The sequence below is a fragment of the Acinonyx jubatus genome, chromosome B3 (genome assembly GCF_027475565.1).
Source record: "Acinonyx jubatus isolate Ajub_Pintada_27869175 chromosome B3, VMU_Ajub_asm_v1.0, whole genome shotgun sequence".
NCBI lineage: Eukaryota > Metazoa > Chordata > Mammalia > Carnivora > Felidae > Acinonyx > Acinonyx jubatus.
In genome coordinates, this window is record NC_069386.1 from 87,692,428 (window position 1) to 87,980,785 (window position 288,358).

Here is a 288,358-nt window from a genome sequence, read left to right on the forward strand (position 1 = left end):
TCCCATTGTATGTATGTATATGTATGTATGTATGTATGTATGTATGTATATTCCATCTTTACCCACTCATCAGTTGATGAACATTTGAGCTCCTTCTATAATTTGGCTATTGTTGATAGTGCTGCTATAAACAGTGGGGTGCATGTGGCCCTTTGATCGGTATTTTTGTATTCTTTGGGTAAATACCTAGTAGTACAATTGTTGGATCATAGGGTAATTCTATTTCTAACTTTTTGAAGAACATCAATACTGTTTTCCAGAGTGGCTGCACCAATTTGAATTCCCACCAACAGTATAAGAAGGTTCCCCTTTCTCTACATCTTCACCAACATCTGCTGTTTCCTGTATTGTTAATTTTAGCCATTCTGACAGGTGTAAGGTGGTATCTCATCGTGGTTTTGATTTCTATTTCCCTGATGATGAGTGATGTTGAGCATTTTTTCATGTGTCTGTTGGCCATCTGGATGTCTTCTTTGGAGAAATGTCTATTCATGTCTTCTGCCCATTTCTAACTAGATTATTTGTTTTTTTGGATATGGAGTTTGATACATTCTTTATAGATTTTAGAGATTAACCCTTTATCAGATATCTCATTTACAAATATCTTCTCCCATTCTGTAGGCTACCTTTTAGTTTTTTTTGATTGTTTCCTTTGCTATGCAGAAGGATTTTTATCTTGATGAAGTCCCAATAGTTCATTTTTGCTTTTGTTTCCCTGCCTCCAGTGATGTGTCTAGTTAAGAAGTTGCTCCAGCCAAGGTCAAAGAGGTTGTTGCCTGTTTCCTCCTCTAGGAATTTGATGGTTTCCTATCTCACATTTTGGTCTTTCATGCATTTTGTATTTATTTTTGTGTATGGTGTAAGAAAGTGGTCCAGGTTCATTCTTCTACATGTTGCTATCCAGTTTTCCCAGTTCCATTTGGTGAAGAGACTGTCTCTTTTACATTGGATATTCTTTCTTGATTTGTCGATATTAGTTGACCATATAGTTGTGGGTCCATTTCTGGCTTCTCCATTCTGTTTCATTGATCTATATATATGTCTGTTTTTGTGCCAGTGCCATACTGTCTTGATGAGTACAGCTTTGTAAATAGCTTAACGTCTGGAATTTTGATGCCTCCTGCTTTTTTCTTTTTCAAGGTCGCTTTGGCTATGGAGTCTTTTGTGGTTCCATACAAATTTTAGGATTGTTTGTGCTAACGCTGTGAAAAATGCTGGTGGTATTTTGATAGGGATTGCATTAAATGTGTATATTTCCTTTGGGTAGTATAGACATTTTAAAAATATTTGTTCTTCCAATCCATGGGCATGGAATTTTTTTTTCCATTTCTTTGTGTCTTCTTCAATTTCTTTCATCAGTGTTCTGTAGTTTTCAGAGTACAGGTCTTTCGCCTCTTTGGTTAGGATTATTCCTAGGCATTTTATAGTTTTTGGTGCAATTATAAATGAAATCAATTCTTTGATTTCTCTTTCTGCTGCTTTATTATTGATGCATAGGAATGCAACAGATTTCTGGGGTGCCTGGGTGGCTCAGTTAAGTGTGTGATTTTGGCTCAGGTCATGTTTTTGTGGTTCATTAGTTTGAGCCCTGCATTGGGGTCTCTCCTGTCAGCTCAGAGCCAGGTTCGGATCCTCTGTCTCTCTCTCCCTCTCTCTCTGTCCCCCCCACCTCCTCCTCCCTCGCCTTGCACTCTCTCTAATTCTGTCTCTCTCCAAAATAAATAAACATTTAAAAAATTCATCTAAGGGTGTCTGGATGCTCAGTCAGTTAAGTGTCCAACTCTTGACGTCAGCTCAGTTCATGATATCATGGTTCGTGAATTCAAACACTGCATTGGCTCTGTGCTAACAGTGTAGAACCTGCTTGGGATTCTCTCTCTCCTCTCTCTGCTCCCCCAACCTCTCTCAAAATAAATAAATAAACTGTAAAAAATCATCTAAAAATCAATGCAACAGACGTCTGTACATTGATTTCTTATTCTACAACTTTGCTGAATTCATGTATCAGATCTAGCAGTTTTTTGGTGGAGTCTTGGGTTTTCTACAAAGAGTATCAGTTTGTCTGTGAATAGTGAAAGTTTGACTTCTTCCTTGCTGAATTGGATGTCTTTATTTCTTTTTGTTGTCTTTTTGCATTCTTTTTGTTGTATGTTTGTTTTTGCTGAGGCTAGGACTTCCAGTACTATGTTAACATTGGAAAAAGTAGACATCTCTGTCTTTTTCCTGACCTTAGAGGAAAAGCTCTGTTTTTCTCCATTGAGGATAATTATAGCTGTGGTTCTTTCATATATGGCCCTACTTTGTTGAGGGTGTTTTTTGTTTGTTTGTTTGTTTGTTTGTTTGCTTTTATCAAGAATGGATGCTGTATTTTGTCAAATGCTTTTTCTGTGTCTACTGAGTTAATCATATGGTTCTTATCCTTTCTTTTATTAGTGTGGTCTATCACATTGATTGATTTGGGAATATTGAAGCATCCTTCAATTCCTTCATATTGCTTCATATTGAAGCATTCCTTCACGCAGGAATAAGACCCATAACCAGCAAAGAAATTGAATCAGTAATCAAAAATCTCCCAACAAACAGAAGTCCAGGGCTATATGGCTTTCCAAGGGAATTCTACCAAACATATAAAGAAGAGTTATACCTATTCTTAAACTGTTCCAAAAAACAGAAATGGAAGGAAAACTGCCAAACTCATTCCTCGAGGCCAGCATTATCATGATTCCAAAACCAAAGAACCCACCAAAAGGAGAATTACAGGCCTATACCCCAGATGAACATGGATGCAAAAATTCTCAACAAGATATTAGCAAATTGATTCCAACAGTACATTAAAAGAATCATTTCCTTAATTTTGATTCAAGACTTATAAGGTTTATATTGTATGTTCCTTGCTCTAGCCCCAGAATCACTAGATTTTACAAGATTCCAAGGAGACTCAGGTTAACTATATTTGTGAGCAATATTTTACAAACACATATCTGGGTCTTGTTATTGCCCCACTGCCCTTTAGGTGGACAAAGAAAAGAAATATTAAAGTGTCATCAGTTCAGCCAGACACAGGGGGATACTTCTAATTCCAATCCAATGCAAGTGTTTTTTTTGTTTTTTTTTTTTTTGTATTTCTCAAGAGCATGCTATACATCATTTTTCCAGCAAAGGGAACCAGACTCCCAAGAGCTTCTCAAAATTTACTCCTTTGCTGTCCCACAAAATAATTTCATCCTGACTACACCACTACCAATTCAAAAGTCAAACATACCAATGAAGTTTTAGATTGCTTCACAGTTATTTTGACTTTTGAATAAGAACATGTGATGGAAGTACTGTCTTAAGAGTTTCATGGGTTATTTATTTTTTATTTAGTGTGGTGACTTTAATCATTCATTTTAAGTATGGTTGTATTGTTTCCTTTTTTTCCATTTTTATTAATTTAAATTTTTTGAGTATGTAAAAACGTTGATTTGGTTTCCCAAATCAAAACAATATGAAAGCAAAACTAAACATGTCACCCTCTTTCTCTTATTCTTAGTACTCTGGTTTCACACAGCTGATGTAATAATAGATTCATTAGTTTCATGTATACCTTTCCTGTGTTTCCATTTGCAAAAATAAGTAAATATTGTATATTTCCTTATTTTCCTTATTTTAGCTAAAATGTCATTTATATATAAATGTGAAAATAAAAATATATTTAGTTGCACTTTTTTTCTTCTTAATAAAACCTAGAAATCCCTCCATTTCACTTCCTGGAGATCTTCCTTACTATTTTTACAGATGCATAAGTTATATGGTTAAAACAGAGTTCTTTCAAATGATTTCTTATGTATAGGAACTTAAGTTGTTTTCAATTATTTTCCATTAAAATCATCATTGCAATGGATAACTCTGTACATACGCATTTTTATATCATTGAAAGTGTATCTTTGGGATAAATACCAAAAGGCAATATACTTCAGTTAGAGAGTAAATGCATATATGATTTTATAATTTGTTAGATATTATCAAATGCTCTTACATTATCAAATGCTCTTAATAGTTGATTTGATATTATCAAATGCTCTTAATAGTTGATTTTGAAATCTATTATGAGTAAAGATTAATAAATTTTCATAGGCCATTTTTATAGGTTTCTTTTTTAATAAATGTGTTTTTCATGCCCCTTGCTCAAGTCCATTTTCCCTGAGACTTTTACTTTTTTTAATCAAAATATATTTATTTATTTATTCAGGAATAGAATTTAGTGATTCATCACTTCATAAAACACGCAGTGCTCATCCTAACCAGTGGCCTCCTGAATGCCCTTCACCTTTTTAGTCCTTACCCCCACTCAACACTCCATCATCAACCCTCAGTTTGTTCTCTGTATTTAAGAGTCTCTTATGGTTTGTCTCCCTCTGTTTTTATATTATTTTTGCTTCCCTTCCGTTATGTTCATCTGTTTTGTATCTTACATTCTGTATGAATGAAATCATAAGATATTTGTCTAACTGACTTATTTCACTTAGCATTATACGCTCTAGTGCCATCCACATTGTTGCAAATGGCAGGATTTCATTCTTTTGATTGCTGAGTAATACTCCATTGTATATATGTACCACATCTTCTTTATCCATTCATCAATTGATGGATATTTGGGCTCTTTCCACACTTTGGCTATTGTTGATAGTCCTGCTATAAACATTGGGGGTGCATGTGTCCCTTTGAATCAGCATTTTTGTATCCTTTGGATAAACACCTAGTAGTGTAATTGCTGGTCATAAGGTAGTTCTACTATTAATTTTTTGAGGAACCTCCATACTGTTTTCCAGCATGGCTGCACCAATTTCCATTCCCACCAGCATTGCAAAAGAGTTCTCCTTCTCTGCATCTGTTGCCTGAGTTTTTAATTTTAGCTATTATGACAGATGTGAGGTGGTATATTTCCCTTATGATGAGTGATGCTGAGCATTTTTTCATGTGTTACCCATCTGGATATCTTCTTTGGAGAAGTGTCTATTCATGTCTTGCCAATTTCTTCACTGGATTATTTGTTTTTTGAGTGTTGAGTTTGATAAGTTCTTTATAGATTTTGATATTAATCCTTTATTTGACATGTCATTTGCAAATATGAAATTCCATCAGTTGCCTTTTAGTTTTGTTGATTGTTACCTTTGCTGTGCAGAAGATTTTTATCTTAATAAGGTCCCAATAGTTCATTTTTGCTTTTGTTTCTCTTGCTTCTGGAAACATGAATAAGAAGTTGCTGCAGCCGAGGTCAAAAAGGTTGTTGTCCGTTTTCTTCTCTAGGATTTTGATGGTTTCCTATCTCACATTTTGGTCTTTCATACGTTTTGTGTTTATTTTTGTGTCTGGTGTAAGAAACTGGTCCAGGTTCATTCTTCTGCATGTTGCTGTCCAGTTTTCCCAATGCCATTTGCTGAAGAGACTGTCTTTATTCCATTGGATATTCTTTCCTGCTTTGTCAAAGATGAGTTGGCCATATGTTTATGGGTCCATTTCTGGGTTCTCTATTCTGTTCCATTGATCTAAGTGTATGTTTTTGTGCCAGCGTCATACTGTCTTGATGATTACAGCTTTGTAATACAGCTTTAAGTCCGGAATAGTGATTCCTCCAGCTTTGATTTTCTTTTTCAAGATTGCTTTGGCTCTTCAGGGTGTTTTCTGGTTCCATGCAAAGTTTAGGATTGTTTGTACTAGCTCTGTGAAGAATGCTGGTGTTATTTTGATAGCGATTGCATTGAATATGTAGATTGCTTTGGTAGTATTGATATTTTAACAATATTTGTTCATCCAGTCCATAAGCATGGAATGTTTTCAATTTTTTGTTTCTATTTTTGTTTCTAATTTCTTTCATAAACTTTCTATAGTTTTAAGTGTATAGAATTTTCACCTTTTTGGTTAGGTTTATTCCTAGGTATTTTATGAATTTTGGTGCAATGGTGAATGGGATCAATTCCGTGATTTCTATTTCTGTTTCTTCATTATTGGTGTATAGAAGTGAAACTGATTTCTGTACGTTGATTTTATATCCTGTGACTTTGCTAAATTCATGGATCAGTTCTAGCAGTTTTTGGTGGAATCTTTTGGGTTTTCCACATAGAGTATCATGTTGTCTGTGAAGAGTGAAAGTTTGACCTGCTCCTTGACAATTTGGATGCCTTTTATTTCTTTGTGTTGTCTGTTGAGGCTAGGACTTCCAACACTATAATAAATAACAATGGTACGAGTGAACATCCTTGTCATGTTCCTGATCATAGGGGGAAAGCTCTCAGTTTTCCCCCATTGAGGTGATATTAAGGGGTGGGTCTTTCATATATGGCCTTTATAATCTTGAGATATAATCCTTCTATCCCTACTTTTCTGAGAATTTTTATCAAGGAAGGATGCTGTATTTTGTCAAATGCTTTTTCAGTATCTCTTGAGAGGATCATGTGGTTCTTATTTTTTCTGTTATTAATATGATGAATCACATTGATTGATTTGCGGATATTGAACCAGCCCTACATCCCAGGAATAAATCCCACTTGATCATGGTGAATAATTTTTTTAATGTGTTGTTAGACCTGGTTGGCTAATATCTTGTTGAGAATCTTTACATCCATGTTCATCATGGAAATTGGTCTGTAGTTTCCTTTTTAGTGGGGTCTTTGTCTGGTTTTGGAATCAAGGTAATGCTGGCTTCATATAAAGAGTTTGGAAGTTTTCCTTCCATTTCTATTTTGAAACCGCTTCAAAAAAATAGATGTTAACTCTTCTTTAAATGTTTGGTCAAATTCCCCTAGAAAGTCATCTAGCCCTGGATTCTTATTTGCTGGGAGATTTTTGATTACTGATTCAATTTTTTTACTGGTTATCAGTTTATTCAAATTTTATATTTCTTCCTATCTGAGTTTTGGTAGTTTGCATGTTTCTAGGAATTTGTCCGTTTCTTCCAGATTGCGCATTTTGTTAGTGTGTAATTGTTCAAAATATTCTTATTATTGTTTGTATTTCTGCAGTGTTCGTTGTGATTTCTCCAATTTTCCCTAAGACTTTTACTTTATACTTTCCTCCTTATTAAATTCTTTAATATTATTTTATTATTATTTTTATATTAGGAATATTGGCCCTATTTTGGATTTATTTACTATTTTATTTATCTTTTACCATGTAAATATTTTATTTATTTATTTATAAATCAAGCTAAGTAAGCCTATTTTCATACTCAGTTAATAGGGTAATTAATCCTAGGTTGCTTTTAGTATTTGTATGGTTCTACAATTAACATTTAGATTTCTGATCCATATTGAAATTTTCTTGTGTGTAATTCAATTATATCTATTTTTCCTGTATGACTTTCCACTTCCTGAGCCATATTTTTAAAGTCCATTTTTGCCTGTTGATATGAGATGCCACCTTTATTCATAAATTTCCTTAAAAACCTAAATTTTTTTAGATTTCCAATTTTATTCTATTGGTATTTCTTTTTATCCATGTGCTAATACCACATTGTTAATTAGAAGAGTTCTTTGTACATTTAATATTGATATATAGTATTTCACTTTTGAATATTCCATAATTTATTTTTAGTTTCCATTCTACTATTAGTTATACATTTGGATTATTTGTACTTTCTAGCCATTGCTTGGAAAACCCAGTGGATATTCTTCTATATGATCACTAGGTCGCATGAATCTGTATTGGGTATATATCTAATGTCTTCAGTCACTAAGAGTTTACTCTTCTGGTTAGTTTCTCAAATGAATGTAATAAGTCTTTCATGTTTTCCTTCTATGATGTAACCTATACTTGTGAAAGTATATGCTGTGAACATAAGAATGATCTCCTTGGAGTTATGTGTATTATATAAATGCATTTATTTCATTCAGGTTATAATTTTCTTCTTTTGATGACTTGATATTGTGTGTGTCCTATAATATTTGCATGGCTAGATTTGTGATCCAGACTTTATTTTTCTTCCTTTGATAATCACACATAAATATTGTTTCTGACATTGGTTTGTAGGAGGTAAAGATGTCTAAAACAGAAATTGTAGTGAAACATGAATTAAGTTGTTTCTTTAATGCTGTGAAGGGATTCTAGAATAGCAAAGTCACAAAAAATTTGATCAAAATACAATTCGAAATCAAGATGGAAAGGCATAGCTGTATCAAAAAGTCTAATAAACTTGCTCTAAGCCTCTAGGAGTATCCAAAATTTATTGTTCTTCCTTTAGGATCAAGGTATCTAACATATGTTCTGAGAATAATAAGCAGCCTACCTAAAAATCCTAGTTATAACACTTCTGAAACCATATATAAGCAAATACCAAAATTATGCAATTAGTTAGCATACATGCATATATAAACCAGAAAGGTCCCCAGAGATACCAGCTGGCCCACTTGCTCCTACTTTTTGGACAAAATTTACCAGAATTAAGTTACTAATTAAGTTTGAAACAGTATGTAACTTACTATATAATGAAGAGGTTTAAACATTTTTTTGACTAATATATTAGCAAAAAAAGGCCTTTGAAGATTAATGACAAAAATGCACTTGAATACACTGATCATGCATTTTCATATTATCAGATAGTTACAAAAGATCAAACTCAATTGTCTCATCACTGTTACCAATTAAAAATTCTATGGAGGGGGCACCTAGGTGGCTCAGTAGGTTAAGCATCCAATTTCAGCTCAGGTCATGATCTCACAGTTTGTGAGTTGGAGCCTTGCATAGGTCTCTGTGCTGACAGCTCAGAGCCTGGAGCCTGCTTCAGATTCTGTATTTCCCCTCTCTCTCTGCCCCTCTCCCACTCATGCGCTCACTCTCTCTCTCTCTCTCTCTTCCTCTCTCTCAAAAATAAATAAACATTAAAAATTTTTTAAAAAAAAATCTATGGAGCTCATGAGTTTTGATTATTAGTTATGTAATCATTTTTAGAAACAAAAACTAAACTAAAAATTAGAAAAAGCATTCACATATGCAATTCACACATGGAGAATAATGTCTACTGTCTTCTCCTTTCAATTGAGAACAAAAATTCTGAAGAAATCGTAAGAGTCATTGCTTATACTGAACAGTAGTGAATAGAAAATAATCATAATAGCTTATATGAATGATTTCATGTGTTTTATTTAAAAAAGTATCATATATATTCAACTTTATTGATATATAATTACATCTAATACTGAATAACTTTAAGTTATACAACATATGATTTGGTAAATGTATGTCTTGTGAAATGATTACCATAATATGTTTAGTTTACCTTTACCTCCCAGAGTTACAATTTTTTTCCTTGTGATGAGACCTTTTAAGGTTTACTCTCTTAGCAAATATCAAATATACACTACGGTATTGTTAACTATAGTCATCAAGTTATAAATGACATCCTCGGTGCTTATTTATCTTATAATTGGAAGTTTGTACCTCTAGATCATCTTCACCCAGTTCCCCTATCCCCCACCCTCCGCTTCTGGCAATCACAAATCTGATCTCCATTACTATGATTATTATTATTTTTTAGTTTCCACATATAAATGAGATCATGCAGTATGTATCTTTCTGTCTGACTTATTTTACTTAGCATAATACCTTCAAATTCCATTCTTATTGTTTCAAATGACAGGATTTCCTTCTTTTTATGGCTGAATAGTATTGCATTATGTGTATGTACCACATTTTCTTTGTCCATTTTATCTGTTGATGGACACTTAGGTTGTTTCCATGTCTTGACTATTGTAGATAATGCTGCAGTGAGAATGAAGGTACAGATATCACTTGAGGATAGTGATTTCATTTTCTTTGAATATATATACCAGTAGTGTAATTGCTGGATCATATGGTGGTTCTGTTTTTCATTTTTTGAGGAACCTCCATACTGTTTTCCATAGTGGTATAACAAATTACATTTCCACCGACAATGCATAAGTGTTCCCTTTACCCTATATCCTTGACAGCATTTGTTATCTTTTATCTTTTTGATGATTGCCATTCTAATGAGTGTGAGGGGTTTTTTTTATGGTTTTTATTTCCTCATTCAACTCATTTTATTCATGCATTGTTTTCCTAATTTTATTTAGTTGTCTGTGTTTTTGTAGTCCACTAAACTTATTAAAAACTATTATTCTGAATTATCTGTTAGGCTGTTCATAGATCTCCATTTTTTAGAGTAAGTTATAAGAGCTTTAATAGTTTCCTTTGGTGGTGTCATGCTCACTTTTTTGTTTTTGTTTTTTCCCATGATCCTTGGTTCCTTACACTGGCATATGCTTTGAGTAAGCAGTTCCCTCTTCCAGACTTTACAAGTTCACTTTGGCAAATAGCCCTTCACCAGTCAGCTCAAGTTGGGGCTCTGGCCTGGTCAATCGGTAGCATCCTTGAGTAGGTAGGGATTGCTATTGGGGTCTATTTTGGAAAAGACAAGTGGCAGAGCTCTGAGGTTAAGAGGGTTCCTAATGGCTGGTAAAAGATGGATAGAACTGGTAGGCTGGTTCCTTGCCAAAGTTTGGCTGTAGGATTTGTGTTATAACTGCCTGGATTGTCTGGCCAGGCTTCCTAGCCATGTGAAACAGGGTTCAATACTCGGCAACAACTGAGGCTATGAATTAGCTTCACTGGGTAGGATGGCAGAATGACTTGTTCTTTGGGACCCAAATCAGGCAGAACTGCACACCCAGTTCCCTGGCCAAATGGAGCTGTCTGCTGGGCTCTTCAGAAGGGCAGAGCTATTGCCTGGGCTCTTTGCTCAAGTGCTGCTAAGATAAGTAATTCTGCAAGTACTCAAACCAGACTTCCTGGTTAGCAGAGGCCAGACGGATATATATTCAACAGTAAACAGGGTTAGGAATTAGTTTCCCTGCTGGGGTAGGGTGATAAAACAGACTGCAGGGCTGGCAAGGCTTGCTCTTTGGGGTCTTCAGTCAGTGCAGAACTGAGCGCCAAATACCCTTATCAGACCGGGCTACCATCTTGACTCTGAAGATAGACAGAATTGTGTATTGAGATTTCCACTTGAGCACCACTGCAGATTGGAACTGTCAGCCAAGAACTGAGTGCTGGCTGCTGTAAGCCCTGTCTCCTTTCTCTATCACATCTCCAATAGTCAAGCCCCTCAGATCCCCCTTGTGGCCCCATGATATGTGACTTGAGTGGGCTTCCCAAGAAGTGACCCATACCACTGGGGGTGGGGGTAGATGTTCACCTCATGCCTTCTTTTTTCTCACTGGAAACCCTAGCCCCAGGTGGGACCCCTTGGTGCAGTGCTGTGTCAGCCGAGGGATGGGATAATGCAGTCAGAGTGTAGCTGCTGCTCTTACCCTTCTAATCCGGTTCTCTGTGGTCCAGCGGGTCTTCAGGATCTTTACAATGATATTTTGTTTATGGATACTTGCTAGTTGGTCTTGTTTTGAGGGGGACCTAAGTGAAAAACAACCTATGTCATTATCTTGATGATCTCACTTGTTTTAAATACTTGCACAAAGGTTCCTTCCTATGTGCAAGTTAAATAACTCATCAATTCTGTAAGTTTTCAGTTTTCTTTTTTTTTTTTAAGTTTATTTATTTATTTTGAGAGAGACTGAAACAGCACGAGACAGCGCAAGGCAGAGAGAGAGGGAGAGAGAGAATCCCAAGCAGGCTCTGCACTGTCAGCGCTGAGCCAGTCACTAGGCTTGAACCCACGAACTGTGAGATCATGACCTGAGCCAAAACCAAGAGTCGGACGCTTAATGGACTAAGTCACCCAGGTGCCCAGCTCTCAGTTTTCAGTGCTAGATGAAGGGAGTCTAATATATATTAAATATATTATAATAAGTATATATAAGTATAATATACTGTAGCAGGCACTTTGCTAGACAGTTTGTACAGTTATTCATATGGTAATAATCACAAAATATCTGCTATAGTTTGTGGCTTATAAAAATAAGTGCAGGTTTCTATCACTAGAAATTCTGCAAAATAATCCAAAAATCATCTTTTGCAGAATGCCTAGAAATGTTGAATTAAATCTGACGATTCTTTAAATCCCATGCCTGAATTCTCAAAAAGACAAATTCCAGAAGCCAGTAACAAAGAGCAAAATGGAAACAAACAAGAACATTAAATAAAATCAAGCTTTAGTATTTTTGAGGTATTGTTACCTAATATATCCAAGAGATGGTGATTTTCCACTGTCTCATAATTATAGTAGAGGAAACCTTAAGCACAAGCTAATTGGTAAATAGGAAATGAAACTTCTTGATTAAGCCTTCATCCTATAAGTGCTACATGTTTTTAAAGAGTCTACCAGACACAAGCAAAATTTTTCCTTCCTGTGGCAAAGAATGAGAACAAATTCAGGCTGTCTTGACCTGGTTTTGAGTAAGAATGAAAAAACTCTTCCTTGAGAATTTGTAACCACTTATTTTTTTTTCAGACATGCTGGGGTTTGAATTGAAAGTCCAAGATAATGAATTAACATGAAATATTACCCAAAAAATAATATGCATGAGGTTACAGGAAAAAGGAAACACAACTTATTGGTGAGGGCCAAACTCTTAAATCTTAAGAACATTTGATTTCCATATTAAAATTAATGCAAACTCCAAAATCACAAGATTCACAATTAAAATAATTCACCATGAGTTAGAATGAGCAGAAACAAAATGTCAGAATTAGGATTCTAAATATAATTTACATCTAATAGGATTGTTTTATAAAGAACATAGCAAAGAATTACTAAAGATCATTTATAATGATAGAATGTTCTATTCTTCAAGAATATATAATAGTTTTAAATATTTAAACAATAATACAGATTCAAAATATGTTAGTAAACAAATTCACATAGTGTGAGATTATAACACTACTCTAAAAAAGTGAGAAGAAAAAAGAGAAAGAAAATACACATCCATACTTTATTGTAGCAATAAAATAGGTTATCACTAAAGAAACTGCAGTCATCAAAAAGTTAAAGAGGATGTTATTAAAACTTTATGCCAATATATCTGAAACTTTTATGTGTGTTGGACTAATTCTTAAAAAGATAAACCATAAAAACTGGCCAGAAAAATACAGAAGAAATTCAACTATTCCTGCAAACAATGAATATGCAGAATAACTAGTTGAAAATATTTTTCTACCAAAAAGTCTAAGAATCCAGGAAGGCCTGCAAATCTTTGCTCATAATTGTTTTACAATCATGAAGGGAAACATTTTTCTACTCATATTCAAACTATTCCAGAAAATTGAAACGAGAACTCTTTCCTATCTCTTTGTATAAAGCAAAAATATCTTTGACATCAAAACTCAAAATGAGAGTTGACAAAAACAAAATTATAGATGTAACATTCCTAAAGAAGAAAATAAAATAAAAAACTTTGCAAACCAAATGCTGAAGTCAATAAAAAAGACAAAAGCAATAGAGCAGCCTTTTAATGAGTGATAAAAAAAATTTCAATGGAATATTACTTTGCATTTCATATTATGTTGTTTCATATTTGTAAACTACAGAAAAATAATGACAGAAAGGTCTTTATGAATTCAAATCAACTTGAGACACTGTAGAAGATTTTAATAATTGTGAAGTATGAAAAAATGCTTAGCAAATTATTGTAACCAAATTTATAAGTATAAAAACAAAGTTTGATTTTTGTTGTAGGTATGGCTATAGTATGTTTCTTTAAAGTTGGGAGTATGTAAAATTAATTGAAAAATAATGTTGATATTTCACTTTCAGGGAGTGTAAACTACGTGTAGTGACTATATGTATATGTCAAAGTTTAAGTTCTGTGCTGTTTAGCATTTGCCCATTGGAAGGTTATATTTACCCTAAAGAGGCAGGACTACCCATGTGTCATAACTCTCAGGAATAAAGGTCATATCACTAGATAAATATTTTTAAAATATGGAGAGCATGCTGAGAGAAAAGAGAACATGAAATACATATATGGAGCCAAGAAATAGAGATACTCAAGATACTCAAGATAAAGATACTCAAGATACTCAAGAAAGATATTCAAGAAAGCAATTATCTTCATACCTAGCAGATTAGGAAACAGTCAACTCGTGTGGGCAGAGGTAAGAGTTTGGTTAGCTCTCTAGTTTTCTTTCTTTCTCTTTCTTTCTTCCTTTCTTCCTTTCTTTCTTTCTTTCCTTCTTTCTTTCTTTCTTTCTTTCTTTCTTTCTTTCTTTCTTTCTTTCTTTCCTTCTTTCTTTCTGTCTTTCTTTCTTTCTTTCTTTTCCTCTTTCTCTTTCTTTTTCTGTCTCTCATCTCTCTCTCTCTCTCTCTCTTTCTCTCTCTCTCTCTCTGCCTGTTATCTATCTAATCAAACTTTTACTTCTTCCTGTTTGAAGTGACTGCTTTCCTAAATCTCATATGTATTGTTTAGTGGCGTTCTATAATACATATTTTTTTTTAATTTTAGTTGATTTTAACTTTATGAAAAAGAGTATCATGCAGTTAAAAGGGTTGGATAAGTGTCACCAGAGTGCTTACTGTTAAGAGGATAATGTTGTCTAGGTTTCATTGAGACATAACTGACATATAACACTGTATAAGATCAAGGTGCATGGCATAATATTGTTTTAAGAGTATTTCATAGGCCAAGCTACTTGATTAATGCCACCTGATGAGACAAATAATTTGTTCCAGTATAAGAATAAGGCATAGATTCTTCTTCAGGGTGTGTAATTATGTTCAGTTTTGCATATGTAGTCATGTAGACCATTATTTCAAACTGCTTTATGTTTCCTGGCTCTCAATCTTTTGTAGTTCATGTATGGTTTTTCAGTGAAATAATAAGAAATCTTGATTCCTATTATGTACAAGGAAAATAAAAATTTCTGATATATATTTCATATTTATGTCATGTTTACATTTACCTCTGACACTCAAAAATTCTGGTGGAAATAATAAAAGATTTTGTAAAAGATTATGCATTATATAAAATTATAATTAAGTGGTGAACAATTTCATATGGAAACTGTTATAAAACTTTTTTGTGTCCTATAACAATTGCCTTACTCAATTTGTCAACAGATTATAACACATGTAACTACAAAAGATATTTCATTTTTCGGTGAATATCAGAAAAAAATAATAGTACGGTACTTGGCAAAAAATAACTTTGCTTTATTTTATCTTCCTTGCATAATATGCCTGATATTTAATCAAGACTTTTTATCTTCAGCAATTTGTGAATACATGGTTTGATACTCATTATAAAATATATCTTTTCTGAGCATTTCAATACCTGGGGTGAATTATGATAATTAAGTACTATATCATTATGTTCTTACTTTTCCTTTCCGGCCCCTGCTGTGAAAATTCAATTTCCAGATGCTTTTGATGTTTCCAGTTTAAAGGTGGAAAAAAAGATGTCTTTTCTAAGCTCTCAGGTTTGTCATATTGGAGATTCATTTTATAGCACTCCTTCAGTAGTTTCTTGCTTTTCTAGCCAAATTAGAACATATATTTTTAAGGGGAAAGAAAGATTATGCATGGATAGGTTGGGTTTCATTGAATGGATTTTAATATTTCAAATTATTCTAATTGGGTTTTTTTTTTTTGAGAAGAAAAGAAAGGGAAGTATAATTAAAATTACATTGAATTTTTCTGAAAACATATAATCAAATTCCAGCTCAGGTCTGTAATCTTGAGTGGGTCAGTTAATAATCTGGTCAATTTTTTCCCTCATTTGATCAAATCGATATAACCCCTTTCTAATGTAAATGCAGTAAACATTAAATGAAATAACCAATATAATGCATCAGATAAACCATATAGCTCTATATAAGAAATGAAGGTGGTATTGTTGCTGTTGCATTGATTATGATTTTCTTTAGATACATATTACTAGATTTGATCCTTGATGTAGAAAAATACTATGTAGGTGTTTTATTGTTGCAAAATAGATAAGGGTAATTGCTAGTAGAGGGCCATGGAAAGGCAAAGTATACAATATTTCTGAGATGTTTAAATTAGTTTGAAGGGGTTACACAGTTTTCTTTATTCCTTACCTGACAGGCCAAATTTTAATGGTAAATTATTTAATATTATTTTTTCTTAATATTCTATAGGGGTTTATATAAAATAATTCAAATGTAAATGCATAATGAATTTTTGAATAGTTTGTATATAAATATGCATATGATATATAATTATTTTTTCCTTATCTCAAGAATCTGTATATATTATGACTGAAACTGTCTCAGAATTGACAAGTGGCATTTCTGGAAGAAAAAAAGGAGATAAACTAGAAATAGTGAGAGAGATTTGAAAAGTGGGTAATTTGGTGCAAGTGTCACATATATTCAAATATGTTTTAAGATATTACAGATGACATTCAATGAAAAGAAGCAGGACACTAGTATATTTTATTTTGTTGTATTTAGGGATGCCATTAGTGTGTGACTGCGTTCTACAATTTTAGCAGTTGTAATATGTTTTTTTTAACTTTTAAACATAATTTGGAAGTTTATGACAAAATGGAGTACAGTATTGAGAAATACAAATGGAGAATTATAATTATTAAAAAGTATGCGGTGTAGAAAAAGACAGAAAATCAGAAAGAAGAGGGCTCTGTAGCAAATGTTAGTAAATCACTCTTCCAGACAAGTGTTTATACTAGAAAGGTAGAACAACAAAATGATGAGGACTTTGGGGCCAGACTGGTATTAAAATACTAATTTTACTATTTTGTGTTGTGTGACCTTGGACACAAAACCTCTTTGTGTGTTAGTTATCAATTAGGAAACAAGGGTTAATTCAAACATATTAGGCCCTGTCCAAGATAAATTAGGTTTTCGATCTTTCAGACCTTAGCCTATTGTGACTCAAGTGAAAACAAAGATTATTTTAGGTATCTATCAAACTATGTTAATCTTATAATTTATACAGTAAAATGGATTGATCACAAAAGTAGTAACCAAAAAATCTGTTTTTGTAGGTTGTAGATAAACACTGGAGCTTAACCAATGATTTCACAAAATGTCAAACATACTATGTTCTGAACCTGATGTGTGTGTTAGATCTCTAATATTCAGAAACATGATTTTTAAAAACTTTATTATTATTATTTTTTAATTTTAGAGAGAGAAAGGGAGAGAGTGCATGATTTGGGGAGAGGGGTGGAGGGGGAAAGAGAGGGAGAGAGAATCTTAAACAGGTTCTACAGTCATTGCGGAGCCTGACATGGGCTCGATCCCATGACCCTTGGATCGTGACCTGAGCCAAAATCAAGAGCTGGATACTCAACCAACTGATCCACCTAGGTGCCACAAAAATATGATTATTGATTAAGTCTTTAGGGGGTTCACATTGGAGGGAAGACAGAAAAGACAAAACCTGAAATACAGAAAAATCTGTACTTAAATGAAACAAGGGCACCTGTAAGCTGAAATAGAAATATCACCACCAACAAGAATAAAACCTGAAATATAGATGTTGCATGTTTCACTCTAATTTCACTCTTGGGCTAGTTTGGCTCCGGAATTTATCATTTTTGAGGAGTCAACATTCCCAAGTTTAAATTGTATTTTAATATAGTTCTCTCTATAATTTGACTCACTTAGTGATGTTAAGATTGATCAGTGAATTCAGATGGTGGCACTTGATCCTGCCATTTCACAATTTTGTTTTCCTTCAGGATAACATAAAACAGTGGGTTGCATTAGGCACATTGTAACCATACAGTTTCCCACTAACTTTAACTTTTCAGCTGAAGTTTCTTGTCATTTGCTGATGATCATTGCCTTAAAAATTGTAATGTAATGCAAAATAGTAATATTGTCAAATTAATAGAAAAAGATTTCAACTGAATGTGAAGGTATATTAGTTTTAAACTGCATCTTCCTAATAACACAGCCTCAATACATACATCAAGAGAATTTCAAGAAGAAATTGAAAAATATATGTAACATTTGGAGATTTTTATGTACTTTCTTGGCAATTGATAGAGCATGAGAACAACAAACAAAAAACAGTTTTGAAGGATCTGAAGAGCATAATCCCTAGTATGACCATGGGTATTAGAGAACCATTCAATTGAATAGTTTAAAAATATTCATTCTTTTCAAGCACATGTGAAATACTTACAAATATTGATCTTATTTTTTGCCACAAAGGTGTTTTTAACAAACTCAAAGGATTAATATTATACAGCTACATTCTTTGACCAAAGTGTGATTGTTAGAAGTGAATGACAGAATTATAAATTAAAGAAATCATATACATTTCTAACTTAAAAAAAATTCATTTCTTCAAATTCATTGGCTTAATAAAAAGTAGGATATGGTTAGAAACAAATAAATGAAAAATTGCAGTTATAAATACATTTCATTTTTATTTCCCCTTCTGCTCATGATGGGTAGTGTTTCTCCCACCCCTATTGTGTGAGCTAAGAATATTGGGGCTTGCTTCGACCAATGGGATATTTCATAGATGCAAGTAGGAACTTGAAACATGACCATGAAGTTGTGGGTTGCCTTTTGAATTTGTGCCATTACTATGAGAAGAGAGTTCCCTACCCATTTGCATCTTTCTCAATCAAGCTTCCAGAATAAATGCATTTGGAGCAGACCTCAGCTCAATCCACAGTGAAGATTCAAGCCCGAGTTAAATCTGCAGAACTCAAACTAAATTAGAGAGCTTCCTTAGTGGCCCCAGAGACACAAGAGAATGTACTATTTATTATTTTATGCCATTGAAATACTTGTTTTTTGATAAGCAATATTATTTTACCAGTAGTTAACCAATATAAAACTAGTATAGATTGTTTTTAAGTAATGCATATAAAAACATTTGAGAATCTGAAAGAGTAATATTAAGAAGCAATTTTAGACACACAGTTGAACTAGAAAGAAAAGTTTCTAAATTAATGAGCTAAGCAACCAGAATAGATAAATTAGAATTCAAAAAACAGTATAAGCCTAAAAAAAGTAGAATGCAGAAATTAATAACAAATACAGAGTTGTGATATCTACAATTATGTGTCAACTTGACTGGGCCATGGAGTGCCCAGACCTTTGGTCAGACATTATTCTGGGTGTATCTGGAAGGAGGTTTCTGGATATGATTAACATTTAAAGTGGTAGACTGAGTAGGTTGCCTTCCTAAGGTGATGACCCTCATCCAATTCACTGAAGGTCTGAATTGAACAAAAGACTGATCCTCGTAGGAGTAAGAGAGACCTCTTTCTGCCTGACTGCTTTCCACCTGGGACATTGGGGTTTTTGGTCTCTGGACTGGAATTATATGTGTCATTGACTCTCCTGGTTCTTAGGCCTTCAGAAATAGACTGAAACCACACCATAGATTCTTCTGGGTCTCTAGCTTGCAGAATGCAGACATTGGGATTGGTCAGCCTCTATACTTGTGTGAGAAAATTCCTTTTAATAAATTTCTTTACATATGTGTATATGTATGTGTATTTTATATATGTATACACACATCCTATTGGTTCTATTGCTCTAAAGAACACTAATGCAAGAGTATCTCAACAAAAATAAAATACTTTTTCTATAAACAATAGCGGGGTTCCTGGGTGGCTCAGTTGGTTAAGTGTCAGACTTTAGATCAGGTCATGATCTCGTGGTTTGTGAGTTCGAGCCCCACGTCAGGCTCGTGCTGACAGCTCAGAGCCTGGACCTTACTTGGGATTCTGTGTTTATCTTTCTCTTGGCTCCTCCCCCACTCACTCTGTCTCTCTCTCACACACACGCAAATAAATATTTAAGGGAAAAAAAACAGTAGCAACAACAAAAAGACAAACCTCTGGCAGACATAAGAAAGAAAATATACATAAACAATTATATAAATGAAAGATATGTAAGTTATATAGATATATAAGATTACATCAATGCATCTAGTAGATACTAAAAATATAGAGGATGACTTTTAGAAAAATCTTTTGCAAACAATTTTAATATAATTAGCTGAAATTTCCAATTTCCTAGAAAAATGTAAGTGATTAACAGGGTAAAACAGAAAACTAAATAGTGTGGTAATCATTATACATTGCATGACTAATTAAATATCTTCCAACTAGGAAAACACCAGACTCATTTGGATAAAGAAACTAATTCTACCAAATAATCCGAAATAGATAATATAGTAATTAATTCAGAGATGAGATAAAGACCACTCATCCCTCAAATTACCTTATGAGTTGATATTAATTAGATCTCAAAACAAGATAAGGACAGAATTGAAAACTAAAATATGTGTCAAGTATTTTTTGTCAACTCAAATGAGATAATACAAACAAAATATTAGTAACTGTATTTCATAAGTGGAAGTTAACAGATCTTCACTAAATTCAGTTTATTTCAGGAAATTGAACTTTTTCTGTATTATTTTTCTTATTATCTGATTTATTATATTAAATGATTAAAAGATAAATGTAAATAATCATCTCAATGGGTGCAGTAAAATATTTAGAAAATTAAAAAAAAAAACTATTCATGGAGAAAAACATTCAGTCAATTAAGGATTGAAGAAACCTTACTTACTCTGAAAAAACTGATAGGAACCACAAAATTTACACAGAGTACTCAGTGAAAAATCATTAGATGTATACTTTTAAAATCAATAACAAATTAATAGGTGTATACTTTTAAAATCAATAACAAAAGAAATTGGCAAGGTGTTTGAATTAAAGAAATCAATATAGAAAATTATTGCTAATTTTCAAGAAGCAATAGAAAATGTAAGTTAAAAGGAGATGGATTTAAATTGCAAAGGGATAATACAAGGGTTCTAAAAATGTATCATATAAAAGGTAGACAAGTGATACACTGCTGAAGAAAATAAAGGAAAGTCCTATTTCCTGATAGGGAAAAACATAATATTTTAAAATTAGTGACCTTTAGATCCACTAAAATTTCATTAAAATGTCTTCATTTTGTATTTTCTTGGAATTTAAGAAAAATTTTCCAAAAAGTATTTCAATTGCCAAATAACCAGGAATATCCAAGTCATTACTTTCAGAGTCTCCCTCTTCCATTTGGTATCTAGATTTATCATAAATATAGACTAATTTAGAGGAAATAGCTAATATTTTAGTTTCATATTTTAATACATTTTCCAAAGAGTTTAACACAGTCAAAATATTTTTCATTTTAATATTATTTTATTTCAAAATGAAATGTTTCCTAATTAATATATTAAAAATTAATTTAGCAGTGCCTTATTGGCTCTGTAGGTTAAGTGTCCGACTTCAGCTCAGGTCACGATCTCAGAGCTTGTGGGTTTGAGCCCCGCATGGGGCTCTGTGCTGATAGCTCAGAGCCTGGAGCCTGCTTTGGATTCTGTGTCTCCCTCTCCCTCTGTTCTTCTCTCTCTCTCTCAAAATAAATAAACATTAGAAAATATAAAATAAAATAAAGTAAAATAATTTACCTTGAAAGCATTAGTTCTCTAGTTTACTACAAGTACCAGATAGCAAAGTATAATTAATTTTATTTTTTATTTTTTAAAGTAAATCACACAAAGAATCAATGAAATTAGCACTAATAGAAGTCAGATCTAAGAAGATGTCTCTAATAGTAATGTGACACACTTGCTACCTATTTAAAATCCAATACTTTCCATTAATCAAGTGTCATATAAAATCAACATAACCTTGAGGTGTCTGGGTGGCTCATTCAGTTAAGCCTCTGACTCTTGATTTCAGCTCAGTTCATGATCTCATGGTTCATGAGTTTGAGCCCTGCATCGGGCTCTGTGCTGACAGTGTGGAGACTGCTTTGGATTCTCTCTCTCTCTCTCTCTCTCTCTCTCTCTCTCCCTCTCTCTCTCTCTCTCTCTCTCCCCCTCTCTCCCTCCCTCCCTCCCTCCCTCCCTCCCTCCCTCCCTCTGTTTCCACCCTTCCCCTGCTGGTGCCATCATCTCTCTCAAAATAAACTCATAAACTTAAAAAAAGTGAAAAATCAACATAACCTTGAGAAAATACTCAATCCCTTTGAGATAACTTTACTTCATGCATAAAGATAATGCAATAATAATATTACTATTGTTGAATTTTACTAATTTCTTTTATTTACTAATTTAATTTATCTTAAGGTTAATTTTCCATGATGATTAAGCTGAACATTGAACATGAAAGCACATTTATGCTAATAAATTCTGCATGTAGAATGCATGTACATTCTACATGATTATACAAGTACCATTCCATCGTTCTTTATTACATCACATGGAAGACATAACTCTTTTTAATTTTTTTTGAGGTATAACTGACATATGACACTGTAGAAGTTTAAGGTATACAACATAGTAGTTTGATACATTCATATATTGCAATATGATTACAACTCTAGTATTAGCTAACACTTCTATCATGTCAGGTAGTTTTTGTGATGAGAACAATTAAGATATAGTCTGTTAGCAACTTTGAAGTTTGTAACACATTATATCATTGACTATATTCACTAGACTTGTGCATTAGGTCCTCAGAACTTACTTACCTACTAGTTGCAAGTTTGTACTCTTAAACAACATCTCCCAATCCCTTCACCTCCCATTCCCTGGTAACCATCATTTTATTCTCTGTTTTTATGAGTTCCGCTTTTTTAGATCCATATATAAGTGATATCATATGGTGTGCTTTTCTGTATGACTTATCTGTAAGTGTCCATCAACTAGTGAATGGATTAAAAAAGGCCATACAATGGAGTAATATTCAGCCATGAGAAAGAAGTAAATCCTGACATTTTCAATAACATGGATGGACCTTGAGGGCATTATGCTAAGTAACATATAACTTTTAAAATTGGTTTGTGAGTGTACTTAGAACTTGACCTTGAAACTTCTTTTCTCTCAATGTCAAAAACTAAAGATTAGACTTTCACTGATATTATATACATAATATATAGTTTAATGAATTTGAATTCATACAAATTGATTATTCATAGATAGGATCATATTGTGTGTGTATGTGTATGTGTGTGTGTATAAAGCATTTTATTCCCCAGTGTCAATAAATTGGAAGTCATGAAAATGCACAGCATTACAATAAAATGGATTTATTATCAAAGACATTCTTTTCTTCCAACTGTGTATACAAATCTGTTTTGGTCAGAACAACTATGTAAATTTATGTAGTGAAATTATTGCATTAAGTGATTCAGTCATCAAAACACTAATTTTTGTTATCACAATATAAATATGAAATTGACTATGAATTATCCACGCAAAGCTATTTGCAATGGAAATGTAATTGAGGTGATAAGACAAGGAAATTAATGTTGAGGTAAATGAGGTTATTTAAAACACTTTCAGTTGTGATTGCATTATTTTAAATTTCACTTTCATTTGAAGAATTTAAATATGCAACAAGATGATACTTAAGATTTATGATTTTCATTTGTTGTGATATTTCTACAATTTCAAATAAACCCATCTCTAATCAATTTCTTTTTAAGAAACAAATGCAGATCTCAATTTGTGAAGAAAATTTGCATTTAGAGTATTTGTTGCTCTTGCATTTTTCCTCCCTGGTGAGCTATATACTGCCTTCCCAGGCAACTTGAGAAAAATATAAGCACTTCCATGATCACAACTCAATGTATTGCAACAGAGTAAAACCAAAGTGTTTTAGTATGGCCTACAAACTTTAGAAGTTAAATTTCTCTTACCTTTTTACTTGATTCAACCTCTTGTCCTTTTACATTACTTTGTGCACTTATTCATTCATTCATTCATTACAGATTTACTAAATGTCTACCTGATGTTGTGAATACTAAAACAAGTATATCTATTATTCTTTTGAAGCACATATTGAATCACTATTAACTTCCTGAATCCCTGAATATATCATGGTGTTTCATACCTTAATGCATTTGTTTTCTCTAGTAGCATATTCTTTACTGTTTACCACCATGGTTATTTGGCAAACATTCTATAAATTATTCAGAACTTTAACCAGGCTTAATTACTGGTGCTTTCTATAACAGAGTTCATTATTCATAGGCATGTATAATTATTTAATTTTACATATGCATCCAGTACAAATGTTTCAGTTTGCAAGTATAAAATCTACTTAGAAGAAAAAAATCTATTATAAGATTGCATTTCTTCTACTTAGGGAAATGTGCAATCTAAACAAATCCTCAAACTTTTAGAGCAAAGAGGGAAAAGCCCCAGCATCTGTCATTCTATTTCAGTAGCTGCTACTCTTTCTGCTTACTGACACGCAATATGCTATTTTATGTGGTCTGCTAACATTTGGACAGCAAATCAGAGATATACTAGAACTAAATCCTGCAGATCCAGCTATCAGCACAGATCAATATGATTTAAAGAAGAGAAAAAATCACTGAAGATGCTTCTCTCTCAGTATTACACTCCACATACTGTGCTCTAACCTGGGTTTTTCAGTGCATAGCTCTTAAATTCCATATAATCTTTTAGGTAACTGTCTTTCGAAGCATATTATCAGAGGTACAGTGTTGAAATGTCCACTTCTATTAGAACTAATAAAATTTTTTCCTGGTTCCAGGACCTGGATCCCACCAGGATTTTGGCTCGCTTCCTTTTGAGCCCATGAAGTGCAATAGGAACTTACAACTTTTCTCCTTGTCACAAATATTTGATTACTCCAACAGGGCAAAACTTTGGAATACCAAAGTATTGTATTGAGGTATTCTCATTTACTGAACAGTTTTCCTGTTGCAAAGTCAGTACAAATGTCTCATTATTCCTGGCTTTCCATGTGGCTTATCTACTCAAACCTTCCACCACCACTACCCTCAACACACAATCTAATCTGTGGTTTGGGGAAAACTTCTATAAATCTATGTTGACATGACCTTTTATAGATGACCACGTTGACAGCTTTAATAGAGCAAAAAGCAATAAAAGAAAAACTCCATCAATGTATAATGTAGAGAGCTCCATTTTGCTAAATATATTTTTGTTTTGTAGTTAGTATTTCACAATAATGTCTTTATTATGTCAAATAATGACTTATTTGATAGTCTTTCTGTGTGGTCTTTCAAACCAGGAGCCATGTTTATTTATCATTGTGTCCCAATTTATAATGATTTTGGTAGGTGGGACTTAACTTTCTTTTTCTTCTATTAATACTTTATTCAATTTATAGGTAGTCTATTATTATAATTTCATTAGAAATAAAGTTGTATAACTCATGATAGAAGCTTATAGTTGAAACATGCATTTCAGAACCATAGTAATACATACGTAGGTTGAATCTATGAATATTGATAAGTTCACACATGGTGATAGGTACTGAAAAAAGAGACCAAATATAGACCCCTGAAAAACACCAACATCAGTAGAGTGGCCGAGGACAAGTTTCCTGTGAAAGAATAGATGTGAACAGGGGTTAAGAACCAGAAGAAAATATCAGTACAGTAATCTTGTAAGACATCAAGTTTAACATGGTTTCATTAGTGGAAAATACTACAGATTGTTATGTAGGATTAAAGGTGTTGTTAGATTTGGCACTTAGGTTGTCATTGTAAATGTTCAGAAGTAAATGAGGGAAGCATCAGAAACTCTACTAGGATGAGTTAAAGAATTACTGGAAATAGTGAAATAGAACAAGCAAAGAGGAACACCAGAAAAATAATTTAGGCAAGTATTTCAAGAAGTAGAAATAACAGGTAAACAGTGTTCTCAGAATGCCTACAAAACACAGTTTACCATACATGGAAGCTTTCCAAATCAAAATCCTTACCAATATGGAGCAACGTTTCATACATTGCCCTACCCATTCCCATGCTGTATCTGATTCCATCACAGATAGATATCTTACACAGAGCATGTTGGTTCTTTTAATTGTGTAGAGAATTTGCACTTGGCTAGATTTACAAAACAGTTTAACCAAATAGATTATGACTTTTCTTGATTTTGAATTAAGACAGAGAGAGAGAGACTGGGACTATAGGTCATAGGCTGAAAAGATGACATGTGAAGTAAAACCTGTGTGACAGCAAGCTGAAACAATATGCATGATGGAGATATAAAGGTAGAGAAACAATGAGAAAATAGTGGATGCCTATAAGCAAGGAGAAAAAAAAACAAGCAATGTTGAAAGCTGTAGTGAAAGTAATCCATGAAAGAGTGTTGTTTCTTTGAAAGAGTGGCTGTTGAAAGAGTGGCTGCCCCTAGAGATGAAATTTTCTTATGAAGTTTTTGTTCTAGTTTTACCAATCCTTAATAATAAATTAGTTTGAAGAATTTAAGCTACTGTTTGTGTGTAGTTTTGGTTTGTTTTGTTATGCTTCATTTTATTTCTTTAAAAGGGCTGAAACAAAACACATAGTAAAATTTGAATGCAGTCGAAAATTCATTCACTCTCCAGCAACAGTCATTCCTCTCCTGGATGTGTTTCATTTCCTCAGTTTTAAGACTTGGAGGAAGTATGATACTAGCAATATCAAAGATGAGCTGTTGGTAAAGAGGAATAAGACATAGACCTAGTTTCCAAAAAATGGGACTTTATAATAGTGACAGAGTAGAAATAGTATGCATATACACACATATGTATATTTACATATAAAATAGAGGCATTTATTTTATGTAAGGAACTTGGAAAACATACTAAAATTACGTGAAAAATAGATTATACCTCGGAATTTTAAATATTCCCCCTAAAATCTACTAAAGTATTGTAAGATTGCTTGAATACTGATGTGTACTCAACTGTTGGGTTTTAATGTGTTCCTAGCATTCAAATCAAATCAAAATATTTTCTGAAATCAAATACAAATATGCCTATGTAGTATATATTAGTTCAGTTAAAAATACTAAAAAAAATCTACAAGATGGTAATTTAGAAATCTCTTATTAAAAGAAAAGAAAACTATGTTGTATTAAATGGAATTATGTTCTTTACAGTTGTACTGTAAAGTTTTAAGTAAAACAATAAAAAAAAAACACCAAGTTAATATATTCTTCTGTGTACATTTGTCTCAGCCTGATCATATAGATCTTAGCTTAAAAATTTCTCTTCCAAGTTTTTTCTGGGATCACCCAATCGAACATAAATAATTATATATTATATTCACATATTTGTTCCACTGAATATTGGTAAGCAATAACAATGTCTGTCTTTCATACTATTGAATCCATGGTACCTCACATCATACATAACCCCAAGTAGAAAATCAGTAAATATTTGCTGAATTTATAAATGAATTATTCAAGTGTCCATACCCTTTTTTCCTATATTTACAATAATTTCTAGACAAAGCAAACAACTTGGGCAAGGCCCAACTTGAAGAGAGCTTGACATGTTAGCAAAGTCTTATCCAATCCAAAAAGTTATATAAAATAAATCCATGGCATGAGAATTGAGAAGAAAAATAAAGACTGTACTCATTTGCATAGAAAATAACTGTGTACACAGACAATCAAAAATATTCTAAAAATATTCTAATAGTATTATTAGGATATTAGTGGATACAGGTCAGTGTAGAAAATCAATTGTGTGTGTGTGTGTATGTATTTATATATATGTGAAGAAAAATTATAATTTTTTTAAAGATAGAATTATTGATAGCATCAAAAGCACCAACTATTTAGAAACAGATATAACAAAAAATCAGCAGGTCCTCTACACTGAAAACAACAAAATGTTGAGAGAAATGAAAGATGAAAAAAATAGATACATTCTTTGATTGGAAGAATCAATAATTTAAAGATGTTAGTTTCCTAAAAATGGCTTTAAATTTAATAAAAATCAATGACAGCAATAGCAGTTTGGTTGACTTTTTAGTTAAAAATAATGTCATTTCAGGGAATTACAATTTGGGGAGGAAAATTAATATACTTTTTCTAAAATGTATGTAGAAATGCAGAGTCAGGAATAGTCAAACAACCTTTAAAAAACAAAAAGGAAATATTCATGATTTACACCACCAAATAGCTCTATTTCAAAGCTATTCCATTAATACAATATAATATTGGTAAAAGGATAGGAAAATGGACCAATAGAATAGAATAAATTTGGGGGAAAAAAACCCCACACATAATGCTTTCACTGAATTGCAGTGGAGGAAAGGATGTTCTTTTCAATTAATGTTATTTCATCAATTAGACATACATAGGAAAATAAAATGAATCTGACCCTTATCTTATTCTATACAACAATAAAAATTTCTAAGGAATCAGAGAGCTAAATATGAATAATACAATTAAAATATACATAACAATATTTTAAATTAAAATATATAAAACGCCTCCATAACTTGTGAGAAGGCGAGGATCTCAAGTATGTCACAAAAGTACCAAATATAAAGGAATAAAATTAAGTTGGACTGTATTAAATTTTTTAAATTTATATTAATTAAAATATGGCATAAAGATAGTAAAAAACCCACAACATGGAGATACTTCAAATACATATATCCTATAAATGACTTGCATCAGATTATAGAGAGTGCCACTTAGAAAAATACGATCTAATTGGAAGGTGGGTAAAAACTCAATTGACAATTTTACAGTAGCCAATAAACCCAAGGCCAAATTAGTTCATGAAAAAGTATTCAACGTCATTAATCACCTGGGAAATGAAAATTAAATTACAGTGAGATACCTTGGCATACTTGCTAGAAATGCTCAAATCGAAGTGATAGACAATGCCAAGTGCTATTCAGGAAGTAGAGCAACTAGGGCTCTCATATATATCTAGTGGGAAATTTGTTTGGTCGGTATTACATACGCATAGCCTATGACCCAGTAATCCCATTTTAAAGCATGTCTACCAGATATATATATACACTTGTTTACCAAAAGGCAGGTAAAAGAATGCTAAGATTAGTACTTTTGTTTTAGTCCCAAACTGGAAATTATACAACTGTATATGGAAAAAATGATAAACAAATAGTTGTAGATACAGACAATGAAAAAATTTATAGCACTAGGTGAGAGAATAAATTATAAGACACAATATGGCTAATCTCACAAAACTAATGTTCAGTTTTAAAAAAGCCAAAGACAAAGAGTAACACAGTAATACGGTAATGAAGTTCCAACAAACAACACTAATCCATGACTTTAGAAGTCAAGATAGTGGGGGCTGTAATGGTTAAAAGAAAGAAGGAAGACCTGTTCTGAGATACTGGTAATATATGAATTATATGAGTGCTTTCAACTTGTAAAAATTAATGATCTCTACACTTATGATCTGTGCATTTGCTGAAGACATATTGTATTTCATTAAAAATTTTAAAATATAGGGTGCCTGTCTGGTTCAGTTGGAAGAACATGTGACTCTTGATCTTGGGGTTGTGAGTTTGAGTCCCATGTTGGGTGTAGAGATTACTTAAATAAATACTAAATAAACTTTTAAAATGTTTAAATTTGCATATATATCTTATACACTTTCAATTATTTGTATGACTTTTTATAACCTTAAAAGAATAAAAGAGGAAACTGCAAACAATTGTTGTGAGGTAAGAAGAGAGAGATTACCATTGGATTTGGCAACAAATAGTGATCTTCATAAAGAATATCTTGTAGTTGTTACAGATTGGCCTAATCCAAGAAAACTAGGGAGAAAATGTGGGATAGGCAGGTTGAAGATGTAATTTTAAAAACTCAGAATTTTCCCATGAAGAGAAATTGAGGAATCTTGTGAAATGCCTTTGTGTGGAGGCAGTGATTTCTATTGATCGCTGCTCTCCGTAATTTGGTATGCTAAAGAGAATGATGTAGCACAGAATAAGAAGGTGGTAATGTATGAAACAAAAGCTTATTTTGTTGGAAATGTTCTAGAAAATGCCTAAAGGAAAGGGATCTAGACCTCTAGATCTAGGTTGAGAGATTATCTTTCATAGGAGTGGAGGAACGTTAGGTATAATAACAAAGTGAAAGCAAAGATTATGGGTACACTTGGGAATAGATTGGTAGTTTGGGTGGTAAAAAAAAAGGGGGGGGAGTATTATAGTCATATTTATAATGCCTTCTCAGGGTGTCTGGGTGGCTCAGTCAGTTAAGTGTCCGACTTCAACTCAGGTCATTATCTCACAGTTAATGAGTTTGAGCCCTGCACTGGGCTCTGTGCTGACAGCTCAGAGCCTGGAGCCTGCTTCAAATTCCTTTTCTCCCTCTCTCTCTTCCCCTCCCCTGCTCATGCTCTGTCTCACTCTCTATCAAAAGTAAAAAATAAAAAAAAAGTAAAAATAAATTATAATGCCTTCTCTACAATATATGAAACAAAGCCATCAGTCAATGGAGGGCCTTAAAATAGGTTGAAGAGAGAAAGGAAATAAGAAATTTTCATTTGAAAAAATAGAAAAGCAGACATCATAATGAATTATGGTATTGTTCCTTTCTTTCCCCCTTAACCATGAATTTATGTTACTACTAATCAAGACAGTTTTGTGTTGCCTCCTCACCAGTACTCATAATTGCTAAGCTGAGTCAAAATGTTGGCTGATATTTGGGTTTAAATTGAGTTCATGTCATACTGGAGAGTATAGATGAAGTATATAAAGACAGTATACTGTAGGGATTCTGCAAGTGACTAATTATAATAATTGTCTTACATTCTAATATTAATAGGCTAGGAAATAAAAATGTAGGATCAGTGTATTAGAAAATAGTAAAGTTAAAGTTTTGTAATACTAGAAAGAATGAGGTATTATAGGTTTGGTGGTCAGAGTTTAGGATGTTTGAAGTTAATTTTCTGACATGATGCAGTTATTGATAATGAGGAAGTCAAATATATAACAAAAAGAGTAGTTAGAATAGATGAATTTGAGAAAAAAAAACAAATTTGGAAATGAGGTAGTTAACATTACAATGGGAATAGACTAGAACAATGCTATCCCAGAGAAAGATTATGCAAGCCACATATTTAGTCACACATATATTTAAAATTCTTAGTAGCCACATTATAGAAAGCAAAAAGAGACAGACAAAATTCACTTTAATGTAATAATATATTTTATTTAACCTGATATGTAGAAAATGTTATTTTTTTACATTTAGTTAATGTAGCATTTTAATGAGATATATTTTGGCTATGTATAGTTTTGCCAGCTAAATCTTTGAAGTGTTATGATCTTATAGTTTCCATATACGTTAATTCAAACTAGCCACATTTCAAGTGTGTAACAGCTATTTATGACTGGCAGCTAATGTATTGGACAATAAATAACTAAAAATAATAACATTAATAAACCTAGGAAAAGTCTAAATCTGGAAATAAAATACCAGATTTCTCATGAACAATAAGTGAAATCACAAGGGAAATTAGGAAATATTTTGAATTGAATGGCATTGAAAATACAAATACCAAAATTTGTGAAATAATTTGAAGAAGACACAAACAAGTGGAAAGATATGTTCATGAGCTAGACGAATTAATATTGTTAAAATGTCCATATTATTTAAAGCCACCTATAGGTTCAACTGCAGACATAGGAAAAGCTATCATAAATTTCATATGGAAATACAAAAGACCCCCAGTAGCTAAAGTAATCCTGAGAAAGAACAAAGCTGAAGATATCACAATTCCTGATTTCAAGCTACAGTATAAAGCTATATTAATCAAAACAGTATGATACTGGCATAAAAACAGAACCATAGCCAATGGAACAGAATCAAGAGACCAGAAATAAATCCGTGTGTATATGGTCAATTAACATTTGACAAGGGCCAAGAATACTTGGTGGACTAAAGGAAGTCTCTTCAGTAAACACTGATGGGAAAAAAATGGATATTCACATGTAAAAGGATGAAACCAGACCCCTATTTTATACCACTCACAAAAATTAACTGTAAATGTATTAAAGACTTAAATGTAAGACCAGAAACAAAGAACTCTTAGAAGAAAACACAGGAAAACACAAGAAAAAGCTCGTTGGCATGGTTCTGAGAATGATTATTTGGATAGCACATCAAAAGTACAAGCAGCAAAATTAAAAAAAAAAATTGGAACTACATAAAACTATAAACTTCTGCACAAAAACAAATTATCAACAAAATAAAAGTCAACTTACAGAATAGAATATATTTGCAAATTATATGTCTGATAAAGGATTAATATAAAAAATATATAAAGAGCTCATACAATTTAATTAAAAAAAAAGTAATTCGGTTAAAAATTGGGCAAAGGACCTGAATAAACTTTTTCCAATATAAGATATTCAAATGGCCAAAAGGTACATGAAAAGGTGTTCAATATCACTAAATCATTTAGGGAAATGTAAATCAAAATCATGAAATATATTACCACACATATGTTAGAATGACTACCATCAAAAAGACAAGAGATAAATGCTGGCAAGAAAGTGAGGGAAAGAGAACCCTTTTGTACCATTGGTGGAAATTTAAAATTGGTGCAGCCACTATGAAAAACAGTATGGAAGTTTCTCAAAAAATTAAAAATAGAACTAGCATATTATCCCACAATTGTGCATGTAGGTATATAGCCAAAGGAAACACAATCACTATATTGAAGACATATCTGCATTCACAATAATCAAGACATGGAAATAACCTGAGTCCATCAACAGGTGAATAGATAATGTGGGATACATAGAAATATATATACACATATAAATATATGAATATTATTTAGCCATTAACAGGAAATCCTGCCATTTGTGACATGGATGAACCTTGAAGACATTATGCTAAGTGAAATAAGTCAGAGAAGGACAAAGACATACTGTATGATCTCACTTGTATGTGGAATTTAAGAAAAAATAAAAAAATAAAATACAAAACAAGCTTATACAAAAAAAGATCAGGGGTGCCTGGGTGGTTCAATCAGTTAAGCGTCTGACTTCGGCTCAGGTCATGATCTCACTGTTTGTGAATTCGAGCCCTGCATCGGGTTCTGTGCTGACTGCTCAGAGCCTGGAGCCTGTTTCAGATTTTGTGTCTCCCTCTCCCTCTCTCTGCCCCTCTTCCACTCATACTCTGTCTCTGTCTCTCTCTCAAAAATAAACATTTTTAAAAAATTTTTTTAAAAAGATAAAATTTGTGGTTATCAGAGGTGGAGGAATTGGATGAAGATGATCAAAAAGTAAAAATTTCCACTTATAAGAGCAATAAATTCTGGGGATATAATGTACAGCATGATAACTATAATTAACATTGCTGTATTGGTGTATCTGAAAGCTGCTATAAGAGAGTAGATCCTAAAAGTTCTCATTACAAGGAAAACAACTACATGAAGAGATGAATGCTCACTGAATTTATTATAGTAATCATTTTGCAATATATGTATGTCAAGTCATTATGCAGCACACCTTAAACTTACAGAGATGCATATCAGTTATAGCTCATTAAAACTGAAAGAAAAAAAAAAAGTGCCAGCAGGGCCACATACCTTCTAGAGACTACCGGTGAATGGATTCCTTGCCTTTTCTAGTTTCTGTAGGCTGCCTGCATTACTTAGCTCATGGACCCCTTCTAGCAATGTTTGTTTTTTGTTTTTGTTTTTTTTACTCTCTGCTACTATGATCTCTTTCTCCATTCTGATCCTCTTGCCTTCCACTCATAAAGACCCTTATGATTACATTCCGCCCCTGAAGGTAATCCAGGACAATATGTCTATCTCAAGATCCTTAACTTAATAACATTTCAAAGTCTCTCTTGTCATTTAATTTTGGGGAATAAGATGTGGACATCTTTGGGGAGGAATTAATCTACTTGCCACATCAATACCCAAACATAAGAAACTAGGGGAAAAGAGCACAATAAACTGAAAGTAAGTAAGTAAGTATAAATAAAAATAAATAAATAAATAAATAAATAAATAAATAAATAAATAAATAAATAAATATGATAGTAAAAATCCACTTAAGACAATTAACAATTAATAATTCCTTCAGTTGATCAACAAAATAGACAGACTTCTAACTGGACTGATCAATAAAATTCAGAGAGAACCAATTCACCAATATTAGGAATAAAAATAGGGATCTTACATCATGGATCCTATTGCCATTAAAATGATAAGATAATGGAAAAAAAAGTTGCCAACAAATTCAACTGCTTAGGTGAATTGAACATTTCCTAAAAGTACAACTCACTAAGAAAATTTTTTTCAGAAAATAGAAAAGAAAGTACCTCTATGTAATCTGTTTTATGAGGCCAACATAACACTTACACTAAAATCTGACAATATAGCATGCTAGAGATGTTACAATAATGCAAACAAAATTACACCTAGAATAAAGAACAGAAATAATGAACCAAAATCAAACTTAAGAATGGGTTGTTTATGTGGCAGGGCTATTTACAATTATTTTCCCTTTGTATGCTCCCATAAACATCTTCATTTAGTTTAAAGAACACTTTATTTAATGGCTACATATAATTTTTAACAGACAACATTACAAGTCTTTTAATAAATTGAGATATGTAACAACAGAAGAACTCATAGAATTGGATAGAACAAGAAAACCAACATAACTTGACATAGGGACAAAGATATTTAACATTCAACAAAAATCTGTTATCTCCTCTATACCTCCACACAACCTAATTTGTGTGGAGTGATATGACTATTTATAGCTAATAAATTCAATCTGAAATGATTCGTGTTACTGAGCCAGTAAAAAGCACCCATATGGTCAAGCAGGTCTCAGTGTCCTTACTGTGTTAACATAGTACACACAGATTGAGATGGTGACATCACAAGATAGAGGCAGTCTGGGTGACTGGGTCTGACACTGAGCTGGTCCACACAATTCTTCCTTACTCAAATCAGCTGCCCAAACAGAGTCTCTTGTTCCTCCGTCTACTTCTGAACTTGGGTAGACCATCACTCTGTAGGACATTGGATCTGGCCAGGAGGATGACTTTCAACCAATGGAAATTAGGAGGTAAGATAGAGCCAGTATATTAATGCACCAATTATTTCTCATTAACTGTTCCCAACCTCACTTTCCCAATACTGTTGGTCTGTAGATGTCACATATGACCAAACAATATTTTATATCTATATAGGCCTTGTCATGAAGTGGCACTCAGCCAGGAAATGCATCATAATCATTCCTTAGTCTTCTCTGCCTCCCATGCTTTTTCCATCATTCTGCCTGTCCTGGGATTGCACTTTACAAATAAATCTTCAGCAATTAATTCTTACTCCAGATTATTTTCCCCCTAGTAAAAATAGGCAAGGCTACTGACACTGAAAATGTTCTAGAAATATACTTTCAGGATAGGATTTTTTTTTAAAGTTCATTTTATTTATTTTGAAGAGGGTGGTGTAGAAAGACAAGGAGATAGAAAATTCCAAGCAAACTTCATGCTGTCAGCACAGAGCCCAACGTGGAGCTCAAACTCACAAACTGTGAGACCATGACCTAAGCCAAAATCAAGTCAGACGCTTGACTGACTGTGCCACCTAGACACCCCAGGGAAGGATTTTTGAGTTGTAATGTGCAAAATGACAAGAAGTTGATATTCTGGTGGTAGGTGGAATAGTAATAACCCCTGTCAGGCAGTAGCATCATACTTAACCTTTCCTCTGTTGTTATTTGGGATGAAGCTCAAGTGGAGGACAGGGATCAGGAGATAGAATTATACAGTTATTAATGTAATGGGAGCCAAGTAAATGATACATATTTGGACCGAAAATCTGATTAATAATAATAAATACCATAAAAAGAAAAGGTTAGACTCAAAGCAATTGATTGCTAACTGACAGAATGACCTGAAACCCGAAGAATATCAATAGAACTTTTGAAAGTAACTTTTACCTTGTGTAGTCATAAGGCAGACTGTGATGAAAATCAGAAAAGAATCCACCAAAAAGATGAAAGAGGTGAAAAGGTGAATAAATTCATAGCAGGTACCCCAAAAGTTGAGGCATTAATATTTTTAAGAAAAAACTCCCATCACCTGTCAATACAACCAAGTTGATAACTGGCATTAATTTTAGCAGAAAAGAACCATGTCACAGAAAAAAAAAATGCTAATGATTTGGGAGATTATGTATACATATATACATAGATATAGATATAGATATAGATATAGATATAGATAGATGTATGGATCATCTACACAAGGATGATGGAGTAATATAAACCTGAAGAGGGCAGAATCCACTGAACAAAGGAGCACTTATCTTTAACTTGACATTTGATGTTTTTTCAGGTACATTTGGTGCTTGAAGTTGGTCTAATATTTTGATATCGCTTTTTAAAATCTGAATTTGATGATGGTCTGTAGGAGACATTCTTAAACTTTAGTATGAATAAGAATTATTTGGAAATCATATTAAAACACAAATTACTGGGGCCTCTTCACAGAGCTTCTGATCTAGTAGGTGTGGGTTGGGGACAAAATTATGCATTTCTAGCAAGATCCAGATTCTGCTGATGCTGGTTCTTGCACCATAGTTTGAAAAACACAAGCCTACAGTAAAAATAATATAGATACTAGAATTTCCTTGAAAAATTATGTGATAACTTTCTGGAAATTCAGAGAAGATCCATTCTATTTGAAAGAACTGATTATATATGACCTGAGAACCCAGAACATAATGCCTCCTGAAGATAATGCCCAAGAGAGCCTCCAGGATGATTTTAATAAAAAGTAAGAAATGTGCCAATGATAAAAACACCAGCATATTTGAGAAGCTCGATAACCCTTAATAGTGGCCAGGGTTGAGAATAGGAATGCTGTCATGCATGGAAAGTGAGTTCCTTAGTATCTATAACGATGCAATCCTGGAAAAAACAGAGTCAGAGTAGCCATACTTAAGCATTAACGTTAGAGAGGATGTAATTTCACTTATAAGCAATAAGAGTAGTAATCAGAATGTCATCTAATTATTGAGAGATCTGTAGTAGATGCACTTTGTTGGGCATTTAGCTGTACTCATTATGAAATGTCCATACATATATGTCTTACACAGACTTCGTCACCAATTTCCCAATCCTGCTACTTCTAAGGTCTTGGACATCAAGACAAACTATTACCAATTTCTTATGAATTGGTGGAGAACCATACTGATGGCCATTTCTTACTTCAAACTGTAAGTAGACATCCAAAGGTACCAAAGTGGAAGTATTTTTCATCATCATCTTTTTTTTTTCAGATTTATCCCTGAGTGGGGCTTTAATGCTTAAACTGTCCCACCTATTCAGATTATGCTGGCATATAATGTATAGTAATCCATAATCCACACTCAAATGTCTTCCTCTTTAGTCATCTAGTCATAAGGAACTCCCAGGATTGCATAAACATGGATTGAAAGAGAAGAGGCAAGGCAATAGGAATAAATGTCAAAAGAGTCTGAGCCATCTGCTCATGCAACTTACGTTCACTTCTGAGTCTGCCTGAACTCATTCTCCTGTAAATCATTTTCATTTGATGATACACTGCTGCTGCGCATGCTCCACTCTATGGCAGGTTCAATCAGATAATGCTCAATTCATAATCAGAAGCCTAGGCCTCATGATTAGTAGACTTTTTTATGGTTATGCATTGTCTCTACTTGAGTCCATTAGCAAGCCAGTTATTTCTCAAAAGATTAGATACCTGCAGAATAAAGAAGATACGCTAAAGTTTTGTGCTATGATTTTCCTATTGATATTTTCAGAGGCTTCATATCACACCCGTGCTTGAAGTATCAGTATTCTGCTAGTTTGTAAGGTTTAAGTGTGAGAGCAGTTGTGATGCAGCCTGGATTCGCTACAGAGCTTTCTCTTGCTCTGTCCCCCTGGAAACTGGCAGCCAAACAGGTAAATTTGTAAATAGGTGAATACAGCTCACACAACTATGGTAATTTTGGCCTCCCAAACCACAAAAGACCTAAAATTATTGTTCTTTTTTCAGGGCAAGTGATGTCAGGCTCAAAAGCTTTTCTTGGTGAGGATATCTGAATTTGCTCAAAATCGCAGAACTGTTAGAAACTTTACTGAGGTAGGGGCAGCTGGGTGGCTCAGTCAATTAAGCATCTTACTTCAGCTCAGGTCATGATCTCACGGCCCTTGGGTTCCAGCCCCACTTCGGGTTCTGTGCTGACAGACAGCTCAGTGTTGGAGTCTGCTTCAGATTCTGTGTCTCCCTCTCTGCTTCTCCCCTACCTGTACTCTGTCTCTGTTTCTCTCAAAAATTAAAAAAAAAAAAAAAAAAACATTAATTAAAAAAAAAACTTTATTGAAGTAAAAAGTGCTCTTGTTTTTTTTTCAGGTTTAAATCCCATACATCTCTTATTAAAACATCTAAAGTACTTGCTACTTTCTGTTCACCAATCAAATCAGCATAATATTAATACAGTGGGCTAGTATGATACTTTATGAAAGTTCAAGATTTCATGATCTCTCAATTTCAATGATCTCTCTGGAGGCAATTTCTGCTTTAGAACAAAATGGAGTAACATTAATCTTACTTACCCTCTCAAAATAAACAACTAAACTCCAAAAATATAGAAATATCTGTTTTCAGATGTTAGATAGCAAACATCCCAGTCAGGGACCTCTAAAGAAAAGGAACAACTGACTGAGTTCTGTTATTGCCACAAATTACAGCTGGGAGAGAATTTTCTGGCTGTAGCAAGCAAAAGGGGAACCCAGTGGAAACACATCAGTGTTCCTGAGTTGAAGATATGGAGTCATAATCCTTGGCAGTTCAAGGCACATAGAGTTTGCAGAACAGAGTGTCAGAGAATATAGAGCTCCAATGCCCTGTTACTCCATCATGGCTGGAAGAAATTTGGTGATGGATTTTTTTTTTGTATGTATACAAATATTGTTGAGCTTTGTGCTGGAATATATTGAATCTTCTTGGAAAGAGTTTGATCCCTTCACAGATTATTAGGTAGAAACAGAATAGACTTAATCTGGGGCTCATTTTTATTCCTGCGTAACAGGAAATCACAGGATTTCACAAAATCTTGGTGAAATAGATGAAAGAATGCATTGAAAGGACAGTGGTCCTTGAGAGACAGGAAACAAATGCTGTAACACAAAATTGCCCAAGCTTGTTGTTGGAAGAAATACAGTGCTGGGAATAATCCCTGTCTCCAGCAGCTAGAATGAAAAAAACTTCATTATTCATGGAATATTGGGTAAAGTGCTCAAAAAGAATTTTGCCTCAGTAGAGAAGAAAATTATTCTTTGAGTAAATACTGCACTAATCTCACCTAACAGAGACTCATATTAATCTATTTCAAAAACTTGGGCAAAAAGCCATTTATATGAGTTTTATAGAATCATTTAAAACTTCCTTTTTTTCCTATTTTTTACTGAATATGCAAATGTGGTCATAGTTGATACATGGCTTTCTTTTTACTCTATAAAACCTTTTATTTCCACAACACAAAACAGGAATTCTTGCTGAAACAACGTATTTACTTATTGTACAAGTCTGTGAGAAAAAGCATGTTTTTAGTTCAAATATTATCTAACTTTCATATATGTTAGTTAAAGAAGATTAGTGTTTTCAGCTACAATTTAGTGTATCTAATCATTGTAATTAGGTTATGCAGTTTTCTTCAGATAATGAGTTCAAATATTTTGCTGATGATACATGAATACTGAATTAAAATATTCTGTCAAAATTTAAAACTCAACTCCACAGTACCATGGCATTTGAAATCTGCTGCCAAAGATTTCATGCAGACATTCAAGTAAAAAAAAAAAAATATATATATATATATGTTACATATAATATATATGTGTATATATTATGTATATATATATTTAACTTATTATTGAAAACATAAAGTATCTTCTTTTTGAAATTTTCATAGCATTTAAATTAAATTTGTATGTACATTCATTTGGTTTATTTTCCATTTATTTCTTAGAACTAACTGATAATATTTACCTTGAGAATACCATTTTATATTCTGTGTCTGTGAAAGAAATGTATTTTCTATGAATAAAACAACAAATATTTTTACATTTTTCTCTATGGTAAGGAACCATTGCTTTATTTAGATTCTCACATTATATATTATACACGGATTACATTCACTTGAATACTCTTAAATAATGCCATACAGCATATGATTAAATTAACTCTTTAAAGCTACAGTCAATTGTTTTCACTGGGAGTGAGTACTTATTTTTTATAAGTCATTAGAGTAGATACTACAAAGATTCAAATACAAAATACAAAATGTATGGCATGTTCATTGCCATAGAGCAAGTTGAGTAAGGATGATGAGAGTAACATTGATGACTGCAAAAGAAGACAAAATACTATAGGAAGGTTATTAACAATGATATAAGAAGATAGCATGGAGCTGTATTGCATATAGGTAGGGGATTAAGACACATCTTCCTAAAGTAGGCTACATCATTTTGGGGTCTCAAGAACTGGAGAGTATGATAGAAATTTTCATTTCTACCAAACTTAAAGTTCATTGGTAGGATGTTAGATCATGAGATAGGTGGAGATGGCATCCAAAAACAGTAAAGCCTCAGCTCAGAGTGAGCTTGAGCTGAAAACCACAAATTCACACAGGCTTTTGATCCACTAGAGACTGCAGAGCCAATTAGGCTTCTGAGAAGGTTAGCCTATTCCAGAATATCAGAACCTGGATGGGGAGAAGAAGTCTTCTACCTGGTAGTGCAACCCAATGAAGGATGTGGGAGTCTGAGCAGGGAGAGATGGGTATTTGTGCATGGGAGAAGGGCCACAGTGGAGGTGGAACATTTGGTACATATGGAGAATTGATTAAATAAGAACACATATTAAGGTAATTTTAACAAGGTGCCTTCTGCCAGAGACTGTAGTTAGAAACGGGGAGAATACAACGTACTTTATGGCACCGGGCTCAGAACAATGTGAATTTGTGGTTTTCAACTGATAGGTAGATATATTGATTGATAAATTGATAAATAGATGGATAAATATAGACCTAGATGTACATATTTATATTTACTTTTATACAAAAATTGCCTAGTTCTCTCTGCCAAGATGGTCTAGGAACAGCAGTACTTCAAAAGTAATAAGCATACCAGCATGCCTAACTCATAACTCTTAGTTTCTGTGACATTTTTTCACCAAATAAACCAGGACATCTTGGAAAAATGTCTGATTTGAGGTCTGGACAATGAGAGTACAAAATGAGTCTGGAGCATCTTGTTCTTCCAGAAAGTGAGAAAGTGTTCAAAAAAAAAAAAAAGTGCTCAAAGAATGATACTATATCAAAAGGACACAGAAACGAGTTACCTTTGGTCAAATCTTGAACAACTGAAGCTAAAAAATAAATAGGAATCTTAAGAAGTTATAATTCATTGCATAAAATATAAAGACATAAATCTATTCTGATGTAAATAATGAATACATGTAAGCTTGATGTGGGACAAAATGTTATACAATTACATTTTGTCTTTCCACAAAATAATTGATTACAAAAAAGAAGTAAGAATAACTTCATAATGGAAAAGTATGTCAGCCTCCACCTTAATGAAGTTATCAAAGTGAACTTCATTAGTACAGGGACAAATTGAAACTGTTCACCATCTGTTGGGATGCAGTTGAGAACACAGCATAACTGCCGTGATATTCCTGCCAAGTGTACACAACCTGAATCAAATGAGAAGAAAACATCAAACACATTTAAATTGATCACCATTCTACAAAATAAATAGCCTATAAGCTTAAAAACGTCATGAAAGTCAAGGGAAGGATAGGACCCTATTTCCTTAGGGGTAATGTTTATGTTATAACTTTGTTTAATTATGTTATAGCTTATAATGGTCTAAACAGTCCCTCTATATTAAGTCTCTCCCTTCTAAAATTCATAATTTTATGAAATCAATCTGTCAAAATCATTACTTTTTTCATGTTAATAGAATAAATCTAAAAACTTCAACATTATTATATACCATCCTGGTCTGGAACCTAGTCTCACTGCCTTCTCTAGCCTCTACTGTTTTTTTGTTTTTGTTTTTTTAATGTTTATTTTTGAGAGAGAGAGAGAGAGAAAGAGAAAGAGAGAGAGAACACAAGGTGGTGGGAGGGGCAGAGAGAGTGAGACACAGAATCCAAAACAGGTTCCAGGCTCTGAGCTGTCAGCACAGAGCCCGATGTGGGGCTCAAACCCAAGGACCGTGAGGTCATGACCCAAGTCGAAGCCAGACACTTAATCCACTGAGCCACCCAGTCACCCTAGCCTCTACTTCTTACTTACAAGGAAGTTATTTCAAATTGAATTACTTTATGATTATCAAATAGAACTCCATTTCAGTCATTTTTTTTCTGTCACAATATTATTCTTCAGGACTACCTCATCTTTCATCTTCTTTATGCATTTTTTATTCCTTAGCTGAATATAGCTTCTTATTTCTCCAAACTCATATTGATCATACTTAAATAAATCTACCCTATGGGGCATCTATGTGGCTCAGTAGGTTGAGCGTCTAACTTTGGCTCAGGTCACGATCTCATGGTTCATGAATTTGAGCCCTACATTGGGCTCACTGCTGTCAGCTCAAAGCCCGCTTCAGATTTTCCATTCTCTTCTCTCTCTGACCCTTCCCCGCTCAAGCTCTCTCTCCCTGAAAAATAAATAAACATTAAAAAATAAAAAGAAATCTAACCTGCAGTTTTGATATGTGTAAACAAGTATTTTTCCCAATTTTATATATATTCCTCAGTAGTAGAAATTCTATTTTATACTCCATGCTAATTAACAAAACTCGGTGCTCATGAAATTGTTGAAATTGTGAATAATTTCTGTTCACATACTTGACTGAGAAAAGTCATAAGGCATATAAACATAGCTATATGTCAAACTGACATATGATACTTTGTATAAAGACACCCCTGCTATTTGGTTAAGCACAAGTAATTTTCTTGGAATCATGAATGAAAATTATTGCAGATATTTTAAATACAAAGCTAAGTTGGAATTGTATTTATATTCTTTGTACACATAACAAATGCAATAGGTTATCAGTGAGTTCTGTATGACCAAAATCTAGGAGCAATGCAGTAAAATAAAGGGCTGAACTTTATGTTCACATTTTATCTTTTGAAGTTGCTGAGATAGGGAATTCAGAATAGACTCTAGAAGCCTCAAAGTCCATCTCTTAACGAATAAATTTTATATTCCTTATAAATCCATAGACCTCTATATTAATCTGGCTCTATTTAGCACTTCAATTTCATTCACTCATTCATTCAATATTTAATGAGCACTACAACACTCAAGGTACTGTTATAGGTCCTAAGGATACAGTGATGAACAAAAAGATACTTTGCCTGCCATCATTGAGTTTGTATTCTATAATAGGAGACGGACATTGATCCAATGAAAAAAGAAATTAGTATAATTCACCTCAGTAAGGTGATAGATGCATTTCACAATTACAAAATGTATGTATATATTTTAAGCTAAGATAATGGCGAAAGTTCTCTATGGTAAGGAGACATTCGAGCTAAGATCTGAATGAAGTGAGGGAGTGTACCATGTGACTATAGGAAGGAAGAGATAACAACTCTTTTCCTTGTTTAAACAACTATCTTCACTACCACTCCTTAATATTCTGTCATCATTTGTACTTGATAGTGCAGATGTCTTGCACTACTGCAAAGTATGTTATCATATTATGAGACTTTATGCCTGTAGGCTTTTAAATGGGATATTTTGTCTTTGTGCATACCCATTCAACCACCAATTTTACCAAAAATGTTAATATCCCACCTTAAACATACACACCCATGCAACTAACAGCTAAACAAAAAATAAGCAATACAGGGGTCCTGCTGCAGTCACTATCACACCAAAGTTACCATTATCTTGACTTCCTACACCATGAATTAGTTTTGCATGTCGTGTTAGTCTTAAATGAATGGAATAATAAAGCATCACTCTATTATGCCTATATTTTTTAAAAAACTAAATATTAGGTGTCTATTTTTTATCTGTGTTTACTGTTTGTGGTGATAGTGTATTCACTCTTATGATTATTTGTCCTAGGTATGAATTTTTAATTAGGATTTTTTACATCAAAGATTTTATGCTCACGAGAAAGAATATATCATGTTATTTTTTCTCACCTCGTTTTGTGTATATTTTTGTCGGGTTTTACTATTAAGCTTACTGTTAGGTTTAAAACAGCCTTTTAAAATAATGTTAACTAAATCCTTTCTTTGTCTATTCCCCAGAACATTTATAGCATGAGTTTCTGCTGGGTTGAAATGGTGACTGACTAACAGAAGGCTTTTGATAAAACATGTATTCTGCTTTGAGATAATTATATGTTTTATTTGGCATACTGCATGAAAAATCTAATTTAACCTTTACACATATTCATTTGGTGGAAGATAGTATCAAAATTACTACCATTAAAATCAATTTGAACTATATTTTTGGAATCTCTGATATTTCACTTTACACAATCATTTCTCAAGTTTGCTTGTAATGCTGAGGAAATATTGATGTCAATAATGTGTTCTTGTTGAACTATTACTCTAACTCAAAATAAAAACTAGGGAGTCTTTCTTAAGAAAAAAAAATCAAGCAAATATTCCTGGCTATTTATAAAATAAATAATAATATTACTAGTGATGTTTAGTTGAATTTTCACAGATTTTTTTTGAATTATCAGAGCTGGTTTTTTTTATACTTTCTGGTCTACCTTAGAAGACTTACAGTCTTCTGTAGTTATAGAATGTGCTATAACGTCAAAGATACTTTTTTTTGACAAGAATGTTTATTCAGGTTTTAACTTAGACATCACTTTCTTCAGAGAAGCCTTCCCTGACCACCCTAGCTAAATCAGTATCATTCATTCTCTATTATGAAATGCTAATTTTATCTTTGTCACTGCCCTTGTCAATACTTGTCATTAACTTATCTACTCCTTGGCCTGGCAAGATCCTCAAGGGCAAGGACTTTGTTTACCCCATTGCCAAGAGCAGTGTCAGGCCCCACGAAGATCTCATGCTTGACCAGTTGATTGCTGTGTACTAACAGAGGGGTTTCAAAAGCAAATAGTTACATGAATTTCATGTTTACATTCTACTGGTGTTTTTTTTATTTTTACTTTTTATTTAATTCCAGTATGGCTAACATTCAGTGTTATTTTAGTTTCAAGTATACAATATAGTGATTCAACAATTCTATACATTACTCAGTGCTCATCATGATAAGTATACTCTTTAGCCCATCACCTATTTCACCTATTTCGCCATCCCCCACGTATTTCCCCTTTGATAACCATCAGTTTTTTCTTTACAGTTGAGAGTTTGTTTTTGTCTCTTTTTTTTCTTTATTCATTTTTCTTTCTGAAATTCCACCTAAGAGTGAAATCATATAGTATTTGTCTTTGTCTGACTTATTTCACATAGAAATTATACTTTCTAGAAATATCCATATTGTTGCAAATGGAAAAATTTCAGTCTTTTTTATGGGTATGAAATATGTCATTTAGTATTGTATATACATACCATATTTTTTTACCTATTCATCTATTGATGGACACATGGGCTCCTTCCATAATTTGCTATTGGAAATAATGTTTCAGTAAACATAGAGGTGGATATATCCTTTTGAATTTGTGTTTTCATATTCTTTGGGTAAATTCCTGGGAGTGGAATTTCTCATAATTAATTGTAATTCTATTTTTAATTTTTTGAGGAATCTTCATACTGCTTTCCACAGAAGCTGGACTAATTTGCATACCCACCAACAGGGCACAAGGGTGCTTTTTTCTCCACATCTTCACCAACACTTGCTTCTTGCGTTTTTGTTTTTGTTTTTGGCCATTCTGACAGGTGTGAAGTGATATCTCACTGTGGCTTGATTTCCATTTCCTTGGTGATGAGTGATGTTGAGAAACTTTTCATGTGACTGTTGGCTGTCTGTATGTCTTCTTTGGAGAGATATCTGTTCATGTCTTCTGCTCATTTTTAGTTGGATTATTTGTTTTTTGGATGTTGAATTGTGTAAGTTCTTTATATATTTTGAATACTAACCTTTTATCAGAGACATCCTTTGCAAATATCTTCTCCCATTTCGTGGGTTGTCTTTTTGTTTTGTTGATTATTTCCTTTGCTGTGCAGAAGCCTTTTACTTTGATGTAGTCCCAATAGTTTTTTTTTTTTTTTTCTCTCCATTGCTTCAGGAGACATATCTAGAAAAATGTTGCTATGGCCAGTGTTAGAGAAATTAGTGCCTTTGCTCACTTCTAGAATTTTTGTGGTTTCAGGTCTCACATTTAGCTCTTTAATCCATTTGAGTTTATTTTTTGTGTATGGTGCAAGAAAGTGGTCCAGTGTCATTCTTTGCTGGTAGCCATTTGGGTTTCCCAACACCATTTGTTGAAGAGACTGTCTTTTTCTCATTGGATATTCTTGCTCCTTTGTTGAATATTAATTGACCATTTAATCATGGGTTTATTTCTGGGCTCTCTACTCTCTTCCACTGACTTATCTGTCTGTTTTGTGCCAGTACTGTAGTGTTTTGATTAGTACAGTGTTGTAGTATATCTTGCATTTGGGATTGTGATACCTCTATTTTGTTCTTTTTGTAGATTGCTTTGACTACTTAGGGTCTTTTGTGGTTACATACAAATTTTAGAATGATTTGTTCTAGTTCTATGAAAATGCTTTTGACATTTTAATAGGGATTGCATTAAATATATGGATTGCCTTGAATAGTATGAACATTTTTTCAAATTTTTATTTAAATTCTATTTAGTTAACATATAGGCTAATATTGACTTCAGATATAGAATTTAGTGATTCATCATTTACCTATTACACTCAATGCTCATCACAAGTCCCCTCCTTAATACCCATCACCCATCTAGTCCACCTCCCTCCCACCTCCCTCTATCAAGCCTCAGTTTATTCTCTATAGTTAAGAGTCTCTTATGATTTGCTTCCTTCTCTTTCATTCCTTCTTTCCCTATGTTTATCTGTTTTGTTTCTTAAATTACACATATGAGTGAAATCATATGATATTTGGATTCTCTGATGTATTTTGCTTAGCATAATACACTCTCCATCCACATTTCTGCAATTGGTAAGATATCAATCTTTTTATGGCTGAATAATATTCCATTATGTATACACACCACAACTTCTTTGTTCACTCATCAGTCAATGGACATTGGGACTCTTTCCATAATTTGGCTAGTGTTGATAATGCTGCCATAAACAGTGGGATGCATGTGCCCCTTTGATCAGTATTTTTGTATCCTTTGGGTAAATACCTAATAGTACAATTTCTGGATCATAGGCTAGTTCCATTTCTAACTTTTTGAATAGCATCCATACTTTTTACCAGAGTGGCTGCACGAATTTGCATTCCCATAAACAGTGTGTGAGGGTTCCCTTTTCTCCACATCCTTGCCAACACCTACTGTTTCCTGTGTTGTTAATTTTAGCCATTCTGACAGGTGTGAGGTGGTATCTCATCATGATTTGGATTTGTATTTCCCTGATGAGAGTCATGTTGGGCATCTTTTCATTTGTCTATTGGCCACCTGGATGTCTTCTTTGGAAAAAATGTCTGTTCATGTCTTCTGCCCATTTCTTCAGTGGATTATTTATTTTTGGGGTGTAGAGTTTGATAAGTTCTTTATTACTTTGGATACTAACCCTTTATCCGATATGTCATTTGCAAATATCTTCTACCCTTCTGTAGGCTGCCTTTTAATTTGTTGATTGTTTCCTTTGCTGTGCAGAAGCCTTTCATCTTCATGAAGTCCCAAATAGTTTTTGCTTTTGTTTCCCTTGCCTCCAGTGATGTGTCCAGTAAGAAGTTGCTCCAACTTAGGTCAAAGAAGTTCCTGTCTGTGTTCTCCTCTAGTATTTTGATAGTTTCCTATATTTCATTTAGGTCTTTCATCCATTTTGAATGTATTTTTGTGTATGGTGTAGGAAAGTGACCCAGTTTCATTCTCCTGCATGTTGCTGTCCATTTTTCCCATCACCATTTGTTGAAGACACTGTCTTTTTTCCATTGGATATTCTTTCCTGCATTGTCAAAGATTAGTTGACCATATAGTTTGTGGGTCCATTTCTGGGTTCTCTATTCTGTTCCATTGATCTATGCTTCTTTTTTGTGCCAGTACTATACTGTCTTGATGTTTACAGTTTAATGTCTGGAATTGTGATGCCTCCAGCTTTGTTTTGCTTTTTCAATATTGCTTTGGCTATTCAGAGTCTTTTCTGGTTCCATACAAAGTTTAGGATTGTTTGTGCTAGCTCTGTGAAAAATGCTGGTGGTATTTTGATAGGGATTGCAATTAAATGTGTAGATTGCTTTGGGTGGTGGAGACATTTTAACAATATTTGTTCTTCCAGTCCGTGAGCATGGAATGTTTTGTTTTGTTTTGTTTTGTTTCCATTTCTTTGTGTCTTCTTCAGTTTCTTTCATTAATGTTCTGTACCTTTCAGAGTACAGATATTTTATCTCCTTGGTTAGGATTATTCCTAGGTATCTTATGGTTTTTGATGCAATTGTAAATGGGATCGATTCCTTGATTTCTGGTTCTGCTGCTTCATTATTGTATAGAAATACAACAGATTTCTGTACATTGATTGTATATCCTACAGCTTTGCTGAATTCGTGTATCAGTTCTAGCAATATTTTAGTGGACTTTTGGGTTTTCTACATAAAGTATAATGTTGTCTGTAATGGTGAAAGTTTGACTTCTTCCTTGCTGATTTGGATTCCTTTTATTTCTTATTGTCTGATTGCTAAGGCTAGGACTTCCAATACTATGATAAATAGCAGTAGTGGGAGCAGACATCCCTGTCTTGTTCCTGATCATAGAGGAAAAACTTGAGGATCATATCAGCTGTTGGTCTTTCCTATATGGCCTTTAGGATGTTAAGGTATGTTCCCTCTATCCCTACTTTGTTGGGGATTTTTGTCAAGAATGGATGCTGTGGATAATATGTACATTTTAACAATATTTGTTCTTCTAATCCTTGAGCGTGGAATATTTTTCCAATTGTTTTTGTCATCTTAAATTTCTTTCATTGTTTTATAGTTTTTGAGTACATGTCTTTAACTTCCTTAGTTAAATTTGTTCCTAGGTATTTTATTATTTGGTGCAATTGTAAATGGGATTGTTTTCGTAATTTGTCTTTCTGCTACTTCATTATTAGTGTGTAGAAACGCAATGGATTTTTGTATATTAGTTTTTATACTGAGACCTTAGTGAATTCATTTATCAGTTCTAGTGGGGTTTTTTGTAGTCTTTAGGTTTTTCCATGTACAGTATCATTTCATCTGCAAATAGTGCAAGTTTTACTTCTTTACCAGTTTGACACACACACACACACACACACACGCGCACACACACACACACATACATATATTATAGGCATGTACTTTGTTGAGCGTTTTCATCATAAATGGATATTACAATTTGTCAAATTCTTGTTTTGCTCCTATGAAATGAGCATATGGTTTTTATCCCTTCTCATATTGATGTGATGTATCACATTGATTTCAGAATATTGAACTACCCTTGCATACTGGGAATAAATCTCACTTGATTGTGGTGAATGATATTTTAAACATATTGTTGGATTCAGTTTACTGGTATTTCCTTAAGGATTTTTGCATATATATATATATATATATATATATATATGTATATATATATATGACATTTTGTTCTATAGTTCTCTTTCTCTCTCCTTTGTGGTATGTTTATACAGTTTTGGTATCAGGGTAATGCCAGCCTCAGAATGAATCAGGAAGCATTCTTGTCTCTCCTATCTCTTTAATGGAATACTTTGAGAAGAATGGGTATTAATTCTTTAAGTGTTTGTTAGAATTCACCTGTGCAACCATCTTATCATGGACATTTGTTTTTTGGGAATTTTTTGATTACTGATTCAATTTCATTGCTGGTAATGGATCTTTCAAATTTTCTATTTCTTCATGGTTTAGTTTTATTAGATTATATGTTTTTAGGAATTTATTCATTTCTCCTAGGTTGTCAAATTTGTTGGCATATAGTTTTTCATAATATTCTTATGTTCCCTTGTATTTCCGTGGTGTCTTTTGTTCTTTCTCCTACTTTATTTCTGATTTTGTTTAACACTCCTTTTGTTTTGTTTTGTTTTGTTTTCATGAGTCTAGGTAAAGGTTTATCAGTTTTGTTGATCTTTTTTTTTAATGTATGAAATTTATTGTCAAATTGATTTCCATACATCACCCAGTGCTCATCCCAAAATATGCCCTCTTCAATGCCCATCACCTCCCTACCCTCCCTTCCACCCCCCATCAACCCTCAGTTTTTTCTCAGTTTTTAAGAGTCTCTTATGCTTTGGCTATCTCCCACTCTAACATCTTTTTTTTTTCCTTCCCCTCCCCCATGGGTTTCTGTTAAGTTTCTCAGGATCCACATAAGCATGAAAACATATGGTATCTGTCTTTCTCTGTATGGCTTATTTCACTTAGCATCACACTCTCCAGTTCCATCCACGTTGCTACAAAGGGCCATATTTCGTTCTTTCTCATTGCCACGTAGTACTCCATTGTGTATATAAACCACAATTTCTTTATCCATTCATCAATTGATGGACATTTAGGCTTTTTCCACAATTTGGCTATTGTTGAGAGTGCTGCTATAAACATTGGGGTACAAATGCCCCTATGCATCAGTACTCCTGTATCCCTTGGGTACATTCCTAGCAGTGCTACTGCTGGGTCATAGGGTAGGTCTATTTTTAATTTTTGGAGGAACCTCCACATTGTTTTCCAGAGTGGCTGCACCAGTTTGCATTCCCACCAACAGTGCAAGAGGGTTCCCATTTCTCCACATCCTCTCCAGCATCTATAGTCTCCTGATTTGTTCATTTTGGCCACTCTGACTGGCATGAGGTGATATCTGAGTGTGGTTTTGTATGTCCCTCGTGAGGAGCAATGTTAAGCATCTTTTCATGTGCCTGTTGGCCATATGGATGTCTTCTTTAGAGAAGTGTCTATTCATGTTTTCTGCCCAATTCTTCACTGGATTATTTGTTTTTTGGGTGTGGAGTTTGGTGAGCTCTTTATAGATTTTGGATAAATCTATACAAATCTATATAAATCTAAAAATCTCTGCTTTTTACCTTCATGAGGTCCCAATAGTTCATTTTTGCTTTTAATTCCCTTGCCTTTGGGGATGTGTCAAGTAACAAATTGCTACGGCTGAGGTCAGAGAGGTCTTTTCCTGCTTTCTCCTCTAGTGTTTTGATGGTTTCCTGTCTCATATTCAGGTCCTTTCTCTATTTTGAGTTTATTTTTGTGACTGGTGTAAGAAAGTGGTCTAGTTTCAATCTTCTGCATGTTGCTGTCCAGTTCTCCCAGTACCATTTGTTAAAGAGACAGTCTTTTTTCCATTGGAAATTCTTTCCTGCTTTGTCAAAGATTAGTTGGCCATACTTTTGTGGGTCTAGTTCTGGGGTTTCTGTTCTATTCCACTGGTCTATGTGTCTGTTTTTGTGCCAATACCATGCGGTCTTGATGATGACAGCTTTGTAGTAGAGGCTAAAGTCTGGGATTGTGATGCCTCCTGCTTTGGTCTTCTTCCTCAAAATTATTTTGGCTATTCAGGACCTTTTGTGGTTCCATATGAATTTTAGGATTGCTTGTTCTAGCTTCGAGAAGAATGGTGGTGCAATTTTGATTGGGTTTGCATTAAATGTGTGGATAACTTTGGGTAGTGTTGAGATTTTGACAGTATTTATTCTTCCAACCCATGAGCACGGAATGTTTTTCCATTTCTTTATATCTTCTTCAATTTCCTTCATAAGCCTTCTATAGTTTTCAACATACAGATCTTGTACATCTTTGGCTAGATTTATTCCTAGGTATTTTATGCTTCTTGGTGCAATTGTGAATGGGATCAGTTTCTTTATTTGTCTTTCTGTTGCTTCATTATTAGTGTATAAGAATGCAACTGATTTCTGTACATTGATTTTGTATCCTGAAATTTTGCTGAATTCATATATCAGTTCTAGCAGACTTTTGGTGGAGTCTATCGGATTTTCCATGTATAATATCATGTCATCTGCAAAAAGTGAAAGCTTGACTTCATCTTTGCCAGTTTTGATGCCTTTGATTTCCTTTTGTTGTCTGATTGCTGATGCTAGCACTTATAACACTATGTTAAACAACAGTGGTGAGAGTGGACATCCCTGTCATGTTCCTGACCTCAGGGGGAAAGTGCTCAGTTTTTCCCCAATGAGGATGATATTAGCTGTGGGCTTTTCATAAATGGCTTTTATGAGGTTTAACTATGTTCCTTAATCCCAACTTTCTCTAGTGTTTTTATTAAGAAAGGATGCTGAATTCTGTCAAATGCTTTTTCTGCATCGATTGACAGGATCATATGGTTCTTCTCTTTTCTTTTATTAATGTGATGTATCACGTTGATTGATTTGTGAATGTTGAACCAGCCCTGCATCCCAGGAATGAATCCCACTTGATCATGGTAAATAATTCTTTTTATATGCTGTTGAATTCGATTTGCTAGTATCTTATTGAGAATTTTTGCATCCATATTCATCAAGGATATTGGCCTGTAGTTCTCTCTTTTTTTTTTTACTGAGTCTCTGTCTGGTTTAGGAATCAAAGTAATACTGGCTTCATAGAATGAGTCTGGAAGTTTTCCTTCCCTTTCTATTTCTTGGAATAGCTTGAGAAGGATAGGTATTATCTCTGCTTTAAATGTCTAGTAGAATTCCCCAAGGAAGCCATCTGGTCCTGGACTCTTATTTGTTGGGAGATTTTTGGTGACTGATTCAATTTCTTCGCTGGTTATGGGTCTGTTCAACCTTTCTATTTCCTCCAGTTTGGGTTTTGGAAGTGTGTGGGTGTTTAGGATTTGTCCGTTTTCTTCCAGGTTGTCCAGTTTGTTGGCATATAATTTTTCATAATATTCCCTGATGATTGCTTGTATTTCTGAGGGATTGGTTGTAATAATTCCATTTTCATTCCTGATTTTATCTATTTGAGTCATCTCCCTTTTCTTTTTGAGAAGCCTGGCTAAAGGTTTATCCATTTTGTTTATTTTTTCAAAAAAACAACTCTTGGTTTCATTGATCTGGTATACAGTTTTTTTAGATTCTATATTGTTTATTGCTGCTCTGATCTTTATTATTTCTCTTCTCCTGCTGGGTTTGGGGTATCTTTGCTGCTCTGCTTCTATTTCCTTTAGGTGTGCTGTTAGATTTTCCTTTTGGGATTTTTCTTGTTTTTTGAGATAGGCCTGGATTGCAATGTATTTTCCTCTCAAGACTGCCTTTGCTGCATCCCAAAGCATTTGGATTGTTGTATTTTCATTTTCATTTGTTTCCATATATTTTTTAATTTCTTCTCTAATTGCCTGGTTGACCCATTCATTCTTTAGTAGGGTGTTCTTTAACCTCCATGCTTTTGGAGGTTTTCCAGACTTTTTCCTGTGGTTGATTTCAAGCTTCATAGCATTCTGATCTGAAAGTATGCATGGTATGATTTCAATTCTTGTATACTTATGAAGGGCTGTTTTGTGACCCAATATGTGATCTATCTTGGAGAATGTTCCATGTGCACTCGAGAAGAAAGTATATTCTGTTGCTTTGGGATGCAGAGTTCTAAATATATTTGTCAAGTCCATCTGATCCAGTGTATCATTCAGGGCCCTTGTTTCTTTATTGACCATGAGTCTAGATGATCTATCCATTGTTGTAAGTGGGTATTAAAGTCCCCTGCGATTACCACATTATTGTCAATAAGGTTGCTTATTTTTGTGAGTAATTGTTTTATGTATTTGGGGGCTCCTGTATTCGGCACATAGACATTTATCATTGTTAGTTCTTCTTGATGGATAGACCCTGTAATTATTATATAATGCCCTTCTTCATCTCTTGTTACAGCCTTTAATTTAAAGTCTAGTTTGTCTGATATAAGTATGGCTACTCCAGCTTTCTTTTGACTTTCAGTAGCATGATAAATAGTTCTCCATCCCCTCACTGTCAGTCTGATGGTGTCCTCCGGTCTAAAATGAGTCTCTTGTAGACAGCAAATAGATGGGTCTTGTTTTTTTATCCATTCTGATACCCTATGTCTTTTGGTTAGCGCATTTAGTCCATTTACATCCAGTGTTATTATAGAAAGATATGGGTTTAGAGTCATTGTGATGTCTGTAGGACTCATGCTTGTAGCGATGTCTCTGATATTTTGTCTCACAGAGTCCCCTTTAGGATCTCTTGTAGGGCTGGTTTAGTGGTGATGAATTCCTTCAGTTTTTGTTTGCTTGGGAAGAACTTTATCTCTCCTTCTATTCTAAATGACAGATTTGCTGGATAGAGGATTCTCGGCTGCATATTTTTTCTGTTCATCACATTGAAGATTTCCTGCCATTCCTTTCTGGCCTGCCAAGTTTCAGTGGAGAGATCCGTCACTAGTCTTATCGGTCTTGCTTTATATGTTAGAGCACGTTTATCCATAGCTGCTTTCAGAATTTTCTCTGTATCCCTGTATTTTGCCAGTGTCACTATGATATGTCGTGCAGAAGATCGATTCAAGTTACGTCTGAAGGGAGTTCTCTGTGCCTCTTGGATTTCAATGCCTTTTTCCTTCCCCAGATCAGGGAAGTTCTCAGCTATGATTTCTTCAAGTACACCTTCAGCACCTTTCCCTCTGTCTTCCTCCTCTGGAATACCAATTATGCATATATTATTTCTCTTTAGTGCATCACTTAGTTCTCTAATTTTCCCCTCATACTCCTGGATTTTTTTATCTCTCTTTCTCTCAGCTTCTTCTTTTTCCATAACTTTATCTTCTAGTTCACCTATTCTCTCCTCTGCCTCTTCTATCCAAACTGTGGTCGTCTTCATTTTATTTTGCAGCTCGTTGATAGCATTTTTTAGCTCCTCTTGGCTGTTCCTTAGTCTCTTGATCTCTGTAGTAAGAGATTCTCTACTGTCCTTTATACTGTTTTCAAGCCCAGCGATTAATTTAATGACTATTATTCTAAATTCACTTTCTGTTATATTGTTTAAATCATTTTTGATCATTTCGTTAGCTGTCGTTATTTCCTGGAGGTTTTTTTGAGGGTAATTGTTCAGTTTCGTCCTTTTGGATAGTCCCTAGAGTGGTGCAGAACTGCGGGGCACTTCCCCTGTGCTGTCTTGAATAACTTATGTTGGTGGGCGGGGCTGCAGTCAGACTTGTTGTCTGCCTGTAGCCCACTGCTGGGGCCACAGTCAGACTGGTGTGTATTTTCTCTTCCCCTCTCCTAGGGGCGGGATTCACTGTGGGTGGAGTGGCCGGTCTGGGATACTTGCACACTGCCAGGGTTGTGGTACTGGGGGTCTGGCATATTAGCTGGGGTGGATCGGCAATGGCACAGGGGCAGGAGGGGCAGGCTCAGCTCGCTTTTCCTTTGATGATCCTCTTTGGGTGGGGCCCTGCGGCAAGGGGAGGTAGTCAGAATTACTGGAGGGATGGATCTGCAGAAGCACAGTGTTGGGTGTTTGGGCAGTGCAAGCAAGTTCCCTGACAGGACCCGGTTCCCTTTGGGATTTTGGCTGGGGGATGGGCGAGGGAGATGGCACTGGTGAGCGCCTTTGTTCCCCACCAAGCTACGCTCTGTTGTCCAGGGCTCAACAATTCTCCCTCCCGTTGTCCTCCAGCCTTCCCGTTCTCGAACAGATCTGTTAACTTATAACCTTCCAGATGTTAAGTCCCGCTTGCTTTCAGAACACACTCCATCCGGCCCCTCCGTTTTTGCAAGCCAGACTTGGGGGCTCTGCTTTGCTGGCGGGCTGCCCTCCGCCCTGGCTCCCTCCCGCCAGTCCCTGTAGTGCACACTGCCTCTCCGCCCTTCCTACCCTCTTCTGTGGGCCTCTTGTCTATGCTTGCCTCCGGAGAATCCATTCTGCTAGTCTTCTGGTGATTTCTGGGTTATTTAGGCAGGTGTGGGTGGAATCTAAGAGATCAGTGGGACATGGTGAGCCCAGGGTCCTCCTACGCCGCCATCTTCCCAGAAGCCCCCAGTTTTGTTGATCTTTTCAAAGAACCAGCTCCTGGTTTTATTGGTCTTTTCTATTTGTTTGTTTCTATTTATATTATTTTTGCTTTAATCTTTATTATTTCTTTTATTAGTTTTGGGTTTGTTTGTTCTTTTTCTAGTTTCTTTAGATGTCATGTTTGGCTGTTTGTTTCAGATTTTTCTTGCTTCTTGAGTAAGGACAGTATTGTTACATACTTTACTCTTAGAACAGTTTTGGTGCATCCCAGAGATTTTGGATCATTGTGTTTCCATTTTCATTTGTCTCCATGTAATTTTTTTTTTTAGTTTCCTATTCAATTAATTTGTTGACCCATTCATTGTTTAATAGCATGTTATTTAACCTCCATGTAGTTGTGCCCTTTCCAGGTTTTCTTTCTTGTGGTGGATTTCTAGTTTCAAAGCACTGTGGTTGGAACAGATTTATGGTATGACTCCAGTATTTTTGAATTTGTTGAGACTTGTTTGTGGCCTAATATATGATCTATTCTGGAGAATATTCTGTGTGCACTGGAAAAAAAATGTATATTTTATTGTATTAGTATGGAATATCTGAATATATATGTTAGATACATCGGGTCCAATGTGTCATTTAAAGCCATTGTTTCCTTGTTGATTTTCTATTTGGATGTAAGTTAAAGTTTCCTACTATTGATTACTTCCTTATGTTTGCTGTTAGCTGCTGTATGCATTTGTGTGTTCTCATGTTGGGTGCATAATTATTTACACTATTATATCTTTTGTTTTGATGTTCCCTTTATAATTATATAGTGACTTTCTTTGTCTCTTGTTACACTCTTTCTTTTCAAGTCTGTTTTGCCCAATATAAGTATTACTGCCTTTGCTTTCTTTTCACTGCCATTTGCATGTTAAATGCTTTTCTATCCCTTCACTTTCAATCTGCAGGTGTCCTTAGGTCTGAAAAGAGCCCCTTGTAGGCAGCATATAGATGGGTTTTGGATGTATATGTATGTGTGTGTGTGTTTGTCTGTGTGTGTGTGTGTGTGTGTGTGTGTTTATATATATACTTTTTTTTTCTCTTTCTTGTTCAGCTTGATTGCTTTCCATTGCTCTGTCCTCCAGGTCACTGATTTGGTCTTCTGCTTCCTCTAGTCTACTATTTATTCTATTTAGTGTATTTTTAATTCCAGTTATTGAGTTCATCATCTCTGATTGGTTATTTTTTATGTTTTCTATCTCTTTGTTAAGCATCCTACTGAGGTTCTCCACTCTTTTCTCAAGCCCAGTGAGTGTTTCTATGATTATTACTTTAAATTGTCTATCAGGCATATTACTTATATTTGTTTTGCTTAGGTTTCTTGCTGTGGTTTTGTTCTGTTCTTTCATTTGGGGCATATTTTTGTGTCTACTCATTTTGTCTAAATTTCTGTGTCTGTTTCTATGTGTTAGAATGTCAGGTATGTTTCCTGCCCTTGAAAGTGGTGGCCTTATGAAGAAGAGGTCCTGTAGGGCCCTGTTGTGCAATGTCCCCTGTTCACCCGAATCTGGCCCTTCTGAATGGTGTCCTGTGTATGTTGTGTGTGCCCTACTGTGTGGCTGAGTCCTGTTTGCCTTCAGTCCAGTCATCTACATTGACTCTCTCTGCCATGGGCAGGGCTTTGTCCCTATGTATTTAGTGGGCCAGTCATGGGCTACCTTGAGCTTGAATTGAGTCATGTTAGGCCTTTGTCAGAGATAGAGTAGCACCAAACTACAGGGCACTTTCCCTGTGTTGTCTCCAGAGAAGCTTTTGTTGGTGGGTGGGGCCTACGGTCCGACCAGATGTTTGCCCCCAGCCCACTGCTGGGGTCAGAGTCAAACTGGTATGTATTGTTATCTTTCTTCTCCCTAGTGAAGGAGTCACTTGGCAGTGCTGCTCCCTGTTGGGGTGGCTTTCACCCTGCCAGGTTTATGGCACTGCTTTTGATGGGCTCCAGCCAAGGGTATACTGGAGGGGGCAGTTTTGAGGAGAATGTGGAGGCAGGGCACACAGTGTTAGCAAGGTTTGTGCAGGTCTGCTGTGGGAAGAGGTACTGGAGAAGAGGCCTGGCTGTACGGGGCATGTCCACAGGAAAACTCTAAGGCCAGGGTGTGTTAGCGAGTGAGGTAGAATGAGCACTGGGCTCATTCCCACAGGTGTCTGTGTGTCTAGGCTGCTGGAGGGGTTGAGGGTATGGAGGAAAATGGAAACTGCGAGTTCTGTTGTTCTTGGAGAAGTCTCCCAAGGATCCCTTCCCCTCCAGCCCAGTCTCAGATTCGTAAACAAATCTCCCTTCCTTATATTCTGGGTATTTTTCAAACTGCTGCTTCTATGCTGTACCTCCGTGGGGCTGTTTGTTGTGCTGTCTCTTTAATGACAGGGACTTTAATGACCAGGCTCTCTCAGAGCTGAGGCTGCTGATTTTTAAAGTTCCAGGTGTTAAGCCCCTCAATTGTAAAAAAGGTGAATATCAGCACCTCTGGTTTCCAAACCAAATATGGGGATTCATCTTGCCTGTGTGAGTTCCTGTGCCTGGGTGTGAGAGTGTGTTTCTCTCACCTTTCAGTGTCCACAGTGCCCCTCCCTTCCATGGATAGCATACAAGTAAGTTTAGTTCCTGACTGCATCTCTGCCCTTCCTACCCTGTTAGATGTGTGGCCTCTTCTCTACATTCAGCTGTGGAGAGTCTGTTCTGCCAGTCTTCAAGTCATTTTCTGGATCATTTACACTGATGTGCATATTACCTGCTTGTATCCATGGTGAGGTGAGCTTAGGGTCCTCCTATGCCACCATTTTGCCTAGAAGTCCCAAATATACTTTTGATATTCTTTATTTTGTTTTTTCTTTATTTCATGTTTTTACTATTTATGATTATTTCCTCTTCATTACAAAGCTAGATTTGAATGTTGCTGAGCCAATAATCAGATCTAATTTAGAAAGTTATTATGGAAGTGATTGACATCTATTTCAAACTTTGCTTAAGATCAAAGTTTTACAGCTGCCTTGGAAACATGACTTGAATATGATTTATAATTTACATTTATGATTTGCCATGACATGTATCAATTTAAGTAAAACATAAAAAAATTGGGATACAGTACTCATGAGAACATATTTTAACTAACTCTTTATATCATCAATTATTATTACAATAAAAACTGACACTATAATTAACATTTATATAGAATTGAAAATTAATAGGTGAACACTACAAATTAGCTTCAAAACATTACTCATTGTCTAAATGCATTGCTAATTAGTTGATAAAATTTGGCAACTATATAAAACATATTTCAAAACAGTATTAAATTAAGGGACAACAAACAATGAGGCCAAAGTGAAAAATTACTTAGCATCTACCAAAAAAAAATGTACAGCAAGCCAGATTTTTAATTTTAAGTTTTATAACCACAGTTTTAAAAGGTTAAAAAATATGGGGCATCTGGGTGGCTCAGTTGATTGAGTGTCTGAGTCCTGGTTTCAGCTCAGGTTATGATCTCATAGTTCGTGAGTTCAAGCCCTGCATTGGGCGGTGAGTTACAGGCACAGAGCCTGCTTGGGATTTTCTCTCTCCCCTCCCCTGCTAATGCTTGCTGTCTCTCTCACTCTCTCTCTCTCAAAAATAAATACAGTTTGGGGCGCCTGGGTGGCGCAGTCGGTTAAGCGTCCGACTTCAGCCAGGTCACGATCTCGCGGTCAGTGAGTTCGAGCCCCTCGTCAGGCTCTGGGCTGACGGCTCGGAGCCTGGAGCCTGTTTCCGATTCTGTGTCTCCCTCTCTCTCTGCCCCTCCCCCGTTCATGCTCTGTCTCTCTCTGTCCCAAAAATAAATAAAAAACGTTGAAAAAAAATTAAAAATAAAAAAAATAAATAAATACAGTTTAAAAAAGTTAAAAAATAGTGAAATTAATGTTAATAATATATTTTATTTAACCAACTGTATCCAAAATATTTTCATCTCCATGCTTAATTAAAATAAAATTATTAATGAGATTTTAAAAAAATAGTTCTTCAAAACCTGGTGAATATTTTACAATTATAGTACATCTCGGGTTGGATTTGCCCTATTTCAAGTATTCAAGAGTCACATGTGGCCAGTACCACTGTATTGAAGAGTAGCAGATATGAAACATGAGTCCTTATAGTGTTAGCTTCAGACCTTGAAAATTCTGATTCCATGAATGGTTGGCAGTTATATTGTGACTAAAGACCTTAGACATTTAAGGTTTATACCTCCCTCATTTAGATTCATGAAGGAGGTAAAATATGAAAAATATGTGTGTGTGTGTGTATGTATCCACAGGCGTGTGTGTGTGTGTGTGTATATATGTGTGTGTATATATATATATATTTATTTATTTATGTGCATATATAATTTTCTATTATAATTCCCATTTAAATATGAGGATTCTAAAGCTTAAAGGAAACAAAAATTACTCAATGTCACATATTTACTCATTTCCAGAGTCTCTCATGCCATTTTCTGTATATTCCCATCAAAGCCTAGTTTCTAATCACTACAAAAAATTATCATTAAATTATCATTTCATCTAAGAATCTTATTTAAGGCTACAATGCTGGATAGAGGTTACATCCATCATTTGATCATTCTTTTGTCTTGGAGGAAATAAAGAATGTAATATAAACCTTATTGATTATGCTAAATAATTTTCTGATAGATATATATTTGCTTTCATCTTCTGGGTTACTCTTATTTAGCTATAATATTTATTTCTATATTAATGAAGTCATATAAGTCAAATATGTTTTTCTCCTTTTCACCTTAGTGTTTATTTATTTTGAGAGAAAGAGAGAGAAAGCTCCAGTGGGTGAGGGATAAAGAGAGAGAGAGAGAATCCCAAGGAAGCTTTGGACTGTCAGCACAGAATTTGATGTGGGCTCAATCTTACAAACTGTGAGATAATGATCTGAGCTGAAATCTAGAGTTGGACACTTAACTGGCTGAGCCCCTCAGGCGCCCCTCAAATAATTTTATTAAACTTACTTTCAGGGGATGTTAGAAAATATCACATTGTTGCTTTCTGATTCCACAGCCTAATGATTTACATATTTTATTGTAAGTTTAGTGATATAAAGTTAATACTACAAATATTGTATATATGTGTGTGTAGAGGTACACATACATTGTTTTATATTCTTCAAAATATAGTTGTATATAAACAATATGTATTCACATAAGTTGATAGAATTTAAATGTAAACCAGTACATAAGGAGCAGTCCCTCTATCAATACCAGATATTTAAGGCATAGATCAGGCTGCTGTTCTGCTGTATATTAAGTAGTAGGATTATAACTAAATCAGGCATTTGATAAACACAAGAGCAGATCTATAAAAACAAGTCATATTTTTAAGCTTTTCTTGCTTAATTTGAAAAATTATTAAGGTTAAGCCCTCTGGGAAAAACCTCTTGATATTTTCTTTAAAAATGCATTCTTAAATAGATATGAAAATGTTAAAATATTCATTTTAATATGAGCCTGGGAAATAGATCTCTTAGAATGAGTTCTCTGTTAGCTTTTAAAATGGTCTTGAATTATTTAATGTATTTCTAAGATCTTCAGTGAATCATGGCATGATAATTTTTTCATGAGATCAGTCATCACAATGGTAGGATTTTAAGGTTTTTAAAATTCATTTCCTTTTCACTTTGAAAGCAAATAAAATAACTCTTCAGCTATATAGACCTAGTTTTCCTAAATTGATGGGATATGTAATGAGAACTATAATGTCTGATGTCGCAGTTTTTTTGTAAGTATGAAGTTAAAATATGTTCAATATTTAATTTATATATGTCATGGTTTCCTTTCTGCTGATGCATCAAAACTCAAAAACAAAGAGGAGATTTATGTAAAGCTAGACAAGAAATCATGTGATGATTCATAGTCCATTGCAGACCTCAAAGAAATATAAAGGGACACTAAGGAATTTATCAGAAACTTAGTAATGGGGGATTCTTTGTATAACACTGGACTTGGATATTGTGCTTTTCCCTTTTTATCCTTCAATTTACATCAAAGGATTTTCAAGATTTTTATTCAGAAACTCTATTATGTGGTCACTAGAACTCGGGAGATGGTGAAAACACAGGGACTACACCTGAGTGCTTAGTGATTTAAACAAACATCGTAAAGTTAAGAGGCAGATTGGAATGATCTGTAATGAAAGGAAACAGTTTAATAGGTATTGGTGCGGTAAGATGCATTTTCCAGTGGGCCAAATGGATCTATGGAATGGAGCCAGAGTTCAGTCATGATCAAAAGGCCTGATCCAAGAGGCTCACTGTAATGTGATTTTGTGTGTGTGTGTGTGTGTGTGTGTGTGTGTGTGTATGTGTGTTCATGCTCAGGCATATATTGCAGGAGATTGTTCTTGGGACTTCAGGAGAGGAAATTAAAAAAAAAATAACTTTTATATTTCTGCCACACACAGAATGGACTAAGGTTAGATTATACCCACAACAACCATAACGCTTTAGCCACTTTTCTCTAATTTCTCTTTTCATTGATCCTGACTTTGTACAATCCCAGTGAAAGAAAAGAATTCTACAGATCCACCTGTCAGGAGCTCAGCTGAGGTTGGAAAAGGAGAGAGAGCTGAGCTGCCAAGTGTCAGAGTAGCTGATTAAAGCAACAAACCAAAAATGAGTTAAGTCTAGTATAAGCAAGAGTCTAAAGCCCCAACTCATCCTGTTCTATTTTCCTGCATGGAATAGCGCTGATGCGGAGGGTCAAGTGGGTCAGTACAGGTATGGGAGTGGTTGTCCTACTGTTGCAGCAGCCCTGAACAAAAGGCTCTGGCAGTTTTATGGACCCTAAGTTAAAGGGCAAGGGTACAAAAGAACTGGGTTCTGAGTGAGAGTGGGAAAAAGTGTCTCTAAGGTTTCTCCCTCCTCCTCCCACCAAGGGAGTCTCAGTAGAGGGGACAGAAGATCTCTGTGCAAGCCCTCCAATAAAAGGACCTAGAAATGCACATATCTTGGCCAGAAATATAAATATGCAAAGAGAATGACTGGCCAGAGGGGTGTACATTGTCCTTGACTACAACTCCTTCCAGAAAGTGCAATGCCCTAACTGTGCCTTAAGACTGGTGGGGAGGGCAGATCCCCTTTGTTACCACCTGAGATCCATCCTGAAAAATCACACTTAAAATTTTAAAGGGAAACCAGACTCCTCTTCTTATTTCAAATTAAAGGTTTATACATCCAAAATGGGTCTTAAATGAAAGAGAGAAATAAATTTTATTTGGATAAGACATTAATGTTTTGTTATCAAAGTGAGCTGGAATATTGTTCCTAAAAATTTCTATAAAAGTTATAAAGTAGGTGCTTACTCAGAGTCAGGAAAGAAAAGACATCAGTAAGAATATATAAAGTTTTTTTTTTTTTCTGACTGAATGCTACCAGTACAGCTTAGTCAATACAAAAATTATATACATAGGCAAATATTAAAATATTTCCCATTTAATGCTTTCTTAATATAAAAGCAATGTGTGTTTGGTGTAAGAAACTACCTAATAAAGAAATGTAAGGTATAATTGAACTCTCAGATATTCCATTGTAACAAGAGAGCATGTCCTCAATTTTCTCTTTGCTCGTACAAGCATGTATAAGCCTATATAAAAATATGTGTTGCTGTTTATAGGTATATTTGTCTTTTTTTTAATTTACCAACAGAATCCTATAACTTTTTCTAATGCTCTACTTCCCTAGTACATGCTATATCTTTAAAGGAAATTAACTTCTGGTGAGAACAAAACAAGTATGTTTTGTTAGTTCCAAGTGTAGGGATAACTGAGGTTGAATCAGTGCCCACAGAGCACCAAATGATAAATGTTGATGCTATTTTTATTAAAATTTTTAAAATTTTCTCTAAGTGTCTAGTTGGTTTAGAATGCAACCATAAAGAAGCAAATCATCTAGTAATTTGCAGAGAATACAGCCGAGTGTCAGGTTCCAAACTCTGTGAGAAAGGGGAGAACTCTCCTTTGTCCTTGAGAGCAGGACAAGGAGGATTCCTCAGAAGGTACAGGATGGAGGCACTTCAACAAGATTTAGCCAGAGATCTCAGAGATATTTTCTAGAGGACAGACAGAAAAACAGGGAATGATTCAGCTGTCACTCTGAGACTATGTATACTTCCTAGTACATCTAGTCATTATTGTGGACTAGAAAAAGCAGAGAAATTCCTTCTGAATGGAGTAGAATAAGGTTGATGACAACTTTGAATTTGAAATTCGCTCAGTATATCCAAAAATAGAATATATTAAATTTAAAGACACTGTTTTACCTTAGAAAATGCTAATCTACTTTTATTTAGCAAGATTTAAAAAAAAAAAAAAACTTATTCTGTCAAGAGTGGGCATGAGCCCTCCTGGGGAATTTGAGCTTTCTTATAAATAATAAAGAAAGGCACATAACGTTTGCATATTTGAGTAGAAGAGTAAACATTTCAACTTAACTCTAAATGTGAGATAAACAACTCAAGAAAATATCAATGAGTAGGAATGAAAATTAGCTAAGCCATGAGCATGTATAGATAATAGAAGATACAAAATTAGAGGATACAGTGGGGAGAATTTAGAAACTTAGAGGGTTTATTTCAGCTTCAGCTTCTTTCATGATAGGACATTAATTTCTGTAGTTTAAATAAAAATATAGCTTAAAATAAGGAAAATGAATTGACTTTAAATTCCCAACGGTATTCCAATATTTTTCTCCTTAACTTTCCTTAGAGAATATTTATTAAACCAACACCACTTGTGGAGAAAAAACAAAACAAAACAAAACAAAACAAAACAAAACATTGGTTTCAGCAATTCCTTCTGTTTAGTTCTTTTACCATTAAAAGTAAAATATAATATTTTATTAAATATGAATATGATTGTGTTCACACACATGGACACACATGTACATACATATATCTATGCAAAAGTATCTGTGATTTCTCTTTGAATATATAATCTTCTATACACTCACAAAGGAGAAGGATATGACCATTAACCAGTTAACTTACCTGAACTTTTTTTCTAAGGGACCAAGTGCTTCTTTAGGGTTTTATAATTAGGCCCACCCAAGTATCATCAGACTTGATCAGACTTGGCAAAGGAACATTTTTAATTCACCACAGATGGACAGCTGAATTTCAGAACATCTTTTTGAGAAAAAAAATTAAGAATTTCCAACAGGTGCTGACTTGTCTGGCACTTATATCATAATCCTGTATGTAAATCTGAAGCTGTCTCAACATTACAAATGTTTAAGGACAAACAGATTAAGTCAGCAAAGATGTCAAAAATGACAACTTCCATCTGGATTGTATGGATTCTCAGCAGTCATCAAGATGTCTCCAATTTGTCAAATATGGACTAATAGGAGTAACAGAAAAACATACATATTACTGCAGGTATAAGAAATGGACATTTCAGGAATAACTCAGCAAGATAGTGCACAAACTTATTTATACACTTAGGAATGGCTGACTACAGTGTTTTTGAAGGACTCCTTTTTATTTCATGCTAAATATGTTGCTAGATTAAAGATTGGGACTAGCTCAGGCCCAGTGTTTCTGAAGTGAAAAATTAAAGTGTATATCAAAAGAATTTAGAGAATTTGTTTGTATCCACAAATAAAATAAATAAAATATTTAAATCCTTTATTACAACATAAAAGCTTCCTATTTCCAAAATACCTCAGGGTATTCTGATCCACTTCAATTCTTGTAACTTTATATTCTGTGTTCCCCCCACCCAAGAAAGACATGCTTATGGGCTTATAGGGACTGATGTCTATTAAAATCGAAGCAAAAGTGACAATAGAATTGTTTTCTTACCCAGAAGAACTGTAGGTGAAGAAATAGAATATAAAATATGCCATTAAGTTGATTGAAGCTATCTTTTATTTAAAAATATGTTTTTACTCATTATTTTTATAACATATGTAGTATATATTAAAAGGATTCTTTTGCCTTTCACCTAGCATTGTGTTTATTTTATTAAGTATTATAAAAGCCTCTGTGAAAAAAGTTTCTTTGGGGGAAAAAAGAAACAATACTGCTGATACATTTACATATAGATCTGAAAAACATTAAATTTTGAAGTAATAAAGCATCACTGATTTTAACACTGCTTGACAAGAATTATTTGACATTATACGAAAGATCTAGGTTGTCTTCTGATGTGATAAAATCCATTTATTTCAGACTAGATAAAGAATTAATGTACACCTTTTCATCATCAACCTATTAAAAATATTTAGGAGACAATTTGCAGCGACTTCTAATTGTTCTCAAATGACTTTTGAAAAGCAGAAGAAAACTACTTTTCCAATTCTTTTGTTTAGGTGAAGCCTCATTCAATCTCTTAGCACCTTGACCTCCTTAATACACATATGGCAAATGACATAATAGAATCATTTGTTTTTGCCCAACTTTACCTTCACATGTGATTTAATCAAGAATTTTCAAGACTGGAACTATTTCCAGAAGACTTTTTAAAAAGCAAGTTTTTTTCTTATTGTATTCTCAAATGTTGTCTTATTTTCAAATTGGCAAAAACATTTTTTGATTTCTTAAAGTGACTAAATATACATGACTTACAGTCAGAAGAGAGGGAAATGTATTTCCTTGATTGATTTCTTACATTAGACAATGTAATTTTGTATTTTTAAAACAGATATTGGAGCATGTTTATAACTTGTTTTATATTAAGTACATCCTTTATTCGGTCTCTAACTTCAATAGAAAGAATGACAACAAAATACTATTTTGTATCCTATGGAAAGTTTGGCTATAATGCTAGTTTTTTGTTTTTCTTTCAAACATATATACAAATAATCTACAGGTATGCAGTGTGATAACATTATAGAATAAAATTCCATTCACATCTCAGTAATTTATCTATGGCCATTATCACAAAAGTGAATTAGTGTGCATTTTACTGTAAATGTGAAGTATAGGAAATTCATTCAATTTATTTTGTGTAATGAAGGTACTACATCACATTTTGTTTTTAGGACACACTTTCCCTTTCTTTGCACTTTAATTCCTCCAATACGATGAATTTAATGGAAATTTACTCATTTTAGTAATTTTTTACACTGGACTTTGGTAAATTTAGTTCAGTGTTTAAGTGTACTACAACGAATTTAGAAAATACATTTCAAAACTCCTGGTTAAACTTGAAGAAATGTAAAATTAAATTTTATCAATACTTTCAAGTTTTAAAATATTTCTTTACCAGGGGTGCCTGGGTGGCTCAGTTGGTTAAGCGTCCGACTTTGGCTCAGGTCATGATCTCGCAGTCTGTGAGTTCGAGCCCCACGTCGGGCTCTGTGCTGACGGCTCAGTCTGGAGCCTGCTTCGGATTCTGTGTCTCCCTCTTTCTCTGCCCCTCCCTCCCCTGCTCATGCTCTGTCTCTCTCTCTGTCAAAAATAAGTAAACATTTAAAAAATTTAAAAAAAAGTATTTCTTTACCAACATAAACACTCCTATCACTAATGAAAGATAGGCTGGGTTCTCTCATATTTATATGATTTGATCATTTCTGAATGATATCATCACTACTGGTGTGGAAATGCTCTCCAATATAGTTAAGACAATGATTATTTGGACCCCATATTTACAGTCTCCTAGAATCTTTGCATACATGTCCTGTCCTGGAAACACCAAGATGTTACCTCATTCGTACAACCTGGACAGTAATGACAGGCTAAGTAGCATGCCATTTCGTATTTCACATATGAAAAACCTTGTTTCAAAAGAAATCGCATAAGTAGTAGAAAGTGGAAGTTTGATTTGAACTTCCACATTAGCATACCAGGTACTTTACTTTTATCCACCAATTTGCGCTTTTTTTATATACCTGAAAGATATATAAAATAATTACCTTGCAATCTGTAACTACTGAAATTCACTGGAATACAGTCCTCTGTATGATTATTAGTACTATGTTTGTCTTTCACCTGGATTCTTATCATTTGCATTATCAAACAATTTAGCTTATCTTTTTCTCATGTTGTCTGTCTTTATTCTGTTTGAGCTTTTTCACTTATGTGATTGTTGAGAGCACTAATACAATTCCATCAAGAATCATTATCACTTTAAGTTCTGTGTTTTTCATTTAAATATCAGAACTGGAAATTATTCCTTTTCAGTTCCAGAAGATCTTTTATTACTGATGCAATTTCATTAAGCATCTTCATTCTTTCCAAAGGCTCTTATCTGTCCCCTCCATTAGGTCTATTTGAATAGGTGCCTCTCAGATTTTCCTCTTTTGTTAAAGTTAATGACTTTTGGGATGTGGCTTATAATTTTCCTTTTCTGACTCATGTGACAGGGATTTCTAGGCATGTAAGATATATAAATAAGGATAATGCTAGTCCCAGACCTCATTGGCTTAACACAATACAAGTGAATTTTTCACCCATCTACAGTGTAACATGTCTGTTTGTTTGGCAACCTTCTATGTGGATATTCATGAACTCAAGCTCCTTCTATCTTGTATACTTGAATTCTTTTATTTCTAGTTTATGGGAAGAGGAAAAGAAAAGGTGGAAAGGATATAACCTATAATATAGAAAATATGATCTAGACATGTGTCTCTCTGGGACTCTTGAACAATTTTTGTCATGGAATAAATGACATCTCTGACAAATACAGTTTATGACGCTTGGAAGAGGAGGAGTAGAATCTCAGTAGTATCTTTCAATTATGGGTGAAGTGTTTTATTCACACTATATAGAATGGGACAAATTCAACCCACTACTGCTGCCCAAAATGTTTTCCACAGGTGCTGGTCCCAAAGATTCTGCCAGTAAGGCAGATGCAACTGTCGTAACCTGAGCCCAAGTCAGACGCTTAACCAACTAAGCCACCAAGGAGCCCCTGAAGAACAAATACCGTTAAAATGTCTCTACCACCCAAAGCAACCTACACATTTAATGCAATCCATATAAAAATACCACTAGCATTTTTCAAAGAGCTAGGACAAACAATCCTAAACTCCATATGAAACCAGAAAAGACTCCTGATAGCCAAAGCAATGTTGAAAAAGAAAAGCAAAGCTGGAGGCATCACAATTTTGGATTTTAAGCTGTATGACAAAGCTGTAATCATCAAGACAGTATAATACTGGTACAAAAACAGACATATAGATCAATGGAATGGAATAGAAAACCGAGGAGTGGACCCACAACTATATGGTCAACTAGTCTTCAACAAAGTGGGAAGGGATATCAAATGGAAAAAAGACGTTCTCTTCAACAAATGGTACTGGGAAAACTAGACAACAACATGCAGAAGAATGAACCTGGAACACTTTCTTACACCATACAAAAAAATAAATTCAAAATGAATGAAAGACCTAAATGTGAGGCAGGAAACCTTTAAGATTTTATTTTTAAGTATATCTACACCCAATGTGGCACTTGGACTTACAACCTCAAGAGTTGCATACTTCACCAACTGAGCCAGCCAGGTGCCCTTATCTTTTTTTTCAACAGCAACAAAAACAAAGCAGCAAGAGCCAAAAGCATTTCAAATAGAAATTTCAGAGGAAATAAAATGTCATATACTAGACTTATGTTTACAATGTGATACTGACACTTGTAACAATCTTTTGAGTTTTATGGTTCTGTGAAATAAAATTACATTTATTTCCTGAAATATTATAAAAATAATAAAAGGTAAATCATGTCTATTAATTTTAAATTTTCAAAACTCATGTAATAGGAAATTTATCATTATGAATTTTAGAAATATAAAATTCATGATATGGCTAATATAATTTATATGTGGATATAGTCGAGAAATGATATGAAAGAATAATTTTGTCCTCTAGTATTTTAAGGAATTAAACCCTACTAAATAAATAAATAAATAAATAAATAAATAAATAAATGTTGTGTATTTGTATACTTTTAAAAGTTACCAAAATAGGGGCTCCTGGGTGGCTCAGTCGGTTAAACATCCAACTTTGGCTCAGGTCATGATCTCACAGTCCATGGGTTTGAGCCCCACGTTGGGCTCTGTGCTGACAGCTTAGAGCCTGGAGCCTGTTTCAGATTCTGTGTGTCCCTCTCTCTCTGCCCCTCCCCTGCTCCTGCTCTGTCTCAAAAATAAATAAAAACATTAAAAAAATTTTTTAAGTTACCAAAATAACTAAAAATACTAGTTAAAACTAAGAAAAATTAGAGAAAGGAAAATATAGCAGTGGATAGATCAGTGTGAGTTAAAGGATAGGGAAGTAGAGATTTAAGAATACTATTTAGTTTGAGGTATTTTTCTTAAGTATGAATAAAACAAACATTGAAAAGTCATTACTGCCAAAGTCTTGTGCTAAAAATGGAAGCGGATCGCAAGGCTACTAGCTTTTATTTTATAACCTTTCATGATACTGAATGTTATCTCCATGTGTGTGTATTATTTTCAATTAAAAGATTTTTTTGTTTAGATTAGATGTATAAAGTACATGGTTGGAGATGATAATGAGTTTCCATGGTGCAGTACAAAGTGTGCTTGAATACCCTTGGAGAAAGACAGATTTTAGTTGTATCTCTGTCTTAACTATTGGATTCTGGCCATCTTTCTTAAAATATTTTCATTTCTTACTTTCCTCTTATGAAAATACAGTAACTATAGAAGAGCTATATATTTTTCCCTATTTAATTTACAGTTTGATATTCAGTATCCATAAATGTACTTTAAAAAACAAATGGTATTATCTAAACTAGATGGTGATGTTTTATTCAAAGCTTCAGTCTATAATTTTCCTCTTCTAATTCTTATAGCTCTATTATATTTACAAATCTTGTGGTGTCAAGTAAGAAATTTTCTGCCTAAATAAATTACTGATAGTGTAAGAAAAGACATGAGTGGCACTGTGTCTTATACAGCATGTAAAGCTAGTACTGTTTAGATCACTGACTAAATTAGATATACTATGTACCAAAAAATAAAAATGTTGCCACGAGTCATAAGATATTATCTAAAATATGCATGTATTTGGGGAAGAATATATGAATGTTTTGGCAAAATTTATAAAGGAATAAATTAGATACTGTAATTGGGCATTGGCAATGATTTCTGTAATAGGTCAATATTATGGACAAAGAAAGGATTCCTAGTATTAGCAACTACTATTTTATTGTCATTTTAATTAGAATAATTAGGTCTTCTAAAATGATATGACATAGTCCTATAAAGAATCACAGTGTCTTCTTGATTCACTTTACTTTCTATTATAAACCTTAAAATAAAAAACGTGAAGGTGTCATAATCACTACTTATTCTCTGGCATTCAATAGTTATTATATATAATATTACATAGTATATAACATGTTAATGATATATATAAATATTTAACAATTACATATTTATTATATAATAATATTTAATGTATTATGTAATATTATACATTATATACATATGTATGTATGCATATACACAATGCCAACTGTATGTCAAACATTATGCCACGACCTAGAAACAAGATTAGTGAATAACCTATTGGGGGTGATGGGCATTTAGAAGGGCACTTGTTGGGATGAATGCTGGGTGTTGTATGTAAGCAATGAATCATGGGAATGTACCCCCCCAAAACCAAGACCACACTGTACACGCTGTATGTTAGCTAACTTGACAATAAATTTTAAAAAAATTTAAAAATTAAAAAAAATAGTCTATTGGGGCTGCAAAGAAATAAAATAAGGAAGATGACAACAGAGCTGAGGACAAGTGCCCAAGGATATAAATCAACTTTTTAATAGTGTATGGCAATGGACATTTGTATTTTAACTTCATCACTCGTAGTTTTAATGAGATTAAAATTTGTAATTGAACACATATTAAAATTTGTAGAGTGGCAAAAGTACATTTATCTCAAGATCATGTATACACAATTACTTAATAGTCATGTTGAGTATATAGAACAAAATGCACACAATTAACATTCCTAGTATAACTAATGAATCTGAAGAAACACTTTGACCTCATAAAATACAGCAAACTGATGATACAAGATGAAATTTAGAGTCTGAATATACACACTTCTCCTACTTTATTGATTCACTGGGACATGTACAATTGTTCTGCTATCTGGGTGAGACCGTTGAATGCAAGTACTTTAAAGTTGATGTGTTCTTTATTCCCTGATCTGTGCTTTTCCTGATTCAGACTGCCAATAATTTAACTCTTGATGGCCACAGAAGCCCCTTTCATAAGATGGACTTTAAGAAGGAAAAATATTGTCTAAAACATCACTTTTGTATAAATGGTTTTTCACTTTCCTGTAGTAAACTATGTGTCATAATACTCTCTCAGCAGTATTTTCAAGGACATTTGTTTTTGTGCTATTATGTACTACAAATAATACGTACAGCTTCAAAATATGTTGAGATTATCATTATGAATCAGAATTTAGTATTATCCTTGTGAAAACTTTCTCTATGTTTCATTTATGTTAACGCATGCCCCCAAAATAACTGACAAATTCATGAATTTATATGATGCTTTTGTTCTTAAATGGCTTGCAACAAATACCTAAAAACTTGAATTAAAAACCCAAACTATCTTCTGTCCTGAAGAGTCTGATATGCTTTTATATGAATATGTGCATGCAACATTTTTGAGTCTAGAGGAGAAATATGTAGTTCATACATATTTTTATCCCAAGGCTATTTTTAAACACTACTATTGTTGTTGTTGTTTATGACACTGATAGTATTAATAGGAGGGATGGCTATCACTTTAGTCACATAATTGGTTTTATGTAGGATCTTAATACGACTAGAATCTGAATAGTCAGTTTGATTTGATATATAATCAAAAGTAACTTTGTAGTTTTCCTAGAATACAATTTAGGCCAAAAAAAATCTATAGCATTAAAAAAAATAAAATAGCACTTAACCTCTTCAATAAACTAGTCTTGTAAACAACTTCAAAAATCATGGTTTCTTACTCACTTTGTAATCACCTAGTAGTGTAAAAAATTCACTAAAAGTCACCTAATCCAGATTAGGTTTTGCCAGGGTATAAAAAGCTGAAGAGAAATTTAGTTATTAAAATTGATGAACTTTGAAAAAGTTATGGGCTCAGAAAGTGAAGAAGAAAATCTTCATTTATAAAATACTGCTGCTGCTGCTGCTGCTGCTACTACTAATAAATCAGATTAAAGGTAAAAAACTCTGACAACGTCTTGTTAGAAAAAGCAAACTACTTGTTTTGAGTGCTGCAAATAGAGATGGATGTTTGGGTTTATGTAGTAACCAGAGCTTACTACTGAATAATCAAGTTCAATATGATTTGTATACAGTAGTTCCTCCCCCACCTTATCTGCAGGACTATGTTCCAGGACCCCCAGTGGATGCCTGAAACTGCAGATATTGCCAAACCCAAGATATACTGTCTTTTCCTATGCATACATACCTATCATCAAGTTTAATTTAGAAATTAGATCAGGAAGAGATTAGCAATAACTAATAAAAAAAAATAGAACAATTGTGGCAGTATACTGTGATGGGAGTTATGTGAATGTGGTCTCTCTCTCTCTCTCTCTCTCTCTCTCAAAATATCTTATTGTACTGTACTCACCCTTCTTCTTGTGATTATGTGAGATGATAAAATGCCTATGTGATGAGGTGAAGTGAGATAAATGATGTAGGCATTATGGCACAGCATTTGACTACTGCTGACCTTCTGGCTATACATCAGAAGGAGGATCATTTGCTTCTAGACTGTGGGTGAGGACAGGTAACTAAAACCACAGAAAGCAAAACCATGAGTAAGAGGGATTACTGCAAGTGATCCAGAAGCAGCAGGTTACTGGGAGTATACCTAGCTTAGTGGACTAGATAACTGTGGCCATAAAGTTCTTTTTCTGTGAGAAGGGGAATTGTTCTTCCCCTTCAACATTAAAAGCAATGTTAAACTCCCCAGATGAAGCATCTGATATACAGTAATATAAGCCATGTTGGATTGGATTTATAATGATAGACATGTTCATCCAGGTCATGGTAAATGCTCTGTTCATGTGAGCATGGGCATTCCATGTAAACTTGCTGCTGTAAAATCAAGCAACTGTCCAAATGGCCATATTAGATTTGTTGTCTCAGCTTCCTTTTATAAGTTTTAGACATGTTAAAAAAAATTAGAGTGATTCATAATAAAATGGGAAAAGACAGAATAGAAGTATTTATTTGATCATTAAGAAGTAGATTGGTTAAGGAGACATGGGAGGAGGTTGAAATCCAGCACTATCAGAGGTGAGGTGGACCAATTGGAGACCTTCATCATTTAAAGGCCTAAACAAATCACTCTATTTGACCCAGTTTGGAGGAATTTTAAAAGCCTAAAGGCAGGGGTGCCCGGGTGGCTCGGTTGATTAAGCATCCAACTTCAGCTCAGGTCATGATCATACGACTTGTGAGTTCAAATCCCACATCAGGTTCTGCACTACCAGCTCAGAGCCTGGAGCCTGCTTCACATTCTGTGTACCTCTCTCTCTGTCCATTCCCTCCCTCCCTCTCTCTCACAAAAATATACATAATAGATAGATAGATAGATAGATAGATAGATAGATAGATTAATGGAAGTGAGAAACCTGATTTCAAATCATCAAGGTTAAATTAATCAGGAAGAGCATTGACAAAGGGACCAGGGTCCTCTGGCCCAACCCCTGGCTAGGAACCCAAAGCCATATGCATGTATGTGGGTAAATTGGCCAGGGGTAGCAGAAATCTTTCTGAGTCTCCTTGACATGAGAGCCCAATGAACCATGATTCTAAACCTTTGGTGAAGACCTAACAGAGCTACAATTAGAGTGAAAGTGTATGTATGTGCAACCATTGATGAATTAAGGTGGAAGGTTGGAAGAAAATTGTTTTAGAGAAGTTAGGTACAAGCATAAACGTCATGAGGCAAGCTAAATTCACTTTTTAAATTTTTAAAAAAATGTATTTTTTAAATTTTTTGTTAAATTTATTTATTTATTTTGAGAGAGAGGGAGCAAAAGCAGGGGAGGAGCAGAGAGAGGGAAAGAGAGAATCCCAAGCAGGCTTTGTGCTGTCAGCACAGATCCCCACGCAGGGCTCAAACCCACAAACCAAGGTCATAAGATCATGACCCGAGCCAAAATCAAGAGTCAGATGCTTAACCAACTGAACCACCCAGGAGCCCCTTAATAATTATGTTAAAGTTTATTTATTTATTTTAAGAGAGAGAGAGAGAGAGAGAGAGAAAGCAAGTGAGAGTGAGGGCAAGCAGAGAAGGGGCAGAGAGAGAGAGAGGGAGAGAATCCCAAGCAGGCCCCATGCTGTCAGCTCAAACCCCATCCATCATGGGGCTCAGTCACAATCTGTGAGATCATGACCTGAGCTGAAACTAAGAGTCAGGCACTCCACCGACTGAGCCACCCAGGCAACCCTGAATTCACTTTTAATGAGGAATGGTATTCAGTGGGAAATGAATTGTTTATTAGAATGAGGAGATTTGAAGGAATTCTTTTCCATGAGGAAGACACTACCATGACTCAAATTTTCCTGACACCTAAATGCTGTTTCCTTCTATGAAACACTTTCTGTTTACTTTCATTGCTGTTCTCTACCCATTCTCAGAAGGATGGAATAACTCTTTTCATCATGAGCTTTATCTTTTCAAGAATTACAGTGGTATCTAGTGCCTCTTACCTTACTTTTTAATATCAAGATCTTTCATCCTCCTCCCTTATTACTTAGGTTCGTCTCCTCTACTTCCTCCCCATCACATCACAGAGCCATGGAGCACTGTGGTAGAATGTTGCTTCTGTCCCAGAAAAACCTATTCACCTGATAAGTAAACACTCAAGTTGTCAGTGTGACATTGCCTGTCTTTGTTTCTTTGCTTTACTTCCAAACTCCTTCATAGAAAAACAGGTTTTCATTTTTATATCTGAATCTAATATTATGTAAGCATTAGTTTTCTACTCTTTTTGTAACTATTTTGGTGACTTAACATAAAACAAATTTATGAACTTAGAGTTATGGAGGCCAGAAGTCAGAAATCAGTTTCTCCGGGCTAAAGTCAAGGTGTTTGTAGGGTTGGGTTCATCTGGAGGCTCTAAGGAAGAGTCCAGGCACTTGCCTTTTAAAGCTTTTGTAGACTGCCTACATTTCTTGGCTCATGTCCCCTTCCTCACATTCTAATTTCTTCTGTTGTCACATTTGCTTCTTATTCCTTTGCCCTTAAGTCTTTTGGCCCTCTTATTATAAGGACTCTGTGATTACATTTGGAGCCAATCCAGATAATATCTAGGGTAATTATCCAAGATTATCCCAAGATAATCTTGAAATTATCCAACACAATTATCCAGGAAAATCTATTGATCTCAAGGTCCTTAATTTAGTTACATTCACAGGTCTTGCCATGTAAGGTGACATTCACAGATTCTGGAGATTGTGATATGGATACATAGGGGACCATTATTCAACCAATCATACCAATATCATAATTTAAATTTGTTAATATCAGTATTTTGAACTACTTAAATTTCTGTTTTTTTCCCTTGTTTTGTATGGGCAAAGTATACAGATGTTCTATGAATCTCTTTATCTGACTTTCAGTTTACATGCATTCCACACATATCTGGTGTTTACTGTTGGTGGGGAAAAAGAGAAACGGAAAGCACTAAAACAGTGTCATCAATCTTTCTCATCTAATAATGAGATGCAAGTGACTTCTGACTTCTTGGATGATTATCTAATCGGAATTTTAAAAAATGTCTTATTGAACTCTGGCCAACTTGGATCTTGAAGCTGCTGTTTAGGTGACTCATTTCTTCCCATGCCTCATTAGTTTCCATCTATTCAACCCATATTACATGAAATTTATCATCAAATTAACATTAATTACTTACCTCTCCTGATACTCCCTTTATTATTCATTTAAGCAATTTCCTGTCATCTGTTTGACACTATGGTGAATTAACATTTCTAGAGTAGCAAGGATTTTAGGAACATCTAATTTTAGTAGTCAGAAGAAATGTCTGGAAGGGCTACTTACATGATTAAATAATTTTAATAAATGGTCCACCTTCTTTTAAATCAAGTGAGTAATCTTGAATCTGTATTACAGTGGGTGTAAGATAATTAGTGGGACTCTTAACTGTGATATTTCCAGTTTCAGAAATAGTTGGTACTAATATATTAATCTTAGCAATTAATTCTTTGAAAAGACCCTGGTGCCATAGAAATGGCATAGGTTTTGGAACCAGGTACACAAAGGGATCGTCTACACATCTACCACTCACTTTTTGGGTGATGTGACAAAATTCCTACCGTCCTTTTATCTCAGTTTTGTGTTCTGTAAAATGGAGTTAACAAATACTACCAATGTTGTAAGGTAGTATTGAAGTATTGATGAAATAAAGGATATAACCACACTGTCACAACTTAGACATTCAAAATACATTCATTTCTGCCAGTTTCATTATCAGTCTTTGATTCATTTTTATATGCAAAATCCTACGTATTGGACTTAAATTCTTTCTAACAGTTTATTATTATCTGTCTTTGTTTAATTACAATAAAAACTGCACCTGAGAGAAGCTATGAAAGGTAAGTGATCATATAAATCCAGCTAACTCCTTTTAAGAATTTCTGTAGTACAGCAGTCCCCATGATAAACTTTAACTCAGTCACATGATTATTCACTAGATCTTTAGTCTCAGAAACTGAATTTTCAGATGAAACAATGGATCTTTGCGGTCTTCAAAACTTTATTCATACCAATATATCAGTATGTTCTTCCATTAAAAGGAAAAATACTGTTGAGAGAACCAATTTTTGAATTAGTAAATCAGGACATATTCTACAAAAAGTTAAGCTTTATGGTGAGACAATGTAATAATTGAAAGAAGCATTCATATGCCAAAAGCCAGAATCAGTATCATTATTTGATTCACATTTTAGACATACCTGCCACATGTATGGAAAAACCTCAGTCCATGGAGTGTTCCTGGATGGCATTGACAACTACATTTACTTTTCCAAAATATTGATCTGGTTTTTTTTTTCATGATTTTTCTCTAAATAAGATAGGAGTTGATGAATTAGGTTTCTGCTTGGCAAATTAAAGTCACATCTATTTTTGTCTCCTTTACATTGTATTAATGGGATCATGATTACAATTTTGGGATTTCCCAAACTCTTTAGTGAGCATTTTCACAGTTCTTTGATTTATTTTCCTAATCACCTAACTTTATATGGAGATTTTATTTTTTCTTTAATAATGCAAGCTTACTATTATAATTTTTAAGTACTACATATGTTGGAGTAAATGAATTGTCATTCTCAATTACATGTAATAATAATCTAGATAAATTGCTGAGAGAGTCAAAGTAATTTTACTATTTTGTTTTATAATATAGGAACTTTCATTTTATAATGAATTTTGTTTTCTCTAGACCAAATAGGTCTGGTGGATTGAGGAAGGGAGAAGAAATGTTCTAAGAAGTTATTAGCAAAGAGCAGTACTCATACTGATTATAGTAGTTTTCTTGATATCATCATAAGACTATGCTAGTTATCAGATATTGTATATTATGGCTTTGAAAAAGGCTTTTATGCAATCTACACACTCAGTGCAATGCCTACCAAAATACCACCAGCATTTTTCACAGAGCTAGAATAAACAATTCTAAAATTTGTATGGAACCAGAAAAGATCCTGAATAGCCAAAGCAATCTTGAAAAAGAAAACCAAAGTAGGAAGCATCACAATTCTAGACTTCAAGCTGTATTACAAAGCTGTAGTCATCAAGACTGTATGATACTGGCACAAAAATAGGCAAATAGATCAGTGGAACAGAATAGAGAATCCAGAAGTGGACCCACAACTATATGGTCAACTAATCTTTGACAAAGCAGGAAAGAATGTCCAGTGGAAAAAAGACAGTCTCTTCAGCAAATGGTGTTGGGAAAACTGGACAGAGACATGCATCAGAATGCAACTGGACCACTTTCTTCACCATACACAAAAATAAATGCAAAATGGATGAAAAACTTAAATGTGACACAGGAAACCATCAAAATCCTGTGGGAGAACACAGGCACCAACTTCTTTGATATCGGCCACAGCAACTTCTTACTAGAGGTGTCTCCAAAGGCAAGGGAAACAAAAGCAAAAGTGAACTATTGGGACTTCATCAAGATAAAAACTTCCATACAGCAAAGGAAGCAATCAACAAGACTAAAATCCAGCCTATGGAATGGGAGAAGATATTTGCTAATGACATATCAAATTAAGGGCTAGTATCCAAACTCTATAAAGACATATTTATAATTGAGTGTTTCGTTAAACTTATATTTATAATTGATTATTTCATTAATATATTATTCTATTGTTACCAACATATCTCTGGATAATAAACATACTCATCATCTCCAAGAGTCCCTTTGCTTTTCTTGTGTGTGCGTGTGTGTGTGCATGTTAAGAATATTGAGATTTATCCTCTTAAGTTTTTAAGGCACAGATGACATATCTGATAATGGGTTAGTATATAAAATCTTAATCATAAAGGACTTCTCAAACTCAACATCCAAAAACTAAATAATCCAGCCAAGAAATGCTCAGAAGATAGAATAGACATTTCTCCAAAGAAGATATCCAGATGGCCAATAAACACATGAAAAGATTCTCAACATTACTCATCATCATGGAAATACAAATCAAAACCACTATGAGATGCCACCTCACACCTGTCAGAATGACTAAAATTAACAACACAGGAAACAACAGATGTTGCAAGGGTGGAGATAAAGGGGAACCCTCTTACACTCTTTGTGGGAATGCAAATTTGTGCTGCCATTCTGGAAAACAGAATGGAAGATTCTCTAAAAGTTAAAAATAGAATGAGCCGATGACCCACCAATTATACTACTAGGTATTTATCCAAAGGATACAAAAATACTGATTTGAAGGGGCACATGCACCCCAATGTTTATAGAAACATTATAAAAAATAGCCAAATTATGGAAGAAGCCTAAATGTCCATTGACTGATGAATGGAGAAAGGGGGATGCATATATATAATGGAATATTATTCAGCCATCAAAAAGAATGAAATTTTGCCAAAGCAACGTGAATGGAACTAGAGTGTATTATGCTAAATGAAATAACTCAAGCAGAGAAAGACAAATATCATATGTTTTCACTCATATGTGGAATTTAAGAAACACAACAGATGAACATAGGGGAAGAAAAGGAAAAATAACATAAGGTAAAAACAGAGAAGGAGGCAAACCATAAGAGACTCTTAACTATAGAGAACAAACAGAGTTTCTGGAGGGGAGATGGATGGGGAATGGGTTAATGGGTGATGGGCATTAACGAGGGCACTTGTAATGAGCACTAAATTCTACTTCTGAAACCCATACAACACTATATGTTAATTAAATTGAATTTAAAGAAAATCTTAGAAGAACAAAATGGTTTTTATGCAATATAGTTATTCTTTTATCTGATTTTCTGCTATTACTGTTTGGAAAAAAAATTACTAGTAGCATTGAATTTTCTTAAATCATTGGCTCGTAAGTATTATATGTCCACAAAGAAATACTTCTGGTTTCTTAATGGTATCTGCTGACCACTCTTACAGAAGCTTGATTATTTAAACACAAATTAAGAATATGGAAGAATATTTAAAATAGTAAAATAACTTTATTAAATTTAATCTTTTTCTAGACATTTTAATCATAGAATTATTAAAGTTGGAAATGTCAAAGAATCTGCCTAGATGGAAACACAATATGTTAAAAAATAATGTTAATCTGAAGTCACTTAAAAAGACAAATATTGAAAATATAATGTGGGACATACTGTATTTATATTTACACTCAAGTAAATTTTATTTGATTTCAATAATATTTTTTAAAAACAATAAATCAGGCTGGGTGGTTCAGTCAGTTAAGTGTCAGACTTCAGCTTAGGTCATGATATATGAAAGCCCTGTGTCAGGCTCTCTGCTGACAGCTCAGAGCCTGGAGCCTGCTTCGGATTATGTGTCTCCCTCTCTCTCTGCCCCTCCACTGCTCACACTCTATCTCTCTATCTCTCAAAAATAAATAAATATCATTTTTTTAAAGCAGTAAATCAAATTAATTGTTCTGGCATACAATGTAGAAGAAGAAAGAGCAAGGAAGTTAGTCAATTTGCATTCCCATCCCTACCACTCCCTATCTAATTAGTTTGGGCAAATCAAATGACTCCTTTGTGTCTCAGTTTCTACAGGACCTACATGATACTTGATGTCATATTCTTAGAGAATGAATACTCATAAATGAGCCTACCATAATAATTTTGTATCCTTTTACAACATATTTACAACATATCCATATACAACATATATTACTGATTTTATTGTAGTTTGTGAAATAATTACCAGTTAATGCTTCATTTTTCTCTTAGACTATATAATCTGAAGATAAGGTATTGTTTTTTGCATACTTTCTTTAAAAACTCCTAGAACAATTCTGAGTTCTAAGAGTAAACTATTCACATTCACATGATATTAAGTTGAGAATTCTGGTATTTTAATTCTTAATTTCAAAGTTGGTAAATGTTATCCTCAGTATGATAAAATCAGACATTTTTAAAATACCATTTCTGTCTGTATTCTTGTCCAAAAAAGTCATCATATAGAAAACTCCAATGGATTGGATCCCTAAGATGAGGATAAGTCTTAAGCGAACTTGGCACAGAAGTGGTGTTCTGTGTTACTGGTAGTTAAAAGAAAAGCACTTAAGTCTTCTAGTTGTCATTAACTCCATTTAAATGTTTTGCACATTAATTTCATTGTTAAGGGCAAAATGATAGTTAATTCTTAGCATTTGCAGTTACTTTGTTTAGCCAGCTACTGTAATAGGTCTTTATATTTTCTCTTTTCCTTTGAAAAACTACTCTATGAAGTATGAATTAATATTCCATTGTATAGAAGGAGACATTTTTCTTGTAATGGTGATATGAATGCTACAAGCAAAGAGCCCTGAATATTTTACACATTTCAAAATCATTCTACTACAGAAGTGGCACTCAAAGTGTGGTTTCTGGAACTCTAAGGGAACACAGATGTCAAAACTAGTTTCCTAATAATTCTCAGACATTATGTGCCTTTTTTACTGTGTTGAAATTATAATGAAAAGGCAATGGTGGGTAATGCCTCTGGTGCCTTAGCATGACTCAAGGCAGTGACAACAAACTGTGCAAGTATAATTGTATCCTTTACTACCATGCACTTGCAGAAAAATAAAATAAACAAGAAAGAAATAAAAACAAAAAGCCAGTTTGATTTTAGAATGTCCTTAATGAAGTTTTAATGTATATATCACTTTTAATACATTTCAACCTGTGAGAGTATTACCATTTTAACATTTCTGTTATAAAATGAGAAGTCCACATAAAGAAACTTTGGTTTGAATTGAAACCATATTGAATAATGATGGTTTTCTTAAAAAACAAAACAAAAAAACAAAACAAAACAACAACAAAAAAAACTTGCATAAGTGTCCAACTTCGAAGCTGCTCTAGCCACTTCTTTCCATGCAACGCTTTTTTACTTGAAAGAATGATTGTAATACAAACAATACGTATTAAGGTTTGGATATTTTGCAGCCATTTTCATGAAAATAAGTGAACTGTACCTATCCCTTCAAGGAAAATAAATGAGATTTGTTGCCAATAACGAAGTTGAGCTTCTAAGCAAAAAATAAAAATTTTTACAAACTTTTAACCACTTTCATGAGCTTGAGAGCTCCCTAATACTTAAAATGTTTCTAGTTACATCAGGAGCTATATTATCCAATTTTATCTTCCAATATTGGATAATGAAATTTTTCAACTTTTGGAAGATCTCTATAGTGCAGTGAACTAATACATTTCAAATGATCAGAGCATTATACTACAAAACTATGCATGGGAAATGATCCTTTCAAAGTGCAAGATAGATCAATAGATTTTAACATAACAAAGTAGGAAAAGTTCATTGATAAGACTTCAGATTCCATACTGAAATTAACCTTTTAAAAGTTACTTGAAGGGGCGCCTGGGTGGCGCAGTCGGTTAAGCGTCCGACTTCAGCCAGGTCACGATCTCGCGGTCCGTGAGTTCGAGCCCCGCGTCGGGCTCTGGGCTGATGGCTCAGAGCCTGGAGCCTGTTTCCGATTCTGTGTCTCCCTCTCTCTCTGCCCCTCCCCCGTTCATGCACTGTCTCTCTCTGTCCCAAAAATAAATAAACGTTGAAAAAAAAATAAATTAAAAAAAAATAAAAATAAAAAAAAATAAAAGTTACTTGAAGAGTTTTGATGCACCATCACTGGAGAATATCCATAGTTATGTAAAGATACTAATAAAATACCCCTTCTCTTTCTGAGTGAGATTGGATATTCATCATGTACTTCAGAAAAAAATAAAATTTTAAGACTGCTTGAATGCAGAAGCATTAGGATAATCTAGCAGTCTTTTATTTAGCCAATTATTTAAGGGATTTGCAAAATTATAAAACAATTGCTGCTCTTCTCACCATTTTTGGTTTTGAAGAGTATTGTTACTTTCCATAAGTGACATTTATGTAAACATGGAAGGAGTTATTATATTTAGTTTCAAATGAATAGACACATGTGTTTTTTTTAATCTGTTCAGTTTTAAGTATGATAGATAACAGTATATGTAATTTAATTCTGCAAAAGCTTTGTGGATTCTAAGAATACAAAGTACCTATAGGTTTGAAAAGGTTGAGAATTGTTATACTACATGGCAAGAGAACGATTTATAGAGATTGAAGTAAAGAGACAGAGAAAGAAGAGGTGAAAAATAGTGGAGATTCAATTAGTGACATTGGTAGTAAAAAGAAGGGGACAGATTCATTGTGAAACATGAAAGAAAGGAAGATTCAAGATGATCCAGATTAATCTATCATGAACAATTCAATGGACAGTGACACCATTTACTAAAAATAGGAGCAAAAAAAAAAAATAGGAGCTCTCTTTGAGTGGGGAGAGCAGGGGAAGTGAGCTAGTGTAGCAACAAATTATGAGTTCAAATTCAAAAATAGCGAATCCCTTATTTGGTTGCATCCTATTCTTTATTGCCTTTTCATGAACTATCACTTACAGTTTTTTATCACAATTTAAAACTATTCCTGCTCTCCTGGTATTGAGACTTTCCAACAAAAGTTTAGGTAAAACCAATCTCTTTCAGAATCTTTTACTTTTTACTAATCCCTTATTCTTGAAACTCTCATCCCTTGGTTCTGGGAATCTGTGCCCTCTTGGGAATTCTACATAATAACTTTTGTCCTCTTACTTCTGCAATCTTATCCTGCTCTCCCTATATATATCAATTATTGGTTATTTTCAAGACTTTGAGTTAACTTTGTGCTTGACTTTAGCTGCATCATCAGGGATGTAGGAATGAGGGCAGCAGACAGCCTTTAACTCTCAGCTCCTTTAGTGTCTGCCACAGGTGAAGAGAGCCACCTGTCCAGAGGGCACACTATTCTCAGGACAGCCTATTTCTGATAACTGAACAAGGCAAGGGTATAAATGCCCAGCCATTTCAGTTCAATGCTGGTAAGAAGTTCTCAAGAAAAAAATCCCTGAGAGTTTGCCTCTGCCCTCCCCATTCTTTCACAGATATTGAGCCCACAAACTGCATCTCAGCATCTGCCTTCAGCGAATAAAAGCTTCAGAAGTCAATATTGGGACTGGTCTCAGGAGTAGGTTATAAGATGAGGTTTTGGGCTGGGTGATACATAATCCAGCTGGCATTGAGAACCTCATCACCAACATTTTCTGGCATATGAGGGAAATCCAGTTGTTAAAACATTTATTCCTGATGAATTGGGACAATAGCAGTTGAAAGGAAAATAGAGCAAGTGTGATACGTAAAGCGTTTCAAACTTATTACCTGAAGTGATAACTGGAAAAACAATGGGATTTTATGTTTTTTGTTAAACTACACTAACTCAACAGAAAATAGTACACTACTAAGGAAAATTAATAAGTAATTGAAAACCAAGATTAAATGTTCTTTGCAAGATAAATGAAACCTTCCTCTCCTTCAGCAGAGAGGCAAAGAAATCTGAGGACCAAGGTAAAGACATAATAATGGCTGAGTGACTTAACACTTAACAGAACAATAAGTTTCCAACCAAAGCTGGTCTACCATTCCAAAATCAGGGCTCTGATTGGGAAAACCTGGGATTATAATAGAGGCAATGGGGATATCCAGGTAGATGTCCCCAAAGATTTTGACTCCTCAGCCTCCTCTGAAACTTCCGAGCCTGCAGAAGAAGCCTCCCTTCCTACAGGAACTGGAACTCCCAAGTTATTGGGGGAAAAATGCAGAGGCATTTTCCTAGAAGTCAAGAGTGCTATTCTTAGGCCACTTCTTATCATTAGATCTATAATAAGGATTAATTCACAGTATAACAAAGATAGGACATGAAAAGCCTGATGTCAAGGAGGAAAGGAGTAAACTCCAAGTGAGCTAGAAAACCTAGATATCATGTACCAGCAGGGGTAGGGAGAAAACATGTGTGAGTGGATTCCTGTTCCGTGACACCAGGATATAAAATTAGGAGGGCAAGAGTTGATTCACCTGAAGCACTCTCCCAAGATACAGGATTTTACCTCCTGGGGAAGACCTCAGGAAATTGTGCGACTTCACTACTAGAATGACTCCTATAAGAAAGCAAAACATGACAACCAATTTTGATTAAAGTTAAAATGTCAAAGCTGTAAGAAGAAATGGTGGAAGAAGGGAGTAAAAGTCTCAAGGAATTAGACATGCTAGAATGGATATACTATCAATAGCTGGAAGATGCAGTAAAAGATTAATTAGTTTTCACCAGAAAGCTCAGAGGTCATACTATTCTTAAAATCATAAGGTTTTCACTGAGAAGAGGAGCACTTTTACTACTAAAAATATCATGGGCTTCTGTCCTCTGTAGGCAAGGGCTTATGGTATTGAAAGCTTATTATAGAACTCGGCCGGAAAGCATTAAAAATTATGATAAAACTCTGAAACAATAGAGGCCATGTGGTAATTCTTAACCACCAGAAGGCAAGTGGGTATAATTGTCATAATGAGTGTCAGAGTCTAGTGGCCGCCAAGAGGGCCTCACCATATGGACATGCTTAAATGAGCACAGTCTCATTAGGGAGAAAATTAATGGACACCCAAAAAGAATTTTAAATTTATGTTGGAATCTGTGGATCTTGAATATCAAAATAAAATAGGAGGCCTAGTTCTATAATGTAGTTATCCAAAATATGCTTGTTGGTTGTATGACTGACAGTTGTATGACAAAATTTCTATGTTTGGGATATTAGGTGGAAAAGAGTTGTCAATGTTTACAAATTGAAGTGTAGCATGAGCAGAGACAGGGAAGGCATTTAGGACACATACAATAAATGAAAATAGGAGGAGAAATGAGCTTCAGGTAGGGCTGGCAACAGAATGAAAAGAAGTGGAATAGAAATATAAAAAAATCTTTATAAAGGAAAAATATATAATTGGCTACTCCACAATTTGAATGTAGGAATGATGAAAAAATAACAAGTGATAGGAAATCAAATATGAAGTTAGTCCTTTCAAATTAGACTAAATGTGATAGTAAAGCTTGAGTATAAATTCATCTTTATTTTATTCACTCAACACATATTTATTGCATGACTTTTCTGTGCCTGTCACCGTGCTAAAATGTCAACACTGAAATTACATTCTTTAGTGACGAAGTAAGACTTAACTAAAGAAACAAATATTAAAGAACTCCTGTGCCCTTCTTTGAGCAGCTAAAAAACTACTCTTTTTAGGAATAAAAGGATAACCATTTTTTTTATAGTAGTGGTACAGTATCACAAAGACTAAATTATTGTAGATTAAAATATTGAAAACATTTCAAATAACAAAAAGCAGTCAGAAAACCACCTGCTCATACTTCCCTGCTTCCTGTAGTATATGTTTTGAAATGTCATCCTGGTTTTAGGTAATACTACTTACTTCACTACTTTATTAAACAATAAACTGTAGTGTTTTCATATGTTTCACATGAATTTATGTTTACATTTCAATGAGATTTCTTTTCCAAAAGGCTTGAGGTATATTTTATAGCTTATATCCAACCATTTTATGAGAGGACCTACTTGATGTTCACATTTAATACATATAGAATAATAAATGATCTTATTTCAAGTTAATATAAGAACTCTTATAGAAGTCAATATATAAAAATAAATTGTACCAAAATTAGAAAACAATTATCGATGTGGTGCAAAATTGTAACTCTTTAAAATTAAATATATAATTTCCAAATTAATAAAAAAGGATGTTCATAATTTGGTATATTATAATTGTTTTATATATAACAGTGGTATATAGCATAATGTAATAGAAAGCTTAATGAAATGTGTCATGGGGCAATTGTGGGTGCCCTTTATATCTAATAAAATAAATTATAACTGTAATTGTAGGAGAGATAAGGCATACGATGTGGGTTTATAAACTATTAGATATTAAATAAAATAGAACAGCATTGAAATATCAGACTGAATCATGCGGAGTATAAAAGGAAGTAGGAAAAGAAGAACATGCAAGTATATTTCACAATTCCAGAGTAAACCATCCCTGCACTGTCCCCAGCAATTCTATATAAGGGAAATAAAAGATTAAGGGCACACTAGGCATTGGCTTCTTAGACAATTCAAGTAGCAGATAGTCTTGGGTCAGTAATTACAGTAAAACAATTTATATGTCATTATTTAAATTTAATTTCAACAAATTGTATTGAGCATAATTTTAGATTTTGAAATACTTTCTATAGTCTGGAAACTTTGGGTAAACATACTTTTCATTTGTAACATATGGTACTCATCAAAATGTTTTGAGGACTTCAGAAATATCACATAAAGTTTAAAAAAGGAGTAACTTTGTTTTTCTTAAATTATAGATTCAATTAAATTCAATTAGACAATTATTTAACTATAATTTTATCTTAAATTTTTAATATTGATGATTTAAAAGAAAAATGGATTTCATTGCCTGGCATATGATCCTATTTCACTTAATATGATTTCTTAGCCCAGACCATCATAGAATTTAGAATCGAAGGAAGCTTTCACTTTACTTCTACTTCTTAATTATATAGTTAAGAAAATAGTGTCTCAGATAAGTAAAGTGGATTGTGTAACTTTTCAGTTACCTCAAACCACCATATCCCAATTCTTAGCCCAGTGACTGCATTTCTGAATTCTTTAAAGGTTCTCCAACATCACTGAGGAATTAACTTATGTCTCTTAAATATTATACGGATCAGAGGTGCCTGGGTGGCTCAGTCAGTTAAGTGTTCCAACTCTCTTTTTAGCTCAGGTCATTATCCCGCTGTTTGTGAATTCAAGCCCCACGTCAGTTCTGTGCTGGTAGTGCAGAGCCTGCTTGGGCTTCTCTCTCTCCCTGTCTCTCTGCCCCTCTGCCACTCATGCTGCCTTTGTCTCTCTCAAAATAAATAAATAAACTTAAAAAAAATTATACTGATCAAATTTCCCTTTTACATATGATAAGTGTAGAAAACATATATTTTGACTACTATGTTTTAAACTATTTAGATGAAACTTGATGGATTACATGATTTATAGTTAGTATACCTGCATAATCGAATCATTATAAAATCTTATAAATTTACTGTCTATTTTGTGCAAAACACTACATATACATTTTAGATCTTTTTAACACTAAGAGATAGTATAAATTTCACTTGGCAGGCATGGAAAATGAAGTCCAGAGCATTGTCTAACATTGTCACATCAAAAAGCTAGTAATTAGCAGATATGTTTTTTCAAACTTTATTTAATTTTTAACATTTATGTTTTACATTACACCAATCAATTATTTATGTATTCCTTAACAGTCATTAATCAGGTGCTTGCTAGGGAAAAAACATTGCCCTAGATTTGATAAATACAAAATACTATGGAAAGGATGCCCACATTCAAAGACACTGAGCTGTAACTCTCTTCTGTAAGCTTGGTCTCTGTCATTTGTGCCAGAATTACCTTGCTTGTTTGTGAAAAATGGAGACTCTGGCTCCAAAGAATCAGGATCTCAGAAGGCAAGTTCATGGGATTTATATTTTTACCTTAAACCTCATATGATTTGAATGCACATTACAGTTTAAGAAACAATGACAGTACTGGAAAATGGATGAAGGTGCATGCTGTGTGACTACCAAAATGGGAATTTGTTTTTTGCGTTAGATAAGAATGAATTATCTCTGCAAGTTTGAACTATGAATATGGATATTTTTCTCATGTTTGATATGAAGAAAAATTATGTCAGAAATCCAGATGATACCTCCCAAAATGATACAATTTCTGGTGAGTTAGGATGCAGTCTTAACTTTTCAGTTGAATCCTCTTAAACTTTTTGTATGATGACATCATTATTTTTTGAAAATCTGAATGGATGTAGGTGCTTTATTTGCCTATGTCAATATTTTCACTGGAAAATGTTCAAGAAGTAAAATAACCATGCTTCCTTTTCCTCAGTTGATTTTCAGACTTTTGAAAATATTAGTATCAACTGCAATTTGTGAGAATTTAGTCATGAAGAACCCTTCATTAAAAAGCTGAGACAGGATGTGAGTGAACTTACGTATGTTCATATAGGCTCTCTAGTTGTGAAAATTATAAAAAGCCTGCTGATTATTTAAGAAGATCCCTTTCCCCTTCTTCTGGGCATCAGCTAGACCACATTTTCTCATCTTTCTCATAATTGGTATGACCTTGAAACCAAGTTCTAACCATGAAAAAGGAGCAAAAAGGGGTATTTGGCACTTGCAGTCCAGGATTCTGAAAACTTCTCCCTTTGTTTTTCCACACTCTTTTCCTCCTCTGTTTGACAAAGATGGAAACCCACAAAACTAACGTGTAAATTATGCACCAATGTAAATGTAGATTGCCACCAACCAATTTTCTGTTCTGTAAACTTAAAAAAAAATCCCTTGCATTCAAACCTTTACAATTTTAGGGGTCTGTTAATGCAGCCTGGCCTACAATAATACAAAGAAGAACACTAAGTTAATGTTTAGTGAAGATACCTAAATTTGACCATCAGTTTTAGTGGTAAGAAAATGAGTAAGACATAATTAAAGCATACTTACAAATTTTAAGCAAAAAGTATATAATTTCATTATCCTGAATCACCTGGTCTATTTGTTCAGGAATCGTCAGTATATTAAATGATATTAGACAGAACCTCTTAGATCCAAATTATCTTTTGCTGAATTTCCTGGATTGTTCACAATGATGGGATATTGTAATATTTTGTGAAATCAGTCTTCTTGATTCTAACTACTTCACTAAATCTCAAAGAATCGTATAGCCCGATGTGAATGTTTGCCAGCCTGATGTGAATGTTTGCCGAAGCCGAATTGTGGTATAGAGACCTCAGATATCTGAATATACTTTTCAAATACCCCTTGAGTCCCTTGACTAAAGAATATTTTGATTTTTGTGTGTTACCTTTTGAAAACAGATTCATCTTTTCCCCTGGCATATGTGGTAGTTAATAATTCATCCTGGTTCCCATTTGCAGGGATGACAGGCTAGGTGCCCTTCTTTAGTATTTCAGAAATAACCTTTCCAGAGAATCATATTACAGTTCTTGTGACGATGCTTATCTACTGAACAGATAAAACGTGATTTTAAAGAGCAAAGCCAGCTTTAGCTTTTCAAAAAGGGAGCCTCAATCTAATTTAAAAATACAGTTCATCTTACCTTAACTGACCATATTTCCTTAACTACTTTGTGTAAGTAAACATATAACTTCATTCTTTGAGGAAAATTGTCATCTGCAATCTAGTGACCACAAATACCATGAGTGCCGCAAACCAGAAACCACCAGGGAAATGGGGAAAAAAAAGGTCATGTATGTTTAAGGTGGGAAAACTACGTTTTAAAATTATTTTAAGAATATGTATAGGGTTAAGTATTAATATACTAAAATAGTATGCAGAGATTAATAATTATGTTTTAATAGAACTTTCACTGCCATTGAAAAGAGCTTGGAGTTTTGTGGTGAAAAAAAATAGGATTTAAAACAGTGTGAGCTTAGTGTGTTAAAAAGAGAGAGAGAGAGGGAGAGAGAGACGAATAAATACCAAAAAAAAAAAAAAAAAGAGTGATGAGAAATAACGGCAAATAGTCATTATCTGCTATTTGAGGGGTTAATGGTAATCTTTGTTTTTTCCAGGCAATCTTTACTTTTTTGTTTTGTTGTTTTATTATTAGTAAAGTGTTTTAGGCAGACACCTACTTTTCATGAGTTGAAGAAAATTATCTCAAAGCAACCAGTGTCTCCTTTTTAACTAACATACAGGAATTTTTCTATTGTTAGTTAAAATTATTTTAGAAAAAACTAATGTAATATTTATTCAAAGCCTGAATCAATATCTTTCCCACCGACCCTGCATATTTCTGTAAAAGTTTGGACAAGCAAATAAATTTTAGTGAACAAAATAATTTACTCCAAAATCTTCATTACCCTGAATTACTTGACTTTTTTTTCATCTTTTGAAGTTGCATAAACCTGATATGGAAATAAAGTCAAGTAGTTCATTAATTATAATTGCAAATGTAATTGATTTTAATGTCAATCTTTACAAAATCTTCTAAAATACTTAGTATTCTTTACCTTGGAAATTAAAATCTGATAAAAAAACGCATTTGACATTGCCAAACCCATGCTATTTTCAGCATGAAGAAAATAACGTAATTTATTAATATTATTATGATCATGGATTCTTACAAACTTCATACTTTTTAATAGGTCCTCCTTGTTTCTGTTAAAGCTAATATTGAGCTCCTAATGATGAGCATTACAGTCATTGTAAGGTCATAGGAGTCTTGACTGTTTTTTTTTTTTTTTTTTGGTCAAAGTTCAGCTATTAAGGTGATTCACATAAGTTGCTCAATTCCTGGTTTTCATATTTATTTAAAGGTGCCATAATTGTAATCTCTCTCAAGTATGGTATAGAATATTAGAAGATTGATATATAGAGAATGCATACATCAGAATACAATTGCTCAAGGTCTCATATGGTGCTTTTCAATCCTAATTACCAGAAGGCTCTCAACCACTTGTGTTGGTTAATGGGATCTTGATTTAAAATAAATATAAAACTTTATGAATATATTATGATTTTAAGAAAAAATCTACTATCATTATTTAATTAATCATCACAGTTTTATCAATAGGTACTGTTTATATTAATGAAGATTTGACAAAATTGAACATTCTTTTCACAATTATAGGAAATTTATAAGTTTATTTTTATTTTTTTTTTAACGTTTATTTATTTTTGAGACAGAGAGAGACAGAGCATGAACAGGGGAGGGTCAGAGAGAGAGGGAGACACAGAATCGGAAACAGGCTCCAGGCTCTGAGCTGTCAGCACAGAGCCCGACGTGGGGCTCGAACTCACGGACCGTGAGATCATGACCTGAGCTGAAGTCGGACGCTTAACTGACCAAGCCACCCAGGCTCCCCGAAATTTTTAAGTTTATAGATCACTTTTAACTGAATAATTTATTTGAAAGTTATTTAGTAGGCTCTAAATATATATCAAATTTAGAAAACATTATATATTTTTAATAAGTTTTAAAAATATTTATTTTTGAAACAGTGCATGAGCAGAGGAAGGGTAGCAAGATTGGAGGACAGAGGATCCAAAGCAGGCTCTGTGCTGACACCAGACACCCCGATGTGGGGGCTCAAACTCAGAAACCACAGATCATGAACCAAGCCAACGTTAGATGCTTAACTGACTGAGCCACCCAGGCACCCCAATATTTTAGATTGTTTTTGCCATGAATGTGTTTATCGTTTTAAAAATGTTTATTTATTTATTTTGACTGAGAAAGAGAGAGAGAGAGAGAGAGAGAGAGCACAGGGGACAGGCAGAGAGAGAGGGTGAGTCCCAAACAGGCCTGATGTTGTCAGCCGGAGCCCAGCGTGGGGTCCATCTCAGGAACCGTGAGATCATAATCTGAGCCCATATCAAGAGTAGGCTGCTTGACCGACTGCACCACAGAGGCACCCTGAACGTGCTCATCTAATAGTAAGTCCCCAGGAGGTAAACTGCGTTTCTGCTCTGAAATAAGTAAAGGTATATATTAAAGTCACCAGCCCAAATATTTCATGTTATGTAACCTCTGGAAGTTTCTGTAGGCCAAGACTATTAAATATTTCACAATGGCAAGGTGCTGCCATTGTTTCTAACTCCCAATCTAGATTGAAAACAAAGTGATGAAAAGCAGGAGTTGTTGATTCAGTGAATATATTTATAATTAATGGTAAACTTTTTCTTGCTTCACAGTTTTCTTTATCAACTTTCTTTCTTCTTCATTGTACTGTGTACTCTACCTGACTTCTCTTTCTTCATAAATTTTATAATCTCCCGTTTATTTCCTTTTTCTTTTCTTCTTTATCCTTTTGCTCCACTGAAGAAGGAAGGTAAATTCTAACTTTGACTCCTAGAATTTACAATCAGAATATCAAAACAAAAACAAATTATATGCAGTAATCACCAAAGTAATCATTCATTAATATTTATCTAATAATATGTACTAGCTGAACAACAATGGTTACAAAAGACTTTTCAGAATGCAAATGTAACAGATTTATTGAAACTTGCCATATAATGATTGCTTTGAGGACAATATCCTGGTCATACTTGTCAGATGGACCTGTTTACCCATGGAAAATTTTAATGGACCCTGTCAGAAATCTAGATGTACTCTAATTTAGGAATTGTGTACATTACTGCTAAAACCATAGTGAATATTACAATGAAAGTATTGGGAAAACATATTTTGATTTGTAGCACCCATCTATATTTCCTTGGACCTAGGTACCTGTTGTAAAATGACTACTACTCAGCAGTTACTACTTCAACTCTTAAAGTAGTAATTTAACATAAAATTGGAATAGTTGATTAAATTACAGTTGACTCTTGAACAACACGGGTTTGAACTGTGTGAGTCCCCTTATATGCAGCTTTTTTAAAAGTACAGAAATACATTACAGTACTATAAACGTATTTTTCATTATAATTTCTTAATAACATTTTCTTTTTCTCTAACTTACTTAATTGTAAGAATACTGTGCTTAATACATGTGATATACAAAATATGTAATTGATTGTATTATTGTAAGGTGTTTGGTCAATAGCAGGCTATGAGTAGTTAAGTTTTAGGGGAGTTAAAAGTTATATACAGATTTTTGACTGTGTAGGAGGTTGGCACTCCCAACCCACATGTTGTTCAAGGGTCAGTTATGTTTGTTTCAAAAGAAGAGGGTGAGAGGAGATTGGAGATTGGCTTTGATGAATCCTTGTTACTTTGAATACAAGAAAGTAAGTAAAGAGGGATCTCCTTTTAAAAGGTTCTTAGGGTGCCGTAGGGGGAAGGTGGTGTAAACAATTATGCTGCAACAACACTCTCAATTTTTCTCAACTGTATTAGTTATCTATTGCTATGGAACTAACACAAAACTTAGTAGCTTAAATGAATACACATTCATCATTTCGCAATGTATATGGGCCAGAAATATGGCCAAAGTTTAACTGGGCACTCTGCTTTAGGGTCTCTCCTACCACCTCAATTAAAGCATAGGCTAAGGCTAGGTTCTCATCTGAAAGTTGACTAGGGCAAGTCATGCTCATGTGGTTTGATAGCAGAATTGATTAGTTTCCTTGGGTGGTTGGATTGAAGACCTCTGTTCTAAGATGCTTGTTGTTTGGAGGGCAGCCTCAGTTCTTTGCCACATGACAGCAGTTCTGTCTAGTATGGCAGAAGCTTCATCAAAGCATGCAGACCATGAAGGCAATAGAGTGTGCTAGCAACATGGAAGTCATAGTCTTTGGTAATCTAGTCATAAGAGTGACGTTCATAAGAGTTGCTTCATTTTATTGGTTAGAAGAAAATTACAATAGTGTTAAGACAAATAAATGGGGATCATTAGAAATCATCTTAGAGGATGCCTACTATACTGACTCACAAAAATGTTTTGTGTGTCTTTGGCATCCATGTTTTTCCTGTCTTACATTTGCAGGTTTCAACCACAAATCCATCTTGGCACAAGGTGTCATTTCTAGATCTTTTCATCTTTTTGTAGGTATCTCTGAAGCAATCCTGTGTAAGGCTATGCTAAAACTCAGAAGAGCAGCTATAACTTGGCCTAGGGTAGGAGAAGGAAAGCTTCATTTTCTTAAAGTTCTTAAGTTAGACAATTCAATTCTGGGAGTAGATAGCAGGGAAAGGACTGATGAAGTTATACTTTTGCCAGATTTATAGGTAAGTTTGTGAATTATATCAAGAGAAGGAGAGTTATATCAAGAGAAGGAGAGTATGGATTATTTGTGGATAATTTGAGAAAGGTAGAAATGGTTACTGAAAGTAAAGGATTAAAAAAGTGAGAGTTAACACTGGGAATAATGCTATTTATCTCTTCCATAAAGCACTCAGAACAAGGGAGTAACTTTTTTGAGTTGTTTCTCTCAATGATGGGCACTAGTAGGAAAAAATTATCAAAATTGCTTTTTCCTCTATAGGCAATTATACTGAAACCCGTTTATGAGCTTTAAATAATAATTTAACTGATCATTTGACTAAAATTGAAACTGTGTGTATCTTTTAATTATTAGAATAAATGTCACTGTATTGGACTTCTCATTTGCTTCATGATTTATGAACCATAATACATCAGGTATTTTCCAGAAAACCTGAACGTTTTACCTCTGAATATCACAGACCACTGACTGTACAATAATGGGGGGCACCTGTACCATGGGACTACGCTACAATATAGTCCTGTGTTGAGGTGGTTACTTGGATGTTTGGTATGTTTTCCTATAGTTTGTCTGGTCTACCTATGCTCACCATGGATCCCAAATGTCACTCCAGAAGGGACAATTGTGAGGCTGCTCTGAAAAGAAGAATAAGTACTTTTCCTGGAAAACACAATTTTTATAATTATATGTTTAATGTATCATTGAGACCAATCTACACTCATGTTTCAGCATATGGTAGAAGCATGGAAGGAGGATTAGGTAATATACATATGAAGCATCAATATCAGTAAATTGATGGAACAGTGTTCATGAGTGCAACATTGAAAGCTGTCATGTAACCTCATCCAAAAATGATAATGTACAGTTGACCCTCAAATAGTGCAGAGGCTAGGGACACTGACCCCCTGCACAGTCAAAAATTTATATTTAACTTTTTACTTCCAAAAACTTAAGTTTATTTCAGAGATATTTATTGTAGCCTATTATTGACTGGAAGCCTTACCAATAGCATAACAGTTGGATAACATATATTTTGAATGTTATATGTATTATATACTGTATTATGACAATAAGGTAAGCTACAGAAAACAAAATGTTAGTTAGAAAATCATAAGGAAGAAAACATACATTTATAGTACTGTACTGTATCTACTGAAAAAAATTCGTGTATAAATGGACTCATGCATGTCAAACCCATGTTGTTCAAGAGTAAACTATATATGTTAATGAATAGATGCTATGCAATAGGATGTGTTCTAAGGACAGTGGTTAGGTGACCAAGGAAGACAAGGGAGAATAACACTCTTAAAGTTAGAGCTGCTCATGTTATTATAATGTTAACACTGGGAAATGTGCTTTTCACTGTGCTTCCCTTGTAATTGGATCATAGAGTTAACTATCCCAGTGGTATAACCAGAGGAGACAAATAGTCCTGTATGTAGTATAAAGATAGTGGTGTAAACTATGCCAGTTATAAACAGAGACGAGAAACAGTCCTGTATGTACCATGTTATTCCAGAGCTGTTAAAGGATACTTGGAAACCAATATTGCTAAAATTTTTATTGGTTTTGTGTGTGTATATATGTGTGACTGCAGTATTGCTATACCCCCAGACCCACTGAGTACAATATTTAATCATCAGTGATCTTTCACGACTACTCCTATTTATGTAAATATATGGTAAATGTAATAGGAACCCTTTTGCTGAGAAAGCTAGGCATTTGGTGTAGTAAGCATTTATTTAATGTTTGATAAATTACATTTAATTAATTAATGCAGTATAATTAACCACTTTGGTGATGATTGGTGTAGTAAACATTTCTTTATATTTTATCTAGTGATGTCTGTGTAATAAACTTTTGGCAATTTCATAGAAGTTGAGATCAATATCTTTGCTGATGAGCATACAGGAGATAAAAAGATATTTGGGGAAATTTATGGGCCTAATTGAAAGCACACCATCACTACTCTGGACCTTCTAAATCATGTTATTCCTGGCATACATGCAGCATTGTAGTACTGTAAATCTCTCCATAAAAAGAGATTCACTAGGACAAAGAACATTTTGTCCATGAAGGTATTAATCCAGAGTCACATATGGATCAGCAGGTCTGAACTCTTTTCTCAGACCTAGGAGTGCCTGGAATTTAATCTAGAATTTACCTTTTGAAAACACTGCCTCCTCACCCCACTTCCAATGAATAGTGAGTAAAGATAAATGTGGAATGTTAAGTGGGCCATTATTTGTGAATATCCGAATTGGTTAGTCTTTAATAATTGCAGTGACAGCAGGAGGGGTGCACTGGCAGTACTCCCAGAGAAGCCATGTGACAGAAGCATTAGAAGAGAGAGAAAGAATGGAGGGGTAATTTCTCCAAGTTCATATGGAAAGGTCATGCATCCGAGATGTTGTGCTGATTCCCAATGCGATCGCTGTTTAGCTGAAAGCTGTATTGCCTGTTTTATATATTTGAAGTTGATGGGGAGCCTGGCTGGCTCAGTCAGCAGAGCATGCTACGCTTGATCTCAGGGTCTTGAGTTTGAACTCCTTGTTGGGTGTATAATTGACTTTAAAAATTTGTTTTAAATAAATTTACCCTCTAAAAAAATTAAGTTGAGTACATTGGTAATTGATAAAGTGTGTATTATGTGTCATTTGATCAAGTCCTAAGATTTACTGATAAAGAGAGAGTGGGCATATAGCATGTAATGATGAAACTTGTTAGCATTACAAATTCCTTTCTTTTTTTAATGTCTATTTTTGAGAGAGAGAGAGAGAGAGAGCAAAAGGGAGAGGAGCAGAAGGAGCAAAAGGGGGAGGAGCAGAGAGGGAGAAGGAGCATCCAAAGTAGACTCTGAGCTCTCAGCACAGAGCCCAATGCAGGGCTTGAACCCATGAACCATGCGATCATGACCTGAAGCTGAAGTTAGAGGCTTAACCGACTAAACCTATATATATTTTTTTAATTAGAGTATAGTTAACACACATTGTTACATTGGTTTCAGGTGTACAACATAGTGATTCAACATCTCTATACATTATGCTATGCTCCCCAAAAGTGTAGCTATCATCTGTCATCATACAACACTATTTCAGTATCATTGACTATATTTCCTATACTGTGCCTTTTATTCCAATGACTTATTCATTCCATAACTTGAAACCTGTATCTCCCACCCCTCCTTCATTTTGCCCATCCCCCGACCCCACGCCCCTATGGCAACCATCAGATTGTTCTCTGTAATTGTAAGTCCGATTCTGCTTTTATTTGTTTATTTTGTTTGTTTATTTGTTTTGTTTTTTTAGATTCCACATATGGATTAAATCTTATGGTATTTATCTCTCTTGGTCTGACTTGGTCCATCCATGTTGTCACAAATTTTAAGATATCATCCTTTTTATGACTAATACTCCATACACACATATATATATATATATATATATATATATATATATATATATATACACACACACACACATACACACAGATATATACATATATCTTATATATATATTATATATATATACACACACATATATATCTTTCACATCTTCTTTATCCATTTATCTATCAATGGACACTTAGGATGCTTCCATGTCTTGGCTATTGTAAATAATGCTGCAGTAAATACAGGGGTGCATTTTTTTTCAAATCAGTATTTTTGTTTTATTTGAATAAATAGTGGAATAAGTAAGTACTTAAATTATTAGATCATATGACATTTTAATTTTTATTTATTTTATTTATTTATTTATTTTTGAAAGAGACAGAGACAGCATGAGTTGAGGAGGAACAGAGAGAGAGAGAAAGAGAGAGAGAATCCCAAGAAAGTTCCACACCATCAGTACAAAGCCTGATGCAGTGCTCAAACTCACGAAACCATGAGATCATGACCTGAGCTGAAACTAAGATTCCAACACTTAACCAACTGAGCCACCCAGGCGCCCCCCCGACATTTTTATTTTTTGTTTTGAGATATGTCCATATTGTCTTCCATGGTAACTACATCAATTTGCATTCCCACCAATAGTATTCAAGGGTTACTTTTTTCTCTACATCTTCACCAACACTTGTTATTTCTTGTGTTTTTGATTTTACCTATTTTGACAGGTGTAAGGTGATACCTCATTGTAGTTTTGATTTCCATTTCCCTGATGATTAGAGAAATGGAGCATGTTTTCATGTGTCTGTTGGACATCTATATGTCTTCTTTGGAAAAATGTCTATTCAGATCCTCTGCCTATTGCAAAACTTTTTTTTTCTAAATTATTCCAAAAGAACCCATGTTCATTGAATAAAAAGAAGAAAACTGTCCCTACAATACAAAGCAAAGGCAATGCTGCTCTAGAGTTTTGAAAAACAAAGAGTTTAGTTTAAGTTTAAATGTATCAGTGTTCAAATTGACGAAGATGAAGGCCATTGACTTCTATTGGTAGTCTACTAGAGCAGGGTTTACTGATTCTGGCCGATTCGGCACAGGGTTGCTGTCAACCAACCATGCAGCATGCTGTGGAGATAAATGAGGAGACTATTCAGGTGGGAGCAGAATTTTCCATTCTTATTTAGGATAATCATTGCTATTGCCTTGTTGATATTTATAAAAACAAATTTTATTATTCTTGGTAGGAATGAAGAAGGGGCAAAATTTTTGTTACTTTCGGTGTTAGGATTTTCTCATACTCAACACTTACGTTTTTGTATCCCTTTAAAAAAAAGAGGTCATAATGACTTGCTTAATATGCAGATAATATAAATGTTTTAGTTTCGGGGCGCCTGGGTGGCGCAGTCGGTTAAGCGTCCGACTTCAGCCAGGTCACGATCTCGCGGTCCGTGAGTTCGAGCCCGGCGTCAGGCTCTGGGCTGATGGCTCGGAGCCTGGAGCCTGTTTCCGATTCTGTGTCTCCCTCTCTCTCTGCTCCTCCCCCGTTCATGCTTTGTCTCTCTCTGTCCCAAAAATAAATAAAAAACGTTGAAAAAAAATTTTTTTAAATAAATAAATAAAAAATGTTTTACTTTCAAATACATCAGTGACAATTATGTGTTGTTAACCCAATTTTGTCAAGGAGAAATATTTTTATTTTTACTAAAATTAATCAAGCTTAATTTTGATTTAAATAAATTAACCAGTAGTAATTAAATTCTAAAGAAGAAAGATGTTTCTGGGAAGTAGTTCCTCACTTGTAATATTTACAGCTTTGTGGTAGTAAGATCTCTGCCAAGTTCATTCTGCTTTGATAGACAGGAGCTGGACAAAGAGTAAGATAAGGGGCCTGAGTCCCAGTCAGCCATTGAGGCTTCTGTGGTTCAGTTATAAATTTAAAACACAGTGTGCCTGTACATTCCTGTCAATGTGGTGAGTCCTGAGGATACAGTGTTTGCAAAATCAGGCATTGTCCCAATCTTCATAAAACTTACAGGAGGAGGCGAGATAAATAATAAAAAAAGACCATACAAATGAATGTAAAATTAAAACAGAAAGAATTGCTATGAATGTAGTTTCTTAGTTTTATAAAAATATATAATAGAGACCATATCAATCTGGGGGTTCAGTGTTTATTTCTAAGGACATTATTTTTGTAGTGACTTTGAAAGAACATATAGATGCTGACTGCAGGAAGGAGGTGGGTTTAGATAGAGCTAACGCAGAGGGAGCAGCCAGTACAAATCCCCCAAAGAAGGATTATTGAGTAGGAATCTAGATATCGCAAATCAATGGTGATAGTAGTATAGGATGAAACTAGAGAAGTAACCATGGGCAAGACTAGTAAGATTTTATAAACATTTTTGAAGTTTTTTTAAATCCTAAATGGTATTAGGAATCTATTAGAGGGTCTTAAGCCAGAGTGATTTAATTATATATACATTTTGAAAAGTTCATTTGGTTAGTACTATTGAGAGTAATTTGAAACCAGATGAGTGGTACAAAATCAACAGAGACTATTACAATAATGCAGGTGAGAGATGATGGTAACTTTCACTGAAGGACTTTGAATATATAGAATCCTTCAGTTTTGTGGCTTTGTTGTTAAAGAATGCTGCATTTTATTGAGACATGTAGGTATTCCAGGGAGAATTTATATAAGCTTGTATAATTTAAGACATTTCTACCAGTGACTATTCTTCCAGACTGTGTCTGCAATTTAGTTTTATTACATGCTTTCTCTAAATTACAGAATTTGCCTACTGTAGAGTGACGTAGTCCCTTACGAGTGTTTTGTAACTTAATTAGCACAAAAACTATATGATGTAACTATTATTATTCTTTTTTACTTTACAAGTGAGGAAATTAAGTGATTACCCAAAAATTGCTCAGCTAAGAAGTTTCAGAGTAAATAATTTAAATTTATGTAGCATAAAACTCAGCTGTGGTTTCACCACTATGTCAAATATAGTGAAATACATCTTCAGCAAAGAAAATGTAGCTTTTTATTTACTGTAGGTGATCTGACTTTTCTCATATGCGTCCATCCACTCTCTAGTGAGAGAGTAGTTGAGTTGAAATGAGAGGGTTGTTGAGCTGAAAGGGGTGTTGGAAGGATTTCTAACCTTGTGCTTGACCAAGATGGCATTAAGGTTCCCCTCAGCTTTCTTAAACCTCAGGTTTCTTCTAACAGTAGGCCCTTGACCTCCCTTTGCATAGAATTTACTTAGCATTTTCTTTAGAAGATTTGCAATGTAAATTATTTCTGGCCCCTTAAGCTATATATAAATATTCTTGCAGCCTCTTGTCAGTTTTCCCACAGGAATTGTCTTTCTCAAGGACCTGGAAGTCATCTTTTTGTAATGTAAACATTGAAGGAGCTGGCACTCCGGTCTCTGGTCTCTGTGGGAGACCTGAGATTTGCCCTGAATGGGGGCAAATCAGGAAACCCTGCCAGACTAATCACAGAGAAAAATATTTGCAAACTCAGGAATAAGGCTGTGTGTTGGACACATCCACAGATCAGCTTCCCCCAGAAGCCCTCCAGTATTTTTCCACAAGCTCATCCCAGAGCTTAAAACCCTCCCCATTTTGTTTCAGCAGAGCTGAGTTCAGTCTGTCTGTCCCATGGAAACAATCTTAAATAAAACCTTTGTTTAACTTTGTCTGGTGCAGTGTTTGCTTTGACATGCTGAATATTTGTTAGAGACATTTTTTTTTTTGTCCTCTTAGTTACTACAAATGATATTTTACCCACATTTTTTTTGTCACTGCATAATATGGGCACCATTTTTTCCAACTTCATAAGTTTCCTCACTGCCCTTTACCTGGCTCCACAGCAATGCCACATATTTCAGGGTACCACCCCTACTTGGGCAGTGTCCCATTTCTAGTACCAATTTTTGTATTAATCAGCCACATCGTAATACTGCCACATAACAAACTACCCTCAAATTTAGTGGTATAGATACTATATTTTTCCCATTTTGGTTTTGTAAGTCAGCTGTTAAAGCTCAGTTTGGGGCTGTGGGTCTGAAATTGAGCTGTTGTAACTCTGCTTCAGGATGTCGTTTGGCTAGGCTTGGCTGTAATTTCTGGATCTGCTCCATGTGCCTCAATCTGTGTCCAGACTGATTGGCCAGCAATTACTCAGGGTGTGTTTTTCTCATGATACTGCCAGAAGCCTACAAAAGACCAAAGCACCTTCCAAGTCTCCTCTTATATTATATCCACTAACATCACATCAGCCAAAGCAAGTCAGAGCCAAACCTGAAATTAAGGGGTGGAGAAATACACTCTGCCTACCATGAAGCCATGAAAGGGTGCAAATATATATGGTTCTTTCAGTGGCCATGATATTTTTCGTAGACACTTGCATTAGTGTTCATACTACAAATGTCCACTGTCCAAAGCCGCAGAAACACGTCTGGAGTAAACAGTAATGGTTTGATTTAAATTTTAATTTGTTGCAGTGAAGCAGAGTTGAAGGATTATTGACATCTCAGAAAAAGGGAAGGTGGAATGTTGAAAAATACTCATTAAAGGTTGTGGGCCTGTGCCGAGTGATTCTGAGGAGGGTCAGGGAAATTAGAGCTGGTTTCAGAGTGGGTGCTGATTATACAAAGGAGCAATTGAAAGTGGTGGTCTTTAATCTAACAGGTGAGTACATCAGGGTTAGAGTTTTCATTGATAAATGTAGTCACCCATGCCACCTGAAAATGGAGGATATTTAGTTGTCTTCATAGTTGTCTCTTAGTGGGCTTTATGTCATGGCTTCAGGAGCAGAAAGTTTCTGCTTTCCTAAAGTGAGTTTGAAAAGATTCAGAAAGCAGGTAATTTTGTGTCTGCGTACCACCAAGGGAGTCGTTCTTTCAAGTCTTCTGTCCTGCCTCTCTTTCCTATGAGTATCAGGTGGAGACTCACAGAGAGTTGGTGAGTCAGTGAGACTCCTTTCATGTCTGGGACTTCAGGGGACTCTTAACTGTTACTCCAGGCCACGTTAGCCCCTTAAAAGCCCATTAAAATTTGACTTGTTTCATACCCATGTTTATGGCTGCCACCTCTTTCTCCCATGCTTTGCTGAAGGTGAAAGAGTTTGTCCTAGGAAAGACTTAGTTAACCCTTTGGAATTCAGTTGCACCTGGTTGTCTTGAAAGTTCAGCTCTCTGATAAACTCAGATATTTATGATTTTGGAAATTGCATAGCATTTTCTCATTGTAGGAGTACATTCTCTTGTGACTTTCTATATCCTAAACCTCTAATCTGTAAGGTTGTATTTTTAGGAAAATAAATGCCAATGCATTTGATATATTAATCATCCTCATCTGTTGAGTTAGTTATTATTTTCTCTTTTGAAAATGAGAAAGCCAAGTCTCAGAAAGATTAGGTAATTTGCCTTGGGTCAGGCCACTAACATTTGATATGGCCAGAATACAAATCTTGCTGCAAAGTCTAGGTAAATTGCACTATACTATGCTGTCCCCAAATGATCTTTCCACGCCCTGCTTCCTCCTTTAATAAGTACCAGACTAATCTGTTGTGTACATAAATTGTATTCCCATGCCCTTCTCCATATTGTTCTTTCTTCCAGAAAATAATATCTAAGTTTTAAAATTTAACATGTGCTAAACATGTGTTTTATATTGCAGTTTTGCATTCTTTTTCTTTTAGAGAGCGCCACAGATCGAGTAACCATCAGGCTTCATAAACCTTAATACACTTATGTCAGTGGGTGCTAATTGGGCATTATTCTGAATTTTAAGTTGATAATACTCACGTAATTCCTATTATATAACTATAGAGAATTATAGTCAGTAGCGCATGCATACATGAAACAAGATGCTAGTTAAGATGAGTAATGATAACAAATATTTTAGGTATTTGTTTTAGAAGAAAAGATCTTTCTATTTTAAAGGGCACACTAATTTACACCCAAAAAGTGGAGTCACTGAAGCACAAAACCACTTTGACATCAAAATATGTCTTGAATTTTGTTTTAGCTATGATTGAATTGTATTTTAAATGATGGATCTTTTAATATTTTTGGTCCAATTTACTCAATGGAGCAGTCACAACCTAGGTAAAAAAAATGTCAAGTGTGGCACTATAGATGTTATGAGAATATTTTGTAAAGGAGGAATTGAAGTAAAGTGATCTATCTTGGATCTCCCTTTCAGCTAGGTAATGCTATTATAGTCCTGTCTCTTTATAATAGAGATGCTTTCTCTAAATGAGAAATAACATCACAAAGAAGTGAGAGGTTCTGTGTGATCCCTACCAATGACTCTGCTTCATTCTATGTGTTTAATGGTGCCTGTAAGAAAGCTTACTTACTCTGACAAGATATTTTCATCAGCATCCTTGAGTTGAGCAGAATAAAAATGATGTGAACATCATGCCTGCTTTTCATATGGGTGAAGATCGTGACTTTATGCATTTGCTTTTTATGTGACATTTAAAAAATACGTATTTCCATGTTATAATTTTTAGCAGGTAGTAAAGGTAGTAAAATAATTCTTTCACAGTCACAAATTAAATGTAATCTATCAGTAGACACTGTTTTATCTTAAATTCACATTTTCCTGAGTTCCGTAGTTTGACATATCAATAGCATTAAATTGCCAGAAATACCTAAAATGTCTTTATATAATGCTAAAAAACTTGTGGATTTGTTGGCTTAAGAGTTTGAAACAAAAAATGTTTAGATGATGAAACTAGCTATAACAACATCAACATCATTTTCATTATCAAGAAAATTGCCCTTATGTCCAAAGTTTATTATCTTTATTGTCATAATGGCAATAACAATCTATATAGGATGACTCACGGCAGAATTGGACACCTCCATAAATATATTAACAAGCTTATATTAAGGATCTAAACAAAACTACTTTGTAAAAGTTAAAAGTTTTCCCTTTTAATTAATAAATATTATAAACATGGAGATATACTGTTCCTCTACAAATGTTCATTTACTTATTATAGCTTCAATTGATGATTATTGATGAGGCAGCATAAGCCAAGCTGACAGGCCCTCCAGGTGGGATATGTGTGATATTTCTCTGGCACTCCTGGCTGCCCAAGGACAAAGAAAAGGAGAAAAACAAATGGTTAACTGATAGAGATCTTAGTCCTGCAGGACCTATGTGATCCCTCCGTAGTGATGTGGGAAACAAAGGCAGAAGAAAATGGCAGATAGAACTAAATTTCCTTATAACCTGCAGCCCATTGACAAATACTTGAGGCTGGAAGAGTAAAACATTTCTCCAGGAACTCCTTACTGTCTTAATGCTAATGCTTTGCTAGAGGGAAAAACAACCCTAGCTTGACAATAGCTAGGCCTCTACTATCCTGAGTCTTCTTCACCATATGAAAATCTCACTGGAAACTTCCCCTGGACTTTACTTCACTTCCAACCTCATAGTGTAAAACCTGTCTCTCCTCCTGGTCCTGGGGCAGCTCTTCCTGCCCGCGGGTCCTGTCCCCATGCTTCAATAAAATCACCTTTTGCACTAAAGACACCTCCAAGAATTCTTTCTTGGGCATTGGCTCCGGACTCCTTGATCCCCACTATCACCCAAAAAAACTTCATCAATTATTAATAGAATGAGTATTGTCTGAATTAATTATTTTTGTTAGTCGACAATTGGTGATTATCTTCCTGCTTTTTTTAAATTTTATTTATTTTAGATAGAGAGAGCATGAGCAGGGGAGGGGCAGAGAAAGAAGGAGAGAGAGAATCCTAAGTAGGCTCCATGCTGTCAGCACAGAGCCTGATGTGGGGCTCAAACTCATGAAATGTGATACCATGACCTGAGCCAAAATCAAGAGTCAGATGCTTAACCAGCTGAGCCACTCAGGTGCCTGTGACAATTGATGATAACTTAATTCCACCATTACTTCTACATTTATTTAGTTTGTATTTTATTTTAGGAAATAACTTTTCCTATATATTTATATTGTTGTGGATTCATGGATTCCATTTGTTCATTTTTTTAAATTTTAATTCATTAGTAACATTATGTTTGGACGTTTGGGTAAAGAACATTGTCTTAATGGTTGTTACAAATTTGGGCAACAAGAGTATCATTTCATTTTGTCATGTTCCTATTCTTTGAATACTATCTTACTTTCTCGCAAAATATGTTGTGCCAGACTCCCTCATACTTTTCCTGCCCAAGGCCCGGGATCAGCCATTTCTCTGAGGAGCCTTGGTTCATTTAAGTAGGGAATAATATTTAGATACCAATTCTAGACACTAGGTATGCTAATCCATGAGTGGCATTATATAGAATAATTCAGAAAATAGAACTGGGAAAATGTTTTTGTAAAAAATTGCAAGTTCCTACTGATACTGTACACTGAATCCAGCACTGCATGATTTTTTCTCTTCTTTCCCCGTTTCACATTTACATCATCCTTCTCCCACAGTGAAAACTTTGTGTCCTGAATATAATATGTTTATTCATTTGCCCTATGCAGAAAGAAGTTTCTGACATAGTTCATTTCTTTCATCACACGAATTCCTATTTGCTCTTCCATTACATTTAGCTCCTGTATTACAATAGAATGCCTATAATTCATGGAAACAAGATGCTCACTTCCTTTCCAGGGCAAGGATAAAAGTACAAGTAATTATGTACAAAGTGGTCCTCAGCCTCAATTTATGAAAAACTACACAGATTTGGTAGCTGTAGCTCATGTCTCTGCAGCTCATCCCAAAGCCATAACTGATATTTGTCACATTATTCCTTTACTGTTCTCTAGTTTTTCTCATTCTTGATCTGAAGTTTGATTGGCTTTGGCCGCTTGTCTGGTACTGAGACACAGTTTTATCTCTGAATTACCTTAAGCTTTAGGTTTCTTACCTTTATTAAGCAACAATTCTTTAAAATTGCCCATTTGCCATCATCACTGTGTATGGAAATGCCAAGAGCCACATCCATTAATCCCTGAGTTCAAGAATAGGCCTTTTTGTTTCTTGGTACAGTAATCTCTTTCTCAGTCAGCTGGGTTAGAGTACGCAATATATCCATTAGACAGTGTCAACTTTAAGTTTAGTGGAATATTCAGTTAACCTTTGAAAGAACAATGTATTTTGTGGAAATAATCAACTCAGTCATGTTGACTCTAAGGTGTGGGAATGCAAAACAAATTCAAGAAGTGTGTCAGTGGGAGTAATGGTGTGGCATCCAGGACTACCTCTCTCTCCCGGCTCCTTCACCTGTTTATTCCAGAGCCATATATTAGCAATTATTTGGCAAATATACCACATCTTAAAAGACAATAAACCAACACTGAAGGGAGTTATCCCTGAAGCAGCATCTTTGCTGGACCTTTATCAGGCATTGTGTTATGATCAACTGCCTTTGGGTATTGTATATGAGAATATGCACATGGCATATGGTAAGATTAGATGATAGCATTGTCAAGAACCCATTGTCCTAACTCTTCTTTTATATGAGTCGATATCATGTGGAATTCCATGATGATATATTATTCATTTTGTAATTAATGAGACAATAATGCTGTAGGGGGCCTCTGGGCAAGGAAGGTAAACACAAATCCAGAGTAGGTCTCTGTTCTTGTAAGGATGGATCAATGTTCCTAAAAAGGCCCCATTATAATCTCCATGTCACTTAATGGCTAACTAGCCTCCTTGAGCAATGTTTCCATATAAAAGGCTGCTGCACATGCTCTCTGCTACCAGCAGATTGGACACTCACAGTGGCAGTAATTAGACAATTATTGAAGATAACTACAGACAGTCCCCAACTTAGGATGGTTCAGTTTGCAGTTCTTTTTTTTATGATGGTGTGAAAACAACACTCATTTAGTAGAAACTGCATTTCAAATTTTGAAATTTGATGATTTCCTGAACTAGTAGTATGCAGATAGTGTCTTATGGGCAGTGGCAGTGAGCTACAGCTCTCAGTCAGCCACATGATTACAAGAGCAAACAACCATACACCTACAACCATTCTGTACCCATCCAGCCATTCTGTTTTTTCACTTTCAGTAGAGTACTCAATAACTTACATGAAATATTCAACACTTTATTATAAAATAGGCTTGGTGTTAGATGAATTTGCCGAACTGTAAACTAATCTAAGTGTTCTGAGCATGTTTAAGTTAGGCTAGACTAAGCTATGACATTCAGTAGGCCAGGTGTATTCAATGAATTTTTTAATTAGGATATTTTCAACTTGTAAAGGGTTTAGTGCAATGTAACCCCATCATAACTCAGGAAGATCTCTAGTACATAGTTTCAGTTTTACATGTAGTCCTATTGTTAGCCCATTTTGGCAATAGTTGGAAGCTAAGGAAAGAGGCTTCCTTAACTCCAAGGGATGAAAGATGTGTACCTGAAGTTTGAGAACTTGTGTTAAGGTCCTGTGGTTGCTATAATAAGTTACCACAAATTTGGCAGCTTAAAACAATGTAAGTTTATTTTCTCATTATTCTGAAGGCTAATGTCGGCTAGAATCCTTCCTTGCCTCTTCTGGCTTCTGGCAGCTGTTGGCATCCCTTTGCTTCCTTGGCTTGTGGCCATATCAATCAAATATTTCCATTGCCACTTCCTCTTCTGTGTGTCTCTCCTTTGTGTGTCTTCCAGAAGGACAGCTGCCATTGGATTCAGGACTGACTTGCATAAGCCACAATGATCTCGTCATCTCAGCATTCTTAATTTATTTCCATCTGTGAATAATCTTTTTTCCAAATAAGGGAACATTTATATACTCCAGGGATTTGGCATGGACCTATCTTGGGGGTTACCATTCAAGGCACCATACCTGGCAAGTGTGAAACCTTCCTGGGTGAAAGCATCGTATAATATTATGAAACGTAAATTCATCGCATACTGATAACATCATTTCAGTGAGGACATTTAAAAACAACAACAACAACAACAAACAACACAGGCAATGTTGCATCCTCATTATGGCATATTTTAAGATGTTTTATTCTGAGATTTGCCATATTTGATATATACTACAAAATGCAAAACCTTCTAAATTCTGCTTAATGCTGCCTATAAGAACCTTTCCAGGCACTGCATCAGAAGTGCAGTGTGGGTTAATTGCTGGTGACAGAAAGATGGACTGGTGGGTGGGGGTGGCTCTTATCCACACAGTCCTGTAGGGCCTAGATGCATGACAAATGTGCATGCACATGCCTCATGTCTGGACATTCAGGCTTTCTGGGATGGGTCCTCATGTCTGGGTCTCGTATGGATAGACTCCCAAGCCACAGGTGGGAACTTCTGGGGGACACAATGCTACTCAGCTCCAGCCTGCTGCAAAACAGAGATGCCAAGCTATCAAAATTGAACTCACTAAAATTTATTTCCCTCATTTGGAAATAGTATTATTTTGCCAACAAAAATTAGTAATGCCAAACTTCAGTATAATTTATAATCCAATGGCACGATCACTACAAGATTAATAGAAAAATATTTACAGCAACAATGTCATGAACAAATATTTCATGCCTTTAATATAAATGTTTAAATATGATTTATTTATAAGGGGTCATCTAATTTTCATCAAGTAATGTTATGTTCTGGTTCCCAATTGTCATTATTATTAGATGTAATTCGCTATCGACATTAAATCATAATGTAATTTTGTAACCTGCCTCACATTGGAACATATTACATTTTTGTCCATTCATTAACAGATATTTAGTCATGTTCCTAACATATTGATGGAAAATTTGCATTTTAAAATGATTACCTTTGAAATAAGCCTAGGGGTAGATACCAACATTTCAGAATTTCCGGGTTAAATTAAAATTCCTCAATCAATAATTAGTTGGGTCCTCACAGTCCAGAGAAGAAAAAAAAAAAAAAATATATATATATATATATTCTACAACTTTCCAATTGAGCCATTCAGTTGTGTGGAGTTTTAGGAAAGAATAGTCTCCTTATATAATCAGCTTTTTCTCCTAATAGTCACAGGTAAAGGAGCAAAGAACATGATGGGAAGAACTGGAAGGAAGGAAGATAATCAGTCTTTCAGAAGTTTTTGGTTTGTGTTGTTCATTTGTTTGTTTTTATGAGGTAGTATGATGCTTTGTAAAAAGAATAAAGCCAAAGAAATTGCAAGGTAGAGCTAAGCAAATTTGTCAAATAGGAAATGTCACATCCATAGGAAATATATGAAGATTGCCTTTTTTTCTGAGTTTTCAACGCAGATATCCATATATGAAAAGGCTGAGGAAGTTTTATGTTTTTTAAGTCTGATTCTCTTATCGAAGTGTGCTGCATTTGTTAGCAGCATAGACTTCGGTCTAATAATCTTAGGTTCAAATTCCAACTTCACAACAGGCTAGCTTTGTGACCTTGAGTAAGTTAATTTACTTTTCTAAATTTTAGTTTCCTAATTTGTGAAAATGGGACTGTTGTAAAGATTAGCTAAGGGACTAAATGTAACCTGTATATTAATGCCAGTTTCAGAAAAAATGTGAAAGAAAATGCTAAAATACAGCTTAATACAGTATTATTACTAGTGTTATTGTTGGCTTTATATTTCACCTCTTCCAGGTCATTGCTCAGTTGCCATTTCTGTTAGAAAACTTCAATCTCTTTATTTATATGTATAAGCCATGCCCCTTTCCAAATTTTTCCCTGGCATGTTTTACCTGGTATCATTTATTATCATCAGAGGTACTCTATTTCATTCCTTAATAATTACCTAATTAATTAATTTCCTATGTCTGTCCCTCCATTAAAATTTAAGTTCCTTGAGAAAGGATTTTTGTCTGGTTTGTTAACTATGCTTTTCCTAGTCACTACTTTCTAGACCCTAAAACAATGCCTGGTATGGAGTATATGCATTATAGTTTTGAATGAATTACTATTATTAAACTGTTGTGAACTCCCTCTGTTTCCCAGCAACCTTTTGCTTACTTAATAATCATAATCATTTAGGGGCACCTGGGTGGCTCAGCCAGTTAAACGTCTTGACTTTGGCTCAGGTCATGATCTCGTGGTTTGTGAGTTCAAGCCCCACATTGGGCTCTGTGCTGACAGCTCAGAGCCTGGAGCCTGCTTCAGATTCTGTGTCTCTTCCTCTCTCTGTTCCTCCCATGCTCATGCTCTGTCTCCCAAAAATAAATAAATGTTAAAAAAATTGTTAATTAAAAAATAATCATAATCATTTATAATTACTTTCTTGAGGAGTGTGTATGAGTAATACTACAATTGACTTCTCACATGTTTTGTGGAATTTGAATTCTTACAGTAAAATTAAGAGAAAGATATCATTGTCTTTACTTTTAAATGATTTTAGAAACTCATACTTTATGTGGTGACTTTCTCCTCACCTCCAATTTTTCCCTAACTACCATGTTGGGACACTTGTTCAATTTTATTGGCTATCCGCCTTCATTGTTTCAAAGAGCTATCACCATTTAATCACAGAGCCTGCTATTATGTCTTCCCCCAAATTCTAATAGCTTATGATAAATAACCTGACCTTAAAGATTGCCAAATAAGACATTGCTTTCTATTGTGCTGTAACATCTTTTACCTTTGAAACATCCTCCAAAATAAACTGTCATAGATGGAGAATTCAACTTTTTATTACTACTGTACAGGGTCATACATAAACACGAACATACTGATCATTGATTAATGATGGCTTTTTGAGTACTTAGGAAATAATACTCTTATTAAATAAATCTCTGCCTAAAATTGGACAGAGAGTTTCTAGGTTGGCCAATGAAGCTGTTCAAATTGTGCTAAATTTCCTCCTTTGGTTTACCTATTTTTTATGTTCTGTCAATTACATTTCCACTGAGAAGACATTTGAGGAAAGATTTTCCTTTCAAAAACAAAGAAAATAGAGAATGGTCAATTTAAAAAACAAACAAACTGCTAGTTATGGAGAATGTACCAAAACTCTGTTAGTCACTTTACATGCAGTATTTCTGAAAAGGTAGCATTATTTCTTTTCTTCACTAAAAAAAAAAAAAACCAATGCGCAGGGCATACAGTTGACCCTTAAACAATGTGCAGATTAGGGCACCAACACAGTGCAGTCAAAAATTCATGCATAACTTTTGACTTCCTGAATCTTAACTACTTAATAGTCCATGGACCATAATCCTTACTGACAGCATAAACAGTTGATTAACACTTATTTTGAATATTATATGTAGCACATACTGTTTTCTTACAATAAAATAAACTAGAGAAAAGAAAATATTATTAAGAAAGTCATAAGGAAGAAGAATACATTTGCAGTACTGTATATCATTTATCGAAAAAATAGCCAGGAGCATCTGCACAGTTCATACCTATGTTGTTCAAGTGTCAACTGTGTAATTAATTTGGAAAAGAGTTCAAATGGATGACTATTCATATCTTCTTACATGAAAAACCAAATCAATGTTATTTCAAATATTCTATATTTTCAAATATGCTATATTACCAGGGTAGGTAATCATAGAAGAAATCATATACAAAGTATTACTGATACTAAAACTCTACCTTACCTCCCACCCATCCACCCTTTACTGGATAACAGAAAAAAAATTAAAGGATTTGATGGATTATTTGGTTTACCTTTTGTGTCTACTGGTATTATGAGACAGGAAATACTGTATCTCTAGCACAACTCAAATCAATAAACTCCTACAAAGATTTATGGAAGTTGCAACATATTGAACAGTATTCCCCTCAGCTTATCCCTTGCCAGTGATCATAGAAATCTACATTCAATGCGAATGGCATGGAAGCATTATCACAACTATAGAAAGCCTCAAATATAATTTAGAGACATTTTTCCTTGACAGTTGTCTGACAATTCTAATTTGTCCTTGTACCTCTTTGACATATTATATTAAATTATATCCAATACTTTATATCCATTACACACTAACACACTGTATCTTGAATGAACACAAGTAAAGTCAGCATAAGACACATAATATCACCAACTGCTGAAGAAAAATATTTAGTTACTCCAGAAATTTGGACCCACTAATTTTCGTTAGATAAATGTGTACCTATGCCAGCATCTATAAATACATTAAACACCGAAACTATGTAAAAACCTAAAAAATTGGAGGTGCTTGGTTTGGGGGATGAGGAAAGCCCAGGGTCCCCCTACTTCTCTGCCATCTTAGCTTGGGTGGCTCAGTCAATTGAACTACCAACTTTTGATTTCGGCTCACATGATCTCACGTATATGAGATCCAGCTCTGCACTCAGTAGGAACGTTGCATAACATTCTCTCTGTCTCTGTGTCTCTCTCCCTCTTCCCTTCTACCTCGCTCACACTCTGTTTCTCTTAAAAAAAAACTTAAAAATTGGAAAGAGGAAAATCTCACCTACACTCTTTCTAGAATTCTAAATATAAGCAAAGGCAGATGATCAACTGTCTGATATTTTAGTTCTTGGACATGATGATGGGGGTAGGGAGAATCCTGTGAATAGTGAATTCCTCAGTAATATTAAGAATTAGGCCGAAGAAGAATGAATACAAATCTATGCTCTTTAATGTTTTAATACAATTTTATTTCAATACCATAATATTCAATGAAAAGAACTCCGAACACAGTGTTACAAATTTTTCAGATTGGCTATATCTCTGTGTTGGTCAGAGCTCCAACAGAGAAACAGAACCAGAATGATTCCCACCCCTTTGATTAAATATATATGTGTGTGTGTGTGTGTGTGTGTGTATGTGTGTGTATATATGTGTGTGTGTGTATATTTGATTATATATATATGATTATATACATATATATTAATGTATGAATATATATGTAAATTTGTAGCCTGAAATCTCTCAAGCAGAAGCTGATTTTAAGTTGACACATAACATTGATGATGACAGTTCACCTGTTGCTAATTTGTCACCTATGCAGATCTCCTTAATCCGCACTCAATCCACACAGAAAGATAATAACAAACTCATATTTTGCATTGAACATGATACAATGTCTCATATATAACCAAAAATATGCTAAATTTTTCCCCAGAAAATAATTCAAAGTCCTTGGGTTATATTCACTCTTTTTAATGTTTCTTATTCAAGTATAATTAACATACAGTGCTATATTAGTTTCAGTTGTAGAATATAATTCAACAATTCTACACATTACTCGGGGCTTATCATGATAAGTATACTCTTAATCCCTTTCACCCGTTTCGCCAGTCCTCCCACCTACCTCCCCTCTGGCAACCACCAGTTTGTTCTCTATATTTAAGTTTTTTGAAATATTAAAAACAGAATTACCATATGATCCATTAATTCCACTATTGGATATTTATCCAAAGAAAATGAAAACACTGATTGAAAAGATGTATGCACCCTTCTATTTATTGCATCATTATGTGCAATACCTAAGATATGGACCCAACCAAGTGTTCAACCATAAATGAATTGATAAAGAAGAATTATGGTGTATATATACAATGGAATATTTTTCAGCCATAAAAAAATGAAATCTTTCCATTTGCAACAACATGGACGGATCTACAGAGTATAATGCTAGGTGAAATAAGTCAGAGAAAGACAAATACCATATAATTTAACACATATGTGTAATTTAAGAAGCAAGACAAGTGAACACAGAAAAAAAGAGATAAGCAAAAAAGTAGACTCCTAAATATAGAAATATTCCTTTTATTTGATATCACATAATTTAAATTCTATGATGTAAAGATATATACTATCATTAATATATCTTATGTTAGACTATAAAGGAATAAGGAGGGAAAGATATTTCCACACACTCAAACATTTGTAACTAAAATAAAGAAGAAATATCTCATGAAAAGTACAGTTACACACTCACGCATATAATAACGATAAAGAATAAATACTCATGAAAAGTACAGTCCTTGTTTCTGCAACTGGTCACATGGTCATAATTGGTATTCTACTAATACTTATCCCATATTCCCTTTGTCCTTGGCAGGCACCTCAGTCAGTTGTGATTTATTGCCTGATAGGGTGACCTAAATTTTCATTCCTAAAGGGTCTTGTTCATTATCAGTCATGTCTAAATTGAGTTGTATTTTTCCATTGACCTTTATCACAGGACGTGGTAATACTAAGAGATGCCTTAAGAGATCTCCTGTGTGTCAGGCATACAGTCACTGCCTCCACTGTGTAGTAACAGTTTAATTTCCCCTTGGAAATCAGGATCAATGACCATGTTCACTAAACCATTGACCACAGTACATAAATCAGCATAGGCTCATAACTCTGACCATTTCTCCTTCCAATGCAAAATGAACATCAGGTACAGTATTCAAACTTTCCTGCCCACTGGAAGGATTTCCCTTCACTACTTTCTTTCAGGCATGTTCCGGAAACAGGCTGTAGTGCTATAGCTATCTACTTTTAGGGAGTACCAGCATATCATGTAGAACCATCTGTAAACCAGGCCAACTTTTCTTTTCATTAGTCAAATTTTCATAGGGAACTCTCCATGAGGCAACAGGTGTCACTGGGAGAAAGAAGGTAATGAAGCAAGAGTAGGGATCGTGGGCAGCTGGGCTAATTCCTCAGGTGACTTACTTGTGCCTTCAGGGCTTCTGAAGCCCTTATTATTTCATAGTAGAGTTCTGCTGTTCACACCCAACCTTATAGCTTGATAGGTCAGGTGATACTCAGTACATGATGGGCAACTCAGGTGACATTATATATTGGTGGCTCATGGTTAAGCATTTAGTCTCTACCAGGATTCAATAGCTAGCCAAAAGATGTTTCTCAACAGAATAGTTATCCTTAAAGGATAACTTTGGACCTAAAGGAAAGCTTTGATCTAAAATCCTAAGAGACTGAGGCCTATAAGGACCTACCACAGGCTCCAGCCTCTCATTCTGCCAGTCACACTCAAGTAACATCAGATCTGCTATTTTATATGGTCCAAGTGGAAGAGCAGTTTACGTGGCAGTCTAGATCTGTTGCAGAGCTTTTTCTAAATCTTTCAAAACTAGCAACTCTTTGGGTAACTTGGTAAACAGAATGGAGTGACACACTCAAATGAATATTTTGCCTCCAAAGTCTAAATAATGCTACTCTGTGATGTGCCTCATTTTTGGCTATGGAAGGGGCCAGATGCAATCACTTATCTTTCACTTTAAAAGGGATCACTGTGTGTTATACCAGTGGATCCTGTAAGTTTCACTGACATTAAAGACTTCTGAAGTTTTGTCAGATTTCTTTCCCACTCTCTGACATGCAAATGTCTTATGAATATGTTGCATTATTACTACTTCTTGCTCATTAGTTGCTATTAGCATAATATCATCAATATAATGACCAGCAACATGTCATATGGAATAGAAAAGTGATCAAGACCCCTGCAGACTACATTATTCAATAGGCTACAGAGTTTTATATGCCTGAGATAGTAAGGGAAGGTATATTGCTGGTCTTACTAGCTGAAAGCAAACTGCTTCTGGTGATTTTTGCTAATGTGATTCCAGAAAAAAAAAATATTTCCCAGATCAATAGCTGCGTACCACATACAAGGGCATGTGTTAAACTGCTCAAGCAAATTAGGATCATTTTACATTTTGATTCAGCAGTAATCTTTACTGTTAATTCTGATAAAACACTTTGAATAGAACTATATATGTTAGATATCCTGAATCTAGATTGATACAGTAAATGTTCCTGCTGAATCAAAATGTAAAATGACCTTAATTTGCATATAGTTTCCCAGAGCACAAATTAGGAAATTTTAAATTAGCATAGAGCAGTTTTTAAATAACTATTAGCTTGTTTTCCCTTACTGACTTTAAAGCATATCAACATGTCAGAATTTTTTTTCTTAAAGGTAAAGAAGAACACTTTAAAAGCTGAAAGAAGTTATGCAATGACAGATTCATAAAACATGCATGAAAAGACTGAGTTTTGAAACTGAATTATTTTTGTTTTTGTAATACAGATGTTATTATAAGACTCAAATTGGTGCATTAGCCTAACAGCTAGTAAATGGCAATTTACACATCACTTAGTACAATTGGATTCCATCAAGGTCTGTCACTATTATGATCTTTTTCTATTCACTGATAAATTTGGTAAGGTACTATGTTAGTAACTTTAGATTAAAAATAGGAAGCATTTTCTCTCCTTCAATTTAATAGTTATATATTAGTTGTCCTTAGCAATTTCTTTAAGCTATTGGAAAATATATTTAAAAACTTAATCCATAAATGAACACTCAGTTCTCTTAAACTAAAAGTGAATGAGAAAGCATTTTATTATATCCAGAGATTCCAAAGAGGTATACCATCTATTTCCAAAACTAAAATCCAGTATTTTCTATAGTAATATAATTTTTAAATATTGGAGTGAGATTTCAATTAAAAAATCATTCACCTTTCTTACCAAATAATATGGGGATGGGAATATCCAAGCATTTGGTTTCATCCTTTAATTTCTGCTTATATCAGTTAAAGACTAGAAAGTTGCATGTTGTTAAACTCACCTCAAACAGGCTGAGAATTTAACCTGAGCTCAATTTCTTAAGCAAAATTTGAAACCACCAACCATCTCCCTACATTCGTAATTACAGTGAAAGTCTTCTATGGCATTAGCTTTATCATAAAATTTTGGTTTCTATAGGCTTTTTATTATCATTGTTAATTTAAAACACTTTTCTTATTTCATGCCATACATTACTAGTATCTTTACCCCCAGCAACATGCCTTTATAGAGGATTTTAATTTTTTTTGTTGTTTATTTTATTTTTGAGACAGAGAGAGACAGAGCATGAACCGGGGAAGGTCAGAGAGAGGGAGACACAGAATCTGAAACAGGCTCCAGGCTCTGAGTGGTCAGCACAGAGCCCGACGCGGGGCTCGAACTCACGAACCGCGAGATCATGACCTGGGCCGAAATCAGCCGCTTAACCAACTGAGCCACCCAGGCGCCCCACAGAGGATTTTAAACAATAATACATGTGATTCATATATACATATAAATTTTAATTTTCTTAATGTTTATTTATTTTGAGAGAGAGAGGGTGAGTGGGGGTGGGGCAGAGAAAGAGGGAGACACAGAATCTGAAACAGGTTCCAGGCTCTGAGCTATCAGCACAGAGCCCGATGCAGGGCTTGAACTCAAAACCATGAGATCATGACTTGAGCTGAAGCCGGACACACAACCAACTGAGCCACCCAGGTACTCCTATTTACAGATAAATTTTAACTAGGGCTTAGAAGTCCCTAGTAAAAAGAAATACAGGCTTAGGTAAGCATCTTTTTTTTTTAATTGAAGTACAGTTGACACACAATATTATATTAGTTGCAGATGTACAGCCCAGTGATTTGACAACTATAAATGTTACAAAAAGCTTACCATAAGTATAGTTGCCATCTGTCACCATACAAAATTATTACAATATTATCGACTATATTCTGCATACTGTAATACTGTAATTTTTATCCATGTGACTTGTCCATTCTATAACTGGAAGTTTGTGCTGCTTAATCTCCTTTAGAATCAGAAACCTATTTTGCCCATGAATCTGTTTCGGTTTTATTGTTGTTGTTTCTTTGTTCATTTGCTTGGTGTTTTAGATTCCACATATATGTGAAATTACATGGTATTTGTCTTTGTCTGACTTATTTTACTTAGCATCATACTCTGTTGATGATCTATGTTGTTGCAAATGGAAAGATTTTCTTCATTTTTATAGCTGAGTAATGCTGCATTTTACATATATATATATATATATATATATATATATATATATATATATCACATCTTCTTTATCCTCAGATGCTGAGATCATATAAGTCATTTACTGAGGCAAACACTGAAATAACAGATTTATTAAAGATAACATAAGTCAGATAGCAGTATTTTTTAGCCTGGATAGCTCAGTCAGTTAAGTCTCTGATTTCGGCTCAGGTCATGATCTCGCAATTTGTGAGTTCGAGCCCACATCAGATTCTGTGTGGACATCTCAGAGCACGGAGCTTGCCTTGGATTCTGTGTCTTCCTCTCTCTCTCTCTCTCTCTCTCTCTCTCTCTCTCTGCCCCTCCCCTGCTTTCTCTCTCTGTCTCTCTCTCTCAAAAAGAAATGATAATAAATAATAAACAAAAAAATTTAAGTTAATTCTGAAATGTCTACTGTTTAAAACAATGGCACTTACATTATTTAATCTCCATAAATAGTTAATATTTCAATATTAAATTTCGATATTAAAATGTCAAGCACTATCCAGATTTTGGACATTGTAGTGATCAAAGACCATCTAATATTCTATGTGATCTTCTCAGATCTCATATATGGTCAGTTGTTTCACGCGTGTTGATCTTTTTTCCCTTTTACCTTATCAACAATATGGAAACAAATAGGGAGGAAAGTAAAGAAATCAATATTTTTGTAGTTTTCAAGACTATATGGAGATAGTTTTCAACATATCATAGTGTTATGTGCACAAAATTGTATTTAATTGTATGAGGAAAATAATATTTATTGCTCTACAAACATTTTATTTAATCTCTTGGAATATTGTTTGTTCATCATCAGGTCTTGCTTTTTTAAACAAACTCTTGTTGATTATCATGATGCAACAGTCTCCTGCTTGTTGTTCTTCTTGTTTCCTAGCCCAGTTTCCTCTCTTAGACATCTAAATCTTAGAGAGCTCTATTTTGGGGTCTCTTCTGTTTATACACCTTTACATTAGAAGCTCCTATCTATTCCTATGGCTTTGTTTCACATCTCTGAATGTCTTCAATTCTAGAGCTCTCCTCTGGGCACAATATCATATATCCAACTATGTGTTTGAGATTGCAATATGGTTTCCCAAGTCAGAATTCTGGGAGTCATCCTCAAATTAACTACCCTTCTCTCATAAGAATTCTTGCAGAGTTTGACCTCTACATGTGTTACTAACCAATTCATCTGTTTTCATCTTTACTTTTGCCATTCTGATTCAAGCCACCATTATCTCTGAAAATTATTACTTTATTTTCTAGTCTTCCCCTTCCATTAATGTCTTCTGCCAGTGCATTCTCTATACAATATGTACTTATGTCTATAAAAATATTACATTATGTAAGTCCCCATGCCAACTTAAGCTTTCATTTTATATTACTCTAAGGACAAAAGTCAAAATTCCATATTATTCATTTACTTATTTAGTTAAACCTAATTATGTTAGTAGCAAACTGTAAGTAGATGATTGTTAATTTCACCCTATTTCATATATTTGTGTTTATATATACAAATGAATAACTTGATAAACAAATTAGAGAGCTAAACTACAATTTTATAATAGAGCTAATCCAAAATTTGGGGCTCAAAAACAGAGGATCATGGAAGGATGTTAGAAGAGAAGGCAAGGAGAGAAGTAGAGTTCTTTATAATTTCCTGGGGCCAGAGACACTTCAACTCAGAAAACCATTTGCATTACTTCTATAGCCTGTGTGTGTGTGTGTGTGTGTGTGTGTGTGTGTGTGTGTGTGTGTGTGTATGTGTGTGCGCCCATGTTATTTACGCCCTCCCTGGGGAGTAGATTCCTTGTTCGTCATATGGAAGGGTGGAAAACTTAATAAAATTATCTGTGAAGACATATTTCCGCATTTTTTTCATTCTTTTCCTTAGGCCTGCCACTGAAAATTTTATTTACTTCTTCCTTAATACACATCTTCCTCAATGCACAATGGGGTCACGTTCCAATGAACCTGACTTAAGTTGTAAATATCCTAAGTGGAAAGTGCATTTAATATACCTAACCTATGGAACACCATAGCTTAGCCTAACCCACTTTAAACACGCTCAGAACATCCATTAACCTACAGTTAGGCAAAATGAACTGGCAGATGCATTAGTCCAATTATATAATAAAGTTTTGCATATCACATGTAATTTATTGAATACCATACTGAAAGTGAAACACAGAATGGTTACATGGTGTCAGTTGTTTACCCTCCTGAATGGGGCTGACTGGGAATCGCAGCTTGTTGCCACTGCCCAGCATCAAGAGAGCACACTGCACTGCATATTGCTAGCCAGGAAAAGGATCAAAATTCAAAGGACAGTTTCTGCCAAATGCGTATAGCTTTTGTACCATCATAAATTTGAAAAATCATAAGTTGAACTATCATAAGTTGGGGACTGTCTATACATCAACATGTGCCACACTCCTCAATTTTCTGGCATCCAATTAAATCCCCCATGTCCTACAGAAATTTGTCTCAGCTAGTTTTTAAGGAGAAAAGTAATATGCAAATGAGGTCTGAATAGAATGAAAGGTTTTCATGTTACCGAAGTTAATGTTATTTAGATAACTAGAGTAGATTACAGTTAAAAATGTCATACTACAAAGTAGAGCTTTTGATAATTTAGTTTGAGTAAGAAGGTCTTAACTCACTCAATGCTTAAAAATGGTTCAATTTCTTAGACTATATCATCTGAAGTACAGACTCCAAAACAATATTTTCTAGAGGATTATATTAATTTCTTAGTAATATGCTCTAAGAGGAATTACTAACTGTTGAGTGTCTAGGAGCATGGACTTGATGATGAAAGGATTTAAAATCATGTGATAAAATAATTGCAGATGTTAGAGAAATTTAGTCCTGACACTTGCTTTTTAGAGCTTAGAGTGTCTGTAAAAATATTTTTACTTGGTTAAGCCCTTAAGGAAGAATAATTTGAATGCTTATCTGTTGTTTGAGGGGCGGATCATTAGAGCCATTAAAAAATTATTTAAGGAGCAACGGTAAAAGTACTAATCATCATTAAATCATTAAATTTTCTGAATGGGTAGAAACGTAAATATCACATAAAAATTTTTAAATGTTTGCTTTAAGTGTCAATTAATAAACTGAAGTCACAGAGAATTGGAAGCATCTCACTGACCTTACTAGAAAAGGAATCAGAATACACATTTATTTAACACTCATTAGAACCATTCCCATTTCTTCCGTACTTTTTTAGAGCAAACCTAATTATTCCTGCTGCCTTGACATTTTTACTACTTTATATGTCTCATCAGTTTAAAACATTTACTTCTGTGACTGCTGAACCATTGAGCAAATTGGTTCTTCAGATCAATATTCTTGCTTCAAAAAAGAAGCTCTACACAGGTGTCTGGCAATGTTTATTCACTGAAAGCAGTTCATCTCCTACTGTTGATAGTTGGCAAAGTGACACTCCATTTTAGGTCTTTAATCATTTAAACCATTTCCTAAGAAAACTGAAACTTGAAAAAAAAAAAAAAAAGAGGGAGAAAGCTCAATGTGTACTATTAAATAAAAATAGCCAATCAGTCAACACAGACACCCTCTCTTCATAGCAATCAGCAACAGCTGTATCCCAATTAAAGCTATGATTTTGCAGGTGCTTAGAGAAGTCTATGTCAAAATAAATCCACTTATTTAAAATGTTTTGAACCATTATAAGGCCTTCATAGATAAGTTCAGGCAACAACAACAACAAAAACAAAAACTATAGGGATTTTCAGACAACTTATTTGTAAGTGTCAAGATTCTTGGGTAAAAGAAGAAATGATATCAAAACAAGGAGATGTCTTTGGAAGAACATCATTCTCTTATTAGCTGGAAAAATAGACAGAAAAGGGAAGTTTGAACAGCACTACATATAATTGGTAGAAACAGATGCCACCCTATTCAATGCATTTCTTAACACCGTTAAGGAAATATTTGTTTATAATATCCAGTTCAACCTATGTGTGCATGACATATATTTAAAAGCATTCCTCTTGAATCATTTTAAGTGGATTTTAATAAATACTATTTACAAATAAACACTAAAACAGTTGCTTTAAATTTTACTTTCTGCAAAATTTACAAGGTAATGTTATAAATTTAATTTCCCTCAAAATACTTCTAAGGATTCTGATTTTGTAGGAATATATTTAATTTGTCTAAGGTGTCTTTATTTTTACCAAATACACATAGTAAATATGATACAGATATCCCACTCTAACAGTATTTTGAGGAAACCTCTAAATTTGTGCAAATGAAAAGAGCATTTTTAATTTCCTTTCAAATATTTGTATTTTTAAATAAAATGCTGATTTCAAAAAAAATCATACTCATTTGCTTACATACACCAAGTAGTTTCTGAAAATGGATAGCCTTTTCTCTCTACGAGTCCACTCAGCAATGTAATGATATATCTGTTTTATATTAAACAGACATTATCATGAATGTTATCTACAGCACTAGGAAACTATAAAGTTTAATTATTTAATGCTTGCATGGTGTTTTGAAGATGAGATGTTCTGTTCAAGAGCTAAATATTATTGTAGCTATTAGACATCTGTTCTAGTTAGAATTGATATTTTACAGCAGCATATGAAATTATTCCCCTAGAAGTTTATAAGTTGTCAGAATTGAATGTATCATACAGAGTGACAATGTATTAATAATTTATTTTAAGAGAAGAGAAGGGTTTTCATTGTCCTTACTACTTTTTAATAGTATTCAGAAAAATTTTAAGTAAATTCAATTTGAAATTAGGGAAATAACAATTTGGATTACATCTCAGTTCTCAACAGAAATGATAGAAGACAAGACAATCGAATTATTACATTGAAGAGCTGAGAGAAGCTGTCAATTTAGATTATTTATATATTGAAAAGATTCAAGATTTTTAGAAAGTATTCTACAGTTTTTACAGGTGGAAGAGTAAATTACAATCACTACATATTCATTTTACATTTTAATAGACGTATAACATACATACTTTGTTGAAGTGAAAAGTGTACCAAAAATAAAATCTGATGACATTTTACAATGTAAACATACCCATATAAGCAAAACCGAGATCAAGGTGTAGTGTATGTTTAGTACCTCAGAAAGCTCCCTCCTTCCCTTTCCAGGACTTTTTTAAAAAATGGTTTTATGTCCTTAAACACTTGGATTAGTTTTTCGTGATCTTCATATTTGTATAAATGGAATCATACAATATGCATTATTTTGTGTCTGGCTTCTTTTGTTCAGCAAAAATCTATATATTTTAAGATTCATCCATGTTTTATATGTAGTGTAAACTTCACTACTTTTATTGCTTTGTGCTATTCCATTTTACCAATGTGCTACAACTTATTTATTGTACAACTCTATTATGGCTTATAGCCATTTTGCTTGTTTCCAGATTGAGATTATGAATAACTTTGCTAAAATGCTACATTATATGGAATTTCACTGAATATAGGCAAAGGAGTAGACTACCTGGTAATAACCTATGCATCTTTATATGATGGTTTTATTATTAATCAGTTTAATATTTAAAATTTTCTAATGGCCATTTTGATTTATAATTGGAATTATATGATTATGCATATGCATCCATGTGTGCATATGTGTGTCTGTTTGTGTCATTGTGTACATATTTTATATATATATAAATTAAGGAAGGGGCATCTAGGTGACTCAGTCAGTTAAGCATTCGATTATTGATTTCAGCTCAGGTCTTGAGCTCATGGTTCGTGAGATTGAGCCCCATGTCAGGCTCTGTGCTGACAGTGTGGAGCTTGCTTGGGATTGTCTCTCTCCCTCTCTCTCTCTGCCTCTACTCCCTGCTTGCTCTCTCTCTCAAAGTAAATAAATATAGACATTTTTAAAAGTTATAGAATAGTATATATATTTTAAATCATCCACAATTTATATATATGGAGATACGTACACAGAAACATATAACCCCATCAACTGTAAAAATACACATTCTTTTTAAGTATACATGTGACACGTAACTTCAAGTACACATAATACATAATACCATTATATATAATGTTTTTAATTTTTTTTAATTTAGTTTTTAAATTTTTTTCCAGTTACTCTGAAAATTATATTAAAATATTTTACTATGATATGGATTCCTATATTTTATTTTTCATTATGTCAGATTTAACTTTATATATTATGAGACAATATTGTGCTTTCCTGTTGGATTAACATTTTCCATCATAGAGTATGGAATAACTAGCCTTCTTTACATTAGTAATAATTCTAGCTTTAAAGCCTATTTCATCGGATACCAATAAAACTACACTAGCTTACTTTTGGTATTGCATGATATAATTTTTTCATCCTTTAATAATCAACATTTATGTATTCTCATATTTGAGATACCTTATAAATAATGATGAGTGTTGCATCCTCTTTACATTTAGGGTAATTATAGGTATATTTTACTTTAAATTGTCCCTTTTTGATTTATTTTATATTTGTATTATCTCTCCAGTTTTCCCTAATTTCCATTATAATCTTATTTTTTATATAACTTTTTAATGTTTATTTATTTTTGAGAGAGAGATAGAGTACAAGGAAGGTGGGGCAGGACAGAGAGAAAGGGAGACACAGAATCCGAAGCAGGTTCCACGCTCTGAGCTGTCAGCACAAAGCCTGATGCTGGGCTCAAACTCACAAACTGCGAGATCATGACCTGAGCTGAAGTCAGACGCATAACTGGCTGAGCCACCCAGGTGCCCCTATTATCTTTTTTATAATTAAATGGTACTTGGTAATCTTCAGTGTTTCCTCTCTTAGGTATATTTGTAATTCATGTGTTTATTACTTTCTACAGTAAGTACAATACAGATCTTTTAAATTATGCATTAATTATAAGATGAATGCTTGAATCAATAACATCTGCCTACAACTTTTGTACTCCCTGATGTGTGTAAGGACCTTGTAGATATATTTACCCCCTTCTGCTTTTTGTGCAGTTGTCCTGAAATTTATTTAAATATATTTTAAATCAGCCATGGTATTATTCATAGATTTACACATCACAAGAATTATGTTACAATCAAAATTGTTTTAGATTTAACTACATGCCCACTTTCGCTGTTCTCTTCATTTATTCTAGAATTACTCTATTTCCATTCAGTATCATTTCCATTCAGTCTGAAAAAAAAATCTCCTTTTGTTTTTTTTTTAATTTATATTTTACTGTTTGTTTATTTTTGAGAGAGAGAGAGGGGCAGAAAGAGACAGAGACACAGAATCTGAAGCAGGCTCCAGGCTCTGAACTGTCAGCACAGAGCCCAACGCCGGGCTAGAAATCACCAGCCCCGTGTGATCATGACCTGACCTGAAGTCTGTTGCCCAACTCACTGAGCCACTCAGGACCCCTGGGATATTTTTTGATGTAGCTCTCATTACACTGGATTTTCTCAGTATTTATATTTTGCAATTGTCCTTTATCTCTCCTTTACTTTTGAAAGATAATTTCTCTGAACATATAATTTTAAATTGATACTTATTCTTCTTCCACATTTTAAATATACACATCCATAGTGTTCTGAATTATATGCTTAGAAGTAAAGTTTTAGTTTTTCTTGAAAGGAAAAGTGTCTTTTTTTTTAATCTATGGCTGGTTTTAAGATAGTTTCTTTGTCTTTAATTTTTAGCAATTTTATTTTTAAGTGTATTTTTCCTTGTATTTTTATTCATCCCATAGTGAAGAAATCTAAAATCCATAGTTTTATCTATTATTTCAAATTTTAAAACATTCTTGGTCAGATTTTCTTCAATTCTTTCTTCTTCGATTTATATTCTTTCTCCTTCCCTTTTGGGATTACAATTGCATTATGTTAAATCATTTCACCATGGTCTATACAATAATAGCACTATTTTCAGTCCTCTCCTTTTGTAAACCTCTTTGTTTCACTGTGGTTATTTTATGTCAGCATATATTCAAATTCAGTAATCTTATTTCTACTATTAATTTGCTTTCAAAAGCATTTATTGAATATTTAGTTTCAGGTGTTAAGAATATATAATGAAAGAACATAATATTCCTTTTAATAGATTTTCTGATTTTTTGTGCAATTTTTCATATTTTTATATATTTCCTTTAAATATTAACTATAGTTATTTATTATAGTTATATTATAGTTACTTAATGTTGTTGTTTGATAATTTCAAAATTGTCCCTTTTACCTCTGAATTTCAGTCACTGGGATTTGTATTTATTATGTCTTGTAATTTGTATTACCTGTCACATATTGTGTTTACCACAATTGGATCTCTCAAATGATGTTTCCTTTCTCCAGAGATGTTAAATTTTCTGCTAGTGCATAATGGAGTAGGGCAGATCATCTTGAGAGTGATTTATTTCCATTTTGTTGTTTTTTTTTTCTAGATAAAATCTTTCAAAAGTCTCAAAAAAGGGTCTGGAGTACCTGTTATGTTCTTTTATCTTTGTAGTCCTGACTCCAATTTTTTGTATCTATATACTGTGAGATTGCCAACATTTATTTTTAGCATTTTTAGCCTTTTAACATCTGTTCTCTGCTTTGTGTTTGTAAGAATTTTTCCTCATAGATATGGAGTTTAGGAGTCATCAAATACCTTGAGAGTTAATTACATTCAGAATAGCTCACTTCTTTGTGTTTCCCTTTTCTGCTGTATTTTTAAAGATATCTTTCCTTCAATTTTCAGTAAGTGTTGTCCAGTTGTCCTTCAATACTGCCTCTTCCCCATACTCTTTCTTTCTCCCATCTGAGATTACAATTGTGTGTACATGTGTACATATATGTGTGTGCATGTGTGTATATGTCTTTCCACCTCTATTCAGAGAATTCTAGTTTTTATAGTAAATAAAATGCAACTTTTAGTGGTTTAACAAAATATATTTTTACTTAATAATCATGCAACAATATAATACATGCCTTTCTGATTAATGAGAAATTTTCCTTTGCATGCCCCTCAAGGATTCAGGCTTTTTAGTCTTATAAGTCTGGCATTACGGAGCCAATGAGTTCTCTATTTTTATGAAGTTTTATTTCATAAAAAACGGCCTAAGTGTGACAAATATCACTTCCACTTACATTCTATTGGCAAGAGCCGTAGCTACATCTAGAAGCAAGAGGATTGGAAATTGCTGCCCTTGAATTGTCAGCTGACTCATGGACACTCCATGTTATGAAAGGGAAAGCATGGTTTCCTTTCTTTTTTTTTTTTTTTCCTTAAATTGTTTTTGTTATCTTCCTTATATCAATAATAGAAAAATCAATCCGATTTGAATCAAGCAATGAACAAACAACACATTTATAAATATAATTTATAGGATCATTTCAGCATGGAAATAAATAGAAAGATAAAATTTCTAGATTGTTAAAGTGAAATTACATGGTAGAAATGGTGTTGGCAAGTCTCACTCTGTGGGTGGAACTTCCAGAAAACCCAAGTAACATGAGTAAATATTAAAAAAAAGACAATGATAGAATATTATTATGAAATAATTCTATTTTCATAAAACTTTACATATGTGCACAACAAATTATAAAAATACATTATAATTTTATTTACTATTATATATGCTCACATTAAAATGTTAAGTTAAAAATGCAACATAAGAATTTGTTATTTCATTTAAAAATTGGAGTCACCTGGATGACTCAGCCAGTAAAGCATGTGACTCTTGTTCTCAGGCGGGGAGTTTGAGCCCTTGTTGGTCATAGAGCTTATTTAAAAAACAACAACAACAACAAAAACTGAGTAAATAAAAGCTCTACAAAATTTAAAATAAAACTGATTTTCAGCATCACTTTGACTCATGTTCAAGACTTAATTTAATGTTATTTCCTTTTCTATACCTCTATCCTGAAACTTACAGGGCAGTGTATATGAACAAGTCTGACATCCGACATTTTTTGTAATGCCTTTAGGAAAGGTGTATGTAATTCAATGTTGATATCTATAGTACTTGTCATTTTGTAGATAGTGAATTAAAGTCCTGAATGCTGTGTTGTGATTTTCAACACTTGATAGGAATGATGGGTATGTCTCTGTATATACTTTATGCCATCATTCAAATACACTATATACAAGTACATGTAATTTTGTCCTTCAACAAATAAAAATGACATATAATTGTTTTTGTTGTTGTTTATAAAAAAGAGGCAAATTATTATTACACTTTTAAAAAAACACTTTTATTTGCTTTTACAGACAGCATATTTTCACAATGATTTTTTTTATTATACTCAAGAAGTCTATTTTTGGAAATAATTTTGTGTCTGCAGTATATTTCCTCTCAATATTGAAATATCTTTAATGATTTCAGTGATAAATGTTTGCCACAGAGAATTGGAGTGGATGGCAACTCTGAGTAATAAAATAAACTATTGGTTGTCAGGACTATTATTAGTAAAATATCGCTCATACAACTTAAAATTTGGCAGTAATACAACAACATTAATGACTTCTGGCAAACCTTGGTATTTGGGGGCTTTATTGTAAACTCTCTATTTTCTCTAATAAATCTCATTGAAATGTGAAAGCTAAATACAGGAGGAATTGACATAACATTATTTTAGCAATATTTACTGAGAGACAAATATTTTATATCTTTCTACTAGTGTCTTTGGAAAAGATCACATGTAGATATGTGTATTTTTATGGCAAAATCATTAGTATGTTCTTGATTTCAAGAGCAAAAAATATCAATACAAATATCAATAAAAGGAAATTACATGCTTTATTATAGAAAAATCTTACCACTGGGTCAGAAGCATTTCTAAACTTGAAGGAAAACAGAAATCAGGGCTGAATCACACGAGTGGATAGATTTTTAAAAAGTTCAGTCAAATATTTGTTCTAAAAAGAGTCTTACCTTACCTATCCAATGTAAGTGTATGTTTTTATTTTTTAGACACTTAAATGTTACAGATTTATATTTTTTTCTAATATTTTGGCCTCAGTGACAGGATTTTATGTTATAAAAATAATTTTTAAATTATCTCCTAGTGCTTAGGTTTAAAATATTTTACTTTATTTTCTGAAATAAATGAATTAAAAAATACCAATCCATTTAAAATAACATAATGAGTTTGATCAACATTATTACAAGTGAAAGTATTTTTCTAATTTTTTCTATTTTTTCTGATACATAAATTTTAAAATCTTAGTTTTTTATTCATGACTTGTCATTTTTCTTTAAATATATTCATAAAGCTTTTGTAGTGTATATGAGTCTATTTATTCAATTAATATTGATTAACCACCTATTGTATATATATGAGGCACAATTCTAGGAGCTATAAATAAAGCAGCGAACAAAATCTAAGAAAATGTCTGTGTACATAAGACTTGCCAATAATAAATAAACTAAATAAGCAGAGTGTTAGTTACATTAGATGTTAATAAGTGCTATAGAATATTAAGGTTTCTTATGGAAAACCTATGATTTTAAGTACAAAGGAGTGAGCTGTGTGGATATGTAGGGGAAGAAGTTTCTAGACAGAGTGGAGAGCATGTGTAAAAACTGATAGAAACAATTTTACTTAGGATAACATATAGAGAGCAAAGATTCCAGTGAATTGGAGTGAAGTGAATGAAGTGTAGGCCTTTAGGGAGTGAGATCAGAAAAGTAATTTGTGACCAGGTGCTGTGGTTTACACTGTGTAAGTGGGATAGACACCCTACCCAAAATTTGTTTCAGATGTTGAACTGATGTTGATACACACACATGCCAACTAAGTATGAATTCATTACTCACATAGTGTAACTTTTTGGGAAGTGCAGGACATGTTCCCCAGGGGTTTCCACATGGGCAACTGGCTTGGGTGTTAGAGTGGTTAAGGGACAGGTCTGAGGCAAGGGTTCCTATGCATAAATGTGGGACTTGAGCAGTTTGAACATCCTCCTTGTGCCAGGGAGATAGCAAGATAGCATGCCAGCTTTCTTACAGGTTTTCGCAGACGTGGAACAAGTAGGTTTCCCAGATGTGGAGCAAGTAGGTAAGGAGGGTGGAAGTTGAAACATCAGCAAACATGAAAACTGAATAACATGAGTTACATTGAACTTACAATTAGAAGGGAAGCCATTTGAAGGTATTGAGCAAACAGAACTGTGACATATTCTGATTTAGTTCTACCTGGAACACTGTGAGTGCCGTGTTCAGTAAAGGAGGATGCATGGAAGTCAGATGTGAGTACTTGCTTTAGTGAAAGGTAGTAGTCGTTCAAAGCAAGAAGATAGCAGTGCAGATGGTAGGAACTGATTGGCTTCAGAATGTATTTTGAAAGTGGAAATGCAAGATTTGTTTATGAAATGGACATGATATTGGAGAGTAAAAACTTGGCTCTGAAAAGTTGGGGAAATGAGGCTGATAGTAACAGATAGAGGGACAGTCTGATATAACCAGACTAGAGGGAAAGCAAAGAAGAAGCTACATTGCTACCCAATTAAATAAGAACTTGGAAATATAAATCCAGAGGTTAGGACAAAGATGGACCAGCAATATACAAGTGAAAGATATTAGTGCATAGATAGTATTTAAAGCCATGGAATTGGAAGACAACATAAGTAAATGACTGTAAATAGAAAAAAATAAATAAATAAAGCAGTATGGGGAACAATGCATAGGTCACTCTGGAGTTTGAAGATCAGGTAAATGTTGATGAATGAGTAAAGTAAACTAAGGAGACAGCGTTGGGAGTAAAGAAGGTGTCCAGGATATCAAGAGGAAAAGATGCATCAAAGAGGAAATAATAAACTGGGTTGAGTACTAATAGTAGGTCCAGTGTGATGAAGTCAGAGAACTGGGAATTGGATTCAGTCAGCAGGTAGTCACCGATGACATTGACAAGAAAGATTCCAGTGGAGTGATAAGAATGAACTTTGCTTGGAATAAGTTCAAGAAAGAGTGAGAAGGGGCGCATGGGTGGCTCAGTTGGTTAAGTGTCCGACTTTGGCTGAGGTCATAATCTCAGAGTTCGTGGGTTCGAGACTTTGGCTCAGGTCATGATCTCAGAGTTCGTGGGTTGGAGACTTCGGCTCAGGTCATGATCTCACAGTTCATGGGTTCAAGCCCCTCGTTGGGCTCTGTACTGAACTCTTGCTCAGAGCCTGGAGCCTGCTTCGGATTCTGTGTGTCCTTCTCTCTCTGCCCCTCCCTGCTCATACCCTGTCTCACTCTGTCTCTCAAAAATAAATAAGTGTAATCAAAAAAAAAGGAAAGAAAGAGTGGGAAGTTATGAAAATAAATAGGTACAACTGTTTTGAGGAGGAATTTTGTTCTAAAGGAAAGAATGACATGAATAGTAATTTTAAAAGGTTTAATTTTTTAATCAGTGAGAAAAACAATAGCATATTTGTCTGCCAGTATGAACTATTCAGTGAATTGGGGCAAGTATTTGATATGACCAAGCAGAAATACTCAAATAGGATGTAGATACAAATGACAGTTTGACCTTTATTAAAAACTTTCTTCGTAAAGGGGTTTCTACCATCATAATAGGACAATAAAGTCGAGCATACTAGCACAAATTCAGGATATAGAATCATAGATCTGTAGGAGCTTGTTAAAGTTTTCCTATAAATTTTCTCTTGTCAATGAAATAAGCACCAAAGATACTAACTAAATGGGGATAGCAGAAGAATGTTTACAAGTAAGAGAAGGGAGAAAGATACGGCCTTAATTGCTGCAGTCCTAACACTGTATATGGAAGAACACCCAGGCACTACAGTGAATTCACAAGGCAATTGCATTTTTTTTAACTTGTGAGAATATTGCAGTGACACTTGATATCTAATGGGTGCTGTGAAAACTATGGTTTGAAGTAGTTCACAATTCAAATATTAGATTACATTGCATTTGTTTAGATGATGTCATTCTTTTGCAAAAATAGGTTTTTGCTTGTTGCTCTGATAAAAAGCAAAGGTGCATGAAAATCAATGTGAAACAAAAAATAAAGGTGGCGATATCCAATATCATTAAAAGGTTTAAGAAATTATGCCATAATAAACGAGGTGCACAAATCTCCTTAGTGAGTAATTGTGTTCATTTAAAATTGGAATAAAAATATGTTCTGTCAATTTATATATATATATATGTATACGTATGTATGTATACATATATATATATATATGTTTGTTAAATGTTGTCTGTCATTTTGACACAAATCCTTGTTATATTGCTTAACTCAATTACTTAACAGAACTGTTCAGTATTTCTTTGGATCTGTGGAGGCATGTAAAAATTAACAAGACATTAAGGGTGTTATGAACATAGAAAGGCTGGGTAACTCTGATACAGTCATCATGGACAATGGAAGAATATATGGACTAGAAGAATCATAATATGATAGCTGGGTGATATTACAAGTACACTTTCCGTTCCCAGTCAGAACAGTTAAAGTGAGATTCATCACCATGTTTGGGTTTTTCTTCAGCCTTATTGCAGCTAGACAGATGCAGTATAAAATTTAGAGGGATTTAACTTAACAAGGCTTCTAATTTTTTCAACCAGCTAGAGGTAAGTCATGGAGAAATGACAGGAAGTTGAAAATACGTTAAGGGGAGTAATTGTAATGTTCAATCATGTTTTCTAAGATGGATTGAAAGAAAATGAGAATGTGAGGTAGGTGGAGTCCAGTAAATAATATGTCATAGGATCAGAAGGGTTTAAGGCTCCATTTATATCAAGGGGTTGTATTCATTGCATGAGAAGGAATGGAAATAGGTATGATTATAAATAATTCTAAGGTCTGTGAATGAAGGTAAATAAATATCTTAGGAAGAATGAAGAAAAAATAGTTTTATTGGATGTCAAACTTGACTGAAGTTAGTTCAAGAGAAAGTGGGAGTAGAAAATTGAAAATAGCGAGTAATGGGGCTCCTGGGTGGCTCAGTCAGTTAAATGTCTGACTCTTGATTTCAGCTCAGATCATGATCTCACCATTGATAGATTGAGCCCCGGGTCAGGCTCGGTGTTGGACATATTGCCTGCTTGGTATTCTTTTTCTCATTCTGTTTCTTCCCTGCTTGTGTGTGCTCTCTCTCTCTCTCTCACTCCCTTAAAAAAAAAAAAAAGCAAGTAAAAACAACTTTTTTGAAGAAAATATTTATTTATTTACTCTAATGCAAAAGAAAGGCAAGATCATAGAGGGACAAAAAAGTAAAGAATGTAAGAAACTTCTTTCTACCTATTGCCTTCTGCAAAGTAGTTGCACTTAGAATCAGAGTACTTCTTACGGTTATAAAAAATGTGCAATAAATTAAAAGATAAATAACAGGGGCACATGGGTGTCTCAGTCGGTTAAGTGTCTGACTTCGACTCAGGTAATGACCTAACAGTTTGTGAGGGCAAGCCCCGCATCGGGCTCCGTTGCTTACAGCTGAGAGCCTGGAGTCTGCTTCAGATTCTGTCTCCCTCTCTTTCTCTGCCCCTCCTCTGCTCGTGCTCTGTCTCTCTCAAGAATAAACATTTAAAAAACAAAAAGATAATATGATTCTTTTGATAATCATATTTGTGGCTATAAAGAAAGGTGGTATTTAGGGTTAGAACATTCCTTTTATATTATTATTAAAATGTTATCATTGTGTATATAATTTAATACTATTAGAATAATCTAATCTATATAATTCAGATGATGGACAAATATGTATGCTTCACTCATGTAAACATTATTTGTTTATATTTCTACCATATTTACTTAAGTCTTTCATTTAAGGGCCATTTTTTCTCTACCCAAAAATGTCTGAGTCAATATTTAAAAACAAAAAAATGGGGTGACTGAGTTTAAGATATTTTAATTGCAGTATTAATTTTACTTGACTAATATGATAAATTAGAAATTGAAAAATAGAAAAGTATTACTTGCTTCAATATTCTTTGCATTTGGAAATACATACAGGAATAACGATCGAATAGTAAATTTAACATTTGAGAATTGTTATACTGGTTTCATAGAGCTTTATCTTTAACTGTTTGAAGAATTTCCCATTTCAGAATCAGCAATATCCTTTGCAAAAGTACTAACTGCTCATAAATAAAGTTATTTTACCAAACTACTCGTTTATGCATTTGAAAATATAAGTATTATCTCTATACATAGTGTACTTTAATAAAAACTAAGTAGGGCCGCCTGGGTGGCTCAGTTGGTTGAGCGTCTGACTCTTGATTTCAACTCAGGTCATGATCCCCGGGTTGTGGGATACAGCCCAGTGTCAGTCTCCACACTGAGCTTGTAGCCTGCTTAAAATTTTCTCTCTCCCTCCACCCCTCTCCCCCACTCACATGTTCTCTCTCTCTCTAAAAAAAAAAAAAAAAAGTAAAAATACACACACAAGTAAATCTTCTTTTTTGATTTGCGATATTTTGTTTAATATGGCTGATACATGATGCCACATTAGTTTCAGGTATACAATATAGTGATTCATCAACCATGCATAAGGCAATGCTCACCGCAAGTGGAGCTACCATCTTTCACCACACATCGCTATTACACTACTATTGACTAAATTCCCAATGCCGTACCTTTTTATTCTATGACTTACTTATTCCATAACTGGAAGTACGTATCTCCCACTCCCCTTTGCCCATTTTGCCCATCCCCCCACATCCCTATCCTCTGGCAACCATCGGGTTGCTGCCTGTGTTTATAAATCTGATTCTGCTGTTCATTTGTTTAGTCGTTTGTTTTATTTTTCCGGATTCCTCATATAAGTGAAATCATATGGTATTTGTCTTTCTCTGACTTATTTCACTTAGCATAATACCTTCTAGGTCCATCTGGTTTGCAGTTTTTAAACGAACACATATACAATAACTTTTCTTTTCTAAAAGACATCTTTTAATTGAAATCTAAACAACTTCAATTTTTTTCTTCCTTTGGACATGAAATCTTTCACGGAGTTTTAAGCTACTTTTCAGTTTCTATCTTTCTACTTGACTTTTCTGTGCTTTTATTTGTAAAAGGTTTATTTTAATTCACTATATTAAGAATTTCATTTCCAGACTACTAGAGTAGGTTTATTTTCATTGGCTTAGTGTTTTTTCCAGGTAAATAAGTAGCTTCTAAAATATCAAAAAGATATTTGTATCTCTCATTGAGAAAAAAAAGTTAAGTAGATTAAATTTCATCCTTAATTAGGTAATTGCACTGTAACAATTCTAACATATTAGCAACTGAATCCATAGTATGAACAGAAGAAATTATAAAGTAAAGCATTGAAATATCAGAATTTGTCTTGTTAATAGATGTATTTTTTAAGATTTATAATATAGAAACTGCTGCATGGAATGAGGTGAATAAAATTAAAACAAGCATATAATATAAATAGGAAAAGGCAATAGAATTCAAGTCAGTGTGGAGGAAAACTAGGTGCTAGATTAGTGCAGGGAAATTTCCTTTTTAGTAGTTTATTTAGTGTACAAATTGAACATAAGATTAGGTAAGTAATAAATATTTTTAAAGCACTTCTGCTACAAATATAGACTGTAAGACGTATTGTCTTAATATCATATCTGATTGCAGACATTTCAGCATAGTATTTAATTTAAGAAGCATCTGGAAATATGTTTGAGTCCAAATATCTTCCCCACTCGGAGGATCTGTGATTTCTTTTTTGGGTTAAATCTGATTTTTACAAAGTTTGTGTGGGTAACACAAAGAATTGTTGAATACATTGAATATAATCTGAGTAATAATTCAAGCAGCTGGGAAAAGCATCCAGGGTGGGTCATGGTTTCTAGGGTTTAACATATGGCTAAGAAGGAGCAATTTTAGATGATCATTATTGAAATTGGACAGATACAGTTTCTGAAGTAGAAACATATGGACACCAGACCCAGAACAGAGTGGTAATTAAGAAGAATACAGAAAGAGAAGAAATATCAAGTTAAAAATAAATCGCTCTAGGGGCACCCGGGTGGCTCAGTCAGTTAAGCGTCTGACTTGGGCTCAGGTCATGATCTCATAGTCTGTGAGTTTGTGCCCCGCATAGTGCTCTGTGCTGACAGCTCAGAGCGTGGAGCCTGCTTCTGATTCTGGGTCTCCCTCTCTCTCTGCACCTTCCCCCGCTCACACTCTGTCTCTGTCTCTCAAAAATGAATAAATGTAAAAAAAAATTTTTTTAATTAAAAAAAAAATATCGCTCTACTTCACAATTTTGCCCAAGCATACAAGAATATTAACTTCTTGTAAGATAACTTTTTGTTTGTTGGTTTGTTAAATACACTGATCAGGAATGTCTATTTTTGGAACTTTCTAATTTGATCATGACTCTGAATCTAAAAATAGTTTTAAATTGTCAAAATTATAATGCCATATTATTTTAAAAAGCACTTTACAAATTCAGTTATTGTACCATTGATTATATAAGGATTAAGTATTTAAGTTTTACAATGAGGAGAACAAGTATAAATGACTGACTACAAAAAATTTCAGAAGATTTGTATGTAGAGAAGGTATCAATAATATCTGAAGTATTGAAAAGAAAATGTTCAAATAGGTAATGAGTAGAGGTGACTGCTATTTTACTAAAGACAAAGTCAGGTAATTTCTGTTGTAGTATCCTATTTCGCATGTATTATGGAATTCAGGAAGAATATAATTTATTAATTATTTATTTGAGTCTCCAAGCCTGAGGAAAAGAAATGGAAAGAAATTTGTAACTCTTTGCTTAGGAAAGCCAATATACATGATATTTAAAATTTTGCAGAGTCCTTCAATATGTGTATAATGTTTCACTTACCATAGATACAATAATGAATGCAAATTATTATTTTTTACCACTTTCTAGATCAAGTTGTCAATTAACAACTGACAAAATTTCATCTAATAATAGAATATTAGAATTGAAAGTACTAGATAGCTTTCATAGTGCTATATTCTTACAGAATTTTAATGCTAAGACTGGCATATAAAATTTATTAAAGCAAATTCCCATAGATAAAAGAAGAAAGATCAGGAGATTTCAATAAAGCTTATTTTATAATATATTTAATATTTTAATGTGTATTGTCCCAAAGATGGAAGGTTGCATAATTATTTTTCCTTAATGCATTTTACCATGGAATTCTTGTCTGACAGGTTTCTGGGGGAACTTATGAATTCTTTTAATCCTCCCAAAGTCTGAGGTTTTTTATGCACTATTTTATATGAAAATTATTTTTTATATATTCTTATCACAGCTTTGATTCCAATTCCAGCAAGGGAGACCATGAAAAAAATATTTGTAAAGGAGGAGATTGTAACTAGCTAGAGAAAGGAGATAGAAAATGGAAAACTGGGTAGGACTAGAAATTTCTGCAGTGAAGCCCTGGAAAGGTAAAGGAAATTAGGGAGAAAGAATTGGGGTTTTTGAGTTGCAATCCTATCTCTTTTGATTTGGGTGTTGATGTTTAGACAAGAGGCAGCTATATGATATAGTCATATTCTGAGGTATTGCAACAAAAATTTACTACTTAAAATGTTATTGATAGAAATAAGCAGTTTATTAAAACATATACATCAGCAAGTGAGAATTTTCCTCAGGTTGATTAGTAATGACAGTAAATCACACTTCCACACTAAACTATTTTTGTACTCTGGGGACCATGTGAATAAATACACCCACTACCGTTCAGTGGGCTTCACAAAAGCAGTGGCTCTGAATATAGAACATATATGTAAAAGGAAAAAAAATCAATGGATAAATTAGTGAGAAAGAAAAATATATTTTCAAGCTTATCTTTAAAAATACATTTACTAATTATAAGAAAACACTAGACAAGCCAAAATGGAGGGATGGTCTACAAAAGATACTATCTTTTTAAAAAATGTCAGTCATGGTGAATGAGGAAGCTAGAACTGTCAAAGATTAGAAAAGATCTAAGAGATATGATTATACGCAACATGTTAACATGAATTGTGTCCTAGAACAGAAAAAGAATGCCCATTGGAAAATCAAAGTCTGTAGTTTGGTTAGTGCTGTATCAAAGTTAACATTTTTGTTTTGATAAATATGTCATAGTTATGTAACATTTTTAAAATATATTTATTTATTTTTGAGAGAGAGAGAAACAGAGCATGAGAGAGGAAGGGGCAGAGAGAGAGGGGGACACAGAATCCAAAGAAGGTTCCAGGCTCCAAGCTGTGAGCACAGAGCTTGGCACAGGGCTCAAACTCATGAACTGTGAGATCATGACCCGAACCAAAGTTGGACGCTTAACCAACTGAGCCACCCAGGCGCCCTGGTTAAGAGTAGGGGAAGCTGATGGAAGGCTATACGGGAATTCTCAGTATTATATATACAAGTCATCTGTAAATCTAAAATATTTCAAAATAAAATTTAAAAAGTACATCAAAACAATGCATGAAAATATTTCAAGGAAAGAAGCAATGTTACATACGAAATATTTACAAAATACTATTTTAAATGTTTTAAATATGTGCTTTATGATTAGTACATGGCTTTGATGTTTTCTTCTTATGAAAATCCAAAATTATTTGGGGCTGTCATAAATTCATATAAATCTAAGTTTATTATTCTTTTTTCCTCTAAGGTGTGTGCTCATCAACTATGACTTATATTACCATATAATATTGATTGGAAAAATAGTGACTCTAATGAAGATATGATATTATGTAAAAACTTAATATTCTACATTTTTATACCTTTTTTTTACATTAGAACCTTTAGCATATTGCTGACAATAAATTTTTTAAAAAATTTTGTTATGTTTATTTTATTACTTATTTTTGAAAGAGAGACAGAGTGTGAGTGGGGGAGGAGCTGAGAGAGAGGAAAACACAGAATCTGAAGCAGGCTCCAGGCTCTCAGCTGTAAGAACAGAGTCCGATGTGGGGCTTGAACCCATGAACCCTGAGATCATGACCTGAGCTGAAGTTGGACACTCAACCAACTGGCCACCCAGGCACCCCTTACTGATAAATTTTAATTCTGTCTGATAGTTCCTACATCTGCGATTCTGATTATTGCTTTGTCCTTTACATTATTTTTCTTATCTTTTTGTATGTCTCATAATTTTTTGTTGAAATTGAGTAGTATTGCATTGCTCTATATTACTCAGCTCTCCTTAGAATGCTGTGACAGTCTGGGCAGTGGTGGAGGGAGAGGTAGGGGATAGAGGCTAAGTGGGATTCTTTTTTTTTTTTTCCTCAGCAAACCTCACTCTAAAGCAGGTACTGTGATCCTGGGTTTTGATGCTCTGGCCTTCCTAGTGCTCCTGTGACTCCCTACTATAGCTCTGAATCAAATATATATATTCATGCCACTCCCCCTTTCCATTGCAGAGATCAGAAATGCTACTTCGATTCATAGATATCTCTTCCAAATCCTCAGACATCCCCTGAAACAGAGCAACCTCAAATACCCCTCTCACCTTTCTCAACTTCTTTCTGTTTTCCCTGGGATATTAGCCAGAGAGCCCCTTTTTATGCTACACATAGACATTTCTTCAGTTAAAATCATTTTTCTAGAAATTTTTATTTTCTTCTGTCTTTACTAAAGTAGAAGTCCTTGAAAATAGATAAATAAATGGATCTGTAAAAAAAGAAAAATGATGTAGGACCCATATGATATGGCTTACAATGCTGAATACGACAAAAACAAACACATAGATAATACATTCATGTACTTATTGCCATGGTGGGGTTTGCTTTGCCAGAATGAAATAAATGTACCTTAATAATAGTATAGTACTTAAAGCAAAAGAGATGATATTCCTATTTTGTAGGTGTGTGACCATGTGCGTGTGTGTGTGTGTGTGTGTGTGTGTGTGTGTGTGTGTGTGTGTTTGGTGTGTGTGTTTTTTACACCTGACAAAAATTGCTTGTGGTTCTGTGGTCAGTTTTGGATTGCTTACATTAATAAGGACTAAAGAAAAACTACTTTGAATGTATTTGTTGATAAATAATAGAGAAAGACTGGAATGATAGAATGGAGACACTAGTGAAAAACATATAACAAAATATAATAACTAAATTTTATAACTCTTGAAGGTTGTCTGTAAGCTACAGATTTTGGCTGAGGTTATTACACTTACCAAGCTTCCATTGCACAGAATATGGCCTTTGATAATATAAATTTTAAAAATTGTGCAAATTCCAACTAATTTATATGATGTTGAAGGTTGAGCTGGAGGACAATAGGCATAGATTTGATAGATTCCATAAGAGAGATATACAAAGGAAACAATTTTTCTTTCAAAAATGAATAAATAACTGTAATATTTTTTTAAGTTTTTTTTATTTATTTTTGAGAGAGAGAAACCATGAGCAGGGAAGGGGCAGAGAGAGAGAGGAGAGAGAATCCCCGATATGGGGCTCAATCCCATGAACCACGAGATCATGACCGGAGCCAAAATTGAGTCAGACGCTTAACCGACCCAGCCACCTAGGCACCCAAATAGCTTTAACATTTTAATTAATGTATACATCTTTCTTTGTTCTTACTCATGTAGATTATAACTAGGACAAATGTAGATCATACAGTCATTTATTGTTTTTAATGAAAGACTGTTTTCTAGTCCTCATTTAAATAGTATTAGCAGAGTAAATGGATTTTTATAATCAGTTATTTTATTAGTTTATAAATTCTAATAGAAAATAAAATTTAAAATATTTACGACCTTTATTGATATCTATTATTTTTTCATTTATTTATTTAATGTCTTTATTTAAATGTCTTGTTAGTGTATCTAAGTACCTTGGAGCTTATAAACATAAAGTCCTCATCCTGTGAGTGTCAGAATTCAGTGCAAGCACTGTCATAACATCATTGTAGGTCCTAGAGTATAGGGGAAAGGAAGGAAAATACTATAGAAGCAAAATGAGGGAGTCTCATCATTTACATCATGCAGTTAGTTGAGGATTTGCTGAGGAAGGTATATTTTGATCTGGGTCTTCAAGGATGAGAAAAAAAATGCCAAAGTATTGGGTAGAGCCTCTAGGCAATGGTAAGAGCAGTAGCTTTGAGGCACTAAACTGTATGATTTAGTTGGGAAGTGATAAGAGGCTCACCAAGTTCAAGCTATAGGAACAGGAGAGAGAAAGTTAAATCACATGTTCCAGAGACTTACATATTATTATAAAGGATAAAACTTAGCTTGAGTTGAAGTGTATGGGAATCTTCATGTATTTATCTGGGAGCAGATTTTTTGTTTTGGGAAAATAATCCTAAAAGCAGCATAAAGCATATTATGATATAGGAAAAGAATATGGTGACCATATACTTCCAAAAATAAAATATTTCTCCAGAGATAGATGTCAGTTCAAATACTTAGAGTCACAGGCAAATATATCTGGAATCCTCAGATTACCTCCTTTGTCCACATTAATGGGTAAGAAATATAAATGTCTAGTCCCAGAGTACTCAGTTGGTAATATATCAATGTAAATATTACATAAAACTTTACATGATTATTTCCTTAGCCATCTTAGATGAACTCTTTGCAGTAAACAGATGGCTTATGACTGAAAACATCTTCTAATTCGTATCATCTATAAGGAGTTAAGCCATTTAATATCTAACATTGTGTATCACCAAAAACCATTTAAAAAATTCACTTTTGTTATACTGGTATTGATGGTAGAGTTAATTGTCTTTCATTTCATTTTTTTTTAATATTTATGCTTCTAACATAGTCTGGGCACTGTGCTATTGCTAACAAGTGTTTAGTATAAAAATAAAGTGTTTTTTTTTAACTTAAGGAGTTCAGAAAGTAATAGCTGACATACAAGAATAAACAGGAAATTACAATACTGTGAAAAATGCCTTATCAGGAATAAGAAGTCATATGTCATTCTAATAGTAATTTGTGGCACTTTTAAACTATCTTTTCAATTTTCATTTCTCTTTAAACCAGTCTATTATTAAAAGTAGCTATATAATTACAAATAATTTTATATTCCCTGAAAATATGTGCTTTGATCTATTGAAATGTGACTTTCTTTAGCATTCAAAATATGTCATTGATTTAGAAACAGTAAGAATAATGAACATTTATTTAATGTTACCATGGAAAAACAATATTAAAACAGTAGGGCACAAGTAATTATCCATGGACAAGGGCAGGCATGCACAGAAAACACTGATTCTCTGAATGTGAAGGAAATAATACAGGGATATAAAATATGTAAGATATTGATTAAAATATGACCACTGGGCAAATCTAAATTCTTTTGAGTAAGATATGTGGGAAACTTAAAGTAATGAGTATATCAGTTCCTGCTATTAACTGATCTTTATTTAGCCAAGAAAACTGTTAATAAAATCAAATTCTGAAGTAATTTGCTACAAAAAAAATCACTTCAGAGAATAAATAGTAAAAAGAATATCCTATTGAGAATATTGAATCCTGCTGCTGCTTTGTACATGGGCACATTAAAAAAAAAAGTTTTGAAAAACAATGAATAGTGCTTGTCAAATGATTGCTTACATTTTAATTCGCTATCTAGTACTTTGTTTACAGTATGTGAAATGGCAGGTTCCAAAGCTGCTTTTCAAAATGTGCCTAATGATCTGTGAGAACACAAATTTATCTATTATAACAAGCTGTGCAGCTCTGTGTGATAGCTAGAGGCAGGAGTGATCTTCTGATAATCTATTTACTGACAGACCAAAATATGTCTTTGAGGAAAACTGCCATTATTTCCTTTATTTCCTTCACAGATGAAGTCAAAGATCCTTGAAGCAGAAACTGTATCAGAAGAAGCTATACATGAACCCAATTCAAAGCAAGTAGACAAATACAATTGTAGAAAGCAAACATTGGCATTAGGAGACAATTACTTAGTTTTCCTAACCTTTTTCTTGTGGCGTTTGAAATTACAAATAGATTGGGGCAATATGTGTGCATGTCATCCAATTAAAAATAAAGATATATGCCTTAGGTAATAACATGGCTCATTTCAGAAAGAGACTTTCAAAAAGGGTAAAATAGAACTGAAGCAAAATAACTTATAGGGAAGAGAGAAGGAACATGGATTCCATGGCTAAATGAAAAAACACTAAACAAACAAACAAATAAGCCAAATATAAATGAACAAAAAACCTGCCGAAGGAAGTCAAGACAAAGAAAAGGTAAAGTGATCCTAGGAACATGACAGACTACTAACTTTTGGTTATAGACATTAAACAGAAAATCAAATATGCAAAATAACAAAGCTGAATGAAACATGAACTTCTTACAGATCCTGGATTCTGGAAACCCATTCATTCCTGCAACTCCATACCCTGATGGTATTGACTTGGTTAGAAGTGGTAGAGAAGAGAGATTTACCATCATCATATACCTAAAAGGATGTTTAAATAATTTTCATAATCAAAGCATTGAACTAAGAAACACCCATGTAATTAAAAACAAAAAAAAAGGAATGAGGAAAACAGGCTTTTAATTCTCTACCCCTATGAGTGGAACAAAGATAGACTAATACCCTAAATGTCCCACAGGCTCAATCGGGAGTACTATCCCAGAGGTGACCCTTCCTGTATCCCACTCAGTGGTTAGGATGGCAACTGTTTCCTCTACCTGGATAGAAATCAGCATACAGTGAATAAAGCTAGTCAATTTTCGTCCAACCTTCAAAACAAATTCCTAAGGAAACAACTGGAAATATAGACTACAATGCCAAATATAAGACATTATTTCAGACTTTAATTTGGTATATTAATGTATCAGACAAATTTTGAAAATGAGTAATAATTTATACTAAACATATGTTTTCATTTAAATACTCCACTTGCTTATTTGCTATTTATAAAAGTACAAGAAACTGTATAATGCACTTGATTAAAAAAAAAAGTACAGTATAAATCAAAATGAATGAATTCCCTAAGGCTAAAAGAATGTTTCAACACAAAATATTCAGCATGGAAATATTGCTTCTGGCAGACATGATGGAGCAAAAGCATGTTTTAAACTAGATTTAATAATCTGCTTACGAAATTCGTTACATGGTACACATGGCATTTTCCCATTTTGCTCAATGTGGATATATTAAATAAAGTCTTCTAATTTTATTCCCTGTTTAATAATATTTCTTTTTTGCTAATAAGAACTGTCATATTGAACTATGTTTTTCTCCTAGAATTTTTCTCAATAATGTAGCTTTGGATACACTTACTAAAAATTACTTGGTATATTTTATAATAATCTTGCTTTTATTAAAGAAATTATTTCCACTATTCTTTTTCTTCAGTTGCATCATAAGACTGTTTATATTACAATTATAATACATGAGACTTGATGGTAATAATTTTTCAGCCACACTTTGTTGCCTCCTAATAACTAAAGAGAATATAATCTTTTAGTTTTTAAGTTATATTCCAACAGTGAATAGAGGTGTGGAAGTGGGGGATAGAGAATTACTGAGTTTGGTGAGGGGGGCAAGAAAGAGTTTCTGGAACATATAACATCTCCAGTGGATGTCAAGATGGGTAAAGAATGAGTCTCATGACAGTCCTCAATATCTCTTTGGAAGTTTATAGCTAAACATCAGTTACCTTTGAGTAAATTCTTGCTTGTGTTCATGTGACCTAATTCTATCCAAACTTCATTTCTGAAGCATGCTCTCTAGGAAAAATGTTGCACCCAGGTAAACTTAAAGGGACAAAATAAAACATATGGAGAAAAATCATTCCACCCATCCTCTTTCCTCATGCTGCCCATTTCCTTGCACAGTTCTTTTATTATATCACAGGCCAAGTTTAAGGTATAGTAAAACCTTGGTTTGTGAGCATAATTTGTTCCAGAAGCATGCTTGCAATACAAAGCACTTGTATATCAAAGTGAATTTCAAGAACCATTGGCTCAGTTGTGATCATGTGACATTCGGCATCAGGTACCACTCATAATACAAGACATTGGCTCTTTATCAAGTTAAGATTTATTAGAAATGTCTTGTGGTACACTCGCAGAGCAAGTTACTCTCAATTCAAGGTTTTACAATATGATATACGGCATAACACTTCAAATGTTACTGCAGCTTTTCATGTGTGATACAAATGGGTGAGAAGAGGCCTCTCTTACACATTTCATGCATGTTTTGATTTATCCAAGGACATAAATACTTAACCGAGAGCAGATTGCATGCAGTCTATTCTAGCAAAGTTTTCCTTGAGTCCTAGGTTGGTGATGTGCACCAATCTGCAAATTAACCTGTCCTAGGGTAGTTACACAAGTTCTAGAAAAGCTCTGTTCTTTCAGGGTGACAATCCTTTTATATTCACTGTTTAACCTGTCAATGAGGAAGAACTTTCAGGAGCATACTGTGTGCTTCCTGATAATGAAACAAGTTTACCTGTTTTGACCATCACAAGCAACAACCACACATCACTTAAGTAACAAAGAGGCATCTAAGCTCAGGTGTTCCTTAATGTTTCTTACTCCAGGTGTTCTGTTGGGGTTATTACTGAGGATGAAGAGATTATCCAGTGCTTGGCTAGGTAAAATGAACACGGAATTTGCTGGTGGGCTGCAGCTGACCTTGTGAGGGGTGTGGGTCTCTTAAAATGCAGAAGACCTGCGTAACAGCCCTGACTGCTGAATGCCTAGGCAGGCCCTCCCAGGTGTTTCTGAAGTCCTTGGGGGAATTCTGTTATCTATACATTGTACACGAAGTTTAGCAAAACAGTAAGACACAGAGACCCTTGCTGTATATCTGATTTGATTAGTCTCTTGTGATTGTTCACCTTTAAGTCAAGCACCCTTTGTTTCTGCCTGCCTGAAATGTTATATGCCCTCTGTACGCAAGCCAACAGAGATTTGTGGTTGGCTTGTGATTACTGTAGAGTAATCTTTCCTAGGTCTACGCAGGGTTTGCTGGCCATTCCCTGCAGTGTGAGTATCAAAGTGCCATTTAAGTTTAGTACTTTATGGACACTGTTGTGTAGACTTCTTTGTAGTTAAATAATCATCCCTATAAATCCAAGCTTCTCCACTGACTCCTTGTATACGTTTGGTGAATTGTGTCATTGAATTTGTAAAATGTGTTCCATCCATGGGCAAATTCCCTAGGGACCTTAGTTACACAGAGACCTCACTTTGTTTCTGAATTGAACCACCAAGATCTGTGCTAGGAATGTGTCTTGAGAACTCAAAGCAGAATTACCCCGCAGGGGTTTTATGTCTTTCTACTCACACAGTCAAGCCAAGCTATGTAAATTGTTATGCAAATATAAGCCATTAATAAGCAAAAAGTGAATCTGGGGATTGCCAACAGAATGGAAGATTTCAAAAAGCACACCATTGTCTTTATCCTGGCCAGGAGCAATCAAAACCAGACATCCAGCCCTCCCCAGTGGTGAAAATAAAGCTTTTTCAGTTTAGGTACAAATCAGTTCAATCCTACACAAGTAAGTATATATTAGTTTATAAGTTGAAATTTCACTAGACATACTTGATACTTTTTAGGAAATCTTAGTGTTCTGTATTACAATCATCAATTTGACAAGGTTACAATTACTATTATAAATGGTTATAAACAATACAATATATATTTTTTTACACTGAGAAAACAAAATGTAGTATTATTTTGTACCTAGAATTTACGTTAGGTCTAAAACAGCTCTTGTTTTCCTCTAAATATTATGAGTTACTAATGTAAAGCTAATAATGGACATAAATAATCAAATTATTTCTATGATAATTGAAAAAGTGCCAAATATAAAATAATTTTGCATTCATAGTTTAAGCATCTTAAACTTTTTTTTTCCATTTTTTTAAAAAAAAATTTTAATGTTTATTTATTTTTGAAGGAGAGACAGAGTGTGAGTGAGGGAGGGGCAGAGAGAAAGGGAGACACAGAATCTGAAGCATGTTCCAGGCTCTGAGCTGTCAGCACAGCTCACAAAGCGTGAGATCATGACCTGAGCCGAAGTGAGTCTGCTCAACCGACTGAGCCACCCAGGCACCCCATTTTTCCCTAATTTTTTAAATGAAAGATGCCAAACTAGATTTAAGCAAGGTCAAAAATGATTTAATTACCCTGCAATTCGTAGTTTTTTCTTAGCATATTATTTTTGCCTTTCATTCTGAATAGTCAAAACATCCACCATCACATTTTATAGCTAAACTCAAAAATAAGTGAACTAAGGTAAATTGACCACATATGCAATGCCAAATACTCGTTAAACTCAAGTATACATTAAACTCAGCTAGGATCGGAAGTAAAAGTAGAATTTTAGCTACTTCGGTGGAATAAAAGCTGAATCCCTAAAAATACCTGAACCTTGTTATTACTGATGAACAGCTACAAGAAGTAATTGGACCCACTTTTATTTACATGAAAAGCTTTGGAGGTGGGTTCCTTTAAAAGTAAACTGATAAACACTGAAAACTTTGCAGTCTATGCACTTGATTGAAGTTTATCAGAAAGAATGCAGTTGGCACACTTATTAAGTTACCTTGGGTCACCTTCCAAAGCTCTTAGGTTTTTTGTTTTGTTTTTGGTGATAGATGACTTCTTTGGGAAAAAAAAAACACCTTACTATTTGAATTGAAATGTTTGAAAAATTGCATATGTCTGGTTAAAGTGATAAGATAATGAAAAAAGTGAATTTTAAATTGAAGTTCTTTACAAAACTAATGTAATTTCCATCAATCTGAGCTATTAGATGCCAACACACAGTATATTTTATATTTTCTATTAAGAGAATAAACATTTTTGAAAATTCAAAAAATAATTCTCTTTACTTTCAATAACATTTCATTGTTCAATCTCCAAGGAAGTCTTTGAAATGCATAATTGTTTTTTAAAATGATGCTCATTGCCAACCAACTCATTTCCTTTTTATGGAAAGTGAAAGCCCCAAATCTCAGAAGAGTTTTTGAACATTCAAAATGGTTTTCATCCATTGATAGTTCTATTGTTGCTATGTCAATGGAAATGTATTTCAGGTTTAAACCACAAGCTTCATGAATGAGTTAGATGCTAAGTGAGGATTATGGCCTGCTATGATTGTATTTTAACCTAAAAAGAAGAAAAAAAAGTCTCCTCTACTTCCAGAGGGGACTGATGTTGGAAAGCAGGAGTTTAAATTCATTATATTACCAGTTTGTTTGCTGATATTCAACACATCTGTTAATCTGTTCTTAAACATTTTCATGTGGTGCAGTTGTAGTGGTTCAGATATTAATTGATTTAATGAATGCTGATGTGTGAAAATGACATTTATATTATTTTAAACAGATTTTCATTTGCTTTCTTTGACATTGAGTTTTATTATCCCCCCAAAAGAAGACAGAATTAAAAAATATTTTTGAAAAGTAAACTAAACTGAGAAACAAAGAGCGTCACTCTTTTACCCCAAGTATCCTCACAAACACCTGTCATTAATTATTTAACCCCTAGAAAGGTACCCTGGAACTGTAAAGGCAAAATCCAAATGTAGTGACTAAAATAGATTTGGAGTCAGTAGGTGCTAATAATAACTTTTGCACTGTGCTCAAAACATTACCCGTTCTTCACAACAGTCCCATTAAAACAGAAAACAAAAAACAATGCAGAACAGTTGCTTTTTTGTCCCCATTTTAAATGTCAATAAACTGACATCTGGAGAAGTTTAGAAATTTTGCCCCATGTTGCACTGTCAATGAATGATGTTTCATTAGTATTCAGACACTTATTTCAGAGATTTTTGTCTCATAGCCTCTAAATTAAAAATACAGAGGAGAGAAGAGCTAGGGTTATTAATAAGACTTTTGTTATATATACTTTCAATAGAATGGTTTAGTTTTAAAATGAAATTTTAATGCTGAAAAATTAGAAATTAACTAATCACTTAATTAAAATGTATCTCTCAACCCAGAACTCTTCCCTGACTTCTGGATTTTGAGGTTGTTTCTCTGAAAATTTAGCACATATAAAATATTACATTGATTTGTCATAAATGTTGCACAGAAAATAAAACTAGTTTAAGTGAAAACGAGTAATAGGAATAGTTTGCCGTTTGAGATAAGATGTTCCTGAAAGACCATCCCATGATGCAACACCTGAGGGTAGTGATGCAGCAAGCTCTATTAAGTATCTAAAAGAGCATTCCAGAGAGAATAACTAGCAGGCTCAAAGGTCAAGAGTCAAGAACATGCTGGTCATCATTTCTGGACACAGAAAATGCATAGCTTTACAAGACTGAAAACTGAAAGCACATGGGAACAATGTATGTATGATAAGAACATTTGCATAATATTCTCAGTGTAACAAAATGTTTTTGTGGGATTTTGAGCTGAGAAGAAACACAAGGGCTTAAATTTTAAAGGATTATTCCGAGTGATTGTGAAGTAAAGGTTATAGGGGAATAATAATGGAAACAAGATTTATTTCTGGACTCTATTCTTTTCCATTGATCTCTGTGTCTGTTTTTGTGCCATTACCATACTGTTTTGATTACCACAGCCTTGTAGTATATCTTGAAATCTGGAATGATAACTCTAACTTTCTATTTCTTTCTCAATATTGCTTTGGCTATCCAGAGTCTTTTGTGGTTCCATACAAATGTGGGTATTATTTATTCTTATTCTGTGAAAAATGCTGTCGGTATTTTTATGAGGATTTCATTGAATCTCTAGATTGCTTTAGGTAGTATGGGCATTTTAACAATGTTAATTCTTCCAATCCATGAGCATAGTGTACCTTTCCATTTGTTTGTGTCATTTTCAGTCTCTTTCATCAGTGTTTTATACTTTTCAGAGTATAAGTCTTTCACCTTTTTGGTTATATTCCTAGGTATTTTATTCTTCTTAGTGCAATTGTAAATGGAATTGTTTTTTTAATTTGTCTTTCTGCTACTTTATTAATTAATGTATAGAAATACTATTGCAACAGTTTATTTCAACTATACTCAAATGAAATTTAAAAAAAGAAAAAAAAAGTGGAAACGGGAAGGAGAGTATAGATGTTCCTGTAGTGGTCTAATTGGGATATGATGGTGTTTCAGACAATGAATGTAGTGATACGTTATCCAGGATATATTTTGGATGTAAAGCTAAAAGATATTTCTTGATGGTTGAGATGTGGGATGGGTTAAAAAGAAAGGATATAAAGATGATTGTAAGTTTAAAGGTTGAGCAACTTTGACCATTTACTGACATGGGGAAGCTGGCAGGGCAGCAGATGGAAGTGGAGTTTAAAAATAAAAAGGGGCACCTGGGTGTCTCAGTTGGTTAAGCATCTGACTCGTGATTTCAGTCCAGGTCATAATCTCAGGGTTCATGGGACTGAGGCCCACATCAGGCACCCACTGACAGCACTGACAGCAAGGACGCAGCTTGGAATTCTCTCTCTCTCTCTCTCTCTCTCTCTCTCTCTCTCTCTCTCAAAATAAGTAAATTAATTAATTAAAAATAAAGACATTGAATTTGGAAATGTTGAGTATTCATTAGACATTCAAATAGAGATGTTAACTAATCAGGTGGACATATATTTCTATAGTTAGAGAAGTATGGACTTTGATTCAGGATTACAGATGGCATTGAAACCATAAGTATAGATAAAAGCAAGGTAATTATAAAGAAGAGAGGAGGTTATAGCACCCAGCTCTGGAACATTACAAAACTTTGTAATCCAAAGGAAGAAATAAATCCAGCAGAGGATAATGAAGAGCAGAAGACCAGTGAGATAGCAAGAAAATCAGTGGGTTAACTCTGAAGCTAAGGGAAGAAAAGTTTCAAGAAACAGCAGGTAGTATACTATGTCAAATGATGCTCCTAACTCAAGAGAGATTATGACTTAGTGACCTCTGGACTTAGTGCTTAGTTTTGTTTTCAGTGTTGTCAAAGAATTATGTAAAATGTAAACAAAAACATCAAGAAGAGAGACATTTAATTTTACTCTTTTCAAGGTGCAGATAAAGTCTTCTAAGATATGTGTCAGACCCATATGTAACGTTTGATGTGTAAGAGAATATTTGAAACGGGCCTTGGGAGGTAAATTAGATTTTAGCAGATCAGGTTAACTTGGAGGCATAAACAAAGGGACAGGGGATGAACAGTTTGTGTGGAATAGAGTATAGGAGATGGTGGTTGTGACAGTTGTCTACAAAGACAGCCACCAATAATTCCTTCCTTCCCTATATGCACATGCTGCACCTCCAATTGAGAGATGCATCTATTACCCTTCTCCATGAATTGCTTTTAAATAGAATCTCTTGGAGGCACTGTGGTGGCTCAGGCAGTTAACCGTCCAACTCTTGACCAGGTCCTGATCTTACGGTTAGTGAGTTTGAGCCCTGCTCTGAGCAGGCTCTGAGCAGACATTGTGGAGCCTGCTTAACATTCTGTCTCCCTCTCTCTCTGCCCCTCCCCACACACACTCTCTAAATAAATAAATAAGCTTAAAAAAAAAAAAAAGAAGTAATAGAATGTCTTAAACCCTTGGAACCTGAGTCATCATGTATAAAACTTTGACTCCCCAACCCACTATAGTGAGAAGACATGGACATGCCTTGAAAGATGTGAGGTTACAAAGAGGACTAGCCAGTCCCCATACTTTGTAGTCACGCCTTAGCAATAACAACACTTATGACTAAAGGTACATTGGAGCCTACAGTCCCAGCAAAGCCGCGTTAGATAACACCACAGGAAGAGACAAACCAACTCTGAGGAGGCCTGCTTCGTTCTTGACCCACAGAATTATAAAGAGTAAAATGGTTGGTTTAAAGCTACTCACTTTTAAGTAATTTGTTATATAGAAGGAGGTAATTGATCCAGTATTTGATTCTAAATTAGATTAAAACAGTAATTGAATTATGTGACTACATGAATGAAGTCTAAACTCAAGGTTTATTTCTTACCAAGATGAGCTTGAAGATATTTTTAATGAATAATGAGAGAATTATTCAAGGGAATCATCCAGTACTATATGTCTCTGTTTATAAGTATTGCATTAAAAAACATCATGAAAGTTTTATAAGACAGAAGGGAAGAGAAATCTCAGTAAAAGACAAAAACAGGGGGTGCCCAATTATTTTAAATTTGTATTAAGTATAATCAGATGTAACTAAGACAATGATATTAAAAAGTAGCGCACAAAAATTTGGATAACTGAGAGTGGAGGATAATCTCTACATAGCTTGTGAAAATGAAACAAATTAAAATTTTTTAGTATCTGTAAAGTGTTTTAGGCTTCCTAGATAAAATAAACTCACCTTATTTTGATCACATACAAGTTTATATTTTCTGTAAATATAAACAGAAAAGCTATTGAAAATGACCACCTACATATATAACACAAAAATGAGACTTTGATGAAAATTTCAATATATACAAAGCAGAGAGTCTTTTTTTTTTTTTATTTTGTGCAGATTTTATTGAACTAATTATGCTGAATGTCATTCTACAAGTAAACCTCATAGAGGACTTCTCTTATTTTCACTTTTCTTCATACGAAATGGATCTTCTCCAAAACTGAAACAATATTGTTTTCCTACACAGCATGTTGGACTGATACCCATTCTTTGCTTCCTCTAAGTATATTATTTCCTACAACTGCACTGTTCTAAGGCCAGCAATGTTTATATGTCATGAGGTCATGCATCTTATAGAATAGCAAGATTAAGCATAATCACAACTTAGTCTTTTGTTATTCTTGTATGGAATCCTAATATGCTATCTCAAAAAGGCTTTTTAAAAAATAATGTGGAAACTTACATTAAAGTGATCATCTAACCAGAGGGAAGAAATCAATGAGAAATGATGAAAACATCATGTTTCATTTTTCCCCCGGATTCAATGTTCTCAACATGTTCTGACAATTGGATCTTTGTTTTGAACAAATAACTCAAGGTCTTCATATAGAAAACAACTCAACTGAATAAGAATGAAAGTTAACTTCAGTGCAGTTTTTAAAAATCCATCTGATTCTTCTAGCAAAGAGGAACAACTGCCTCACTTTGGCAAGGTGCATTAACCTAGGCCACTGTTTAATAAATTGCCATTTTCACTAAGGAAATGGCAACAAAATAATGTCAGGATCTATGGAAACGTGGCATCTACAAGAAGAACAAAATTAGGAGGGTGATTTTTCTTTGCTTATCTGTAAATAGGCTGAGAGTTGGGTAAATATGGGGCATTTGGAGGTAAGGGAAAGAGCTGAGGTGCTCTGTCCCCTGAATCACTTCTTTCATTTTCCAGAACAAGGATAGTTCACATAGAATATATTGTATAATTGATGGATATAGTTTACTTCTCCACTTTCCCTATTGGCTAGTAAGTGCTTATTTCCCAGATGGCTGCACTTTTCTAAAATCAAAGCCAAAGGCAAACAGCCTCCAATAATCCCCAGATCTCTTCCATAATGAACAACTTTGTTCCTGTTGGAAAAAGGGCTAATGAATGGAAACTCAGATTTTTAGTATCAACTGCTACTATACATACAAATAAATGGTCAATGAAAATGTGTGTTTACATTATCAACATTTGGCATCAGATGCTGTATAAGAACATGGGGGGTGGGTTGCTTTGAGTTGATAATATTGCTTATAACTCACATCCTTAGCAGTCTTTTGACCCCTGAACAAAATGCGTTTTCTTTTCTTGGGTCCTAAAATGACACAACCTATTCATTGTGCAGTTTAGATGACAACATGATTGTATAAAAATTATCAGCTCACAAAATGGAGCTCATTCAATGATTTGTAACCATACCAATTGGGTATTGCCCTTTTGTGCACAGCTCACCCACCAGTTGGGGTGGGGGATGAAGAATGTAATTATGCAGCACCTGGGATGTCCTAGGAACTATGATAAGCACTTAATATCATATTCCTTAATTCCAACGAGGAATTTTCAGGGAAGGAGTAATCTCTCTTTTTGCTTTCAGATGTGAAAACTGATGATAAGGAATGACAGGTGATTTGATTCAAAAATCTATGTTATCTCCAGTACCATGCTGCCTATTTACTTTTACAATATCCTTATCAGCCCCCAACATTGTTCTGCTTTCACACCAAGGTCACAATGACCTTGAAGCTTAGAACATCTCATTCAATTTTTTGTCGTTTTGGTAGCCCTGGCCTTTATACTAAGCTTTATCTATTCATTCTCATAGTGGTCTCTCTGTCCTGAAAGCACATTGCAATGTTTAATTTCAACCCCTTTCTAGTATTATCTATTGGCTATTGTTCAGTCACTCTTAGACTCACTGCTGTGTCTCCTTTCTCTGTTACATATAAGTCTATGCTTATAATTCATCCTTCAAACTGATTAATGTATTACCTCAACAGTCATTGACATCCTACATGCTATTTCCTTGAGATTTTCATTTGATTTCTACTATCCTGGGAATTACTATCCTGACATAGTCAAATGACAGTGATGCTTGAAGAGTATGTTCTATATGAACTACTAATATTCTTTATTAACCTTTCATGGTTCCAAAATTCTAGAGCTGTACCACCCAATGCAATAATAGCCCTCCCACACAGGGCTATTGAGTTCTTTAAATGGGATTAATCAAATTGAGATGTACTACAAATGTGATATGCCACTTGGAATTCAAAGATCTAGTACAGATAAAAGAAGTAAAAATATCTCATTGCATTGATTACATCTTGATATGATATTTTATATGTTGAGCTAAATGAAATATATCATTAATATTATCTATAGATTTTACTTTTTTAATGTGGTTACTAGAAAATATAACATATCTAGCTTTTATTTGTGGCTCACATTGTGTATCCATAGAGTTTCAAGTTAAAGTTTACCTACAATCAAAAAGGCATGTGAGGTGTCATTGGTAGTAGATGCAAGGGTAGATGTGTGGATGAAGCTGAGGAAGAAGATATGAAAAGAAGAATCATTTGGCACTTCTTTACTGTTAGAAATTCCTGGTAAATGCTAGAAGAGTTAGCAAATAACATTTCATGTGGTACTTTATAAACATGTTAAACTGTTGACAACTGTAAACCTTTCTGTATGCATGTTCTAGGCTTACCTCTAGGTAATTCTGGAGACCAGAAAGGGACAATTCCTTCTCAAGCTAGTACCTGGTGTATACAGATGTCTCAATAAGTGTACAGTTAGTTGAATTGAATCAAATTGAATTAGAAAAAAATGGAATGTGTACATCCACTTAAGGCGAGATTTGAGTAGTGAGAGGTCAAAGGTAGATAAAACAAAACTCATATTCTTCCTCATATCTTCTCCCTCTCAGGAATGATACCACTGTCCTCCCACAGGTTCAAACCCAAAACAGAATGACTTTTGATTCCTCAATTCCCCTCAGCACCCACACTTAACCTTGTATTGAGTACACACATCCTCTTCTTTCCATTTCTTCTACTAACATTATAGGACGAGCACCATTATAGTACAACTAAAGTTCTCTCCTGTGTGAACCACTGCACCCATGTTTCCATTTTTGTCCTCTTAAATTTATTCCACACAGAACAGCCAAAGAGATCTTTAAAAAATTACTATCAGGGGCACCTGAGTGGCTCAGTTGGTTAAGCGTCTGACTTCAGCTCAGGTTATGATCTCAAGGTTCGTGAGTTCGAGCCCTGCATCGGGCTCTGTGCTGACAACTCAGAGCCTGGAGCCTGCTTCAGATTCTGTGTCTCCCTCTGTCTGCCCCTCAGCTGCTTGCACTCTGTCTCTTGCATTGTCTCAAGAATAAACAAACATTAAAAATTTTTTTTAAATAAATAAAAAATGACTATCATACCTTTTTATGTATTTACTAAAATCCTCCATGGCTTGATGTTGAATGTGTATTACAGTCTAAACTCTGCTAGCTCTCAAAGCACTACAAATCCTAACACCTACCTAACTGTCCATCCTCGGGTCTTATGACTATCCATCTTGCTCACCAGCCTTTATGTTTCTTCAACATCATATATTTCTCACTAAGGACTTTGCTTTTGGTACACTCTGCTCCACAGATCTTTCTGTGGTGTCTGTCTCAGTTCAAACATCTTTTCCTCAGTGATGAATGCATACAGAGAAGATTTCCTACAAAGCAATATGCCCCCTCAGACATTTAATTACCATCTTTTATTTTCTTCTAAAAACTTATTCCTACCTGAAATTATCTTCATCAGTTGTTTGATTATTTTAGTATATGTTTCTCTTCCAGTAAATTGCAATCTTCATTAGAGCATGGATCTTCTCTGTCTTGTTTCCCTTGCATTATCAGCAACCTTAATGGTTCCAGATATATAAATGATGCTAAAAAGTGAGTCAAGCTATGCAGAAAGGCAAAAAAAAAATGGTCATTGAGATACGAAAGAGAAATTTAGAAATGAAATTGGAACATTGAAAGAAATGTCCCCTATGTGTCATTTTAATGAGTCATTGTATGCTTTTGGATCTATTTTCTGGACTTTATGATATTATCAGAAATGGGGTTTTTCAGATGCTAACAGTGAGTACCAGTGAGAGGTAATGATTAATTGTATATAACATCACCTTATAAATTTATTTATGATAAAGTTTGACCCTCAAAACTAGGGCCCATTTTGTCAAAATAATAGACGATTTAGGACATCCACCTATAAGCTTACCGACCCCCGAGGATCTCTTGAACTTACCTCATGGGAGAGACCAAAATGACATGTCTTAGTAACTCAGAGTAGATATTCATTCATGTGTTATAATTTTAAAGGTATCTGAGCTGACTACCTTATCTAAATATTTGACCCTACATTAACAGAGATCTATCGTTAGATATTAGCCCCTTATATTAATTTATTTTTGTCTTTAGCAGTGATATTTGAAAACTATAAATATTTTCTGATATAGAAACACATTACATTTAGATCTCATATTGACATCGTAAGATACCAAGAAGAGCACCAGGCTAACTAGCTGAGGGAAGAGATCCAAAAGAATGAAAATTTGACAAGAGAAGCTGAAAGTAATCTAAGGGTCTTTCTGTTTAGGTTGCTGGTATGGGTGGTTCTGGAAATACAGTGGTAGCATAAAGGTGGCTGAAAGGTGAGCATGGTCTCCTCAACGATGAACAGTGATGAGCAGAAGGGGACAAAAATAAAAATATACAAAGTATATGCTTGAAATAATTCTAATAGGAATCAAATAGGATAACTTCAATGGCAAAAGAGAGAGCATGTAAATAACTTCTGATGTCAGAGGTGGACGCATTAAAGATATTTGTAGAAATTCATAGTTTGCAAAACATGCAAACATGAATTATAACTTTTTTTTTTCCTTTGGAGACTCACAACATTCTGTCAAATAGGTAGGGAATTAATATCATATCCTTGCAATAGAGTTTTAAAAAATTAAATTCCTGGATATTAAGCAATTGATTCAATTTACATAGTTAATAGCTCTAAACCCTTTATTCTAAACTACTCAATTTATTTATTAACTTTAAAGGACTATATCTGATGTAACTGGAGAAAGAGAGGGAGGGCACTCCTGGTTCAATTGAAGAGAATAAGGATAATTCTGAACGGTGACTTTTGTCTCCCATGTTGTTTTTTTACTATCTCTACTTACTAGCTCTGAGGAATAATTACAAAATAGGTACACTATCAAAATACAGATGAGAAATCAATACATACAGTTTTGAAAATGTGAAAGCCTATGGGAGGAATCATCCTATGAAGGTAGTTCATTTATTAACTCCTAATCCCACAAACACAGAGAGACAAATTTCATCTGAGAGGCTTCCATTTTCTTATAAAAGAATAATGGCATTTTATACTTTGGACTTTTGACATGTCACAAAGGGTATAGTGATAAGACTAATCATTGTTTAAAAATTATAATATTAATTATTTCTAAGTGATCTACCTCAGTTTTTAATTTAAGTTACATTTCAGTTATATAAATGTATTATTACTCTGCTATGTTTGATTATAATAAAGTTCTCTTATTTAAGGTATATTAATGTTGTATGAAGAAAATACAAAGGGTATGGAAAGAAGAGATGTATCAGCTTGAAATAGTATATTAGGATAATTTAAGACCTTTTCATAATAAAAAAGATTCAGTAGAAACATATACTTTAAACTTGGTCATTTATTTTCTTAGTTTCTTTAGGGAAAGGGAAAACTGTTAAGAGTTACACACTAACTGTAAAATTAAGATAAAATAAATAAACAGCCACAATTAAATTAAAAGAAGGTAAGACATTGGTAGGGGGGATTGGTTTATAAACCTTAACAGTGCCATAAGTAGTGAAGGGGCTATCATAGTATGAAAAACCTCCTTGAAAAGTGATGCTGTAAGGAGTATTTATATGACAATGAATTTAAAGTCTATAGGATATATTTGACAACTGTGCATTAATGATGCTATCCTATACCTATCCCAGGATAGATTTAATTACTGCACCATTATGGCTTGCTATTAAGCATACTATGTGTTGATACTATGAGGAAAGGTCTGGAGGTATCATTGCAAAAATTTTTTAACAATTAAAATACTTCCTAAACAGTATATGGTGAATTAAATTAAAAACCGCAGAGATTTTTTGTTTTTTTGTTTTCCCCAGTTTTAGGTCAAAAAGTTTCTGCTAGAGTTGCCTAATATTTTGTAATAGAAAATCACACTAGTATGTCAACTACACTTGCTTTGAACGAACAAATAAATAACATACTACAGGACCTATAAACATCTAAGAAAACACCTTCAAGTTTAGCTGCAGTAAATGTCTCAGTAAGAAATAGTAAGAATTACAATGTGTTTCTTTATTTTAAAACTTTAAGATGACACACCTAGATTATGTGTTAGCCATATAGTATGTTTGCTACTATGTGAAAGAAGTCTAAATTTACTTTTGGATAACTAGGTGTTACTCACTGTAATCAACATAAAAATTCATAATAATAAAAGGAAATAGAGGTATTATTGTGCTTAGAAATAAAACTCTAAATTGCAAACATTTGTACATGTCTTTTTTTTTGCTAGAGACTTTAGCTGTAAAATAATAATTGACACTAACATGTATATTTATATATAATAGCTGTTATTATATATATAATTAAGTATATATAATTATATATAATGTACTTTTATATTATATATAATACTTATATTTCCCTTCATATATCCTCAATACATCCCCAATTCTTCTTCTTCTTCTTCTTCTTCTTCTTCTTCCTCTTCTTCTTCTTCTTATCATCATCATCATCATTTTGTTGTTGTCATTAAATGACAAATGTGTGGCTTTTATTTTTATTTTTTTAATTTTTTAAACATTTTTTTTTATTTTTGAGAGACAGAGAGACAGAGCATGAGCAGGGGAGGGGCAGAGAGAGGGAGACACAGAATCTGAAGCAGGTTCCAGGCTCTGAGCTGTCAGCACAGACCCTGCCGTGGGGCTCGAACCCATGCACCACCAGATCATGACCTGAGCCGAAGTCCAGTGCTGAACCAACTGAGCCATCCAGGTGCCCCTATGGCTTTCATTTTTAGAATACATTAGTATTGAATCACTTTTGAATATGTGGAGTTTTTCTTTATTGAAACTGTACTTCCAATATGATATCACTGTATGCTAGGATTTTGTAGAATAACTGAGCTAGACTTTTGGTCAAGTTTACCAAAAGAAACATTTAGTAAATAACTCAATACCAGAAAAAAATAAAAGCCCATATTCACCTGTTAAAACTGAAGGATTATTTGTCATTTTTTGTATTCAGATTTGATTAAGTGTTGATACTGCTAACCCTGATTCTGTCTGATTTTGAGTCTCTCTCTTCAATCTCATTGTGTTCCAAAATACAACTCTTGATCTGTGGAAATTAATAACCCATACTTTGAAAACTATTAAGTTCACAGAAAAAGCCACTTAAATAGTTTTTTTTCAGAATGAAATCTGCCTTCATCTGCCAACTGGTCATATAACAGAATCCTACCACACCTTTCATCATGATTGGAATCCTAACTGAATCAAGCGACTCCTTGGCAGACCTGGACTTGTGCTTCCTCCTTCCAGGATGCTGGGGTATTCTGATGCCAACTGTTTTGATAGACTGGGAGTGAGTAGTATAAAGACCCTTCAAGTTAACATTAGCTGTGTGCTTCACTTCAACACATACTTGAAAATCCTGCACTGGGTGTTTCTAGTACTAGCCTCACTATTAATAAAATGATTTTTTTAATAAGTTAAATAGCAGGTTAATTAGGAGGTAGAAGAATAGAAAATTCCCCTGTTGGAAAAATGTTAGGAAAATAATAACATTCATGAATAGAGACACGGTTAAACAGTTAAGAAGATGTGTTGTATGAAATACTACTCTAAGGCCACACATAAAGAAAGGATTCATTTGAACTGATGTGGCAATAACCTAAGGAACCACTGTTAAACTTAAACAGTATATTATGATGCACTGAGTACAATATCAAACAATTTATACAAAAATTACACAATGCAATAATTGTAAACATGTATATGTATATGCATATGTATACAAACATATAGGAATAGATTGGGAGTGTACAGACCATAATGTTAATATTTGAATTCTCAGAAGATATAGAATGAGCCATGTATTTGGGAAGGGGATGTTGCATTACTTGTAATAGAGGATGTTTTTTAATAGAAAATATGTATAGGAAATAGTTGTGCAGATAAGTGTATTTTTTTTAATTTTAGAAAAAAGTCACTAGTGAACACTTGGGTGGCTTAGTCAGTAAAGTGCTTGACTTCAGCTCAGGTCATGATCTCATGGTTCATGGTTCAAGCCCTGCATCAGGCTCTGTGCTGATAACTCAGAGCCTGGAGCCTGTTTTGGATTCTGTGTCTCTGTCTCTCTCTGTCCTTCCCTGGCTCATGCTCTGTCTCTCTCATTGTCTCTCAAATATAAACATTAAAAAATAAGAAGTAAAAAAATTTTTAAAAAGACAATAGTTTGAAATTATGTAAATTCTCAACAACCATCATCTCCAGTTCCTGAGATTATGGGTAATTTTATCATTTGTCTGTGTACACTCTGTGCATTGTCTTTGTACACCTAATATCATTAGGAGAGGAATTCCCACAACAAGCAATTCTCTGTTACCAGCTGGATATCTAACAATTCGACTCAATTCTGACATTACTTACCTGGAGATACCATCAGATCCCACAGGTTAAAGGCTTAGTCCTATGGGACTACCTCCTCCCCCTTCAGATGCCAATTGCAAGGCCTGGTTATCCTGTGCTTCTGACTGACTTGTTGTAGATGGGAGGAGCTTCCAGTGGTCTCCTTGGGTTCAATTAATTTGCCAGAGCAGCTCACAAAAGTAGAGAAACATTTTACTTACTAGATTACTGAGTAACTATAATAGAGTATAACTAAGTAACAGCTAGATATAAAGAAACATAGGATAAGGGATGTGGTTCAGGATCTCAGAGCTTCCTAGCTTTCTCCTCGCACACCACCCTTCCCTCATCCCTGCAGGTTCACCAGTCCAGAGGCTCTCTGAACCTTCTCTTTGTGAGTTTTTATGGAGGCTTTATTACTTAGTCATGACTGATTGAATCATTGGCCATTGGTGATTGAACTCAAATCTCCACCCCCTCCCCCTCCCAGGAGGTCATGGGGTAGGATTGAAAGTACCTACCCACTGAACACACAGTTGGTTCCTCTGATGACTAGTCCCCATCCTTAGGTGACTTGGGGGCTTTCCAAGTCACCTAATTAACATAACAAAAGACAGCTTTGTTGCTCTCAACACAGGAAATTTCCGAGGCTTTTAGGAGCTTTGTGCCTGAAGCAGGAGGAATATATTCCTATTATAAATCACAGTATCACATATACTCTTGGGTTTTACCTGAAAATTCTCTTTGCAAGGTCCTGCATTATGTTTATAACAGGAAAATAACAAAGTTACTTTGATTTTAAATATACTCTGGTATACATGTATGTTTCTACTCTTTATTATGTATAATGCACTGTTCACATTTTGAGTCAAAATATTTAATCACTATATTTGACAGGTTTAATTACTCTATTGATTGATGTTGTTTTCTTTGTTCAGAAAGCAAAATTCACATCTATTTCAAGGCTTGAATAGATCATTTGCCTTTCTGATATCAATCAGTGTTCTTAAAAATGTACTTTTAATTACTCTTAAATATACTTAATAGTCCCGGTTTCGGCTCTGATATGTTAAGAGCTTGAAGCACTCATTCCTGTCAGTAATGTTTTCCTTCCTTACAATAAGAAAACCAGAACAAACTTCTAAGTAATGACTTTGCTTGGACCCATCAAAAAATTGAGAACTTAGAGCAAACTGTCACTTTGAAAAATGGAGAGACAGGCCCATACAGAGAGTCACAGACAGATCCGTCTACCCGGAGCAAAAGCTGCTAGAGCCATAATCTGGTAGGAGCACTCACATGATAATAACAAATAGATGGATGCTGACTGTGGGCTATCTTGACAGTGAGAATCTCCTGGGAGAATGCAGACTTAAGAGTCCCCATAACATTTCACGGGTTCACCCATAGGAAATCCAACAGATTGTCATAGTGAAGGCCCCCAAATAATCCTATGTTTCTGGCAGGGAGTAGAGGAAAAGTAACCATTTTCAAGTTCGTGATCTATTGTGTATGAAAACTGCACTTTAAATACAAAGACACAAATAGGTTACAGGTAGAGGCATAGAGAAAGATGCATCAGGCTAATATTAAAAGGAAGGCACTAAATTGTAAAGCAAAAAAATAATAATAATTACAGGAATAAATTACACAAAAATCAAACAGGATAAAATAACTATATCCCAAGCTCTTCTCCAATCGGAACTTTCTTATAAGACCTTAAAATTTTTTAATTAATTAATTATTATTATTCTTTTTTTTTAGAGAGAGACAGCACAAGAAGGGGAGAGGAGCAAGAGAGAGAGAGAGAGAGAGAGAGAGAGAGATCTTAAGCAGGCTTCATACTCAACACAGAGCCCAACATGGGGCTCGATCCCACCATCCTGGGATCATGACCTGAGCCGAAATCAAGAGTCAGATGGTCAACTTGACTGAGCCACCCATTCGTCCCCTTAATAAATTATTTTATTTGAATCTGCAGAATATGAAATTATATATTTAAACTGTCATGTGATCATATCCTGTATTTGCTTATCCCATAACTAGTTGACCTTATTGGATTATTAATTCCTTATAAATTTTCAGAAAAGGTAAATATTTGAAAATCATGGCATAAATAAATATTCAAATATATCGAGTCTCAAATGAATTAATACTTTTCTATTCACTACATATTTAAAATGCATCCCAATAAACAATGGGATGGCAACATAATTGTGTCATAGCATAATAATATAAAGCATAACTTATAAAATCATCTATTTTACCCCTGTTCGTGAGAATTGGTAAGACATTCCCCTTAATCCTGTCTTCAAGTACGTGGAATTTTGATTATGACCCTAAAGTCACAAAAATTAATTTTCTATCTCATAACTTGTAATTCATTTGTAAAATGCTAATATAGTCTATTGGGCTTTGCCACTGTTGCTAAGTTTATTCAAAAGAGTTACCAAATTATAATTAAATGAACAGGGATCTGCTTGGCCTGTGCAAATACTGTAATTGGTTCATAAATATATAATGCTATTAATTAATGTGCAGTCCCTAGCAATTTTGAAGTAAGTATTACTGTCTCCAATGACTATCTTATACATAAAATATTTTATCTCCCAAGAATATATTTTGAAAAAAAATTCAAAGTTTAATACAACTTTCCTCAAATGTAAATACTAGGAAAATACTAGAAATTATGTGTTATGTGGATAAAAATCGCCAGTGAATTTGACAAATCATTCTTAATAGGATTGTCTCCTTTACCACCATGTTTTATCATAAGATGCTGCCAGAACTTCTGTTCCTGAATAATGGCTACAATGCTTTCCCATTAGAAATAGTGATGTGGCAAATGGTACTCAACTATCAACTTCATGTCTTTACAACAATGTAAAAAATATCTTTTCACAAAGAGAATTCATCGGTCCTTATTTAGAAACACATAATACACATTTTTAATCTTAGAGGTAAAAGACTACATAAAATAAGAACTCACATGGGACACCTGCCTGGTTCAGTTGGCTAAGTGTCCAACTCTTAATTTCAGCTCAGGGCATGATCTCATGGTTATGAGATTGAGCCCCACATAAGGCTCTGAGTTGAGTGTGGAACTTGCTTGGGATTCTCTCTCCCCCTGCCTCTCTCTGCCCCTCCCCTACTTATGTGTGCTCTTTCACTCTCTCAAAAAATAAATAAAAACAAACATTAAAAAAAAGACCTCGCATGACTATAAACCTACAATTCACCTTCATCCTCTCTCCTTTATTTTGATTTTCATCAAGTACACTGCTAAAATGTTACATTGTCTTCATTTACCTTTTCCTTTCTGTATTTTCTAAAGTTCTTTAATGAACAAATTAACTTTTAACTTAAGAAGAATTAAAAATGGAGTGTTTTAGGGCACCTAGGTGGCTTAGTTAAGCATCTGACTCTTGATTTCATCTCAGGTCATGATCTCATAGTTCACAAGATGGAGCCCTGCATCAGGCTCTGCATTGACAGCCCAGAGACTGCTTGGGCTTCTGTCTTTCTCTCTCTTTCCCACTCCTGCTCATGTTCTCTCCCTCTCTCTCAAATAAATAAACTTAAAAAAAAAAGAAAAGAAAATGTTAGCCTTGGGGTACCTGGGTGGCTCAGTGGGTTCAGTGTACAATTCAGGTCAGGTCATGATCTCGTGGTTCATGGGTTTGAGCCCTGTGTCAGGCTCTGAGCTGACAGGTCAGAATCTGGAGCCTACTTGGGATTCTCTGCCCCTCCCCTGCTTGCACTCTCTCAAAAATAAATAAACATTTTTTTAAGTTACTTTAAAGATAGAAAAGGAAAGCCTTTATCACACACACACACACACACACACACACACACACACAATAATGTTTTCTTTACTGGCATGTATTGTCTATTCCTTCTATGTAGATTTCAAAAGAGAAAAGTGTCAGATGGCTACATATTTTCTTCCTTAATGGAACTGCTGAAGATTTCATCATAAAACTTAACTCTTTTAAACATTGTTAAACATTTTACTTTCAGCAAGCCTGCTCATTCATGAGTTTTTCTGTTTTAACCAAATATTCCTATTAAACAGATGAGATAACAGGCACTTTGTTGGGGACTGAAGTTTAATTTTCCTTTAGGAATATAGCTTGTCAATTCAGAATAAGCAAAGCTATCCAGGAATTCCTGGCACTCAATAGTGTACCTATAAATTATTCATTCATTTGCAGATTTCATTATGTCAAATCTTGTTAGAACAGTTAATTTTACATGAAAGTTATTCTCAGAGGAAATTCTTAACAATTGGACATTAGCATTTTTTAGTGAGTCAGCATTTTTCATGTAACAAGATTTCTGTCTTGTTACATTTTCATAATTTAATCATTACAGAGCATAGTATAGATCTAAGAATGTCATTTCTTGGGCTGTGTATTGAAATTATGTACTTAATAGTCACTTATAAGAGAATAAGAACAGAATATTAGCAAGCATATATAATCTATCTCTTATATTAGGGAATTAGCAGGAGGAAAGTATGTCCTTCACTAAGCCACTGTTTATAATCAAAATGTTAAATCAGTCATAAGAAATAAGAATTCTATCATCTAAACATACAGGTGAATATCATACATTGTTAAAAAATACATTAAATTGTCTATAATAATGTTTTATAAGCAATTATTCTGGATTAGCATAACAGATTACCATGTAAGATTATTTTGCTATTAAACTTAGATCTATGGCCACTGGAAAATATAAATGTTTCTCTTATTTCAAAGTTAGTATATCTAAAGGTTTCCTTTGGTTTCTTAAAAAAAAACAAAAACAAAAACAAAATAATAAAGCTGGTGGCAGAATTAATACTCAGGATTTTTATCATATGGCACTCCAAGTCTGTCTTCCACCTCTTCCAGTACTAACTCCAAACATTAGCCTCTTCTCATTGTTTATTTGAGATTAGATGGGAATTTAGTCCTGACACAGGCAGACTTAACACTTCCCTCAGCTTGACCAAATTTTAGACAGACTGCTCTCTGCCTCTCAGCTCCTAACCATCTTACCCAGGGTCTTATAGAATCTAGGGGGCTTAAGCACAGAGTTCCCTCCCTTTCTCTCTCTTAGAGTATTTACTTTAGAAAACTAGTAAATCCTTTTTCTGTCATTTTATTATGTAAATCTTTTTAAAAGCTTCTTGTTGGGGCACCTGGTGGCTCAGTTGGTTAAGCAGCCAACTCTTGGTTTTGGCTCAGGTCATGATGTCACAGTTGGTGGGATAGCTCCCCATATTAGGCTCTGTGCTGACAGTGAAGCCTGCTTGGGATTCTCTCTCTCCCTCTCTCTCTTTGCCTGTCCCCCACTTGCATGCATGAGCGAATGTGTGCATGCTTGGGCATGGTCTCTCTCTCTCTCTCTCTCTCAAAAAAAAAAAAAAAAACAACATTAAAACCCTCTTTCTAAAGGATCTAGGGGTGATTTCTTTGAAATGTAATCATCAAAGAAATAATGTCCATAGCTCACAGTCTCTGTGGAAAGATAAAACCCTAACTTAGGTGGGCACCTAGCTCCAAGTTCTAAAACTACTTTTTGTCATGAAGATATAACTAAGTTTACTTTTCCTCTGAGTGAAGCCAATTAGCAAACACAAGGCCTACTATCCCCTACCTCAACTCTTAAAAACTCTCCCACCCTGGGGTGCCTGGGTGGCACAGTCAGTTAAGTGTCCTACCTTGGCTCAGGTCATGATCTCACCATTCATGAGTTCGAGCCCCATGCTGGGCTCAGTGCTGACAACTCAGAGCCTGGACCCTGCTTTGGATTCTGTGTCTCCCTCTCTCTCTGCCCCTCCCCTCTCCTGCTCTCTATCTCCTTCAAAAATAATAAATAAACATAAAAAAAGAAAAAAACCTCTCCCACCCTTTTTACAGTGGAGTTGAGTTCAGACTGTTTTCTTCTGATTTCTCTTCTCTATTGTAATAGGTTTTTTTGCTTTAATAATCACCTGCCTTGAAACCATACGTGACGAGAATTGCTGATTGGATGTGCTGAGTCATTCTTGTTGTTCCTGAGAATTGGAGAGCAAAGTGATTAGAGAAGAATGAAGTTTACTATGAGAGAACTTAGGGAAAGATGAGGACTTTTTATGCTATGCAGTAGGCTCACCATGGGGAGAGAGTGATTTTCCTTTCTCCATTTGCAGGACTGAAGACACTGAGAATGATCTAGCATAAAGACCTGAGTCTCAATGTAAAAATGAATATATGAAAAATTAAACAAACAAACAAAAAACTGCCTTCTCACTGGGCCCTCTGAGGAATATCAGACAGAGGAAAAGAACCATAAAATTAATAAAATAGAGCTGTTGTAGGGTGGCAGATGATGATATGATTTCTCAGGAAAACAACTTAATGAATACATTGTGGTCTTTAAGGATCTGACGTTAAATACTATATTGCAGTTAATGATCTGAAGTAGTAGACTAGAATATCAAATGGGAGATTTTTGCTGAAATAAGAGAAAAAATAGAGAAGAAATATATGAGGGAAAATCTTAGAAGCTTATTTGGAAAACACAAGAGACCTAACATGCAAAAAATGAGTTTAAAAAATGAAAATGTAATATGTGAGAAAAATGATTAGTTAGTAGAAAAAAAAATTTTATCTGAAGAAAGTTTGAAAGCTTCATGGAGTTTTTGGAAAAAATCAAGGCCAAAAAACATCATGTTCCCCAAATTGAAAGAATAAGTTAATAAGAATTAAGAAGATATTAGAATATCACCAGCAGATATTCTGAAACACTTGAAGTAGAATTTTATCTAGACTCATTAAGAGAAATTCGATGAGTGGAACACAGCAGTCCTACACCCATCCAAGACATCTTTTCACTGTTACTGTGGAAGATATTTCTGAATATGCAAGAATTTAGAGTGTATACCACAGATTTTGTAAGAGGCAATATTCATCTAACAATGACTCAAAGCAAGAATATAAAGGATTGGAATGTAAATCTATCAAAGTAAGAAAGAAGTAGAAGGAGAAAAATAGTGGATGTCAAGTTTTTTTTTTTCCAGCACCATTTGTTGAAAAGACTATCTTTGCTCTATTTTATTACCTTTGCTCCTTTGCCAAAGATTAGTTGACTATATTTATAGGGGTCTATTTCTGGCTCTATTCTATTGCATTGATCTATTTATCCAGAATTTGGCCAATACACTGTGTTTATTAATATAGCTCAGTAAGTCTAGATATTGGGTACTATCAGTCCTAACTTTGTTCTACTCTTTCATTATTGTGCTGGCTCTTATATCTTTTGCCCCTCAGTATAAACATTAGGATCAGTTTGTTAATATCCATAGAATAACTTGCTGGAATTTTGTTTGGGATTTCATTGAATTTATAGGTTAAGCTGGGAAGTACTGACATTTTGACAGTATTGAGTTCTATCCATGAACATGGAACACCTATTTATTTAGTTCTTTGATTTTGTTCATCAGTTTTGTAGTTTTCATAATGTAGATATTTTACATATTTTGTTAGATTTATACATAAGTATTTAATTTGGGGAGGCTAATGTAAATGGTATTGTGTTTTTAATTTCAAATTCTACTTGGTGGTGGTGGTGATAGAAAAACAATTGACTTTTGTGTATTAACCTTTTATTCTGCAACCATGTTGTAATCACTTAATAGTTCCAAGAGGTTTTTTGTTTTTTTGTTTTTCCTGTCTCTTCTTTCAGGTTTTCTATAGATATGATCTTGTCATCTGCAAAAAAAAGACAGTTTTATGTCTTCTTTTCCATTCTGTATACATTTTATTTCCTTTTCTTGCTTTATTGCATTAGCAAAGACTTCCAGTACAATGTTGAAAAGGAGTGGGGAGATGTGACATTCTTGCCTGTACCTGATCTTAGCAGGAAAGCCTCAAATTTCTCACCATTAAGTATGATGTTAGCTGAAGGTTTGGTAGATAATCTTTACCAAGTGGAGGGAAATCTCCTCTATTCCCTTTTACTGAGAATTTTTATCATGGGATTCTGTGAGATGTTTTTTCTGCATCTATTGATATGATCACATGATTTCCTTTTTAGGTGTGTTGATGAGATTGATTACATTAATTGATTTTGAATGTTGAACCAGCCTGCATACCTGGGAGAAATCCCACATGGTCCTGGTGTATAATTCTATTCATGCTTTTTTTGGATTAGATTTGTGTAGGAGTGCTGACAACACTGACTCCATCTTTGGCTCTCCATCTTGTTCATGTCTGCACGATGATCTCCCTCAGAACTGTGTGTTCCAGGCCCCACAGAGGTTAATGTGTGCTCTGACAGGAATGAGAGAAGGCTTGTTCTGATCTTCCCTAAAGTGGAACACAAGAAGGCCCTCTTTAGATAACTAGTAGAGATACTCTGGTGTACAGATGATGTCACTTTAGGTAACTACCCTGTGACCTCCCTGCCAGGCTCCTCACTCTATAAAAGCTGGGGATTAATGTTTGGACTCAGCAGAGAGTAGGGGTGGAAAATAGCTGTATAGAGCTGGGATTGTTTATCAGTAAGATACCCTGAATAAAACTGTGTAAATGACATGGAGTGGCTTCCTTCATTTTTTTGGTCTCAAAGTTGCTTCTCAGTCTGGTAGATACTTTACTATCCTTCCTCCACCTACTAACGGATTTGCTACTATTTTATTGAGGATTTTTACATGTATGTTCATGAGATATTTATATAGATCTGTAGTTTTCTTGTAGTGACTTTGTCTGGTTTGATATTGAGTAATGCTGGCTTCATAGAATGAATTAGAAAGTATTTATTCCCTCTGTGTCCACCCTTTGAAAGATATTATAGAGAATTGGTATTTCACAAAACTCATATGGGCCTGGTGCTAACAGTTTTGGAATATTATGAATTATCAATTCAATTTCTTTAATAGATCTATTTAGGCCTATTTATATCTATTCTTGTGTGAGTTCTCACAGATGTGGCTTTCAAGAGAATTTCTTCAACTTTTAAAACACAAACAAGACATCCACAACTAACAGTGTACTAAATGATAAAGTATGAATCCTTTATTCCTAATATCAGGAACAAGGCAAGGATGTCTGCTGTCACTACTGACAGACCATGGTTTCTATTTTAACCAGAGCTTACTTCAAACTCAGAAAGACTGGGCTTCTCAGAACACAAATAACAAAGGAACTCAATCATATGCTGTCTTACTCATGTTACTTCTCCTTATTAGACAACCATTTATGCTAAAAATTATAAAGTGAAAGGTAAAGATAAGGGAACCCGTAGTTCCTTTTCCTTTCAGTTCTTCTTTACTCATCAGTAAGTCAAAGGCAGAGAGTATAAGTAGCATATGTATGTATCAAGAAGTAAAATAAAGACAGTCCACTTATTTTTTGTGCATGATTTCTGTTATTCTGGTAAGAAAAATACATAGGCCTGTGTGAGCTATAGAATAAGAATTTATTTTAATGTTATTTTTTTGGTTTAGTGTATGATATAAATGCTCTTATATTTGTATCAAAAATTGGCAAAGCGAAATGGAAGAGTAAAATTCATGTTAAAATTTAAAATTAATTTTTTAAACTTAAAACAACATCAAATAGCAAATAAAAACCACCATGGAAAGTTGAGGAAGGGAACACAGGAGAAGGGAAAAAGCTTTATGCTTTGGTACATTTAATTATACTATGTTCTACTTTTTGAACATGAAGCACCTTATTTAATTGTTCAATGGGTCTGACAAATTACATAGCCAGTACTGTTCACATATAGAATTAAAGGAAACCAAATTTACATCTGAAATACAGAATGTAACTCCTTTAAATTCAACAGAATGCTAAGTTTATATTGGCTGTGTGTCTGTGCTTAACTTCCTCTCTCATGGAAATATCCCTAGTTGACTTTTACTTTGGTATAGTGGACTAAAATATGAGGCCATCTTGCATTTCAAACTTACAGCTAATTAGATTGTATTGAACAATATCTATAAATTGCCTATGGTAGTAGGCAGAATTCCTAAAATGGCCCCCGTGAGATATCTCACAATAATTGCCAGAAATTATATGATATCACTTCCATGATTATGTTATGTTACATATCATGGCTGGCCTTAAGATGAGGGACATTATCTGGGTAAGTTATATCTAATCACATGAGTACTTTTAAAAACAAATCTTCTTTTTCTGGTAACAGAAGAAGAAACTACAGATATTTGAAGTGGGAGAAAGACACTCGTGGTAATTTTTTTTAAATTTTTTTTTCAACGTTTTTATTTATTTTTGGGACAGAGAGAGACAGAGCATGAACGGGTGAGGGGCAGAGAGAGAGGGAGACACAGAATCGGAAACAGGCTCCAGGCTCTGAGCCATCAGCACAGAGCCCGACGCAGGGCTCAAACTCACGGACCGCGAGATCGTGACCTGGCTGAAGTCGGACGCTTAACCGACTGCGCCACCCAGGCGCCCCATACACTCGTGCTAATTTGAAGTTGAAGGGAAACACAGGAAGAAATGTGATGAGCCTGCAGGGGTAGAGAACAGCCCTTTGCTGACAATAAGACCTAGCTGCAAGGAACTGGATTCTCTCAATAAATTGAATGAGTTTGGATTCAGATTCCTCCCTGGATGGGATGTTAGCCTGGACTGCAGCCTTGAATTTGGCTTTGTGAGACCCTGAGCACAGAACCCACCTCAGTGAACCCAAACCTCTGATTTACAGAGTAATAATAAATAGTGAGTATATATTGGAATGATTAGGTATGGTTTTAAGTTGATTGGTTTGAGGCAATATGGCTGAAGTATCAATCCCAGCATTCTTTTTTGCAGAAGAAAATAGACGGAGACAATCCCTTTCAAATAGATTAGTCTCCTTTGCTTCTCAGTAGCATTTATTGATTACATATTCCATCAATCATTCACTGGTCTATGGAATGTTTTATTGTCCAATAAGTAAAACATTGTTGTTTCTAAAATGCAATTTCTGGAAAATGCTCTAAAAATTTGGCTTTCCCACAGCTGACAAGAACTGAGGAGATAGTACATAACTACAGTCTCTCTTCCCAAGTGGATTTCAATACAGTTTAATTTAATCATCCCCTGTAGGCTTGCTTATATATCTTGTTGATCAGTACAGTTGACACTTCTATTCTGGAAAATCTTTTATGGTTTACTGTATCTTCAGGCTTCACTCCAATTGGTAGAAAGTCTATTATGCCAAGACAATGGATTATACATAAAACAAATAGTGCTGTATGAACGTTAAAATATTCTGAGTCCAGTGTCAGGTCAGAGCAAAAAGACTACATTCCCAAAGCTATAAAATATAATTTTAGAAGCTTTTAATGATTGTTTGTTAAGATAGTTCTAAGCTATTTTATTGTAGACTTTTAAATAAAATTATAGCTGCCACCATAAATGAGAAAATACTAACAAATAAAACAGAGGTAATTGATTTTTTTTGTAAAGCATGAACACATTTCTCATCCATAGGAAACACACAGACAACTCCCAGTGATACCAATTCAAAGAACAGAACCAGCAACAGGTTGTGAGAATGTCATTCATTAACACCTATTGAAGAAAACATCAATAAACCCTTAAATATCAAGCAATGTAAATATTCTGACCTAAGCAATCTACTAATAGACCAGAGTATGTTTAAAGAGATTATTTTGTGGGATTAATTTTGGCTGATATGTTCTTCATTAGCTTTTAAGTTAAAAGTTAGGTGTGCAAATGATTACTAAATATTCAGCATTTGAAAAAGGGAAACGGGTGCATGGGTGGCTCAGTCAGTTAAGCTTCTGACTTCAGCTCAGGTTATGATCTCGTGGTTTGTGGGTTCAAGTCCTCAATCGGGCTCAGTGGTGACAGCTCGGAGCCTGGAGCCTGTTTCAGATTCTATGTCTCCCTCTCTCTCTCTATCCCTCCCCTGCTTGTTCTCTGTCTCTCTCTCAAAAATAAATAAACATTAGAAAATTAAATAAATAAATAAATAAATAAATAAATAAATAAAGGAAACAGAACATATGTATAATACTTTATTCTCATAATACTCTATAATGAAAGATTTTGGTTACATTCTAACATTAAAAATTAGAATGTGCTCAATGCCACTGAATGGTCAATTTTAAAATGATTAAAATGGTGAATTTTACCATTCACCTTTTCATGATGAATGCTGTATGTATTTGCCCCATAAAAACAAGTTAATACATATGTCTTGAGAGAAAACACATTTTCTCAAGTTCAATAAGAAACAACTCATAATACTTCTAGGGCTATCTAAAGACCTTAGAGCTGCACTGTCCAAGACACTTCTGCCAGTAGCCATATGTGAATGTTGAACACTTAATGTGTGGCTGGTGCAGCTAAGCAACTCACTTTTTTTTTTTTTAACATTTATTTTTGAGAGACAGAGCATGAGCAGAGGAGGGGCAGAGAGAGAATGAGACACAGAAGCTGAAGCAGGCTCCAGGCTCGGAGCTTTCAGCACAGAACCTGACTTGGGGCTTGAACTCATGAACTGTGAGATCATGATCTGAGTGACCCAGGCACCCCAACTAAGTAACTGATTTTTAAATTTTATTTTAATAAGTGTAAGTTTAAATTTAAAAAGTGAAGCAGTAGAAAACAATTTTTGTATGAAACTCAATATTGTTCTGGTAGGACCATATTTCACCATAACTATTGCACTGAACAAGTTATTACTGCTGTATTATAGTGTGCCTCTTAGATGCATACCTTGTTTCCAATAATACACAGAAACATGCCTCTTATCTCTTTTGTGTCAATGGATTGATTTAGTGTGAATGACATTTCCTATAATCTGATAAATTGTCTGTAAAATTGTCATGTCATGATTTGAATATTTTATTCACACAACATGAATTACAGTTTTACCTATGAAATCATGAATGGTAATTAAATTGATATAATTATTATTTCCACGGTAATATAATTAAATTATTTTTCTGGTTAAACAACTATAAACGTATTTGTAAATTCATAATGAAAGCATACTACCGAAGTTCAACTGAGAAGAAATGCAGAAGCCAGTGTTAAGACCAAAACATTGAAGTAAAATGAATACTGGAAAATAGTATTTCACATATTTCATGAAAAGATCGTAGCAAACTGTTGTGACAGAGTCCAACAATTGTCTGTTGTGTAAACTCTTTGGAGATAGTAATGTGGACAATATGAAGATTTTTTTTAAGCCAACACAGTGAATTTGATAAGAAATTTCCTCCCAAAAGTCAGAAAAGAATTGATAGAATTAGTATTTTAGAATCAGAATCAACAAAAATTTGAAATTATTTTTAACAGGATCTGAGTTTGTTTATTTGATCAGCTATAAAATGACTTGGATCCCCTGTCAGAAATGGAAAACCATTTTTAGAAGGAGTTATGGTAAAATAAATTACTTTTTAAATTATGGGATCTTTGATAGAAAACTATGAGTACATGAATAATAAATTACATGTTTTAGAAAATGTGAATGATTTTCAATTAAGCATGGAGTATTTTCTTGTTGAACACCAATCTTTTGAAAAATATTGAATATCAATTGAGTCAAAATATGAAAATTACAATGTTCTTTAGCTTTAGATGAGTCATGCATTATAAGATACTGCCCACTTAATACTCTGTGTGTCTTTTGCTTCATATGACTTCAGTCCATTACCTAAGTAATCAATTCATGTTATGGGTATTTTGCAATCATTTACATCTGTTCAACAAAGATATCGGTTTGATATGAAGATATTAGCTTCTACCATAGTAGAATTATGACAGTTATATCAAAATTCAGCGCTGTTTGCACATTTAAAGCAAGAGAGTGGTAATTTCTTTACTGATATGTTCCACTCTATGATGCATAATGAAACAACCATGATACTATGAAAATTAACATGCATATATAAAAAGTGTTCAACATTTATGTGTAAATGCTATGAGTTATTTAAAACAATTTATTAATTCTAGTGATGAGGTTGTGATCCTTCAAGAATTCCACTCAACCTTGTGCCTCACAAAAGCTTGTTGTTCACTGCTATCCTTTTTTTACTAAAGAAAAATCTCTGTAATATTTTGACTTACAACCATCCCTTCTAGAGAATGGAGGCCTCAATACATGGTTAAGTGTTAACAAACAGAATTTTGTGCCATAAAGATGGCAGAATTTCTGGGAATCATATTGGCAGCTCAATTCTGGAAACTCTCCAGTGATTTGAGGTATAATTTGATCATTTTCTTTCATTAGACTTTCATTAGTCAGCTTTTCTCTCCACCAACTCCATCCCCAGGCTGTGGTTCTTGGAAATTCGTTACAAAATGTGTGTTTTTTTCTAATTAGGGCACTGGAATTAGTAACAGAGTATTAAAAATACATTAAGCAGGGCAATAAATTTCATTCACTCTGCATATTTTCATCTTACACAATACATAGCAGGTATATTTTATAACAGACTCCTTAGTGAACAGATGTTATCACTACCAGGGAAGCAAGATTAAGAATTCAAAGTTGAAGACACTGTTGTAATATTGTTCACTAGGTTTTGTTGACATATGGAATAATTTGTCTTAGATAATGGAATATATAGTTTCCTCACTCTTTGGAAATTGAGGAATGATTTTATAATGTGGCACTTTTAAAAGTTAGTATCGTTAGTAATCACTGAAATGGCTATGATTTTCAAAGTAGGCAAAGAGAAATCAGTTTTCTGAATTTTTTTCATATAGTGACACCAAGACTGTGTACACAGGTTGATTTACTTTCCAGAATTAACTAAAGGCCTAAAAATGGTTCTTTGTGTATGTCTAAATTAGAGTCAGCAATATCTAAAGCCACCTTCTCTTAAAAACACTAGATAATTTCCTCATTAAATAATTCAAAAGAACAAGTTGTGGAATTATGTCTTGTTGATAGATGTTTTTTCTCCATGTGAACAAAATAGTTTTTAAAGTACAGTTAGTGGTTCAGTAGCACTAAGGTAACATGAAAATGTCCATGATTAATCCAGGGCTTTCCTATTTTACTTCCTCTTAACAGAAAAAAAAAAAGGCTCTTAAAAGTTAAGTATTGTGTCTGTTTCTAGTGTAGCTTTGTAAGATTTTAACAGAATAATTCTATAAATAATAAATGTAAACACATTTGTTTACAAACAATATAGGAAGGATTTGGAGAAGAAAACAAAGTAGACAAATTTTGGAGGGCAGTTAAGTGTTGTAGGAAAAGGCTGGCATGGGGTGGGCTGATGTTGCAGGAGGGCCTAAAAGTGTGACCTATGGTGAGTAAAGATTCAAAAGAGCAAGTTCATCATCTTTCTGGCCTGAGAAAAGTGAGAGCAAAGTTTTGGACAACTATGGCCTATGAAGAATGAGAGTGGGTACTGAGAGAGAGAGGAAAAAAAAAAAAAACCCAAACAAACAGAACTGAATTATAGTAGTCCTGAACTCTGTATATTAGTTTTATCCAGTTCTCTGGCTGACTTGTGTGCAAGGAAAATTTGAAGCAATGTGTGGAAAAGATTAATGAATTGCCCTTCTACCATTACCATCAAGGTAAAATAGATTTTGCAGTTTGAACATAACCATGTCAATGCCTTGCTTAAATAAAAATGTGAACACTCTTGATAGGTGTATATCAGAATGCAGCATCTTCATGACAATATTTACAATGTCTGTTATAATCTAAAATCATTAGGCATACAAAAAGAATCAGGAAAATACAATCGATTCTGAAGGGAAAATAATATCAACAGAGGCCAGCTGTAAGATAACTTGATGTTGAAATAATCAGATAAGGACATTAAAGAAGCTACCATAATTAGACTTACTGAGGTAAAGGAAAAAATAAACATGAAGGATAAAGAGATAAGAAATTTTAGCAGAGGAATACAAAATACAAAAGAAAACTAAATGTAAGTTTTAAAAGTGAAAATTTTAGTATTTAAATTTAAAAAAATAACTGGCTGGGGAAATGAAGATAAGAGAAAACAAATAACCCTTTGAAGAGGACAGAGAAAATATTTTTGAACAAAGTAAACAAAGACCCTGGGAAGTTAGGAAGAAAATTAAAAGGGCTAATACACATATAATTTAATTCATGGAAGAAGAGAAGAAAAAAAGATGAAGCAGAAAATGTGTCTGAAAATTAATGGCTGAAAAATTTACAAATTTGGTGAAATACAATATTTACATTTTAATAATATGTGCGATAAACACAAAAGAAAATATGTTTAAACATATCACATCCAAACTGCTGAAAGGGAAAAGTAGAAAAGTAGAGGAATAGTATTGAATGCTGCCAGGCAAAAATAGAACATTGAGAGGATTCCAAAAGATGGCAGAGTAGGAAGCCCCAGGAACCTGTCTCACCACTGCCAGAATTAATCTGATGTAACTCTTTTGGAATTAAGGAGTCTATTGAAAGCTTGCAACTTAACAGAAGACTTGGAGAATTAATTGCAGTGAACTTTTGTCAATTTCAGCTCTTAGCACAGTGTCCTCTCCCCAGTACATACCCCCGGTCCCATGGCAAGTAGTCATGAACATGTATTTGGGAGAGCATCTTGCATGCAGTTTGTGGAAACCAGGGTGGGACATTTGCTGTCCAACAAATATCAGGGATCTGTGCTCTGATCACTGATTGTTGCTTTTGATTTCAGTGGTACGAGGAGGCAGGTGGCCATTGCTATTGTACCTGACCACATTTTTGCCTCTCCCACTCTTGCTGAAGTGACCTCCAAGGTATTTAAAAAGCTAGAACTCTTTACATCTAAAAAGTAAAAGTGTGATGAGCCCAGTATGGTGACTAAAAGGTAAAAGATTAAGAGGGGTAAAAAGAGGTACAGTGTTGCAAAATATCTAACTGTTACATACATTACTAGTGCTGAACAACTACTAGGGTGATCACCAAAAAAATAACTGCAAAGGGACCTATAAATTTCAAAATAATTCTTTAAAAACTCAAATAATGTGAGGCGCCTGGGTGGCTCAGTTGGTTAAGCGTCTGACTTTGGCTCAGGCCATGATCTCACGGTTTGTGAGTTCGAGCCCCGCCGTCAGGCTCTGTGCTGACAGCTCGGAGCCTGGAGCCTGCTTCGGTTCTGTGTCTCCTTCTCTGTCCCTCCCCAACTTGTGCTCTGTCTCTCTATGTCTCTCAAAAAATAAATAAATGTAAAAAAATTTTTTTTAATTAAAAACAATAAAAACTCAATGCAAAAAAAAAAAAAGAGAACAGAAAAATGGAAACAGGAGAATACAGAAACAAAAGGTGACATTTCCCACCATCGAACATACACTGTACAGATTTTACTTTATATTTTACAAGTATTCTCACCTTCACTGGAACGTAATTTATGTGAAAACAGAGATCATTTGTTTCCATGTACTTATTTACACGTTTTTAAATTAATTTCAATTTCACATTCTCTAAGTACCTGAAACATATTAAATTATTAAAAACTATTGGTTGCATAAATGAATACATTTCAGACTTAATTTAATTTTTATCTATTAAGGTAGAACTAATCTAATGTGAGCCAAATAGACCCATATGAGAGAATACATAAAAATCATTTATATTCTTCACCTGAGTGCTAAATTCAATTCCACATTTTCTAAAGCTTACTCTTACTAGAATCACATATTCTTAGTTGTTGAATCATAGTATAATTTCTGGTTCCTTGGCAGCTCAAGTTACCATTTTAAATCCTATCAAGGAAAGCATGAGTAGATATAAGTGATTCTCAGTGGAATCTGGTTAGACTCAGATTATCAAGGGTTTCTTCCAGATGCTTTATGATGATAAAAATGCTGTATGTACTTATTAAGTTTATTCAGTTGGGCCACATAGTCCTCTTGTTATAACATTTTGATATTCTAACATGTAGCCCCAGAAGCAACCCATGCAGAAGTATCTTGGAAAGTTAGGTAAAAAGATTACTTGAGGGGCGCCTGGGTGGCTCAGTCGGTTAAGCATCCGACTTCGGCTCAGGTCATGATCTCATGGTTCGTGGGTTCGAGCCCTGCATCGGGCTCTGTGCTGACAGCTCTGAGCCTGGAGTCTGCTTCAGATTCTGTGTCTCCCTCTCTCTCTCTGCCCCTCCCCTGCTCATGCTGTCTCTCTCTGTCTCTCAAAAATAAATAAATGTAAAAAAAAAAATCAAAAAGGTTACTTGAATTCAATGATTTTGTACATACTTCCAGTTACTGGTAATATTATTCTGACATTTGGGATTGATGCATGTGTTTTACATTAAATAGTATTAAGTATATAAAGTACTTTGCAAGATATCTGTCACATTATTTCTCTTTAACATATTAAATGGGTAGTAATAGATGAAGTTAATACATCACCTTCTTTTCAAACTAGCTTTATCTATTTATTTAGACAAGTCACAAGATTACCTCTGGGTTTGCTAAGGATGTTGATTGAACAGAGAAAGAGACAGATAAACAAAAATAGGCAAAGAATTTGAGTGAAATTAGTTTCCAATATTTATTTCTACTTTTCAACAGATCAAATACGACACAGCAAGGCAACATAATATGAAACTATGACAGGGTTTTCAGCCAAGCCAATGGCCAAGGCTTCTGGGTATCTGGAAAAATTAGAAGAGAGAGAGAATGAGGAGGACCCAAAAGAAATGGATCTTTCCTCCACCCAATCGTATGTTAATCTATTCCCTGAAATCAATAGTTTTCATTTTTATGTAAGATGAATTTTAATAAATTAAGAAATCAAAGGAGCTCAACCATCTCATTGGACCTCACCAAAACCTTAGTGGGGTTAAGTGAGGTGGAACAAAACAGGAAACATCTATCACACATGGCCTAATGCTTAAGAAACCCAAATGGAAAATTCTTACACTGAAAAATAAGACACAACCACTTATTTAGTAAAGAAATATTGGGGTCCCTGGGTGGCTCAGTCAGTGAGCATCCAACTTCAGCTCAGGTCATGATCTCACAGTTGTTGAGTTTGAGCCATACATCGGGCTCTGTGCTGACAGTGCAGAGCCTAGAGTCTGCTATAGATTTTGTGTCTCCCTTTGTCTCTGCCCCTCCCCTGATTGTACCCTGCCTCTCAAAAATGAATAAATGTTTAAAAAAATATTTTTTTAAAAATATTAATAAGGCCGCTGAGGAAATTTCACTCAACAAGCCTTGAATATATTCCTTTTAAAAGGAATGACTTAGTAAGTTAGTCCTTAAAACTTATTTACTAATTTAACATAGGCCTAGTGGAAATTGCTAGTCTCCATTTCACAAACATCAGCTGAAGTGCCTCACGTGGGTGCTACGAAACCACTTTCCACATAAACATGGCCAGGGCTGCCAGGTGCTGCCTGCTATAGCCAGAGTACTCAGTACAGCACTTACGCTGTTAACCAAGGTCTCTCCACAGGCTACTTGGTTTTCCTCACAGTAGGGTGGCTGGTTACAAGAGTGACTATCACAGGAAAGTGGTATCGTTTTCAACATTGCTTCAGAAGTCACATGGCATATTTCTGCTGCACTCTGTTGAAGTAGTCAGAAAACCACCTAGTTTTAAGCAGATATATTCAACCCCTGTTGATGTTGGAGTGGTAAAATTCTAGAAGTGTAGTAGTGGCCATTTTTGGAAAATCCAAAGTTTCATACTCAATTCTTCTGTGGCCAACACACAATATTTTAGACAAAATAAACACTTTAGCCCTCAGTGAAAAATATCAAAAACTCATGTTTCCACACTTACATCATTTGAGTTTATATCATTTCACACACTTAAGTTCAACTTTGCTAAGATAAGTAAGTTCCAATGTTTCAGTTGTTCAACTGTTTAATTTACTCACAAATATTTATGACTGCTGGTTTACATTTAGCACTTTACATGATCTGGGACCTGGCTTCATGCAAATATGCCAATATTTTATTATGCTTAATATTTTACTTTTAAAATTATAAAATTCTTTATCACACTACAGCATAATTAACACTGATTTTTTACTTCTCTTCCTTTTTACTTTATTTTTTACCTCTATACCTTTTCATTTCAAACCTATCCTAAACCATATTTAAATTAGAATATTTTTATGTTTTGGGGTTTTTTTTGCTTTATTTTAAAGAGATACGGAATATCAATTGGGCATGACACAATGTCATCTCTTTCTTAGGAATTACTTGGAGTTTTCTTTGAAAACAAGTGAGGAAAATATGGAATTATGCTTTTCTTTATTGATTTATATTATATCAGTGGCAGTTTCTAGTTGGTTACCAGATAAATACATTTTGATAGTTATTCCTACCATAGTCAGAAAGATTCCAGTTAATACTATAATATTGTGAAATGAAACATATACAAATCTTCCAATATATACCAACATTATAGATCTGTCTTAGTACAAAAATTGACCGTTATCATCAATGGACTGCTAAATTGTTGGTTTAAGGTAGTTTTGGCTGAGCCAATCAAATGAGGAACCTGAATTCTAGTCTACTGTGGTCCTCAATATAGATGGGCTTCAAAGATAAGGTCATATCAATAAATAAAACTATTAAGAATTCTGTTAATAATAAAAGTAATTCCTATTATGTATACAGTCTATTTTTCCTCACAAATCCTATCTTCCTAATTGTAGCTTATCATTTCTGTTTACCTCAATATCGTAATGATGCAAGTTGTGAATCTAAGCAATAATTAGAAAGAAAGCATTAGATTATTGTCTTCAGCATTTCTCTCATCTTCCAATTGCAATAAGATAATGTATGATGACAGAGCATGTCAATAGGAATGATGCAATTATTTTTCTAAATGAATGCGATGAAATGTGATTAGGCGAAGCCCTTTTACTTGGTTTGCTTTAGTTTTGCCTTTTAATACTTTCATTTCAGCTACTAAACATTTGTGGTTGGCAAACAAACCTATCTTCTGTTGAATTTTGTTTTATGGTATTTCTAGGATCATTAATGGTTTCCAGTGTGCAGAGACATTTATAAAATAATAGAAATGTTTAAACTATTAAAGTGTTTTCCTGAAATTGCAAATTATATGAAGTCAATTAATTGACCATTTTCACATACGATATACCCTTATCCAATGAAGTTTCAATTGCTTAAAATATTTTTGGAAATCTCTGTTCCAAAACTATCTCTAAAGATACAAATAGACCACAGAAAATTACTGTATTTTTATATCTATTATCATTCGTTTCAATGTTTCTAAAAAATTAAATATCTCTTTAAATGATGCCAAATCTTACCCTTGAGATAAACTGTTTAAATTGATTCATATTTTACCCATCAATATAAAAGTATCCTAAAAACATTCAATATGCGTTTTTTATTTTCTGTACTTAATTCAAAATTTTAAAGTAATTTTATCACCAGAATAACTCTCAGTTTTCTTCTTTATTTCAATATTTTGTGTCATCTTTCTCCAGAATAATGTTTCATACAGTAAGTGTACAACTGTAGCCTAAAATATAAAATGGAATTTTTAATAAATTGTGTCTGTAATATCACAAAATTGCCAAGAATATATATATTAAATGATTTCCTTATAATAAAAATCACTAATTGTTTTCCTTGTGTTGGTTTTGTATCTCATTTTATTATACAGTTGATAAAAAATAATGTGCTATGAAACCTGAATTCAATAACACTGTCAGAACTATACCCTAAAAATAACTCCAGATTATTCAAGTATCCGTTGTGCATGGTAAATATTTAAAACTGTCCCAGATTCTTCTGCCAGATACTATGCCTTGATCCCTTCTTAATAGAATGTAAGTTCTGGAACCAGACTACCTGGGTTTATATCCTTGCCCTACCATTTCTGTCACCTTAGAAACATTTTACCAGTCTCCTCCAGTTACCATCTATAAAATGGTGAATGTATATCACTTATTATGATGGGCATTAAATTAAATATTTCATCTAAATGGTTAGCATATGCTCTGTTTTTTAAAAAGTATATAGCTTTTATTTTGTAAATGATTTTTCTGCTCCAGATCATCTGTTCGGGTGATATGAATTTCAGAGTTGGCCTTATCAAAAATAATTGTTAGCAAAGTAAATATGAATTTTCTGCAACAAAACCAATTTACAAAAGGAAATAAAATGCAATTTGATTTTTCCTTTCCTTAATGTTTTTTCTGTAACTTGCCTGTGTTAGCTCAAAAAAGGAAAAGCATCACTTTATCTCCTAGTTTCTGCCTCATGAACACTGGCTTTCAGAATATAAAAAAATAATTTGTTACCGATTGCTGATTTCCTAGTGATCCATTTAGGGGTTCAGTGTGCTTATTTAATAATGAGTGCATATTCATTTCCTGTTTGCAAATTTTACAATACAATTCTGTATGTACTCTACATGAGATATCTCAATATTATGTATGGCTTTTAACCAAGTGCATCAAAACACAATTGACTTGTTTCCTTGTATTTAGTCATTTGCTTAACCACTAGAGGGAAATAAAACACATAATCCCTGTCCATAATGAATTTCAAAGGTTGCTTTATAAGACCATGTCAAGGCTCTGTAACTTTTATTCTAGTAGCTATGTTTTTCACTTAAAGGCAAGAGATATTACTTCAATTACATGGTTTTCAGTATATTAGATAACCTCTAATCTCAGCTAGATTGTTGAGAGCTAAAAAAGGAAAAAAAATAAATCTAGGTCATAAACTCATTTTCCAAGTGTCCTTTTAGGAAAAAGAGGACTGTATGTCATAGAATGTGCATTGAAATAGCCTCAATTATTTTAAAATGAAAAAAAAATTATATGATTACCAATTTATAGAAATTAGTTTAAAAATAATAATACAATTTTGAGTATTTATAATTTCTTATTGATTTATTCCACATTTTTATTGCATATTAATTATGCCCAATGACTCCATTAGATAAATGCTATTATGAGAATAATAGCAAAATTACAATAAATAACCTAGTTTAGATAAATAAACAACCAAATGGTAATAGTTGTGGTTTTTTTCTTTCTACTTTTCTCCTTCTTTAAAAGGAATAATTGAGAGGAGCCTGGGTGGCTCAGTTGGTTAAGAATCTGACTTTGGCTCAGGTCATGATCTCACAGTTTGTTAGTTCGAGCCCCGTGTTGGGCTCTGTGCTGACAGCTCAGAGCCTAGAGCCTGCTTCAGATTCTGGGTCTCCCTCTCTCTCTGCCCCTCCCTCCTGCCGTTCATGCTCTGTCTTTCTCAAAAATAAGTAAACATAAAAAAATAATTAAATAAAAAGTTACAGAGAGGGAAGGAGGCAAACCATAAGAGACTCTTAAAAACTGAGAGTAAACTGAGGGTTGATGGGGGGTGGGAGTGAGGGGAAAGTGGGTGATGGGCATTGAGGAGGGCACCTGTTGGGATGAACACTGGGTGTTGTATGGAAACCAATTTGACAATAACTTTCATATTAAATAACTAACTAAATAAATAAATAAAATAAAACACACTCGATTTTCCCAAAATGAAAAAAAAAAAAAAGAAAGAAAAAGAAAATGTCATGATAATGGGAATGATTAAATATCTTTTTCAGTTTTGGATGTGTAAGTTTAGAGTAGGATAAAATTGGAAAAATGAAAATAATTGGTAAATAAATATACTGGAATATATTTTGTAACTTTTTTCCTTTTACATGTATTTAATTGAAATTTTGAATGGCAATACTGCTTTTCAAAATTAAGATCATCCCTGCAAATTACAAAACACCTTGACTTTTTCTGAGTCTTCTAAGAAGAGTAATTCCTAAGCCATCCATTAAGAAGTACTCAAATGTGTTGAAATGCTAATTGTAATTGTATATTTGTCTTTATTAAGCACACATACACTTAGGTTGGAAATGTATTAATTCATTGTATTATTTCTTATCTAGTGTACCAGCCCACTAAGTTCAGCTAAAACATATGTGCTCCAAATGCTTTATCAGTTGTATTAGAAGATATACATTGTTGTTACTTTTGTGTTACAGATGATGTCTTTTATGCCAAATTCTACCATTACATAATATTACAAATATGATCAGAATAGCAGTTACTTTTAAACTCTTGTCCATATTGCTATATCTTTCTGCAGAATTATTACTACAGTTAACAGTATAAGAATATTGTTTCCAAAATGATTCTGCACATAACTGTAGTACTAATTAAAATAATTATTTTTCCATAAGATTTTTAATATTTTAATTTTAATTGTGACACATTTTGAACAGAGAAAATAGCAGAAAATAATATTACATATACCTATCCATAATTATAATTAAATGTACATTACAATATTATTTGGTCCTACATAGACCAAAGTACATACAATATTCTTTTCCTCTTTATCATTATCCAAAGTTAACCAAATTCTTAACATTGGTATCATTTCCATATTTTTTACTCTTCAGTTCTTGATATTTATTTCTTACATATGTTTCAATATGTAATATCAAGAGCACACACATCATTGCTTTGATTTGCTTCTTGAAATGTTGCAAAATAATGGACTCACGAAACTATCTTATTTAAGGTTCTGTATGTCACTTTTGAAGGAGAGAAATTGGCCAATGTTATTTTACCCATGTATTTCCCTTTTTGGTTTTAGTACAAAATAAAACTACACTAAAAATATTTGGGTTCAAGTGCTGGCTAAGATGTATATACATACTACCAGTATGTGCTAATGAATACTGAGAACACTCACAAGTAAATAGAGCAGACAGAATAGAGGTGAAGAACAGGATTCAAGATATCATTAAAGTTGCAGTGAATTTAACATTTTTTTTCCTTGCTCGGATACCTCCTGGCTTGAACCCATGTACCAGAAGAATCCACTGAATCAAGGAAGGAGCTCCAAGAGAAAGCCTCTAGCTCTGGCTCAAGGAGCGTGAAAGGGAACCCCTGATACTCCAAGAGGGTATATAATGTTTCTCTTTTGTTTTCTTTCCTCTGTTCTCCTACACTCTAGTCTTTAAACAACCACATCATGGTTACAGCAATGGAAGCCTGAAAGAGGCAAAATTACAAGAGAGAGGAACCTTCATCTTCCTTTAATGGAATGTGTTTCCAAAAGAATGGGTAAAATTCCATTATTATTTTTTTTTCTTTCTCTTAACTTTGTTTTGCTAGGCTCTGGATTCAGGAGCAGTTTGTGGAATGTACACCAAAGCAGGGTACATAAATTTCCAGTGTTCTGTGTAGAATTCCAGAGATTAGCCCAAAGAAACCAGGAAGTGCAAGAGAGGTTATAGAGATGAAAGTGCTAAGGAAAAAGATACACAAATTGTTTATGAATTTCTGGGCTCCTCTTAAAACTCCATGCTTGTGGATCTGATCTCATTCAGTACACCAAACACTGAATTGAACAGATAGACCACCAGGTCTGGGTATTGGTTGGTATACACATAGCACAGATCTGAATGGTGTAGTAAATAATTTGAATCAGAATTACCTACAAGGATAGACACATAAGGCTAGTAGCAGACCTGTCCACTGAAACTTGGCAGGCCAGAAGGGAGTGGCAGGAAATCTTCAATGTGCTACACTGCAGCAAGAATGCTGCATCCAGCAAGCTGTCATTCAGAATGGAAGGAGAGATAAAAGCTTTCCCAGAAAAACAAACTAAAGGAGTTTATGATCACTAAACCAGCCCTGCAGGAGATCCTACGGGGGACTCTGTGAGTGGAAAGCAGCAAAGACTACAAAGGACCAGAGACAACACCACGCACATGAAACCTACATATAACACAATGACACTAAATCCATAAAATTCAATACTCAAAATAATAATTATAATACACAATATATATATATAATATAATAATAATAATCAAAATGCCCCAATCAAAAGACATAGGATATCAGAATGGATAAAAAACCAAGATCCATCTATATGCTGCCTACAAGACTCATTTTAGACCTGAGGACACCAGCAGCCTGAAAGTGAGGGGATAGAGAGCCATCTATCATGTCACTGGATGTTAAACGAAAACCAGAATAGCCATACTTATATCAGACAAACTAGGTTTTAAAACAAAGACTGTAACAAGAGATGAAGAAGGGCATTATATCATAATTAAGGGGTCTATCCACTAAGATGAGCTAACAATTGTAAATGTTTATGCCCCCAACCTGGAGACACCCAGATATATAAAAGAATCACAAACATAAATAAGTGCATAGATAACAATACTGTTATTGTAGGGTACTTTAATACTCCACTTACAACAAAGGACAGATCATATAGGCAGAAAATCAATAAGGAATCAATGGCTCTGAATGACACAATGTACCAGATGGACTTAAAAGATATAGTCAGAACTTTTCATCCAAACGTAGCAGAATACCCTTTCTTTTTGAGTACACATGGAATATTCTCCAAAATAGATCATATACTAGGTCACAAAATGGCCCCGAAAACATATAAAAGGAATGAGATCATACTATGTATATTTTCAGATCACAATGCTATGAAACTTAAAGTAACTATAAGAAAAAATTTGGAAAGCTCCAAATACATGGAGATTAAAGAACATCCCACTAAAGAATAAATGGGTCAACCAGGAAACTAAAAAAGAAATTAAAAAATATATGGAAGCAAATGAAAATGAAAACACAGCAGTACAAATGCTTTGGGATGCAGCAAAGGCATTCCTAAGAGAACAATACATTGCAATCCAGGCCTATCTTAAGAATCAAAAAAATTCCCAAATACAGAACCTAACATCACACCTAAAGGAACTAGAAAGACAGTAACAAAGAAAACCCAAAGCCAGCAAAAGAAGAGAAACAATAAAGATTAGAGCAGAAATAAACAATATAGAATCAAAAAAAAAGTAGAACATATCAATGAATCTAAGAGCTGTTTTTTTGAAAGAATAAACAAAATTGATAACCCCCTAGCCAGACTTCTCAAAAAGAAAAGAGAGAGGGCCAAAATAGAGGCAGTGAAAGAGGAGAGATCACAAACAACCTCACAGAAATACAATTATTAGAGAATATTATGAAAAATTACATGCCAACAAACTGAATAATCTGGAAGAAATGGACAAATTCCAAGATACTCACACGCTACCAAAACTCAAAAGGGAAGAAATAGAAAATTTGAACAAACCCATAACCAGCAAAGAAATGAATCAGTTATCAAAAATCTGCCAACAAATAAGAGTCCTGGGCCAGATGGCTTCCCCGGGGAATTCTACCAGACATTTAAGGCAGAGTTAATACCTATTCTTCTCAAGCTCTTCCAAAAAATAGAAACGGAAGGAAAGCTTCTGGACTCATTCTATGATGCCAGCATTAGCTTGATTCCCAAACCAGACAGAGGCCCCACTAAAAGGGAGAGTTACAGGCCAATATCCCTGATGAACATGGATGGAAATGTTGTCAACAAAATACTAGCAAATCGAATTCAACACTATATTAAAAGAATTATTCACCATGATCAAGCGGGATTCATTCCTGGGCTGCAGGGCTCATTCAATATTTGCAAATCAATCAACGTGAAACATCACATTAATAGGAGAAAGGATAAGAACCACATGATCCTGCCAATAGATTCAGAAAAATCATTTTACAAAATACAGCATCCTTTCTTAATAAAAATCCTCAAGAAAGGCTGGATAGAAGGAACATACCTAACCATCCAAAAGCCATATGTGAAAGGCCCACAGCTAGTATCATCCTTAATGAGGAGAAGCTGAGAGCTTTTCCCCTGAGATCAGGAACATAACAGGGATGTCTACTCTCACCACTGTTGTTTAACATAGTGTTAGAAGTCCTAGCATCAGCAATCAGACAACAAAATGAAATAAAAGACATCTGAATTGGTAAAGAAGTCCAACTTTTACTTTCTGCAGATGACATTATACTCTACATGGAAAGCCCGAAAGACTCCACCAAAAAAACTACTAGAACTCATACATGAATTCAACAAAACCGCAGGATATAAAATCAATGTACAGAAATCTGTTGCATTTCTATACACCAATAATGAAGCAACAGAAAGAGATATAAAGGAATCGATCCCATTTACAATTGTACCAAGAACCATAAAATACCTAGGAATAAACCAAAGCAAAGAGGTAAAAGATCTTTTCACTGAAAACTATAGAAAGCTTATGAAAGAAATTGAAGAAGACACAAAGAAATGGAAAAATATGCCATGCTCATGGATTGTAAGAACAAATATTGTTAAAATGTTATACTACGCAAAGAATCTGCACATTCAATGAAATCCAATTAAAATAATACCAGCATTCTTCACAGAGCTAGAACAAACAATCCTAAAATTTGTATGGAACCACAAAAGGCCCCAAATAGCCAAAGTAATGTTGAAAAAGAAAACCAAAGCTGGAGACATCACAATCCAAGACTTTAGCTGTAATTATCAAGACAATATGGTATTGGCACAAAAACAGACACATAGATCAATGGAATAGAAGAGAGAACCCAGAAATGGATCCACAAATATATGGCCAACTAATCTTCGACAAAGCAAGAAAGAGTATCCTTTGGGAAAAAAAGAAAAAGTCTCTTTAGCAAATGATGCTGGGAGAACTGGATAACAACATGCAGAAGAATGAAACTGGACTGCTTTCTTACACCATACACAAAAATAAATTCAAAATGGATGAAGGACCTAAATGTGAGACAGGAAGCCTACAAAACGCTAGAGGAGAAAACAGGCAACAATTCTTTGACTTTGGCCGCAGCAACTTCTTACTTGACATGTCTCTGAAAGCAAGGAAATAAAAGCAAAAAATGGACTATTGGGACCTCACCTAGATAAAAAGTTTCTGCACATCAAAGGAAATAATAATACTAAAAGGCAACTGACAGAATGGAGAAGATATTTGCAAATAACATATCAGATAAAAGGTTAGTATCAAAAATCAATAAAGAACTTACCGAACTCAACACCCCAAAAGCAAATAATCCAGAAGAAATGGGCAGAAGACATTAATAGACACTTTTCTAAAGAAGACATCCAGATGGCAAACAGACACATAAAATATGCTTGACATCGCTCATCATCAGGGAAATACAAATCAAAACCACAATGAGATACCTCCTCACACTGGTCAGAATGGCTAAAATTAACAACTCAGGAAATGACAGATGTTGGCAAGGATGTGGAGAAAGAGGAACCCTCTTGCACTGTTGGTAAGAATGCAAACTGGTGTAGCTACTCTAGAAAACAGTGTGGAGGTTCCTCAAAAAATTAAAAATAGAATTACCCCATGATGCAGCACAAGCACTATTAGGAATTTATCCAAAGGATACAGGAGTGCTGATTCATAGGGGCACAAAACCCCAATGTTTATAGCAATGCTATCATCAATAGCCAAATTATGGAAAGAGCCCAAATGTCCATCAACTGATGATTGGATAAAGAAGATATGGTATATATAAATAATATAAATATAAATATAAATAAATATATATATATAAATATATATATACACACCCAATGGAATACTACCTAGCATTGAAAAAGAATGAAATTTTGCCATTTGCAACAATGTGGGTGGAACTGGAGGGTATTATGCTAAGTGAAGTAAGTCAAAGAAAGACAGATTATCATATGTTTTCACTCATATGTGGAATTTGAGAAACTTAACAGATGACCATAGGAGAAGGGTAGGAAAAATAAGTTACGAACAGAGAGGGAGGCAAACTTTAAGAGACTCTTAAATACAGAGAAAAAACTGAGGGTTCATGGGAATGAGGAGGGGGATGGGGAAAATGGGTGGTGGGCATTGAGGAGGGCACTTGTTGGGATGAGCATTGGGTGTTGTATTTAAGTGATGAATCACGAGAATCTACTCCTGAAGCCAGGACTACACTTGACAATAAATTATTGAAGGAAAGAAGAAAGAAAAGAAAGAAAGAAAGAAAGAAAGAAAGAAAGAAAGAAAGAAAGAAGAAAGAAAGACAGGAAGTAAGGAAGGAAGAGAGGGAGGGAGGAAGAAGAAAGCAAGAGAAAAGAAAAGAAAGAAAGCAAGCAAGCAAACATGTGGAAAATACAATCTAATTTTCTTCTCTTCTTTTTTGTTTAAAGTTAAAATGAGTACTGGAACACCAAGATAGTACTAATATACACAAAGGGAATATTTAAGATAATTATAAAGCAAAATAAGCCCAAAGCAAGCAGTAAAATGGTAATAATAAAGTGGAGAAATCAATGAAACAGACTAACAAAAAACAACAAAGAGAATCAATGAAACCAAAAGCTGGTTTTCTTGAAAAGATCAATAAAATTGACAAACCTCAAAGACTGACAGAGAAGATAAGAAGATAAGACACAAATTACCAGTATCAGGAATGAAATAGGGGATATCATTAAAGACCCTGTAGACATCAAAAAGATAATAGGGGTCTCCTAGGAACAACTTTATACACATAAATTTAAGCTTTTGATAAAATGGACCAATACCTTGAAAATCATATTCTGCCACAACTCACCTAAGATGAAATAACAATTTTAATGGCCATATAACCATTAAAGAAATTGAATTCATTCATTTATTTAAAAAATCCCAAAAGAGAGTTCCAGGCCCATTCTCTTTAAGAATTATATCAAACTTAACAAAGAATAAATGCTGAATGTAGACAATGTCTTCCAGAATGTAGAAAAGGAGGGAAACTTTTCAACCCAATTTTTTGAGGCCATCATTACTCTGATACCAAAATAAGAGTTTACACAAAAAGGAAACTATAGACCAATATTCCTCATGAATATAGATGTAAAGATTATTTACAAAATACTAGCAAATAAAAGTCAGCAATATATAAAAATAATTATATACCATGACCAAATGGAGTGTATTCTAGAGATAGTAGGCTATTTAATTATTCAAAAATCAATCAGTATAATCTGTCATATTAACAGACTACAGAAGAAAAATTACCTAATCGTGTAATTTTCTTCAGAAAAATCATTGGACAAAATTCAACACCCATCCATGATACAAACTCCCACTAAACTTGGAAGGGAGGAAATCTGATTTTGATAAAGAGCACATACTAAAACCCAACATCAAGGGATACTTAAAAATGTGTTTTCTCCCTTGAGATTGGGCACAACAAGAATTTCTTATTTCAGTGCTTTTTTTCAGCATAGGATTGCAAGTTCTAGCTAATGGACTAAGGCAAAAATGAATGAGCGAACTAAAGAAATAACAGATAAACAGATTAGAAAGGAAAAAAAGTTTCTCATTTATGGATAACATGAATTTATATGGAGAAAATCCCAAGGAATCTAATAAAGAAAGAACAAAAAACAATCACAACTTCTAGAACCAAGTGCGTGTAACATGGTCACAGGATGCAAAATAAACACCTACAAAAAATCTATTGTATTTCTACATATGAGTAGTGAACATGTGATCATCGAAATTAAAATGTTACAAAATCATTTATAATTGCTCTAAAAACAAAATGCTAAGATGTAAATATAACAAAACATGCACGCTTAAAATTGCAAAATCCCAATTAAAGAAATAAAAATTTTAAGTAAATCATACCCTGTCTAAATAAAACACGTGGGGTGCCTGGGTGGTTCAGTCAGTTAACATCAACTCTCGATTTCTGCCTAGGTCAGTTTCATGGTTTGAGGGTTTGAGCCCTGCATGGGACTCTGAGCTGTCTGATAGCAAGGAGCCTGCTTGGGATTCTCTGTTTCTGCCTCTCTCTCTCTCTCTCTCTCTCTGCCCTTCTCCTGACCCAGTGTGCATATGTACTCTTTCTCTCAAAATAAATAAACTGAAAAATAAATAAACAAATAAAGAAATGAAACATGCAGTGTTCATAGGTTGGAAGACTGAACAAAGTAAAAATTTAATTCTATCTAAATTGCTAAACAGATTTCTATCAAAATCCTTGATAGACTCATTATGGAGATGGGCATGATTAATCCAAGATTCATGTGGAAAAGCAAAGGACATACAGTAGCTAAAATAATTTATAAAAAGAGGAAGAAAGTGTATGGATCATTGTAACTGGAATTAAGTTTTACTACATAACCACAGTTATCAGTTACCATTAGCAAAATAAACACCTCAATCAATGGAACAGATAAGAGAATCCAGAAATAAACCTGCGCAAATCTCCAAATGAACTTAAAAAGGAGCAAAATCAATTCAATGGTGGAAGGATGGACAGCAACAAGTTGTGTTAGAGTGGTAAGACTCCCATAGGCTCCTGCCCCTCTCTCAAAAACCGTGACCTAAATGTCACACTTTATACAAAAATTAGCACATAACACAATACTATACAAAGTAGAATACTATATTTATTTTATTTTATTTTATTTTATTTTACTTTATTTTATTTTACTTTTTATTTGAGAGAGCACAAGCAAGGGAGAGGGTCAGAGGGAGAGAGAATCTTAAGCAGGCTTCATGCTCAGCGCGGAGACAGTCACCGGGCTTGCTCCCACCATCCTGGGATGGTGACCGCAGCCAAAATCAAGAGTCAGACCCTTAACTGACTGAACCACCCAGAGGCCTCCAACACGCAATACTATAAATTATATACTACACATAAAAAAAATTGCTATAAAACGGTTAGGGGAAAAATAGGAGGAAAATGTTCAGAACCTAAGCAGGGTAAGATAAGCATACTTAAATTCAACTCCAAAACATGATCCATAGAAGAAAAAAAATATATATATATATATACACACACACACACATATATATGTGTGTGTGTGTATATATATATACATCAGACTTAAAATGAAAAACCTTTGCTCTCTGAAATGTTCACTTGCGAGAATAAAAAGACAAGATAAAGGACTAGGAAAAAAACATTTTTAAGCCATATATCTGACAAAGTAGTACCCGTGAAAGTAAAGGAAACCTCACTTAAAATGGAATTACGAAGGCCTACAGGAGGTTCTCACACACCTACCACTCCTTGTAGGTTACCAGAGTATCATGTGAAAAAGACTTAATCCCCAAATGTTACATGCTTTACAATTCCTTTTATGCAACATAATCACAATGATAAAATCATACAGATGGAGAAAAAATGATTGGTTCTCAGGTGCTAAGGACAAAAGTACAGATTTGGCAGGAAATGGATATAGTCATAAAGAGGCAACATGAAAAATTCTAGTTATAAAGGATTTGTTTTATTTCTTGACTGTATCAATGCTAAAGTCCTGCCTGTGATATTATACTGTAGTTCTGCAATATATTTCCCACTGAAATATTAGGTAAAGAGTATGTGGGCTGTGTCTGCATTACTTCTTACAATTGTATGTAAATTTCCAATTCTCTCGAATAAAAAGTATGATAAAAAAATAATAATTTTGCTTACTCTATTCAATGAGATAAAAGTCTAAGATTTAGAATTTCAGTAGAGAAATGAAAACTATAAAAATAATAAATTAGAAATTATGGAACTGAAAAAGTGAATACGTAATATTAACAAGTTCAGGAATGTAACAACATAACAGACAGAAATAAGGAGACTATTAGTAAAAGCCTGAGTAAAATAGCCAATGTGAAACACAGAAAAATAACAAGACAGGAAATACAGAGGTGTGAACAGGAAGTAAAGAAGATAGAAGGAGAAATCCTCACGTAAATTTGGTTGGAACCCTAGAGGAAGAAGTAAGGAAAAAATGGGGCACAAGTAATATTGGAAATGATGATGGGTAAGAAATTTCTAAATCTGATAAAATATATCAAGCGACAAATTAAAAACTCTCTAAATTGAAAGATGGAACAATATGTAATCAGCTTTATAGAATATCGTAGAAAAAAGACAAAGAGAACATCTCAACAACAACTATAGGAAAAAGAAAGTTTACATTTAAAGGGTATCGATTAGGGGCGCCTGGGTGGCTCAGTCGGTTAAGCCTCCGACTTCAGCCCAGGTCACGATCTCACTGTCCGTGAGTTCCTGCTCACTGTCCGTGAGTTCCAGCCCCGTGTCAGGCTCTGGGCTGATGGCTCAGAGCCTGGAGCCTGCTTCCGATTCTGTGTCTCCCTCTCTCTCTGCCCCTCCCCCGTTCGTGCTCTGTCTCTCTCTGTCTCAAAAATAAATAAAACGTTAAAAAAAAAATAAAGGGTATCGAATAGACCAATAAATTTGCTTCTCAACTGAAACAATAGAATTCAAATAACTAATTAAAAAAACTATCAATATTAAGTAAACATATTAAGAATGAAATTAAAATAATCATTTTCAGACACAAGAAAATGAGAGAATTGTTACCAGCACACCAGCAACAACAAAAATTCTAGTGTGTATTTGCCATGCACAAGAAGGATAATATAAACTGGAGGATCAGAGATACAGGAAGTGTTTAAAAGCTAGGACAATTTGGGGCACCTGGGTGGCTGAGTCGGTTAAGCGTCCAACTTTGGCTCAGATCATGATCTCCTGGTTCATGAGTTTGAGGCCTGCACTGGGCTCAGTGCTGACAGATCAAAGCCTGGAGCCTGCTTTGAATTCTGTGTTTCACTCTCTCTCTGCCCCTCTGCTGCTGGCACTCAGTCTCTCTCTCTCTCTCTCTCTCTCTCTCTCTCTCTTAAAAAATAAACATTAAAAAAAATTTTTAAGCTAGGACACTTTTAAGTATGTAAGTAAATCTTAACATCAATTTAAATGTGTAACATAAAATTTTATAGAACAATAAAGTAATATTTATAATGATATAATCATTATTTTCGTATACATACAGACACACATCTAGTTGAATTGTGTTCCTCCCAAATCCTTGAATTAAACTCCTAAACACTAGTGCCTCAAAATGTAACTATTTAGGATTAGATTTATTACAGATGCAAATTAGTTAAGATGAGGTTATCCTGAATTAGGGTGGGCCCCTAATCCAGTATGAATGGTGTCCTTATAAATGGAATGCCAGGTGAAGATTAAGGCAAAGATTGAACTGATACAGCAGAAGCCAAGAAACAGGACACATGGCCAGCAAATCACCAGAAGCTAGGAGGGAGGCATAGGAGAAAGGCATAGAACATATCCTCCCTCACAGCCTCTCAGAAGGAGCAAACCTTGCCAACACCTTGATCTCAGACTCTGAAATGATAAATTACTGATGTTTAGACTACTCAGTTTGTGGCATTTTGGTAATACATATTTGTCAAATGTCTATGATAGTCATAGAATGAGTCAAGAGTAACATGTCCTAAGGACCTTATATTGTCCAAGAAGTAAACAGAAATACAAGGTAATTTGGGATTGTGGTAAATCAAGGCTATATGTCAAAATCTCTGTGTTAATCACTAAAAAAAATACAGTAAGCTAACGTTTAAAAACTAAGCAAACAATGACAAAGAAGACCAACTATTTTTTAAAAATTAATTAAAGTAAGAATAAGAGGGAAAAGGAACAGAGTGGAGAAAATAGAAGTTATTATAAGATGATGGGTTTAAACAAAAATATATCAGAAATTTCTTTAAATATAAATTTACTAAAGCTGGCATGTAATAGAAAAATATGGTCAGGTCAGATATAAATGGAGGAGATGTGGAAGCCTCCATGTTGTTCATATAAACCAAATTATTCAGCAAGTCTGAAAGAGAAAGTTGGCCAAAGATGTCATGCCAACTGTAACCAAATAAAAGCTGGTACAGCTATACTAATACCAGGCAAGGTAATCTTTAAAGCCAAAAACAATACTAGTAATATATTGAATCATCTTATAAGGATAAAATGTTTAGTTACTCAAGATGGTGAAAAATTTATAAATATGAAGGCACATAATATAATAACATATAATCCACAAAAATCATATTTATAAGAAGATATAGGCAAGTAAAAAAATGTGGTGGGAGATTTGATGAAAACTTTTAGTAAATGATAGAAAATTCTGAAAAGTGTTAAGTAAAACAAATGGAAAAATTGAAAGAGAACCAGAAACTGACTAAATTGACTTAGTTCCCCAAACTGCAGAATGCATGCTAGGCCATAAAGCAAACTTCAGCACCTTTTTAAAAGGTTGTAATCACGGCCCCTGGAGAGTGAATCATAGGGAGAGAATGTGCTTATATAATAGCTTACTAGGAAAAGAATGTCACCCACTGGAGGGATTAAAAAATCTGTGAAAAATTTTATTAAACAAAAGCTTACTACTCAAGCTGCACAATGTAGTCATACAAATATATTCATTCAGTGCCCATTGGTGAATTAATATGAATAAGGAAGTCACATAAGAGGACCACAAAGAGACCTTGCTGAAAAAAATTTAAACTACGAAATATGGTCAGTGGCACAGGTGGCTTCTTTGAAAATAGTATCTTAAAATGAAACGACAGGTCAAGAAAAGTTCACACAATAAAACGAAGCTAAAAAACATTGTTATTGACAATGTTAGATGTGCTATGGATCTCGAGTCTCTTGTATTTATTCTGTGGTCTGAGACTCGTAGTTTGGCCCAAGAAGACATGTCTAAGTGAAGTATATGGAAAAGAAAGATGTAAGAAAAATAAAGTTTAATTATTTTATTAAAAAAATAAATAAAATAAAATAAAAGGTTGTAATCATAAAATTTGTCAGCTGACTACCATATGGCTTACCAAAATTAAGATGTGCATTAACAACACAAAGATAATTAACAAATGTTAAATTAAAATTAATTTATTTATATAAATATATTCTTCTTAGTGTAAAGAAGAAATCACAATGGACATTAAGACTTACCTAACTTAAAGGTAGTAACTAGTACATCACAAACCTTAGGGGATATAGCTAAGATTACCTCCAAAGGCAATGTATAATGATGAATACATTTATTATAAAAGAAATTATGAAAATTAATGAGGTAAGCATTCATTTTCAGAAGATAGAAAAATAACAATATGTACAAAGAAGTAGATATAAGGAAACAAAAGCCAATATGCAATTGAGTAGATCAGCAAAGTCAATATTTGTTCTACAGAGACTGACCAATATAAAGCCAAAAGGCACAAGTACAATAGGTATTTTAATGCAGATGATATTAGTTATTAAAATAATGACATTACTATAGAGTCTTCAGATATGAAAAGTAATATGAAGATATATGAAGCAACTTTACCACAGCCAACCTGACATTTTACATAAAATGGACAAATGTAGAAAAATGTAAAAATATTTTTGCAAATTTTGTCTCGTTACATTTGACATTATGCTTTTAGTCCAGATTCCAACTTTTTCATCTACACTTTCTTCAGGTCTGCTGTACTATGTTCACATGCTTACTGCTCCTGCACTTCTCATTTGAATCTGGTACATCCATTGATCTCATTCATCTCTTGAGCTCACTTCTGATTTCAGCTGAGGCTATGGTGAATCATTCTATATGAAATTTGACTGAGTTCGAGTTGACAACAATCACTTCAATTATTCTTGCTTTTTCCCTTGGTACTTTCTGTTGGTAAATTTCTTGCTCACAGTTATTTAGGCATCACATAGAACAACTCAGAAGTGTGAGGATTGAATACCTCAGAGGAAACCTTCAAGTTTTGGGGGCAGTAGCGGACTGAAAATATGGATAAAATGCTTCCACTTGCCATCCTTTAGGTAGAGAATAAGGGCAAGTATTTGGATGTGTATCAGGAGTTCCTAGCAGAAGTGAATACTGGTTGCCCAGAGTAGTAATCTGAATTTGCCCTCAAATTCTTTGAAATTTTGCTTTTTTCCTCTGCTCTTGCATCTCTAAATAAACTAAATCTTTATAAGACCTTGGCACACATTTTGCACTTGTAGAAACTTAAGATAAAACAATACTAGAATCTGGAGATTTTCTTCTTCTTTCTTGAAGAAATGCTGCAAAATATGCAGCTGTAAGAAGTATTGGTCCAATATAGAACCTCTCTGCACAGAGGGGGAAAATACTGAGCCCTGTTAACATTGATATAACAACAATATTTGAAATTGAATTACATTTAAAGCCACCTCTCTTTGTGTAGGACAAGTTATTCTGACAATATAACAAACATGATGGTAGTTAAATTTGTGTAGCAAAAAGAAGATTGTGATTATGTGTATATGGATAAAACAGTATAATTTACAAATCTTAAAAATCAGAATCCAAGATCATTAGTAAAGTATCCAACTAACCTGGTAATTTTATCAAAAAAAATAAAAACTGTGTTTAAATTGATATCAGTAAACCAATGTGTGGAATATTTTTCAGGTGCTTTTTTCTCTTAACCTTAGAAGTTCAAGGACGTTCAAAGGAAGTTCAAAGAAGTTCAAGGAAGCCTAGTTGAGAAAATAGCTTAGAGGGGCCTTACTAAAGTTTGGTCAAAGTGTGTGCCATACTTTACAATATATATCCTACTAAATTCTGTTAGCTACAATATTATCATTAGACTTGTGATTTATAATAACATGTATATCAGTTTTCACATGTATATTTTTTTAGCAATACAAAATACTAGAGTAGGAAGGGAACTTAAGGTATGACTAAACATAATCTGTTAATTATATGTTATGAAAATTGTGGTCTAGGGATATGAGAGAGGAAAGGTGAGACCATACCTTTTTTGCAGAACTGTCTCTTGGTTTTAGTTTTGAATCATTTTTTGTTATATAATACTGAGATATGAACCTACCTTTTTAATGTTCAAGAGCTTTTTTCCTTTTAGCAAAAGAACATTGTGTGTTCTTAAATGAAATTGTTCAATAACTGCATCCAAATCGAATAACATTGGCTTCATTCATAATTTATCAGTTCCTCAAAGAGTAACTTTGGAAACCTATTAATATTGTTTTATAGTTAGGTAGTTCTAACTTCATGAATTTCTTGATTTGATTCTAGTTGTGTGAATCGTTTTTTTTATGAGGTTCTTAGATATACATGATTAATATAAGCCAATATTTGACCAAGTCATAGTCCATTTCCATAAAGATTCTACCAACATCAGATGTGGAGTCGTGCCTCTGAAGTATGGATGGTACTGAGATTAATTACAATCTCAGTGTCCATTTTGAAGTAAAACTGTGGAGTTTCTGTTTGAATAATAGCCACCATAGGCTTACATCTTCATTTCCAGCCAATAATGTGTAAATATATGATTGTGAATATACCCTCACATAGATTTTTCCATGTTCCTTTGAATGTAAAACAGTACATCTTAGGTATATTTAATCTTATGCCATATGCTTATCAGGTCTCAGCCTCTGGTCTTACTTTTAATTGATTTTGAACAACGGACACACCTGATTGCCTTTTACAAAATTTAGTTATAGTGTCACTGATTTACATGAGATGTCATGTAGCAAGTACTCCATGCTTTTTTTTAAATTTTTTAATTATTTATTTTGAGAGGAAGAAAGAGAGAGAGAGAATGCAAGTGGGAACAGGGCAGAGGGGGAGAGAGAGACAACCTAAGAAAGTTCCATGCTGTCAGTGCACAGCTCTACATGGGGCTCCATCTTATGAACCGTGAGATCATGACCTGAGCCGAAACCAAGATTCAGATGTTTAACCAACTGAGCCACTCAGGTGCCCTGCAAGCTCTCCATACTTTATGGAGTGTCCACTTCCTGGGTTCCACTGCTCTTTGGGCAAAAGCACTCAGCCAGCATTTCAAAGCTAGTATTCATATTTGAAAGCTAAGTAATTTATCATGAATTCTACATACAAATAATCTGATAACATGTTCTGCCTTTGAAACTGTAAAAGTATTCATTCTTTCAGTATAAGTTGTTATTCTCTCAATTTGGATTCCACTTGAATTACAGAACCCCCTAACAGAAATATGTTGATGACAAGAAACTTATCCTCTAAAATTGTACACATTTCTTAAATGCTCTAATCAAAGTGGGATCAAAGATAGTGAGAAACTTGCCTTGAAATATAATTGATCTCAACCTCAGGGCCCAGGATAATTATGTTAACTTCTTGCAACTATTTCCTTAATAATAAAAAATTTGAACTTTTCAGCATCTTGCTAGAACAAAAGTTACTGTCATCTCTATACATAATATGTCTCAGAAAATTTAGGGTTTAGAGAAACTACATTACTTATTCCTTAAAAATTTTTAATTTAGATTTGTGGTGCTTGTTGTTGGCTACATAGGTTAGCTATTATCATTATAATTGTTATTGACAGAAGAATTTGTGAGAACCACTAACAAAAATCAATCATCGTAATTAGAGTGCTATATAACTTGAAGAGTGCTATCTTGAAACTTGCAAGGGTGAATAGCTATGACAAACAGTTGTTAAGCCTTTACTTCATTAAAGAAAGTACACAATATTTACAAATATTATTTCATTTACTTTTATTTAACCATCTGAGATCATCCTATTTCCCTCTTGCAGATGTGGTCATCTAATTTGACCAAAGCCACACAGATATAATCTGAGCCTGGGTCGTCTGACTCTTCGCCATTATGTGTACTGCTACTCAAATTTTGAAACCTATCATATACTAATAAACACACACACACACACACACACACTCTACCACCACCATCAGCAACAACATCAGCATTGTTTTATTATCTTGTTATGTAACAGTTGGCAAAAACTTTTTTATACATTTATTTATTTTTGATAGACTGAGACAGAGTGTGAGCAGAGGAGGGGCAGAGAGAGAGGGAGACACAGAATCCGAAGCAGGCTCCAAGCTCTGAGCCGTCAGCACAGAGCCTGACATGGGTCTCGAACCCACAAACGGTGAGATCATGACCCAAGCCGAAGTAGGACACTCAACTGACTCAGTCACCCAGGCGCCCCAACAGTTGGCAAAATTTAAATTACAAATGTAATTGTAAAAATGATTGGAAGTAATTGAGACCTGAGAAGGCACTGAATGAGGGAAGAGGATAAAAGTATTACTTTTAGCACATGTCATGTGAACAGCTATATGCTAGAAAACAAAGATTATAAAATTATGTTCAGGTTTTAATGATATTGATAATAGCTATGATCTTCTACTGAATGACTAGTATGTATAATGCACATCATATGCACCATTGTCTTCAAGTATTCACTAAACTGTTAAATATTTATTATCCCTAATAAGGATGACTGATTCAGAAAGGTAAAGTTAACTTGTCAAAAGTAGCCAAGGCAGTTAATGGTAGAATCATAATTAAATCCCTGACAAGAATGGAGTTCTATTCACCCAGTTGTGTTGGTTTTCTTTTTTTTAAAAGCTTATTTATTTATTTTGAGAGCGAGAGAGAGAGTGAGAAAGAGAGGGAACGAGCACGAGTTGGGGGGGGGGGGACAGAAAGAAAGAGGGAAAGAGAAAGAATCCCAAGCAGGCTCCGCACTGTCAGTGCAGAATCCTATGTGGGGCTCGAACCCAGATCATGACCTGAGCCAAAGTCAAGAGTCGGGCGTTTAAGCAACTGAACCACTCAGGCACCACTATGTTGGCTTTTATTAACAAACTTAGTAAGGGGCATTATTTAACTAGACTGAACTGCGTTAGATGACTACTGTAGCAATGGTGGGGATTAAATGAATGACAAAAAAAATTCAAGATAGTCGTTAATATGATTGAGTTGAGCGGTGCACTTATCTTTCTTTGATAATTGTTTTTAAAGTAGCAAGTATTTTAGCTTGTTAATTATATGCAGGCTTTTCCAATACTAAGAGATGACAGAACCAAGAAAGAAAGAAACAAAGAAACAAAGAAATAAACAAAGAGAAAGAAAGAAAGAAAGGAAGAAAGAAAGAAAGAGAAAGAGGACAGGAGGTAAGAAAGAGGAAAAAGGGGGAAAAAGGAAGGAAAAAAAAGAAAGACTGAAAAAAGAGAGAGGAAGAAAGAATAAGAAAAAGAAGAGAAAAATGAAAAATATTGCAAAAATGAGACAGATACACAAATAGTAAAAGCAAATGTAAAGAACTAAGATATATGATGAGATTAAGAAAGTAGATACTGTATTGAAAAACATTAGTTAATTTCTTTATACTATATATTTCTTGTGGTAATGCTGTACTAAGTATAAAGGAGACTCAGAAGATAATGATTCCTCCTCTCCAAAGCCAATTATAATGAAATGAATGAAAATTAGAGAAAAGTAGACAATATGACAATTCTGAGATTATGTACAGGTTTTGATAATATTGTTGATAGCTATTATCCTTTATTAAATGCCACAGATATGTGAGGTACATCACTTATTCATTACACTCAAAAGAATTTTCTCCCTTATATCTTCTTTTCCTAACCACTTTATATTGAGGCAGTTAATATCTTTTCCTTGTCTTATATGTATATTTCTTCTTTTGAGGAAAGACATAAAGATATTCATGAAAAAGAAAAGTTATTTTGTTTTCACTTTTACTATGTGATAACGTATCCTACTCTTGTGAGTGAAGAAGGGTTTCTGTACTTAAACTCGTATTTTGTACCTTCATGTTTAATATCTTTTTCTATTTACAGATTTCTTTAATGTTTTAATTGCCTTACTACTGGCAGCTCAACTTGATCTTGCTGTTTCCTTTGCACTAAGAGTGAAGTTGTTCCAGGTGCTAATCACCAAGGTCCTTTGTCCTTATTACCTTTTCTTTTGATGTCGTAAGTATTGATAGTATGTTCCAGATACCACTTCCCCATGCTTGTTCACAGGACAGGTGATACCTTCCTCAGAGATATCTCTGAAAATTGCCCTATTTGAAAAAAAAAGAAAATATTTGATTTATGGAAAGTACATCCTTTATTTGCTGCCTGAACCAATTGAATGTACTACAGATAGCTGAAGAATTCAGTCTCCTGGTAGTTATAATTGGGTTTAAGTAACCTAAACAGAATCTGGGATGATTAAGAGCTGAAAAAGATGCAAAGTGATTAACTGGATCTAGCTAACATGTCACAATTGCTTAAGTGTACTTAAAGTTTAGTGAATGTTCACTTAACTTAATCATTAAAAAGGCACTATGAGATAAGTAAAATGTTTATACCTGTTTGTTTCATGGGAAAAGACACTGAGGCACAGAGAAATTAACCAACTCTTCTAAGCTCAGACATTTATCCTCTCATGACACACAGATTTTAAGGCACGTCTTTCCAATGCTAGAATTCACCACCATACTTTCTGTTTCCCCATGTGAAAAATACAGTATTATCAGTTTTCTTTCCTCTAGCAGATGAATCCCTGAGGTTAATGATAATCAGTCTCTCTCCATATGACAACAGATAATTACTTTGTGTTTTTTAAAATTTTCATTGTGACCTCCTGGTTTTCTCTTTAAAAGGAGAGCAGGCGAAAATGTCACATAAAATCTTAGTGATTATTTTCAAAGCTACTGTAAAACAAAAGTTAGAAGACAAAGGCTAAAAATATACAAAGAACAAGGCTGAGAAAAAGAATTGAGTAGAAATTAATTAGTTTCCATGTCTCTTCATTCTTCCTGACAAGATAGAAACCTATGATTTCACAGATCTTAGACTTTATTTTATAATTTATAACTGATCTACACATTTACATAATGTATTTGTTTTTTTTCCCTGACCTATTTAAAGACCGAAGGAGTTTTCTCAATATGCACGGCAAGTTAATATTTTGAAACAGGTGAAAATGTTTCAAAATAAGACTGAGTATGCAAGCCCTTACCACAATGTGCTAAGACAACAGATTTTGGAATTTTATTTACATCCATAATAATTAAAACAAAAGCTTTATATAAAATTATTTATTTGTTATAAAAATCTCAGAGTGGTAGTTACTATTAGTCTGATATTACTAACAAGTATACTGAGATTTAGATTGAGCAACTCGTATTTTAGTTAAACAAAAATAAGCAGTAACTAGGATGCAGAAATGCTGCAGGCATACCCTGTGTTCCTAATTATTCATTTATGCTTACACATCTTTTACTGTACTATTATAATTTCAGGACAGAGTCCATGAACTCCATGGAGTTCCATGAACTCCATGTTGTATTAACAGTGGTAATTTAAGTAGTAAATCTCAAATAATAGTTCAATATATATAGTCGCATTGTTAGATATATCAAACAGATATTTGAATTAAGAAATCTATTTAGATGTTTTCTCTCAATCTCAGAATATCTGTTGGAGTTTGTCTCATTTTGGTATATCAGTATACTCAATAGGATGAAGATTTGTTTTTTCATTTATGTTTAACAATCCTTGCCCTATGTGGGTAATTAACAACTTTAGAGTAATATTTGCTTTGGTCTTGGGAATATATTAGAAAGTATTCATGTTTTTCTCCTTATTTAATCACTCATTAAGGTGATTGAATATTAACCCACAATATAATCAAGAGAAAGAACAAAAGCTAAACTTGGAGTAGAATAATGCCAGATGTCACATAATAGTATACTTTTCAGAAAAGAAGAGGAAAGTAAGACAAACTTTTTTTCTACTAATCGTTTGATAAAACTATTATTAAAAGAGTGATAAATAATACTTATATAAACTCTTCTGTTAATATCTGTCAATAGATTTTGCTAGTAGCCCCCAATTCTTTCTGTTGAAAGACAATCTCATATGTCTGTACCCTAGTATCATAGCTCATTAACTTGACAAAGGACCCTACTACAGATTTTCTGAAAATTAATTCAGGCATATTTTCTCTCCTTATTTACTATTTAAGGACTATTCATTAAAAAAAGTCTTTCAAGTATGAATTTTACAATGTTTTCTTATATGCTAAAATAAAAATATTATTTATTTTATTTATTATAGGTGTGATCTTGACATGTTTTCAGTGACTTCATTGCTTTGCTGTTTCCACTTTTTATAAATAAAATTGCCATATAAAATACATTTGTAAGACCTAGAAATCAGATAAGAAAACAACAATCTATGATTATTCAATAACAAATAATACGTCACTGATCATAGTTTAATCTGAGTAATGAGAAATGAAGATACATTTTGTTACATTTTTAATTGAAACTTCCCTTTTTTTCTTTAGCCTATATCATTTATGTGAGTTATTCTCCGCAAACTGATGAGCAGTTTTGCATTTTGTCAGATGAGGTAAAGAACGCTACTTGAAGATTATAAAAAATTTACTTAGTAGAATTGAAATTGAAAGTTATTACTCAAAGGAAGCCCTGGATATCAAGTCTCAATGATTTATTTTGTATACACACACACACACACACACACACACATATATATATATTAAATTTCAAACCAGATTTAGTATTACCATAGAATGGCATTCTAAATAAAATAGTCTCAAAAGCAATTTATGATGATTAATAAATATTCAAGCTTGATTTACTTTGATAGATTTGATATAGCTGAAACAGAGTCAAATTAATTTCATGTTGCACTTTTATTCTAGAAATTATGTGGTCCTTCCACTTGGGTGTAAGGTGAGTACCAACCACCACACCCCCATTGCAGCTGCCGCTGTAGTTTTAATGAGCTCGGAAACCATTTCCTCACTGTTTCCCTTTGTTCTCTTGAGTCTTAGATCTCTGTCATTGCTTTCTATGTGCATAATGTTGAAAAGCCATGAACCTAATTGAGCTCCAAATTCCTACTGTATAAAAATAAATACATCTACCTCACTATGGTTTTGATTTGCATTTCTCTGATTAGAGATGTTGAACACCTTTCCATGTACCTGTTGCCTGTATGTACATCTTCTTTAAACAAACGTCTATTCACATCCGTTGCCCACGTTTTAATTGGATTCTTTGTTGTTGTTTTTTTTCTACTGAGTTGCAGGAGTTCCTATTGTTAACAATATGGTATTGTGCACTTAAAAACGTTTTATTTATTTATTTATTTATTTTCAAATCTTTATTTAAATTGTAGTTAGTTAATGTATAGTGTAATATTGGTTTCAAGAGTAGAATTTAGTGATTCATCACTTACATATAACACCTAGTGTTCATCATAACAGGTGTCCTCCTTAATAGCCATCACTCATGTAGTCCATCTCCCCACTCACCCCCCCTTTAACCACCCTCAGTTTGCTATCTTTAAGTGTCTGTTTTATGGTTTGCTCCCCTCTCTCTCTCTCTCTCTTTTACTTCTCCTGCGTTCATCTCTTTTGTTTCTTACATTCTACATGTGAGTGAAAGCATATTTGTCTTTCTCTGACCAACTTACTTTACTTAGCATAATACATTCTAGCCCCATCTATGTCATTGCAAATAGCAAGATTTCATTCTCTTTGAATGGTATGTATACCATTTCTTTATCCAGTACTCACTCAGTTGGATGTGGGCTGTTTCCATAATTTGGCTATTGTTGATAATGCTGCTATAAACATTGGGGTGCATGTGTCCCATAAAACCAGTATTTTTTATTATTTGGGTAAATACCTAGTAGTACAATTGCTGGGTTGTAGTGTAGGTCTAGTTTTAACTTTTTGAGGAAACTCTATTCTGTTTTCCAGAGAGGCTGCACAAATTTGCATTCCCACCAACAATGCAAGAGGGTTCCCCTTTCTCTGCATTCTCACCAACATCTGTTGTTTCCTGTGTTGTTAATTTTAGCCATTCTGACAGGTGTGAGGTGGCATCTCATCATGGTTTTGATTTGTATTTCCCTGATGATGAGTGATGTTGAGCATCTTTTCACGTGTCTGTTGGCCATATGAATGTCTTCTTTGGGAAAATGTCTATTCATGTCTTCTGGATTATTTGTTTTTTGAGTGTTGAGTTTGATAAGTTCTTTATAGATTTTGGATAATAACCCATTATCATATATGTCATTTGTGCACTTAAAAACTTAAGACAATAAATCTCACACTAAATTTTCTTACCACACACATACACAAACACACACACACAAGGAAAAGAAAAGCAAGGAGACTCTTGGAGGTGATGGATATGCTTATTATCCAGAAATATGTTGGTAACAATAGAATCACATATTAATGAAATAATTATATTCATTAGCTATATTGAGATTTGGTGAATTTTAATTTAAGATGAATATTTCACCACATAGAAAATGAACCCTGTTTTATTATTATTTTTAGCTTAACCCCAAATGCAACTTTTCTATCATTGGTTACTAAGTGAACAAAATGATAACAACTCTGTGGGATCTGTGTCACTTTGACAATGTCTGTGAAAACATGGAAATGTTTAAACACGACATTTGTATTTCAGAAATTTTTTTCATACTGAATGTGAATAGTATAGAAAGGAATAAATTCACAGTATTGACTTAACATTTATATGACTAGGAAACGAGCATAACATTTTTCTTTCCTTCAGGCACCAAGTTGATATTCCCTCATGGCATTATTCTCTAGTCTGACAAATGTTCTTGTACATGACAAGAAGTCCTTTTCCTACTTGACTTTGCATTTTAATTAAACTATGAGTATACCGATGCATTCATGAATTTAATTTCCATCTTTTTGCTACTCTCAATCTACATAATATGTACGTATGTATATATCAAATTGAATTAAAACATATTTATTTAATTTTATATTATTCATTAATATGTTTTATATGACATGTGCAATCCAAAAAATTTTATTGTCAATAAGAAATATTGCAACATTTTTTAATGATGGGTTTCTGAAAAAAATGTTAGCTAAATTTGAGCCTTATTTAAATACAGTCCACAAGTAATTTTTAAAAATCTCTAATAACGTGAATATCTAAGGAATTTAATGCAAATGAAATGTCCCACAAATATTCTCCTTGAGATTACAAGTGTATTGTGATACAATTCTACGGATAGGCTATGCTTGTGGAGTTCGAAAAAGTTGGCTCTATAAGGGTGTTTTGTCACTTGGGCAAGTAATGTGACTTCACATTCACAGTATATTTGTTTGTAGAAAACAAACAATACAAATATTTTGTTTTAAGAAAGAATCAGCATAACAACAATGACAACGATACCAAAAGCATTTACAGATCTGTGGGTGTACTTAGTCAGGGTTGTCCAAAGAAGCAGAACCAATAAGATATGTATACAGACACACACATATAGAGATTTATTATAAGGAATTGACGTATGTGATTATGGAGGCTGTCAAGGGTAAAGATCTCTAGTTGGCACTCTGGAGACCCAAGAGAGCTGATGGTACAGTTCCAATCTGAAGCCTGGCAGTCTTGAGACCCAGAAAGTGTTGGTATTTCAGTTTGAGTCTGAAGGCAATAAAAAACAAAAAACAAACAAAAAACAAAAACAAAAAATGATGCCCTAGCTAGAAGGCATCAGGCAGGAGGAATTCCCTCTTAATTCCAGGGATGGTCAGCCTTTTTGCTTTATTCAGGCCTTCATCTGATTGCATGAGGCCCACTCTTTATGGATGGCAATCCGCTTTAATCAGTCAATCAATGTAAATGTTAATTTTGTCTAGACTTTTTACAGTCATACTCAGAATAATGTTTGATTAAATATCAGGACGCCTCATGGACCAGTCAGGTTGATACATAAAATTAACCATCACAGTATAGTTAATTAGAAATTATGTAGTTGTAAAGGCTTGAACAGTGTCTGGTACATAGTAAAAACTAAGTAAATGGCACATGTTAATATTAGTAGTAATTGACTGTAAAATTGCAACAATTCATTAAACACAGACCTTGCTATAGGCACGGTGTGGTGAGCAATGTATATTCTTTTTAGAATGGCTGTGACTGAAAATTGGTATAATAGTCTCAAACTCTCTGCTTACATTATAGAGATCAAGGGCCAAAACCATCCTACTTAAGTCTCTAGGACTTTTCAATTCCAAGTAGATTCAAACAGAGCCACTCTGGGTCATAAGATATTGTATTACATAGCTTATGTATAATTCCAGACATATGCTAGGGACCCAAATGTTACATTTGGTCTTCAAATAACTAGTAAAGCCTGGACCACTGAGTAATAATTTATGACATGATATAAATTCAAGAGCTCACAGAGAGAGGCTAAAAGGGTCTTTCCAAAGCAAGTATCTTCACCAAGGCAGAGTGCTCAGTATAAATTGATGCTGGTTATATAATGTTGGAAGAGAATGAAATTACAAGATTACCTTGCATATTCTCATGGAAGAATATATTTTTGTTTTTCTGATCTTGAGATTGATCTTATGACCAATTTTGGCATGAGATAACCATTGACTTAGCTACCATGACTTCCAGCTGGAGTTGTTATATGTAATATACAAGTTTGTTTTCTTTACGTTACTTCAAGAATTCTAACAGCCATAGCTAATATGTAGAACGTAGAGCAAGGTATGGTGAATCGATCTCAGCTCATGAAATTATAACAAGGCCAGTGATTGTATCATAATGTGTGTTCTATTGTGTTGGGGAAAAAAAAGTATGTGGGTACAAAGCCAGAATTCAGTATTTGGAAAATTCTTTTAATTATCACACATGTGAAATTTGAGGATTTCTCCACTGCTGAAAGAAATATCTTCACAAATGTACATATAACACATGTGTATTTTAATAGGTATGATGCAAAAAGAGAATTTATCAGATTACCTATATTTATGCAACACAAATGTGTGGCAGCATTATGAATAACATCAGTTTGTGAAGTCAAATTGATTTTGCATTTCAAAATATCAGATCATGTCCTAGAATATCTGAGATATCTTTTGCTGAAAATTACAGAAAAATCTCTGTAACTATTTTTTTTTTATTTTTTTTTCAACGTTTATTTATTTTTGGGACAGAGAGAGACAGAGCATGAACGGGGGAGGGGCAGAGAGAGAGGGAGACACAGAATCGGAAACAGGCTCCAGGCTCCGAGCCATCAGCCCAGAGCCTGACGCGGGGCTCGAACTCACGGACCGCGAGATCGTGACCTGGCTGAAGTCGGACGCTTAACCGACTGCGCCACCCAGGCGCCCCTCTGTAACTATTTTTGGCTGGCACATTCTATTCCTCACTGTAGTCATTACCTAACTTATAAACTCAAATATAAGCAGATACACTTATATAATATGCTCCCAAGGGATTACTTTCCTGTCAATTTTGATTTTTAAATGCTGACATATATTAATCTGAGATATTCAGTCTCAGCATCTACATGAAATCCACTTCTATGAGCTATGGGTCAGACATTGGCCCCCTGAAAGAACTGTATGAGGGACACTCAGTTGATATTGCAGATGATGGATTTAGAGTAAATGCTTCCAGAGTAAGCTGACATCACAGTGACACACACAACTGAAAGACCCATGATGTCTAAAAATATTTTGATTAGAAACCAGTGACTTTGAGAAATGGATTACTCTGTTCACCCTTAGACAACAAAGCAAAACCTATTACATGGGCCTGGGTGGAAACCCAAGGGGAATTTGGTTTATGTTTATTTATAAATATATGAATATTTTTGCCACCATTTCCAATGTTCTGTTTTCTAATGCTTAATAAAGCCCACTCCCCTTTGTACCCTATTTACTTTATCTTTAACCCCCCTTTTCTTGAGGTATACGTAAGCAGCCTAGAATGAACATTCTTTCTAAAAAAAGCCATGGCTAAGGAGCCACTAACTTAAAGTACTTTAGCTATTGTCTTTTTAAAATTCCTTTTTAAAATTAGTATATTGTTGAAATAGGCACTTATGAATCCACTTAAAATATAATACCCGGACCTCAAGTGATCCACCTTTAGGAAGTCAAGGATTAAATTCCTCAGAATAATCCCAACATTGTTGCAGCCCATCAGAATCTAGGAAATACACAGATTTCCCAGGGTGGGATCATAGGAAAAGAAATCCTTTAAATAAGCTTTAAAGTGAAAAATTGCTAACACAAGCAAATGTCTCTCAGGAGAACTGAAGCATGATGCCAATACTAACTGGCATTCAGAGGAGTGTCTTACCCCTTTGATCAAGCTTCGAAAAATCATAACCATCTTGATAAAAAGACATTATGTTAAATGTCACTATTTTTAACTACATCACATTTGAAAACAATTAAACATATTCCCAGGTAGTGTCTCTGTCAGGGCCTAAAATTATTGTGTAAAAATACAGCTCTGTTCCCCACATAAATAAAATAGATATCATTGGAAGTACCTTGACTGGTTCATTTACTCTTCATTGAAATATTGCTGTGTTTATAGCTTCAAAAAGAATTAATCTTCCTTTGTACCTGGATACAGCTTTTTAAAAGTTTGTGGGGAATGTCACAATTATAGATAAATTCCATTTTACTGAATATGGCAAGCTACTACTATGGAACAGGATCAACCCTTCACATGTGGTCATATGTGTGCCTAAAATGTCCTACCAGAAACAAAATTTTTGTCCAGTATTTACTCTGAGGTTTTAATTCACTCCCAGTTCCAGTAATGTGACCTCACATTAATAGATACGTGGGAAAACCCTGAGAGGAAGCACTGGCTTTTTAAATCTCTGTCCTCTCTAAGCATAGAAGTGAATAGGGCAGAAAAACATTATTGTATCTGGGGAAATAGAAGTAATCAAAAATATAGCTCTGACTTATTTTTAGGAATTTTCCTGACAGGAGTTAATTCTCTTACCTTAGTTTGTATCAAACCAGGAGGTTTACGTGTGTGAAACAATGCTTTTTACTATATTTACAAAGGGAAGGGAAAAAAGGCAAATACATGCAAGCATACAAAATGCAAAATTCCAGATCCAAAGACTAAATGAAATATCTACCATAGAAATTGAACCACAATGGGATTTTCTTTGAAAATGTTTCCCTAAAATAGGAAATTTATTTAAAGAAATCATATCAATATGTAAGATATTATTGGTAATTGTTTACTGTATAAATTAGCCTGTAGTTGATTTTCAACATCTATATGGAATTTTAAAAGCAATCAAATAAGCAACAAATCCAACTAATAATTTTCTCACAAAAACACAATTAAACAGATATTTCAGCATTGGAATGGAGAAAAAAAAATTGTCCTAAATCTCCTTGGTACAGAACAGTTTTGCATCACATAATTCAGCCCTTTGTGGACATAATTGTGATTCTGATAAAATTTAAGGAGGTTAAAAACTCCTGGGAAGTTAGGATTGCCTGGTCAACTGATCACCTAGTTCAATAATCTTTAGGCAGTTAGTGCACTGTATTGCCTCGTTATATGAACTTCTTCCCTGCCCTCCCCAAACCGTACCACCAGGGCGTTTTTTTTGTTTTTTTTGTTTTTGTTTTGTTTTTTGTTTTTTTGTTTTTGTTTTTTTACTTCTTCTCCAAGTTTCAAATATAATTCTGACACATGGTTGTAATCTTTTTAGAGTATATTTTCAACATTTCATCCATCCCAATGAGCATGGAAACATAATTCATCACTGAAAACAGTGCTATGCATTAAGTTTTGCAGAATCAAGAGCTACCATAGTTGGCATAGCTAAAATCTGTGCAGCTCATGCTATATGTCAGGCTCTATCCTAACCTCTTATGTGTTTTATCATTTCATTCACCCTCAAACCCCACACATACGAGTGCTACTCTGCTCATTTTACAAGTGAGAAACCTGAAATACAATGAGATTACAAAATGTGATCAGCTCCTCACAATGGAAAGAAATACCTGATAATTTGTTTTATATATTTGTTTTTTATATTTAAATATTGCGTATGTTGTATATCTTTTATTTCAAGGAAGCACAAAATAATAAATTACCAGTGTTAATAGTCATAGCCATTAGGGGCATCTGAGTGGCTCTGTCTGTCAGTGAAGCCTCTGACTCTTGATCTCGGGCTCAGGTCATGATTTTACAGTTGGTGAGATGGGGCACCATCTATGCTGACAGTGCAGAGCCTGCTTCACGCTCATGGGCTCTCGCTTATGGGAGAGAATATTTATTCTCTCCCAAAATAAATAAATAAACTTTAAAAATAATATTAATCATCACCATTAATTTATATATTTCAAAATTCTGTATGTGTACCAGCAACCAATTACATGTTAAGATTCTTAGTGTAACTGCATCTGTTAATTTATGAGGCAATATACTTTTATTCTAAATCATGTGGCATTAAAAATCCCAGTGATTAGAGCTTGATATCTTTGGATTACCTCCTTCTGACTTTCACCACACCCACTATGGTTCTTAGAATGTGTTTACCACATCAATTTCCCTGAGGCAAAAACTTGCCAGCTTTATTGGGTTCTACTAACAGCTCCAGAAAAGAACTAAAACTTACCAACATATTTCAAAAAAAAAAAAAAATGCAGACAAATATAATTTACTAATTTAAATGGAATAATCCTTAACAAAACATTGGGAAATAAATTGCAGATACTTTGAAAAAGATAGTAAATCATCACTAAGTGACGTTTATCACAAGAAGGTTTACATAAACGATGTAACATCACACGAAAGACATGATGCAGGAAACACTTGAAAAAAATTCAATACCAATTTTTGATTAAAACCATTAGCAAACTAAGAACAGAGTGATAGCCTTCAAAGCTATATAAATGCTTTCTCCATTTATATACCTTTTCTGGTGGTCCTAGTCAGGAATGAAAATGCAAAACAATGAAATAAAATATTTTGAAAGAAGGAAGTAAAGTGTATATTTGACATTTGATTACAAAGAAAATGCCTCCTCAGCAGGAGGCTGTCCCACCACTCTTGCTGCCCTCATCTAGGCCTTTTTGTTTTGGTGTTGTCCTGTGAAAGAAAGGACACTTTCTGGGGAGGTGGCGCTTTTCATTTCCTCGATTTTGTGCTCTATGGAAGGAATATACTGTCTGATCTTAACAAAAGCTCATTTCTTTACTGGCTGAACCAGTTAAGTTCTTTCCTTTGCTTCACAACCTTAAGAAAATAACAGGTCAAGCTACAGATTGAGAGAAAATATTTACAATAAATCTGAGAGTAGCCATATCCACAATATACAAAGAACTAGTGTAAATCGATAATAATGCATAAAACAAAACAATTTTTAAAACAAGCAAAAATCTTGACTCAAATTTTACATGAGAAGAAACATAATGACCGTTTTCTGCTCAGAAAGGTGACCAACATCATTAGTCAGTTTGGAAATGAAAAAAAAAAAAAGCAAGGAGATAACACTTCTGATCTGTTTGATCAACATACACCTCCCCTGTGACCCTACAATGTCACTTCTTGTATCTGTGAATTTACCTAAGATAAGTAAAAAATATTAACTGAAATTAGTAAATAATTTTTACTGAATCAGTAAATTTTACTGAAATTATTTCAGTAAAAATATTAACTGAAAAATTCATACAAGGATAGCATCTTTATTATGAATAGCCAAAACTGGAAGCAATGCAAATATACATTATCAAGAAATTGCATCAAATTGTGGTGAATTCCAACATGGAATACCACACCACTCTGAAAAAAAAGAAAAACAACGGGAGGCAATGTGGCACCATGGGTAAATATTATTATATGTGGCACCATGGATAAATATTAAAAACATTTTGTCAACTAAAAAATCTATCCATGAAAGTGTACATATTGGTGACCCCATTTGCATGAGGTTTAAGAATGGACACAACTAACCTGCAATGATACAAATAGTAAGTGATGTATACCAGCCATGTGGGAATTTTGGTTGCAAGGATGCAAAGAAACGTTTGTTGCAACGCATGGAGTGGTACACTTAAGATATGTATACATTTTAGTATTTGTGATTTTTCCTTAAAAATACAATAAAACCTTAGATTGCGAGTAACTTGTTCTGGAGCATTCTTTCTGCAAGATGAGCAAACATTTCTTTAAAAAATTGTTTTTAAGTTTATTTTTGAGAGAGAGAGAAAGACAGAGTGCGAGACGGTAGGGGCAGAGAGAGAGGGAGACAGAATCTGAAGCAGGCTCCAGGCTCTGAGCTGTCAGCACAGAGCCCGACATGGGGCTCAAACTCATGAACTGTGAGATCATGACCTGAGCCAAACTTAGGCGCTCAACTAACTGAGCCACCCAGACCACCCAAATTTCTAATAAATTTTAACTTTATAAACCAGTGATATCTTTCAAAACAAGTAGTTCATGATGCCGAACATCCCATGATCACAACTGAGCCAATGGCTCTTGAAATTCATTTTGACATACAAGTGCTTTGGATTACAAGCATGTTTCTGGAACAAATTATGTTCACAAACCAAAGTTTTACTGAACTAACAATAAATGTGGGAGAAACCAGGCTTTGCATTTTTATTCCTTTGAAGGAACAGACAATAATGAAATGCAGTTTTAGGAGACAGATTGTTCAATTTTGATTGTTGGTTCCATCCTTTTCACTGTGAACTATTAAGAAAATTGCTGACCTTCCCTAAGACTTATTTCCCTGTATTGTAAAGTAGGAATATGTATGGTACCAGTAATGCAATGTTGTGAGAATTAAATGCAACAATGTGTTTAAAGCACTTAGTAGATTGTGATCATTGTCTAATTTTTGTTTTATGTACTTATGTATATACATATTCTGTCCCTACAAAACTGGTGCTGCCCTGAAATATTCCTCTTGGTTTTTGTCCACCAAACCTCTTACTTCATTGGCCTGAAGAGGGAAAAGGCAGTTGATCAGACAACTGATTTCGATTTTTACTTCCTTATTTTGAGAAGAGGCTGCCACTCATGGACAGAAATGAGGACAGTAAACAGATAAAATAATTGCTGAGCACATGAGCCAAACTTATGCCACTTTGTAATGAACAGCTCTTCTTTCTTGGCTTTTTAGACAAAGAAGGTAAGGTCTTGGAAAACCTGTACAAGGTTCTTAGATAAACAGAACATTAATTGCTTGAATGAAGAGGACTTGGCCTTATGGTTGCAAATCTTAATCTGCCACATTTTTAGCTTATCATCTTGGGCAATTTTATTCAAGTTGCTTCCCCTTCTGTAAAATTTTGTCATCTTTTTGTCTGATAAACTTTGATCTCATAAAAGGAATATTTTGGAAAGATGCTTTCTTCCCAAATAAAATGAACATACAGTATTATATTAGTTTCAGGTTCACAATACGATTCAACAATTCTATACATTTCTCAGTGCTCATCATGAAGTGTACTTTAGTCTCCCTCACCCAACCCCCCCCCACCCCCCCTCTGGCAATCCACCAGTTTGTTCTATTTGAGTCTGTTTTGTTTTTGTTTGTTTGTTTGTCTCTTTTTTTTCCTTTGTCCATTTGCTTGGTTTCTTAAATTCTAAGTATGAATGAAATCATATGGTATTTGTCTTTCTCTGAATGACTTGTTTCACTTAGCATAATGCCCTCGAGGTCTGTCTGTGTTGTTGCAAATGACAAGATTTCATTCTTTTTTATGGCAAGTGATATTCCATTATATCACAAATTTATCCATTCACCTATCAATGGACACTTGTGTTGCTTCATATCTTGGCTATTGTAAATAATGCTGCAATAAACAGAGGGTTCATATGTCTTTTTGAATTAATGTTTTCATTTTCTTTAGGTGAATACCAAATTGTGAAATTACTGGATCATGTGGTAATTTTATTTTGAATTTTTTGAGTATTCACCATACTATTTTCCATAGTGGTTGCACTAATTTGCATTCCCATCAATAGTATATGAGGGTTCTTTTTCTCCATGTCCTGTCCAGTACCTATTATTTCTTGTGTTTTTGTTTTAGCCATTATGACTGATGTAAAGCAGTATCTCACCATGGTTTTGTTTTGCATTTCCATGATGATTAGTGCTGTTTTAGTATCTTTTCATGTGGCTGTTGGCCATCTGTGTGTCTTCTTTGGAATAATGTCTGTTCAAGTTCTCTGCCCATTTTTAATTGGATTATTTGGTTGTTTTAGTGTTGGTTTGTATAAGTTCTTTATATATTTTAGATATTAATCCCTCATCAGATATATCATTTGCAAACATCTTTCTCCATTCAGTAGGTTGCCTTTTTGTTTTGTGGATGGTTTCCTTCACTGTGCAAAAGCTTTTTATTTTGGTGTAGTCCCAACAGTTTAATTTTTTTTTTCCATTGTGAGAGAGACATATCTAGAAAGATGTTTCTATGTCAAAGAAATTACTGACCATATTTTCTTCTAGGAGTTGTATGGTGTCAGGTCTCACATTTAGGTCTTTAATCCATTTTGAGTTTATTTTTGTGTTTGGTGTAAGAAAATGGTCCAATTTCATTCTTCTACATGCCTCTGTTTAGGTTTTCCACCACCATTTGTTGAAGAGACTGTCTTTTTCCTACTGTATATTCTTGCCTCCTTTGTTTTGGATTAATTGACCATAGTCATATGGGTTTATTTCTTGACTCTCTATTCTGTTGCATTGATCTATGTGCCTGTTTTCTCTGCCACTGTCATCCTATTTTGATTACTACAGCTTTGTAGTATAACTTGAAGTCTGGGATTATACTACCTCCAGTTTGGTTTTTCTTTTTCAAGATTGCTATGGCTATTTAGGATCTTTGGTGGTTCAATACAAATTTTAGGATTGTTTGTTCCAGTTCTGTGAAAAATGTTGCTGGTATTTTGATAGAGATTGCAATAGATCTGTAGATTGCTTTGGAGAGTATGACCATTTTTAACAACATTAGTTCTTCCAATATGTAAGCATGGAATATCTTTTCATTTGTTTGTGTCATCTTCAGTTTCTTTCACAGTGCTTTGTAATTTTCAGAATATACATCTTCCAACTTGTTGGTTAAATTTATGCCTAGATATTTTATTCTTTTTGGTACAACTGTAAATGAGACTGTTTCCTTAATTTCTCTTTCTACCACTTCATTATTTGTGTAAAGAAATGCAGCTGGAAAGATGCATCCTGAAAAAGTGTTTGCTAATTTAGTACTTGGCATTCTATTTATTCAAGGAAGTTGAAAAAAATCAAGGAAGTTATATGATATCTTATTTATGATATTTTTCTTCATAATCATATATCAATCTATTTATGCTGATATTTTTCCATAATGAATACCATTACTTAAGATAGAAATGATAGCAGAAATTTATCCATTGTTATGATGTCTAATTAAAACATGTGACCAACCTTAATTAAAATTTATATGTAATTTATATACATGTTTATATAGATACAGATATAACAAAAATATGTCTGTATATATATATATATATATATATATATATATATAAAGTAAATATATGGAGGCCTAGGAATTATTTTTAAATAATTAGGTTATATAACCTATATCCTTATTACTAAATTCTAAATCAATTCTGTCACGGAAGGAGATTATAATTCATGCATTAGGTGTCGGCATCATTACACAGAGATTGAGGACATTAAAAGCACGTGTGAATTTTCAAGACAGTACAACTTTTATATTGCTAATTACTTCATATTTTGCTTTTTAAAAAAAAGCCTTTTTTCTCACCCACACAAAAGCATTTCAGAAGATTAATTAGGGCTTCATTAATAAATAATTAAGCATTTTATCTCTACACTGCCTGAAAGCAGTTGTAAATTACATCTTACCCTTGTTCCTAATTTGATGTCCAGCAAACAGACTTGCCTGTGGAAATTTTATAAATCAAGCTTATGATATATTGGCCATACTTTGCTTGCCTTCCAATGCCTCTGAGTTGTTGATAATGCAAAGCAAGCCACATGAGTGATAACCTGTCAGGAGACACTGCTTTGGAAACCCGTACTCGCATTAATACTAACTATTCAGAATTTTTATATGGAACAGTTCCCTCCATAATTAAGAATACAAACACAGCAAAGAATATGCTGCTTCATCAAGTTTTGCATCTGAATCATTCCCAAAGTGAACTTTTAAAAAGAGCCCCATGAGTTCTGTCAGCAATGAATAAAAATAAAACATCGTGATATGTTACCATAGCTAAGTCAGCAAATAAATATCAGATATGAAAAATAAATTTGATTTTTAATTATGCATACTATAAAGTTTATAAACCATAATTTATTTGGAAATAAGGAAGTGCACATGATTTTATTAAGACAAAGTGTGAGTCTATTACATGACTCCATTCTATTGAATTCTAGACACACTGTTTTCTTGAAGATTACTTTCTCTCTGAGATAACCCAGAGGTGGCATCAACTCACTGACAGCATGTCTTATGCTTCATTGAGCTACGAGCACCTGAATTAGATCCTCATACACAGAAAGCATTCAGTAAAAACTGTATTTTAGTAAAATTACTATAGAAAAATAATTAGATCTTGCAAGCAAACTTATTTAAGCCTTTATCATTTATTCTAAGTCACTCATTTGGATTCAGAAAAACTAGCAATGTCCTGGAGAGGTTACTTAACTAGAGAAAAAGGAACAAGAAGGAGGGTGAATAAGCAGGGCTCTGCTCCAGGACGACCTATGGTGGGAAAAGAAGACAGAGTGTGTGGTAGTTTAATCTGTTAAAGACTGCTGACTTCAGAACATAGAGAGATAACACATTTCATTCTTTATTTGAAGTCACTGACTGCCAAGACTAAGGGCAGATCCTACTTTGAACCCTTTTGAATGTAGAAAGTGAGGCTCCTACCTAGTATTGTCTCTCCTACCACTTGCCTCCTGAGTATATTTTGTAAGACAGGCTCTGAATAAAATTTTGTTTCATTAACTCAACAGTTGGGGAAAGGGAGCTTAAAGAAGAATAGAAATACTTAATGCCTTAGTAATGGAAAAATCTTCCACATTGGAACATACATAATTTTCAGAATAATTACATTTTTATAGAAGACACAGTTCATAGTAACACCTTATGAGTCAAATGGAAATCATATTTAAGCTTATACTTTTGCCATATATTAAAGTCATTTACTACTTTTTATTGTTCTATGTTACTGTTCTAGGATCATTTCACACCTGTCTCTTGGCAGGTGTATTCACAAAAGTAAATCAAAAAACAAATTATAAACTGCTCAATATTTTATTCTTTTCTTTAAGGCCTTTTATTTTACCATGTGGGCTTTCAGGACATTAAGCTGGTGCTTTATAATATGAAATGGTTTTAATGGTATGCAAATAAGAGACTATCAAAAACAAATGACATGTTTTTGGCAAAGCATTTGATTGTTTAAATTATCTTTCTGTAACTGAAAATAATATTCAACATTCATGCAACAAAGTTGAAATGTAGACTCCAGCTTCTTAAAGTGGGAACAGAGCTACATTCTGCAGAGGGCAGATTTCAAAGGACCAAGCTAAACACTCATATTACTATACGTTTAAATAGATATGTTGTACATACTTAGCTGCTTACATAAGTAGGGGTGTCTGAGACAGAAAATTAATATCCCAGGCAGAAGTAAATCAGTCTCCAGGGATTGTAATGTAAAGTGGCACATGATGGGCACACCATGCACTCCCCACAGCTGTTCTTTCACTTATAACACGGAAGGCGGCACAAGACAGAAGGGAAAGACTGACAAATTGATTGGTTCTGCTTTTCCTTAGTATTATGTGCCATGTCACTTTTTGAGGCTCTTAGATAAGATCCAATTGCTCCTTAGGCCTTCTTAATTACCTTTCAGATTTCCTTTGTTATAGGATTTGTCACCATGAATCTAAGAGACCTTGCCTTGGCACTTTGACAGAAAGGATTGGACTGTTTAACCAGAACTAATGAATATCTTCCATGTCTGTCATGAAAAAGGTAATAAATGTTATGCTGTTTCCTGGATCGCATATGTAAGTGACAGCAAGAAACACCCTTTGAATAGTAATAATAAAACCGCCTTCGTTAACTCCAAAGCAGAACAACAGAAATGTGTAGAAATACAATCTAAATCTCTTCTCTTTCTTTGTTCTCAGGCAAAATACACTGACAAACTACTTACGAGGTCTGTCTGATTCTCATTTAATAATGAAATAAATGATTTGTTCATTTTTCAGCTTTAATCACAACTGACCAAACGATTCAGACTTTACCTTAGACAATGGTTATTATCACATAACACACAACATGCTAATAAAGAAAATGTTGATAGTTACTAACAAATATATGATCATATTCCCTAGCCACTAATGACACATATCAGAGTATGCAGGTTTTTATACATTATTTTCATTTGTTGTTTTCTGTTTCTGGTAATGTGATTTATCATTTCTATGTTTCTGGTTCCTTTCTGTGCAATAAATATACCTCACACCATTACTGGCAAACATTCTAATAGTAATGCGACAAATCAGATTGAAATTTACATCTTTTGACCATTGATATAAAATTCCTATCTGTAATAGATTACTTGAGATATCAATAGATGCTACAATTAATGCCATTTATTAATATATTGTTCTAATTATAGCACATTTATATCTTAAAATCTATTATATTTAAATAAGCTGTTGCGAGATTTTCAGTACTTTTTTTTTTTAAGTTTACTTGTTTATTTTGAGTTAGTGCACATGAGTGGAAGAGAGCGAGAAAGGGAGAGAGAGCATCCCAAGCAAGCTCAGCACTGTTAGCACAGAGCCGTACACGGGGCTCGATCTCAAGAACCATGAGATCATGACCTGAACTGAAATCAAGACTCAGACCAACCAACTGAGCCAGCCACCCAGGCGCCCCACGTAAAATTCTTCTTTCTGTGGAAATACATCTCTTTACTTGAATTTAATTCTCTATCAAATTTCAAGTTTAATATAATTTTATAAAAGTTCCTCTTTGTAAGACATAGATTTCGGCCTACTGTATTTAATGTGGAACCACACCTCTCACACTTTCTGATTTGTGTTAAAATAAGCTAGAGTTTTAGATGCAGAATATTATATTCAATTCATATATTTTATATAATATGTCCTTTTTGCATCATTACTTTAAATGATCCCAATCAATTGTTTTATATTCCATCTTTCTCATTCTTATATTCTAATCTTTTTTTTTTTTTTTTTTATCTAGGTAAGTAGATGATATTTTTTTCTGAATCTATGCATGCTTTAAAACATCTTGTTTTGGGGGGCACCTGGGTGGCTCAGTCAGTTGTGTCCAACTTTGGCTCAGGTCATGATCTTGCGGCCCATGAGTTCAAGCCCCACATTGGGCCCTGTGCTGACAGCTCAGAGCCTGGAGCCTGTTTCAGATTCTGTGTCTCCCTCTCTCTCTGACCCTCCCATGTTCATGCTCTGTCTCTCTCTCTCTCAAAAATAAATAAACCTTAAAAAAAATTTAAAAACATCTTGTTTTTTGCTTTTCCTTATGTAAATATTAAACTTATTTCCTCCTTCATTTTAGAAGAAAGAACACAGCACAGAAGTTGTGCTATAAAGCCTGAGGTCCCAGCCATAATTCCTTTGTCAATCACTGCCTATGATCTCGCCTTAGATAATAATTTTAATTCTCCGGTGCCTCAATTCCCTCACTTTTTAAAGAGAGATAACACTAGTTCTTACCGATAGGGACTTTGCTGTGGATAAACTGTGTCAGACATGTAGTGAACCCACAATAAATCGTTACCATTGCTAACTCCATTACTTGACAACAGATTGACTTCTGGCATTTATTGCTGAAGAGAAAACAGAAATCCAAGGCAAGTCTGAATTTCATTGCATAATGGGTAATATTTTCCCCCAATTGCATGCATGCAACCTTAATTTATAATGTTAAAAGACAATTACATATTACATTTGGCATCTTGTTTCATTGATTTTATCTTGAATATGTTGAATTTTTTAAAATGAATTTCTCAAATTACCTTTCAACTAAGAAAATAGCTTGAACTGATGTTTTGTAATAGTCTAAGAGGAAATGGAATTTGTTGTCATTCTGTCTTTACTTGGTTGTTTTTTGTTGTTGTTAATGTTTATTTATTTTTGAGAGAAAGAGAGACAGAGCACGAACAGGGGAAGGGCAGAGAGAGTGGGAGACACAGAATCTGAAGCAGGCTGTGAACCCTGCTTCAGTGGGTTTGAATCCCCGAACCGTGAGATCATGACCTGAGCCATAGTCGGATGCTTAACCAACTGAGCCACCCAGGTACCCCTGTCTTTACTTGGTTATTAATCTATCCTCCTCTCAGAGCTACAGTTACATCCTGCAATCAGGTATATATGGAAAATTCTATCCAATTCCCAGTGATAAATGCAATTCTTCTGTCTTGAGGTAACATTATTCCTGGTCCAAATTCCTGGTCCTCTGACACAGAATAGAGTAAAGATGTCTTGATTCTGTCATCATCTTCTGCTACTCAAGAGGTTTTTAACTTCAGGATGCAATTATAACCCCAATCCAACCTTGTTCCCACTTTCTGTCCAAGTATTTCTAGGAATGTGTACCCTGTGACACCGTGTGTTAAAAAATAGGGTGATTCCTCAGAAAATAGTGTTCCACACAGAAGAGGAATAGGTCAGGTTTCTCATGGGTATGATAAGCGTTTATGAGTCAGGTGCTGAGAAAATGATTCCAGAATCACACCATTTGTTAAAAATTGTAGTAAGAATAGAACACAATATAGAACCTTTTAACAGGTTGTTAAGTGTAAAATACAGTACTGATATCAGGCACAACATTGTACGTCAGATCTATAGAACTTATTTATCTTGTATAAATGAAATTTTATACATGTTAATTAGTAATTCTGTTTTCCCCCCACCTCAGCTCCTAGAAACCACCAATGTATTTTCGGTTTCTATGAGTTTCATTATTTTATATACCTCATATAAATAGAATCATGCAATATCTGTTCCTTTGTGACCAGCTTATTTTGCTTAGCATAATGTCAAAGTTCATTCATGCTGTTACAAATTATAGGAATTCTTTCATTTTTATGCTTAAATAATATTCCATTGTATATGTAGATCCCATTTTATTTTTTTTGAAGTTTATTTATTTTGAGAGAGAGAAAGAGAGAGAGAGAGAGAGAGAGAGCGCATGCACACAAGTAGGGGAGAGACAGAGAGAGAGAATCCCAACAGGCTTTTGTGCTGTCAGAGTGGAGCTTGACACAGAGCTCTATCTCATGACCTTGAGATCATGACCATAAGATTGTGACCTGAACTGAAATCAAGACTCAGTTGCTTAACTGACTAGGCCACCCAGGTGCCCCTAAATCCCATTTTCTTTATCCATTCATGTTGATGGACATTTAAGCTGTTTCTCTATCTCGCCTATTGTGAATAACACTTCAATGAATTTGGACTTCTAGTATCTCTGAAATTCTGACTTCACTTCTTTTGGATAAATACCCAGAAGTGGAATTGCTGGATCCTGTGGTAGTTCTATTTTTAATTTTTTGAGGAACCTCCGTACTGCTTTCTATAGTGTCTTCACGATTTTGGATTCCCACCAATAGTGCACAAGGATTCCAGTTTCTTTACATTTTCACCAACTGTTCCTGACATTTGTTTGTTTGTTTTTTTTTTTTTTTTGATAATAACCATCCTAAAAGGTGTTAAGTGGTATCTCATTGTGGTTTTGATTTGTATTTCCCTGATGCCAATGATGTTAAGCCATTTGTGTATCTTCTTTGCAGAAATGTCTATTCAAGTCTTTAGCCCATTTTTTAAATTGGATTATTAGTTTTCATTTGCTACTGAGTCGTAGGAGTTCCTTACATATTTTGGAAATTAACCCTTTTTCAAATATAAGGTTTGTAAACATTTTCTCTCATTCCATACATTACCCTTCACTCTGTTGATTGCTTTCTTTGCTGTGAAGAAACTTTTTAGTTTGATAAAGCCCCACTTGTTTATTTTTGCTTTTGTTGTCTGTGCTTTTGATGTCATTTCCATGAATTAATTGCCAATACCAATGTCATGAAGTTTTTCTCCTCCTTTATTCTAGAGGTTTTACAGTTTCAGTTTTATGTTTGAAGTCTTTAATAAATATTGGGTTGAGGTTTGTATATTGTGTAAGATGGGTTCCAATTTCACTCGTTTCTATGTGGATATCCAGTTTTCCCAATATCATTTGCATTGGGAAGAGATTATCCTTTCCTTATTGTGTTTTTTGGCATCCTGGCAAAGATCACTTGTCCATTTTGGGATGAATTTATTTATAGGAAGCACATTTCTAAAAGCTCTACCTTAACTTAGTTTAGAATGTTCTAGGTGAAAGAAGCATCTTAGTTGGAAATTTACTCAGAATGTCAGAATTAACTGTATTCTACAGTTCAGTGTATTCTGCAGCTGCATCTTCTTCCTCAACATCAGGTACCATTTCTTTATTCCTAGAAACCCAGTCAAATTAAATTCTTTAAGTGGCTTATTTCAATATTTATGTTCATATATTTAAAAAATTATGCCTATATTGCATTTCTTAAATTTTTAGCCTTTGCTACTAGCTTTTGACTATCTTGAGAAATGAGTATTTAGCTAACTTTCACCTTTCTGTGGTCATCCATCATCCTCCACATAAGTTTCCCAGTCCCCATATGCCTTATTTATACATTATATCATGTATAGAGAGATAGAGAGATAGATAGATAGATAGATATTAAGTAATTTCATTGTTATACCTAGATAAATGTAATCCATAGTTAATCAGTACATTATACTATGATTACTCTTTGTTCCTTTTGGATCTTTTATTTACCCTTAGATTAATAAAGTCTTTATTGCTGTTTTGTTGTTAGTTTGTTTTCTCCATTCTTGTAGCTAATTCATCTTAAACCATGCCCTAATTGTTTATATATTTCTTCTCAACATAGTAAAATGTTACATGTATTCTATAAATTTTTTTAGCTGTAATGGGTATGTTTATTACCTTGATTGTAGTGATAGTCTCATATGTATATATATATATATATATATAGTCTCTGACATATATATATACATGTCAAAATTCACCAAGTTGTATATACTAATTATATTCAGTTTCTTCTATACCAATTATACCTCACTAAAGCTGGGAAAAAAAGAAAAAGAAAAGAAAATGGTCTTTGAAAATACTTAGTTTATTTATTTATTTTCTTTTTGGTATTTAGCATTTCATATGGAGAATGTTAGGAGATGTCATTTCACAAACTACCAACGATATGTATCACAAGTTATATTAAAAAATAAAATACCAAAATTTTAAAAAATACTGTTCAGTTTTGTTCAAGAAAGTCATACTAAATATCCCTGAACTTCAGAATATTTTCCTTGCCTTTTTCCTGACCATTATTTTATTTACATATTAAAAAAAAAAAACAACTTTATCCCCCACCATGAAGAGTCTACCATATATAACTGAGGTTTTCTTCACTCTAAAATATAGCTTCAAATCTGGAATACGATTCCCCATTCCATAATTTTATTTTTAACACCCCAGTTTCTTTTTTTTTTTTTATCTATTGTGCTTCTCCTAAAGCACTCTACTTTTTTTATGGATGCAATATATTCTCTTTGAACTGAGATTTTGGAATTGTCTTCACCTTGCACAGTTTCTGATTGCTCCAGGTTCTTTTTATCTATTTTTTTATTTAGTATTTCTTCTTAGACACTTTCTTCAGATACCTGGTTATTCCTGGCTGTATACTCAGAAATGAAGGCAGCTAGACACTGATGGGAATCTCTGTGTATGTGTGCATGGCCATAACCGCTGGCTTGAATGTAGGATGATATGGATGGGCTATTTCATTTGAGAATTCCCTATCAGTATCTACAGTTTGTTTCTCTTGAGTGTTCAGATTTCATAAAGAAGCTTCTTTCAATCTCCAGCTCCAAGGCAATAAAACTTGCTGCCCATATTCTGAGAGTAAAGTTTGGAACCTTTTTCACATATTTCCAGTTTTCACTAGAATATTTAATCTCAGCTAGGTCTGAGTTTTCTAAGTATCACACACTTTTTTGTTTTATTCTCTCCAGAGAATAATTCTCCAGTCTTCTTCTGGCTGTGTTAAATGTGTAATTGTTTCATAAAAACATTCAGCTATGTTTCATATTTATGATCCCCCCACAAGCCCAATTTCCAGAGGCACCTATTGCCAAATATTCCTAAGTGTTTTGATGTTTTTTTTTTTATGTTAAGTCATAGTACTTTCTAGCTCTATTAATGAAAACTTAGGGTTGCCAGATAAGATACAGGACTCTCTGTTAATTGTGAACATACTTTTATTCTAAAAGAAGTGTTCATTATTTTACTGAGATTCAAATTTAACTGAGTACCTTGTATTTGCATTTGCTAAATATTGCAATTCTATTTAAAATATAACCTCCTTGGGTTTACTTAATCAACTACTACTTACCATTTATTTTACAACTTCCCAAATTTACCACAATCATTATACTCCTGTTCTCTTTGTATTTATGTATTTACACCCTAAAAATCCCTTTACAGTCATTTTAGTGTGGCTTAAAGAGGAAGCCGAGCGTCTTTTGTTCTGTCCATTACTTAATCAAAAGCAGTTGTTTTCACTGCAATTCTCAGGATTCCTTCTTAGTTACCAAAAGACAAGCCTGAATCCTCTTGATTTAACCATGTTTAGAAATACATTACCCACCTGATATATACATGAATTTCCCTTTAAACTGATGTCATCCATAGGATTGCAATGCCACTAAGTTCAACAGAAACAACATTTTATGAGCTATGAATGTGAATTTTTGGACATGGAAGCTGTGATATGCTACTTACATTTATTACTGTCACTTAAAGAAATAGACTTATAAAATAAGAAAGACAAAAATACAAATCTTCTCAGGAGTTATTATTAATTCATTGATCTGATTGACAGTTTTAGCGGAATGCTATGTGAGTTTGGGCATAAGAAGGACATTATTCTCAGATTCATTATATAAAATTCATGCCACATTTAATCCATAATCCAGCCCATAAAATGACTTATAGGAGACAGATTTGAAAGTTTTCTAGAACTGGATAAGATCTGAAAGACCACTTTTCCTCTGTCTTCTACTGGGTCTTTATATAGTCTCCTTCACAAGATCCAACTTTTTTCTGACTATTAAAGCATCTGCATTTTTAAATAAATTCTTAAAAAATAACATAATATACAACATACCAGTTAGGATTCCATCTCTGAATTCTAAGAATAATTAAAGTAACCTGATTTTATATCAAACCTTAATCCCTTGATTTCTAACCGCTAACACTCATTCTCTTCTCTTCAAATACAGTTTGAATTCAGGCATAAAGTGTTTATTTAGAAGTGGCATAATGCCCAGAAGTTTTTATTTTCCATCCTGGGATATCTTTAGTGAATTATGATAGTTGAGGAAAGTTAAGTTTACATTAACAGTATCCTTCAGTTTGTGAAATTGTTGTCAGAACTATTTCTTTTTTAAAAATGCTTATTTATTTATTTTTGAGAGAGAGGGGGAGAGGAAGAGAGTGAGTGTGTTGGGGAGGGGCAAAGTGAGAAGGAGAGAGAGAGAGAGAGAGAGAGAGAATCACAAGTAGGTTCTATGATGACAGCACAGAGGCTGATGTGGGGCTGGATCTCATGAACCTTGAGATCATGACCTGACCTGAGCCGAAATCAAATTGGGCACTTAACTGAGCCACCCAGGCATCCATCAGAACCATTTCTATTACCATAAAATCATCTTGAATACTATTATAAGATGCTGACATATCTTTTAGGGAACTTTCTAGAATATTGTTTATATTCCAAAGTCCTTTAGCTTTAAGTCTTGAGGATGGTATTTGGCTTCTATGATATGAACTTTTAATATGTAGTTTGTGTGTGTGTGTGTGTGTGTGTGTGTGTGTGTGTGTAAAACAGGGATCCCTGATGTGTTTGTTTCTCATTTCGACAGTTAACATTATTGCACTCTGACAATTGGGTCTGTGTTACCATCTGTCACTGGAGGAATGTGTCTGTCAATTAGCACTTCTACAACACTATCTGTCGACCCACAAAAGTTACCAGGAAAATAACTTGAAAGCTACTGTCAAGAGGAAATTGAACTAGATATTGAGTTCCTTGGAAGTACATTTATTCCACAGCATCTGCGTGTCAAGTAGTGATGAATGCCCTTTCTAACTAGTTGAGAAAGTGAAATTTGTCTCTTTAAAGAAACTTCTATAAAGTAGGAGATGCTCTTTCAGCAATGCCAATCGATCTATAACATGTTTTCAAATTCACTCATTTATTTATATACCATTTTGAAATATATCCAAAGATACCTCATCATAATTTTAAAAACTCTATATTTAAGCAATGACTAATACCTCTATTTAGTAAATTACTAATGAAAATGTCTGTAATCCAATTTATCCTACTATAATCTAACCTATAATAACTATTGAGGGTGAACATCCTTTCCTTTTACAATGACAAGACATTTTTCTAAAGTTCATTTTAGAAAATTACCCATAGATTCTTTGGTTAATAACATCATACTTATTTGAAGGGTATATTTCTAAAACCTAAACACACTGGAGTCATAATTGTGAAGGTTTAAGTGAAAAAGACTCCTCAGTTGCCCCTCGTTCTGCTTGCTCAGATGCATCCTATAATTATATATTTTAGAACCTAAAAATAAAATGCTTTAGTCCAAGAGTCTCATCAAGAAGTCTTGTTATTTATATTTCCAACACTAAACAGAATAAATGAATTTATATACAACTATGTATATGTGTGTATGTATGTGTGGTGTGCACGTGTGTGTATATATACATATATATTAACTATTGTACGTATATATTCACTTTATTAACTATTGTACATATATATTCACATTAGTGTACACACAGTTTCATGCCAAAGGGACTCGGTTATAGGAACTCACATATATATATATATATATATATATATATATATCCCAGGGGAATGCATATATGTATACACTCATATATATATACTCAGACACAAACTTTCAGGCATGCATATGTATGTGATTTTCTGTATATATATTTATACATAAATATATGCATGTATATACATATATATATATGTATAAATATATATGTATTCACCTGTAGTATAATAGGTTAGAACAAGTGGAAAATTATAAAAATAGGTAATTACTTTAAAAGGACAACATAGCCCATTTAGCATGAGAACTGCGTGTACATTAGTTAAGATGAAATGGTTTTGGAATCAACAATGGGTCAGATCCACCACATACTGGCAGTGCAATAGCAAAATTTTTTAATATCTCTCAGCTTTAGTCCCTAATCTACAAAAGGAGAATGGGAATATTCTCGTGAGTATTCACTATAGTAATAAATAGAATGTGCCTAGCTAGGAAAGAGTGCATGATAAGAACTCAGCAAATGCTAGCTAAAAATTGGTAAAATTGTTTTATATATCTCAGGTACCTCTAAAGGTATAATTGTACTGTCAGACAATAAAAAAGTTCATAATAATAACATTGAGTCATTTGAGTCACACATATACTTGGATTTTATAATAAGAGAAGACAAAGATATTCCATTCTCTTATTAGATAATGAAACTAAACTCCTAAAATCCTTGATGAAGAAAAATGTAATTATTTTCAATTTCCTATGTTAATTGAGTTACAGAAAAGCATAATGAATTCTTGAAAACTCCTCATATCATATCTAATATTTTTACTGTTGTTGTTTAGCTTCAGGGTTATTTGAATTATTGATATCAGCCCTTCAAATCACTAGGGTGGAATATTTTAGCATATCTCTTAGAACACTAACTCTGCATGCTACAAATTGTTTATCATCATTATATACCTGCAAAAACAGTCCTTGTAACCATGAAATGCCATACTTATGCTGGTGTTCAAGTGGTGTCTTTGAAGAGTAGGAGAGTTTTGATAAGCCCCAACTATGGAACCTTCCAAAATCTGACACCATTGCCACCAAGTCAAGTGTTTTTCCCATGAATACCTACTATGATCAATAAAGCTTTTAGCCAATTATATTTGATGTCCTTTGCTAAGAATGTCTCCTTCAAAAATTTGACAGCAGATTGTATTTCTGTAAGGTTTTATATTTTAGAGGGCTCATTTATGTCCAACTTCCAACCTTGTCCTCTGTGGGACTCCTTTACATGTCTGCTCCATTTTTATTATCAGGGGAAATATTTATGCTTTTCAATGCAAGGTCAAATAAGGAAATATTTCAGTAAAACCCAAAGAGAGGAATTGTTGCCTTCCATGTCAGCTTGAGATTCTCCCCAATATTATAAAACACAGCATGTAACTCAGAAGGTTTATCTGTGGTCTGAGGTTCTTCCAATGTGCTACATCTCCATTCTTTATTTTTTTTTTCCAATTAGTAAAGCAATATTAAAACATACCTGTCTTTGAATGTCAAAATGAAAGCTTTTTAATCTCCATTATAATGTGTGCTTCATCACACAGAATTGTATTTTATGCATAAGAACTATTTAGTTGCTACAATTTTTCTGGTTTTTTTTTTCCATTTCTTCTTACTCTTAATCTCTCTCTCAATCTCTCTCATTCTCTATCCTCCTTTCTTATTGTGTAAGGAAGAAACACAAACCTGAATAGCTAAGATTAGATGAAGGGAAACAATGAATAAGAGTAAGAGAATGTTGGAGGGACAGCAGCAAGATGGCAAATTAGATGGCTCATGACTTTAGTTCCAATCACAGAAAAAGCAACTTGCAACTATCCAGAGACAAGACCACTTTGTGAATATCTTAGAACCTAGGGTGAAGCTGATGAACACCGTTGGACCACAAAAACTGAGGAAACCCATATTAAAAGGGTAAGAAGAGTTGTTTCACTTTATCGGTCATTATCCCTCCCCCACGCTGGTGAAGCACTAGACAGACGGGGATCCTGGGCCTACAGTTTCTCCAGTGGGAACATGAAAACCCAAAGTAGAAATTCAAATATCTCAGGATTCTGGGATGCTTTGTGAGAGGCCCAGTTAGGTATTGCCTCATGGAATTCACCTGGGGAATCAGCTGAGACTGAGAAGGATAGAGGGCTCACAGCAAAGAGCATGTGGATCTTTGCAGACTGCATTCCTTTTGGTGTTGAAACCTGGGCAAAGATCCCAACCTGTTCTACCCATCTACAGAACAAAACTGGGGCCCCATCTGGCCTTGGAGCTCTGTTGGCAGTTCTGCCCAGCCACTGGGCCATCCTAACTTATCAACTGATTTTTTGTCCTTTTCTGGACAGAGAGCCAAGGCAGCCAAGGCAGCTGTCCCATCCAATTGCTAAGCATACCATCTGGCCCCACCTAACCTGGAAGCCTAGATAATGACCCAGCCTTCAGCCCAAACTAGTAGTGAAGCCCAGCCTATAGCCCTACCCAACTGCTGAGCACAGCCTACAGCTTTGCCAGGCAGATCTAGTGAGGCCACATGACCTTGGAGCACAGCTTCTGACCCTGCCCAAATGTGGGGTACAGCTGGTGGCCCCACCCAAGCAGGGTGCAAGGTCAGCAGCCTTGCTCAGTAGGAGAGTACCACTAGCAGGCTGCCCATAACAAAGCCCCACTTTTGGGGCACAGCCTAGTGGCCCTCTTGATCACAGCAGGGCCTAAAGCCCTGTATAATTGCAACACCCTACAACTTATAAGAAATGGATGGGTTCCTTAAAGTATACAACCTACTTAGACTGAGTCATGAAGAAATAGTCATGTGACCACACCAGTAGCCTGCAAGATTACATGACTAATCAAAAATCTCCCAACACGGAGAAGCCCAGGACCAGATGGTTTCACCAGTGAATTCTACCAAACATTTAAAAAAAGAACTCATGCCAATCCTTCTTGAATTCATCCAAAAAATTAAAGAGAACACTTCCATACGTATTTTATAATGCCTATACCAAAACCAGATAAGGACCCTACAAGAAAAGAAAATTACAGGCTTACATCCCTGATGAATATGATGTAAAAATTCTCAAAATTCTAGCAAAAAACCCTCAACAACACATTGAAAAGATCCTACACTATGATCATGAGGGGTTTATCTTGGGATGCAAGGATGATTCAACATTTGCAAATAAGTCAATAAATGTGATACACTACCTTAATAGAATGAAGAATAAAAATCATGTGATGATCTGAATAGATGCAGAAAAAGGCATATGACAAAATCCACTCCTTTCATGATAAAAACATCAACAAATTACGTATAGACATTATGTACCTTGACATAATAAAGGTTATAAATGAGAGCCCACAGCTAACATTATAATCAACAGTGAAAGATTGAATGTTTTTTTTCTAAGATCTGGAACAAGACAAGGGTAACTACTCATGCCACTCCTATTCAGTGTAGTACTGGAAGTTTTAGCCAGAGAAATTAGGCAAGAAAAAGCATACAAATCAGAAAGGAAGAAGTAAAATTGTTTCCATCTGCATATGACATGATGTATAAAGAAACCCTTAAAGACTGACAAAAAATTGTTAGACCTAATAAATTCGGTGAAGTTGCAGGGTACAAAATCAACATATAAAAATTGGTTGCAATTTTAGACACTAACAGTAACTATCTGAAAAAGAAAGAAAGAAAACAATCCCAAAATCTTAGCATTTTTTATCGCAAGCCACCAAATAAGCCAGTCAACCTTTACTAGAAACAAGCTGTCATATGATATTCATGCTGTATTCACCTTGACTTAGTTATTTAACTATATAAACAGTTACAGAAACTGGTCAGTATCAGGTTATAGACAAAACTTGCAGTCTGGCACATACTTCAGAAATGTGGAGGAATAGGGGCGACTGGGAGATTCAGTCATTTAAACATCCAACTCTTGATTTTGGCTCAGGTCATGATCCCATGGTTTGTGAAATTGAGCCCCTCATTAGGCCCTGCACTAACAGCATGTAGCATGCTTGGGATTCTCTGTCTCTCTTTCTCTCTCTCAAAATAAATAAATAAACATTTTAAATAAGAAAGAAATGTACAGGAATTTTCAGGGTCCCTGCTGGACTGCTTCACTTAGCACTTTGTTTTTATTTGGTTGTATTCTTCTTTTAATCTCAGATGCACAGAATTGAGGAAGACATAAGTTGACTTTAGATCCGGTATTTTACTGAACTCTCATACTATAGCTTTGATTGATTATATTGGATTCTCTACTTAAGCAATAATTTCATTTGCAAATAATGATAATTCTCTCTTCTCATCTAAACACTTGCATAGGAAATTTTTTAATTAAATTTACCATAATTGTTAAAATATTTATGATGATAACAGGCATGATTGTCTTATTCCTGACTGTTGTGGAGAAAATTCTTCATCGATCTCTCTCATTTCTGCATGTCTTACAAAGTGAGACACTAACTTCCTTTATTTTGTACTCTAATTTCAAGCATATCTGTATAGGAAATAACCCCAAAAGATGAAGATAGTGTTTTCAATGGGAACTAAGAGCAGTAATTCTTATTGCCCAGTATAATAAACCAATGATCCAATGTGGAGCAAAATATAGACATGCTTACTCCCATTATAATGGATCCTAGTTTCCTAAGCTTAGGATTCTTTTGTAATGTAACCAGTCACATGTATAAGTATCTACTTAAGCACCTCTGCACTACTCCATTGGTCTTGGGACCAAGACCAATTGGTCTTGGGACAAGTTGAACAGACACAAATAAGCTGATGCTTATGCTATTTACTGTACTGTGGGGAAAAAAAATTAAGACCTTTCTGTTAGACTTAGAAATTATGTGCTCTATCAGCAGTCATGAAATTGTGGCAAGTTAATTTGTAAGTTCTCCCTTAGAGCAAAATCTCAGACTATTCATGCTTATTGGCAGTTTTGCCAATCAGAATGGGATTCTTTGAGAGATACAACGTTATGGAAGTGAAAGGATAAGGTCCCTGTATGCTAGATTCAGTGACATGAAAAGATTCCCAGAGATCCAGTAGTGTATGCTTTCACCCAAGTGGTGTTATTGGTGATGGGGGTGACAAGGGTCCTCATTGTTCTAGCTGTTAGTGAACATTCAAAGGCTGATAACTGGAGAATTGACACAAGCTGCTCTGATAGTTCAGTGGTTATTCTTTCCTCTCCTTTAAATAGACAAAGGATGAGCTATTGTCGTAACAATGGACAACAAACTTCCATCCCCTTAGGAGAGGCAATTTGCCTGCGAATGTAGAGCCAAGGAATCTCCAAACCAATAAGAAAAACATCTCTCAACACCTCTGGATGGCTTCCCCAACTCAATCCTATCACCATTATCCAGCAATTTTATAAGGCAGATGAATGGCACCTAGGATGATGCTGTGCCATGCTGACGATGCTGTCAACCTATGACCTCAAACTGATGTAAGTCATTGGGGAGGACGAAATTGTAAACACTATTTCTTTCCAGGGGTACCATGTGCATTTCAGGAACAGTATCTCTTGTGTGAAAGCCAAGCATTAATTTTTAATGTGCCACCTGGCCAAAAACATAATGACTTCTACCATGAAGGTATCACAAAAGATATTCAAATGTACAAGGAAACTCCACTAAAGATCATGTAGCCCTCACTGTCAGCAGAAATTCTCTAAAATAAAGATATCTTTGTTTACTCAGGGGAGCTTGCCAGAGCAATGGAATATTACTCAGCCACAAAGAAGAATAAAACCTTGTCATTTGCAACAACATGGATGGATCTAGATGTTATAATGCTTAAGTGAAACAAGTCAGTCATAGAAGAAAATTACCATATGATTTCACTCATATGTGGAACATAAGAAAAAAATGAACAAAGAAAATAAAAGAAACCACAAAAACCAGACACTTAAATATAGAGTCAAGCTGATATCTACCAGAAGGGAGGTTGGTGGGGTAGATGGGTGAAATAGGTGAAGGAGATTAAGACTACACTTATGATGAGCACTGCGTAACATATAGAATTGTTGAATCACTGTATTACACACTTCAGATATAACACTTTATGTTAATTATGTAAGAATTAACATTAAAAAATAATGAAAATAAAAAGGATAGATAGATAATAGATAAAAAAATTTTTTTGCATTTTTTTAAATTTATTTTTTTTAATTTACATCCGAATTAGTTAGCATATAGTGCAACAATTATTTCAGGAGTAGATTCCTTAATGCCCCTTACCCATTTAGCCCATCCCCCCTCCCACAACACCTCCAGTAATCCTCAGTTTGTTCTTTATGAGTCTCTTCTGTTTTGTCCCCCCCACCGTTTTTATGTTATTTTTGTTTCCCTTCCCTTATGTTCATGTGTTTTGTCTCTTAAAGTCCTCACATGAGTGAAGTCATATGATTTTTGTCCTTCTCTGACTAATTTCACTTAGCATAATACCCTCCAGTTCCGTCCATATAGTTGCAAATGCAAGATTTCATTCTTTTTCATTGCCAAGTAATACTCCATTGTATATATATACCACATCTTTATCCATTCATCCATCGATGGACATTTGGGCTCTTTCCGTACTTTGGCTATTGTTAATAGTGCTGCTATAAACATGGGGGTGCATGTGTCCCTTCGAAACAGAACACCTGTATCCTGTGGATAAATGTCTAGTAGTGCAATTGCTGGGTTGTAGGGTAGTTCTATTTTTAGTTTTTTGAGGAACCTCCATACTGTTTTCCAGAGTGGCTGCACCAGCTTGCATTCCCACCAACAATGCAAAAGAGATCCTCTTTCTCCGCATCCTCACCAACATCTGTTGCCTGAGTTGTTAATGTTAGCCATTTTGATGGGTGTAAGGTGGTATCTCATTATGGTTTTGATTTTTATTTCCTTGATGATGAGTGGTGAGCATTTTTTCATGTGTCAGTTGGCCATCTGGATGTCTCTTTGGAGAAGTGTCTATTCATGTCTTTTGCCCATTTCCTCACCAGATTATTTGTTTTTTGGGTGTTGAATTTGATAAGTTCTTTATAGATTTTGGATACTAACCCTTTATCTGATATGTTGTTTACAAATATTTTCTCCCATTCTGTTGGTTGCCTTTTAGTTTTACTGATTATTTCCTTCGCTGTGCAGAAACTTTTTATTTTGAAGAGTTCTGAGTAGTTCATTTCTCTTTTGTTTCCCTTGCCTCTGGAGACATGTTGAGTAAGAAGTTGCAGCGGCTTAGATCAAAGAGGTTTTTGACTGCTTTCTCCTCAAGGATTTTGATGGCTTCCTGTCTTACATTTAGGTCTTTCATCCATTTTGAGTTTTTGTGTGTGTATGGTGTAAGAAAATGGTCCAGGTTAATTCTTCTGCATGTCGCTGTCCAGTTTTCCCAGCACCACTTGCTGAAGAGACTGTCTTTATTCCATTGGATATTCTTTCCTGCTTTTCAAAGATTAGTTGGCCATACATTTGTGGGTCCATTTCTGGGTTCTCTATGCTGTTACATTGATCTGAGTGTCTGTTCTTGTGCCAGTACCATACTGTCTTGATGATTACAGCTTCGTAGTATAGCTTGAAGTCTGGGATTGTGATGTCTCCTGCTTTGCTTTTCTTTTTCCATATTGCTTTGGCTAGTCGGGGTCTTTTCTGGTTCCATACAAATTTTAGGATTATTTGTTCTAGCTCTGTGAAAAATGCTGGTGCTACTTTGATAAGGATTGCATTCAATATGTAGATTGCTTTGGGTAGCATCAACAGTTTAACAATATTTGCTCTTCCTATCTAGGAACATGGAATCTTTCTCCATTTTTTTGTGTCTTCTTCAATTTCTTTCATAAGCTTTCTATACTTTTCAGCATATAGATTTTTCACCTCTTTGGTTAGATTTATTCCTAGGTATTTTATGGTTTTTTTGTGCAACTGTAAATGGGATCAATTCCTTGATTTCTCTTTCTGTCACTTCATTGTTGCTGTATAGGAATGCAACCAATTTCTGTGCATTGATTTTATATCCTACAATTTTGCTGAATTCTTGAATCAATTCTAGCAGTTTTTTGGTGGAATCTTTTGGGTTTTCCAAATAGAGTATCATGGCATATGTGAAGAGTGAAAGTTTGACCTCCTCCTGGCCAATTTGGGTGCCTTTTATTTCTTTGTGTTGTCTGATTGCAGAGGCTAAGACTTCCAATACTCTGTTGAATAACAGTGGTGAGAGTGGACATCCCTGTCTTGTTCCTGACCTTAGGGGGAAAGGTCTTAGTTTTTCCCCATTGAGGATGATATTAGCGTTGGGTCTTTCATATATGGCTTTTATGATCTCGAGGTATGCTCCTACTATCCCTACTTTCTTGAGGGTTTTTATCAAAAAAGGATGCTGTATTTTGTCAAATGCTTTCTCTGCATCTATTGAGAGGATCATGTGGTTCTTGTCCTTTCTTTTATTAATGTGATGAATCACGTTAATTGTTTTGCGGATATTGAACCAACCCTGCATCCCAGGTATAAATCTCACTTGGTCGTGGTGAATATTTTAATGTATTGTTGTAGCCGATTGGCTAATGTCGTGTTGAGGATTTTTGCCTCCATGTTCATCAGGAATATTGGTCTATAGTTCTCCTTTTAAGTGGGGTCTCTGTCTGGTTTTGGAATCAAGGTAGTGCTGGCTTCACAGAAAGAGTTTGGAAGTTTTCCTTCCATTTCTATTTTTTGGAACAGCTTCAAGAGAATAGGTGTTAACTCTTCCTTAAATGTTTGGTAGAATTCCCCTGGAAAGCCATCTGGCCCTGGGCTCCTGTTTTTTGGGCAGATTTTTGATTACTAATTCAATTTCCTTACTGGTTATGGGTCTGTTCAAATTTCCTATTCCTGTTTCAGTTTTGGTAGTGTATATGTTTCTAGGAATTTGTCCATTTCTTCCAGATTGTCCATTTTATTGGCATATAATTGTTCATAATATTCTCTTATTATTGTTTGTATTTCTGCTATGTTGGTTGTGATCTCTCCTCTTTCATTGTTGATTTTATTTATTTGGGTCCTTTCCTTTTTCTTTTTGATCAAACTTGCTAGTGGTTTATCAATTTTGTTAATTCTTTCAAAGAACCGGCTTCTGGTTTCATTGATCTGTTCTATTGGGGTTTTTTTTGTTTGTTTGTTTCAATAGCATTAATTTCTGCTTTAATCTTTATTATTTCCTGTCTTCTGCTGGTTTTGGGTTTTATTTGCTGTTCTTTTTCCAGCTCCTTAAGGCATAAGGTTAGGTTGTGTATCTGAGATCTTTCTTCCTTCTTTAGGAAGACCTGGATTGCTATATACTTTTCTCTTATGACCGCCTTTGCTGCATCCCAGAGATTTTGGGTTGTGGTGTTATCATTTTCATCTGCTTCCATATACTTTTTAATTTCCTTTTTAACTGCTTGGTTAGCCCATTCATTCTTTAGTAGTATGTTCTTCAGTCTCCAAGTATTTGTTACATTTCCAAATTTTTTCTTGTGGTTGATTTCGAGTTTCATAGTGTTGTGGTCTGAAAATATGCACAGTATGATCTTGATCTTTTTGTACTTACTTAGGGCTGATTTGTGTCCCAGTATATGGTCTATTCTGGAGAAAGTTCCACGTGCACTGGAGAAGAATATATATTCTGCTGCTTTCATATGAAATGTTCTGAATATATCTGTTAAGTCCATCTGGTCCAGTGTGACATTCAAAGCCATTGTTTCCTTTTTGATTTTTTGATTAGATGATCTGTCCATTGCTGTGAGTGGGGTGTTGAAGTCTCCTACTATTATGGTATTACTATCGATGAGTTTATGTTTGTGATTAATTGATGCATATATTTGGGTGCTCCCACATTTGGCACATAAATGTTTACCCTTGTGAGGTCTTCGTGGTGGATAGATCCCTTGATTATGATATAAAGTCCTTCTGCACCTCTTGATACAGTCTTTATTTTAAAGTCTAGATTGTCTGATATAAGCATGGCTACTCTGGCTTTCTTTTGTTGACCATTAGCATGATAGATGGTTCTCCATGCCCTTACTTTCAATCTGAAAGTGTCTTCAGGTCTAAAGTGGGTCTCTTGTAAACAGCATATAGATGGATCTTGTTTTCTTATTCATTCTGTTACCCTATGTCTTTTGATTGGAGCATTGAGTCCATTGACGTTTAGAGTGAGTACTGAAAGATATGAATTTATTGCCATTATGTTGATTGTAGAGTTGGAGTTTCTCGTGGTGTTCTCTGGTCCTTTCTAGTCTTTGTTGCTTTTGATCTTTTTTTTTTTTTTTCATCTTTTCTCCCCTCGGAGTCCCCCTTAAAATTTCTTGCAGGGCTGATTTAGTGGTCACAGACTCCTTTAATTTTTGTTTGTCTGGGAAACTTTTGATCTCTCCTTCTACTTTGAATGATAGCCTTGCTGAATAAAGAATTCTTGGCTGCGTATTTTTCTGATTCAGCACATTGAATATATCCTGCCACTCCTTTCTGCCCTGCCAAGTTTCTGTGGATAGGTCTGCTGCCAACCTGATATGTCTTCCCTTGTAGGTTAGGGACTTTTTTTCCCTTGCTGCTTTCATGATTCTCTCCTTGCTTGAGTATTTTGTGAATTTGACTATGATATGCCTTTTTGATGGTAGGTTTTTGTTGAATCTAATGAGGGTCCTTTGGTCTTCCTGGATTTTGATGTCTGTGTCTTTCCCCAGGTTAGGAAAGTTTTCCTCTATGATTTGCTCACATAGCCCTTCTACCCCTATTTCTCTGTCTTCCTCTTCTGGGACCCCTATGATTCTGATGTAATTTTTTAATGAGTCACTGATTTCTCTAATTCCTAAATTGTGCTCTTTTGCCTCAATCTTCCTCTTTTTTTCTGCTTCATTATTCTCTATAAGTTTGTCCTCTATATCACTGATTCTCTGTTCTGTCTCATCCATCCTTGCTGCCGTGGCATCCATCCATTATTACAGCTCAGTTATAGCATTTTTTTTTCATTCTGACTATTGTTTACTTCTTTTATCTCTGCAGAAAGGGATTCTAACCTATTTTCAACTCCAGCTAGTATTCTTATTATCATGATTCTATCTATCTTATTATCATGATTCTAAATTCTAAATTCTGGTTCAGACATCTTGCTTGTATCTGTGTTGGGTAAATCCCTGGCTGTCATTTCTTTGTGCTCTTTCTTTTGGGGTGAATTCCTTCATTTTGTCATTTTTAAGAGAGAAAAGGAATTATTGAGGTAGAAAAATTAAAATAAAAAAATTAAAATAAAAAAATATTAAAATTAAAAAATTAAACACACACACACTCACACACACACACACACAAATCAAATAAATGATGCTAGATCCCAGGTGTGTTTTGGTCTGGGTGTTGAAAGTGGTTTGACAGATTAGACAAAAAAGGCGGCGGGGGGGGAGGAAATTGTTTGGTAATTTGAAAAAATGAATACACTGAAGTAGACTAAAATGAGATGATGGGAGTAAAACAGAATTTGAAAAAATTTACACAAAAGTAAAGAATATAGTAGAAAAAATTAAAGAAAAATATTTTTTAATAAAATTTAAAAATAAAAATGAATTTTTCTCTTTCTGTATTCAAGAAAAAGAAAAGAAACAAAAAAAAGAAAAAAGAAAAAGAAGGAAATGGTTTGAAATTTTGAAAAAGTGAATACACTGTAGTAGACTAAAATAGAATGATGGAAGTAAAATAGAATTTGAAAAATTTACATACAAGTAAAAAATATAGTAAAAAATTTCAAGAAAAATCTTTTTGATAGAAATTGAAAGTAAAAATGAAGATTTTCTGTTTCTGTGTTCAAGAAAAAGAAAAGAAGTGAAAAAGAGAAAAAAAAAGAGAAAGAAAATTGAATAGATGGACCTGCTAACAGATTGAAATAGGACTGAAATTATTTTGTTTTCCCCTAGAAGTCACACTATGAAGCACTTTATGGTCCATAAAGTAAGCAGGCAGTGATACTTGTGTTCTTGAAGAGCGAAGTTGGCCCAGTGGGGCGGGGCTCAGTGTAACGGCTCCATTCTCCACTAGATGGCGCTGCTAGCCTACGGGGGTGGAGTGTTGCGGCGCTTGTAGGGGAATATGCGCATGCGCGGGAGTGGTGAAAATGGCGTCACCCAGCTACCCAGTCTCTAGTATCGGAACTCTGTTTTCCCCGATCAGCTATCGCACACCAGTGCTCTGTCTTCAGCTTTCATTCACTCCCCACTTTTTCACTGTCTGTGACCAAGCCCCAGGCAGTACCTCTCTCAAGTTTTGTCTCAGATGTGGCTGTTTTCCCCGGCCCCTTACTTCTGAAGGACTGCGGCTTTGACCCGTTCTGCCCTTCTGTGGGAGGGTCCCACCAAGCAATGGCCAAATGTCGGCTGCACCCAGGAACTCTTGCTGGATCCTACTGCTGCCAGTGCCCCAAGACTGTGCCCAGGTGCCAGCTTGCCCCAGAAAAAGTTTGCGAGATAGTGTAGCAGCAGCGTTTCAGGGATTATGGAAAATCACAACACACATCTGGCACGAGGCTTCACCCTTAACGACCTTGTTCCAGCACCAGTGAATGTGGCTGTTTTCTGGGGTCTGGTGGGACCAGGTTGTTTCAATAATCTCTACCAAATGTCCTTCCAGCAGTGGAACCACTTTTCCCTGTGTGGCCCATGAAACTCCCAGACCCTACTCTGCTCCTGAGGATTTGCCCTTCCCACCAGAGCACCTCCAGGTATCGAGCTGCGGAGTTGCAGCCTTGTGCTCCCCTTGTTTACAGTCTTAATGGAATTTAAACCCTCTCCTTTCTCCTTTTTCCCTTTTTAGTTTAGTCCCTGTGGCTGTTTCCAATTTTCCACTTTCTTTCCAGCTGCTTTGGGGAGGGGTGCATTTCCCATATCCCCCCTCCCCTCCCCCTCCCCTGTCTCTGTCCTCTCTCTGCCCACAAAAGCACCTCCCTGCACGCTGCAGCTTCTTGCTTCCCAAGTTCACTTCCCTGCGCCACATACCTGATGAATTCTGTGGTTCAGGTTGTGCAGATTGTTGTGTTAGTCCTCCAATAAGTTTTCTAGGTGTGCAGGATGGTTTAGTGTTGGTCTGGCTGTATTTCATGGATGTGAGACACACAAAAAAACTTCCATGGTGTTCCACCATCTTGGCTCTTCCCTAGATAATTTTTAAAGATTCATTATCCCTACAATGGGAATGATCCTGTTAGCAAAGCTGAAATGATCAATGAAACCACACTAGTTATAGACAACATTCAGGTCAGCCTCTGCTTTATAGACCAAGGTTGCTATGGATGATAAAATTGTGGAATATTTCCAACTTTTGCAAAAGTCAGTGTCTGTGCAATAGCTAATGCAATTAATGCATTGAGCCAGGTGGAAAGATCAATTTAAAAATGGAAGGAGGAATACCCCCATGGTTTTCTTCAGCTGCTTTGGGTCCAGAACCCTGGGGATATGTTTGAGTTCAGTACTGCAAGTTAGCATCTTCTTGCTGCTTTAGGTCTGGTTAACAGTAGCCTTAATTAAATGCTATATGAAAGGAATAGATGTGGTATCAGTCTCTGTTAATTAGATTAATTGGAGTAGCCACCAGAGTGGAGTTCTTAGTGGGAAATTTAACCTGAGGCCCAGATGGTTTATGACTGAGGGGTGTATATTGTTGGAAGACAATTCTTCATGGATCTCTCATATTTCTGCATGTCTTATGAAAGGAACCATGATTGCCTTTATTCAGGACTATTTTTAAAGGATGTTTATAATGTAAATAGCCTTGGAAGTTAGAAGTGGTAATTCTCTAGGAGGAAAGGGTGACTTTGCTTACGTGGAGCCTTGGAACATAGAGATAGTGTCTTTCTCCAAAGTAAAGGGCAGGCATTCTGATTGTCCAGTATAATAAGGATATTGTCTCATGCTGAAGCAAAGGACAAGTACTTTAAAAGTGCTTATTAAGGACTATAAACGACTTGGGTTCCTAAGTTCAGGGTTCTTTTCCTATACCATAGCCCAGTGCATGTAGAGGAATTCATCTGGGTCCATTTAGTTGCCTCTGTGGGACTTGGGAATTAGGAGGACTGACACGATATGCTGATACTCATAGTGCTTGCTGTACTGAAGCTAATACAATCCTTTGTCTTGGATATAAGAGTTCCATTTCTTCTATCAACTTCAGTGAAACTGGCAGGCTTAAATGTAGGTTTCTATACTATATTGTATTAGACAAACTATTTTCCATTATAAAATATTTTGTGATAGATGCCTTTTTCTTAAAAAAATTTTTTTAAATGTTTATTTATTTTTGAGAGAGAGAGACAGAGCATTAGCAGGGGAGGGACAGAGACAGAGGGAGACACAGAATCCGAAGCAGGCTCCAGGCTCCAAGCTGTCAGCACAGAGCCTGACGCAGGGCTCGAACCCACGAACTGTGAGCTCATGACATGAGGTGAAGTCAGACGCCCAACCGACTGAACCACCCAGGCGCCCTGATGGATGCCTTTTTCAAACAGAATATTTTTTTTTATTTTTAATTTAATGAAATGGAACTCATCAAATGCTTTTTCTACATTCCTTGACAATTTTCTAAGTTTATTGAAGTGATTTTCATAAACACATGTCTGATATTAAATCACTCTTACATTCCTGAGGTGGGGGAGGGGGGGGAAGCCTATTTGATCATAGTATATTACTCCGTAAATTAATTGTTGATTTCATTTAGTTAGTGTTATTTAGGAATTATGCTTCTATTTTCTAATGCAAAACTTCTATTATCCAAAATTTGGCTGTCAGCTTGGTTCCCCAATAGTCAGAAGGATGGTTCTTTTGGTGGGAAATGCCTGTTAACCTTGACTGTCTTTTCAAAATTATAAATCAGGTGTGATATTCCATTCTTGGGGGAACTACAGAAAGGAGTACCACTATTAATGACTTGAAAAGTACCGCAATGGAAATCCTAGCATTTCTTTCTTTTTCTCATTTGATTAACTTTTGAATGTGGCTCAGTCAGTTAAGCGTCCAACTTCAGCTCAGGTCATGATCTCACGGTTTGTGAGTTTGAGCCCCACATTGGGCTCTGTGCTGACAGCTCAGAGCATGGAGCCTGTTTTGGATTCTGTGTCTCCCTCTCTCTCTGCCCCTCCCCTGCTTGTGCTTTGTCTCTGTCTCTGTCTCTCTCTCTCTCAAAAACAAATAAACATTAAAAGAAAATGTGAATGTGTGAAGATTGCATAACTTAACCTTAGATTTGCTACTAAAGATATTACCTCTTATCTGGAAAAAAAATTCACTTCCTGGAATTTGGACTGTAGCTATTTTGTCTGGTAAATATTTTTTTCCTATATCTGTTGTATTGGTCAGAGTTCCCCAAAGAAACAGAACCAATAGAATAGGATATATAGATATGAATATAGAAATATAGATAAATATGTATTGTAAGGAATTGGCTCAGTTGATTATGAGGCTGAGATATCACGTGATCTTCAGTTGGCAAGCTGAAGACCCAGGAAAACTCATGGTGTAGTTACAGTCTGTGTACAAGACCTGAGAACCAGGAGAACTGATGGCGTAAGTTCCAGTTTGAGGGCAGGAGAATGTTTCCTTCTCAAGCAGTCAGGCAGAGAGGAGTGAATTCTTTCCTCCTCCATCTTCTTATTCTATTCAGGATTTCAAGGGATTGGATTATGTGAGCCACACTGGGGAAAGGCAAACATGTTTTACTGACTTTACCCATTCAAATGCTAATCTCATCAAGAAACATCTTCACAGACAACACAGGAATAATATTTAGCCAGATATCTGGGCACCCTATGGCTCAGTCAAGTAGACACATTAAAAATAATTATCACATCTGTAAACAAGAAAAACTAGACTGGATTTTATTTCACATGATAGGGAAAGATGCACTTTCATAGCAGTGTGCCTTCCTGGTCTTACCTTGAAGATATTTCAACTGTCTTGGTTTTTGCCAGATTTTAGTTAACAAGGAGAGTTATTGTCTCAATGTCCCACAGAATATTATGGTATTCCTCAGAAAACATAGTGCTTACTAGACCTGGTAAGCAGAAAGTAGAAGTTATCCTAGAAGACTTAATAAATCATATGAATAACAGTTTGTGGGTGAAAACCTCAATAAAAATTCAAGGACCAGCCTCGTTGAAGTTACCATTGATACAGTAGTCTGCAGGATGAACCTTGTGCCATCGAACACCAAGAAAAATTCTGTTGTATGCTGGAAAGTTGGATTTTTTAAGGAAACATATACATATTTGAATGTGTTTTGAAGTAGCCAGTTTTGAGAGACCAAATTTAGACCTCAGCGCAAGCTTCCTTCTTTTTGGATGTCCAAAGTAGATCTAAATATGCTTTAAATGTCTATGGAAGTGGTTGGAAAATTACACCCTGATGGCTAAAACTATTTCATCACTTGTGTTTGTACATTAGTTTCATTGGAAGACACTTACTTGATTCCATACTTTCTAGGTCTTTTTTTGCATTACAATAGTGGAGTTGAGTAGTTGTGACAACTACATAGTCATCAAAGTCTAAAATATTTACTATTTGGCCTTTTATATAAAATGTTTGTTTATCTCTGGTCTATGGCATTTAGAGCTCTGGAGAAAATTCATATAAATATCTACAGATAACTATTCTCCTTTGCTGGGGGGCCCTGATAGAGAATTGATGGTCTCACCTTGCCACGCCAAGTGATTCTGTAACCTGAGCTGCCCATCATAAGTTAGGCATTTTCTGGTTACTTAGCCATAATGTTAGGTATATAGCAGCACTATATCATCACGTGGTGATGGAAGATTTAAGTGTTATAAGCAGACAGGTCAAATTCCCACAGCATCTATTTTTGCTGCTTGTATTGGTCTTTTCACTAACACCTGTGTCTTGTAAATGTAACCATAACAGTCCTGGAAGCACAATGATCACTTCATAAGCTGTTTTTTACCATTGCTCCACCAGCCCTGGGGATGGTAGCAGGTTCCAGCTGTTCTTATTTTGTGGGGTAAAATTATTATACACCTTTTGTTGCTCCAGCACTTTCAATACTTTTGTTAACAAATTCCATATTAAGTACCCTCTGTTTGATGTTTCCAGAGTAGTTTCTGTTTTCCTGCCTAGACACTAATATAACCTCCATATAAACATCTATTTTGATGACATTATGCAGTGAAAGTATTCTGTATAAAACTGTAATGGTGGATCCATGTCATTATATGTTCGTTAAAATCCATATGGTGTGTTGTTTTAAAAGCCATGTGGACTCTGGATGATAAAGATGTGTCAGTGCAAGTTCATCAGTTGTAGCAAATGTACTACTGTGATGGGGGATATTGATGGGGGACCTGTATTAACAGGGGGCAGGAGGTATATGGGAAATCTCTGTACTTTCCACTAAATTTTGCTGTGAACCTAAAACTGCTCTAAAAATAAAGTCTATTTTTTAAGTCCTTATCTGATTTTGCTGTTGATGTTATATGTGCCATTAAAATTTCTTTAAATAAAAATATTTTTTTTTTACATTATCTAGAACGACTTTCAAAATTAGTAAATATTTTTTCCTTACAGGTTTTGTAGAAATGGCTTTTAAAACAATTTGGCACTGTTATCCTCTGGAATTACTAATACCCCCAGATGTGAATCTGATTAGTTAGGGTTGTTGAATATAGCTGTTCAAAAATACTAATTTTTAAAATCTATTATGTCTGTAGTTGTCTCTCCACTTTTTTATTTTATTTGGATTAGCTTTAATTTTTTTCATCCATTTTGCCTTATGTTAGGCATGTTATTAGTTTTTGTCCATAGTATAGATTTTAGCTCACAATTATATGGGGTTTTTAGCTACTTTTTATTATGTATTTCTAATTTTATTTTTTAAAATTTTTCTAATGTTTATTTATTTTTGAGAGAGACAGACAGTGTGAGCAAGGGAGGGGAAGAGAGAGAGGGAGACACAGGACCCGAAGAAGCTCCAGACTCTGAGCTGTCAGCACAGAGCCTGACATGGTGCTCAAACCCACGAACTGCAATGTCATGACCTGAGCCAAAGTTTGATCCTTAACCAACTGAGCCACCCAAGCACCCCATGCATTTCTAATTTTTATTGTGTTGGGGTAAGAGAATAGAATTTCCCTTGGTTCTTTGGATTGTGGCCTAGTCTAATAGTTCATTTTTTATTACTGATCCATGTATGCTGTGTGAGATTTCAACCAGAAAAACAGAACGAGTAGGAGATATGTATTAAAAGAATTAGTGTAATAATGTGACTTAGGTGATCATGGAGCCCAGCTACACAAGTCAAAAATCCATGGGGCAGGCTGTCAGGAAAGACACCCTGGAACTCTAAAGCAAAAACTGAAGCTGTTGTCCATAAACAGAATTTCTTTAGGAAATCCTCAGCTCTGCTTTTAACTAACTGTATTAGGCCCACCCAGATTATCTAGAAAATGTCCCTTAAAGTTAACTGATATAAGTTGCAATCACATCTACAAAACATCTCCTCAGTAATACCAAGAATTGTGTTTGATTTAATAACTGGATACTATAGGTCATTTTGAAGTAAACACACAAAACAGCCATATTCATGTGCTAAAAATTGTGCATTCTATATTATTTGACTGCAAACTTTATTCTATCTCCCTGTATTTATGCAAGAAGCTGATAGCTACTAATTTATTCTGAGGCATTATTTAAGTACAAAGGTATTATTTTTGTCAATTAGAGCGTTCCCCTAATGTTTTCCATATCATGTTCAGATTTGTCAGATATATATATTACCGTCTCAGGTATTTAGATTATTTTCCTAGGATGTCATATTCTGGTCCTGTATCATTAACTCAGGAAATGAAAAATAAAAACAAAACCCAGAATCAAACAAACAAAAACACAACCCTAATATTCTGTTGTCTTAAATGCATGTATGATAGCAATATGTTTCTGGGTTTGTTTTATCTAAAAATCTCTGGATTTTATTTAATGAGCATGGGTATGAATGTAAGCACTCCCATTTTTCAGAGCATACTTCACTGAAAAGAGGCTTCCTTGAGGTTAGTGAGTTTCTGGTATGCCAAATAAAGACTCAGCCCTACAATGTTAACTGTGGGCTCTCTGTAGATCACCTCACTTTATGCAAACCCTAATAACTGCTTTTTGCAAAAGACAGTCTCATTCTGATACAGCTATATTGCTTGAAAGATGAAGTGAAGAATTGGTAAAATGATGCCAGATAGCCTGTCTACACTGATTATTTCCTGATCCTCCCCATATCAAATGGATTCATTATAGTCATGCTCTTGTTCCACTGCCTTTAGCTGATATCACTGATTTTTGAAAAGCAAAGAAGCAAACATTGACCCACACAAGCAATGTAGGGAAAAGAAAGGGCACAACTCAAAAGCTCTTTCTTACCTTATCTCATAGTCATGGCACCTGGCTGTCTCCTTCTTTGGGCTCCTTACATTTTCTGAAAGACAAAAACATCTTACAGAATCTCAAGCCTATATTTTCTTTTCTTATCTTATGCATAAAATCAAGAATAAACCTAATTTTACTGGCTAGAAAATTAAAACTTTTATATGCTCTTTTACAAGTTTATGTTTTTAGGACTAGGAGCTACTCTGCTACTATAATAATTCAATGATATTTATAGATATGTCAAAATATTGCACACTGAAGTGACAAGATTGATTTTAAAGTGACTTTTTATCAATATATTTCTAGTTTGTGTGACTGTGGAATATGGCATACTTGTTAAAGCACACAGAAAATGAATCAAACAGAAGCTTTAATATTCCAAGTTTTCTTTAAAGAGAAATCCACCTATGTTCTTAGAAAAATAAAGTTCATTTTTAATGTGCATATACTGATTTGTTTTTCAAGGCTGTTGACTGAGAGAATAGCTCTGCAGCAGAGCATGTGTGACGCCGATCACCCTCCCCAGACTGCCACCTACCTACTTTCACCTCCCCTCCTCCACCCCCACCCATACCCTTCTTGCTTCTGCTTTTTGGATACTCACTATAACTGCTCTCCACTCTCAAATGTCTTAACTCTAGTATTCATCTCTGTTTGTCATGGTCCAGGACAAATTTAAGCCATATCTTGTGAATTTAAAAATTGATATTAAAATTGAATGTTGGTAAGAACATGGCTAAATGAAAATAATTCATATAAGTGTGAGAATTTCTGGAATCAAAACTGTGGGGGGTTGATCTGACTTTCAGAGGTCCTCTCGATTACAGTGATGGTGGCATGTAACTCTTCATAGTCATAACCCTGTGAACCACAGAATATGGAATACAGTTCATTTATAAAGCGGGTTTATGTGGGGCGCCTCGGTGGCTCTGTCGGTTGAGCATCCGACTTTGGCTCAGGTCACGATCTCACTGTCCGTGAGTTCAAGCCCAGCATCGGGCTCTGTGCTGACAGCTCAGAGCTTGGAGCCTCTTTCAGATTCCGTGTCTTCCTCTCTCTCTGCCCCTCCCCCACTCATGCTCTGTCTGTCTCTCCCTCTGTCAAAAATAAATAAACGTTAAAAAAATTATAAAGCAGGTTTATGGGCTGGTAAATGAGGAGGCCATACTGTACATGCAACATTACTGTTAACATTATTATAAAAATATTAATGCTAACATTTTAGTGATTGTGTTTAATGTGAGTATGCAATTTCTTCACAGATAGCTACTGGTACTCATGAGTGCATAGATGTTTTATAGTGGCAGTAAATTAATGCACAAGGTAAATTAGTAACAACATATACATTTACCTGTGGTATACAAACTTGACAAAAATGGTTCTTTCGTTGAAACTATTTTTGCTCCAGGAAATATACCCTAATCTTTAATATGAGTCTATGAATATAGGAAGACATGATATTTACTTAACGGTTTCCAAAGAAATTATTCATAAATTTTAATGAGTATTAAATTTTAATAACTATCCGGTTTTATTAAATTTTAATTATATAAGTAATAGATGAATTTGTTCTCCCTTCGAACATCTGCATATTGTTGATAAAATTAAAATTACTCCCTAATCATCATCCCGTACTCTAGTCACCTCTCTTCCTCATCCAGGATGATTACTGTTTTCCTGCATCATTCTTGACTGATTTTTGAACTTTTATGTATAGTTGAGAAACATAAATATTAGTAGACAATATTTTGCATAATTTTTCTGTATCTTTTCAGATAATTGTATCTTACTTTAATACTACTCAGAAGCTTACTTGTTTTTAACCAAATGTTTTTTTTTTATTTGAGAATATCATCTTTGAGAAACGTGCAGATCAAACATTCCTTTATATATGGTTTGTAATGAACTGTAAAGATGCACTATATTTAATTCAGACATTGATTTTTGGTGGACATTTAGATTGTAATCATATATTAAATGATACAATTACTTACTATCTGGGAGGTCTTGTGGTTGGAAGTTTCTCCAGTTCATATATTTGAGGTAGAAGTTGTGGGACATAGAAACATTCTTAGTTTTAAGTGATGGTACTAAGCTGTGGTGTTGTGATTTATAATAAAAAATATTTATTTGGTATTTCTCCCTTTTCCTGGTACACAGCTCCTAAAACCCTTGTAATTTCCCAAGCTTATGAGTAATGGGAGTATCTTTCGTTCTAATATTTAGGGGTTAATTTGTCTTCACATCACTACAGTTTCTGAATTCCTTCCAGAGTGACAAAGGTGAAGGTGTCTTTTTTTTTTTTTAATAGAAAACTCCTTTTAACCACAGCTGAATTTATGTTAATGAAGTGACTTTTGAAAAACCACTAAGGAAGGAAAACTAACAAGGGCAAGCCCCTTGTTGCCACTTGACTCAGGGTTAGAACTTTCAGCCTCTCCTCCCAACCTCTGGAGAGAGGAAAGGGGCAGGAGATTGAGCTAATCACTAATGACCCACAATTTAATCAATGTGCCTAGGTAACGAAGCCTCTATAAAAAGTACTAGCCGAAGGGATCTGGAGAGCTTTTAGATTGGTGAACACGTGGAGGTGCTAGGAGAGTGGCACACTTCACACGTAGGGAGAATATGGAAGCAGTGTGTCCAAAAAGGAGTCTGTTTGGAACAAATGTACATTTCCTGAGGTGGTGCAGAGACTTTCAGTCCTCCTCCTTCTGTTCTTTGGTGAGTGCTCATTGCAAAGCCCACAAACCAGAGAGGGGAAGAACAATCAAGAAGTGGTGAAGAGTCTAAGGGTTTGGGACTCTATTGTGGGGGGATGATGTTCGTACATACTTCCAGTAGGTTGTAAACCTGTTATTAACTAGACAGCACAGCTTTTATTTGGTATTTCTGAAAAGGAATCATCTCCCTTACTTCTCACAAGTGAGTAGCCTATTTTTTTTTTCTGTGAGTAAAATCTTTTTCCTTTTTGCTGCCCACTACATTGATGTTTATACATCCATACTTCCAAAAATGATGCATTAAAATATCCTTTCCGTATAATGTTGCCATGTCTTTTTTTATTGCCTATATTTTATGTACCTATTGACTAAAACTTTTAAACAATCATTTTTTTAACACTAAGAAATTTGATTTAATTCAGGATCCCCTATGATGCTGTGCTGGTGAAAGGTGACAGTTCTATTAATAAATATGCAATCTCTTCTCATGACATAGGTTTGGCTTTCTCTCTTTAATGTCCCTGAAGAGTGAGATGTGTTTTTGGATTCATGAAATCGCTTATTAGGCTGTAGAGTTATCTAATTATGATGATGGCTCTGCCCCTCTCCTTCCATACTTGAATCCAAGAGGGATGTTGTCTCTGGTAAAAAGGGGAGAACAAACAGGATGGAAGGAGACTGGTATTTGGATTTAAAAACTCTTGAAAAGAATCTCAGCATGATATACTAGAGTGTGACCATGAGCAAGTTATTTAAGTTCCATAGGAATTCAGTTTCTAGACTCAAAATGTCATCAAAATGAATGCTACTTCCTTTATCTATTTTTTTATTGTGAGTGTCAAAGGAAGTATGTATTTAATTTTATATTGTATAATGGAGCTTCATACAGAGATTCTGTCTCAGTTTGAGAGTTTAAATATAATCCCACCAGGTTTTCTTTATTTTAGAGAAAACATTACAATATTTATTTGGCAGAGGGGGCTTTGGTGAGAATCTTTTTTCCAACAAAGCAAGTTAATGGAATGCCATTGAAAAATGTTCTGATTTAACTACACGTTGGTACATTTGGGAGTCCTCAGAAATGGACTCCTTTGTTTATATTAGGCATAAAAACATTTTACATCTAAGACCTGCCTTGGGGATTTACACATATTCTTTCTTACTGAGGCTAATGAAAGCATTTTGTTTCATTCTTTCATTTTAATTAGGTGCTTTCTTCCTTTACTAGGGTTCTCTTGCTCTAGGGATTTCATTACTTTATGATATTGGCTCCAATTGACATTTTGTTTGGTGTTTCATAGACAATGAGAAAAAAGTAGGGAGTTCATCTGTAATTTGGAAAAATAATGAGCAGGCTATCATCACCTACCAGTAGAGAAAAGTCTCCCCCAGGCATAGGCACACACAATTAGCTGCCAGACCCATTACTCTTCTCTCCATTGATCATGGTCCCTTTTCAGAGTTCCCAGGTGATCAATACAGTATGTTAAGAAACAGTTCATGGAGTGTCCATTTAAGAATTATAGATGCATTCAGTACCAGCGCTTTCACTATAAAAAAAGTTTAAGATAATTCCAAAACTTGTAAAATGGCTTCCCAGAGTAAATTTTCAGAGTCTTTTAACTTGATTTTAAGCAATGAGAATCTTAGTAGGAGACAATTTCTTGTTAAAGTCCCTCTAATCAAAAGTAAAATTCCCTGAGGATTATTTTTCCTCTTGAGAACAGCTATTAAATCAACAACACCTGTGTGCTAAATAAATATGTATGTTACATATTAAGAAAAATGTAGTTAAAAAGCATAGCAACATCTTAATAGAAAATGAAATGCTTGTTAAAATAATCTGACTTCCAAGAGTAATAAATCCTAAAACTTTGTAGTTGGTACTTCAAAATATCCCCATAGGAGACTAATGTATCTGAAGAATTTGCAATATAAAAATGTGGGAAAATAGGGTCTGATGCTAAAAGAAGGTAATAGAACTACAGAAGCAAAACACCCACAGAGTAATGACTTATCAATAATGGACTAGAAATCAAGCAAAGTGGTGTGTGGACAGAGAGAGAGAGAGAGAGAGGAGAGAGAGAGTAAACAAATAGCAGCCAGAGAGATGATCCAGATGACATTTCAAATATTCAATTAAATAGATCAAAGAGAAAAGAAACTCAACATTATATATGTGGAATATAGAAATGCAAATTAAAATCATAATGACATCTCTCTACATAACCACGAGAATAGCCAGACACAAAAAGACAATAACAAGAGTTGAGGATGACATAGAGAAACTGGAAGTCTTCTGCATTTATTTTTTTATTTTTTATTTTTTTTATTATGAAATTTATTATCAAATTGGTTTCCATACAACACCCAGTGCTCATCCCAAAAGGTGCCCTCCTCAATACCCATCACACACCCACCCCTCCCCCCACCCCCCATAAACCCTCGGTTTGTTCTCAGTTTTTAGGAGTCTCTTATGTTTTGGCTCCCTCCCTGTCTAACCATTTTTTTTCTTCCCCTCCCCCATGGTCTTCTGTTAAGTTTCTCAGGACCTACATAGGAGTGAAAACATATGGAATCTGTCCTTCTGTCTTCTGCATTTATAATTGGAATGTAAAATGATACAACCAATTTGGAAAACAGTTTCACAGTGTTTTAAAAAGTTACACAAAAATTACCTTGTAACCTAATAATTCCACTGCTGGGTATCTATCCAAGAAAAATATAAAAATATGCCTGCAAAAGATGAATGTGAATGTTCATAGCAGCGTTATATATAACATTCCCAAAGTGACACCAGTGTAAAAGTTGACTAGCTGGTCAACATACTCATACAGTAGAACGCTATTAAGCAATATAAAAGGAATGAGGTACTAATGCATGCTACAGCATGAATGAATTCAAAAGCATCATGCTATGTAAAAGAAACAAAAGACAAAAAACTACATATATTTGAGTCATTTTATCTGAAATATCCAGAGCAGACCAATCTGTAAAGACAGAAACCAAGTATTATAATGGATACCTGTGGCTGGGGTAGAAGGAGGAATTGACTGCTAACAAGCAAAAGTTACCTATGCAGTAACACAAATGTACTAAAGTGGTTTGTGGTGATGTTTACAGAGGTATATTTAACAAAAATCATTGAGTTGTACACTCAATGTAAAATAGGTGAATTTTGTGGTGCATATATTACATCTCAAAAATGCTGTTGGAAATAAATACAGGAACATTTTCGGTACATCCAAATAAGAAATGAGGAAACAAAGACAGAAGGACTAAAGGAAAAAACTAACAAACCATCCAAAATCCAAACCACATAGCACAGATCATGCACTCTCTTGTCTTTTCCAACTTAAGTATGCTAACGCGGAGTTTGTTGTTATGGTTAATTATAAAAATCCCACCCAGTTCACTAGCAGCACCTTTACCTGAAGGGTAGTAAATTATATTGATGTACCTTTTGAATCTTCATAGAAATGGTAAGATAGGTATTTCAGTATCATGGGAGGAGACTGCAGATCAGAAATACACCTTCAAGAGGAGGCTTGGAGATATTTAAAGTTGGTTTTATTGTCCTGAGGAGTCTGACTCCATTTTTTAAATAATTGGGGCGCCTGGGTGGCTCAGTCGGTTAAGCGTCCAACTTCGGTTCAGGTCACGATCTCATGGTCTGTGAGTTCGAGCCCCTCATCGGGCTCTGTGCTGACAGCTCAGAGCCTGGAGCCTGCTTCAGAGTCTGTGTCTCCCTCTCTCTCTGCCCCTCCGCCACTCATGTTCTGTCTCTGCTCTGTCTCTCAAAAATGAATAAACATTAAAAAAAATTTTAATAAAAATAAATAAATAATAAACCACTGACATCTCTTAAATCTCAACCTTCCCTCTCTCCCCTTGGACCCCACATTTCTGCCAATGGATAAGAAAGCCTGGGTGCTCTCTCCTTTGGTGAAAGTGGGTGATTCAAACTACAGAAGCTCCTTCTCTCACAGTGGGAACCCTCACCTTGGCCCCATCCTGCACCACAATAAAATCCCAAGCCAGTCTCCTTTTTCTTGCTCTCTCAAACTATTTCACACCTGTTGAATTATATAATTAGTTGAGCTCTGAACCAAACTTTGTGCGGGAGTCCAACTGACTCTGTAGGTGCCTATAAAAATTGTCTTTTGTAATATAGAACTTGATAAAAATGGAAAAAATGGGGAAAAAAGAGAAAAGTTCTTAATTCTTTAACTTGGACTTTGATATTGTGTGTGGTAATTGTAATTAGTTTTTTACTCAATATTTCTTCCCTTCATGCTTACTGAATTTTTGTTGTTGTTCATATTCGCAATAAATCTAATTAAAAAATATCCACACATTCATAGGTCCTCTTAAAAGAGTTTTTTTGACAAATTCTGACCAATGAGATGTAAGAAGAAATACAGAGGATAGGATTTCTGGGAAAACTGCTGTTTTCCTAACTAATAAAGAGGATACTTTTAAACTGATACATGTCATTTGACCCGTACCTCCCTCTTCCTCATGACTAGAAGGAGGATATGGTGACCAAAGCTGATACAATCACCGTGTAAGGATAAAAATGAAAGTATCCTGCAAATTCTGGTGAAGAAGAAAATGAGGTCATTGAGGATCTGCTATTCTAGTCCTGGAGTGCCTGCCTCATGATGAATTAACGAGAGAGAAAAACCAACCAAACAAAAAAATCCTGAGTGGGGAAATGGGGAGATGTTGGTCAAGGGTCAAAGTTTCAGTTATAAAATATATTAAGTTCTGAGACCTAATGTACAGCTTGGTGACTATAATTAATACTATATTATAGGGGTGCCTGGGTGGCTCAGTCACTTGAGCATCGACTCTTGATTTTGGCACAGGTCATGATCTCAGGGTCGTGGGATTGAGCCCTGCACTGGGCTCTGCACTGAATGTGGAGCCTACTTGAGATTCTCTCTCTCTCTCTCTCCCTCTGCCCATCTCCCCCGCCCCCACTCTCTGTAAATAATAATAATAATAATAATAATAATAATAATAATATATTGTATATTGGACATTTGAAAGATCTTAAGTGTTTTTTAACACATACAAAAAGGTAGATGTGAAGTGTGGACATGGTTAATTTATTGTGTTGTGTTAGTTATTTTACAGTGTGCATGTCTATCAAAACATCAACTTGTACACCTTAAATATATACCATTTTAAATTACCAATCATACCTCAATAATGATGACAAAAAAATCCCGAAAATCTATTCCATGAAACAAGTAATAACAGGCTTTATTGTTATAATAGTCAGAAGTCATTTCTGAAAAAAATATGTTATGCCAAATTATCTGAGTTTCACTGAGCTTATTTTTTTATGGGCATTCTGTTTGTAACATCAGTATGCACACAGATAATATATGAGAAATGATAATATGGTATAGTTTTTTTTATTTTAATCCTCAAAATACATAGGTGGGATTAGAAGGAGGAAAGTTAACAGACAATTTTTAGGATCCAGATTGAAGGGGAAGAGATTTTACAATAACTTCCTGTCATTTTTCTTTATGTTACGATTAGCATTTGGTCATTCTTTCCTTGAGGCTGGATATTTCTCTTTCCAAAGTGGTTTTTCACTTTCTTTGAGCTAAAAGCTTTTGTGACAAAGAATCATCATATTAAGATATTCTTTCGGGGGGAACCTTTTCAAATTACTATGTAGTTAAGAATATAGAAAAAATAATTAATGAAGTTAAATCTTCTACTATTATAAAAAGTAAAATAAAAGAGGTCTGATATGTGGTACTACGTTGTGATAACTCTTTGAACATACAATGGGAGAATTAAAGCAGGGCATATTAATACTTTGATGGCTTGTTATAGTTTGAGAGCATGGAAAATAATATTGTCTCTTAGCTACATCCTCAGAAGCCCAGTAGGATAAAACTAGTTGCTTTCTAAAAACATCACCACTATTAAAAATTGAAGAGAGAGATTAGAATCCAGAAAACTTTAGGAATATTTAAGCTGATATGACCGACATGAGGCAGATTTAAAAATTGGAAATGCATTTTCAATAAACATTTGGAATGATTTTGATATGGTAATACTCTTTGTCTCTTGTGTTTAGAGGTTATATATATTATCAAGGAAAACCCCTGAGGGAGATGGGAAAGTTTCTGACACCAAAATAATTAAATGAGATTTACTCAATTTTAAAGCTACTGATTACTGTACAGCTATTAGCATAAGTGATAACTATTTGAAAAAATGTCTGATTATGGAGAATGAAGATTGTTATGCATATGTCTGACTGTCTTAGAATAATGTGCTTCAATACCTATAGGCCTTGGTTTGTAGATAGAAAACAAAGGCCAAGGTGCAAAATGTTTGGCAAATCAAGTGTAATATGGCCTGAGACTGACATGGTAGACCTTCACATCCATAATTAAAACCACTGACATTTACTGAGGGCAGTCATGGAAAGTGCTTTCGAATATTCAAACTGAAGTACATTTAGGATTCATTTATACTCACATGACTTTCTGTGAGGATACTCCATATATGTTTGATACAAAATATATATCCAAATTAAACACAGAAAATAGTATATAATAGAAACAACATATATGGTCCATAAACCAGCATTGGTGAAAACATGTTAAGCACTTATATGAAGGAGGTATTCTGGCAATGCCCACCAAAGGCCTGGAATTTGAAACTTACTGAAACTTGGTTATTGAGATAAAGTTCACTCTATATTAATATTCGGTGTATGCGTAAAGGTCAGTTTTTTCTGGGAAGGAATAGATATCCCTACTGTAAATTAACATATTTATTTTGTAATAAAATTAACTTGTTTTACAAAACAAAATAATGATGATAATGCTGAAAAACAAGCCAGTTTCCATATGAATCACGAGTGTCACTTCCAGGTATATACTCAAGAGAAAGCCTGTGTGCATATAAAAACTTGTACGTGAAAAAAAAAATGATTAAGGAGAATCCTGAAGAAGCATGAGGAGGTAAGGTATAAAGTATACACACATGGAGGACTAAATTTAGAACTAAATTTGTTTTTTTTTAATGGAATGAAAAGGAAGTATCTAAGTAATTTGTAGTTAACACAAAGCTGTTTTAGCAGTATAGAGGCATGCCATGGAGTTTTCTAATGGAACATGTCAAAAGTAATGTCTTATTCCAGTGCCCATAATACTGTGATATTTACAAAAGGGGAGGAAATGTATAGAAATTAAGAACTGTCTAAACTGTTAAGTTTAGGAGAGAAATATAAACAGGCATATGTAACAGGCATAAATAATATAATTTGATATTGATTAGCCTGTTAATCTCTTTAAGTACAAACATTTGGATACATATACATATTTACATAAGTATATTAAAATTATTTAATGAGAACTAAATTAAATGGGGGAAACTGGTTTAAAATTATACTCATGCATTCTTAAAATCAAAAGTTCCTAAATATAATACATTATTTCCCAATTTATTTGTTAAAATCATTCTTTCTGGTTTAAAATTCCTTTTTTATAGTTACTACTTTTTAATGTAAACATATTTGGAAGTAAACATAAGAAAAATGGACAAGCTCAGGTCAGCGAATTTTCAAATTAGATAAAATCTATGTCGCTGGTACCTGTTTCAAGAAACAGAACATTACCAACATCCCAGAAGTACCCTCTGTGGCTCCTTCCAGTCATTACCTTACCCCCAGAGGTAAATACTCTCTTAACATCTAATATCATATATTAGGTTTCCCTGTGTTAAACTTTGTATAAACTGGAATTATATAATATGTTCTGTTTTCTTCTTGGTGTCTTTCACCAGGTGAAATATCTCATTGTGTTTGTGAGACCCACCCACCTTATTGTATGTTAGTTTCATTGCTATGGATTATTCTACTTGGTGACTATATCATAATTTATTTATCCTTTCTGTTATTGGTGGATACGTAGGTTGTTCCAGCATGGGATTATTATGAATAGTGAGGCTATGAACATTTTTGTACATGTGTTTTCATGAACATATGAATACCTTTCTATTGGGTGTATGCCTAAGAATAAAAGTGTCAGGTCATGAGTTATGCATCTGCTAGACTTTAGTTGATACTGCCAAATCATTTTCTTTCCTTTCCTTTTTTTAAACTTAAAATTGGTTTATAACATTATATATGTTTCAACTGTGCAGCATAATAATTCAATATTTGTATACACAACAAAGTGACCATCAAATGTAGTTACTGTCACCATGAAAGTGACCCTCTTCATCCTTTTTACCCACTCACCAAATCCTTTCTGATGACCACCAGTCTGTTCTCTGTATCTGAGTTTTATTTCTTTTTATTTGTTCATTTGTTTTGTTTTTTAGATTCCACATACAAGGGAAATCCTATAACTGTCTTCCTTTGTCTGACCTACTTCACTTAGGAAAATACCTTCAAGGTCATCTATGTTGTGCCAAATAGCAAGACTTCCTTCTTTTTTTATGGCTGAGGAGTATTTCAGTGTGTGTGTGTGTGTGTGTGTGTGTGTGCGTATTATACCTTTATCCATTCATTTATCGATGGACACTTAACGTTGTTTTCATATCTTGGCTATTATACATAATGCTGAAGTGAAAATGGGTGGTACATACATCTTTTCAAGTTAGTGGTTTATTTTTCCTCAGATAAATATCCAGAGGTGAAAGAAATGCATCATATGGTAGATCTATTTTTAATTTTTTGAGGGAGCTCTGTAATGTTTTCCATAGGGGTTCAGTACTTTATATTCCAACAGTGTACTGTGTTAGCTTTTCTCCATATCTTCTCCAACAGGGGTGAAGTGATATGTCATTGTGGTTTTGATTTGAATTTCGTTGATAGTGATGTGAATTTCTTTTCATGTGCCTGTTGGCCATCTGTATGTCTTCTTTGGAAAAATGTCTGTTGAGATCCTCTGCCCATTTTGAAATTGGATTGTTTGTTTTTTCGCTATTGAGTTGAGTACTTTATATATTTTGGATGCTAACTCTTTATCAGATATATAATTTGCAAATACTTTCTCCTATTCAGTGGATTGCTTTTCATTTTGTTGAATGTTTCCTTTGCTGTGCAAAGCTTTTTAGTTTGATGTAGTCCCACCCGTTTATTTTTTGTTGTTGCTGCCTTTGCTTTTGGAGTCAGGTCCAAAAAATTCAATGCCAAGACTGATGTCAAGGAGCTTACTGCCTGTACTTTCTTCTAGGAGTTTTATGGTTTCAGATCTTGCATTCAAGTCTTTAATACACTTTGAGTTAATACATAGGAACCCAACAGATAATGTGAAATGCACCACTATGTTTTCGAGTGATTAATTGGGAGGCTCACCTTTACTGGGTCGTTTTTCTTTTTTTGTGCAATATGTGTGAATATTGTGGAGAATTCCTGAGATGTATTATTTTAAAATGTTTCACAGTGTAATATGTGAAAGAAATGCAGTTACCACAACATAAATTTATTTGCTTAGAATATATTTTAAGGTCTAATTAGATCCCTATGATACCTCTTCAATATAATAAGACTAATTATGTTGAATTGCAAGAGAAACTACATGTTACATATAAAATGGAAAGATAACCTTATAAGATGACTCAACTAAAACATTATATAGATCTATTATAATTAGGCTTCAATCAATCATATGAAAGATGACAGAAAAACCATCAATTTTCAAATGTAGCTGAACAGATGTTTTATTTTGGATTGCTTTTAATGTAGTAATATCTTGGGGTGCCTGGGTGGCTCAGTTGGTTAAGCATCTGACTTCCACCTAGGTCATGATCTTGCAGTTCATGGGTTCAAGCCCCACATTGGGCTCTGTGCTGACAGCTCAGAGCCTGGATCCTGTTTCAGATTCTGTGTCTCCCTCTCTCTCTCTGCCCTTCCCCCGCTTGTTCTCTGTCTCTCTCTGTCTCTCAAAAATAAACATTAAAAAATTTTAATGTATAATATCTTTTAAAAGCATGTGAAAGACTTAGCAGATCTGGTTAAAAAGTTCTAACTCTGTAGAAATTACTAAATCTTGTCATGAGAAAAGTGACAGAATTAAAATCCAAAGCTTTGTGCATAATTCAGCAACTTAGTATTTAACTGAAAATTTTTAAATAGCTTTTTTTCAGTATAACTGATATACAACTACAAATATTTAGTGTATAAAGTTCGATGAATTTGATCTTATTCTAACACCTGTGAAATCTTCACCACAGTCAAGTTAATAGATATATCCAATATCTCCCAAAATTTTCTTTTGTCCCTTTGCTTTTGATTTTGTAATTTGTGTGTTATGTGTGTGCGTGTGTGTGTGTGTGTGTGGTAAGAATATATAACATGAGCTTTACCCTCTTAAAAATTTTGAAGTGTACAATATTGCATTGCTCATTATAGGCACCATGTTGTACAGCAGATGTCTAGAATGTTCATCTAGCATAACTGGAGCTATACCCATTGAGTGATAGCTCTTCATTTCCCTTACCCCCAGCCCCTGTCAATTATGATTGTATTCTCTGCTTCTATGATTTGACTATTTTAGATAAGTGGAATCATGCAATATTTGCCCTTATGTAAATGGATTATTTCACTTAGCATGGGGTCTTCAGATTCATACATGTTGTTGCAAGTGGCAGATTTTCCCTCTTTTTTAAGGCAAAATAATCTTCCATTGTATGTATATACCTCATTTTCCTCAGCCATTCATCTGTCAGTGGACAATGAGTTGTTTATATATCTTGGCTATTGTGAATAATGCTTTAGTGAAATTGGGACTGTGAAGTCTCAGCATTCTGGGACACTTCCATAGGTGGTTAACTGAATTTAAATATAAAATATATTGGAATATCAACTCATGTACTTATAAGAGTTGAGAATGTTAAGTTAAATTAAAAGTTAACATTTTAAGAAGCACCAGGCAAAGCAATATATGAATTTTTGGTACATCTGAATTAATTTCATCTTAAGAAAATTAATATTTTATGACATTTTTTATATTTTACCATATTTCTTGATTGCACTTGCCACTGAAAGTGAAGAGCAATATAAAATCATATGTGGCTAATTCTAATTCTATTTTAGCTCTTTTATGTTTGTTTGTTTTTAATGTTTATTTATTTTTGAAAGAGAGAGAGAGAGCATGAGCAGAGGAGGGGCAGAAAGAGAAGGAGACACAGACTCTGAAGCAGGCTCCAGGCTCTGAGGTGTCAGCACAGAGCCTAACGTGGGGCTTGAACCCACGAACCGTGATATCATGACCTGAGCCAAAGTTGGACACTCAACCGACTGAGACACCCAGGTGCCCCAATTCTATTTCAGCTTAATACAATTTTTATTTATAGTTCATCTAAACCTAAGTGACCACACTGTACTTAGTGATATTCAAATCACAGTGAAAATAGAAGATAATTCAGAAAATTATTGTTCCGTTAAATTGTGACTTAAAACAAACCCCTATATTTTGCCATAAATCACTGTACTTTTGTAGCATTTTTTCTACAAATTTAGGAATTAAATTCTTTTTAAAATTTTTTTTTATGGGCGCCTGGGTGGTTCAGTCGGTTAAGCGTCCGACTTCGGCTTAGTTCATGATCTCGCGGTCTGTGAGTTCAAGCCCCGCGTTGGGCTCTGTGCTGACTGCTCAGAGCCTGGAGCCTATTTCAGATCCTGTGTCTCCCTCTCTCTCTGACCCTGCCCTGTTCATACTCTGTCTCTCTCTGTCTCAAAAATAAACGTTAAAAAATTAAAAAAAATTTTTTTTAATGTTTATTTATTATTTTTGAGAGAGACAGAGACAGAATGCTAGTGGGTTAGGGACAGAGAGAGACACACACACAGAAGCAGAAGCAGGCTCCGGGCTCTGAGCTGTCAGCACAGAGCCCGACGCAGGGCTCAAACTCAAGAGCTGTGAGATCATGACCTGAGCCGAAGTTGGATGCTCAACCAAATGAACCACCCAGGCGCCCCAAGAATTAAATTATTTAAAAAATTCCTTAACATAACTTCTGCATGTGTTGTATGTATTTTTTTCATTATTGACTTATGTATTTATTTATTTTTATTTATTTTCCTGAACATTTTATTTACATATACATTTATTTTGTTAAGAATTTATTATCATTTTTAAAATGTTTTATTATTTTTGAGAGAGAGAGACAGACAGAGCTTGAGCTAGGGAAGGGCTGAGAAAGAGAGAGAGACACAGAATCTGAAGCAGCTCCAAACTCTGAGCGATCAGCACAGCACCCTACGCCAGGCTCAAACTCACAGACCATGAGATCATGACCTGAGCTGATGTCTGACACTTAACTGACTGAGCCACTCAGGCACCCCTACATATATACACCTAGTTGTGACAAATTAATACACCCAAGTAAGCATCGCCAAATCAACATAACAAAGAATTCCATCAACTCAAATATTTCCTCTTGTCCATTTTAAGATTAGTCAGCCCCCACTACCACCTTGCTTTGCTGCTCACCAATCCCTTGGCCCAGAAATCAGTGATCTCATTTCTATCACTATAGATTAGTTATGTCAGTGCTAGACTTTATATTAATGGACTCATCTAGTATGTGCTCATTTTTATGGATATATGTTTTCATCGCTTCTAAATAAATATCTAGAAGAATCACTAGGTTGCATACTAAGTGTATATTTAATATTAAAAGAAACTTCCAAATGGTTTTCAAAGGTTATAGTTATTTCACATCCTCATCAACTCTTGATATTACCTATCTTTTTAATTTTTGATATTCTAATAGGTTTGTGATTTTAATTCATTATAGTTTTCATCTGCATTTACCTATGACTATAAATATTGATTTTTTTATTTCATAAACATATTATGTACTGTATCAATTTTTGTCAAGTATCTGTTCAAAACATCGTCTATAACTGAGTTAATTGTACTCTTGTTGAGTTGTAACATTTAAAAAAATGATATGTCTGCATGTAATTTAAAATATATATATAATTTGTTTTTCCAAAGTCTTTAAAGTGTCTTTATTTATCTCTTTCTTTTTAATTTTTAAATTTTATTTCAGTCCAAGTTATTTAACATATAGTGTATAATGGTTTCAGGAGTAGAATTCAGTGATTCATCACTTACATATAACATCCAGTGTTCATCCCAATACGTTCCCTCCTTAATGCCCATCGCCCATTTAGTCCATCTCCTCACCCAACACCCCCTCCATCAACAGGACTCAGTTTGTTCTCTGTGTTTAAGAGTCTCTTATGGTTTGCCTCTTTTTATCTTATTTTTCCTTCCCTTCCCCTATGTTCTTTGGATAAATACCTAGAATTGCAATTTCTGGATCATAGGTAGTTCAATTTTTAATTTTTGAGGAATCTCCATACTGTTTTCCAGAATGGCTGCGCCAGTTTGCATTCCCACCAGCAGTGGAAAGCGCTCCCCTTTCCTTGTATCCTCACCAACATCTGTTGTTTACTGAATTGTTAATTGTAGCCATTCTGACAGGTGTGAGGTGGTTGTTATATATATATATTAAGAGTTCATTGTAGTTTGTTCAAGATTAATCTTACACAGCATATATTTATTCATTTAGACTCAGTTTTGAGGCTTGAAATGAATTATTTCCTCTTAACATGTTACAGAATTTTTATGGTGGGTAAGAGGATCTTAGATATCTTCCATTATCTTGTTAGATTCTGGCTGCTTCCCTGTCTTTGATATGGCCTTCATGGATGTATCAGTATATAAGAATCCAGTGCTTGCATTATTGATATTATATTATTTTCTGATCAACTCTTTCAAATATGAAAGCATTTCAAAACATCAGATGTAGTCAGGTGCTTTTTGCACAATAAATTGTGGCTTCTTTCTTTATTCCATCCTTCTAGTACACACCTCTGAAACTCCAAATAAGAAGCAGTATGATATCTTAAAATATTCATTATTTTGCTTTATTTTATCCTATAACTACTTAGACACATCTACATGGCCTATAGAAGAAGTGTGATTATTAGAGCAAAAGTGCTAAGAAAAATGTCAGTTTAATGTTCACCTTTATGATTGAAAGCAACTCATGAGGCTCACATCAAAATAAACCTTGTTATTTAAGATTTGCTTTGTCTTTGTTGTTGTTTTGGAAAAGAAATTACTTCAGGATTAAAAAAAAAAGGTAAAGATCATACAGAGTTATCCTACAGTTAAGGAAAGGGGGAGGACAATGTATTTATAAAGCAGTAAGTGAGGGCATCAGACCTAGGAAGAGCCATGTCCATGGAGCCAAGATAGATCCAAGCTAGATAGAACCAAGACAGATCAAGGGAGAGCTGTCTTCTGATGTTCCCAGCACCACAGACAGTTGTGGAAGTGGACTCCAATGCCTAAAGACCACCTATGATTTAATGCTGTGGGTATCAAATTGCCTGTGCTATGTATCATACTAGATGTCCTTTGATTGCTGTGAAGAGTGACTTTTGACAATGGCCTGTGTGGGATATGGAATTCTTATAGAAGTACTCCCAATGAATATACATAGGCATACCTTCTGATGAAAATATAGAATTGTTATATAAACACATGCGTGTGTGTGCATGCACACACACACACACACACACACACACACATTCCTCATTATTTTTATTCTCTATGGATGAATGTTACAGTCTGGCTGAAAGGCTTTCCTATACCCAGTACTTTTTTTGCGAGGAATATACTAACTGGACATTGTTCTTTGAATATTAAGTGAAACTTAATTTCCAAACTTAATATTTCCAAAATATGGAAACAAAACTAATTTTACATCTTTTCATGTCATCCCTTCATTTACATTTATATTCTTTTAAAGGTTTATCTATTTAGTCTTATAATGTTTACTGTACCATTTCTTTGATATTTTAGGCTGTATTTTTTTAGTTTCAATCATTATTCAGCAATAAAATTTATTTTTTTCCCAAAATTATTCAAGAATATCCAAGCATCATACATCTTTAAAAGATAAGTAAACTTTCACAGAACTAGACTCTGAAACTACCTGATCTGCAGCAGGTACTGCTTTGCCTCATGATTTACATTATCCAGGAATGTTCACAGTTTATTTACAATGAAATGAACTCTAATGATGAGATTCATGATACATGCTACTACATTGGTTATGCACTATATCTATACATAATCATAACAATAAAATTGTGATTGTTTTGGATTGGGTGAGAGTAAGATTTGTAGATATGTCAGATACAAGTCATTGGGATGCAAGTGAGATGAAAAATTCCTTGATGGTGGAAACTGCCTTTAGAAATCCACATATTTATTTTATTTTCCTTGAATTAATTTTATGTTGGATTTTCAAAATATTCATTAATTTGAGGATAATTTTAAAATTAAAATATCATAAATGACTTCATTTTCTTGTTCATGTGCAAATGAGTTCAAATATGCTGACCATGCATGCATTGGAATTATTCTTAGTCATGCCTTAAGGAAACCATTTGTCTCAATTTAATTTTTCTGAAGAAAATAGCAGTAATGTTAATTGCCATATATTGTAATTTGTATCATGCCACCATAAATCAAAGTTAACAATTTCTTTCATATAATATGTTTTCTGTTATTTCAAAGGGAACTGAGAAATATCTATGATATATAAACCATCAATTATAGTTTATGGTTTAATTTTATTCATATATATACACATACATATATATATGTGTGTATATATGTATATAGGTATACATATATATGTATATGTGTATATATGTGTATATATGTATATATATATATATATTAGAAGCTCATGTATACATGAAATTAATTTTGACAAACCTTAAAATCTGATTTCCCTGTTCTAATATGCATAATATTATATTTTAATTTATTTTCAATTAAAATTATACCTTTTTTATTGAATTCTTATTACCTTTAAGGACAAAATATAGCTTGTGAGGTGTGAATTTCCATTGATTTACTTGGTAAATAAACTTGCTCTGAATGCAAATATCTTATATTCTCTATTTTACCTTACTGGAAATAGGCTTAATAAATAATTATATTTAAGTATTAATCACTATAAGCCCTCACATTCCTAAATTTCTATTTTTGTCCACAAATTCTGTATTTATTGAATAGCTAGACTTTCTACTGGGATTGTTACTAATAGGTTGAAATAAAACCATTTACTTAAAAGAAATTGCATAATCTTTCATAGTAATATCAGATATAAAAATATTTGCTCTATAACTGAGAAAAATGTAAGCAGTTTATAGATCTTTGCTTATTTTGATGGAATGAAATATATCATCAGTGTAATCCTCTATTTCACATTATCAACATTTTTTTCATCCAAAATTGATAAATGATCTTCACAATTATGTACTAAATTTACCTTTAGCTCTCTGATAATATCTTGATTACTGCTGTATTCTAATCAATAATAATAAGCAACAGTAACAGAAAACCCATTGGACTTGGTGTCAAAATATTCCATAGACTAATGTCAAATTGGACATATGGTAAAACATCGTTATAGTTAAGAGAAATCATCTTGATGCCTATTTTCATAATCCCTAGCATTAATCTTAAAATGTAAGTATAACAATGCCATAGATTGAAAGAGTTCTAAATAATAATTTGTATTTTAAAATAACTCTACACATACATTGAATATTTTTAAAAGAATTTGCATGGTTTTAATGTAGGCAAGAACGTTCAAGGATGCTATAAAAATAACAAGAGGGCAGAGCTGTATTTCTCATTCAGAAATCATTTATCAGACATTTACATTATGCTACTGTTGTAAACACTGTAGAATTAATAATGAATTATGGTCTCTGCCTTGAATCTGTTCAGTCAAGGGGGATGAGTAAGCAGAGTTTCAATTCAATATGACAAGTGTTTTGATAGAGATTGCTTTAGATATTGGCAAGGGAAAACCCTTCAGTGGGTTATCAAAAACTTCCTGGAGAATATAACTGACCATCAATTTTATAAATTAAAAATGTATCTTAATCTAACATTTTGGTTGTTCTCTGCAGAAGGATCTTTTAAGATAATCCTATTAGTCATATACTTTTGGAAAAAGAAGATTGATATTGGCCTTAACTCATCTTTTTAAAAAAAATTAAAATAGCATATTCTTTTGTATTAAAATCAATACCCATCAATTTTTAACATACTTACTACATTCTGATTAGGATATTGAACAAATTAGAATCTGACATTTTGACCTGTAACTTTCAAACAGAATAATTTAGGTTACATTTCATTAGTTGTAACAAAACATTATATTTTTCTTATATTTTACAAATGAAGCTAATTTAGTTTTTTGTTTTTTTGGTTTTTTTTTTAATTTTTTTTAATGTTTATTTATTTTTGAGACAGAGAGAGACAGAGCATGAACAGGAGAGGGGCAGAGAGAGAGGGAGACACAGAATCCGAAGCAGGCTCCAAGCTGTCAGCACAGAGCCCGACGCGGGGCTTGAACCCACAAACCGGGAGATCATGACCTGAGCCGAAGTCGGACGCTTAACCGACTGAGCCACCCAGGCGCCCCGCTAATTTAGTTTTTAAGGAAAAAAATTGTCAGTTCTTTTTATGAAATCAGTATTTTCACCATTTATCAAAATCTTAATGTTGACAATATTGTCTTGAGAACAAGTCTATCTACTTTTTCTTACTGACATGGAAAATTCAAACTTTGTAGAGGTTTCCTATACTCCAACTCTGTATCTCTCCAGATAAATATTCAATTATTTTAATGTTCCCTCAAAGAACAGGGTTCAAATCCCTGAATTCCCTTAGTCAGTTCTCTTGTAAGTTCCTTTAATTCAAGGAAACTTTATTTATATAACTCTTGAGATAATATCTCAATATCTTAGAGAATTTTGAAAACCTACTTGGAATATGTCATGTACTCATCTAAATACCTTTAATTATGGGTAATTTAACTATAAATTAATCCACAATTTCCATACTAGTTACCATAGTAGGCTATTGTTCTATCCGTGTTTAATACACAATAGGTATACAATAAGTAATTATAAAATAAATTAATAAACTATTGAATAAATCATTTGTAAAGCTAATCATTTATAAAATTCATCTGCTTTGAAATTTTACAAATATATTTAGGAATAAATATTCAAGTATTTATATGCATTGCTTTTAAAATAAGTCTTATAAATTTATGCCATTATACAGATTAAATTTGATGCTAATTTAGCATCAAAATTGTTACCAGTTCTCATCATTAACACCTTTTAAAAGTATATCAAATACAGTATGTTCTTATTCAGGTAATTAATTAAAAATTTAGAATAGATTAAGGCAGAGAATAAACCCTAATACTCTTTCTGGAAGATAGTATTTATTCTTTAATCAACTCCCTTTAGTGGAGGTCATTTGATATGTTATGAATTTGGCTAATGGAATTGGCATCAAACTCATAGTTCTTCATTTTTGCTATAAAAATGTGAAAGACTTGGGGTGCCTGGGTGGTTTAGTCGTTTGAGCATCTGACTTCAGCTCAGGTCATGATCTCATGATTTGTGGGTTTGAGTCCCGCCTCAGGCTCTGTGCCAATGGCTCAGAGCCTGGAGCCAGCTTTGGATTCTCTCTCTCTCTCTCTCTCTCTCTGTCTGCCTTTCCCCCACTCATGCTCTCTCTCTGTCTTTCAAAAATAAATAAATGTTAAATTTTTTTTAAAAAATATGAAAGACTTAACATTACATTATCTGTAGATTTTCCAATGATATAACATTGCTATGTGTAAATTTTAGCTTTGAATAAACTAGAAATACAGGAAAATGTTTAGTGTTAACATGTCACAAATAAAATGAAATTTGTGTTAACTTTAGCATTTTGCTTGACCTATGTCTATTTGTCATCATCACTGACTTTTAGTGAATAATCAACCCATATATAACCATTAATAATTTTTGAATATATAAAATATTGCTTCTCTCAATAGCACTTAATAGCACTTAATCTTCAATGAAATTTTTCTGAGAATAATGTCTGATGTCAAAGAATCAAAAATGTGGAAAACTGTGGAATAGGTTTTCTCAGGAGTAGGATTACTGAGAGTTGATTTATGCTTTATAATTTGAATCATTTTTAATTTTTTACAGCAAACCCAATCCATTGCATTAAAATTATTCTATGAATTTATATACTTTCATAACATTGGTTCATCAGAGTGGAATTTAAGATGTCCAATGCCATCTTATTTCAAATATTAAAAAACGATTTAAATACCTAAGAAGAATAGATCAGTTAGGCTCATTTTGTTAAATTCATACAAATCCAAATATGTAACTAGTTTTAAATATGATGTATTTACATACATTTTGACTCAATGATTCCACTAAAAGCTTCATAATCAAATAGAAAGGTAGGCAGATATACAGATAAACAGATACAAAAACAAGCCTACAGAGAGATAGTAGACAGATAGATTAAACATATGATAGATAAATGATAGATAGATAGACAGACACAAAAGACAGAGAGCTATATACACACAGGTACACACACACACATATAGTAAGAAGTACATATATGGATGGACAGAAATAGGTGATAGAAAATCATATAGGTAATCTTAATCATATAGACTTATGGTCAGACAGAAGGGAAGAGATCTACAGATAACTAAGACATACAGAGAGAGAGAGAGAGAGAGAGAAGTATGGATAGACAGAAAAATAAGCAGACAGATAAACAAGTAAAATGACATACACATATTCATATAGCCTGATAAATAGAGGTATAAGATCCAAATATAGAAAGAAGGAGAGCGAGAGAGAAAGGATGACTATGTATTATTCCAACACCTGGGGATAAGAATTTTTTTAGGAAGGCATGGTTATCTTTTAGGAGGAAATTCATTAGCACTTGATGTAGAAGTGAAAAATCTCAAAATGCATTTCACGGGAAGCATGACAAAATAACCATGGAGATAGCTAAATTGCTCAAAGTGAAAGAATGAAAATTTTTTTCACCTAAAAAGTGAAAAGTAGGATGAAAGCCCCAAGTGTGGAATGAGATGGACGTGTCGATTTATACTACCTATGTAAAGGTTCTGCTGACAAAAATGGTGAAAAAAAGGGAAGTTTAGTGTTAATTTTGAAGTTATTTTCTACAATTAAAATTACCTCTTCAGCAAACAAATCTACAGTAAAGTCAATCAAGCTCAAAAGTCTTGGGAGAAATTTGTATTTAACTGGTAATCTTTTATAAAGGTGTAACATTTGATTAAATATTATCAGCTTTTCTGGAATTGATTGACTTCCAATAGAGTGCTCAATGACTAAATGTTTATAGAGGATCATATCCTTCCAGGACTGATATGGATTCTTTGGATATATTAATAAAAAAAATAAATCCTTGTATCTATTGAACTTATTTTCTAATGGAAGTAGATAGATTATAAACAAATAAGAAAGTTAATATATAACCTATGATGAGTGTTAAGTGCTATGGGAAAAAGTAAAAGTTGGATAGGAAACACTGATGTGGATAGGATGATTGAAAAGGCTTCATTTAAGGAGAGACTTGAAGAGGGAGTTAATTTGTTAACACACACAAAAAAAAGTTTCTGGTGGAGAGAAGCATACAAAAACCCTGAGCCAGATGGTTCCTGGCATGGTAGGGGAATATTAAGGAAACTTAGATTACAGAACAGTCTTCAAAAGCAGTAGGAGGGGGGAATAAAGGTAGGGGTAGCAGGAGGTGAAGTAAAGAGATAGCAGGGGGCTAGATCACAAGTATCTGTTAGCCTATTATGAGGATTTCAGGAGATACTTAGTCAAGGCTGATTATGCTATATGGTTCTGTAACATATGTACTCGAATTATCAGTGACCTAGCTCACACAATATTTACTTGTTTGCTCACAGAAAACCTTATAGTTCAGATAATCATCATACAGGAAAATACAGCATAATTCTTGGTCCAGTATCCTATTGCAGATGAGATGAGGTAGGATCTAACACACAAGTAGAGGATTGGCTTTATATAGAATCGGGGACAGTTTATGTGAAGAGAGAGGACAGAGAATATGGGGACGTATTTGGGGGTGTAGGTAGGGAGATATGGCGCTCAGAGAATATGAAAATTCTTGTGATTGTTTCTATTTTCTCAGCGACTTTGGATATACTTATCAGCTGATAGTATGAATCTGAAGACGTATTGGTGATTTCAAGAGAGAAACCGAGAAGGTGCCATTGAAAGAGATAGCAAGGAAATGGATTAGGGATACACAACAGATTCCTATGCATGTTAGAGTGCCCATTTGAAGTTTATAGTCCAGAATTTAAGGCAAGGCCTGGCAGCAAACTTGTGTGATTTTCTCCAGCCACATTCATTTGCATATGGAAGCGGATAAACAAAGAATTGGGTTTTCTTTCCAGGTGACTAAAATGAGGAGCAGACTGAGCATTAAATTGAGGGTTAATGCAAGTGAGTGGTTACAATAATGGTCATTGGAATCTCAGCTATGTTAACAGGGAAGTGAGCAAAGGGGGTGTGTGTGGAGGAATTGTTAAAAAGTGTATGTTCCATTGTATTACAGGTTGAGCTGAATTTGAAGACTTTCTTGGCAGGGTAATAGAATGAGTGAACTATATAGATCATGGGTGACACAATACTGATGCTTGAAATTGGGTGAAAAGTTTCGTTGTATTTATTGAGAAAGGTGGAAAAAGTGGATAAGTGATTTTATCAGTGAGAGGGCCAATAACAAACAGAAGAATGATGAAACAAATAGTTTGAGGTCTTGCTTGTAAAACTGTGGTTATAGGGGAACCAGAAGGGATTGTGTCCTAATATGAGGATTAGAAGCAGCCCACTTTGAGATCCAGAGAGAAAGAGTTTATAAGAACGTGAAGGCAAAGAATCAAACAGAGTGAACATTTTTAAACTTGGACAGCAAACAGAAGGTATTTTTGCATTCAGATATAGACAATAAGATTCTTTTTTAAATGAGCAAATGTACTGAGGGCACTCAGACTGAATATTGGAAGGATTATCCGTTTGGATATTGGGATTACTTAAAAATATGACCCAAGTACTTTTGAATAGTGTGACAGTTACAGGAGAAGAAAATAGCCCTTACAGCATTAGGAAAAAGGTAAGTAAAGATTTAGGGGTTTAATGTACATTCCTTAGATAAAGAGCGTTCTTGTATAGTTAGAAAATAAAACCCAAGAAGACTTGTTTGGGTACAAAACTGAATATCATGTTTTGGTTCTTAGTGGATTGATCCTTTTGCTATTATGTAATGTCCATCTAACTCCAATAATTTCTTTGCTATGAAATCTACTTTATCTGGTGTGAATACCCACTTCTGTTTTGCATTTTAACATGGTTTTTCTGATATATCACTTTCCATCCTTTTACTTACTCATTTTTTAAGTTTTTATTTAAATTTCAGTTAATTAAAATGCGGTGTAATATTAGTTTAATATACCTATATTGTATTGTGAGTCAATTTGCTATAAATAGCGTAGTGTTGGGTTGTGTTTTTCAATTAGTTTTAGAATAGTTTTAGATTTATAGAAGTGTTAAGACAGTATAAAGTTCCCACAGATCCCACACCCAGTTTCCCCTATTAAAATCTTACATTAATGTCACATTAGATATTTTGTAGATATCTTAAAATTGGGAGTTATCTCATTTGTTTTTATAATTAGGTTGGAATTATGTGTATTTGGGAGGAAGAACACAGAGGTAAAGTGCTCTTTAAAACACAATATTTTGATAGTACCTATCATAACATGACTTACCAGTGTTATTAACCTTGATCCCCTGACTGAAGTAATGTTTGTCTGGTTTCTCTATGGTAAACTTAATCTTTTTTTTTTCTCTTTTCATACCTCCCTCTTTGAGGAAGTGTGCAACCCACATGTAAGGAATGGGGAATTAGACATTATATTATTTCATTTATATGATATGTTCAGAACAGACAAATTTAAACAGAGACCAGCTCTGTGGTTACTTAGGACTGAGGGTAGGAGAGGGAATTAGGTGCAAACAGGCTCACTAGAATTGTTTTAGGATAATGAACATGTTTTAAAAGTGGACCATGATGATTATGGTTATGATTATGATTATTATGATTATTATCATATTAGTTATAAATAATTAAAATGCATTCAATTGAGAATAATTATGTGTGAATATCATGTATAAATTAGACCTCACTAAAGCTATTGATACTATCCCCAGAAAGTAAAAGTTGAAGAAAATCATAGAAATAAGTTTTACTCAGATAAATGTACTTTTCAGATCTTTTACAGTAGAATCCAGTTACAATATGGTTCACATTCTGTGCTTCTGTGCACTCAGTTTTATATGGCAACTACTGTTTATTCTTATGAATATTAGCATAATAAAAACTCAGCCATGAATTTTTCAATCATTTTATTTTGCATACGGCATATTTAAAAAGGAAAAAATAGACTATACGGTGATATATTTATTGAATGATTACTTTATGGAACAATCACTTGCCAGAAGTCTTAAAAATATATAAAATGAATGATGGCTCCTAGCCTATTTCCTGTTAGCTTATTTCCAGAATTCTAATATGTAATGTTAGTTCCAAAAACAATGCTTCAGAAATCCTTATTACCGGTCTATATTACTAATCTCAGCTATTATAATAAACAGCTTATTGTTAACATAATTTAGGAATTCACCATTTGCATTAACCTGTTCATTATCACTTCTTATTGATACAGGTTTTATACTGTTTCTATGTAGTTGTCCGTACATGCTTCATTAATATTAGATGATAAAAATGAATTGAAGAAAAACTGATATGAAGTTTGAGGTAAAATTTTAATATTTAAGGCACAAAAGGTGATAAGACATGACATTCATTCCATTTTCCTCCTGAAGACAGAGAAAAACACACTTTTTGCTATCTAGTTCTGGCCGATGTAATGTAACAAAAAGTGATATAAACCACCTCCAGGCTGGGTTTATAAACACATCCTACACAGAATCCCACCCCATTGTTTCCTTTTCTAGTGCAATCTTGGATGGGAATGTAAAGGATGGTGATAATCCAAGAGTGAGTAAATTAAATCTCTTAATAATTTCATGGAGAAGAATCCTTACCATACCTTCCAATCTCATTGAGCTGTGAAGCAATTAGAAACAAATTATGTTAAGTCACTAAGATTGGTGAGGCAGATTTTCTATTAGCTTGTTTACAGAATTCAAGTTTATGTCATTAGTTCCAACCTAAAATAAAATATTACATCAGAAATACCTACACATGCCCATATTTCCTGGTTAATATTTTTACCATCCTTCTTTAGAGCTTTTAAAAAAAATTTTAATGTTTATTTATTTTTGAGAGAGAGAGGGGGGGAGTGTGAGCAGGGGAGGAACAGAGAGAGAGGGAGAGACATAGAACTTGAAGCAGGCTCCAGACCCTGAGCTGTCAGCACAGAGCCTGTCAGGGAGGCTTGAACTCACAAACTGTCATTTCATGACCTGAGCTGAAGTCGCTTAACCGACTGAGCCATCCAGGCGCCCCCTTCTGTAGAGCTTTTAAAATGCAGGGGCGCCTGGGTGGCTCAGTCGGTTAAGCGGCCGACTTCTGCTCAGGTCATGATCTCGCGGTCCGTGAGTTCAAGCCCTGCGTCGGGATCTGGGCTGATGGCTCAGAGCCTGGAGCCTGTTTCAGATTCTGTGTCTCCCTCTCTGACCCTCCCCTGTTCATGCTCTGTCTCTCTCTGTCTCAAAAATAAATAAGCGTTAAAAAAAATTCTTAAAAAAAAATAAAATGCAGATGAGGATGCTGTGAAATATTATATAAATGCACACACACATTAGAAATTGATTTTAGTGTATCGAGCACTTGCTGTGTGCTAGATACCATTCTTGCTGTGTGCTAGATACCATTCTAAATATTTTATGTGTTCATTTATAAGATCTTATCAGCAACCAATGAGATCAGTGCTACTATTATCATCATGGAACAGATGAGAAAATTCAGGGAGAGTGAAAGCCTATGCTAATGTTAGAATATGTTTCTAGAAAGCGAAATCGCTAGCACTGGAACACAGTCAGACTTGAAAGCACGAGCTCCTAACTACAAACTAAGTAAAACCAGGGGATACAAATGTATACATGAAACTGGTTTTACATATTTTATCCTCTTGTAATTTTAGTGTATGTCTCATCACCTTACCACCCTCTAAATGTATATAGATTTATACATAATTCTTTTGGTATTAATGAGTCATAATAGCAATGGCAATAATAATCACAAAAATAGCAATAAGAGCAAAAAACCCTTGAATATAGTATGCCAATAAATAAAAGATGTGCTCAGGGCTAATATTGACACAGGAGTTTCTGAGGTTAGTGCTAAGAGTAAAACTAAATCTGCAGACCAGGAAACCCAAATGACAGGACCCCATACCTTATGCTCTTAACCACTACAATATCTCTTCCTGGTTAATGCATCATCCGCCATCATCAAATAGGAGACACAACTGTGACTAAAATGGCACTCATGTGAACAAATCTTTTTGTAAGGTAATTATATTTTGTGTGGTAGATACATATCTGTGCCTGTGTTTTACAATTACATCATTTCAAATTCCAGCCAAGATGACCAATAACAGGCTTCCCGAATGGCAGTCACAATTCCTGTATTAATCAGCTGTATTCAGCATGGTGAAAACAGGTTTTACAACCCTAAACTATGAAGCAAAGTAACCCTTTAAGATTTTATGTATAAAACACTCTGTTTTAAATTGGAATCTCAACTTGTAGATTTGACTAGGGAACTTGCTGACTCTGTAGGAATTTCCTGACATGTAGATCAGACCACTTGATACACGTTGCCATTTAAGACTGCCAGGACTTTTCAGTTTCCAAATACTTTCTCACTGACTTAATGCATAAATGCCAGCCCTAAAGTTTTAAAGATGACAGTTAAGATTTAAATATGTTTTCTGGGAATGATAACACTATAAGCCATTGTCAGCCACTTATCAATTCAATTATTAATGAATGTACTATATTATTTATAAAATGAACCCACATATTTAAAATATGATGGATAGAATCTCTCTTGCTTTTATCATAGCCTCTTTTGAGTTTTATTTCACAGTATCTACCAAAATAGATACTCCCCAAAACTGTAATAAAAATTTGCTTACATAGGGCTTATTTAGAGCAAGTCACTTTTTTAAAAAAAATTTTTAACGTTTATTAATTTTTGAAAGACAGAGACAGAGCTTGAGTGGGGGATGGGCAGAGAGAGGGAGACAGAATCAGAAGCAGGCTCCAGGCTCCAAGCTGTCAGCACAGAGCCCTATTCAGGGTTCAAACTCACAAACCGTGAGATCGTGACCTGAGCCGAAGTCGGACACTCAACCGACTCAGCCATCCAGGCGCCCCAGCAAGTCACTTTTAATACAACCAGAACAGGTGCGCCTGGGTGGTTAGGTCAGTTAAGCGTCCAACTCTTGATTTTGGCTCAGGTCATGATCTCACGGTTCATGAGATCAAGCTCCTCATTGGGCTCTGTGCTGAGCTTGCTTAGGAATTCTCTCTGCTTCTCTCTCTGCTCCTCCCCCTGTTCACACTCTTTCTCTCTCAAAATAATTGAATAAACATTAAATAAAAAAGAGAAAACCAGAACATACCTGACACCAGAACACTTGTAAGAAAGGCAGGTTCAGGTTAAATATTACAGTAGGTTCCATGCAGGTGGAAAGACAGGAGGATACTGATCAGAAGAACCACAAATTCCAATGTAGGGAATAATGTTAAAACTTAAAATTAAGCTAACCCAAGAATAAAAATGCATATGGTAATAAACTATATTTATATCCAAATCATATATAGGAAATATTTTTATAGGGTCATTCTAATGAATTTTAGAAATGCAGATATTATACATATCATCCAAAAAATCTGACCGGGAGATTTTCGTCTGATCTTTCCCAATTTTTCGAAGAACGGATACATCCAATGTAGCACAACTTTTTTTCCCCAGGAGAAAACAACAACAACAAAAACCACAATTTATTTTGTGAGGCTAGTGTAACATTGGTCACAAGAGCCTGACAGGCTAGGTAAAAGAAGGGTGTAATAGGCCAATCTCAATATTCAATATACAATTCTGATACAAGGTATTCACATATACTTAAAAAAAAATCTAGCATACAGAAATAAAATGCAACTTGCTTAACTTTGAAAAGGTAACTAAATTAAAGTTAAAATACTAAAAAGTGGGATGCCTGGCTGGCTCTGTCAGAGTGTGTGGCTCTCGATCTCAGGGTGATGAATTCGAGCCCCACATGAGATGTAGTGATTACTTAAAATAATTTTTAAAAACCTTTTAAAAACACTAATAAGTATTAGTAACAACAAATATATTTGATGACACTTTTTCTATTTAATATTACAGTTTTAGATACTGGCTACATACACACAGTATTAAACATATGCAAGTAAAACAAACCAAAGAAAATGCAACAAAAATTTAAAATACTTCAAATGAACATAAAGCATGTTCATGATCTTATGAAGATAATTTCAAACATGTCTTGAAAGATATTTTTTAAAGATGAAAATAAATGAAGTGGCATACTGCATTTATAAAGGGAAATGTTAATATTCCCCAAATTCATCTATAGATACAATGCAATTCCAGATTCATAAATAAGAAGTTTCATGAAACTTAAGCTGATTCTAAAACTTATATGGATATCCAACAATCAGAAACAGCCAGGTTATTCTGGAGGGAGCAAGGAAGGGGAATTTGTCATAATTGCTTATGCTAATTATGAAACTGTCATATTTAAGATAATGTGCTCTTGTGCAGGAATAGAAAATTAAGTGAATTAATAGAATAGAGAACCAAGCAAATGACCAAAATTTTCTATAAACTGAAGGAAATAGGTCACATTTCAGATCAGTGAGAAGTTAGAGTATAAAGATATGGTCCTGGGAAAATTGATCCCCCATATGCTTACAAAAAGAAATTTGATCTCTTCCTGGCATTTCACAAAAATTTAATTTCAGATTGATTATAGACTTACACTACTTAATTGTGGTTGGAGGATAATTTCTAAACAAAACATAAAATAAAACCACAAACCGTAAAGCAGAAGATTTATATATTCAACTGCATTATACTGAAAATAGTAAGTATGGATGCCACAAACAAAGATACATTTATAATTCCCAAATAACATATATTTTACTCTTAATATAAAATATTTACTATAAACTAATAAAAATAATGTATTCAGTAAAAATGGGGAAAATGATAAGAATTGTCATTTCATAGAAGCACATTGTTGCAAAAACATATGATAGAAATACTCACACTAGAAATGAGATGTGCAAAATAACATCATGGGATAAATTTTCAGACCTACCAGGCTGGCAAAAAAGAAAAAAAAAAAAAGATACCAAAAGTTAATGAAAATGATAGTGAAATTCTTTCACTGCTACCCATAGTTTAAATAGGTAAAAGTACATAGAAAAACAATTTTTTCTTTACTAAATATATTTAAAAATGCACATATCAAGTGATCTAAGAATTCCAAGAATAGTACATACTAGAAAAGCTTTCACAAGTGGTATAGGAGATACAGGCAAGATTACACATAGTAATTTATGTAGTAAAAATAAATCTGAACACAATCCAAATCTCCATCAACAAAATAAAGTGAATAAGTAAATTGTTGTTTATGTATTCAAGAGAATCTCACATAATTGTGGAAATAAAGGAGCTAAATTAATCTCAGAATATCAGTATGGGGTAAGCAAACCACAAAAGTCTCTTTACCACTTAATTCCATTTATATGTATATTTAAGTCCATGAATAAAAAATAATACTCTTTTGCATAAAATATCAGCTAGGAATTGTTAAATTCCTACTAATAGAGACCTTACTATAGTAGCCCAGATAATTTCAGATCTTATTTTTCAGTTGAAAGAAGCCTGGGAGGTGAGGAATTCAGGGACTGCATGCTTCTTTTTTTATGCTCCTCCTTACTTCCCATTGTCTATGTTCAAGTTCAAAAGGTGATCATTGAAGCTTAGACATCAAGAACACATTATAGATAGTAATAAGGAGTAGAGAAAGAAAAATGGACAAATAGAGAAAGAGTTCTCCTGAGAGCCCAACTCGATGCCTTTCACTTGGGTCTTTCATCTCAGAGGTCACAGAATCTAGAAAATGCAGTAGTTTAGCTGAGTAGACTGTCACCTTCAGCTCTGTTTGAAGAGATGGAAGGGGAAGGATATGGGGTAAGTAACTGGCAGTCTCTCGTTCATACAGTGCAATGGCAAGGAAAAACAAGATTAATACAGAAAGTATCTGTTGAGACTGGAAAAATGGATGCTTTGCACTTGGAGTGCACGTGGTTTGATAAATACATTGGTATCATTTTATATCTAAAACTTGATGGTAAGTGCATGGGTGTTTATTTCTAAACTTTATATATGTTACCTACATTCTTCTCTATTCTGATAAATAAGTAAAAATAAAATGAAACAAAAGAAAAAAAACTTTTCAGTTAGTCTTTCCATTCCAATGTGAGAAAAGCAAAATTATGGTATCCTTTCTTTTAATGATTGCTGAAAAAAAATACTACAATTTTTTTTTTTTTTTTTTTTTTTTTAGAGAGAGAGCCTAGGTGTGAGTAGGGGGAGAGAGGCAGATGGAGAGAGAGAGAATCTTAAGCAGACTCCATTCTCATGTGGTGGAGCCAGACACAGGGTTCAATCCACAACCCTCAGCTTATAACCTGAGCTGAAATCCAAAATTGTAGAGTAAAAAAAAACCCTAATATTTAAAGTTATGACTTTATAGATTATTTTCTTAAGTGTTAAAGGCTTTAAGTTCTTCAAGGCCATGAGATTTCAATAATTCAACAAAAGTTGGTCTGTAGAAGGGCCCAAACTTAACCAAGCACAGTTTTGTCTGCTATCTTCTGTCCACAGTACACAAGCACATATGAAATAGATCCAAAATCATAGTTAAGGGCCTATAGCCTAAATCTTCTTATAAAACTTATTGACTTGTGCTTGAGATAACACATTATATTACCAACAAAATAAATCCTACTTCAGAAACATTTTATAGATTGCTTGAAATTTTTGAACCCCATCTTTCTTTGCCTTTGCTACAAAAGTTAATACGTTTTTGCTTGTCAAAATTATCCTCATCTCCGAGAAGGAACCTTTCATTGCCCTGGCTTAAAATTCTTTCTGTCAAGGTCCTAAAACTTAGAAAAGTAGTGGTGATCTTTTGAGAGAAGGAATTTATTATATTGTAAGCTGGCAAGTAAACCTACTAGATGGTAATTTATCCTGGAAACAACTCAATGAATTCAATCCGTCAAAACTGTGGTGGCAGACTTCACTGAGATATTAGTATGTTTTTCCCCTTTGTTAGGAGAGTAAAAATAGAGGTTAAGCATTTATTCCTCTTCCCCTTCTAAGAAATCTGTACAATTTACCTCAAGTTACCTCTACGTGCTTCTTAAAAAACTGAATTATTTCCCAATTTATTCTCCCACATTCATAGAAACTTTTATATATTCACCTGGAAAAACCCTTTCCCCTATCACAGCCATGGATGAACCAGGTTCTTATATTACTGTGATTCCACTAGATGCAATCGAAGGTAACTTGAATATATCTCCCCCCCCCCCCCCATATATACCCTACCACTTGTTTCTGTGCCCACTTGTTCTGGCCTTTTTTCTGTTACTAGGGCTCTAACATCTCTGCTTTGTTCTAAAACCAATTTCTCCCCCTTCTCACTATATCCCACCTCTTTCCTCCTACTCAAAGGCATAGTGTCAGTAATTTGTTTTCACCTACATCGATGTTTTTTTCACGTACATTATGAACTCTTGTCTCTCGACTGGATAATACCTTCAAGCCCACACATAAGCTGTATTTTTTCACATCTTGATATTTTACACCTTCTCTTGGGATCTCTCTCCTCAACTGAACACATATATATTTAATTGCTTACTCTTTATTCGAACATGAACTTCATACTTGACCTGTTCAAAACCTAAACCGTGTTGCTCTTTTTTAAAGCACGTACATAGCACCACCTTTTCCTATGCCTGTTTTATTGCACTGGCTTCTAACAGGCCCCCTTGCCTCTGCTTTTTCTTCCTAAAATCCATTTTCACCCAATAGAGAAATCATTTCAGTGTCAAGAGAGACTATGTTACTCCTCAACATCTCTAATGGCCTCCTCTCAAGCTTATAATGCAAGACAGAGTCTTTGCCATGGTCAATCCTGGTCCCACTATCTCTCTCTGACTGTTTTCCACTGTACTCTTCCTTTGTTTTCTTTAGTCCATTTGCTCTATCTTGCTGTTCTTAGAAAATGCCAAACATGCTCCCATTTTAGTATTTTCACAGTTATTCTTCTCTGTACTTCTAACACTTTTCTTCCATGTTTTTCAGGTCTCTACTCAAATGTCTCATTATCTGGGTCTTCCCTGACTTCTACATATAACAACACATGCACATTCAAAACACTTTATCCTCTTTGTATCACTTATATTTCTTCAAATCAAATGTTTTCTCTTTTCCCCTACAGAAATATATCTTCATGAGGGAAAGTACTTTTACTGTTTTGGTTTCTCATGTATTTCGGGTGCCTTGTTGGTGCTTGGCACATGATACATTCTCAACATATATTGTTAAATGGATGGATGCAATAATGTTGGTCTGTTTCAGATGTGCTATTCTTTATTTATCAGGTTCTAAGCCATGACTTTCTAAGATAGTTTTAAACTCTGAAATTAGGTAAAATCATTCAGCCCCAGTCAAAATGGCTAATGAAGCACATATAGTCTTTTTAGACACTACATATATATATGTGTGTGTGTGTGTGTGTGTGTGTATATTACTGATTATATTCTCATCTTTCATAACATTTATAAACTTCAAGGCCTAACAAGGCCTAACAAGACCTAACACGGTACTCAGAAGGAGGAATAAAAATGGGAGCAGTGAAACAGGCTTATTAGAGGGTAGATGACGATGGAGAACAAAAGTGAGCACAAAGTAAAAGTCAAACAAATGAAATTCCCAGAAGTCTGAGTTTTTTGGTTGAGGGTTTTTTTGAGAATTATTACCTTAACATAACACAAGATACCTATTCACGAAGACATCTATAATACCATCTTATCAAAATGTAAGAGATAAAGTTATGAGAATCCATTCCATCAAGTCATTCACTGAAAGTTAGATTACATATTTTTAGAATTGTTTTAACATGGCCATGTTTTAATATACTGTGCACTATATTTTAATGATTTTTTAAAACTTTATTTATTTTGAGAGAGAAAGAGAGTACAAGCAGAGAAGGGGCAGAGAGAGAGAGAAAGTCCCAAGCAGGCTCCAAACTGTCAGTGCGGAGCCCAGTTCAAAACTGGAACTCACGAACTGCAAAATCATGACCTGAGCCAAAATCAAGAATCAGACACTTAGCTGATTGACCCACTCGGGTGCCCTCACACTATATTTTAAAAGGTGTTTCAATTAAAAAATTTATTTAGACATCTTTTCTGGATATGTGTTTTTATGTACTTATTTTCTGATATTACTTGGTGAGTGAGACATTATTGGATTTTACTTTATGCAAAGTTCTATTCATGGTTGTCTCAACAAAATGGAAATTACACATTTGTACTTTCGTAGCCAACACTGTACCTGAGCATTTTTATCTATAATTTTCATAATTGTGTTCACATAGATCTTTGTGAAATCTAAGATATGAAAAACTGGAGGTAAGCTATGTATAAATAAACTGGATTAAACATTTTGTCAGGAATATAATCATTTTTTAATCACCAAAATATTATTCAGCTACAAATTAAAAATAAGGAAAGATAAAAGAATTTGGAACACCAGAAGAGGGCAGTTTAAGAAAAAGAAACAGCTAGGAGAAACTGTTGTAACTTTCCTCTAGTCTATATACTTTGGACTCTCCTTGACCCAAGGTATATAGCTTAGGTATAAATTTAACTGAACCTTTCCTTATATATCATAAAATCAATCATTTCCTTATATATCATAAAATCACCAATTTTCTTGCTCAGTTGGCTACCTTTTTCTGCAGAGCAATTCCACATATGAGTTATATGTGATGTTAGAAAATCAGAGTATCACTATTTCTCCCATTTGTAGTAGAGACATATGGAGGCTTAGGTATCAGCAGCTGCTGACGTCTCTTCAAATAAAGTACCTCTGTTTATTAGATATCCTTTATTTAAGTCTTAAAAATCTTTTATTTTTCTTTCTTTCTCTGGGCTTAGAAACATCGTGAGAAAATATTCTGAGGGTTTTCTTTTATTTATTAAAAATGTTCTTCTGTTTAACAATAGCATGATGATTTTACCTTCCAATACTTATTTATTGAATAAATATTTATTAACTGTAAATATATATGCCTGATACTATACTTGTTGTTTGAGATAAAACAGTGAGCCAGAGGGAATGTGTCTTTGGGCCCATAGTGGTTAAATCCCAATGAGAAATAGGGTTAGCTGAAGCACTAAAACTGAAATGATAATATTAAATATATTGGGAAAGTAGCCACGGATAATAGGGCAATTAAATGAGCAGTTGGTGGAGAGTGTGAAATAAGAAAAAAAGATAAGTTGATAAATATTTATTGCCCAAAAGTGTTATTTAAAAAACCCAAATAATATGGGCTTACATTACCCTGAACAATGTTTCAGCTATTCCAGATTAAAGTAATTTACAGATTTTTACAGTAATTTACAGTATTTACAGATTAAAGTAACCAAAGAGAAAATGTTAATTGTATTTCCCTTAGAGTCCTTGCATGCTACTTATAACATTTAAGGAAATGTAACCTTGGTAATACCTATACCCAATGTATTAGTTGCTATGAAATGATTTACCCAAAACATAGCAACATCAAACATTAAATATTCATCATTTTAAATAGCAATGAACATTCATTATTTTATAGTTTCTATGAGTAGGGAATTTGAAACAGTTTGGTTAGATGGTTCTGGTCTAAGGTCTCTCATGAAGTTGCAGTCAAGATGGCTGCTGAGGTGACAGTAATCTAAAGGCTTGATTGTGGCTGGAAGATGTACTTCAAAGGGGCTCTTATTGAGAGGTATCAATTCCTTTCCTGAGGACTGCTAGAATGTCATTATGATGTATCTGCTGGTTTCCCCCAGGGTACATGATTCATGAGACAGAGCAAGGCAGAGGCCATAATGTCTTTTACAATCTAGCCTCAGAAGTCATACAACATCACTTCTGCAATGTACTGTTGGTTACACAGCCCTACTGAATGTGAGAGAACACTACATAAAAGGGTGGATACCATGAAGTGCACATCATTGGGGGCCATCTTGGAGGCTGGCTTCTATATCCAGGATCATTTCATTTACTTTTTCTTTCAACTGTTTTCATTTAAAATCTGTCTTACTTAGAATAAGTTGTGATCAG